The sequence below is a fragment of the Vicugna pacos genome, chromosome 11, assembly GCF_048564905.1.
Source record: "Vicugna pacos chromosome 11, VicPac4, whole genome shotgun sequence".
NCBI classification, from domain to species: Eukaryota; Metazoa; Chordata; class Mammalia; order Artiodactyla; family Camelidae; genus Vicugna; species Vicugna pacos.
Window position 1 is genome coordinate 98,001,006 of NC_132997.1, and position 268,765 is coordinate 98,269,770.

The window sequence follows — 268,765 nt, forward strand, 5'->3', positions numbered from 1 at the left end:
GCTCCATGAAAATAGTCATTCAAACCTGTTTATCTGAATGTCTGCATCACCTGACAATGCCCAATAGACAATGAATGAGAAACCCAAGGGGATCACTGGGCACTTACTGTGTGTCAGAGACCATGACACAGTGCTCACACGTGGTACAGTATTTACTTCTCCCCAAAGCCTGCAGGAGTTAAAAATGTACACCACACTTTTCCAGTAAGGAAACTGAGGCTCAGAGAGGTCAAGTAACCTTCTCAATGTCACAGAATTAATGCTTAACAGAACCTGTATCAAGTGTAGGCCATGCTATGCTAAAGATCATGGCTTCTTATACAGATTTGAACAGTCTGTCAAGACTACATCTATGCATCCATTTCCCTAAAAATTTCCTCTTTCTTCTTCTTTTTCTGCTTCTGCTTCTGCTTTTCCTCTGGGGTTTCTGCTTCCTGCAGCAGAGGCTTTGAGACCTTGTGTCGGGTCATGGCTTTTTCTTAAGTTTGACTTCATCTACGACATATGACAAATGGCTCCTTGTTTTCTTGGATCAGATTCATGCCTCTTCAGTAGAGAATGTCCTGACCTCTTACCCTGCCTAGCTGTTAAGCCAGGCTTCACACAGACTTCTGACTGACCATTGCTTTTTTGTTTTTTCTTTTTGGAAAAATTTCTGAGCATTTCTGAATCTAAGATAAATACTCACTGCATGAGTTTTTTGGTTGATTCTGTAAGTGCAACATCAGGTCAAAATGTCCACTGGGAAATAACCCTCCAGACACTATGGGAAGTGGTCCAAACAAAGCCAAGGCAGTAATGCAGAGAGGTGCAAAAAAGCATCTGGTTGCCATGGCAACAGCTTTGAGTTTCTGACACAACCTGCAGCCTGGTAAACACCAATATGTTGTCTCATTTCCAGTGAAAAAACAGGACAGCATTCCTAAATCCATCCCACTCCCTCAGTGTGGAGAGCTCTGATATGACAAAGAGGCAGATCAATATGATTTCTTTATCAGAGTGTTTCTCTGGAAACTGAAGTATTAAGCTATGCAACAGCAGAGGTTTCCTTAAATGACCCTGGGGTTGTAGTTTCTACAGATTTCTTCTTGCCACCCCTATGCCAAGAGCTCCTGGGATGAAAATGAACTGACCACACAGTCACTTATCTGAGACATAATTTTTGTCATTGAACAGAGAACTCAATTTCCTTTTTGATTGTGTTTAGAAGACACGACGCAACCCGAATGATTTACAGTAAATATTACTTTTACGCTGGTCAGAATAACAGCCCCACACCTGCCTCCGCTGACTGTCTAAACAGCTGGGACAACGCTCCTCCCTGTTGACTGTCAATACAGAGGACAAAAACAAAGGGGTGCCTCCAAGGTCACCTCCAGTGCGTGTGGTTAGGACCTCAGCTTCCAAGGCTGTGCTCAGACCACTGGGTTGGTCAAAAAGTCAAAAAGATGGATTTTTCATTCTAGAATCTCCCATGGCATTCCTTCCTGAAGATTTGGGGGGAAAAAACCCAGAAGTGGACGGGGGCAGAGGGAGGGAAGCACAGTCAATGAGATGGGATCAAAATTGCTGCCCCTGGCTCTTCCGCGAGAGGAGGGAGTTGGGAATTACTGTGGATACAGCAGACGGGAAGAGTGTGCAGACAAACAGCTCAGTCAGAGCCCTGGTCCTGTGCGGGGCCTGCAGAGCCTCCCTCCGGAGGCTCCCGGGAAGCCCTCCTGCCATCTCCCTCCCTCTGTGACGCCTTCCGCTCGTCACTGGCTCCCATCCTTGTGTCTCCCATCCTTGGCCAGACTTGCCTTTGCCTGGGAACCTCACTCCTCAGCCCCTGAGCCCTTTTCACCTCCAATCTCTGCTTGCCCTGGAATGGCAGCCCTAGAATGCTGGGTTTCCAGAACCGTCCTGCCTGGGGCAGGTGGCACAGGAGCAGAGTCAGAGCCCCTTGCCGAGCACTGCCCACTGTTTCACCCCACAATGCACCGAATTACGTGGGCAGTGTCCGCCGTTGGGACTTGTCGAAAATGCTGCTCTAGAAAAGCTTATTATCCTACTGGGTAGTGACAGTGCCTTGTCTTTTCATTGTAACCCTAAGCAGCAATGCCCTGTTCTGCCCTCGGTGAACCTTCTAGAGCTAATTGATTGGTTTGGGACACTTCCACCACTACCCGCATTTCGTCTTCTCCATTTATTTATTTTTTTAATTGCAGTCCAGGTAATTCACGATGTGTTAATTTCTGGTGTACAGCATAGCGATTCGGTTAAACATACACATACATATACATATTCCTTTTCATAGTCTTTTTTATTATAAGCCATCACAAGGTATTGAATATAGTTCCCTGTGCTGTACAGTAGGACCTTGTTGTTTATCTGTTCTATATATAGTAGTTAGGATCTGCAAACCCCAAGCTTCCAACTTTACCCCTCCACCTCCCTTCCCTGCTGGCAACCGTAAGTGTGTTTTCTGTGTCTGTGAGTCAGTCTCTGTTTTGTAAGTAAGTTCATTTGTGCCCCTCCCCTTTTTTTTAGATGCCACATATAAGTGATTTCATAGGATGGACGTTTTCTTTCTCTTTCTGGCTCACTTCACTTAGTATCGCAATCTCCAGGTCGTCTTGTATTTTTAAGATGCCACCTCCTGCGTCAACAGAGCCCTCTCTTTCTGAGCCAGTGTTTGTGGGATTGTTCATCCTGTGTGTGCTTTCTAATGGAAGCTAAGTTCTTAATAAAGTTCTGGTTTTTAATTACAACCATGGAGCCTATGCTTTAGGAATAGTATGAATAAGCACTTAGAAAAATAAGGTTTGTTATAAACAGTTAGGTTTACTCTGGGGGAGTCTGAATGTGCCTTTGGCTTCTATAAGAAAGGGTCAGCACAGGGCTGCTTCTCTGCTGCGGTCTGACGGACAGCCTCCGCACACGGAGGGTGTAGTTCTAAAGGAAGAAAGCAGAAGCAGAGGGAAAGAGGAGCTATGTCTCCATACCCAGCCGCCTGCGGTCCAGACAGCCGTCAGGAGCACGTGAAGGATTCCACATGGAGGTCTGTCACATTCGCTGTGGCTTCGCCCACCCTCTGCTCCTGACACAAGATGAATTCAAACAGCTCTATTGCTTCACAGAGAAAGATGAAAACCACCCAGCGCTGCCCTTCGCACTCGTGCGGAATTGCTGCGGGGACCCAGCATCGTCTCAGGGCCGGCAAAGCTGCCAGCTCCCAATTAGCTCTGTCAGCCAGCGATGCATCCGGCGATGATGCAGGGACCCGGGCGCTGAGCTGGGCGGATCTCGCAGCCGCGCAGCGGGGTCTGACTCCGCGGTGGAACCCATCTCGTTATTATACTGATAATGATCTCTGCAATTAAGAGAGCTCCGGCTGCCGGGTCGATGCAGGGAGGAGCTGGTGCGCAGAGACAGGCTTTGGAGGGGGGCTAACAGTCAGCCATCCTAGAACAGCTGCAAATCTGCTCTCTGACGTGGGGACGTGAGAGGTGGTGACCTGGGGTGGGGGGCGCGTGGGACCCTCTGCACGTCCGTAGGAGCCCAAGTCCTAGGTTCATGATTCTGACCGGCAGGCAGGTTGTGACTGTCTTCACCCCTGGAGATGAGGACCTGTGCGGGCAGTGACTCCGCTTCCCAAAGAACAGCAGGACAGGCAGCCCCTTTCTCACAGGGCCCACTCGGCGCGTGGCCTCAGTGCCCACCGCACTCTCCCATCCCCGCTTCAAACTCCAGCCACCAGGACTGACGCAAGGTTCCTGGACCCCACGCCTGTTCTTGTGGAACCCCGTGTCTGCAGGCTCGGTCAGTTAGCATCTAAGGGTCAGTGTCTCCACAAGTAGGATGAACGGAGCTGGACAGAAGGGTCAGGACGGAAGGGTCTGCAAGGCCATGCCCTCGCCTTTAATTGACTTTATACCCTAAGCCAAAATCCCAGTGTCCCAGACTCCACCTGCTCATGGGGGCGCCGTCCATCACTGAAACTCACGTGCCACCTTCGCAGGGAGGCTCCCAGCTCTCCCGACCCCCTTCTCTGCGTAGTTTCCCCATAGTGCTTCCCGCCACGTGGATGCTGTCTTCCTCACGTGTGCTGTGCTTGCTTCCACTGTAACATAGCACTGATGGTGACAAGGGCTTGTGTCTGCACCGAGCCTAGTCCCCAGCACACCGTAGGTTATTAATAAATACTTGTTGAGCGAATGAATGTTCTTCTTTGAGAAGCCTGTATTATCTCAGGAGCCGATGATGAGGGAAAAACACTTTTCATTTCAGTGATGTCTGTTACTGGGGAAAAGCTCAGTGGCTGTTAAATTTTGGAGTGAATGGTGCTGTACAGCAATTATTTCCTAAACGGTCTGGAAAAGCTGAAATAGTCCACACAAAGGAGGCAAAAACAGTGAAGAGTAAGCCAGTGTGTGATCGGACTGTTACAAATAATTGAACAAGGAGTCCTTTTCTGTTCTGGTCAGTTTCCGGGAGAGTCGGTGGATAAAGCTGATTCAGGCCCTGAAGAGCACACCCTTAGCTCCAATTTCTTGTGGTTCCCCCTCTCCCTGGGGCTAGGTCTGCCTGCCTGCCCTTTAATCCCAGGTTCGCACATATGAGAAAGGAGACAGAAGTCAAGTTCTTGGTTCTCCCGAGATCCATGTAGTGACTCCATAAGCCCACAGAGCAATTCCTTTACCATTTTCTGCATGATAAGCATCCCACTGTGGAGACCAGAATTGTCTGAAAGACTCAGCCGTGACCTCCCGCAGGCAGCACGCCAGCAAATGCAAGTTTAAGCCCCAGGCTTCTCCTGTCTCGCCTCCCCTCCCCAGGCTTCGGCTTTCAAATGGCTTAACAGGACCCCAGGACCAGGGGATCTGAGCCTCAGGGTGATGGTGATTTAACAGGAGCGGTGTTTCTGCTGAAAATAACCGCATGCCAACATCCCTGAGAATTCCCTCCAGAGAAACGGAGAGACGGAGGCCAGGAAATCAACAGATCACTGCTTCCCAAAAAAATGTTGGACGTGCTGAGCACAATAAAATGGGAAACATTAGAGGAGACGGCAGACTGTGACGTCAGAATGCAATCCCCAAGATCTGAAGAGAATAGTTAGGTTTGGGGCTGCTGTGAGTTTTTAGTGAAAACTCACAAATTTAGTCAGGGACTCCAGGGCACACGAGTCATCCAGAAAAGTGACCTGGTGCCCCCAGTAGACAAACAACACAGAAGATTTAACATTCTCCAACTGCTCCAAGCGAACTGGGGTCCTGGGTTGTTCCAGAACAATGCTCTATCCACTTCACAGGATTTTAAGGAATGATTCCAAAGGGTCTGAGTGCTCTGAATCTGGTGCTCTGTCCACCAGCTACTCCCCACACAAAGGAGGTGTTTTGGAATCTCTGTAATTAGGTCACTCGATGTCCCAGCCTTTTCGCCTACTCAGCATTCCGCGTTCTCTGGATTTCTGTATTAACAATAGTACGTGTATATATAAGATCTGTATAAATATATATAAGATCTAATGTAGGATACATATTATGCTGGGATCCTGAAAGGTGGAATTAAAGTATAATTTTTGTTCATTTACTTATTCAGCAAATGTTAACTGAGTGTCCACTGTGGGCACGGGCTTTGTGAAGACTTAGTGTCCCTGAGTCAGTGTTGTCTCCCTCTGATCTTGGTTGGCCAAGACCCTGATTTTCCAGCACCCCAACTCTCACACTGCCTTCAGCATCTTTACCCATCCATGTTCCTTTCCCTCAGCCGGACAGCGAGATGGGCCACCACGTGTGTGCAAGGCACAAAACACCCAGGACAGAAGAACCCGTTCAGCTGTGCACACCGGGTCAGTCTGGATCCAGACACACATGGGCCCCTTTAGGACTTTGGGATTAGCAGACACACACTACTGTGTATGAAATACATGAACAACAAGGACCTACTGCACAGCACAGCGAACTATATTCAATATCTTGTGATAACCTATAATGGAAAAAAAATCTGAAAAAAACCACACACACACACACACACACACATCTGAATCACTTCGCTGTACACCAGAAACTAATGTAACGTTGTAAATCAACTATACTTCAACTAAAAGAAAAAGAAAAGAGATTTTTTGTTTGTTTGTTTTTCTTTTTTGGCTTTGGGGGTTTTTTCCTTTCTGGTTTGCCCACTCTGGACGCCAGAATCTAGAGTTTTATGGTTATATGCAGATCCTTTAGGTAAAAATATACAACTACTTCAGGGGCTCTTACTTAGGGTTCCAAGGCGAGACAAAAGGACTTGCAGCCTGCGGCTGGAGTCTAGGCAGTTCTTGATGACAGCTGTGTGCAGTTACTCGGCTATCGTTCTGCAAAGTGGTGTGAAGGGCACGTAGTAGGTCCTGCGGCTGAATTTTAATTTCTTCTCCCTGAGGGGCTGATGATAACCCTACCCAGACGCCGTGGGCACAGTTCTGACTGGCTCTTCTGCGGTGTGCGCTCTGGGCACCTGCGGTTTTGTGCGCCCAGTGCTGGGCCAGCTGTGAGGCACCAGCCTTTATTCACCACTCTGGGACCAACGTGGCCTCTGTTCCCCGCGCTCTCCTGTGCGGATCCTGTCTTGGATCCTCTGCCGTGAGCAGGATTCCTGGGCTGTGGTGATAGGAGAGAGATTGCGAAATCTCCTTAGAAACACATGCGGGGTCTGAGTGAGAAATAGGGCCTCTGTTGTGCGTAAGTTCATGGCACTTCCTGTGTGACACCATTAAACTCTCCCCTTGTGTCCCAAATTGGCAGCTAAGGAACATTCCTACGTTGTCATCCTGTATGTCCTCAGTGCAATGGGTTCATAAATTCTGTTGGGGAGTACGGGAGCTTATAAGAAACGAGGAAGTGTGGAGAAGCCCCCTGCACAGGGCTGTGATCTCTCCCTGGGGCCCTGAGACCTTCACTTTGTAGACACGTGACATCAACTCTATAGTCGCAAAGTAGCCAAGGACCAAGCTCCAGGAAGTTTCTTCTCCATCTCACGTTAAAGTGTTAAAGCTGGTGTGTGTGCGTGCGTGTGTGCGTGTGTGCGTGTGTGTGAATTGTACGTGAATTGAGTATAAATGGGTTGGATCGTATTGAAGAGTTGACCGTGTACTAAGATTGTCATATTGTACCCGTATTAAACACCAGTCCCCCGGCCATACTTACCAGCCCACGTGAGGCTGAACGCTTGTGCTACGAGTTGATGTATAATGAGAGAGCAGCTTAGAGTAACGGATAAAAGTTCACTCCCTTCAATGAGGCTACTGGGTCTGACTGCTTAGAAGCAACGCAGTCTTGGGCAGACGACTTAACCTTGATTTTCCCGTCTGTAGAACCCAAGTGAAATAAGGTTTGGAAGGCACGTAGCTCAGAGCAGTGGACTTGGGAAGTGCTCCGTAAATCTTAGCACTCGGTATTTAGTGATAGATATTTAATGCTAGACACTGGACTGCCACCCAGAGGAATGCCCCATGCGACATCTCGAGTAAATTGCTTACACTGTTTCTGAGTTATAGTGTCTTTCTTCTTTCCCTCCGCCAGTCCAGTTTCGACACACTCCCAAAGCCATACCCACCCTCACACCCCCTCCATGAAGCCCTCTCTAAGCTCATGAGCGATGAATTCACAACCCAGCAAATTGGAAGCTGTTGGGACGCTCAGATTCCCCTGCGAACTGGTGTGAACGGTGTGGGTGTTGCTGTCTTTATCGTGAAGTAGCACGAGTAGCTGATTGGCGGCTTGGATCTCTGAGACTGTCTCCCGTACCTCTCCAATGGCCTCATGTCACGGTGGAATCTCTCCAGATATTGTGCAAATTTACAGCCTAGAACAATCAGTTACGTTATTCTCTCAGATGAAAAAAATGCCTTGCTTCATCTCAAAGGAAAGTGTGACCTCTGCTGGAAGATTCTTGAGACTGACCATTACAAGAAGGAAGGAAGGAGGGAGGAAGAAAAGAAGGAAGGGAGGGAGGGAGAGAGGGAGGGAGTAAGGAAGGGAGGGAGGAAGGCAGGGAGCATGGAAGAAAGGGAAAAGAGGGGGCAGAGAGAGGAAGGCAGGCAGGCCTCTGATGCCCACCCAGAGCCCTGTGAAATGTCGGCTGACAAGGCCTGCCTGATAGCTTTTGATTCCATTGCCTCCGTGTCTCTTTCATGGTGCCGCCTGGCGTGTGAGCCTCTCAAGGGTGAGACCAGCCTCCATCACCCCTAGGATGCAGAGCTTCTGTAAGCTAAACTTAACCATTCTCTACTGACCATTTTTAACCCTTTTTTCAAATAAGATTTTGGAGAAAATTATGCTATTACTGCATTTTGGAGGTTTGGCGTGTAGCTGGGGAAGGTGGCCTTTGTGTTCTGAAAATTGTGCTAACCTCTTGAAATTCCTTGTTGCTGAATCTCCGGGGATGGTGGGGCAGGGAGGAGGTTGAGGTTGCTTTGCTTTAAGAAATATAATCCTTTTAAGCACCCTTTTCCATGTGTTCCCACGTCATGGAGTGCCCAGCTGATATGAAGACCACGTGCATTACAGAGGACCTGGATTCTTAGACAAGCATCTCACTTCCCTGATCATCAAGGCGGCAGAATTTCTCAGGCTTCATCAGTCAGGAGCCCGTGGAATCTTAGATGCAGCTCTTTTCCACCTTCTGCTGCAGAGACAATGGCACGGGAAGATGTCCGTGAGTATCTCGGCGCTGTCTTTGCAGCCCCCACGCAGAGCCAGGAATACGGTAGACAGTAGATGCTCAATAAAAGTTTGTGGAACTCAGTTGTTTGTCTGCAGCCACCTTTCAGTGATGTTTGGGGCCTTTAGAAACAAAATTAAACGGCCTTTAAGTAAGAACTGGTGGAGATGGATTTATTGTAGAAGAGTGAGTGACGAAATAAAGACCCTCGCATCAGAGAGCTGCCACCTCTGCAGGTGGGGACTCTGTTTCCCCGCAGTGGGTGCTGGCGTGATGGAGGGCTCTGGAGATCAGACAAGTCATTAAATTCCGCTTCCTGGGAGTACAAAATTGATCACCAAAACAGCTCCAGCTCTTCATGGCATGCATCAAAAATGTTTGTTTACAGACAGCCTGACACCCTGCCACGGCACTCATTCATTTCCCACGCCGGCCGACAGCTGCGTAGTGTGCGCCTGTCACCCTGCGCCGCCAAAGAGCCATTTCCGCGGTTGGGGCCACCCTCCCCGCTCCCTCTGAGTGACAGCGATCAGGGCGTTCCTCACACAGGCAGCCTGACCTGCACACAACCTTATCCATTTTCTGCAGAAATCCCTGTAACTAATGAACACTGTTCATCGGGCCGGGAGTTCCAGATAATTGCCGTGTGACCGTACATCACGGTCCTTGGCAGCTCATTATGGAAGGGGAAGGAAAAAAGGATCTAGATGAGGAGCCAAACATCAGGCAGCTCTCCTTCTAATGAGGGTTCTTCCTTTAACTGACACGGTGAGCTCTTCTGAGCCACAAACTATTTTTCTCAATTCAAGATTATAATCCTCCATGCGGCCAGTTTTAACCGCATTGATTTTAACACCCTGACCTCCATCTAAAGCAGTTGATCTAAGAAAGTAACTGAGGTGGGAAGGGGCCTTTAGAAATCCCTCCCGTGTCTTACTAAGAGGGGGACTTACCGAGAAGTGTGCAGGCTGAACGCCCGCCATGAGCCCGGCACTGGGGCATTTCAGGGTCTTACCTCAGCCTTCTCACCCGCAGAGTATGGCAGGTGGCCATCTAGTTCCTTTCGAAATAGTTCCCACTTTCCTGCTCATTTTACTGGCTATTTTATACAACTGTGCCCTGTGCAGTTCTTGGAGAATTTTAGAGTCTTGATGTTCTCATAGACCTTACTTAGATGCGCCCTCCTTCCATCCAAGTTCACTCAGTCACTTACCTGACAGATATTACCCAGCTCCTCCAGGGCAGGCACTGTGTTTAGCCTTGGCGCTCCTGCAGGGAAGTCGAGCCCCGCCCCCAGGGAGCTCACGTCTAGGGAGGAGGCAGGCAACACTCAGCAACCTGCCCATCCTGTAACGTCGAGGGGGAAATAATGGGGCACGTGGGAAGGGCCGAAGGACGCACGACAACGGGGTGTTCTCTTAAACACTAACAGGCCGGGACTATCAGTCAGGGTTCTGGAAAGAGACAAGCAGAGCCTGCGGAAGGGTGGGTCCGCAGACCCCTGACGGCCGGGATGGTGACGGAGACGCGGGTGGGTTGAGGGGCCGCAGAGGAGGCGGAGGCCCCTGCAGCCAGCAGCGACGGGAAGCCAGAAGCTCCTGGGCCTGGAGGGGTGGGAGCAGAGTGGGATCCGCAGGGGCATAGATGGCCCGGGCCGGGGAGGAGGGAGAGGCCAGCAAGTGCACAGGGGAGGCCCACGTGCCAGGTCTGCATGTCTTAAAGAGACGTAGCAAACTAACAAATTGCCAGATAAAACGTGTCGCAGCCTCCTGCCACGATAAATACGTCTTCATGACGACAAAATAGAAAAACGCATGTGAAGCTGCGGTTGTGCGTGTCTGAAAGCCAACAAAACACCAGCAGTTACTGAATAGTCTTGTTCTTACCCATCTCTGAGTGCTCTGCCGATAGGCTGGCAGTAGATGGGTGAACCGTGAAGCGCCCAGTACTCCATACCTTTTTATGTACTTCCCCCACCGGATCTGTTTTCCTGGCTTCATTTCCAGAAAATCACAAATTATGTGTAATAGTCAAGATTTTTACGTAACTTGTGTTCCATTGACAATAATGCCCAAGTAGACACCATTTGTAACGTTTCTGTGGTTCTTAGTTAGTTACGTCTTTCCTTAAACTCAGTTTGGAGGAATCCTGCCCTACTGAGGCGGCAGCAACTAGAACCAGCGATAACTTTTAAAGCAATGCTCAAATTCACAAAAGAACCATACATTTTACATGCCGTATTCAAAAACCATAATGGGATCTCCTGTAATAAATTATCCTGACTGAAAAAAAACTCAAAATATGTTCATCTTATCATATGAATATTCTCACTTATTAAGCAATTTCACTATCTCTTAAAGCAATATCTCAATGTACACAGTGTTAGTTCTTTCTCTGTCAAATTTTCCAAAGCTGGAATTCTATAAAAATAAAACAACCAAACCTGAAACTGGCAACATGGAGTTCAACTTGCTCAATTCTCTTTTTCACTTGATGTCACAGTTTTATTTACAGATGCTAAGTTCAAGATTACTTTATGAAATTTCTCCTTTACAGTCAGGCAGAATTTTTAGTTCTTGTTCTAATTTTCCGATATGCTTTCCGGAATATCCCTTTAGCTTTATATCTCACATGTAGTTTCTTTCACTTTAGATATTTTCCCTCTGAAAAATGGTAGAACATTTTTAATCTTTTTAAAACTGAAAATACTCAAACTATGATCCACTTGACTTTTTTGGGTTTGATTTTACTAATTAACAGCAAGCAACAATTAACAAATAACTGTGGGCATCACAAATTCAAAAATTAATTTGATTTTTCTCAAAAGACCAGAACTTAATCATTGTTCTAGAATCTTCTGCTGTTATTCCCTAACCCTCCAATGTGTCTCTTATCTCATGTAAGTTAAACCTGAGTGCTTGCACAGCATTTATTCAACATTCCATTGTGTGTCTCAAGTGGTTGCAAAGTCTAATTTGATATGTGTTTTATCAAAATGTCCCATTGTAGGCAGATGCAGAAGACAGCATTCATGACCTTAGAATGGTGTCCCCAGTGGCATGGCTTTGGCTGAGTAGAGGCCACATCTCCTGGGGACAAAGGAGTCAGACCTGCTGTGTAAGACCCACCAGAGGAGGAGAAGATGGAAAGTGTGCTGGGCACCACGGTGACTGATGCCCCGTCATGCAGGCGTCTCCACACCTCTGCCCCCGAGAGGAAGCATTTGATGAGGAATGAATCTGAATTTTCTCTGTCTGAGAGCTTCTTCCGTTCAAGTCCTCCCTGCTCTCCGAAGCAGCATCCGTCTCCACCTGGGTGGTGGTGCAGCCGCAAATCCAGACGGTGGAGGACCGGGCTGCCCTCCAGTGTGAGAACTCGGGGAAGAGATGTGAAGGTGTGTCTCCTGGAGCCTGAAGGACTGAGTCGTGGGACAGGTGCTGGTGGGCACGTGAGTGTAGGGCAAGAAAAATTGTTTCCCCTCTACCTTCCTAGGCTGGGGCCCCAGTGTCAAGCTGATGAAAGGCATTAACAAGAAAACAGCAACAACAACACAGCTTTAAGGACAATCACAATGAAAAGTGTGTCTCGCGGGGGAGGATTTAGCTCAAGTGGTAGAGCGCGTGCTTTGCATGCACAGGGTGCTAAGTTCAATCCCCAGTACCTCCTCTAAAAATAAATAAATAAATAAGCTAATTACCTCCTCCCCGCCCCCCCAAACAAGAAAACAATCAATCAATCAATCAATCAATCAATCAATCAATCAATCAATAAGAAAAATGTGTCTCAAGGAGACAGCTGGAAGATTGAGGCTTATATACCAGCTTAGGCTAAAGGAAGAAAAGGGGGTCAGACTTCTGGGTGGGGAGGCAAGTGCTGGGAAGAGGGGGAAATATATGTTAAATACAGGCTGTCTTGTTGCGCAGACAAGAGTTTCTTGCGTGATGAGAGCTGTCTGCCTGAGTGAGTTGCTCTCTTCCTGGTGGGAGAAATCCTTATAAATGGAAATTTCCTTTATAAATATAAATGTCCCTTACAAAAGGGGAAATTCAAGCTCTACTTTTCGGCAGTGACAGGGGGATAAAGAGCTTTTCTTGCGTCTGCCTGTTCTCGGTTGCCTTTAGCTCAAAAATGGTCCCTGTGCCGAAGAAGCACATTTTGGGTGGTCCTTTCCAGTACGCCTCTCAGGGGACAGAGGCGACCATTTGGTCCTTAATACATTGATGTGTGTGCATGTTTGTGACACCTGGGGCCTTGTGATGTGGGGGACCTGAGCAGGGGTCCCTCGTGCCTTTATGCTTGTCCGGGACCCATTTCAAAGGAGTGGAGTCGCAGAAGGACCCACCACCCCCAAAGCAGCACTGGGCAGGAAGCGAGTAGAAATATCCCATCCTCTCCCCTCAGAAGATGCCATTTAGAAGTCAGCCTCCTGTGCACAGAGCAGAGCCAAGAGGGTGGAAATGGACGGGGGGCGGGGTTAACAAGCAGGGAACCATGATTCCACAGTGCTGATCGCTGGCTTCCGTTAAGGTCCTCTGACCTTCACATGATTCAGTTTTGTCTTTCTCAATTTAGGACACTGTAAGAATGAATTTTTATTCAGAGGAAAGTAAAGCAATTTCCTCAAGCGGAGGATCCGGCACTTGAGAGCATCCCGGTTCTGAAGAGAGTGCTCTGCGTTTCAGAACACCTGGGGAGGAGCAGGGTACCAGGGAGGGTTGCCACGGTAACAGCTCGCAGAAGGAGAATTATTGCCAGCAGAAGCTCATTGCCTTCGCAGCACCCTGGGCAGCCCCTGAGAGTTTGCATGGACTTCCTGGGGTGAACTGCTCCAGAGTTCCACTAAAAAATCCCCCAAATTAGTCCCAGCACCTGACAGCACAGCACAAATACAGGGCTGTAAGGCCATTTGATTTTGCTCACAGAATACACCTTGATGGAAAGGAAACTGAAGTCTTTTATTTCTGCATAATTTTGTAAATTATATGCATTAGCCAATTTAGTCTAAGTAAGTCTTTTACTCACCCTGATCCCTATTTCATTTAAAAATAATAATACTTGACATGCAACTCTGGGTTTTTCAGACTGCTTGAACCAAACAGGCTCGACTCCAGGGACTGGCTGGGAGGCCTCCTCAGAGAGAGGAGGTGGGTGCCACCTGCCTGTCCTCCGCCCCCGCGACGGGCACGGCGTCTGGCCACAGCAGAGCTGATGCTCCACCCTCCCCACCTCTAGCCACTTGACCCTGAGACCCTGGAGGGAAGGGGCCACGTCTTTGCGTCTGTGAGTCCTAGCCCCCGGCCCAGGGCACGGCAGAGCCGGGGGTCTGCGATTTGTGGCTGGGTGGTGGGCAGATCGTGAGAAAATCTTCGGAGGTACATCCCTGTCCCTCTCACCGCCACCCCTCACCCCGCCCCTACCCGCACGCCATGAACTTCTGTCTTCAAGGCCAGAACGAACGGGTGGCTCTTCCCCTCTGCGTCTCTGGATCTGGTCCTCAATGTGAGGATGCTCCCCAGAGGGCGGGCTGATGGAGCTGCTCGGGGTGGCCTTTCTTGACCTGTCGGTGACGCCCATTTCTGACTTTGAGGAGGCCACGGGAGACTCTGTCTCCACCAGCTGTGTGATCCCAAGTGAGTCTGGACTATTTCCCTCGCCTTCCAGGACGGCTCAGGAGTCCTGTTTGGCGCTCACCTTCCACAGCTTTATCGTCAGCAGCATCATGGCCAGGAGCCGCAGCGTGCGCGGCTCCCGGTTCCAGGAGACCGAAGACCCGTGGCTGCAAGCAGGGCCAGCCTGCTGCAAACTGGGGAATGTGGGAGAGTCGGCTGCCTCCCAAAAACGCGGAGGGAGGAGCCACGTCCCGAGGCTGATTGTCCCTCATTGATCAGGAAAGTGCTTTCGGGGCTGCAGAAACTGGCTGGGGGGGTTAGGGCCATGGCTGAGGGCAGAGACGCGGGTCCTGGGAACCGCCAGGAGCCCCCAGAGCTCATGCATCTTCTGAAATCAACACTCCCTGTCACCATTGTCCCAAAGAATCCTGAGGACCAGGTGGGGGTCGAGGATCGGGGCTGAGTGGGGCAGAAGGCAGAGCCCCGAGGCAGAGTGACAGCAGCTTCTCCAAGAGGCATTTGATTAATGTTCCCGAAGACACCAGCTGGCCACCTGCCCGTAAGGTAAACAGGACAAAAAAAACCACTGTCCCTCAGAGAAGTGTCAGATGGCTTGGGGTCAGCCTGGTGGAGGGCTCTCTGGGATCTGTGGGGCTCTTTAACTTCCTGTCACCAGTAAAACACACACACACACAGGTCCCCCTACACCAGAGGACCTCACTCAGGGTGACTTCGCCCCAGGGACATGCAGCCATGTCTGGACACAACTTTGGTTGCCACAGCTCAGGGGAGGAGAGGGGGCCACGGGCATCCAGCGAGTAGAGGTTGGCAACACTGCTAAGCGTCCTGTTACGCACAGGACCGTCCATGTGACAAAGGAGCCTCAGGCCCAAAATGTCAATAGTGCGGGGTTGAGAAACCCTGCTGGAAAATTATGAAGCTGCCTTCACGCTTTTGCTAAAAAAAGACCTTGGGGTTTCCAGTCCACTTCCCTGGTGAGACCCCTCCACGCCTCTACAGACCATAATCTGCTACTGGCATCGGTGAGCAAGGCACTGACACAGAGAAGCCTGTTTTTGATAAAGCAGCCCCTCTTCCTCACCTATTTTATGAGTACAGATTCTGTAGTAAACACACATGCACGCACACACACACGCACACAGTCCCTCAGTGATGCGCAGCCTGATTTTTCCTTCTAGTGGGAACTCCAAATCCAGCTCCTTTGGTGATGCCAACAGGGGTTGCAGCGGCCCATTAGGAGCCCTTAAAAGTTGCCGGTAATTAAGGAGGTCAGAAGAATGTTCGGGAGGCACCTGCGCGAGGGTGTGATTCCTCTCACCCTCAGGTGAAGAATGGATCTACCAACCTGGAGTCCGTTATCTCTTTGTCTGGTGTTAAAAACCTTTTTTTCAGGTTGAAACACTCAATTTCTAAAAGATGGATGATAGTGTAAAGACAATCGAAATGTCATTTGACAGCTGGAAAACTTGTCTTCTCACTAATTTAGACTATTTTTTCAGTGCTGTGACCTTTCTCCATCACGGGGACTCTCACTGGGGTCGCCTAGCCTTCAGTAGAAACGAAAGACACCAGGCAATTTTTGTGCAAAGTAAAACGTTCTGCCTTCGTAATTCTGGAACTTTCCTCCATCACGTTGGCCTGAAAACATGAAGAAAAGCCAAAATGAAGGGAGTGTACACTTCTCTCACCAAAGTGGTAGGCTTTAAAAATTGTAAAAAGTTGTCATTTAGTTTGGAAAAGTTTGGGGGAGAAATTTAGTTCCCTTTCATTCCCGCAGGCTGGCGGTATGAGTTACTGAGGACACAGCTGGTTACAACTGGTTTTCTGTTTAAAGGAATGTAACAAAAGGGAGCCTCCAAACATTCTCAATTTCTTTCCCTTCCCTTCCCCTCCCTAACCCTTTCTTCCTTCCTTTCTTTTTCTCTTTTCTCTTCCTTTCTTTCACAAATTTAAGATTTTTATTGCATTGTTAGAAAATTATGTTACAAAAGATACAAAATATCAATAGCCACTATTATTTCTGCTCGTTCAACAATCAGCATGCCATCTTTTACTGTTATGGCTTTAAATTTTCATTCTGCCCAACAGGTTTCAAAGAATAGCTTATTACATGCCTTAATAAAATGCTTAAAATATTTAAAAATTCAAAATAGATGTTTCATAACTGAAAAAAATTTCACCTGAGAATTCATTATAACATTGCTATTTAAAATTTTTTTCCAAGTTGTTAATATGGCTGAGTGTCCACATGCTCACTTGCTTCTTTCCTTCCTTCCTTTCTTTCCTTTTTTTTTTTTTTTTGTCTTTTGCTAGCAAGCTTTCCAGATTCTCCAGACAGCAGCTGAGAGATGTGGTTGAAGGTGTCCTGCTGAAATTATACAGACACCTTGGACACCTACCTGAAATAGTTTTTTTAAGGAATGAACCCTGAACCTTCTTTAGACATTTTTCTTGGAGAAGAGGCACCACAAAGCGAGCATCCAAGGAAATCCTTCTTGTACCTCCTGTGACGGCAAGAGGTGAAGGAGCCATCAGCCTGGGGCGAGCGGGCCGGTGGGGACGCAGATGGAGGACGAATGATTTCAACTCAAAGAGGAAACTGGACTCTGGTCCCCAGAGCTGCAGCCTCGTGGGAGGGAGCTGCCTAGATCTCAATTTAGGAAAATACAGAACTCACAGAATCCAGAGTTTGCCAAAAGATATTCGATAGGGAAAAAAACAGTCAACCCAGCTACATAGTGGGCAGGTCTGCACCAGATCGTTGGCTCCTGGGACTCCCTCCCCATCACTCACAGCTGCCGGCTTCCCACGCTGCCTTCGCAGGAGGACGCTGGCTTCTGCTTTGGTTTCAAAGCGTCCCCCACTCCCCACCTCCCCGCTCCTTAGCTCCCAGGCATTTGTATTAATTTCACAATGTCAGAAACCTTACCTCGTTCTGAGAACAGAAGGCTGTCACTGAGAGCTACTGAACAGCTTTATTAACATAACATCTCAGCAAAATCTGTACTCTGGAGAGCGTGCAATTTGAACCGTGTGCTTCACACGCCTTCCTCATAGGAAAGATAAGCTATGATATTCTTAAGTGTAAATTAAAATGTTTTCAAATGTCTCTAGTCTGTCAATGTGTAACAGGAAAGGCAGTTCATTTCCTAAAAATTAAAACACGAAACAGCAAGGAGTTATTGGAGCAAGAGTGGGTATTTTCATCTCATTCTGTCAACAATCCCAGCTTTCAGACAAACGTGCCTCCTCTCAGCCAGAGAATGCAAGCTCAGAAGTGACGTGGGGAGTCGCCATCAGACGCTGCCTTTTGTTTGGAGGGGAGGCGGGATGCATTGGAGGCCCCGCTGGCCGAGGGCTCCCCTGCATTGGCGAAAGACGAATGAAGATGGATGGGGCCAGCTTGGCAGGTTCCCCGTCAGGGTGATTTAAGGGCCCATGGTGTGGCTTTCACCTGGCGGCCAGGTAAATCCAGCAGCACAGGTCGATAAGGACACACTGGGGGTGTCCCCAGGCTCTGCATCCAGGAATCACTCATTTCTTAACTGCGGGGAACTGACCCTCAATAGCCCGGGAAAGACAGGCGGGAGCCGCAGAACTGACCTGCTCAAGGTTCCAGGGCTAATGTGCAGCAGGACAAGGCCAGGCTCAAAGCCCAGGGCCAGGCCTGGCCTTCCCAGCGCGGCTGCCTCCGCCACGCCTGGTTGGCACTGGGTCTCGTTGCCCTGCAGGCTTGTCGCTTGCTGCTGGGTGACCGACCTGGGGAAGCCAGCTGTGGCCGTGTGAGGATGGGGGCTGCAGGTCCTCCTGAGGGTCTCATACCTGCTCAGTGGTGTCCCCACCTGGTCCAGCGTGACACGGCGCCCTCTGCCGTCTGGCAGCAGGAACGTGACTGCAGGTTTTCACTTGCTTCAGTCCTGGTCTACTAAGGTTTAGATGTTGAGTGATGCTTCTCTCTCTGAAACAGAAGTTTTCTCTTTCTGTTTTATGAATTTGTGCTTTGGAAAAAAGAGAAGAAACCATAGACCAGGGTCCCAATGTTAAAATGAATGTGGCATTTGGAAATCTGTCACATAGGTTCAGCCTTTATGATTAAGATGACTTGCAAAACAAAATGTGTGTGTGAGTGTGTGTATGCGAGTGTGTGTGCATGTGTGTGTGTGTGTGTGTGTGTGGGCACGTGCACGCGTGTGTCTAATTTTGAAAGCTTTGCCCCTTTAGAGTGCTTTTCAGCGAAGAGTTTATCCCACAGCTGTTTCCTCCGTAAACCTGGAAAGCAGGTGAGGTTTAAAGGGAATTTGTGAGATGCCAACAGGTCCCCTGGGACAGACGTCCTGTCTTCTGTCTTTCGTGTCCTTAGTACTGTGTACCCAGGAGACAGCATTCAACAAAGAGAGAGAAAACCATTGAGTGAATGAAAAATTGACGTAATGAAGGATGGAGGAGAAGCTCCCTCTGAAGCACGTCGCAGCTGCTCTGTCCAGCTCAGACAGCACAAGAGGATGAGCGGAGGGCCCGCCTGTCACTGAGCAGGGCCCTATGGGACCTTCCCAGCACAGCCCCCCGACACACCCTCATGTCCTCTGCCTGACTCTTGTCTGTAGAAAACCTATAGCCAAAGAAAGAGTTTAATCAGAGAAATGAGAAAATGCAGAAGCCCAGCAAAGACATCCCTGCAAACTCGACATAAATGCTTTCCCTTCCTTGAAGATGAACAAGAGGAACTGGGGTCCAGGGCCGATGTCCCTGGTGGAGGTGAGGGGTCAACCCGGGAAGACTGCGCGGACCTGGAGACCCTACCAGGGCAGAGGGAGCCCCCGCCCCAGAACAGCCTGCCTGTCAACTTCGGAGGCACCCAGCTTCCCTTCTCCCATCGTCTCCAGTGGAATCATGTCCAGGTTCATCCATTTGCCCAGTAGGGGACGATTTCTCCTGCACAAACAGGATGCAGGGACTTGGCATGGTCTTTATCATTCCCTGAAAAAATCCACGACAGTCCGTGTGCTAGTTTCACCCGTGCACACCTGGGGCTGAGGCTGGGTCTGTGTGGACAGAGGGGGGACATGAGTCCCTGGGGGGAGCGATTCCAGGCACCCCAGTCTCCCTCAGAAAAGGACAAAGCCCTGTGCTTCTCACCTCTCTGGGGGCCTTTTAATCCCTGTCATCTTCTGCTTAAATGAGGGGGCAGCAGAGGAAGAGATTAGCGGGTTTCTGTTGACAGTAAACAAGAGGGGATCTCTATCAAGGGCTGTCACTCAGCAGCTCAAGGCTCTGAAACTGATCTGGGGAGAGCTCCACGTTGGCCTTTTCAGGACAGTCTGCTGGGGGTGCGAGAAGGTTCCTTGGGGGCTGCAGAGTGACCCCACTCTGCCCCGCACAGCGTCGAGGAAACTGCTTCCCAGGGCCCTGGGGGAGAGAGTGTGTTCAGGAGGGTAGGGGGAAGCTGCACAACTTCTGGGCTCAGCTCTCAGCCTGGCCTCTTCTCACGTCTCATGTCTTCCCATGTCTTCCTCCATCACCCATCCCCAAACTCAAGATTCTAGAAGCATCAGCTAGATCACCCTTGGGGCTTCCGGCTGGCACGACCACCTGCCTCCTGGGTAGCCTCCCTCCCAGATCCCAGATGCACCTAAATACAGCATCTCCTAAGGTGAACTCTTCCCCACTGACCCGGACCTGCTCTTCCTCAGTCACCCATCCAAGTGAAGGGTCCACCACCCACCCACACCCTCCCCACCCCCAGAACCACAGGCACATCCCTGGCCTGACTCTCCCCTCCAGTCCACCCCTGCAACTGGTCAGTTCCATCCCTTGGCTAAATCGTCATCCTCCCTGCACCCCCACATCCCTCCGTGGCTCCAACCCTCACCTGCTCTCCTAGCCCCACTGCTGCTGTGGCCTCCCCCCTGCTTACCTCCTGCACCCCGGTCATCACTGAACAGTCTGCACAGAAACCCAGGAGGCCCTTCTAAGTCAACCACACCCTTGGCCACCCCTCCCCAGCTCAGACCCCACAGGACCTCGTGACTAATGACACTGTTGTGTGGCAAGGGCGCCCAGAGGTGCCCTGGGATTCCACGGAGAGTGGCTCCCAGGAGATGATGCCTCGTCCCTGATGGATGCTCCTCAGGAGACCTCCCTGGTGTGTCCTTTGCTTACGTGTCTGAGAAATGTGGTCTCTGCCACCCGACCCCAGCTGATGCTTCCTCTCTCTTAAGCCTTCCATCAGGGCACCTGAGCCATCCCTGCCTCCCTTCTTGGTCCTCCCAGCCCCATCCCATAGTAAGGACCCAGGAAGAAGGGCACCGCCATCCTCCCTTCCATCTGCGGGGCCTGGAGGTGGGCTCCGGAGCCCCCTTACCAGCCACCCCAGCAGAGCGAAGATGGGGGCACTGGCGCCCGGGGATGCAAAAGCTCATCCAAGAGCTAGACAGTGACCTCAGGGCAGCCTCACCGGACCTCCGAACCTCCGTTCACCCATCAGCAACCATCGTGGGCGTGGCTCTGGACCTTTAGGGCACAGTCAGCCTGAGGCCTGGCCTCACGGAACTCAGAATTGGAGCAGGAAGGTGGAGACGGGAGTCAGACACACCAGAAAATGCAGTGCTGAGGGTGCGATGCCAGGGGGTCATGGGGCCGGGAGCCAGGGGGCAGGCTAGGCGAGGGGCCCGCGGGGAGGTGGTCCTGCTCAGAGGCCTGACGGGTGAGAAGGACGGACTGGGGTGGAGTGACCAGTGCAGGGACAGTGAGGGAGCCCTGCACGATCGGTCCTCCCAGCCCTCCCAGGCCCTGCTCAGTGAGCGCCGGTGTCCACAGCGGGCAGATGCGATGAATACACATGCTCTGAATTCTGTGAAAAACACAGAAAGTCAGCGCCATTCCATGGTCAATGTCACGAGAAGATCCTGCTACATTTTGCGTAATGGTTCCTTTGGGTCCTTGTTTATGGAATGAACCCACTTGTGTTCATTCAAGTAGATAAAATACAGACATTTAGCACCTAAAGGAAAGACCCCCCCCCCAAAAAGAATCTACCTTCCTTCCTAGGATTCTGTTTGTTTGTGAGAACGATAATTCTATTGAGAGAATGATCATCTCTAAAAGCTGTAAACGTACGGGGAACTTCTATCGAGAAAGAATTGAAATGGAGTCTACGAGAAATAATTTGTCAAGAAGAGACGGGAGTTTCTCCCTCAGGCCAGGAGATGTTCGGAGCTGACCCTGCGGAAGGCACTGGCCGAGCCTGTTAGGTGGGAGGAATCTGCCCGGCGCTGTAATCCCATCAAAGGCGGGGGAGTGGCTGTGAGCCACCCCCAGCCCAGGTCCTGGAAGGAAGCTGTTTGCTCAGAATGCAAACAAGTTTCCACTGCAGGAAGGATTAGCAAGACACATGAACCCAAAGCTCCCGCTCGCCCACCAGCAGCTGCTCTGGTTTCAGAAAGACACGCTATGCCTTTGAGAACCCTTTGCTCAGGGAAAATCCCCAGCTTCATGAGGTCTTCCTGATCGCTTTCTCTAAAGGAAACGAATGAATTAATTATAAACCAGAGGACACGGTGCCTTCCACTGCATCAGCCCTCAAGGGGGGCGGGACACGGGCCCCCCCAAGAGCCGGCCACAATCAATACCGAGTGAGAACTCGTTATAAAAATAAATTAGAAAACAGCTCCGAAGCACTGGCTGTCGGTGGTGGTGGTTCTCCTGCTCTTTAAAGCCCAATGAAATAATTAACTTTTACATCTCAATTTCCGCCCCTGAGAGCAGCGCCCTGGGCGGCGAGGAGCCTCCTTAGAGAGAAGCGAGTCCTGCAGGGAGGGGGGAGGCGCCCCGGACCGCGGGGATGGGCCACTGTACCCGGGACAGGGCAGGCGCTCAGGGTCCAGCTGTGGCCACCATCCCTCTGGCTGAGAAGAGAGAGGTTTTTATAAACGCCACTTTCTGAGATGGATGAAGTGAACGCTCAGATCTGGGTGTGAACAGGATGCCAAGAGTTCAGAGCACATGGTTTTCGAGTTAATTCTATGTATGGTCTGGAAAACCCTGACCACTGCTCTGGGGGTGGCCCCTGTCACCCTCTGTCCACAAGGCACCGTGGGACTTGGCCGGGCAGGAGATACACCTTGGCCGGGCTGGTCGGTGGAGGGGTGAAGGCGTACGCTTTGGCAGGCTGGGTGGTGGGCAGACCCCGCCAGTGCACATGAAAGGCAAAAGTGGGGGATGTGGCCTCCAGAACAGCTCCCAACCCCAGAAGCATCCCAAGGGCTGCAGCCAGAAGTAGAGGTGGGGTAGGGGTAGGTACACAGGACAGGACAAGAGGGCTGCCCTGGCCAGGGCGGTGGGAACTCATCTCATGTATAGGGGAACCCAGATGGCCGGGAGGAAGCAGCAGGGAGGTGGGGCTGGGATGGTCCTGCAAGAGGGGTGATGAGGAGGCCTGGGGCCCTGGGCCAGAGCAGGGCAGGGGAAGGCAGGACTGCATCAGGGGCCCCACGGGAGGGGTGGGTGGGAGATAGCAGGCCTGACGCACCTCCAAGATGCCTGCTTTGAAGACAGAGGCTGGAGGATGCTTGCTCAAAGGTGACCTGCAGAGCAGTAGATGAGGGGAGCAGGTGGTGGTTTCAGGAAAGAAGAGGCAGGTCAGAGAGCTTGGGGTCTGCAAAGTCTTCTCTGATCAGACCTTCTGAAGAGCCTTTCATGATTTCCACTTCAAGCTGTGAATTTTCCCAGAGGCAGGAGATGTGACAAGGCTCCACTTCGGTGGGGATGTCAGCAGGACAGGTCACAGAGGAAGGTGACGGGGTCTCCTGACAGAAGGAGACACGACCCCTCACACTTCTTTCTCCCCTCCCTTTGGCCCAGAGAAGATGGATACCCAAAAGGGAAAGGGAGGGACACACCGCATGGAGAGGGACGAGCTGCAGGGAGACACAGCAGGGAGAGGAGGAGAGTCAGCCTCTGAGTGCCGCGGGGGCTGCCGCACAAAGGGTGGGGGACCCTCACGGGGAGGGCTGAGCAGGTAGGAAGGGGACAGAACCAGAAAGGAGAGCCCAGTGCACTGGAGCTGATTCCCAATAGGACGTCAGAGCCGCCGGTTCACAGAGGGTCTACATAACACTCTCTCGCTGGCTATCAACATTCCAGCTGCGTCTGAGCAGCTGTGAGGATATGTCCATGTTCGGAGGTAGTAGTTTATTTCACTGATACATGCTTAATTTAATCAACTTACTCTGCGCAAGAAGGATCCAGCCCCTAGAGGCACCAGCTTGTAGTGAGGTGGGATCAGGGTGCCCGAGAGATACAGCTAAAACGCTGAAGGTGTGCAGCAGAGGGAGCCCCTGGGGGCTTCTTGGACAAGGTGGCACATTCTCAAGGCCTTGAACAACACATTGTGGAAGAATTAAGTGGCTTAGATGGTAATGGGGAGGTGGGTGAGGTCAGAGGGAGCAGGGAGGATTTCCAGCACTTGGAATCTACAAGGATGTGATTTGAAAAGGATTTAAAGAACACTCAGCTGCACAGAGATACCGATTAATGTTGATGAAGACTCACTGGTGGGGTGTCCGCTGTGGCAGCTGACCTTCTGCATCGTGGAGGAGTGACGTCCATCCAGATGCTCAGTGGCTGTTGCCCACGTGAGACTCATCAGTCTCCCTAGGATGCAGAGGTCTGCATTTCCTCCCGGCTGCGTCACCCAGCGATCCTGGCCCTCTGCATCCCACCGGGCCGTGCTCTCAGGCTGGGGAGACAGAGAGGGGACCACACCACTCCCGGCCCTCCCAGGCTCCATCCCAGGGGCCCGTGGTCCAGGCAGAGAGGCACGGACCCCCTCTCACGCTGCCTGGAAGAGCAGGGCAGCAGTGCTAGGTCTGGGGTGGCCCCACATTTCTTCAGTAGCTTTCTCTTGTTAGTTATCAGCTGCTTTTGTCAGTTGTCCACCGTTGCCCAGGCGAGAAGGGGCCAAAGGGAGACCTAGAAGGCAGGAGAAGCACACTGGCCCGCAGGTGTGACAGATGTGGTCCCAGACACTTAGAATCTGTGAGCCCCACGCTCCCTCTTGACATGCATGCCTTCAGCCAGCAACGCAGAGTCTGCTGCTTCCAGTCCTGTGGCGGACAGGACCCTGCCTGCCAGCACAGCACGTTCCCCACACGCAGAGAAACCAGCAGAGACAACTCAAAAATGAACAAGAATCCGGCTTAAAAACCAGAGCAAAACAAAACAAAAAAACCCAAACTTTCCCCAGAATGCTCAGTCAGCATTTACCCATGTCTGTTTCATGGCATCACACACACACACACACACACACCCCACAAGACCCTAACGTCGAAGACATTGGAGAAAGGGTCCGTAGGCTGAGTGGGAGGGTTCTTCGCTGCCTGACATCTTGGAAACTTGACTATGCAAATGCGCACCGCGTCCCCGGACTCCGGACTCCGTGGGGCAGGACAAAGCAGAGCCCTCTTTGAAGGAGCATCTCTGAGGACAAGGCATCTCCAAAAACACCGGGGGGACATCCAAAGAAAGGCCGGTGGCCTCCTGCTCCCCCATGCGTCTCACATACTAGAATGGTCCCTTCACCGGTTCGGAGCCATGACTCCGGCTTAAAGCTCAGGACCCCTGCCAGCCCTGGGCACTCGCGGATGAGCAGTGCGGGCGGCCCGGGCTCCGGCCGCACACACGCGGGCTTATACTGCCCTCTAGTGGCGCCGCATTGAAAGGGCCGCAGGATGGCGATGCGGAGGCCCGGGCCCTGGGATCTCGTGGTGACCCTGCTGTGAGAAATAGTCTTTAATGCCGCCTTGGTGAAGCCCGTAGACAGTACAACCTGCTGATGCTCCAGATTTCAAGAAGATAAACATAAGGCTTTAACTCTGATAGAACGCGTAACCACAAGAACGGAAAGGCAAGTACGGTGTGTCAGGTAGAATGAGTCGTCCAGTGACCCACCAGCGGCACAGTTTCCAAATCCCACGCTAGGAGGCAGTGTTGCGCCCACTGAGACCGGGGCACCTGGAGCCCGACGGGAGACCGTTCAGGGCTCTGCGGGCTACAAGCTGTCCGTCCCAAGCAGCCCCTCACCCTGCGGGGACCCCCGCCGCAACAGTGAGAGGTGCACAGGCACGTGGGCACGCTGTGTGCAGTAAGACCGTGATCACAAAAGCAGGTGCCTGGCTGGATCCGGCTCACGGGAAGTAGTTTGCTGAACCCTGATCTAGAGCTTCAGCTTGCAGATAAGGAAACTTCGCGGGGGGCGGGGGTCCCCACTGGGGCGAGGAGGCAGGGGCAGAGACCAGGTAAGGCTAGGAAGTGAGATCCTGGCCCAGTGGGAGCAAAGCCAAGTCCCCTGATCCATCTGCCCCACCTGACTCCTTCCCCCGAGTCCCCAGGCTGTCACTCAGAGAGAGGGTTACTCCTCAGCTGTGTGTGTGTGGGGGGGGGGAGTTTGGATGGGATGGTGAGGGGTGGGCGGGTGCACAGAAAAGAGCTGTGTTCAGCTCTGACACCTCCAGGCCCCTCCAATCTCCCTCCATCCCACTCTGACACTCAGTGTTCATTCATTCATTCACTCACTCAAACCTTTGGTGATCCCCTACCCCGTACCTGCCCACCCCCTCCCCCAGCCTTCCCGCCTGGCCAAGCCGACCTCCCAAGGGCACAGCCATTATCTCAGAAATGCACCACAACGAGACAGTACGCCTTCTCAGGCCCCCAGCAGTCATGCAGGGCAGCTCTCGGTCTTTCTTATTTGTCTCTGTGTCTCCCCAGGGCATCTGCTTTGTGGTTTCTGTCCCCAGGATGGGTCCAGCACCAGGTGGTCAACATCACAGCCAGAGCATAGTGCCCGATGGGGCCAGGCGCCCCCGGCTGCACCACCAGCGTCCCCAGACCTCCAGGGTCTGCTCGCTGCCGGGCCAGGATGCAGACCAGTGCATCCCAGACTCTCTGTGGTTAAGGACAAGTTTTGTTTCTGTTTTTCAGTTCGTGGTGGACTGACACTTCTGTAAAATTCAATAAACAGGGACACTAGAAGGTAAAATGAAGAGACATGTAAAATGTATTATCAGATTCAACAGGTGTAAAGTCACTCTGTCAGACGTCTGTGAAAGCCTGTACATCCTCAGTCCCTCTTCCTGCCTCCCGCTGGGCTGGGAACAGACAGCCTGGGACCCAAGGCCGAAATGAGCGCGTGTTGACTCTGGGCTCCAGCTCCTTTGCAGAGCCGGCTGCAGCGTTAGTTCCAGGGCCAGCCTAGCCGGCTCGCGGGCCCCCTGAGGTCTCGGGCCTGTCACCTCGGGACCCAGGGCCTTGTGCCCTGGCCCACGTACTGTGGCTGCGGCCGTCTTGCCAACACAGTCACTGGCTGCTGCTCCACTGGGGAGGAGTGTCCCCTGGGGAGTGGCCCTGGGGCATCACAGACTCCTGGCCCCATGTTACGGGGACCCTCAGCCCCGCTAGATCTCTCAGCGCATCCTGCATGTGCCCCATCAGGTGAGCAAGGGCCTGGGTCCCAGGTGGGAAGCCTCCCGCCAGATGAGAGCTCACCAAGGGCAGGAACCACATCTCTTCTGAGGGACGGGGCGGGGGCCAAAAGTCCCCAACTTCCTGGCTCCTCATTCCCTCTCAGTCTCGGAGACCCGGGCAGGCTCTGGAGTCAGATTCCTGGAAAGAGAAGGCTGCAGGGGACCTGGGAAGGTAGAGAGGGGCCAGCAGGGGCTGGTGTTGGCAGAGGCAAGGGGCTCCTGGGGGCCAGGGGATAGGCACCTTCCACCAGCCTCTTTGGTTCCTGGAAATAGCAGACCAGGGTCGACAGCCCTGGGAAGACTTATCTGGACCCTGGATTTAGACTCTGTGATTAATCAGGAAGCTAAGAGATTCAACTCTATGTGACCCATCCCTGATAGAGCCTCTCAGAGAGGGACCCAGAGGTCCCTGGCGGCAGCACTCCTGAGACCCTAACCGTGCCTCAGCACCTGCCCAGGGGCCCAGGGTCTGGGAAGCCGGGCCATGTCCAGGCGTCATGGAGAGTGGGCAGGGCATGGTCCGGGGTTCAGGAGTTGGGAACAGCCTAGAAGAACAGGGGCAGGAAGGAGACAAGTCCAGGACCCTGTGCTGTGCACAGGGAAGGAGCAGGGCCCCGTGGGAGTAGGGGAGGGGGCCTCGGGGGTTCGGAGACACTGAGGGTCCTGGCCTGCTAGGGCCACCGTCCTCGTGGCTTAAAGCAACAGAAGCTTAGCATCTCACAGTCCTGGAGGCCAGCAGTCCAAAATCGAGGCGATGGAATAGCCTCCCCATGAGGCTCCAGGGGGCTCCTTCCCTGACCTTGCAGCTCCTGGTGGCCCCAGGCGTTCCTTGGCAGCGGCCGCATTTCTTCAGTCTCTGCCTCCTTTCCACAGGGCTGTCTTGTCCCTGTGGCCCTGTCTTCACATGGCCTTGTCTCTGGGTGCGTCTCTCTCCAAATTTCCCTCTTCTGTTAAGGACACCATATGGGACTGAGGGCCCACCCTAATCCAGTGTGACCTGCTCTATATTTTTTTAATTGAAGTATAGTCGATATACAATGTTGTATTAGTTTCTGGTATACAGCAAATTGATTCAGTTAGACACACTTTTTTTTAAATTATAGGTTATTGCAAGTTACTGAATACGATTCCCTGAGCTATACAATAGGACTTTGTTTATGTTTTATGCATGGTAATTAGTATCTGCAAATCATGAACTCCCAGTTTATCCCTCCCCACCCCTTTTTCCCCCAGTAACCGTCAGTTGGTTTTCTATGTCTATGAGTCTGTCTCTGCTTTGTAAATAAGTTCATTTGTGTCCTTTTTTTCTTTTTTAGATTCCACGTATACGTGATATCATATGGTATTTTTCTTTCTTTTTCTGGTTTATTTCACTTAGTATAACATTCTCCAAGTCCATCTATGCTGGTGCAAATGGCATTATTTTATTCTTTTTTATGGCTGAGTAGTATTCCCTTGTATAAATATATCACAACTTCTTTATCCAGTCATCTGTCAATGGACATTTAGGCTGCTCCCATGTCTTGGCTGTTGTACATCAATATGACCTCATCTTAACTAATTGCATCTGCAAGGACCCACTGAGACCGGGGCAAATAAGGTCACATTCACAGGTACCAGGATTAGGATGACAACACATTTTTCTGGGGGACAAATTGAACACATAATCAGAGAGCTTTTGCCCTGAGTGGAGCTGTGGTTCCATGGCCTCGGGCTCATCTGCACAATGTGTGCGTCTCTGTTCCTGGATATAAAGGGTCTCTTTAAAAGTTATTTCTCACTATTAGGGGTCAGCATTTAAAAAGAAGCAAGTCAGCATCAGTTAATAAATAACACTGCGCTGGAGACCAGGGTCACATACTATCCATCTCTGCATCTGCCCACAGTGCCTCGCAGATCCTGGGGGCCCTGTGAAAACCAGTGGGTACAGTGGCTCGTCCAAGGTGCAGTGGCTGTGAGCAGCGGTGGGGGGTGCTGGGGTGGGAGTGGTCAGGACTCCTCATGTTCAGCTTCTGGAAGAGTTTCTCTCTTTTCCTCATCCCTTTTATGGCAGATATTCCATGGCGCACAACATGTACGTTTTCTCCACGATGGAGTGTCTGAGACGCAAAGCCTCTCAGCCCCTCTGTTTCTCATGCTTTGCCAACAGAAGCTGTAAAACGTTCAAGGCTTGTTGGAAGATTTGTGACATTTGCAGGTCCAGCAGGTGAGAATTAGTCGAGTTCTACTTAAGAAACCGAGGTTGTCTGCTCGAGCTGTTCAGAATAGCAATTTTCACCTTTTATGGAAGGATTTATAAAATCACCTTAGCACTGTGAAAACATTTCCTGGAAAATCCTGGAGATGTTTTGAGACGTCTGCGTGTAACGTATTCACTGTTAATATGATTCATAACGTTCTTTTCATGGAAACAGATTCATGGGATTATTTGTGAGGTTTTGCCAAAGAAGCTTGTCGGAAAAATAGGGAATGAGAAAGCAGGTTGGTAAGATGAAGGTGGGACGAAAGCGTGCGGCGGGGCGTCAGCCTGGATTTTTGATCTTGGGCAGCTCAATTTTGACCTTTTGGACCTCAATTTGCTCATCTGTCAAGTGGAGGTAGTAACAGTAAGGGCTCCCAGAGCTTTTGTGGTGATGAAAATACAAGATGCTTAGAGGCTCACGGGGCAGTGACATAAAACCACAGACAGAAGGACAGAAACCATGGTCATATTTCGTGGCTGTCTCATGAGGGAGGAAGGGGAACAGAACCAGGGAGGGTAGAAGGGAGACGTCCACATTCTTGACAATATTTTATTTATTTCATGTAAAGAAATATTAGAAGAGAATGTAACAGACTTTTTTATTATTCTAGTACAGTCAGTTACAGTGTGTCAGTTTCTGGCGCACAGCACAACGTCCCTGTCATGCAGATACATACATATATTCGTTTTCATATTCTTTTTCATTAAAGATTATTACAAGATACTGAATATAGTTCCCTGTGCTGTACAGAAGAAAAAATTTTAATCTGTTTTTATACATAGTGGCTAACATTTGCAAATCTCAAACTCCCAAATTTATCCCTTTTCATCCCCTTCCCCCAGAGACTGTAACAGACTTATAAAATAACTCCATGGAGATATAATTCACATACCATACAACTCACCCATTGAAAATGTACAATTCAGTGGATTTTAGTGTGTTCACAGATAGGTGAAACTATCACTCAAATTATAGAACATTTTCAGCATCTCAGAGAGAAACCCTGTGCCCACTATCAGTCTCTCCTCAATCCTCTGCTCCCCTCCCCAACTCCAAGCAACGCTGGTCTGCTTTCTGGTTTTCCTGGTCTCTCTACTCCAGACATCGCATGTGAATGGAGCTCTACATCATGTGGGCTTTCATGTCTGGCTCCTTCGCTGAGCACCTTGTTTTCAAGGTCCATCCCTGTTGCAGTGGATGTCAGTATTTCACTCCTCTTCATGGCTGAGTAACATTCCATTGTGTAGATACACCACATTTTATCTGTTCGCCAGTGCATGAGCATTTGGGTGGTTTCCACTTTGGGGCTATTACAAATAAGGCTGCATGAACATTCATGTGCAAGTTTTATATGGAAATACACTTTCAGTTCTCTTGGATATATACCCAGTCTGGAATTGCTGGGTCCTGGGTAACTCTATTTGCTTATCTCAGCAACTGTCAGACTGTTTTCCAAAGCGGCTGCACCATTTCACATCCCCACCAGCGGTGCATGTGGATTCTGGGTTTTCCACATGTTCAGCATCACTCACTCACTAGTATCTGATTGTGGTTCCAACCAGACTAGTCGGGGAGATGTGGTATCTCCGGGTGGTTTTGATTTGCATTTCTCTGATGATTAACGACGTCAGGCAAAGACATTTAACGTTTTAAGTGTTGAGTGGGTGGGCTCGTGGGCATTTGGTACATTATTCTATTTTTCTGTTTAAAAATGTCTTGTTTACTATCTTGCTTCAGAAAGTATTTATACACAGTGAATCCTCAGAGGGCAAGGATGATGCCTGGACACACTTGCCCCCGAAAGCTCTGCCTGCTCCTGCTGGGAAATCCAGCACTGTTTCTCACTAGGTGTTCAGCCCTCAGCGTCCCCTACACAGCCCCCCTCCCGAGAAGGAGGCTCATTCACTCCCTGTCCTTGCAGCAATGCCTCTGGAGTCCCCCAAGACATCATCGAACAGAACGATGACTAGAGAGAGTCTTAATGCCCGAGAGCCCCTGCTCGTGCATCTCTGTCCCCGCTCCCCATGGGCCTCCATGGCCCATCCCCACAGGCATGTAGGAGAAGAGACCCCTTCGGTGGTTGGGGTCTGGAGTGAGCTCGCATGATGGTCTTCAGCAGTGAGGTCTGCAGATGGTCCCCCACCTCCTCGGTCAGCCCCTCCTTGTTCTCCCAGTGATGCCAGGCCAACCCTGCTCCTCAGAGCCCAGCCCCTGATTCTACGTCTGACTCCCTCTGTCCTCCCCACCTCCCTTCCAACAGACTCTAATCGAAAATGAGTCAGCTGAGGGGCTGCATGGTTCACATGGGGGCTGCGTGGTCCTTCACTGTCCCTCTCGCCACTGGGGATTGCAGCAGATAAACATGGGAGGCCGTGACAGCTACAAATGTTACCAATAAGCCTCTGCAGCCGCCACGGCCAACGTCTGCCTGATGAGCCCCGGGCTGAACGCCCTCCCGTCACGGTGACTCCCCTCCGTGGTGGGGGTGGGTTTGTCATATGCTGCCCCAGGTCTGTCGCTGCACTCAGGCTCGGCAAGCTTCACAACTTGGATCTTACCTTTTTGCTATGATTCTGGCTATAACATTTAGACCTGAAGACCCCACAATCAATGGACTGATTTTCCCTACTTCCTGTTCTCTGCATTTTTATAAAGAACGAAAAAAATGTTGGTGCTTGTTTCTGACTATGCCAATTGAAGGAAAGACAGGAGGATGTAAGACAGGATAGAACCCAGTGCCCCCTCCCTACCCGGAGGTACCCCTGTTAACAGTAAAAATCCTGCCTTTTCCACACGACATTTTTTGTACACATTTCTTTCTCAATCATCATTTTCATTTGCTTCATTCCGTCCCATTTGGTGGATATAATTACATTCTCCGCATCTTCATCCCCCGTAACTGTCACTCCTCTTAGAAACATGGCTGTCCATTTCTGAGGCTTTTTTTAAGACACAGACTCTCACTTACATCTTGAAATCTGTCTTGGAATCCTAACCTTCCTTTTAAAATACGGTTCCAATAGAGTTCTGTGTTCTGGTCAGACGATCTCCATCAAAATAGTAAGATGTGATCTCCCTTTCCAATGGGGCTGGTGTTTGCAAGGGTGGGAACGTGGCTTGCACCTCAGCACAAACCAAGGCACCAGACGTCACCGTGCTGTTCACCGCCAGGCACTTGCAGTAGGAAGAAAGCCAGTTTTAGTTAGGAACACCTTTGGTCAAAATAAAAATATACACCCGGCTTGTTGGCTACATACAGACGTCCTGTGATCGTCTCCAGGCAGAGAGCTTGCAAGGCTGGCTGAGTTGTGAGCTAAACTTACTGCCTTTCTCATGGAACTCCATTCCTATCTGAAAGAATGACTGACATACTAGGGTTATTCAGTGTTGAGTATTTGGCAACATTTTCTCCAAAATGAATAAAGTGAGTCTGTCACTTCAAGGAAAACAACTGACATGATTTGCTGCCAATGATAAAATTTGAGCTTTCAAGCAAAAAAAAAAAAAAATTAGAATTCTGGGAAACTTGTATCTGCCATCTTGAGCTTACCAGCTTCCCAGTCCTTAAAGACTCTCCTGATGAGATTGGTGGTAAAATTAACAAGTGTGAATTTTCAGTGTTTCTGATGAATGTGTCAACATTTGGAAGAGCTGCGTAAGTCAGTGAACCAGCATTTTTTTTTAAGTGATCCATATTCGAAGTTACAAAATCATGCGTGGTTACACGATCCATTCACTGTCCAAAAGAGACCAATGCGATGCAGTGTTTCAGGGTAACAGAGAAGGAAGAATTCACTCACATAGTTTCAGATTCCTCATTGCACCTGGCCTTAAAGCAAAGACCCCTCGTCACGCTGTGGTGGAGAATCCACAAAGAACAGCCGTGATTATCTAAAAGGGCCATCAGACACTCCTCTCTGTTCTATTTCTCCACGTGAAGTGGAATTTTCTTCAACCGAAACAACTTACGACAGATGGAAGCAGACGTGAGTCCCCAGCTGTCTTCTATTAAGCCAGATATTAAAGAAATCTGCAAAAATAGAAAAGAATGCCATTCTTCTTGTAAAATTATTTTTTTGTTTTAAAAACATCGTTATTTTTCTTTAAAATATGTTATTTATAGTAACATGTAATAAATAAAAAATGATCACTGTGAAAACTTAACTGGTCTTAACTTCTAATATGATAAATATCCACAGACATTTGCTGTAACAAAAGCTCTGTAGGGTCTTCCACCAATTTTCAGAGTGCACGGGGGTCCCCCTGAGACCGAGGGTTTTGAGAGCTCCTGATCCTCAGCCACGAGCATCTTTCATGCCACCTGCCTCTACGACCCTCTGAAGAAGTGCTACATCGTCTGTCTTGCTGTTAAAATTCTCTACAAGTTTTTATTTGATGGAACAAGTCCATGATGGCCACATCTTCACGGAGGCGTTGAGATTAACGTTTAACTAGAGCAACACTGGAGGGGGTGGATTTTATCACTTGGGGGTGCCATTAACTGACGTGGGTTACAGTATAGCCAGGAAGCCCTCTCAAAGGAGCTGCATTCACAGCAGGAGATGGGACATCCCCGGGTGGGGATGCTCAGGAAAAAGCCACAGAGCTCCCAGACGCAGGACCTCGGAGTTGCCTCAGCCGTGCACCACCAGCTCCTGGCTGCTTATTTGTAAACAAAAAATAGGAGGAGTCTGGAAAACAGAAGTTTTTTTTTTCTCTTTTTCTCCCCAAATGCCTCATTGTGGAACACGATGAAATTTTCATTGTCTTGTCAAGTTCACCTGATTGTCATCATCATTCATTTGCTGGCTTTTGTTGGGCAAAAGCTGAAGAGAACATTTCAGCAACACTGCCCAGCGAAGGAAGACCCCGCAGAGCAGACCCACCGCGTCCCGCGCAGGGGAGCAGCAGCTTTCGTGAAAATACAACTTTCACAGGAATGTTCCCTGGGAAACACTTATGACATACGTCCTGCACACTTGGAACTTTGACCTCTTCACATTCTGTGTTTGTGTAAGTGTTTTTTTAAGCAAAACTTAGTGAAATTAAGAAGAAAAAAAAAGAACTTAAAGGTTCCTAAATCTTCCTCGACCCTTTTATTTCTTATTTTTAAATGAGGAAGCAGAGACAAGAAGCCCTTAGCTTGCTGTATTTGAGCTTCCCCGCTCCTCCATGTGACCCGTGGGTCAGATCAGCTCCTCTCGAAGGTCACAGCATTGGGGGGTGGGGCTAAGGCACGCCTTTCTTGGAGGAGCCTTCTCAATTAGCTCAGGTTCTCCTTTGAGATGACCCCAAAGACGTTCTGCTTGAAAGCCTCGTCCTGGTGGACTCAGCATCCGTCTGTCCAGCCGCACTGCAGACTCACGTCTCCCTCGTACATCGCTGGGTTCCCAGCTCCTGCCTCCTGACTTAAATACAGTAAGCGCTCAATAAGTTCTTGTTCAGTGTATCCACTGCAACCTGTCTCTAAATACATCGGCTTGTGCCTTCTGCACTTTATCACCTGCCTTCAGTAGAATACGTAATCTCTAGTCACCACGGTGACGGGGCCATCAAGGAGAGGTTGGTCAGTCCCAAGTACATAAAGATAACATGCTGTGTGTGGTGTCTGGTGAAAACAGTTAGATTTTCAAGCAAAAAGAGAATGATTAAGCACTTAGGAATCCAGCAAACTCAGTTAACCCCAAGTGCCACATACCAGGGGGACACATGATGGAGGCCAAGGTCTAGAGCTTGGACGTGCACTTGGGACTTTTTACAACCCTCTGACGCACACGCAAGGGGCCACTGTGAGATTACCAGCCCCCAGCCCCACGGGAGACATGGCAGACAGAGGGTCTGCGCTGGAATCTCTGCTCAGCCCCTCCCTTGCAGGGGGAGTGTGGACACAGCACTCACCCAGTGTAAGCCTCGGTCCTCATCTGTAAAGTGGGGTTAATTATAAACCAGCACGTGCTTTTGCAGAGCGGATTCAACGAACTCTCACCTGTAAGCATTTAGGGGAAGCTCACACTCATAGACAGTGACGCTGGTCGTGACCACGCCCTGTTCCGGAAGACCCTCCATCCGTGCTCGGAATTAGAAAAGGAGAAGCTCCTGCTTCCGGAAGGGAGATTTCCACGCTGACCACTGTGCTGAGGGCCCTGCCTCAGGACAGCCCGCGGGGCAGGGCGCTCCGCCGGCGCTCACGCGTACACATTCCCAGTCTGCCCGTCTTGGTGAGGCGGGGGCGATGGGGGGCAAGAGGGGTGTTCATTTCTTAAGTAGTTTGTTTACTATATTCAATATCTTGTAATAACCTTTAATGAAAAGGAATATGAAAATGAATATATGGATGTGCCTGCATGGCTGGGACACTGTGCTGTGCGCCAGAAACCGACACGTTGTAACTGACTGTACTTCAATTAATTAAAACACATGGTCATAAAATACAACGTGTTTCTATCTAAATTTTTATTTCTCATTAAACATCTAAACATTCTGAAAATTGGAGTTTCATGGTCTGAAGGCCACTAGCACTTTTTTTTTTGGCACCCAGGACGTTGTCTGGAGTTCTCACTGGTGCTGTAATAATTTTCCGAGTCTTTGGGCAGCGTGAGAAGACACAGCGGGGAGGGCTGGGTGTCCTTCAGAGCACTCAGGGCACTAAATGTCCCGCAGCTCCACTTGCCTCCACTCCTCCTTGGGTTCAGCTGTAATAAACCAGTGACAAAGATCACCGTGAGTAACCAGGCCTCCCTTTCTATTTTAAGAAGCACAAAGTCCTTTGGTCATGGGACCCGCTGCCCCATCTGGGTGTGGGTAGGAGGGTCACATCGGGGAGACCCCACCCTCTCCAGTCCGGCTGACGATTTATTTGAAACAAATGAAGGGCCCTTGCCTGAACAAGCCGCTCCTTTTCGTTCTGAATGAACCAGGTCCCAGTCCACGGTGAGACACACAGTGCAGTGAAGCGTGGTGCTCAGTGCCCCGGGGCCACCCCGGGAAGACCACGCTGCCTGCAGGGCAGAGCTCACGGGCAGGGAACCCCAACCTCACCCACTACCCCCCGACACCAGTCCCTGAGATCCATCCTCTGCCAGATGCAGGCAACATGTTTCTGGAACTGAATCAAACAAAGGTAAAAAAGAACAAGAGCTCAGAGACTGGTGTTTTGTGCTGCTTTGCCACCTGCCAGTTTTGGATGCCCTGGCGAGTTTAACCTCCCTGGGTTTGAGTTGTCTGTTGCTTGCTCGTTTACAGAACAAAATAATTCTTAGTGTGATAGCTGAAGGGGCAACACCCTCTAGCTCTGCCTGCTCCTGTTCTGTAAGGGAGGGGTGGCCCCACACACCTTACCTCCCTGCTCATGGTTATTCTTGTGGCGCTGAGAGAAGCCTGGTACTGTGAGCCCATTTCACAGATGCTTGCTGAGGTTAACTTCTCCACCCCGGGCATCCTGACTGCAGAACTTCCTGGCTCAGTCCCACACTGGTTGCCATGTCTATTATTTCTTACTTACTTTTTTGTCACGAGGAAACAGAAGCTCAGCAAGAGGAGTGACGTTGCCTACGAGATGTCAGAGAAGCCTGTAAACGGAGCTCCAGCTGTGTCCCCATGTCCCCATGTCCTGGGAGATGGGTTGAGGACAGGGAATGAGGATCAGAGAGCAGATCCCACCCCCGGCTGTAGGGAGGCATCAGCAACCTCCATGCCCCTGGCTGGTGGACCTGGGTGCCAGGGTCAGGAGAGCTCTGTGGGGCTCTGGGGCCAAGGAACCTGGCTTCTTTACAAGCTGGAATTTCAGAATCAGAAGGGCTCCTGCTCTGGAACTTTGCTTGGCACCTGCCTGCACTCTGCTGACCTGCAGGTTCCTAGGGCTTCCAGGAAGCCGTCAGAAGGCAGGAGCCTGCTGACATGTCTACCTGTTTGGTCACATGTCACTTACCAGGTGCCAGTACTGTATGGCCCTGTGGGGCCGGTTACTTAGACCCAGAGAAGTGGCATATCCAAGGGGACAACCCCCCTGCCCTGTCTGATCCACACACTTTGATGAGCTGATCAAATAAAACTGTCATGATGATAGCAGAGCTTCCCTGGAGGTCACCCCCGTTTCCTGCCGTGTTTTGGAAGCACCAGCCCAGCGGAGGAGCCTCGTCACCTTGACGGTAGTGCAAAGCGCTGTCTTCCCCGAAGTTATTATCACAGACTCATGTTCTTAGAAAACCAAACAGCAAGATGCTTTCCATGGTAACGCAGCTCATCGGAACAGGACCGCGTCAGGGCACTAGGGGTCATGTCATGCTCCCTGAAACATCCTCATTTCACAGAACAGTTCGGACCCCTTCAAAACAGTGTTTCAAGTGGTTCCATCACAACAGACGTCAGAGAACGCCTTTACTAAGAGTTTTAGGACAGTGAAGTACTATCCAGCGGCTGGGGCTGCTTGTGGGCGACGCGCTCCCACCTGACCACCTGCCCCTGTGTCAGCGCGGCAGCAACGCAGCCCAGGGCGGGTGGCTGTGGTTTTTAAAACTTGCTGCAATGTTACATTTCTATTTTGACTGAATTCACCACAATCTTTTTAAAGCAAAAATATATTTAGCCTTCTTAGCATTAGGCTGCAGGGCTGAAATTTTTATCTTTCCTTCGTCTTCTTGCTTTCTATCAGCATTTCTGCCCACCATTGGGTTTGAGCTATGTCAGTGGTCGAGGGTCCAGAGGACCAGGGCATCCATCCCTAAGTCTCTCCTTTTGTTTCCAACACCTGGTCTTGGAAAGACAAGTTCTGGTGCCTCTGTGCCTGGAAATCTTAATTCACAGAGTGGGATAAAACTCCACAGCCCCTCCTGAGGAGAATGAGATCACAGGTGCAAAGCGCTTCGAGCAACTCAAAGGGGAGGTGTGCAGCACAAACCTTTATTACTTAAGAGAGTGAGGCCGGGTCAGGAGGGGTCACGGGCTCCCGATGGTCCCACCGCTTTGAACTCTCTGCGGACCGGAGGGCCCTTTCACGTCCCCGCCCTCGTGGGAAGAACCCTTTTTCAAGGACACATCACTGATGAAGAACACAGTGTCATGAGCTACAGAAACTGTCACAGAACGACAGGCAAGCAGCACTGCCCTTTCCCTGATGGCTGCCTGGGTAAGTAGGCGGCGACCGCTCGGGAAGCTGGCGGACGGCAGAGGAGACCTAACGGCCCAGCGGGGATACAGGATTCAGAATAAAATTCCGTCCCTCGGGGCATATTCCACGGGCTTTTTCTGCTCCTGCTTCTGCTGGTATCTGGCCTTCTGGTAGAAGACGATGATGACCACGGTGGCGATGTTCAGAAGGACGACGAGCAGGGTGAGCCAGAAGGAGTACCCGTAGCTGTGCGTGGCCCCGCGGTGCGTGGAGGCCGGGTAGGCCGGGTACAGCTGCTGCGCCAGCTCTCCCGACAGACCGTTGGCTTCTGTGTTCCCCACAAAGAGCACCATGGCCACGAACACGAAGGACGCTGAAAGGAAGATGCGTTTCGTAAACGACATGGTGATACGTGTTTAGAGGTCACTTTTTTCCCTTATCAGACGTGTGCTCCCTGGGTATCCTCTGAACACCTACACTGGGGTTTGCTCTCATCATTGAACAGCAGGGAGAACGTAACTGTAGGACACCAGCAAGATGCTGGGTCCGCAACGCTAATGACAGTGCAGGGCAGTGTGTGACCGGAGCAAATGTTGGGCTCAAACCCTTTCTGAGAGAGCGGCTCTGCCCACTCCCTTGGGCAACGAACGCAGCAGGATTGCTGAACGAGGGAGTGAAGAGATGAATGAGACGAGGGTCAACAGGGAGGCTCTCTAGAGGGGGCCCCTGGGATGGAAAGGCTGACAAAGTGCAAATGGCAGAGGCAGCCGGACAAAGGCTTGCGATGGGCAGCGAGCTCAGAGCATCCGCGTCCGTGCGACACAAGCTCAGCTGGTGGGGGGGGTCCTGGGCGTCCTAAGCACGGGCACAGAGGATGAGCCCCACTGAGGAGCTCTGAACGCCGGCTCAGGAGCTGGCATTTCATTCTACACACAGTGGGGTACAGCTTTCAACCAGGAAGGATCTCTTTCCTAAACTCATTTTAGACGAGCGTTTAAAGATTTCATCTTCCCCTTTTCATTCTTTACAACGTCCTCCACTGGAGAACATTCCTTGGGGCTGACTTGGGAAGCCCCCTTGGTCTGGTGAAGGAACATAGCTCTGGAGTCGGAGAGAGCAGGGTTCCGGGGCGCCAGCCGTTGGCCTTAGGACATTTAACGAGCTTCTCTGAAACGCCTTCTTCATCTTGCAAAGGGGATGAGCCAGAGACACAAAGTAGATCCCTGGTTGCTTAGGGCCGGGCTGGGCTGCAGGGAGGGTTTCCTTCTGAGGTGATGAAAATATTCTAAAATCGACTGGGGTGATGGTTGCACATTTGGGTGAATTTGGGTGAATATACTAAAAATCATTGAAGTATACGCTTTAAGTGGGTGAACTGCATGGCGCGTGAATCTTGTCTCCACCTAGCTGCCTGAGAAGGAGGGGAGGGAGGGTCAGGAGGCAGACATCCCGGGCTCATGCTGCTGCGCTGAGCCGTCCGGTGAGCATGCCAGGTGGCTGCCAGGGAAACTCGGGACTGAAGTCTTTTGGGACACAGGCCCAGTGACTCTTCGTCTGCTGCTGCTTACCCAGGACTAGACAGATACTTTGGGATCAAACGTGTCCTGGCCGTAGCCCGCGCCCGGGGAGGCCCTGCAGAGGCCCTGATTAGAGGGCTCCTGTGCGAGGGTTTCACTCTCCGTGATGACAGGCTTTCATCCTCACAGTAATAGTTTTATTTCTTATTAATAAAAGCAGGGGGTGCACACAAAAGCCCCTTCCTCTGTGCGCTGTGTGGCTCACACCCCTTCATTACCCTTCATTTGGCTCCTGTGAAGTTCCTCACGAGGGCTGAGTCATACCAGGGCAGGATGGGGAAGGGCTGAACACTTTCTGAAGTGGAGGAATGTGGCTCCGATGGAAATCGGGGGTCCCCATGGACACGGATGGGGCCGCCTTTTACTGCCTGCTTCTCTGGCTTCTGGGACAGAGGGTCTGCAGGGCCTGGAGGAAGCCCCATGGGAGAAGGAAAACCTCCGAAGGCTCAGATGCCAGCTTCCCGCCCTGGCCTCTCTCCACCGGGCCATCGGACCTACCGGGTTACCCTCTGCTTTCGGGTTCCTGGGCTGAGGATCAAGTGTGTCAGAGCAGACAATCTGCAAAGGTCTCTCCGGCTCCAGCATCGTCTCTCAGTCTCCAGCTCTGTCCCCTGTGGTCAGGGCCGGGACACGCCAGGCCAGGGTCAGAGGGCACAGAAGCCCGGGAGGTGATGGCTGCTTTTTTCTCCTCAGAGGAGAAGCCCCTCCTGTCCCTTCACTCCCTCTTCTTCCTGCAGCCGAGGAGCATGTGTGCGAGCCCAGCCTGGACAGGGCTTTGCAGCCTCCAGGACCCCTGAGGTGAGCCGGAGCCCTGCCCTCCTGCCACGGTGACCCGAGGCAAGGATACAGCAGTGGCATATTTGTGCACAAACCCTTCTGCAGGCTGAGCCTCCTGTGAACCAGGTTTTCATGAAGTTCTCCAGCCAAACTCAGGGCACAAGTCTGCCGATCGGAGCCTTGGGATCCAGAGGATGTGAGGGGGTTCGGAGGCAAAGCCAAACCTGAACAGAGACCATCCTGGGCCCCTGCCAGAGGCAAATCCCCTCCTCACACATCCAAGTCTCTTCTCATGTCTCTGCCCATGTCTCTGCCCACCTCCCCGCCTCTGTGTGTGTCAGAACTTGCCCGGAGCCTGGAACGGAATGTGCATGAACTTGCTCCTGCCAAACAATTCTTGGGAAGTTGGTGGGTGGGGAGGCTGCCAGCCTCCTTTTCATGTTTTCCTCCACAAACGTGCGTCAGCCTCTGCCCTGCGCAAAGCCAGCATGTACGCAGAGACTGGAAGACAGGGTTTCCTTCCTGCCGAGATAAGGGGTGGGCTCCAACCCTGCAGACTGTAGACAGAGCAAAGAGGGCTGATTTTGTCCTGCTGGCCCCACGTCCAGCCCTCCCCTCTGCCACTAGTGCCTGACGCTCCTCTTGGAGCCACTCCCCCTCGGCCCCAGCTCCAAGGTGGTCAGTGTCCTCAACCAAGGTGGGTCAGTCAGTGAATTCAGTCCTGCCGGCCACAGAGGCTGCTCCAAAGATGGACAAGGGCAATTTCAGTGAGAGTCAGATTTAGGAGAAAAAAGAAGTCTTTTCTCCTGGGGTTGCCGCATACGGTGATGCGCCAAGAAGGGCTGGCAGCAATCTTGCCTTTAAGAGGACCAGCCTGGCTGCTGAATGACAGAGGGGACACTAGAGGGAAACAGAGGTCTGACAGCGTAGATTGAGACCCTAGACCCAGCTGTACCTGAAGCCCCTGCTTCCCATAGCTTCCTAATCATATAAGCAAAAATTAATCTATTTTTCACCCTGGCAATGAGTGCCAATGAGTCTTGCCTTTGGTTTGGCTGACGGGGGTGAGCTGCAGGCATAGAAATAGCCTGGGGCAAGGAGCGCTGGCATCTGGATGAGGGTCTCTGAGTCTGGAACCAAGGGCCTCAGCTGTGCCGTGAGACAGGGAACAAGCGCATCCTTTCCCCAGGATGGCTGTGCCTGGCCCACAGCAGACGCCCTTTAAATGTGGGTGTTTGTTTTTACCACCAGGGAATAAAACCCAAAAGGAAAGGAGAGGGAAGGTGTTGTGAGGATGTGGCTAAACCAGCCTGACCCCAGATGCTCAGAGTTGGGAGGTGAGTGTGCAGCCAGCCCCAGGTTCCCTGTTGTCCTGGATCAGTGATTATAAATTGCATGTGTTTGTCAGTGCGTTGCATGGCTCCCCCTCGTATCCATACTGGACTGGGGCTGGCTCACACAGCTTCTCAACCATTCATCTGAAAAAGGCCTCAGTGGAGGCGTTTACACACTCGCACCAGCCAGGGCTGCAGTCGGGCCTCCCCTCCCCCAGGAGCTGGGTGCTCAGCACACCACTGCGAGAGCCCGCAGGCGCCGGGCCCTTCCAGCCACCTGCGCCGGACAGTGGGGATGGCCTCTTGCAGAAAGACAGGAGGAAGCTGCCCAGAGTTCATTCTCCAAGCCGATACTTCCTGAACCTTAATATGCAAAGCACCTTTCTTGTCCCTCAAAGTTTCTGATCTGTGTTAAAATGTACCACCTGAAACTGACGAGAGGCCACTTCCAGAGCCGTCCCGTTAGTGGGACAGGCTCCTTCTGATCTGATCTGGAGATCAGGTTTTCATGGTGGAGAGAGGGAGACAGCGAGAGAGCAGGAGAAACCAAACCCGGCTGCCTGGCGGGGCAACGGGCTCCCACCTGACCACGCGTCTGGGCGGGCGTGGTGGGTGCCGAGCCCCTGAGGACCCAGAGACAGTCCAAAATACCATGACTCAAGCTGGGATCCGCTTCCCAGCCCCCACCCACACCTTCCCCACAAACACATAACACAGCCGGGCAGCCCCACTCAGCGACACCCGGGCTCACAGGTCACCCACAAGAAGGGCGTTGACCCCAGATTCTCCAAAATGACAGTCTCTGTGGTTCTCTGTGGCACACTCACGGTTAGATTGTAGGCCAAGCTGACTGCTGTTCTGTGGGGGCAGGGAGGAGACTAAATAAATGTGTGCACATGTGTGCGTGTGTGTGCATGTGTGCACGTGTGTGCTTCTGTGCACCACATGGAGCCTAACTGGGAGTCGACACGTAGCAAGGGTCCAGTGAACCTTTCTTTGATTTATGTGCTTTTTGTGTAACTCCTTACACTAGATGCTCAGAGGCGAAGACTGGGTGTGTCGTATATTTTAGCACCTAACACGCCCTCCTCAGACTGCTCCTCGCCTCTCACGAGTGCGTCTAAAACAGAATTTTATTTCCAGAGATGCTGAGGAAATGCTGTAGGCTTACAAACACAAACCCCAGCCCCCAGCACGCGGCTCAGCACACAGGAAGGCCTCCTCATTCCCACGTGTTCACGAGTGGGAGAGAGGAGGCCAGGGCCAGGGACAGAGAGGACGTCTGCACCACGGGCGCCCGCCTTGCAGGCGATACTCACCGCTGAGCCCGCTCCAGGTGTGCACCCCCACCGGGCCCAGGAACGTCTGATAGGGGTTGCCGACACTGTTGTAGAAGGTGAAGCCGGAGCTCAGCAGCGAAGCGAGCAAACTGAGGACCAGGAACAGGATGACCACCGAGTGCAGAGTCTTTTGGGAAGAATTGTTCAGTTTCCCTAAAACTAAAACAATGTTCGGTAAGGATGCGGCGCCAAGTGCAAAGATAACTCTGGACCAAAAGGCTGCCCCCCCCCACCCCGCAGCCTCTCTCCACATCTACCTGCTTAGGCACTTGGGTTAGAAACTGCTGGCATTTTCTTACGATTTGCCTATTTCTTAAGTGCACGGAGCGCCAGGCTTGTATAAAAGGGAACACAAACGCCCTGGGCCGTTCGCCGTCAGTCCCCCCTTGGCCATTCTCCTCTTTCCAACCATCACCACCTCCCTCTGCGTCCGCTTCCTCTGCTTTCTCCCTTGCACACAACACAAAATGACCAGACTCCGAGGCGCACTGTCCCCACTCACACCTGTGAACCCAGCCGTGCATTTATAAAGCCCTTCCAAGAGCTGCCAGTGTGTTTTGGGCCCTTAGGAGATTGCCACCACGTTAAATGAAGCGTTTACCAAGACGTTCTGTGAAAGTCACAGTGACAGAAGGGAAAAGTAAGGCGGGAAAAAGACTTCAGAGCCCTTAGGAATACACTGACCGCGCCACCGGGAACAGCAAGGTGTAGAACCGTGGTGGCGGGGGGAAGAAAAGGCGAAAGCTTCCTTCTTTCCATTCCTGTTTCTCAGGTCCTGCAGGAGACACTCGCATCCTCACCCCAGAGCGGCCTTAAAGAACAGAAACCAGACGGCCATGGAAGATTCCCTGTTCCAGTGTGGACGGCGTGTTTCAAAGTCCGGGGCCCTGGGATCTGGTGGAGGCCCCAGGGTGCCGAGCACAGGAGCTGCCGAGTCCCCTCCTGAACTGAGACCCGGCAAGGCGGCCCTTTCCGTCGCTGCTTCACCTGAGTCACTTAGGAGTCCTCCATCCTGCGTCTGCATGACACTTCCTTGGATCCGAATTCTGCGTTTGGAGGAACACAGAATCCGCTCCCCCTCTCCTGCCTGGGAGCCTTTCCCTATATTTGAAGAGGGGAATGAACTCCAACATGTTCTCTGTAAGACATGATTCCAAAGCTCCTGTCAGCCTGGCCCCGGCTCCGCACACACTTTAGTTTGACCCTCCTTCCCCAAGCGCCCTGGCCAGGGGCTCAGCTCTCCCAGTGAGGTCTGACACTACCCAGGCAGGGCCCCATCCGCTCTCTGCATTTCTGAACAACTAAATGTTATCAGTTCAGATATTTTTCTTTTCACATCAGCAGCACTCTATGAGGGAGATAGAACTCCTGTCCTCAGAGGGAGGATGGGCATGAAAGAGATGTGGTCAGCAAGTCTGCCTTCAGACGTCCTGGACGCGAAGACCCTCGTGTGTGGGAGACTTCATCCCGAGGGCCGTGCCACGTGGCTATGCCCAGGGCTGGAAGCGTCCGCAGACCGAGCAAGGACACCAGGCCTGGAGCACAGGGCTGAGAGGAAGGGCTGGGTGGCAAGAGCCCACAGGGAAGAAAGCGGGCAGGAGAGAGAAAGGCCAGGAGAAAGGACAGGTGGATGTCGTCCCATGTGAGCTCAGCCCTCCAAGCCCTGCGGGAGGCAGGAGAGGACAGAGCGGCGGGACCGCTCAGCAGCATGGAGGCGATGACCTCACCGTCCCCGCTAGAGAACATTCTGCCCCTTCAGTGAGAGACGGGCCTGGGGGCAAAGCTCGGCTCACACACGTCCAGTCTGCTGCCTCCTAGAGGAGCCTGGCCCCGTCACCGTTTCTGTTAATGACGCATAGACAGGGCTAAGTTCTCAGCAGGGCCCTCTTGGTTATGTGTTAAACTGAAAACGGGGTCCTCCCTGTTGCCCAGGTGGCGATGGGTGGGGCCCGACGGGCCGCCTGCCCTCCAGGGGCCGCTGGGCTGGGCTGCTCCTGGGGCTTGACCTCAGCTCCTGCTTCCTCGCCTGGCTCACCGTGGAGATGCGGCGGCTGGGGGACTGGCACGGCTGTGACCAAGCACACATCTATTTTGAAACTAGTGGAAGGTGACACCAGAGTAGGAAAAACAATACACAGGACACACCTGTTCGGAGGTGCAGGGTCAAAGGCTGCAGATATTTCAAAACTGAGTCACCACTGGGAAGACTTTTTCCCCATTCCCCAGTCACCTAGCCTCGCCCGGAGCACGAAAGAGGAGACTCCAGCAGCGAATCACAGGCTTGCTGGGGACGAAATGAGCTCTGTCCTTAGCCAATGAGAAATAATTTGAATACATAACCAGAAAATAAAAATTTCACTGTGGGAAGAATGTCATGTGCCGAAGGCACCTGAAGCGCCCTGGGGGAGCTTCCTTATAAACGCTATACACGGATGTTCATTTGCAAGTGGTGAACGTTCCACATTTTCAGAGTAAATTAGAAAGTGACGATCAGGGTAAGTTTGCTGGTGACTGCTGGTGAGAGCTAACAGACAGGCGTTCTCAAAAGGGAGTCAGTGTGGAGCCTCCTGACTCACGCTTTTCTATGAATTACTGTGACAATTTAACTTAATTTGAACTGTCATATTTAAAAATTCTATTTCAGCACCCCGAATTCCCTGCCACACAGGTATGGCAGCCACATCCCCCTCCCCTTGCTGGCTCAGCACTCAGACGTTGAAAGCTGGGGATTCGGTGAGAGTTAGCAAGAATGAAAGAACAGTCAACCCCCAGAGCATCTGACAGCTGCTCTCTGCCTACAAAATCAGCAAATACATGCTGCTCTTTTCTTCTTCCTTTGAGGGGCCACGCGTTGGAATCGAGAAAGCCATCCCACAATTGGAACTGATTGTCTGCATTCTGGCAGCCCCAGGAGAGAGGCCACGGCTCCCGCAGCTGGGAGGCTGCAACGTGCAGAAGTGGGGTCCGCCGGGCACCCGGGCTTCTTGTGCGTAGATATTTATATTCGAGCCCCACTTGCCACCCGGCCCTTCTAGCTCCAGTTTTCAGTAGGTCCTCAGAAATGAAGGGAGAGTTGGTGGCTTTTTTTGTGGGAAGGCAGAGGCAGGAATGGCCTCCACCCTCTTCTGAAGCATCTAGTCACCAGGGGCCTCAGTGGGGCTCCTCCATCCCTGGACCACAGCGTATCCCTAGATGAGCTCATTAACTGCACAGATCCCGGGGTGTGGCCTGGGAGCTCCCCCAGGATGTCCCAGCAGATGCCCGCAACCTCAGGGAGATTGATCAGGGTTCTATCCAGGAGAAGGGTGGGGAAGCCTTTTCTGCCCCCGTAGGCGCCACCTCCCAGTGCGGTCATGTCTCGGGGGGCAAATGATAAGCCTCTCCTCGCTGGGGAAAAGTATGGGGGGTGGTGTGCGGTGGAGGTGGGCAGGTCAGAGCGGTACGAAGGGGCTTTTTGCAAATTCTGGAGACATAAACCTCCTGTGTTCTTCAGTTCAATCGTTCTTGAAATTAATTTACTTTTGCAGCAGATTCACTTTCCTCATTATTTTTAGCTTCAGCCAATAGCACAACTTAGAGTTCCCTGAGAACAAACAGTGTGGGTGGAGAAAAGAGACAGGTGGGCAGGGGAAAGGCAGGTTTGGGGTGAAACTCCCCCTTGTGCTCACAGCGACCGGCACGCACCTTTGCCCTGCAAGTAGTGCCAGCTATTGGATTTAACTGATGCCAGGGGGCAGGGGGTCCTTCTCTAGAAAGACTAGATGGTGAGTCCACCCAGGCAGGAGCTCTGTGCAGTTCTGCTCAGGAGCCAAGCCCCTCACTCATGTAGCTGCTCATGGAGGGTTTTTGGAACTGAAATTATGTATCCAGAACTGTGGGGATAGCAAGGCAGCGTGCTCAGTGGCAGGCACAGAGCACTTTTCCTCTAGACGTTGGATAAGTTGGGAACGTGGCTGGTAGGTCTCCAGTTCAGTCTGAGCTGCCCAGATAATCTACTGACACCATGGAGGGTGTCCTCACTGGGTCTGACTGATTATTTTCCCCACCAGTTGATGTCTTGTTGGTTGAATTATTTTAACACAAACTCATCCATCATCACTTCACGTTGCTCTTTCATTTCAAAATCTCTAGCCCCAAAAGGGCACCAGGTGATAAATCCTATGCAGAAATGTAGCAGAGCTTGCAATAGTCATGACTCCTTGGAGATTTCAGTGTGACCTCACCCTAGCTGAGACACTGACATGGGTTAACTTTCCATATGTAAAGGCAATGTGTCCCTGCAGGGCAGGAAAGGGGCATTGACCCCGATTCTGTTGTCCTGCCAATGATTGGTATCTGCTTGGAAAGAAGCCCCGTGTGGTCGTGAGACCCGAGCAGGAGAGCAGCCCTGTCTGGCTGCAGCGGTGCGGCTCTGCTCCCCAGGGACCGCATCCACGCACCTGCAGCAGCCGAACCACCATCTACACTCAAGTCGCATGACTTTTCCCTCTCTGAGAGGACTGTTTGCAAGTGTTCCCAGCTCAGCTCAATGATTGCTAAAACCATCAGCACTGAAAACCTCCAGGGTTCTGAGGGATCCCAGCAGATATCAGCCCCAGCAACTGTGCAGCCCCTCTGTGACCAGGAGGTGGTTTATCTTCAACAGCGTCTGGACTGACTGGAGACGGTGACTTGTGGTTGGAGGGTGGCTCTCCGGTAACAAAGGATAAAAGTAAGAGTAGGAAAAGCAAATGCAAATATCCCACCTCCTTGGGGGCCTGCTGTTGCCCTGCAGTGCCTACCAGACCCTGCCGCCTTTGGGGCTGTCCTTGACCCAGCTGTCCCCGCCCTCCCAACACCGCCAGGCTCACGTCCCTCCCCCAGGGCCCTAGAGCCAGGCGCTGACCAACCCAGGCCTCCTGCGAGCTCCCCTGGATGCAGGGAGCCAGGGATCTCGCGGAAGCCATTTAACTCAAATTGGAATCAATGGTTCCAAACAGACACTGTATGAAAATCAAAAACTTCACAAGGTGTTATCTCACATTTCAAACAATGTAGCTGTGTCTGGAAATTCGGGAACTAGTATTAGTGTTGGTTTTGAAAATGCTCTTCACATAACCAAAAGGGTGACTGAATCTTTGAAAATCTTAGTTTCTAGTTGTTGCAAAGCGAATATTCTTCATTTTTCTGAGGAGCCGAGGCTGGGACCAGGGGAGAAGTGTTAACGCTACTAAGCCCCTGAGGGGGATGCTGCTTTTCCTAAGGTCTAAAAGACAAATCTATAATTTGGAAATGTAACTACATAGCTCTGGATTTAAGGAAATCATTTCATTAATAAAATCACAGAGGGAGGGTATAGCTCAGTGGTAGAGTGTGTGCTTAGCATGCATGAGGTCCTGGGTTCAATCCCCAGTACCTCTGTTAAAAAACAAGTTAATATAAATAAATAAACTTACTTACCTCCCCCCCAAAACAAACCAAAACTAAATAAATATAAATTTTTTTAAAAAATGAAGTCACACATTAGAGCTAGAACTTGGAGCTAATGTCAAGTCTCCAACTCCACCATTGAGCATTGCATGAGGACCAAATATTACATGTGTACAAGGGAGAAAATGATGTACGTTTATAAGGGTATTATTGGATAAGAAATCAGAAAAAAAATTTAGGAACTCCTATAAAATAGTCAATTAATAGAATTTATGGAAATGTAATATCAGTTCCATCAGCAGTGAGGTATTTTGCAGGTGGAAGAAATGCACTTGAGGTACAGAAATAAGACAGGGCCCATATTTTCCACTTTATCTTCCCCTTGTGTAGCTGCCACTAATGAAGTTCTGGACAGAGGCTCTTGCTCCAGCTAAAACTCCACAGTCAGTACAGTTACAAATGCTGACCCTTCTGGCTGTTGGATGCCATATTGGGCTCCACATCTCTACCTACCTATTCACTGAATAAACTTGGTAGCACCATTTGAACATAGCCTCTGCTCGGCTGATTTAGACTCTTCTGCTAATAGACACAGCCAGAACTGAGGAAGCTGAAATCATGATATGGTGAATTTTCAAAATTAAAAATACGTGTTCATATTTACAGCCCAACTCCAAGCTTACAAGGAAATTACTGTTGAATGGCTGTTTGGCCCAACTACAGGATGAGTCTTACCCAGTTAATTCAGCCCCACTGTGCCCATTCAGATTAGTTTCTCGTTTACCTTCAAAATTCTTGTCTGATTCTGCAAGTCCGTGACTCAGTTCTTGAACACTCTTACCACGGAAGAGTCCGTAGGTGATGATCACACTGCCGTTCGAAGAAGAGTCACTAATGGCAATGGTACTGCTGATCCATTCTTTAGTCGCAAGAATGGAGCAGATTACGATGAAAGCCCCCAAGCTCGTGAGAAAGCTGGATAAGAACATGCATGTCTTCTTTGCTGTAGGCATTTTCTCAGGAAAATAAGGGTCCAGGGGTGAAAAAGCGAAGATTTTTTAGTAATATTTTTGGACCTTCTCATTTGGAGTCCAGTATTGAGAAAAGAAGTCTAACAGCTTCTTGTAAAATATAAAACCTTGCTCACCATGAGGAAGAGCTACACAAATGAACGGTAAACTATGAACATGATCATAAAAATTTACAGCACCTGAACTTTGGTCCAGAGTAAGAGGTTGCTATGGTTACAGCCAACCAGCTGAGCAAGGGCTGGGCATGATCCTCCCAAGGCTTCCTCAATCACACAATTAATTTGTAACTCTTTTTCAAGTGCCCTAGCAGCGAGTTCAGCCTACCATGTCAGCACAGGGCTAGAATTCCTAAATAAGGAGAGAGCAATGGATCTGTACCTCCCCCCCCCAAAAGTTGCTGATTCTAGCAGCCAACAACATAGAGTCTCAATGACCAAGGGTTAATGACTTGGCCCTAACAAACTGTTCTAAAAGGAAACTCTAAGGAGATGAAGACTTTGCTAAGGGTACTGTGAAGTGGAAAGGGAAAAGTTTGCATCTTACTTTTAAACCTTGTTAGAGAAATACACCTTCCAAATTTCCTCTTTCAAATTGCATCATACCTACACGTTATGTAAGCCTAAATCGAGAGGTTCCATCTTGCTTTCTCTTTGGTTCTCTGATGGAAGTGGTCCTGAACACCCCACTGTAGGTCTCTGTGCCTCCTGTCCACCCGCTCTGTTGAGTAGCGAATAGCTTCTGAGTGATCACTTCTGGCCCTCAGAGAAGCTCCCCCATTTGTCTAGCAGACAGTTGCTCAAGAAAATAAATAGATGCTCACATTGTGCACACTTTTTATTTATCCTTTATCTGACTATAAAGTAATATTGTACATGCACACTCTCATCGTGTACTTTTCTTGGACAGCATCGAACTTCTTTGTGGAATGAGCTGATAGTGCCTGTCTTTCCCTCTAGAATAACTGGACTATGGGCTCCAGGAGGTGGACGTGTTTGTTTTGGTCTCCCAGGGTCTGTCAGAGAGCAGACATTCTGCAAATATTTGTTGAAAGAGTTACTGGAGGTATATGCACAATACTCCACTACTGTGGGCACTCACGTGGCTTCAATCTTTAAACTATTTCTTCCTCGTTAAGGAGCTATTTTGTAAAATAATTATCTGACAGTTCCATTTTTATTACTTCTAGTTTTCTATACTTTTAAACAAAGGATGTGATCTTACAGTATTTACTCTGGATTTTATCAATTTTTTGTCATCAAATGATAACCTACTTTTATGAATGTTTGCAACATTTTATGTCACTTGATGATATTCCATTTTATGGACTTACCATCACTCATTTAACAATGTTCTCTTTTGGACATTTTGCATATTACTGGATTTTTTTTTTTTGCTCATATAAACTTGCTTGAATACAAATTGTAAATTACAGCCTTAGGATAAGTTCCTAGAGAAGAGAGAAGAATTGCTGGTTCAAACAGACATTTGTAGATTTTTGATACTAAATCCAAATTGTCCTTCAAATTGGCCTCCAACTGATAATCCCACCAGCAGTGTATGAGAAAGCACTCTTTCCTACAGTGCTGGAAAATGCTAGCTATTAAGTTTTTGAATTATGGCCATTTTTATAGGTAGTATTGCATTTATGTTACAATTCTATGATCTACTTTTCTGTCACTGCAGTTTAACCTTTTCTAGAATTTCATAGAATAGTATATAGTCTTCCTTATCTGGTTTGTTTTGAGATTCTTCTGAATATCCCAAAATTTGTTTCTCCATTTAGCAGTTGATGGATATTTGGGTAGATTCAAGTTACTGACTATTTTGTGTAAAGCTATTATGAACATTTGGGTACAAGCCTTTGTGTGGATGTGCACATTTCTTTCCCTTAGATAATATACAGGAGAGGAATTGCTGGGGCATGTGGTGAATGTATCTAACCTTTGAGGAAACTGACAAAGTGTGTTCCAAAGTGGCTGTACCCATGTGCGTTCCCACAAGCAGTGTGTGATCGTTCCAGTTGTTTCATATCCTCATTGACACTCGCTATTATCAGTTTTTAAAAATTTGTTGTTATAATGAATGCTTAGTAGTATCTCACTGTGGCTTCGGTTTGCATTCCATGAACATTAATGATATTGAACATCTTTTTACGTGCTTATTTTTTACATACTTTCTTTGTAGAAGTATTTATTTAAATCTTTTGCTCTTTTCTTAAATTGGCTTGTCTTCTTGATGGTGAATTTTCAGAGCTCTTTATATTGCATATCTGCATGGAAGTCCTTTACTAGATATATGTTTTGCATCTGTTTTCTTCCAGGCTCTGGCTTATCTTTTTTTAATTTTTTTACGGTGTCTTCTGAAAAGAAATTTTTTTAATTTGGGTGAAGTCTAAGTACCAATTGTTTTTATTTTGAGTTGTGCTTTTAATGTCGTATTTAAGAAAACTTTGCTTAACTCAAGATCAGAAAGATAATTTTCTCCTATGTTTTCTTCTAGAAGTTTTATAATGTTAGTTTTTACACGTAACGTTATTTGCTTATTTGAGGGGTTTTTTTTTAATATATGTGGAATGAAGTAAGGGCTGAGGTTCATTCTTACACATGAGGGTGTGCAATAGATTAAGCTTGATTTCTTGTATGGATTCTCCCTTCCTTAATGAATTGCCTTGGCAGCACAGATGACCGCATTCGTGTAGGTCTCTTGCTGGATTCTCTATTACAAGGTCTTTCTTCCCAACCCTGTGTAAACTCCAGGAACTGTTTGTCACGTCTCTTTCCCGCAGCTCTTTTCCCTTGGCCTCAGAGAGCGCCCTCTCACCTGTGCGGACCAGCCTTCAACCAAAGATTTGCAATCCGCAGATCTCTAGAGCTCGTCTGTGCAGCAACTTCTCTTTGGTACTTTGCACCATCACTTATAGCCACTCCTGCTTCCCCAAACTCTGGTCTTTCCCTCTTCAACTCCTGCACCATAGCCTGTGTGCCACTTCCTCCCTGGGAACTCCCTGGCACGGGGGTCACTCTCACCTCATTTGTTTCATTTCTCTCAGGAATTAAAGCACTGTGCAGCCTGATATCTGGGACCTAGAAACCTTTCCTTTATATGTAATTTTTGTGACTGTTTTATGATTGGAAGGCCAGTCTGGTCCCTGTTCCTCCATCATGCTCAGAGGAGGCAGTCAGATTTACTCTTGAATGACAGCATGATTACCACATCTGCTTCCTCTCAGAATTTTGTATATGTTCCCCTGTTGTCTTTTGACATTGAATGTTGGTGTGGGAGAGTCTTGAGGTCAGCCTTATGTCTTCTCTCTGATTGTGACTTTTCTATTCTGATAGCACAGTAATAAAAGTCTTTATTCGTGAAACACAGTCACTTGACCTGAATACGTTTTGTGTAGATTATAGTTTATCATTTTTTTCTCAGTCTTTTCAATCTGCACATTGGGTTCACTGCAGATACATTTTTGCGTATCTTATTCTGTACTGTGAGCTCCGCTTGTTGAAATCTTACCTTTAGGCACACCGGTCACTCCTGCGTTGGGCTACCTTTGACGTCCGTCTCCACCATTTCTCTACTTGCTCTGGTGTCTGTCTTTAACCTCTGTACTCACCGTTCACTTTCCTCTGTGATGGTAACTCATCAAGTCTTTTTTGAACTTACGTATTGAATCTGAAACTGTGTGGTTTGGAATTTCAAGTTCTTTTTCCCGTCCTCTCTATTGTTTTACTGTCTCATTATTCACTTCTTATTTTAATAAATCCTCCTTACTCCACGCCCTCGCACACAACACACGCAGAGGAAACCGCCTCTGTTGCACTGGGTGCTTATCCAGCACCTCCACGTCCCTTTCCTTTGCTGCATGTTTACATCGTCCCTTCGGCATTTCGTTTTATCTTGCTTCTGCTGAGCCTTGCCAGCTCTGTCCAACCATTGCTTGGTTCCAGTTCGTTGTGAGTGGTTCTCCCTACATCCTTCTTACCTGATCTGGGCTCACTTTGTCTCATCTTCCCCAAGCTTCAGCTTTTGGCCGGATGACTTTCTTTCAAGTTTCCACCTGAACGCATCCAGGAGGAAAGCATGTGCTCAGCTTTGACAAAACACCTGAGTCAGGCTGACTGAAGCTCACACACGCACCAGGTCAGGGAAGCCCCATGCGTGATGCCGTGCCCTGCTTGTTTCTCCTGGCTCTGCTCCTGACTTCATGGACTTTTTCCCTTGTCCAGAACTTCTATTTTCTCAGCTTTACGTTATTACAAAAAACAATCACATGCCTCCACCCTGCCCAGAAATCTCTGGACATTATTTTAGCTCTAACGCTGTCGCACATCCACATCCTAGAGCTGCAGGGAGAACGTCTTGCTACTGGAATGCTTTGGATTCATTTTGAGTCTGGGGAGGCAAAATTTGTGATCTTGCTTCAAGCCAAGAACTTTCTCCTGCTAGGTTTGGAAATCTTAGAGGGCATGACGTTGGAGACTGTCTCGCCCCTCTGTCAAGAGTGAAAGGAGGCCTGGGGCTCCTCCAGGAACAGGGGCTGCATGAAGGATGGGCTGGGACAGACAGAGCTGGGCTTGGACACCAAAGGAAAGTGACGCCAGAGCCTGTGCTGTAGAGGCCACTGCAAAGGGAAGACGGCCCAGAACACAAAGTCTTTATAGACGGGACGAGAGTAAGGCCAAAGTCCGGGATGAAGTTCACACCAGGAGCTGGGAGGAGGCTCTGCCTCGTGGCTGCCTGCGGTCCTGTCATGGCAGGCCCGCTGCTGCAGTTTCTGACGTGTGTGAAACTTCATCTCTATTGTCTTAATAATTTTTTCTGTATTACTGTTTTTATAAATTAATTGAGTATGACACTATCTGCATTAGCCTAGTTACAATAAAATCTCAGATGATGTACAAACATGAAAATAAATACCTGAAGATTAGTATGCGATTCATATAGGAAAGTTTGAAGCGGCCAGCGCTGTACTACCCACTGTCCACGCCATCCCCGACCTCTTCCACGCTGATCGCTTCTAATGGAGCCCTACCTTGGAAAGGGCTGGTCTGGCTGATGTGAAGAATCAGAAAGCACTGGGACAAGCTGTTAGCTTTTTCGCTTTTTACTACAGTTTGAGGCAGCTGATTTCTTCTTCTGTTTACCATGCAGGTTATTAAATGTGAGCATTTTTAAAAATCACAAATATGTGTCTTACAGCACGTAGAGCTCTAGAGCATATAAGGGGATTTTATTTTGCTATTTTTAATTAATTCATGTACATTTTTGCTTTTGTTACAAAATGTATGTGGCTTGTGTGTACTTTGGAATCATTTTAATAGGAAAACTGCCTAGATATGAGTGTAATTTTCCATTAAAAAGGCAATTTTTTAATACATAAAAGCCTTTGTTAACATTGTGATGCTTCAGGAAATTAAACATTTAAAAACTAAATTTCTATCCTGCTTTCCTAACTGATAGGAACTAGCTATCTCCTATTTCCCAGGAGAGTTTCCTTGGTATCTCAGAGCAGCATCATATCTTATTACCAACATTTTCCTCAATTCTTGAAGCAAACCGAAAATATATACAAAGCAAAAACTAAGTGAGTGATAAATTTTTCCACACGTGATAATATTCTGTGGATCACAGGCACTAATTTCATGGTTAGAAATAAAGAAATTAAGTCATTTCACTCTGCCAGAAATCTACTGAAGGCCTTACAGTTTCTCAAAGAAGTGGAAGGAAAATATACTTTGGCCAAAGCATTAACCTTTCCGAGAGACCTTGTGATTTTTGCGTGAGGAATAGGAGGGAATTCCACACACCACTGGAAGCAGATCATGGAAGGTGCTGAACGGTCTTATTATTTGGCCTTCCAATGGTGTTTACTGGGATTTCTAGGTGTCAGTTTACTTAAGGGATTGAATCAAACTTTCTTAGTTAAAGAAGAGGAGAAGTAGTTAATGTTATTTGTCATAAATGGAATGGTCACCTACATTCCTACTCACATATGTGACAACTTACCTCTGAAGAATTACACACACACACACACACACACACAGATGTACTGCTCATCTGTTTTTAAAAACAACCTGGATCTGGTGACCAAGAATTCTGTATTCACATATAGTCTCATATTCTTGCAATGACATATGAATGGCATATGTACAAGGATAGTCCTCATCGATTTTTTTATTGTTTTTTTTTATTGAAATATAGTCAGTTTACAATGTTGCATTGATTTCCCGTGTACAGCATGTTTCAGCCATACATACTCATACATATATTTGTTTTCATATTCTCTTTCATTATAGGTTACTACAGGACATTGAATATAGTTCCCTGTGCTCTACATAGGTCCGTATTGTTTATCTATTTTATATATAGTAGTTAGTATCTGCCTATCATATCGTATAAGAAATATCGTATGGTATTTTTCTTTCTCTTTCTGGCTTACTTCACTTAGAATTACATTCTCCAGGTCCATCCATGTTGCTGCGAAAGGCATTATTTTATTCTTTTTATGGCTAAGTAGTATTCCATTATACAAATATACCACAGCTTCTTTATCCAGTTTATCTGTTGATGGACATCTTAGGTTGTTTCCATGTCTTGGCTATTGTATATAGTGCTGCTATGAAACTTGGGGTGCATGTATCTTTTTGAATTAAAGTTCTCGCTGGATATATGCCCAAGAGTGGGACTGCTGGATCATATGGTAAGTCTATTTTTAGTTTTTGAAGAGTTTCCATATTGTTTTCCATAATGGCTGCACCAAACGACCTTCCCACCAACAACGTGGGAGGGTTCCCTTTTCACCACAGCATCTCCAGCATTTATCATTTGTTGACTTTTTAATGATGGCCATTCAGACTGGTGTGAGGGGATACCTCATTGTAGTTTTGATTTGCGTTTCTCTGATAATTAGCAGTACTGACCCTTTTTTCATGTGCCCATTGGTCATTTGTATGTCTTCGTTGGAGAATTGCTTGTTTAGGTCTTCTGCTCATTTTTGGATTGGTTTTTTTTAATGATTAAATTGTATGGGCTGTTTATATATTTTGGAAATTAACCCCTTGTCAGTTTCATCATTGCAAATATTTTCTCCCATTCCGTAGGTTGTCTTTTTGTTTTACTTATGGTCTCCTTTGCTGTGCAAAAGCTTATAAATTTAATTAGGCCCCATTTGTTTGTTTTTGTTTTTATTTCTATTGCCTGGATAGACTGCCTTCAGGAGAACATTGCTAAGATCTATGTCAGATAATGCTTTGCCGTTTTTGTAAGAGGTCTGTAGTGTCTTATCTTATGCTTAAGTCTTTAAGCCATTTTGAGTTTATTTTTGTGTTTCACAGCTTTTTTTGTATTAGAAAATGACTGACAATAACCTACGTAGCCTACAACAGAAGCATAGTTAAATACATTTTGGTGCAACCACATACTGACCTCAGTGGCTAAGATGAGGTATGTCTGTTAGTGCTAGTACAGAAAAATATCCGTATGTTGCAATTTAGGTAACAGAAAATTCATATATATATATATATATATATATTTGTTTGCCAATCCTTAATATTCCTCTGGAAGGATAGAGAAGAAACTGGTGAGTAACTGTGTCTCAGGAGAGGGGAAGTGATTAGGGAACAAGGAAGCAACGAGGCTTAAATCTGTCACAGTGTCACTCTTTGAACCTTTTTCATTTTGAGCCACATACATGTGTTTTTTAAGTACAAAGTTAACTACTATTTCAATAACATAACCACATTGACTTACTAAACTAATTGCAATTCTGAACAGCACATAAGCTGAAACTTGAATTGCTACATATATACATATATATATATGTATATAATATTAGTTTAGTTCATTAGTTCAAACATCAGTCACTCTGCACCTATTAAGGTGTCTGCTAAGTGTTAAAGATACAAAAATGACTTAGACTCAGCATTGGGAGAATGGATTCATATAAAGAATTAAACAACAATGCAATAAATATTTTAAATAAAAGTGGGAAGTCCAGTTACAGCCAGGGCAAAGTAATGAGTACCAAACTTACTTTCCTACTACATAAAAATGTGTAAAACTGGAAAAGCGTATGTGGTGAAGAGTTTTCGTTTTTGGTTTTTTTTGGTCAATAGAAGGCTGTGATCCTTGACAGAAAGGAAACATGTGACATGATTACAACATTAAACCCGGCATTCTGCCTGGGGAAGCTTTCTACACGGCAGCTGAGAAGTAAATCCCAAACAGAAAGCAACTGATTTCTGAGTGGAGCAACAGAAATCCAATTTGTGGATACTGAGGAGGCTGAAATGTGTGACGCAGGGGGCCGAAGCAGAATAAAGCTGCAGAAGAGGAGCCCTCGTGGTCTATATAAGGGTCCCTGAAGTCTGCCGTATAACACTAACTTGTACATTACATGAAACCTCACGGAGCATGTCATAAAACTGGGGCTACTCCTGCCCTAGAGTAGAGATTTCTACAGACACATTGTAACAAAAGCTACAGCCAATGTAAAGTCTCAAGAGTATTGCATACAGCAAACAATTTAAAAAATCAGACACGCAAAGGAGCAGGAAAATAATCAAGACAGAAAAACAAGAGATACACACTCAACGATGACACACATGTTAAAATTAGCCAAGAACTAGAAGTGCTATTATGAATATTTGAAGGATTTAAAGGAAAAGCTGAATACAATGAACAAACATAAGAGGAACCTTGGCAGAGAAATAGAAGTTATTTTTAAAATAACCAGATGAAAATCCTATGACATAAAAATAAAATATCTGAAATGAAAATTTCACTGGATGGACTTAACAGATGATTAAACACTCTAGAAGGAAAAAAATCAGCAAGCTTAAATATACAGCAATAAAAACTGAAACACAAAGAAGAAAAGTGGCTTAAAAGTTTAAAAAGCTTCAGTGACCTATGGGACGATATTAGGAGATATCATGTCCATATAAATAAAGTCCCAGAAATGGGGGCCAGCAGAAAACATTTTTGAAGAAATAATGGCTGAAAAATTTCCAAATTTGATGAAAACTAGAAACTGGTATTATAAGCTATATTACATACATTGTAAATTAAGAAGTACATCCAATACCAAGCATGATAGGGGCAAAGAAAACGGCACTAAGACATATTTTAGTCAAATTTATTTAAAAAAAATGGTAAGGAAAAAAAGCTTTAGAGCAATGAAAGAAAAAGATACATTATCTAAATTACTGATATAGGTAATTAACCAGGAAACTCAAAGAGGTTTTTCTGTGTGAAAGAAGCTAAAAATAAAAGTACGTGTTGTATGATTCTATTTATGTAATGATCTAGATCAGGTTAAGCTGTCTGTGGTAACAGACATCAGAACTGGGGCTGCCTTTAGCTAGAGCAGGGGATTTCCTGGGAAGACGCATGAGAGTACTTTCTGGGTGATGAAAATGTGGAATATCTTAATAGATGCAATTGTGTTTATTCATTAAACTGTGTACTCAGGATCTCTATAATACATGACATATTATTCACTAATGAAAAGTAATTCAAGAAAAAAAGGGTTAAAATACTGTGAGGACCCAGAAGAGAGGACAATTATCTGTTCTTCAGGGATAATAAAGGAATCTTCCAGCAAAGGGTCTGTCCTTATGATTCCACTGGTTAGTAAATTTTTAAAAAATAATCCTTTTAATGTATTTTTTTAATTGAAGTAAATTTTATTGCTCAGGCATAACTTGGGAAAAAAAGATGGGGAAGGATAATTGGGTAATGTAAAAATAGAAAGTTCTGGATCCATTAGTTATTCATTCTGGCACATTCTAGAGATTAGAACAGCCATCCTGAGTCTCCCGTATGTGGGGACAGGTCCTTCCTTCCTTGTTCTGCCTGAGAGCCAACCAATCCCCAAGACCTGATTTTATCTCCTAAAGTTGAGTGATTTTATGTTAATGCTTTTGGACAGCACTTAAAAGCAAATTCTGATTTGCTTTCTACATACCAATTTTGCCCTTTTAAAAGTATTTTTCTAGAGACCAATTCTGGCCTCAGCATTTCAATTTTAATTGGCATCTATTGAGCCCTTAAAGCGTGACGAACATTATTCGGGAGACTGCAGAGAAATCTGAAGGTCCAGTCCTCCAGTAAAATGGAAGACAAGACACATGACTGCAGTTAACATTACCAGTCACGGGAAAACTGCCCCCAGATGCGTTTTAAAGGAAAAGGGCTGAGTGGCTTGGTGGAAAGGGAGGAGGTGGGAGCCAGGCGGGAGGATGGCACATGTGAGGTGAAGATGGATTAAAGAGGAGCATTTAAGGAGGCTACAGAGGAAAACTGGAGGTAAGAAGGGCTGTGTCCCGGGGTCCTAAGAGATGGGCGCGTGTAGGTGTTCGGGATGGCAGGAGGCTGGGGGAGGTCCTTAGAGCCTAAGATGAGAATCAGGGAATTGGCTCTGATGTCAGCAGGGGCCCTGAGCCCCCAGGAGGCGGAAGGAAGATGGATATGGAGGATGAAGGGGTTTCCGAGTGGCAATCTGCACAACCCAGCCATCGATGCCTCTGACAGCATGCTTTTGTGTGCGGATGATGAATGTCTTCAGACTTTAGAGGTTGAAGGATATTGCTTAATTCCAGGAAGAATCACTCGGGTCCAACAGAGAAGATATTACCGGGAGGGAAGCGCCATCTGCCCCTCGTTCTGTTCCCAGGGCTGTTGACTTTCCAACAGCAGATGTCTGACAAAGGCAACTTGTGTCTCTCTCCTTGCCTCACAGTCTGCCTCCGCAGCCCTGCAGGGTGAACAAGCAGCACTGTGCTCATCAGAGTTTGAAACGATTGCCTTCTGTATAGAAGCCCGGTTGTGTACACCGCCACAGCAGGGAGACTGACATCGGGGTGATGTCACTGGGCTACCTGGCCCCACCCAACCTGGGCTGTTCCTCCAGGGCACGCCCAGGAGGGAACCACCCGCCCTGCTGGGCTCCAGGGTGACCAGGCTGCCTGGCGCTGCAGCTGGGGCCCCTCCTCCTCTGATCTGTCAGCCTACAGGCTTTTATGGGGCACCTCCTGGCTATTGGGTTGCATCAGAAGCTGGAGATGGGGAGGTGACGAAGATAGGTGCAGCCTGGACTGGCGTTCACAGCTAGGAGGGAGGGGGAAGGAGCAGGGAATGACTGACACCAAACAAATGAGTACCCTTTGTGAGAGAGGAGCAGAAGGGAGGGGTGCAAGGTGATCTTCCAGAAGCAGTCAGCAAGAAGGTGCAGGCCAGTTACAGAGCAGGGGTGTCCCAGATGGGGAAGCGCTGGGCTCTGACACTGAAGAAGGAGCGTGAGAGGCTCAGGAGCAGCTGAGACATCAGGCAGCGGCTCCCAGGGGTTCGGGGTTTATTCTGAATGGAAGTTTTTCAAGCAGGGGACTGGCCTGACCTGGTTTCATTTGTAAGCGTCCCCCTGGACGATGTGTGAGGAACAGAGTGCCCCAAAAAGAGTGAGTCTGAAGTTGGGGGACCACTGCAAGTCATTGGGGAGATGAAAGCAGCAGAGTAGACAGGAGGGGACACATTTGAGAGGTGTTTTGAAGTTGGACAGGAAGTGCACCTGGGGATGGAGTGAGCGAGAGGAGAGGTAGAGACAGGGATGCCTGCAGGGAGACGGAGTTGGAGCAAGAGTTCGGGGCCACAGTGGTAGACAAACAGAGGAGGGAGCTTGGGAGGGGCCAGATGAGCTGGGCTTTTTTTTTTTTTTTCTGAGGTCCCTGGATATAGATGGTATTTAGAGCCCTTGTGCTGGACAAGACACCCCAGAAACAGCAAAGGCAGAAAAGTTGAGTTCAAGTTCTCCACTGTTTCACTACTCTTTACACCCTGTGGAAGGGAAGTTGCACTGTGGACGGTCTCAGCCAGTAGGAAGCCATTCTCCTTGGTCTTTGGGATCATCAGCTTTGTCCAGAACAGGTCGTGAGTGTCCCAGGAGTTGTCTGCTGGCTACAGAAACAAGGTTGGGTAACATACCCTGAATGCACCTTCTCACCATTGATTCCTTCATTCACCAGCCCTGATGAGTGAGGTCACTGCCACAGGGATGCAATATTCCTCATGAGGGCAGGGGCCTTGGACCAACCTGCCGGGCACAGCACAAAGGTTCAGAACCAAGATGAGGCAACATGTATCCTTTCCGCCCATCCTTATGGAATTTCCTCTACTCTGAAACCTCCCTAAATAGCTTGCAGGAGGTCACCTGGAAAGAAGTTCCCGAGATCAGCTGGTCCAGACCGCTCCTAGCTGTGGCTCTTCCTCCTCCGTGTGCGCGTCCGCCCGTGTGTGTTTAACGTGCCTAGTGCTGTCTTAATGACAGGCAAGCCCTTTTCAACATCCACCAGGTGGGAGGCTTTATCCCCTCTTTGCACAGGAAGACACCAGCTCAGACTTCACAGTTAGCCCTACTTCCCCGAACCAGAAGCAGTACAGGGCGCCCTCCGCTCTGCTGGACCGACTGCATGACCCAGAGCTTGTCCCCAGCCAGGTCACTTCCTGGTGTCCAGGGCCAAGGCTGGGAAGGAAGGGCCTCTTCCGCTTGTAAAAGTGGCTGTCACACCTGGGAACCCTGCATAACGCCTGGGTCCGGGCAGCGGGGGCCCGACCAGGGTCTCCCCGGTGGGGTCACGAGCCTGGGTTAGTGGACGTCCAGCGTGGCCGGGTCTTGCGCTGCCTCGGGGTCATCCTTGCGGGGCGGGGCCGCGGCTCCAAGCGGGGCGGGCGCCGGGTGCGCTCCCCGCGCCGGACACCAGGCGTCGCCCCGGCTCCTCGCTGCGCCGGGGCCCCCGCCCCCGCCGCCGATCCCCGGCCGAGCGCGGAGGCGGCGGCGGGACCCGGTCCGACAAATTTCCTGCTCGGCGGCGGGCGCGGGCGGCGCGGGTGCGGCGGCAGCAGGCGGCACAGGCGGCGCAGGCGGCGCCGGGACCCCGCGGCCTCCGCGCGTCCCCACGACCCTCCTGTGCGCCCGGCGGGGACGGCGGGGCGCCCCGGAGGGCGGCGGGCGGGCGCCCAGGAGATGCGGAGCCGCCGCGGCGGCGGCGGGATCGGCGCGACAGGACTGTCCCCTCCGAGGTGAGAGCGCGTGGGGTGCGGGCGGGGAGCCGCGCGCCCCTCCGGGTGGCCGTGTCCCCGGGGCGGCCGGAGCAGGCCGGGGACGCCGCCTCCGCCGAGGGAGGGAGGGGCCGCGCTGGGGTGCCGGGTCCCCGAGCTGGTCCCTGCCGGCCGGCGGCGTGCCCGGTGCCAGCGCCTGGGGACCTTGCGACCCAGGCCATCGGGCCCCCGGGCCCGCAGCCCAACTTGGCGACCACATCGGCAGCTCTCGCGCTCCCTCCTGGTAAATGGACCAGCAGAGTGTGTGTGTGTGTCTGCGGGTGGCGACAGTACTAGGGGGACAGCGACAGGGAGGACGTGTGTAAAAGCAGGCGAGATGGAGAGAGGGTGCCAACGGGTGTGTTGGGGGCTACCGCTTTCAGGGGCGCAGACAGGAGCCTTTTAACAAAGTGACTCTGAATTGCACCAACTCCGGGAGGGGCATGGACTTCTGTCCATGTGCCCCTTGCCTTTCCAGGGGAGGGGAGCCCAGTAGGATGCCTCTAGGGGGTTCAGAGATGAGGCAGGGACACCCAGGAGGTGAGCAGGTCCCCGCTGGCCCAGGCCGGACCTCGGTGTCAGTGGAGTGACAGTCAGAGCTCCTGGCCCAGAGGTCAGCACAACGCCACGCCTGCCAGCTCCCTGGGACCATCTGGGAAAGGCCAGACAGCCCTCAGGATGGAGACAGAGCCAGGCCCTGAGTGATTTGTTGGACTTGACCTAAATTCTTTCCTGGCATGGCAGACCCTCCTGGAAAGGTTAGACAATTATTCTTGCAGAATTATGATCTTGATCTGTGCTGGACTGACTATCAGTTTCCACCCAGGAAACTCAAGGAAAGAGGAATGTGGCCCTGTGTGTGTTTGTATCGAGAATGAAAGTGGTTACATTGGATGAAAACCAGCAAAGGATGGTCACGTGTTTGGAAGTCCCTGTGTCCGTGTCCACTCAACCACTGACCCCAGGTGCCCCTTGACCTGGGGTACCTGGAGGTCTTTGTGTCTCAAAAGTCAGTGAAATTCTGCGTCTGCCAAATAAAGACCCAGGCCCGTTTAAACTGTGTGTGGCGGGAGTGAGGGGTCGTGGCTTTTCAAAACCAGAGCACTAAGCCAAAGAGGGGCATGAGCCAAGGCTGGCTCCAGACTGCCGCGGCCACTCAGCCATCGCGGTGTTGCGCAGAGCTCTGTGTGCGAATCGGGTTGGGGTCTGGGCTTTCGGAGCACAGGCTCCAGGCCTTCCGGGAGCAAAAGGCCAGACGGTGACATGGAGCGGGCCCTGCGCAGCACCTAGCCCTTCCCAGGTGTGGCTCTGCCTCTGACTGTGACCTCAGGGGCTGAGGTCTTTGCTCACTGATGTAAGTGATGCCTGTGAACCAGCCGCTGCACCCTCACCGCGCCCCCCCCCAAAAAAGGCCCCAGACTTTCCATGTGTCAACAAGAGCTGACTGAGAGCTAGATTTGTCCCTGCAGATGGCCAGGTTTTGGATGAATCCAGATGGTTTTAGATGTAAAACCATCCCTCAGTTCCCCCAGCCAAATGAGTTGTGGGAAGTGGATGAGGAAGTTAACTGTCCCTGTGATGCTTTCTGGGACCCCTGTGGAGGCACGGAGTGAGTCTGAAGCATTGTGGTCAGGACCACAAGCCCTGAGCAGGAGGGGCCACTTCTCTGTGAAGGGACAGCCGGCCTGGAGATGTCCTAGGTTGGTGCCTCCAAGGAAGCCTGAAGAAGCTTCTTGGAGCTCCATGTTCTCATGTGTGACCCCCTCCCGTCCAGGGATGCGTGTGTGCAAATTGTCAACTCCTGAGAGGGGTAGCAGTGGCTGTGGGGTGGGGTTGGAGCTCAGTCAGAGGGGGACTGCCGGAGGTAGACGTGTGAGGCGTTGACAGCCGTTGACAGTTGGTTTGTACTGAAACTGAAATGTGACTCCTTTAAACTATGCCCCCATTGGTCCACTTCTGCTGCTGCCGCCGTCCCAGCCCAAGCTACTCGCTTCTATCAAAACTCCCTTCTTCCAGGTCAGAGGCATGTCCCAGCCCCATCCAGTCCTCGGCGGTTCCCAGGCTTAGACGCCCACTGGACCTTTCTCCTGAGATGTCAAATGCCCCCAGCTCAACATGTCTCAGATCAAACTTGTGACCTCTGCCCACCCAGCCCAACACTCTCCTAACATTTTATCCGTCTGCTCGCACCGGCCTTCACCCTGCTGTGGAAAGATTTTCTGGATTGTTATTTCCCTGAGGATGATGTTGTGTCCTCGGCGCCCAGCCGGGTACCTGGCAGTTGGCTCTGATGACTGTCATTGGATGATGAACAAGTGACAAATCGGGACATTTTAGGAGCACGTCTGCTTATATATATAGTTTGTGTCTTTTTAGCAGATGTCCATTGTGCTTGATTGGCAGCCACACATTTTTTTTTTTAACGTTGATTGAAAACTGGATCCTGGGAAGGTAAGAGAGGTCTGTCTAGGCATCATATTGCCAGTTCTTCTGGAGATGCTGAACTTTCTTGCTAAAATGATTGTCTGCCCCAGACCAGAGCAACCCCAGATGACCTCCCAAGGAGGCAGGTTTGGGAGCAGTGAGGGGACACCATGGAAGCTGCCCTCCCTTCCTTTACCTGACAGGTTGTTTTCATTTATGATGTTTGAGTTACACTTACAAAAATTCTGCTGTCAAAAGAGAAACAAATATATCCATTAGGATAAAGACTGGCCTTCTTAATATTTGATTATCCTTGGGAAAAAAAAAACTTTGTATTCCAAGACCATCTTCCATCCTTCTCTTGGTGTGCTATCTCTTAGCGATCTGGTGGCTTTGTCCTTCCTGAAGGCACCCCCAAGTTGTCCAGATCCTCGGAAGAGCAGCCTGCTCAGCCCCCTGCCCTGAATCTCCCTCCCCTTTATCTCCATCTTAGGGACTCCTACTTGTATCTCAAGGCCCATTTCAAATGCCTCAGTCTCCACAAAGCCTTCCTAACCCCTGCAGCTGAGAGAAAGCTCTCTTCCTTTCCGGAGAGCGGTGTTTGTGCCTGTCCTAGAGCACCTGTCAGACTCTGTTTTGATTTCTTGTTGACCTGTTTATCTCCTCTACCAGCTCCTTTGTGCTTTCAGGTAGAAGGTGTGTCTCTGAGAGCCTGGACTCTGGGTTCAGGTAATGGATTCAAATCCTGGCTCTGGTGTGACCTTGGCTAAGTCATTAAAAGTTCACACGCCTCAGTGTTCTCTCCTCGAGAATGGGACTGATAACCTCTCCTTCACAGGCTGCTGTGAGAGTGACAGATGGTGCATGCATAGGGTGAGGTGCGGGGCTGGCACTCAGCGAATTGTGGTTTTTAGGTCCCTGCACCACATGAGGCTATCTGCTGCATGTGCTCAGAAGCAGTGAAGTTTCAATGAGTAAATGAACTAGAGTCAGACTCCATATTAATAGATACCTTGTGTGTGTTATCCAAAGTGCTAGATCAAGTCAGTATGATGGGACAGGCTAGGTAACTTGATTTTTTTTTTGCATGATTATTCAAATGATTATGGAAATCTTGCGTGGTTAAATGTTTTAATCTCATGATGTTACCTGTGCTCCATGGGCAGACCCATTCTTTAACACACACGGTTGACCCTTCATGTTACAGTGGTGTGGGAGGCGGAAATGCAGTTTTTTATGCACATTAACCTGGGCTCATGGGCTGGGTTACACCAGGCCACGTGCACAAGTGAGCCAAACCTGGCGCCAAGGAGTCATGTGGTCTACAACCAAGGTGGACCAGGGGCAAGAGAATGGTCTCCATGGACCGCCTCCCGACACCCTCAAAAGAGAGACTTGTGGCAACAGGCCATCTCTGAGCCCCTCTGGCCCCCAGCGTGCTGACTAGTTTCACCCTGTCCACCCTGGTCCAGGCAGTGCTGCTGACCCCACGCCCGGCTGAACCCACAGCTGGAGTTACCACCTGTCCCTGGCTCATCACCTGGGCTGGAGTTCTCTCTGTGCTGGGTACCAGATCTACCCAGACTGAGATTACGCTCAGGGGGACCTTCAGCATGCTGTTCATTTTACAGATCGACTCAACACATACTGCAAGGATTTTGTTTTTTCAGAGTTAACATCTCACTGTTTTGTCAGAGTGCTGGACAGCACTCTAGATGGTTGGCTTTTGGATCAGCCGCGCCAGAGGGAAAGGGTTTTCTCTGAACTCCGCTAATCCTCCAACAGACGCAGGTGTACAGTCAGGGCGAAGCTCCTGCCAGATTCAGGCCGGGAGATCCCGGGTTTGGGGATTACCGAGCCGGCTTCCTCTTCTCTCTGTCTGCTGTTCCCCAAACCTCGTCCCCCAGGGCCCGCCCCATCCAGGTGTTCTACTTGGGGAGTTTTGATGTGGTTCACGGCCTCTTTGAACTCTCACAGCTCCCGGCGCAGAGCCAGAAATGCGGGCCTCACATCTTTCTTTCAACTCCGCCAACACTTCAAAGGAATTGTCTAAGCTTATGCACTAATAATGTTAACAATATCTTTCAGGAAAACTGACATATCTTTTTATATTGATTCCCAATGAAATGAGAACCAGGTAAACATTTTTTTAAATGTGTATTTTAAAATAGGTTCTAAATACCATCAAGAACGCCCAGTTAATATAGCCAGTGAACGTGTATTGGATGAGATAGCCAAAAAGGTGACGTTTTCTTTCTTCCTGAAACAAATGTAAACTCCACTGGGGGCACAGAAGAGTTTGGAGGAGAAAATGATCCTGGGTTATGTGGTACAAACCTGCTGAGCTTCGGGCAGGTGTTTTGCCTTTAGTGTTTTTTGGGTGAGGAATGAAGCCTTGACAGGAAAGCTCGTCCCGACCCCAACCTAGGTTCTGGTGACAATAAATATGATCTGGCAGAAAGGCTGGTGCTGGGATGAATGCTCAGCGTTGAGCCGTGCTCCCCAGGCAGGTGCGTGGCTGCATCATCCTCTCCAGGGACGGAGGGACGCTCGTCAGGTACCTGGAGCTCATCGGGCATCCACTCTTCCAAGTGAACCAGAGGGACAGAGGGAGGGTGGAAGGGCCAGCCCTGAGTGCGAGCGGTCCAGGGCGGTGGCGGAGGGCGCGTGCAGAGGGCGCTCCCTGCAGGAGTTTTACTCTGTCTGAAAACCAGTAGGGAATCACAGTCCCCAGCTTCCCTTTTCCCTGGGAGGCACCCAGCCCCGGGCTCAGAGCACAGACTTGGGAGCAGAGAGCTGGGGTCAAGTTGGGGCTCTTGACACTGAGGATGGACAAGTGACTTCCCTCTCCCAGTGTATTCCTCCTCTTCCTAATGGGGACAATGACACTTTCCCAATTGGGTTGTCCTATACATGAATTAGGGTCACGTGTGAGAGCCCAGCCTCGTGCTGGCTCGACAGTCACTGGTACCACTGTCGCGTCCAGGAGTCCAGGGGTGTCGAGTCTGCACTAAAAGGCTTGAGATGATCTGAGCTCTGATTCCTCCTCCGACACACTTGCTTTGTCCTCAAGGCAAGTTGCTTAATTTCTACTCTATACACACAAGCATCATTTTTCGTTATTAATGTCCTTAAGCCCATTTGGTCATTTCCAGTTGAACATTAGTCACTGATTTTTGTACTCGGGAGCAAATTAATTCCATTTTCTTCTCAGCGCAAGAGTTCTGAGTGTCCCGTTGTGCAGCTGGTTGGTCACGATGTGTTATCCTGAGTGACCTTTGCACTAAGCCTTTTCATTTTGCCTCTTACCCCAAAAGGACTTGGCGTTTTCAGGAGGTCGGCTTGCAGATCAGTTGGCTTCCAGCAGACTTGGCTCCGACTCCTTCGCCAGCAGGCCTGAGCGCCCTGGGGCTGGGCTGGGCTGGGCTGGGCTGGGCTGGGTGTGCTGGCTGGAGCAGACCCCGGCGGGGGTGGCTCTTGCCCCGGCAGGTTGCCGGTGATCCTGTGGGATCTCCGGCCTCCCTTTCTTCTCTGGTTCAAAAGGCTGGCGTCAAAGGGCGACCCCCACTTACATGACTTGCTGTCACAGCCCTGGGGCCTTCCCCACCCGCCTCACCAGTCTGTCTGGACTCTTGTCACGGGGTAAAGCTTTTCATTCGTTGTTTGAAAAAGGGCTGAGAAGAGGCTTTGAGGACACCAGGGGTCAGTTTTTCTCACATCACAGCTTTTCCCAGGGCCGGCCTGCTCTTAGCCGTTCTGTACTAATTTAATTCACTTGTTACAAAACAGAGGGACGGAGACGGAGACAGACTCTCAGGTGCTGAGCTTCTGTCTTCCAGGGGCTGTCATCCGCGGAGGCCTCCACGTCTCCTTTTAACCCAGACGGGAGACTTGGATCCTCGGTTCCCAGAGGCGGGAGCTGAGGACCAGGGCAGAGCCTGAGACCGTTTCGGAGGGCAGAGGGGTGGCCCATTGCTTACCGCGGGGCGTAGCGCTAACATTTAGGCCCCGACACTGACTCTCTGAAGCAGAGTTCTCTCCCAGTTACAGAGGGCTAGGGCTGGGGAATCAGCATGAATTAACAGAAAGCCAGAATATTTGAATTCTTTCATTTTACGTTCAGGGATTTGCAGTAACTCAATCTGGCCTAGCAAAATGTTGCCTTGGGGCGCCGGCTTTAATGACTAGAAAACACATAAATGCTCTTAGAAAATGCATAAATGCTTTTCCAAAGAGATTAAAATATTTCAGCTTCTTAAACACGTAAAAATAAACGCGTCTCATGTGCACTATGACGTTTGTTAATCAGAAGAAACTTTCCTTTGCAGTCAAATTATTTCGAGTCGTCTCAAAACCTGCATGGTTACTGCAAGTAAAAGTGTTCCTAGTTCCTTGTAATTAACTCTTTTCTTCAGTATGTGGCTCTACTGGCTCCAAAAGTTCCTAGTTTTATGAACAGCTGAACGTTTAAAGCCTGGACATGAAAATCCTTTGAGACAGTTTCCCATCCTTCGTGCTGAAGCATGGCTGACTCAGGAGGCACACCCCCCGGGCCCTGGCGGGCACGGCTTTATTAAGTGCATCAGTAATTCAATAAATTACTTTTCACCAGTGTTGCCAACATCAGCTAAAGTTCACTCATCTATTGGAGATGCTATCAGTCTGCTCATTCAAATTCCTTTGAGCTAAGTCCTGATTTCGGCCCAACATTATTATAAACATGCAAGAGCCAGAAATTTAATAATTTTGCACGGAACTGTGCCTAGCTAGGCCTGTCCTTAGCTAGCCAACAATATTCCTTCAAAGAGTGTTTCTTGGTTTTCATCAACGGTATTATTTGAAAGAGTCTGTCAGGTCAGGTAGAAGGGACAAATGGGGAAGGTAAGCATGTATTGAGTATCTACTGTATACTCATACTGTACTTAACACTGGTATTGTGAAAAAGTCACCCTGCCTGTCCTGTGGGTGCCCCACACCCAGAGGAGGACACAATGTGTCGTTTCCAGGGCATGTGTAACGTGGAGGTGGGACAGAACTGCCTAGGTGGGCTTGTGAAGGGGGTGCCTGGAAGGGCTTCACCAGAGCAAGCTTGGTTTTCAAGCATGTTTCCTTGGTAGCCAATGGGGCTAGAACATTCCAGACAAAAGGACTTCCAGGTGCTTGCCCAGTGGTAAAAAAAACAGCATGACCTATCTGGGGAGCAGCAGATGTCAGAGTGGGCTCTGGCTGGGACCAGAGCGGTGGAGAAGGCTGGGGTTCCCCCGACACTTGTAAGAGTCTGGATCCTGTCCGATGGACCGGTGGTTCTTAACTTGTGTGAGAGCACGTCCTCTTTTGATTCTAAGGAAGACCATGGATCCATTCTGTAGAAAAATGCATGTGTGTACGGTTGCTTTTTTTTGTTTGTTTTTTAGTTTTTTAGACTTTCAGGAGAGTCTTGCCTGACCAAGCCCCCGAGGCTTCTGCTAGGGAGACAGCATGCATCTGGACCAGATGCAGGATTAAGGGACGATGTTGAGCCCGGGTCGTGGGCTCAGTTTGTGGTGCCTTTGGGGGAGCCAAGGAATTTGGTGAACAGAGGCAGTTGGTTCTACTAAGGACAGTCTGTCCAGCAGGCATGAGGACAGTGTTTCGTCTTGAAAACAGTAGTGACGCTGTTCGTGCAGCACTGGGCGAACTGTGCCTCCTTCTTTTTATTAAAAATGTGGTTGCAGTGCACACTGCACACTGGGGATTGGACGACATTCCTAATAAAATAATATGGAGTGGAAAATTTAATGGTGGCTGTTGTCATCAGAGAAGCCTGCTCCTAGGGTTGTGGCGGGAGCTGGCTCACAAAGGTCCACGTGGTCCCCGTTGACCTCTGACTGGTGCAAACCGAGAGTCACCCCTCTCTCCCTCTGGCACCCATGACTCTCGTCCTGCAGACCTCAGTCTGGCTTGGAGCACCACATTCTGCATTTCCTTTTCATTTATTTATTTCAGTTTTGTTGTTGCTGAAGCCTCGTTGATGCGCAGTGTGGTGCTGGTTTCCGGTGTGCGGCACAGCGATTCAGTCACACGTTTGTATGTGTGTTAGTTTTCGTGTTCTTTCTCATGACGGGCTATTACAAGGCTCTGAGTGCAGCTCCCTGTGCTGTATAGCAGGACCTTGTTGTTTCTCTTTTCAGTGGAGAAAATCCGCATGGAAACAATGACAGCTATTGAACGAGGGGAACTCAGCGGCTGGGGCAGAGGTGAAAACGACCATGGCGCGTATGCAAACCAGGTCCAGGGATGCTTCATGCAGTTGGCCCCGGCTGGCCAGCATCCCGGTCGGTGACCCTCGGCAGAAAGGGAGGAAAGATGCTCGCTTAGAGCAAGAGGGAGGAAGGCGGGCTGCCCCCGAGGAAGAACTTCTGACCGTGGCTGAGTGTCTTTGCCGATTCTCCAGTGAGAACCTTCCCTTGAGATTTCAGGGGACCCACCTGACTGGGAATTGTAAGTTCTGTCTTCCATTCTGGGAGAGGAGAGTTTTCCTGAGTGCTCTCTGGGCTGTAAAACACCCTCAGAAGTCCGGAGGTCAGAAACGATGGTGATGCCTCCGATTGCATCACCGTAAAAACTCACTTTCTCCCTTCATTTTACAAGTCCAGCCGGGTCCAGCTACCTTTCTGTGCAGAACAGCGCCCAGGATGGACATAAGATGTGGTTCAATCCAGCCGTATTTTTGTGGTCAGGAAACTGAATTCATTGTACACTGAAGAGTCACCCCTTTCCTCAAATAAGAAAGGAAGCACTTTTACTAATTTCTGGTTAGTGTCTCAGTAGCCTTCCTCGTTTGTTTTTAGGTAACTGGAAATACGCTTTCTGCATGAGGCTTTCAGTTTGCCGAAAACCAAAGCCAGTTCTGCTGTTTTGCTTTGGATGCTCCTGGGATGTTTGGGGGGAAATGTGATCTCCCTGTTTAGAGTCTGAGCATGTCACCTGCTCTAGGTGAGCAGCCTGCGACTCGCCCAGGGTCACGTGTCCTGTCCAGGGACCACGTCCTAGCCTGGAATCAGCATCCTTTTTCTGTTCACTGTCCTGGTGGGCTGACCCCTTCATCTTCCCTCCCGTGTTTGACACCTGGTTTATGTTTTGGGGCCTCGGGAAATGGAGGCCCCTCGTCTGCCTCCCTCCCACGAAAGCCCACCTTACCCGTCCATTTGGATCGCAGTACCTTCTAGCTTTGAGCGGGGCCTGAAGGTGAGAAGTTGTGACTTCACTGCTGTGCCTCCATCTCTTGTCTGCTTGGCCTGAGTCTTGCCGGCCTGTCCCCCGGCCGTGTGTGGTTTCTGCTGGGCTGGTGGTGTGTAGGTGGTATTTTAGGAAGCTATCGAATGTGTGTTTCTTGTGCACAGCGTGCTTTTGTTTAGCAAATGATTTATTATTTGTTGTATTAGAACGCACATCCTGAATGGATGGGCAGTGCTGGGCAGAAATCAGTGACGTCAGTCCTGGTGATTTTACTTAGTGGTGGCGTTTTTGTTGTCTTGCTTTGTTTCGGTATGGCGGTGACTTGTAAGAGTTTTACAGAGACTGCGTCCTCTTCAGTGGCTGTCGTCTTGGAGATTGGAGCAGCCAGGCTCCGTGTGCTGCGTCCGTTTTCAGGCCCGGAAGGCAGGGAACATGGCCAGGCTTCCCAGGGTGACTTCTGAGCAATGGCCTGACTGATGCTGGGTGGGAAATGCGTGGCCGTGTGGGTGTGATGGGCTCAGTGGATGGCCGGGATGTGCTTTGGACATGTGGAGTGATTGGTGTCTGGTAACATGGGGCTCCACCCCGTCACCAGTGATACAGGACGTTGGGTAGGGTAGGCCCCAACAGGAGGGGTCTTTGGGCCCCCCAGAACCTGTGGGGGGGTCTGTCTCCTGGGACGAGCCCCTCACTGCTTCCACGTGGAGTCTGGTGGAGGGTCCACTGTGCCCCCCCCACCACCAGGGTACACATCCCCAGGGACCTGGTGGGTTTGCAGCTGCCTTGTGGCCACCACAGTCCTCTGGTCAACGGGGCTAGTAAGTGGGGGTCCTGGTGGCGGGGTGGGGGGACAACTCCTGTTACTGACTGAGCCAAGGGCTCCCGGGGCTCCATCTATGGGAGGGTCTGCTAGACGGTCTGTCCCTGAGTCCAGAGCTACCCTCTTCTTCCACCTCCTTGCTGGCCTTGGCAGGTTGTCTCAGTGCAGAGGAAGCTGTGATGTGCCCCCCTGCAGATTGGGAGAGGCAGGGTGCCGTGTTGTCAGGGATCTCAGGGGTGTCAGAGGTGGAAACGTGATTCTTCACAAGAGGCCTCGCTGACATACGAAACTGAAGGCTCGGGAAGAGCAGGACCCAGTGGTTCCACGTTGCCATCAAGGCCCCACCTTCCTTCCTCCTTCACCCCGACAGGCTCCTCCCCACAGGGTCTCCAGCAGCCCCTCGTCCTGTCCTCCCTGCAGGAGACAGCCTTTCCCAACAGGGGCCACCGTGGACTCAGGAGGGAGTCTCCGTGGCTCTGATGAGCCGGGCCTTGGCCACATCCCCAGGGCTTGACTGTGGCTGGACTTGCGCTGTTCTGATTGTCCAGGCTTGGGCCCCGTGTCCTGCCAGGGGTCTGGGGATGGAGCAGCTCCCTCCAAACCACTGTGTCGGGTCGAGGGGGAAGGGCGGAGGTCACGGGGCCTTCAGGACAAGGGAAGAGTCTGGTCCCTCAGGCAGCAGAATGAGAGGACCCTTGGGCCTGTCGGGGAAAGGTCTTGGCATCTGGGGAGGGACTTGGCTCCATCTTGGGGCTGGGGGAGGCGAACGAACGAGACTTCTGAGGAAGGGAAGTGCTGACGGGGAGGTCTGATGAGGGGGACTGGGGACCAGGAGAGGCTCTCAGTCACACCCCCAGGGGGCCATGCATCAGAGTCCCAGGGCCATCGCAGGGCGCCCTGCATGCAGTGAGGTTGGGAGCCGCGTTTTCCACAAAGCTCCCCAGGAAGCCCAGCCTGTGGCCGGGGTGGAAACGTCAGGGGCTTTTTGCAGGGGCCCAGGAATGAGGTCGGGACTTGCCACGGTAGGGGAGGGCGGAGGGTGCCCCAGGAGGAGCGGCCGGCAAGGTGGCTGCCCTGGCAGGCGGAGAAGAGGCACCGATGCCTCACAGGGCCGACAGCGGGATGGAGGTGTACCTGGTACCCTTGGCTCTCAGGACGGAGTTGGAACCATCGCAGGGACCAGTCCTGAGTGCCTTCCCTGGGGAGACGTGGATCCTCGATGAACCTGCTTTGTGCTCCGCCCCCCATTCACCTTGCTCCGGCCCCTCCTGTGCTCACGGAATCTGTTGGATAGACTAATCCATGACGAGGTGTTAGGGACTCACGCAGGGCCAGTTTCAAGGGTTTAAAAGACGACGGCTGGGGAACGAGGAGGCTAAACCAAATGAACGGTGGAGGATGGGATTGCTGGCAGCATGAAGGTGATCATGGAGGGTCCCCGCGGCAGCCTTTAAGCCCCGGGGACTCACAGTCATTTACATACGTCAGTTACTTATGTCTATTCACTCATCTGTGCAAAACATGGGAATGGGAGACCTACTGTGTGCTGGGGTTCCACGGATCCTGCCCTTGCCTCCTTTACCTGGGGCCTGGGCTCCTGCATCTTTCTGTCTGTCTGGCCAGAGGCGGGCAGTGCCGAGCCCAGCCTTGCTCTGGAGACCGTGTGCAGTGAAGGGGCCGCCCTAAGGTCCTCACGTCATCCATTTGGGACAGAGAGGGCTCCTCATGCTGGAGACTGTGCCCACTTCTCTGCAAATCTGGAACAGCGTGTGTTCATCAGGGGCCCTGTTTCCACTTGGGTGTTTGTGGCTGAGTGTCTGCCCCTCCCAGAACTACAGCCGCTAAAGGCGATGAAGCCAAGATGGGGGCAGTTTTGCCAGCCTCTCTTTTAGAAGTCCATCTATCTTGTAGTGAATACCTATTCCTGTGACTCTGTCTCTAACCTTAACATCCGAAGGAGGTTGGACCGTAAGGCCAAGGGCAGCGGGCACACGGTCACCCAGCAGCTGTGGCCCAGCTGTCCTCTCCCAGGGCCCCCCACCCCGTCTTCCCCCTCTGCTCTCTGTTTCCCTGATCTCAGCTTCACCACTAGGGCTTCTTTGCCCAGAACCCCAGGTCCCGCTGAGCTCACCCTCCTGCAGTGGGGACACTTGGTGGCAGTGGCCATGTTAGTGGCTGTGCCCCCTCGCGTCCTGGCAGCTTCGCCCACTGCGCGCCTGCCCCGGCCAGAGGCCTGGAGAGCTGCCACTTCACCATCAGAGTAGCTGGCATGCCATTCTTTCGAAATGAGTAATAGCAAAGCTGGTCCAAGAAATGCCTGTGTTTCCTCCCTGCTGTTGCCCAGTCTCCAAAGAATAAAAAGATCCGATTGCCTCATCACGTGAGGAGGCGGGAGGCAGCCTTCCTGGACCTGGGGCTGCCTCAGGGGCTGGCGGAGAGACCTTGACTCAGGCCCAGGGAGCCGCAGGACCCAGGGCTGCAGGTCTGGGAGAACCGAATGATAGAATGATTTGCCCAACAGCTCCTGATCAGAAATCATTTTGAATTAGTTTCAAGGTCTCCATGGAGAGTTTCTACTTTGGGAAAAATTCTATCAAGATACCCTAGTGTTGGCGTCACCATCTGTCTTTAATGTGGTGTCCAAACCACAGGGACTTAACTTCTGGGTAGCTCTGGCGGAATCTGGATGAGTCTGGGAATGGAGCTGACCTTCCTGTGGGGCTCCGCTCCCTGCCGCTCGTATCCCGCTGCCTGGTTTCCGGCTGGTGGGAGTTCAGCGCCTTGACGGAGCAGCACGGATCCGCACGAAATCTGCACGAACGCCGCGCTGTCTGGTCCGGCTCGAGGGGGCCGATTTCCCTGCCGAAGGCTTAAGCTGGAAAATCTCCGTGACGAGTACAAGGAGCATTTGCGTGGAGGCTTAAATACTGTGTCAAGATGCATAAAAAATAAAATCCGCCACGGTGTGAGGCGGACCGTGTCTCTGAGAAACTGGGTGTCTGAGCAAACTAAAGGATCACTCGGGAACAAGCTCTTAAGCGTTTTTACCAAGAGTTTGTGCTCTAAATTGGGGGTGAGTTGAGGGTCCCCGGCATCAGGAAGGCCAGGGGAAGGTGGGGAAGGTGGTTTTATGACACAAGCCTGGGCAGATGTGTGATTGTCAGCAGGGTTTCACCACCAGCCCACGGTCAGTATGTTCCCCTCTGCCCACGTTCCCTGCCTGTGCTCAGGGAATATTTAATGCCCAAAGCAATAAAACTGTGAGACTAACCAGAACAAGCTGGGTGAAACGTTCATAGGGTCCCATCAGGTCACAGAACACGGAGACATCGGCTCGGGCCCTCGTTGTCACGGTGCTTTCATCTTTCCTAAGCACTCTTTGATAATGTCTAACTGTTCAAGCTAGACGTTAAGGAGTGTTGGCACCATGGAGGCTGAGCGTGCTAGAAAGTAGACATGGTAATGAATGAGCAAGGCAAGAGGACGCCAGCCATCAGCCCCATTTCTGTTTTGAGCAGAGAAGTCCCTGGGAGACTTTGAAATGCACGTTCCCTGGCCCTGAAGGGGTTGTCCTGTGAACTAAGTAAGCAAATGCAGCCATTAGCACAGACCTCAGTTTTCTGAGCTCTAGAACAGAATTGGCAATTTTGTCTCATCTCAGCTGTCGGAAACTGGCACCTCGGAGGTGTGGCTGGGGCTGGAAGACCCACTTCCCTGGCTGGCTGTGGGCAGGAGGCCTCAGTTCCTTCCCGTGTGGACACATCCATGGGACTGCTTGAGCATCCTTGTGATGCCTGCTGGCTTCCCCTAGAGAGAGGAGTCCCAGAGAAAGCAAAGCAGAAGCGGTAACATCTTTTAGGACCCAGCCTCAGAAGTTGGTGTTTGATGCAATATTCTTTTGGTTACTCAGGTTCGCCCTATTCATGCAGAGAAGAATGACCCGCCCTTTCCAAAGAGCAGGTGTCAGTGAGGAACCTCTATTCTTTTATTATCCGGGTTGTGTGTGTTGCGGCTTTTAGCTGGACACCACCAAACTGAGAACAGGAACTGGACAGGAGGTTACTGAATAGCTCTCAGAATCAACTGGAAGGCTGGAGAACCAGGTCACAAAAGGGACAGGAACCCAGGAGGTGCTCAGCCTGAACCAGAGCCAAGGCCAGGCCACAGGAAGCTGCCGGTGAGGATGTGGCCTGTGGTCCATGGCTGCTGAGGCTGCTGGGCATTGCTGCCACCGGACTTCCTGCAGGCAGTGTCAGAACATCCCTGGATCCACGACTCACCATGGAGCATCGGTCCTGGGTGGGATCGATTGGTGGAGCCTGTATCACCTCGCTGCCAAAGTCTGGCTGCAGGTGCATGGAGGGTGGGGTCTGCAGGGCAGGTAGGTCCTGCCCTGGCAGGTGGGGTGCTTTGAACCACTGAGGGGACATATAAGAGGGATGCCAAAAAGTAGGATGAGGGATGAGAGATGAGGCTGCAGAGAGGGGTCCCCAAAGAGCAGGCGTTCACTCTGCCTGGGTTGTACTGAGCTCAACGGTTATTTTTGCCTCCAAGCATACCCAGTATTACGTAGAAATATATTCCTGGAAAGTTATGTTAATTTGAATTGTGGCTTATATACACTGGCTAAGCTTAATACCTTCCAGAAGTCTGCAGATGATCCTTTTGTAAAGCAGCTAATCCTTTTAGAGAACAAATAATCACTTCTTAACGATTTTTTTCAAGATCAAGGCTATATATTGTGTTTTCTCAAGGTAGAGTATCCAACACTTAGGTCTCCTCTCTTCCTCATAGTGAAGAAATATTACAGCTTTATAGATAACGCTTGCCGTGTCTCCTGCTGTGTGGGAGAAAAAAAACACTGAGGGATTTTTTTTTTCCATTTCTCTTCTTCCGTGGTAATTGATTGTCTTCTGGAAGGAAGTACAGGCTATTACAGTTTTTAAAGAGCTTGCTTTTACTTTGCTCTGACCCGCAGGACTGTCTAATAGGAGCATATTTAGCAGTGAATGAAGAAACAAGCATTTTTTTGTTGTTATGCCTGGGAAATCAGATTTGCAAAATTCGCCTTTAAGTCAAATTTGCAAAATTCCCCTTTAATGTTCGTTTTTCTTTTTCCTTCTCCAAGAGGCTTTCACATCACAGCAGGAGTATTGGGTTCCATCTCCTAGAGCTGCTTTCACGTTTTCTGGTTAACAGAGTGGATGGGAGGGGTTCAAGGAGCAAGATGAGAGGCTGGCTCTGCTCTGCCGTCTGGCGACAGGCTCTATGTGTGTGGAGGAGTCCTGGTGGCCCAGGAGTGAGGGGGACCAGCCAGTGAGGAACGGGAAGGCTGCTGTCATAATCTGAGAGAGAGAGAGAGAGTGGAGACTGATACCAGCCGCCACTCAGGTACCTCCAGGCGTCAGGTGCCCGCATCGCTCTTGTCTCTTTCCACACAGGTAACGGGCGGGTTTACTGGAGTGGCCTCCGCCCCGGGCAGGTTGTCACACACCTGTAGGAAGGTGGCACGTTGGAGACCTGGGGTGTGTTACTGTCTCAGTAACACTGATGCAGCTACCCTTTCCTCCAGCTTTGGAACCCCTGGTTGTCTTCGGTTGACACGACTTACATTCCCAGGGGCTGTGTTATTTACAAATAGCTTCCTTTAAATGCTGGAAGCATACCCCATACCGTTGTGCCAAGGCGCCCCCTCTGAGAGGGCACAGGTGGAAATCGTGATGAATGACAGCATGAGGCGCAAATGAGGCTGCTTGGATTCCCTTAGTGTGGCTGCATTTTCTTGAGTTTAATGTGTGGAAGGTGTCAGCCCATTTTATGGTTAGACATACTGAGGCTTGGACAAGTAACGTGCGTTGTTCTGGGCCCATGTCCCTCGAAGATGGCGGAGCTGGGCTTTCAGCCCAGGCTTGTCCACTTCCCAAGCTGGCCCTGTCGCCAGACCTGCTCGCTGAGCTGCGATGAGCGGAACAGCTTGGAGGGGCTGCCGCCTGGGAGTCCGGGCAGCCGGCATTGCGCCTCCTTCTGTAATTCCAGACCATGGTTTCGAGATGGTCACATCTTTGAATATGCAGCTAAAGAGAGTACAATAAGTAATATTTTTGAATGGGTGATTTTAGTCATTTGTATCAGAACACAAGGTGATTCTGATTCTGTGATGGCACTGACTTTTAAGAGAAATAGTCATTTGCATTTAGCTGGTGTGTTATTGATCATGATTATTCAATACTATTATTATTTAAACGGGTTTTTCCACATTTTACATTGTATTTAGGTATAAAACACAAAAGCACCATCATTTTTGGTTAAGAAAATGAATGCCCTTTGCAAAAACCGTTAGAGGGGATATTGATTTGCTAGCTCCCGTAGCCCTGAGTTGCTTTTTTTCCTCAAGGTTCGTAAACTGCATTAGTGGCAGCCTTCAGATTTAAGGGGTAAAGCGAAACTTCAGAGAAGACTTATTTGGGAGATTTGCCATTTTGTACTCGTTTTCCAGCCTATCTCACGCAGCATCCAAACAAACTTTTAAATTCCTTTAATTTAACAAAGAAAGTGTCCTCTGAGTTGTGTTGTTTGGGTCCCTGTGGTCTTCTGCGCGCTCGCTTCCTGGCCCGCTCCCTCTTTCAGTAAATCGTATTTGCTATTGACAGGCTTGTTTTTGTTTCCTTGGAATGTCTGAGCAGGAAGGAAACAGTAGAAAACTTAGTGCAAATACAGCAATTCTTTAACCATTTTTAAATGCACGCAGGATCATTGGTTTGTATTGATTCTATCTGTCCTTCTAGAAGTTTTCCAGGGCCAATCCATTCCCTTTTTTTCAAACCCCCGTCTTTACTGCTTTTCCTCTGTGCTCCTAGAAACATTTGTTCTGGGTGGGTGACAGATTGCTGTGCTGGGTTGGAGCAGCATGCTTGTCTGATGCTGAATCCATCTACAAGGCTGGCTGAGTAGATAGGAAGCATCCTGTCCTGGGTACAAACCTGGAGGTGTGCACTGGAAATGTATCTGTCTATGAAATAACATTTTTAGAAAGATGAGGGCTGGTAGATAAGGGCGCACTGATGATGTCACTTCAGAAAAAAAAATTATAGCATTTGGTTTCACAGTGTTCTTCTTCCTGCCCAACTTTTATAGCAGAACAAAACACTGAGAGCAGTGTTAGAGGTCAAGGTCGCCATAAATCAGCTATCAAACTGGAAAACGAAAATTAACTGTATAGTCATGCAGAGTGACATGTCTGTTAAATACAGAGGTTGTTGTGAATAGATTTATGCATCCAATTTGTTTGCCGTTGTCAAAACCTCATTAATTGTAAGCCCAATGACATTGTTTGCCGTTTCAAATCACTTTTAAATTACACATGTGCTACTTAATCTTAAAAGCAAAATTAAACCTTGGATTGGTTTACATTTCAAGTTACAGCATTGAGCCATTGTATTCGGGGGAAGGAGTTTAATATGCATTGCAAAATAAAATCAGGAGGCCCTTCGCATTCACGGTGCCTTATGCAATTAGATTCTGTCAACTGTAATTTTTCAGGTTAATTTCTTCCATGATGGATTAGGTAAATAATGAAGTCATAAATCCCGTTTTATGTTTAAATCATTATATAAATCCTTAGTATCAATGCAATGAAGTATTTTAAGTAAATTACTTGGAAGTGTGACTTGTATGGCAAATAGGTAAAATGGATTTTTTTTTTTAAGGTGATCAGCAAAGATAGGTATTTTACTTGTTTAAGAAATACAGGTGTTTACCGAGTCTCTACCTGGGCCCGGTGCTGGAGACACAGAAGTCAGGAGGCCATGGTCACTGTCCTGAAGAATCCGCTAATCCAGCACGGTATTTCCAGAGAGTTCTCCGGGGTGTATGCCCCCCAAGGTTCTCGGTCAGGTATGGGCTGGTGCTGAGGGTTGTGGCTGCTGCAGGGGTCCCTTGAGAAGGAGCGGGGAGCCCCAGCATGTCAAGACTGTCTTGGCCACGGGAACTCCTCTCCTGAGCGTGCTGGTCTGCACTCTGGGATTCTTAACCTGGGAGCCCGCAGGAGTCTATGGATAGAATTCAGAGGGTCTGTAAATGTAGATGGGGAAAAAGCGTACACTTTTATTTCCATCCAATTGGCTTCTTCTGTAATCCTATATCCTCATACCTTAAAACCATTTTTTATGGTGGAAACAATTTTTGAAAGATTTTTCAGAATTCTTTTTTTGATTTACGCACAAAGTCAGCTCCACGAGTTCTGACAGATGCGTAGAGGTGTGTAGCCACCACCGCAGACAAGACACAGTCCTTGCCTCCCAACTGAAAATTCTCGGCTGCTGTATTTTTACAGTCAGCCCCTCCAACTCCGCCCCTAATTTCAGGCAACCATTGATCTGTTCTCCATCCCTGTAATTTCGCCTTTTCAAGAATGTCCTGTAAGTAGAATCATACAGCATGTAGCCTTTTGAGTCTGGCTGCTTGCACGTGGCCTGCGGGTTTAAGGGTCGTCCTCGTTGTGGTGTGCATCAGTGTCGCTGAGTAGCTGTCCGTCGTATGGAGGTACGCAGTGGTGCTTAATGGTTCCCTGGGGGGGGGCACTGGGTTGTTCCCACTTGGGGACACTTGTGAGTGCAGTGGCTATGACATGTGCATGTAGGTCTTGGTGGGATTTAGGTTTTCGTTTCACTCGGGTAGGTAAGTGGGGTGAGGCTGCTGAATCACGCGTGTTTAACTTCATAGGGAACTTTCAGACTCGCTTCTGTCGTGGTGTCACCTCGGCTTTCCCCCGGAGTGCGTGAGCGTTCCAGCTGCTCTGCGTCCCTGCTGACATTTGCTGTGGTCTGTTTTTCGCTTTCCCAATTTTGCCATCCTCGTAGGTGAGAGCAGTTTCACTGCGGTTTTAGTTTGCTCTTCCCTAACGCCCGGTGTGGCTGAGCGTCTTTTCATGGACGTATTTGCCAGCTGTCCGTCTTCTTTGGTCGTTCTTTTCAGATCTTATGCCCATTAAAGATACTGGGTTGTCTGTCCTCTACTTTTTATTATCTGCAATTAAAAACATGATTCTGAGAACAAGCGTCACTAGATGGCCAAAGGGATCGACGTCACCAAAAAGATTAAGCACCGTTGAGAGACACACTTGCTTTAAAGTGTCTTCATTGTTCGCGTTTTTGCGTTTTCTTGTGGGGTAGCTACCTTGCTGGAAGACTGCCACACCACATTTCACAACATCGCTCTCCCGTGTGGGTGAGGTCCCGTATGCCTCCCTCCTCTGCAGTGAACGGTGCATTTCTTCTCTTCACATTTTATGAAACTCTTTGGCCCTCTTTGATTCTTTACCCAAATGGAAGGGATCCTAAGCTGCAGAAGAAATGTGAACCAACATATTCCAGGAGGATGGTCCTGGTCCACCTTTTTAATCAAGAGCTCTTTCTGAAAGCAGGATAAAAGGATGAGTGTGTGCCTTGCTGCTGTGTATGGTTATCTCCACAACGCTGTGGACTGACATGTTTTTCTGCCTAAGCTCTGTTATTTTTTTTTTTATCTCAGCTTCCCACCAATACTCATCTCCCAGAAAAAAAACCTTTTTTTTAATCTAGTTGAGCTATTTTTTTAAAGTCTCTGTGGACCCTTTTAAGTAGACAGCTGAATATTGACTTTGTCATATCTGAATCTTTTGAGTCAAATTCCAGTGTGGCGAATGTTTTTAGGAGCCAAATGCTTATTTATGATCAGTTTACCAGTTTTGCTTTGTGGCTGCTCTATGAAGGAATGTAAGGAAGAAGTAAGGTTCAGAAATGTGGTGCCGTAGTGTTCCATTTTAATTCCATGAAAGGGCTTATTTAGGATTCTCTTCTTCCCCATTGGAAAGAAAAAAATTGGAAAAGAAAAGCAAATGCAATGTATGTACTGAGAATTAATGTTTGGCACACACACCAAAAAGTCGTGCCGTGGTGAGGGACTCTGCCGTGTGTTAGTTATTGCTTGAGAATGAGTCTTAGTGCTGAATAGATGCTCTGCATTTTATATTTGGCACACTTAGCGTATGCAAATGTAAGCTAAGTGCTTATGATCTGGGAAATCAGAGACATTAAAAAATGTTCTTACCTCGCATCTATGCACAGTCCCTCCAGGGAAATGAAGAGCCACGTGGGTAAAGTGACGGGGACAGTTACGAGGAGGCGCCGGGGAGTCCGTGCATCTCACCTAGGGGCACCGTCGGGGAGTTTGTGTTTCAGTGTCACCCCTCTGCTTTTCTCTTAGGGAACGGAGGGTGGGAAAAGGCGCTTTTGCTCATCTGCACACGTGTGTGCTCGCGGCCCGCTCCCACTCCCCCTTACGAGTTTCCTGTGGCCGCTGTGGCAAATTAGCGCGGATTTAGCAGCTGAAAGCTACCCGTCCCCGTGTCCCCCGGGCTCCGAGGGTCAGGAGCCCCGGCGGGCTTCCCCCTTGCGGATTCTGCGCGGGGCGCCTCCCAGGAGGAACTCAGCACATGAGCGGGGCTGTGCTCCTGGCTGGAGACCCCCCGAGTCCGCTTCCAAGTCCATCTCCCCGGGACCTTAACCCCCCGGCAAAGTCCCTTGCCAGCAGCACCCAGGTTAGAGTTCGGTGGGTGGGAATCTTGGGGGCTATCTTTAGAATTCTGCCTAGCAGCCCCCCTGCACACGCACATTAACGGCAAAATGACAAAATTTAAGGTTCTCCTGAGTGGCTGTTTGCGGCGAAGGGATTTGTTTCCGTTTCTCAGACAATATGTGCCGGGGAGTTCTGCAGTATTTACACATTTGGTGTTTACGCCTCGCAGACTCCATTATGCATATCTTGAGGAATACTCTTTACATAAATTAAGATGATTTTTCTCTTTCCTGAAAACATAGCAACATGCCACACATTCTGGATGAAAATGAGAAATTGTTTACACCATGAGCCAAATGAAACTCTGGGAGAATTTTGAAGTAGGAAAGATGCAAATGTGCTCAAATGGATGGCATATTTTAGGTTTCCCAGGAATTTCCTTGCAAGTATAATCGCAAATTAATAATAAAAAGCTATTGAATTATAATATCAAGTATGTATCTGAGGGTTTTTGGGGTTGAGCAGAGAAAGTAATCCTAAACACACGTTATTTTCCTCCATGGGGTTGCCCGGGACGACCTCAGTCACCGGGGAAAGATACCTCCTCCTTTGGCGGAGCGCAGGGGCCGGGGCCAGAGGATTTCAATTCCGTTTTCTCTCTCCAGTGCCGCCCCCACCCCCGGCTGGGCCGTTTAGGGCAAGTTCTGTGTTCTCAAGCATCAGTGTTGCCATCTGGGAATGATAGTCCTGACTACGAGTTAATGAAGTAGCATCTAAGAAAATAATTTGTAATTTAGGAAGAGTTAGACGCCTGCTAGTTAAATAAGCAAAGAGAGAGAGAGAGAGAGAAACGGAGAGATGGAGAGACAGAGAGAGACAGACAGGGAGAGTCAGAGACAGACACAGAGAGAGACAGAGACACAGAGAGAGGAGAGAGGAAAAGAACGAACTTGGAAACCACTCCCCTTTCTTTCTGGCACGTGTTCTGACACATTCTGGAGCCACCATAGACTAGATGAGGTTTCTCAATGGAAGGGTATTTGCCAGGAATAATCTTGGAATCAAAAGCAAAAAAGGTGAGGTTTGACTCCCTTTTCTCAGCACTAGAGCAGGCTCACTGAGGGAGGGTGCCGGCCTGGCCGCCCCTGCAGACCTCAGCTCCCTGTGTCCACGTCACTGCTTCACTGTTGAGGACCAAAGCGTGAAGCTCTTATGTTCAGAGGGGGTTCTTGGCTTGTAATGTGTTAGAACATTTATTTGCTTTGGAGAGAGAGTCACACACATTTGCCTCGTGGGAAATGTCTTGGAAATCCAGCCTCAAGGAATAAGATGCTAGCTGTGTACTGAGCTTGGCTGTCTCTGCTAACTGGAAACCCTGTTTGCTCCATGGCTGGCTTGGTGGTGACAGTTCGGTTTCCCGGCGGAATGCTGCATCCTTCCTCAGGGATGAGCACATCTTTAGGAAATGTGCTAGACCTCCCTCACCTCCCTCGCTCAGCCCTGCTTTAGGAGCCTCAGAAGGTGACACTGTTGTGACACAGCTTGAACAAGACACCTGTGTCCTGTGTTCGTTTTCATGGGGAGGAGGACGGTCACCCCCACCCGGTCCTGTCCAGGCTTTGGAGCGCAGGGAGCAGGAGCCTGGCGTGTCTCCCATGCGAGGGGCTCGGCAAGGAGCCCGCTGTCTGTTGTTGAGGCTGGGGCCCCGGGACAGCACCTGCTGGGAGGCCTCCTTCTGTAGACAGTGAGGAGGGCGCTGCTCTGTCCACCGCTGGCAGTGCTGAGCGGGGGGCTGGCGTTTGGGGCCCACACTGAGCATCCTTCCTGAAAGGGAGTTTCCTGCTCGCCCTGCTGGACCCCACTCTGCCCTCCCCCTCCCCACTGCCGCCTCCACGGACCTCTGTGGCGTTTGCAAACCCTCTGATTAGCAGCACTCCCATCTGTGTCTGGCCTTCTCCTCCGGTTTCCATGGAGAGGCTGGCAGTGGGGACACATGACTGACTGCGGTCCTTCCCCTGGAGCAGCCCTCTGGGTGCTGTCAGATGTAGGGTTCCCCTTCTCCTTCCCTGCCCAGGCGACTGAAGTTTCATGCCCCCGTGGCACAAAGGTTTATGACCCCAACCCCTCCCCTGAGCCAGTGTCTGGACCCCTCAGCTCCATCTGTTTTTCTTGGTCCTGTCCCTGGGGACTCACCTTCTCCTAGTGGACACACTCCGTCTCCACCCAAGGGCACTTCTCTGACGCATTTTGCAGAGTACCCTGGCTTGGAGATGTGTCCAGCCCCCTGGGGGCTGCCGTCTCTCTCCCCTCCTCCCCTGCAGTCTCAGGCTGCAGACTCCCTCCTGTCTCCCTCCCTCCCTCCCTCTAAGACAGGGTCCTCTAAGAGTCCGGACAGTCACAGGGGCCTCCTCCAGGGTCCTCACCAAGGAAGAAGCTCCTGGAAGGAGCTCCTGGTGTCAGTCATTCAAACTAAGACTTGAAACCACGTAATTTCTTACTGCGACAGTAAACATAGACTCCTTGGTGTCTGACATCAAGACCGTCCCCCTGCCCCATCCCAGTCACCTTCCTCCTCGACGTGCAGGCGGCCGTGGCTCTGAGCCTCAGGTGTGTGCAGCTTCCAGGGCACACCCTCCAGGTGTGGCAGAATAGTGGGGGCAGGGGGTGGACGCTCTTCCTCAGCTTCCCGGACTGCAGCCCAGTCCTTCACGTTTCACTGAACACTATACACCGCTTGTTTCTTTCTTAAATTTGAAAATTACTCTGTGTTTCTAGGATATCCCAGGGGTATCTGATGTTGTCTTTTAAATGGTGACAGTGCTGTATCCTGTGTGGCACTTTAAAAAAAATGTACACACCCCAGCATTCATAGCAGCACTATTCACAATGGTCAGGACATGGAAACAGCACAAACGCCCATCGACAGATGACTGGATAAGGAAGATGGGGTACAATGGAATACTGCTCAGCCATAAGAAAGAACGAAGTAATGCCTTTTGCAGCAACATGGATGGACCTAGAGATCATCATACAAAGTGAAGTAAATCAGAGAAAGACAACTATCATATGATATCACTTATGTGTGGAATCTAAAAAAAGGCCACAAATGAACTTATGTACAAAACAGAAACAGACTCACAGACATAGATGGCAAACTTATGGTTACCAAAGGAGAAAGGGTGGGGAGGGATAAATTAGGAGTTTGGGATTAGCAGATACACACTGCTATATACAGAATAGATAAACAACAAGGACCTACTCTACAGCACAGGGAACTATATCCAATAACTTGTAATAACCTATAATAGAAAAGAATATGAAAATATATATATATATATGTATGTATGTATAACTGAATCACTGCATGGTGCACCAGAAACTAACACAACATTATAAATCAAATATGCTTCAATAAAAATGAAACTTTTATAGACCTCACCGATCACAGCATGGTAGAGGCGATCCCATAGTGAAGCTTGTGTCAAAACTGTTTCATAAATGGTATGGATTTAGAGTTTGTCTTTTACATAAAAATGTAATTTGAAACTTGACATTATTTGATATTTTTATGGTATTTAATTAATAGTGGCATGCACGCACACACACGCGCACGCACATGTCTGGGTTTGCCTGGGTCAGTAACCCTACTGAAGACAGAGCTGACTCAGAAAGCCAGGCTGGCGGGTGTTATAACCCCCAGGACCGCTTATGCAACTTGCCGACGGTTTAGAATCATTCCCTGACTGATATTCTTGCTGCAGTTAGCTGAGAATTTCTAATTCCACTTCAGTTTAAAGATGACAAGTGTTTGTTGTCATCGTCCTATACAAGGCGTCAGTAGTGATTCTGGTACAGTGACGCAGCCCGTGTAGGAGCTGCCAGGGGCACTGAGAGCCAGATTCAGAATCCCTGCATCTTGTGCACCGCCCTCCACAGGCGCCTCCGGCCTCCTGCAGACGGGACTCTGATATTTTTATTCCTGGAAATGCCTGGAAAACGAGCCAAATGCCAAAGTGAAGGTGCTGATTCCAGTGACATGGCTGCCAGATTTTTATTCATGGAATTCAGGTTTTTAATATGTCTTAAACTGAATTTATTCAGATGACAATGCCTTTTTAAAAAAGTCTGCATTTCCCCCCACCTCCTTAAGGAATCAAAGGCACCTCACCATGAATCATTTGGCTAGAATTCCTCTCCAGCACCCTGTACAGTTCATTCAGACTGGAAGAGTTGGAAAGCAGGTGATTTGCGACTCTGCACTTGCCCATGTTAAACCACGACTGTAATTTGTAATCAGAATCCTGGAGTTTCCGGGCTGAAAGGTAGTTCTAGGAATTATCAGACCAGAGATGGCATTTTGTCGATGAGAGAGAGGTCCCAGGGTCGTTTCTCATCCAGAAGAATCAATATCTCCGTGAGGAACAAAGGGGAATTCCTCGTGTATGCCTTTTAAAATAAGGTACATTCAAGTCTGTGGACGTGTGTATGTGTGTAAACTCCATGGCTGTCAGTTAGATATAATAATAAATATGTGTGAATAATATTCAAGTAGATAAAACTATGTCATGTTTTTTAAAATAGCTTTCTTTCCCCTATATCTCAGAATAGCAGCCTATTAGGGAGTGAAGCTGGCTACAAGTCAGGAGCCCTGCTGTCCTGCCATGACTGGTGTGTGCAGAATTGCCTTCTTCCTGTTGGGACCCAGTTTATTCACTGTGACCGGAATTGACAAACACAGTCTCTCGATGAAATAACAGATGTGAGCGAGCAGCCCCTTAATTTGGGGCAGCGCACCGTCTAGCTGGAGTACGCCAGGTTCTCATCATGAGCCCGGCTCAGTCGTTACTCTAACTGTTGGCTAAATGGACATTTTGTTTCCTGTTTTTTTTCAGGAGGGAAGTAATGAGATTTATTTATTTATCATTATTATTAGTGGAGATACTGGGACTGAACCCAGGACCTCATGCATGCTAAGCATGTGCCTCACTCCTCAGCTATACCCTCCCCCTCAATGGACATTTTAAAAAAGTAATCATATTTTCTTCCATTCAGAATATTTTTAGAATTGCTATTACTTTGTAAGACATGATTTGATACATGTATCCATTATGACATAATTACCAAATTCCAGCCGATTGACACACCCCTCACCTCTGCTAGTTACCTTTTTTGTGCACACATAGTGAGAACACTTAAGATCTACTCTCCTAGTAAATTTTAAGTGCAAAGACGGTATTATTAGCTGCAGTCACCACGCTGTACATTAGATTCCCAGTGCTTAGTTATCTTGTAACTGAAAATGTGCACCCTTTGAACAATACCTCCCCATGTCCCTGACCCCCCTGCCCCTGGCAGCCACCGTTCTACTGTCTGCTTCTATGATTAGACATTTTTAGATTCCACATGTAAGTGAGATCACAGAGTGTTTGTCTTCCTGTATCTGGCTTATTTCACTCAGTGTAATGTCCTCCAGGTCCACCCCTATTGTTGCAAGTGACAGGACTTCCCTCTTTTATACGGCTGAGTAATATTCCATTATATATGTGTATATCTGTCTATCTATCTGTATCTGTATATATCTATATATAGATATCTCACATTGTCTTTATCCATTTGCCCATCAGTTGACACTTAGGTTGTTTCCACACCTCGGCCATAATGCTGCAGAGAACACAGGGGTGTAGAGATCTCTTTGAGATAATGATTTCATTTCTTTTGGATATTTACCCAGAACTGGAATTGCTGGATTGATATTACTTTTTTACTTTCTTTTAAAAACAGCTTCATAATACATTTCACATGCTATTACCTCTTAATACTTTTTTTTTTTTGCTACTAGTAGGAAGCGTGTAAATTGATAACATTAGTATCATTGCTTCTGCAAAGCGATATGCAAAGCCTGATATTGCAAAGGGATGTTTCCTTCTCTTGGAAGAAAATTTTATGAATGCCTTTCTGAACAAAGGCTGTGAACTAATCCCCATCATTCATTATCTTTAAATAGCATAACATTCCAGTGAAATGCTTTTCCAGATGTTTCAGCAAGTGAACTCATTTGCTTGTGATTCACATTACAGCTTTTTCAGTAAAATATAACTTTAGAACTTTTCTCTCTTACTAACAGAAGGGAATCAGCCCATCAGTTACAGAATTCTTGGAATCTTTTTTCTTTTAATTCTTTCATCCTTCTTTATTTTTTTATTCTTTCATTTGTCTTTATTTTTACAGTGGAGTATCAGTCTTAAAATTCTATTCTTTTACTTTTAAATATTCTTTCCTATAGCAAAGACACTCAGGACATGTTAAGCTTTATCTTTGGAAGATGACGGCAGGGTGCAATTTTCCAAACAGGAATCTCACATTTTAGGTCTAGTTATTCCAGAAAAAAGCAAGTAGAGCCCCAGACACAAGATTGTCTGTGGTCACTGGCTGCTGCAGTGCACACGTTGGGAGACTCAGGTGAGTGCAGGTCACTGCATCTCTCTGTGGGGGATCCGTGGGTAGGGGAAGCATGGCCCAGTCCTCATGGGCATTCCAGTCCTGGTGGGAAGGCAGTTCAGACACACGAGAAGTGGTAGAGCAGCCATGGAGATGTATTCCCACCGCCAGGGTCAGGGCAGCGCCTGGAGGAGCAGAGGGCGGAGATGGGCCCCAGGGAGAGGCAGGGAGAGGCAGGCGCTGGGGTGGCGGGCGCTCCGCTCATCTGTGCTTCTGGGCCATCCTGTCCACACACCCCCAGAACATCTTCTGAAAGCTCTGCCCTGACTCTGGCACTTCCTTGAATAAACACTCTGGAGGCTCCGTGTCATGTTCATGCAAGAATCCCATCTGCTTAGCCCCAGGGACAGGGTCCCTGCCAGGCCCCTGCTGACCTCTGACACCGCCCATCCCACGGTCCACCAGGCACCCTCCTCATGAACGGCCCCTGGCAGCCAGAAGGGGCCCAGCACATGCTTGGGAAAGAACAAATGAAGGACCCATGCAGAGCAGAGCATTGACTGGGAGGAGGCGCTGAGCTGACAAAGGCAGGGGTCTGTCCTCAGGCGCTCCCTGAACAAGGCTGGAGGGAAGGAGCGGCAGGGCTGGTGGAAGCAGGAGGCCCCGCGGTGTCTGAGAGGTCAAGGTCAGTGCCACTGGAAAGGCTGAACTTGCGCCAGGCCGAGGAGAGTGCACTGATTCTGGATGTTGCCAAATGTTAAAGCCAAGAACTTCAGATTAAACTTTCCTTCCGACTAAAGCCTCCTTCTTCCCCATCCTGGGATCCCGGGACAGCCAGCATTCAGCGGTCGTGGGGACAACACAGGCTTCCCACATGCGTGTTCCGTTCCGTGCTCGGGAGCAGCAGCCCAGGAGGAGGCGCAGTGCCGGCCAGTGCCCGGCAGGTGTGGTCCAGGGGCCAGGAGAGCCGGGCTGGGGGCAGCCACAGGGGGCGCCCCTGCTCAGCTTCAGCCCAGTGCAGCCCCGTTGGGCACATCTGATTTTTCAGGAGAAGCTGGACATCTACATTTTTGGTAAAATGCTACAATTTGAAAATTGTGGACAACCGAATGAAATATTCTTTTACACCAGGTGTGCTGAACAGCCTGTTTTCCTGGCTGCATCTGGTCTCTGGGCAGTCCGCCCTCCAGCCCAACTGGAAGGGTTCTGGGTTCACTTGCTGACCTCTAGAAATCCATCCCTCTGCCCTCTCCACAGCACAGCTCTTCCTCCTCCATCTCGCTAAAACCACGTGAGCCACGTCCCCGTGGGCAGCCTGTCTTTATGTCAAGGCTCCCTGGGTTCATGGACACAGACCTGGGAGCCCGTACCTACAGATAGGTGGTTCGCAGAGTGGGGGCCAGGTAAGGCGACAGGGCAGCCCGGCCCCCCTCCCGGGCCGAATGCAGAGCCACAGCGAGATGGTGGACTGTGTCACCAGTGGGAAAAAAAGCAAAGGAAACGGGCAAAATGTTGATGCTTCTCTGCCAAGTTGGTTGTCGTGATATCTCACAGGGAAGAAGTAGGTCAGCCTTATCCCAAGTGCAGGCCAGTCCGCCTGCAGTCCAAGAGCCACAGATGTGCCACTCGGCACGCCAGGGAGCTTGCGATCACCGGGTCGGAAGTAATGAGGCTGAGTGGACGTGGGAGAGAGCCTTCCGTTCCGGGAGGGCCTTTTAAGTAAAGGGAACCAAGGATTCTCTCTCCACCTGCTAGTGGTTGGAGGCTGTGAAAACCATCAGAATGGAGGAGGACCAAGGACATGGGGAACTCAGGGGTTGGGGCGCTGTGTATCCACCTGTCTAACATGAAATTTTATAAAATAAAATTTTTTCTTTAAATTGTAAGATATCCTTGATTTTAAAAAGTGAATTAACTAACAAGCCTACACATTTGACAGGTCGGTTGGATCCAATTCAGTTTGATCCTGTGTCTTTAGAGCCTAAAATCGGGTCCTACAAAGCATCCATCAGCGGATGAATAGATAAACAAAACGGGGCCCATCCAGACAGCGGAGCATCAGTCTTTAGAAGGAAGGACGTTCTACAGCTGCAACGTGGGCGAACCCTGAGGACGTGATCTCGGTGAGAAAAGGGAGACACAAATGCTGTGTGATCCCACTCGAACGAGGCCCCTGGAGTTGTCAAATTCACAGAGACGGAACGTGGAACGGAGGTTACCAGGAGCTGGGGAGGGGGCTGGGGGTCGCTTCGTGGTGGGAGTTTCAGTTTGGGAGGATGAAAAAGTTCTGGAGAAGATCGTGGTGAAGGTTGTTTTGTGAATGTGCTTAATGCCCCGAACTCTGCACTCAAAAAAGGTTAAATTGGTAAATTTTGTGTTAAGTATATTTTAACCACAATCTTAAAAAATCCTGCAAGAGCGGGAACCTGAGGTTGGCATCTGTGATCGCGAGGCCAAGATGTCTTTGAGACTTGGAAGTCATTCCTGTCACACAGGCCAGGAAACTTGAGGATTTTCTTCTTACCTCTTCAGTCTAACAGAAACTCCACTGATTTTTTGCTCAGTTTTGTCCTTCTCTTGTGACTCTGCCAGGCGTCATCGCATCCTATGCTCACGAAAACAATAAGGTTCTTTAAAGCAGAAAGAGGTCTCGAAGGAAGCCGTCCCTGTGCGTGTGTTTCTGAGCGGAGTGCGTTCATGTTTCTGTCCACTTTTTATAAATGTGTGTCTTTTCAAATATTGCAGTGGGATGTGTTCACCTCTAAAAGTCTGGACTCTATCCAGACAGTCTCATTTCTGTCCCTGACCGGTCTGTGCTCCCCTGTCACCTCCATACTGGGGAGTAACACACAGCTACCTTCCCTCCTGCTAGCCTGAAGGGCCTGGGGGTTCCTCCAGCCGTTGATTCCTGAAGTTCTCTGTCGTGCCTTCCACACGGAAGGAAGGGTGGGTTTGGGAGCGGCCCACCTCAGAGTCCTTGCTTGGAGGAGGCGCTGTGAAGGCCCCTCCCACACCAGGCGAGGCTGCAGTCAGGTGAGGACCCCCCGCCACACACACACACCAAGACCAGAAGCCCCAGGAGTCTTGCAGCCTGGAGTGGCCCGGAGGCCTCCCCGGCAGGAGAGGGGCACCTGATTTCATTTATCCAGGCAGGTGAAGCTGGAGAGACTTGGTACCACTGTGTTCTGCAGTTGGCCAGCACTGCCCACAGGGCTTTTGTCTGGCCTCCCCTGACTCTTAATTCCAGGCTCTCCCAGCCCTCATGTCTGCCAGCCCCCAAACAGAGCTGGGGAGGCCTGTTGGTCAGACCTGTTGGATGAGTGGACTGGCAGTGACCATGCCCAGAGCTGGAGCTGCCCACTGGGGTGGAAGTGGTGGCTGGGGCGGGGGTGTGTGCATGTGGAGGGTGGGCTGCCCTGGCTGCAGACTCTGGGGAGGGAGGGAGAAGTGGTTCCCTTGGGCATCAGGCCTGGGAGGGCTTAATTAGGAGCGATGAGGCCATCTCAACAAATTGGGGAAGTCAGCACGGTGGAACTCAAGAGCAGGTGGGGGTGTTGCCATCAGGGGAACATCAGTCAGCTGGACAGGGTGGAGGCCAGCAGCGAATCAGGGCCCTCCTGCCAGAAAGGCTGAGGTCCAGGGTGCACAGAGGGCCTGGTGGGGATCCTGGAACCAGGCGAGGGGATAAAGCAGGATGCAGGATTGAGAGGGAGACCTTAGCTGCTGCGTCACAAAGACAGGAGGGTCATTTAGAGGTCAGGGCCAGAGGGGCAGTTCTGGGAGGTGTGCAGCACATTGATTGGATGTATTGGTGGGTGGATGGGTAGACGGGTGAATTACCCATGGATGGAAAGGCTGATGAAGCTAGAAAGGTCAGCAAAGATCAGATCATGAGGGCCTTCGAAAGAGCTTGGGGATGGAGCGGAAAGCTATTCAAAGTTAAAGCAGGAGCTCTGTATGTGTGAAAGGGCCTCTGGTTCCATATGCATGAGAGGCTGATGGAGAGTCCAGACTAGCTGAAATATTGTTCCTTGAGATGATAATTTGGGGTGAGAGGGAGACTCCAGGACGACCGCCAGTTGCTTCGACAGCTGGGGAGACGGCAGCACCTACCATCGGGGCGGGAGGAAGGCAGAGGGTCAGGTTTGGGGGGAGGGGGTCTGTCGTGACTGTCACAGCGCCTGCAGGCTGGGTGGCGTTGACTTGTCCGGGAGCCGCCACCTCTGCTGGACCTGAAGGCAGGCCCTGCGTCTTCCACACCCCTTCCCGCCTCCCCAGAACTTGGCTCAGGGCTGGTACACGGTTGCTGTTTGAAGTTGGACTAACCCGTGGGCATAGAGCTGGGATTAGACAGTCCCTGAAAGCCACCGCACACCCTGCTGTGCGGCTCCTGTGATAGGTACACGGTGGGGCCTCTCGCCGGACTGGCAGGTCACTGGGGAGAAGCTCCCGTGTCTGGCTGTGTGCCTCCAGCCCGGGCCACCTGCCAGCCACTCTCGGCCCCCTGCCCATAGGCTCTGGCCTCGATCCCCGCTCCAGCCGCTTGTTTGAGGAGGCCCCTCGCTCACGACGAGTGTCACCAACACCGAGCGCGGCCTCGCTGCAGAGGAGGCAGAAGGGGACACAGCTTGGGCCACCTTCCTCTACAGAACGGGGTTTGGCAGTGACCAGAGACCCACTCTCAGGACACGTCCTTGGGGGAGTGGGTCACGTGTCCCCAGGACGGTCACAGAGGCCGACGAGTGTGAGACGTCCGGGCTGAGCGAGGCTTCCTTCGTCTCACGGCTCCAGGGGGTGGAGGCCGGGAGCCGTCTTGTTCTCCTGTCAGCCATGCGGTTCCTTCCCCAAGATTCGTCACCCCCATCTGCTTCCCTGAGGTGGACGGACGTGGAAATGCATGCTCTGTTCTGTCCGTCATCCTTGCTGACCCCCGGGTTTTCTCCTGGCCCCCCAGTGTGGCTGAGGAAGAGAAGGTGGCCAGTCCCTTCTGGGGGCCGCTTGCCTTTGACCTGGGGCGACTCTGTGGACGGCCCCCTGCAGCCCCTTCTGAGAGAGGCCTGGCCGTGTGGAGCCTTCCGCTCGCGGGGACAGCGGCCCAGGATGGACGCGAGTGGGCCAGGGACGAGGCTGGAGGAAGACTCGCGGCCCCGAGGCCCAGCGAGGCCTGACAGGCCGGGCGGGGGTCTCCTTCCAGAGTCAGGAGGAGGCGGGGCCCCTCCAGCGCCCGGAGTGCGAGGGGGCTCAGGCCGGCACGGCAGAGCTGTGACAGGAGCAAGAGGGACCTCCCGTTTCTTGACATTATCCCGGAAAGTGTGCTTCCTTCCACACTTGTGAGGCCGTCAGGGGCGCCGGCGGGTCACCCCCACCTTGAGCCGCGCCCAGGGGCCTCCGTCCGCTGTCAGAGCCCAGTTCACATGCTCAGAGCCTTCCGAGGAGACCCACACCGTAAAACCTTGTTTCTTGAACTTCTTATCCGGCTTTGAAGAAATGCCCGTGTTGTCCACGTGCCATCCCGAAGGTGTAGCACTGCTGGGCTTCCCGCCGGGAGACCACGCCGTGCTCCCAGGAGAGGGTGGGAGTGAGACCAGGGTCTCCTCTAAATGAGTCCATGTTTATGTCAAAGGATAAGTGCGCCGAAGGCACTGACATCACCAAGTGATGAAAAACAAATGTACGTGTTCATTTAGTTTCATTATCAAATTGAGTGATGTGTTTATTTAATTGGAGACGCTGCAACAGGGCCTAAGCACCAAGACAACACGTGTCCAAATGCGTGGAGGGTGAGTGGTCACTGGTGCCGATACTGATGGACGGATATCGATCGCATCCGACGTGGCCAGCCCTGCTCAGGGCCACTGCAGGGAAGAGATGCGATGTTGGGCTCTCTGTCCTCATTTCAGGGCCAATAAGTGAGGACATGGGCACAAAGGCGTTCACTGTGGCAAAAAAATGAAATTAAATCAGGCATGTGATGCCCCACCAATAGGGAAAGGTTGATGAAAGACGGCTTTCACTTCTGCATCGTGGACCAGCATGCAGCCCTTCAGAGGCGAACCTCAGGGCTGACAGGTTGGGTTTCTGCGATGCTTCCTGAGTGAGAAAAACCTCTCCCCAGAGCCTACACCTGTGCGCACCTGTCTGTCTGTAATTGTGTGCAGGCCCAGAGATGAGCAGTGATGCCTTGCAGGTTATCACGTGTCTGTCCTGGACCACATCCGCCCAAGAATGGTCCCTGACTTTCAAAATCTAGTACACAAACTGAAACAGCATTTCCCTGGAGCCAGGATTGGGAAAAACATGGTTGGCAGTGGACCAAAGTTCAAGGTTCCCCGAGTTCAGGGGGATGGTGTGGGGGAGGGTGGCAAGGCCATCGAATAAGTGGGGACCATCTGGCGAAGGATCTCTCATGCTCAGGGTTTGGGTTTTCACCTGGGAGGACCTGGAGAGCCCAGGCGAAGAGTGGGTGGAAGAGGATGGGCCTAGACTCGGGAGCCCAGCACAGAGCCCTGAGCTTGGAGTCATGCACACTCCAGAGCCTCCTTCTTCTTTTTTTATTTAGTAAACTTTTTTTATTTAGTAAGCTTCAGGTTCACAGCAGAACTGAGTGGAAGGTAGATTTCTCATACAGTCCCCACCGATGGTACATTTGTGACCATCAGTGGACTTACACTGACACATGATTGTTGCTCAAAGTCCACAGTTCACATCAGGGCTCCCTCTTGATGTTACACATTCTGTGGCCTTTGACAAGTGCATATGACATGTGTCCACCATGGTAGTGTCCTACGGAAAAGTTTTACTGCCCCCAAATCCTCTGTGCTCCGCCTGTTCGTCCTTCCTTCCCTCCTCACCTCTGGCCACCACGAATCCTTTTTACTGTGTCCATCATCTTGCCTGTCCTAGAATGTCACATGGTTGGGATCATGCATGCACGCAACCTTTTCACGTTGGCTTCTTTCACTTAGTAACATGTGTTTGAGGTTCTCCCATGTTTCTTCGTGGCTTGACAGCTCATTTCCTTTCAGTGCTGAACAGTGATTTATTGCCTGGACGTACCACAGTTTGTGCATTCACCTATTGAAGGACATCTTTGTTGCTTTTACATTTTGGCGTTATGAGTAAACATCATATGCAGGTTTCGTGTGAACATACATTTCCAGCTCATTTGGGTAAACACCAAGGAGCGTGATTGCTGGATCACATGATAAAATTATGTTTATGGTTTTGTCAGGAAATCCAAACTATCTTCCAAAGTGGCTGTGCCATTTTGCATTCCCAGCAATGAATGAGTGTCCCTGTTGTTTCACATCTTTACCAGCGTTTGGTGTGGGCGGTGTTTTGGATCTGGGCCATTCTGATAGGTGTGTAGTGGAATCTCATTGTTTCTTTAGTTTGTATTTCCCTGATGGCGTATATGTAGAATAGATTTGTCGTCTGTGTATCTTCTCCGCTGAGGTATCCGTTTGGCTCTTTTGCCCACTTTTTAAATACGATTGTTTCTTATTGTTGAGTTTTGAGAATTCTTTGCATAATTATTGATAACTGTCCTTTATCAGATGTGTCTTTTGCAAATTCTTTTCCCCCAGTCTGTGGCTTGTCTTCTCATTCTCGTGACGTTGTCTCTCACAAACCAGAAACTTTTTATTTTAATGAACTCCAACTTATCAATTCTTTCTTTCATGGGTCATGCTTCTGGTGTCGCATCTAGGAAGTCTTCCCCGTACCCAAGGTTTCTCCTATGTTATCTTCCGGGACTTTCATAGTTTTAAGTTTTACACTTAGGACTGTGATCCATTTGGAGTTAATTTTTTGAAGGGTGTGATATCTGTGCCTATATTCATTTCTTTGCTTGTGGATGTCCAGTTGTTCAAGCACCATTTGTTGCAAAGTCTACCTTTGCTCTATCATGTTGCCTTTGTTCCTTTGTCAAACATCGATTGACTACATTCATGTGGGTCTCTCTGTGGGCTCCCTGATTTGTTCCATTGACCCACTTGTCTGTTCTTCTGCCAACACCACATTGTCTCCATCCCCGCAGCTTTATAGTAAGTCTTGAAGTCCAGGTAGCGTCAGTCCTCCAACTCTGTTCTTCTCCTTTAATATTGTGTTGGTGATTGTGAGTGTTTTGTTTCTCTATGTAAATGTAGCATCAGTTGGTCAATAACCACAAATAACTTGCTGGGATTTTGATTGGAATTGCACTGAATCAATACATCAAGTTGGGAAGAACTGCCATCTTGACAGTGTTGAGTTTTCTTATCTACGAACATGCAATATCTATTTCTTTCTTTCTTTGAGTTCATTAAACATAGTTTTGTAGTTTTCCTCATATAGATTTTGTAATTTATTTTGTTTGAAATAGCTAAGTATTTCATTTTGGGGGGGGTGTTGTAAATGGTATTAATGGGACCATTTATTAATGGTATAAATGGTATTGTATTTTTTAATTTCAAATTTCACTTGTTCATTGCTGGTATACAGAAGAGCAATTGACTTTTTTACATTAACCTTGTATCTTGCAACTTTACTATAATTGCTTATTAGTTCCAGGAGTTCTTTTTTCCTTGTCAATTCTTTCAGAGTTTCTGCATAAATAATTACTGTCATCTGTGAACAGAAACAGTTTAATTTCTTACTTCCCATTCAGTATACCTTTTATTTCCTTTTCTTGTCTTATTGTGTTAGCTAGGACTTTCAGTGTGGTGTTGAAAAGAAGTGTTGAGAGGGGACATTGCCTTGTTCCTGATCTTAGTGGGGAAGCTTCTAGTTCTCATTGTTAAGTATTGTTAGCTGTAGGTTTTTTAGTGGATTTTTTTTTTATCCAGTTAAGGACGCTCCCCCTCTGTTCTTAGTTTGCTGAGAGTTTTTATTATTTATGGATGTTGTATATTGTCAAATCACTTTTCTGTGTCTATTGATATGATCGTGGGATGTCTCCTCTTTAGCCTGTTAATGTGATGGACCATATTCATTGATTTTCAAGTGTCAAACCAGCCTTCCATACCTAGGATAAAACCTACCTAGTCATGGTGTAAAATTCTTTTTATACATTGTTGGATTTTACTCGCTGATATTTTGTTGAGAATTTTTGCATCTGTTTTCATGAGGGATATTGATCTGTAGTTTTCTTGTAATGTCTTTGTATAATTTTTGTAACAGGGTAATGCTGGCCTCATAGAATGAGTTAGGAGATATTTCTTCTGCTTCTGCCTCCTGGAGGAGATTGCGTAGAGTTGGTATGATTTTTTTCCTTAAATGTTTGGTAGAATTTACCAGTGACCCATCTGTCCTTAGTACTTCCTGTTTTGGAAGATTATTAATTATTGTTTCAATCTCTTTAATAGATGCAATCCTATTCAATTTATCTATTCCCTAATTTTTTTAACAAGAGAAATCCAGGTTAATGACATGTTAGGGCTTGAGGGGAGAGGAGAATTATGTACGTGTGTGTCCTGAAAGGCTACCCAGTTCCTGAATTCACTCACTCACTCATTTATCACTCATTTTCATATTTGTTCATTCATTCAACAGCCACTGAACCTATTGAACAGAAATAAACCTTGCCTCAAGATGACGGCATATGCAATTCTTATGCCTTGAATTACTTACCTTTTTTGTTTTTAAATTATAACTACACATCTTCCATAATTTAGACTTAATTAGTTTATATTTTGTAATAATCATTGAAATTAGCTTGACAGAAGGCAACCTTCCTGAATTTGCAAAGAAGGTGATTCTCAGGCAAACTAGAAGCCTAAGTCCCTGGCTGGGAAGGTGTGTGTGTTTAGATGACTTTCTCTGTAGTGGTTAGGACATGGGTAAAGTCAGAGCCACCTGGAGTGACCCTGGCTCAGCCCCTCGCCAGCAGGGAGACCTGGAATGGTCTCCTGAGCACTTTAACCCTCCCTCCCATCACCTGTAAAGTGCAAAGAACAACACCAACCTTGCAGGCTGCTTGTGGGGATGAATGAGACCATGTAATAAAGCTTCCAGCCCGACACGGGCAGGCTGCCAGTGGTAGCTCTCTCATTTATTAAGTCACACGCCGGGGACACCTCAGTTCTTCAGGGGACGCAAAGTGCCTGTCCTCACGGAGAATACGGTTGCGTGGGAAGCTAGGACGGAGCGAAGGTTGAGAAGATGGAAAGTGATCAAAGATCGGGAGAACGAATGCACGGCCGAAGCTGGCGAGAGAGGAGACCGCCTCCCCAGCGTGGGCAGGCTCGCTGGTGTGCTGGACTCAGGGTGCCTGGCGCTGGGTGGTCAGATGTGGCATCTGAAGGTGACTTTGGAGAGCGAGGCTGGGCCTTCCCCGCCTGCAGCCCACAGCGCCTGCTCTGTGCTCCGGCGAGCAGACACAGGGTAAGCCGGCGCTGAGTTGGATCTCAGGGAGAGAAGAGAGTCAAGGGGAAGCGCAGTTTTCTTATCTGCACATTGAGAAGCTCCTTTATCAGCTTCTCCTGCTTTGGGCCCTTGGAGAACTCCTCTGGCATCACTGAGGGCTCTCAGGATTCCTTCCTGCTCGTCTGCATTCAGCTCCGGCAGTCCTGTCTCTCTGGGATGTGGTCCCGAATTCACCTGGTCCCTTCTAACCCTGAGCTCCTGGACACACACACACACACACACGTTTTCACAACTGCAGCTCTGTGTCCCTGGAGCCTGGAGTGGGGTCCAATCACGTTGGACCCCTAACTCTGTCAATGTGTGTGATTTGCCGTCACCCAGACCTTGCTTGAATTTACGAGCATTTGGCTCCCTCACCCCCAGATGAGAGACTTCTTATCTGGGAACAGGTGGTCCCCGTGCCCCTCCCCCTCCCTGACTGCACATTCAGATGATGCCAGCAGCTCGGCCGGTCGGGGCAGAACCTTCAGCTTTAGCAGGGGCTTTGCTCGCCCCCCACACGCCCCGCATCCTCAGGGCCTTCTCCCGGGGCACATTAGTGCTTTTTTCAGCTCCCACAAATGAAAACGATTAGACATTCAGCAAAACGTCCCAGCTGCAGTCTGATTATTTTATATCATTATCGGTGACAGCCTCCCCTTTTTGGAGCTGGGTGGCAGGAGGCGGGTGAGAACAGTGTTGACTTGTTGGGGAGATGTTTGTCAGGCACCCGGCGGGGAGAATTGAAAATGCTTCCTCAGAGGCCTCTCTTTGGGGCTGGGGGGTTGGGTGAGTTTGGAAGGGGGGACTCGGAAAAGGCCAGCAGCAGCCTCAGCTTTTCAGGAAGCTTCTCTTTCTGCCCAGGGGACAAGGGAACACACCGCCCATCCAGCGGGGGTGTGGGGACTCTCCCTGGAGGCTGCGGGGTGGCCTGGAACCCGAGAATGAACTGAGGCGGGCACACCTCTGCGGGGTGGATGCATCCTGACTGAGGCATGTGCCCCTTCATCAGCTCTGGGACACCTGCCGTCAGGTGCTCCGGGCGCCACAAGAGAAGGCCCGGTCCCTGGGAGGCTGCCCTTTGCGGCCGTGTGGCTGTCTCCACCAGCATCTGTCCTTTCTGAGCTGTCACTGCAGTTGGTGGTCACGTGTCTGTGTGTGAACGTAATTATTCCTGCCCCCCCCACCCCGAGACTGTGAGCAACGCTAAGCAGGGCCGGGAGTCTGGCTCACACGGTCCCCAGGTGGGACGCCCAGGCCCAGGCACCTGTGGGATGAATGAATGATGGAATGACGGACTGACTGAATGAATGAGTGAGTGAGTGAAAGAAAAGCAAGAATGAAATACCTGTGCGATGCCTGGTGGATAATAAGCCTCTAGGAGATGCTCGTTCTGGGAGGTGAGAGAGACCCGTGATTTTCCTTCACGTATTACTGGCTTGTTTAAATTTCATTGAACAACGACCAATTATTGCCTCCTTTTTTTTTTTAAGTTTTAGATAATGACAGGGAAACACAGTGAACATCCAGTCCTCGTTTGCCAGAGCCCGAGGGTCGAGGGAAGTCCAGCCGCCCAGGGCACACGGCTCCGGTCCTGCGGGGGAGGTGGCCCCCACACCTGCAGGAGGGCGGACACCAGTGGCGCGCAGGCACCATGCCAGCTCACATGTCCTTTCTCGGGACTCTCAGGGCACCACGAGGCAGGGCAGGGAGCCCAGGCCAAAGGGTGGGGGAACTTGTTCCCGGTGGCTCTGCTCACCGGACAGCGAGCCCACGGCCAGGATGCATCCCCTGCCTGCAGCTGCTCTGCTCTGCAGGGCACAGACCCACTCCCCATCTGGAGGGGAGGGGAGGGGCCGTGCCCTGATGCTGCGCCTGCAGGGCGGGGGCGGGGCGAGCCTGCCAGCCGGCCTCCCTCCCCATCCTCACCAGCGCTCTCACTTCCCCTGCATAGTCTGCGTGCTGCTCCCCAGCTGCAGTCACGGGGAGACCCCTGCCTTTACAATCAGCTGCAGTCAAGTGACAACTTCTGATGTTTGTAGGTCACATGCCTGGTCAAGGCCCAGCATCGGGTGCCCTGGGGCAAACACAGCAGGCCCTGTCTCTGGGTTCCCCACCTGCCCCAGTGCCTGGTAGGGTGTGAGCTCAGGGCTAGGGCTCCTCACGTTTTGTAACGGAAGAAGGAATGAAACCCTGTTCCCAGAAGCCCTCTGACAGCTCACATCAATGTCCCTGAGAGACTAAGGATGCTAGTTATTAAGAAGGTGATTTTGGTCCCCTATAATCTGATTTCTGGGGTCAAGCCTCTGTGAGAGTCTACGCTGGACCATAAATAGGTTCCAGGCCACTGCCTGAGCTCTCTTTGGGATCTCAAGCATTTACCATGGGGAAAAGACAAGGTGTGTTGGCAAAAAAGCAGTAGTTCCTTTGGTTTAAGGTCGATTCAGGGTAAACATGGCAATGGGTCAGAGATGGTTTGGAGAAGCATTTTGTCAGCTTGACAACTTGAGATGTCAGTGGGGAGCCATAGAATGTTTTAGAGTAAGGTCAGGGCATGATCAGATCTGCACCTTTAAAGATAGCAACTGGCCAAGAGGAGAGGAGACTTGGCGATTATTTGGGACACCATCGCAGGAGAGCATTCATCACACAGACATTTGTTAAACATTAATTATGTACCAGGGCTTGTGTTGAGTTCTAGAGGATGAATTGGAAATAGTGACGCATTTGATTAAATCCAGACAAACGTAAGCAGAGCTGACCTGAGACCGGAGGTGGTGGAGGACAGGTCACCCTCAGCGATCTCATGGGCGGTGGGTGGAGCCGAGGGCGTGCTGTGTGGGTTAGCAGTGCGACGGCCCAGGCAGTGGTTCTCAACTGGGGGGAAGTGGTCTGCTGCCCAGCGGACGTTCCCTGGAGACGTGTTTGATTGTCACGCCTGGGGAGGTGCGGGGAGGAGTGGTGCTGGCCTTTGGTGAGTAAAAGGCTGGGATGCCACTGAGCATTGCACAGTGCCCAGGACAGACCCTGTGACAAAGGATTACCTGGTCCAAAATGTCATCCTGCCAAAGTGGAGAAACCCCAGGCTGAGGTCATGTCTAGGTGAACAGGGAGGGGGCCTACCATCCACAGAAACCAGGGCCTGGGAGAGGAGCTAGCTTGGGGTCTGTGTCTCACCTGATGGGGGTGCCTTCAGATTCCTGCGTGGAAGTGGAGATGTGTGTCTAGAGTGTCTAGGGTGAGGCTAGAGGAAGGATGTGTCTGAGGAAGGGGGGTCCTTGGCGGGCAGCCGCTGAGAAGGCAGCTAGACCCCACACCCACTGAGGCATGTGGAAATGCAGATAACCCAGATGCCCGGGGTCCTTCCCCGCCCGAGTGGCTGGGGCGAGCAGACGCAGCCGAAGGCCTGTGACGTGGGCCCTTTCTCCACACTGTGCGCACACTGGCTGGATGAGATGTCTGGAATGTTCTCTCAGAGCCCCTGCATCTCGTTAGCCCTCACTCTGCCTTCAACTCTCAACCAAGGTCGCTTCCTACAGGAAGGCCTCCCTGACTGCTAGTCTGGGTCGGCTTGCAAAGAACTGTGTTCGCATGAACACATGATTCATGTCTGTCTCCCCCGCTGCCCTGTAACCTGCCTGAGAGTCAGAGACGCTTCTGAGTTGGCCCACTGTGGTATCAGCAGAGCCCAGCACGTGGTTGGCACTCAGAAAATGTTTCATCAACGAGTGCACTCTGTCCTTGGTAACTAAGAGACGGTCCTATTTACAACACTTGTATGGCAGAACCCAGTGGACCAATCTGAAGTGGGTCAGGGAAGCGTTTCCCACCTGGGGAGACTCAGGGTGACTTCAGGTGGGTGTTCTCCTGCCTCCCCTGCAGGAGCAGAGCATGTGTGTGTGTGTGTGTGTGTGTGCACGCACAGGCGCAGAGCCGCGGGGCTGGGGTGTTTTCCCGCCGCCTGAGGCCGTGGCTCATGCACACCTGGGCCCCGGGGGAAAGGTGCTCTGCAAGAGGATGGGAGGGGAGTCTGCTGCCGGCCGAGGCCACCGTCCCCGGCCCCTGCTGCCTGAGCTGCCTTGCCCCTGTGTGCCAAGACGGAAAGACAGGTTCTCCCCCTGGGAGGAGAAACCACGCCCCGTGCCGTCAATCTCTTACTTCTCATCCTTTGGTAAATGGGTTCAGTTTTATTTTCTTAAAGCAAGCGTCAGGTTTAACACTGGCCCCTGGGTTTTAAAATCTTCCTCCTGGAATTGGCCAGCCTCTTTCCTGTCGAGACCGTTCCTTGCAAAGCTAATTTGAAGTTGAACCCAGAGTAATTACAGTCCATTACCTGCTCCTGCCTGGCAGGGTGTCCTTCTCCTTTATTAAATTTAAACTTTTAGGAATACATTTTTATAGATGATACTTCTGGCCGTCTGTGAGAATTAGTGAAGTTCTTCATTCCATTTCTTCAGCCCGTGGCTTACGGTAGACAATTCTCAATGTTAAGGGAAAGCTTTACATCTTTATTCATAAACCTCAGTGCCCGGGCAATCCTTTTCATCTTCTGAGGGTGCTTGCATTACAGGCCGATCCTTCTTGCTAAGACGCAGGTTGGTAACATTCGGGAATATTACTTGCAAACTCTGTGCAAGTAATGATTGAAACAAACCCAGACAGCGCTCTGCACCAATGAATGCCACGACGAGTTTCATTTTCAATAAGCACGCGCGGTCAGTTGTATAATTTTCAGAAGACAGGCTTAGCAGCAGTCTCATAGAGGTTGGTGTTTTGCTGCAAGGTTGGCGAATTCTCTGGATTGCAGGATTCTGCGGTCTGGGTGAGTGACAGGGGCCAGCCAGCCAGCCTTTCACGTTTTCTCCCACCCAAATGCCGTGGAAGCATTTGGGATTTAAACAAAGTCTCTTTTCCCGATTTCTTAGAACCCTTTGAAGATCCTGCACTCGACTTGGGGAATTCAGTCCAAGATGCATTTCCTTAATAAGTGTGTCACTAAAACAATTAGTGAGTTTTCCGTCTTAAGAAGCTTCTTTAATTTGAACTTCCATATGGTATTTTTGTAATCATTAAATGGCAGAAAATAGATGCTGGCTCCCTTAATTTTATCATTCTAAATGTCACAGGAATGGCAGGGTTCTCAAAAAAACAAAAGAAGAGCTTCAATTAGTAATTCCCATGGTAACTAACAGAGCTTGAGCTGTTCCCCCCACCCCTGTCTTTGGCTATTTTAAGTACTTAAATTGGTTTACATCCCTGTGGATATGTGAAGAGAACGTAGGCTGAGTTCGTCCACTCCGCTGGGAGTTTGGGGGGTTTCGGTTATAAACCATCATCTTTTTTCCATCCCTCCCCAGGCATTTGTAATAGAAGAGCCAGACTAATCAGAAGTGTTCACATTTCCTGAAATTAGGAAGAAGGCGCGATTTTCCTTTGTATTTCTTTTGCAGTTTATATTAAAACTTCAGTACGTAACCAGTTTCATTTTGTATCCTTCGTACAGCTTATGTGCCCAGAGAACTATACTCAATATTTTATAATAACCTGTAATGAAAAAGAATATGGAAAAGAATACGTATGTACGTGTGTAGAACTGAGTCACTGTGCTGTCCACTGACACAGAAACTAGCACAGCTTTGTAAATCACTACACTTCGATAAAGAAAAAAATAAAGGTATTTTAGTGGCCAGACATTAGGTGATAAAACTGGCTTAATCTGAGCTGAGAAGGGGGCTTCCTCACTGGGTGCAGCGATGGTCTGAGCCCAGGAATCTTGTCTCTGCCCTGTACCCACTGCAGAGCCTTCAGACCTTGGCTGGCTCCAGGTCAGAATTTGTTCACCGGCAGTGAACACATCCCTGGACCCTGTGGTCTCCCCGGCCCCTTTGCCCGGCCCCTTTGCCCACACTGCCCATCCCCTGACCTTCATGCCGAGGTCCCCGGCCCCTTTGCCCACACTGCCCATCCCCTGACCTTCATGCCGAGGTCCCTGGCCCCCAGATGTCTCTGTGTGTGGTCTCTGGTCCCCATGGCATCTGCAGGCGCTCCCAGCTGAGTGAGGCGACAGCTCTCACGCTCACTGAACTCACTGGGGGATAAGTTCGGCAAGAGCAGGTGCACCAGATCTTCCCTCTGCATCCAACAACCTGCAGCATCTCATCTTCATTTTAACAGAAGGAGCGGAACTCGGAGGCCAGACAGATGCTGAATCTTGGGTCAGCAGGGTTCGCTGCCTCTGACCAGCGTCTGCTCCTCTCAGCAGGTGTGTGGAGCTCTCTAAACACTCAGGTCCTGATACGAATTGCTAGCAGCTTACCCATCATTTATGTTCTGAGGTGGGTCAGGAAACTGAAGGGAAGGTCCGACGAGGGGAGGGTTCTCAGGTGTCATACATCGACAGACAGCACAGCCAAAACACACCCAGAGGGAAGCGTTTGGGGAAGGTTGTGGTCCTGATAATGACAAGGAGTCTGTGTTTATTGGGCACATGGCACGTCCCAGACACCGTAGAAGGGCTGTTGTGAACGTGACCTTGCAGTCACATCCCCGCAGGGTGACCAGCCTCTCCGTTTGCCAAGGAGTGAGGGGTTTACCGGGCTGCAGGATTTTCAGTGTAGAACCAGAAAGTCCCAGGCAAAGCAGGGCTCGTCGGTCACCCTGCCTATGTCTCCAGGGTCAAGGGAGACTCCCCTCATTTTGTAAACGGGAAGCCTGCAGCTCAGAAATGTGAGCTCACCTGGCCAGGCTCCTCCCCCAGCAGGAGGACCGATGTGTTGTGGGTCTGAATCCACATGCTTTGACTGCAGCACCAAATCAGGTCATGAGAGGCAGTGCCTCCCACGACTGAGGGCTCGAGGTCCTCGCAGGACCAACACCGTAAGAAAATTTATGTGCAAATTGGGGATTCCTTAATGCCTTTTGAACAAAAAAAAATTATGGTAAAAGTAGAAAGCTATTTTCAAATAAAGTTCCTGCCTAAAAGTAAACAAGCGTGTTCTCCAAAAAATCAGGCTTTGATTTCCTATAGAAGGATGTAGTCAGGCCAGAGGCGCCGTGCCCTTCGACCCTTCAGGTCTCTCAGGCTGACGGTCCTCTGTCGCCCTGTCGGGTGAGGGGCAGGTGATGCGAGAATGTTTCTCAGTTGACCGGTTTTGCAAACTGATTTTTTTCGACACGGTTAATTTGTTTGCTTATTTAGACAGGATAAAAAGCAATACCAGCAATTATCCAAAATAGTGGATCAAATTAAGACACAGAAAAGTACACACAAGTCAGGAGGAATGCGGAGAACCCTGGATTCTCACAAAGTGAGCCCCTGAGGAACCCGCCGGCCCAGGAGTAAGACGGGACCGGCCCTGAATTCCCCTCCGGCTTCTGTCTCCCGATTCCTTCACCCTCCCTTCCCGCAGCCACTCTCCCCACTTCTGACCCCTCACATTCGTTTATACAAATGGAGTCGTGGAGGGTGTGTAAAGCCTTTTGTCATGCTTACCAAACACGGATGACGTGCGGATTGTCAGAGAATCTCCGTGGCTTGGCTTTGGCTGCCTGCCAGTCAGCTTTTACGGATGCGTGAGCCCCTGTGGAGGTCATGGAGGTGTCTCAGCGGCCAGTCCTCCGAGACCACACTCACCAGATAACCCGCTCACGCAACGTGTGTGTTCAGGGAGGCGTCGCCGCTGTCTGAATCCGTCGTTTAAGCTCCGGTGTAACTATGAATTCAGCAGAGTACCTTGGGTTCTGTGTTGCTGGGAAGTTTCTGGAACACTGAGTTCACCTGCAGTCTGGGCTGGAGCAGACACGCTGGGATGGTGAAGAGAGGCAGCCGCTGGGAGGTGTGGAGGGAAGGGGAGGTGGCCTTCACAAGTTGTCTTACAAGGCAGCTGCCACAGACCTGATGCCCAGCTAAGGCACAGCCATCTGGACAGACCTCACAGCCCCTGGTCTACCCAACAGAGCGCTTGCCCATCCTGACCACCTGCAAGGGCCACCTCTACAGACCAGGGAGCTGTCGGCCGGCACCCAGGGCAGGACACGTCCGTCATGTCCGATGCAGGCGTGCATTAGCACACTTTCCTCTTGGTACTCTGTGCTCTTTTCTCCCAGGAAGGGTTTGGGGCAATTTGGGGATGGCAGGCTACATTCTGTCAAGAGGTTTCATAATTCGGGAGGGGGTTGGGGCTGGCGGCTGCCTTCACCATGAGCCCCTGATTCTGCCTCTTTAACTCTGCTTTGCTGCTGCGTGAGGCTGGAAAAATAACTGGGCAGTTGCAAGCATTCAATTTGAAATACTTGGTGGAAGCACTCAGCACAAGAGGCATTCGGTTAATGCCAGCTCCCTTTCCCCTGCAGATAAGATACGATTACAAACGTGCCTTAAATTCGGTCCTAAGCTTCCTGGCTGACTTGGCAAAAATGGAAACACAATGGCTTGTATTGTTCTAGTCTGATTAAAAGAATGTTCCCAGTTTTTCAGGAAATACAAACACTTTCCTGGTGCCTGATTCTAAGACAACTTTGGAAGCCTGAGTCATCTGTTGATGGGGTTTGCAACAAAGATTTTTCCCCCGAAGATGGAGAAATCCCCTTTCTGTCTCTCTGGCATGTGTTAATCCCTCAATTTAAAAAACACTAACCCGAGGGTATAGTACTACATTAAGTACGGGAAGCTAATACCTTGGCGCGAGGAGTCAGTAAGTTCTGTTTCTCCAATTCTTCCACCATGGCTTTTCAGTGGGCTCATGATAATGGCATAAAGCAAATGGGCATAAAGCCTGGAGGAGCAGGAGGGAGCCCTCCGGTCGGTCACTCAGTGCTCTCACGCCTCCAGGGGCGCTGTGAGGATGGAGGAGATGACGAGCGTCCGGACCAGTGCCGGGCACGCTCCTGGCACGTGCATCTATAAGAGAGAGGATCAGACGGGGGTCTGCCGAGTCGCAGTGAGTGTGAACTCGGTGGGTCGAGACCCCAGTGAGCTCCTGCCCACTGTCCTCCGCATTTGTGGACGTGCTGGGTCGTGAGGTGGGGCTCTGGGTTCACGGGCGCCGGATCCGGGGCAGGAGCCTTTCGGAGGTGCCTGCGTCAAGGGCGCGTGGTGTCTCCTCTGCCCTGCCTGGAAACTCAGAACTTGGATTAGTTGGCTCAAAACATTGCAGTAGAGTTCTTTTTTCCCTAGAGGAACTTAAAACACACACGTAGCACAGGGAACTGTATTCAGTATCTTGTAATAACCTTTAATGAAAAAGACTATGAAAATGAACATATGTACGTATATGCATGACTGGGATGTTGCGCTGTGCGCCAGAAACTGACACACACTGTAACTGACTGTACTCCAATAAACACAAACACACACACACACAGAATAGTTTGAAACCAGAGTGTTTCCCTGGCCCCCGGTGGCCTGGGAGCCCACCACACACATGCAGACTCTGGACTAGGAGAGGCAGAAGTGAGGGAGCTGTGAAAGGTCGGGGTCACTGCACAGCAAGGCTCTTGGGGACCCTGTCCTCCTGGGGCCTTCAGGAACTGTGCTGCTACCTGCCACCAAGAGCACCAAGCAATGGAAGGGCAGCGAGGGTGTGTCTTCCAGGAAGGGATTCCTGGTCCAGATGTGCAAGCAGCGTGATTCCCTTACGTTGGGGGTGGGGAACATGAGTCCACCTGGATTTGGTTTCCGGCCCAACCTCTTTCTGACCATGTAACCTCGTGCAGTTGGCTTCCAGGTCATAGTGAGGATTAGACAGCCCAGCGTCTGCACTGAGGGTGTCCAGCGTGGTGCCTGACAGGCCATCAGTGTCGCTCTGACCCCTGTGCATGTGGCCTCACCCCACCTCCACCCCCAGTGGCCTCTCTGTCCTGAGCCACCCCTCACCTTGACCTGCCCTCACACAGTTTACAAGCACATTCACACAACGCTGTGTCCTTGGATCATCATCTGAAGCTGCCGTTGACCTCATGTATGGAGGCCATTGAAGTACAGAGAGGATGCGGGGCCGGCCCAAGGTCACTTCGCTAGGAAGGTCACCCGCCTTCCCCTGTGGCAGTGGGCGGGGCCTGGCTTGGGGGCGTAACCCTCTGCTTCCTCCCTCCTTCCGTTGTGGATTACAGGGCGGACTGCTGGCCACGCGTGAGGCAGGGGAGGGCCCTGGGGTCCCCACCCACCTTCACCTCTGACATCTCCACATTTCCCCCAGTGCCTGGGACCATACAGATCGTTTGTGGAAGCATCTCAAATCCATTCATTTTCAGAGGATTCCTTATGTTGTAAAGAAAGAAAATCATTTTCCTTGAGGATGGTGGGGGCGCTGCCTTCCAGGGGAAAAGGAGGACTGACCTTTCTAGGTAGACAAAACAGAATGCCAGTCCAACATGACACTTCTGTGGCAGTTTATTGTTCCAGAATGGAGCGCTGCAGATTTGGGTTACAATGCTGGTTTTGTTTTCAAATGAATGCAGCAGTGTTCTTACGTGTGGAGGAGGGACCCGCTCCCAGTTCACAGGACTTTTTCTGTGGCAGCCGGGGGGAAAGTAGGTGCTTGTCTTCAGAAACACAAATCAAGCCTGGGCACATTCTTGCTAATAGCTCAGTGCAGACTTCCCGGGGGCTCACCTTTCACTGGGATCTTCACGTTACACGCAGGCATCTCACGTTTCCTCTTTGAGACAATACTGCGGATGCTTGAGGTGTTTTCTCTCCCCTCATCTTCTAAAACCAGCCTCTTTTCCGTGCATTTTCCATGGATTGTTAGTGATGAACTAGTTTAGATGGGTCAGGTCAACCAGTTAAGGTGGGGGAAAATCATTGATCCAAAATATTTGAGGGTTTTTGGCAAAATAACTGGCTGATTAGTAGATCTTTCAGCTATCCAGTTTACTGGGTTTCAGAGTTTTTCTGGGAAATAACTATCAAACGTCTCTGCTGTGGGTGCCACGTTACTCAGAAAAGAACTGTGCCATTTTCAGAAAGTTTCCTCCTTTTCCTGTGATGCTGATAAATATTCCTAGTCTCTGGGTGACATCCTCTGGGGGTCTGTGAGGGATGCACGTACACAACACCTCCTGGAGACTCTGAGACAAGGACCCCACCTTCAGGGATGGCAAACCTTTCACTCTGTGGCCAAACCAGGTCCAAGGTCTTCTTGATTTCTTCCTTCCCCTTCTTTCCTCTTTGCATACATTCCCGAAGGCTAGCGGCCTCTGCCCCCTTGAGTTTTACCCTTGAGTTTTAAATAGCCGCCTCCCCTTGCGAGCCGGCCCCATCACTGCTGCCGCTGCCCTCAGGAGCAGCTTCCATCCCTCACTTGGACCATCGGAATGGCTCCTTTGTTTCTCAGGGGTCCACCATTCGCGCTGAGCTCACCCCGACCTCTGACCTCCCTGCAGCCACCACAGCGACCTCCCTTGCAGAGAACAGAAAGTGACGTCCAGCCTTGCAGACTTGTGCAGCCTCCTCGTGGCTTCAACCCAAATCCAAATGCGCCTGCAGCCTCCCAGGCCCGGTGGGTCTCATACTCCAGATCCTGATTCGCTGGCTGTCTGTGGAGTCCAGTGCTGTGTCCTTTATGTAGACGATCTCATTTTTAACCCAGCACAGTAGAGATTAAGGTCCTTAATTTGCAGGTGAGGAAACTGAGGCTCAAAAAGATTAAGTGACTTGTTCCAAGGTCAAAGACAGGACTCAGATTATTTGCGATTTCCAGAATGTTCCGTGTGCTCCCCAGCTTCCTAGCCTTGGTTCATGGCATCTGTCTGGGAAGCTAATCTTGAGAAAGATGCCCTGACTTTGGCCAACATGGGTTAGGGGCTTCTGCTCTCGTCCCTCACAGCCCCTGGGCTCACTGCGATCATAAGCCTCCCCTCCGTGTTTCAGTGAGTGACCCCTTTACAACCGTGTCCCTGGACTCCTTTAAAGACCTGCAGCTTCTGTCCATGTGGTTTTTTTTAATCTCGAAATCCTCAGCACTTGGCACAACATTAGCCCATAAGTGGCTGCTTGATGAGCGGTAGTGACTGGCTTAGTGCACTCATTCATCCTTCTAACTCGTATTTTCTGAGTTCCCGGTGTGTGCGTGGAGCTGCGTCTATAATAAAGAAGTTCAAGGTAGCGATAAGAGGATTTCTGTTCAGAAAGCACCGAACTAGCCACGCACAGAACAGAACGTCTGTTCTGGCTTCTGTCGTCTGTAAAGTGTAGACCATGCCTGCCCACGTCACAGGCCAGCCGGGATGTCAGCAAAGGTGGCCTAATCTCAACCCGCCGTCCTCTGTATCGTGTTGTTGTGAAGGTGTTTGGAGAAGGAGGACCCAGACAGTCAGGGGCGCAGCACGGGACAGCTCTGTGCTGCCGGAGCAGCAGGAGGTAAGACCAGGGTAGAGGGCAGCTCAGAGGGGAGGTCAGGCTCCAGGGGTCGGGGGAGAACCGGGTAGGTTTGAGTGAGATGAGGAGCTTTCCGGGTCAAAGAGCCGTGTGAGGAAAGTCATGACGTGGGAAGAGTTTGGTGTGCCTGGGGGAGGGTAAAACGCGGTTTCTGTGGGTGAGGGGCCTCTAGAAAGTTCCTGCCCTGGACCCCACTGAGAGGAAGCACTCTGGCTTTTGGAGGGGCACCTGAAAGGGGAGCTTGGAGTCAGAGGTAGGAGGGGGCCCCCAAGTTGGAAGGTGTGTGTGTACCACCTTCCGGTCACTTGTGGCCTCTCCTCGTCCTGAGACTCTTCCCCGAGAACTTCCAGGCTGTTAAGCAGTCCATAGGTTGTTCCCCAACACATTCTACTCGTGTTTTCCATGCTGATGTGATGAGCAGAAATGCTGTTGCCTGCATTCATTAGCAACAGTCATTATTAGGTAATAAGAAAACCACATCCATTACTATTATTGGAGTGGCCCGTTTACCTCGTCCCTTTGCCATTTGTATACGATCGTTGGTAACTAGCATTTTAATTAACAGCAACAATGGGCATTTTTAAATTAAGAAGCATGTTCTAAGTTTCCTTCCCTTCTGGGTCCATGGGAATAACGGTCTCCCCAAATAATTACTCAGTGCCGAGGCGCATCCATTATGCTGCCTTGGGGAGCTTGGCTTTGCCCGGGGACTCTGCAGTTTGCTGCTGTTTTCAGCTGCGTGTAAGGGTATTACCAGCCAGGACCTTCACACACATGTAGCAGCCTGTCACAGGCCCGGGGCCATGTGGTGAAAGCTTGGGGCGTTTCAAGTTGATACTCCAGAAGATAACACCTACAAACACTGATTCACTAGTTAAATATTAGAGATAAGTCATTTTCTCTGAGCTTCACTGAACGTTAATTAGACCGTGCAGAACATCTTTCGAATAGGACTTAAAGTGTTCAGTTATTACCATGAGCATCGGGCACTCATCAAGCCTGTCCTGAGTACCTTTCACAGTCTGAGCCCAGTGGGAGGAGTGAAACGGGCCTTGGTCTCAAGGAATGCCCCCCTGCAGCCTCATCCACCTTGCCTGAGCTAGGAGCAGCAGTGTCAGGTAAAGCGTGATCAAGGCTCTGGCACAGGCGAGTAAGATCCTACAGGGCATGCAGTCCGGGCAGTTGTCTGGTGAGGTCTCACTCCCACCCTGAGCAGACCCTCTAGCCCACCTTCCCCCCTGTTTCACTCAGTTGGTGGAGACGTTTAGGTGTGTTCAGGGCATGTCACTGGGACCCCTGTATACTCTACCAGTGCCGTGTTACATATGCCTGGCCCCTCACGCCAACCTCGAGGGTAACTCAATTTGAGAGAATCACCTGAAAGGTGAGACTGGTCCTCAGACACTTTAGGGCAGCAGGGAGTTTAGAGCCACATTATCTGCGGTCTCCTTCAGAGCGCCATGAAATTCACCCAAGGGCTCGGGACACCTCCCTCAGGCGGGCACAGTCCTCGGCAGACGGGCTGTTTCTCCTGAGTTTACAAGCGACAATATGGCTCTGTGGACACATCCTAAAGTCACGTCTCCAGCGCGTGAGTAGGCTGAAACAGGCTGAGAGACCAACCGTGCTTTCTGATTTTTATATTAATTTTTATATTAATTATAGTTTTATATTAATTTTTGGTTTTTCGGTTTGATTTTAATAACAGCTTTATTGATATATGAATCACATGTCACACCATTCACCTCTTTAACGTGTACCGTTCTGTGTTTTTGTAGTATGCTTTTAATGTTGTGTATCCATTCCCACAATCAATTTTAGAACGTTTCCACCACCCAAAGTGAGTCTCTCCTCAGTCCCGCTATGGATCCCCCCCAGCAAGGTTTTTGCGCCTTGGCCCTGACCTGATATTTGAAAATGGATTAGGCCTTTTGTACTTTGTGTAGGTTGTAGGACAACTGTCAGTGTGAATAGAATAAAACAAACGCATGTAAATTTTTTAAAATTACTTCGTGCCTGCAGATTTGCCTGTTCTGAACATTTCGTGTAAGTGGAACCTGGTCTTTGTGACTGGCTTCTTTTACTTAGCGTCATGTTTTCAAGGTCCATTCCTGTTTCAGCGTGTCAGAAGTTTATTCCTTTATCTTGCCTAATAATAGTCCATCATATGGGTATACTATCTTTTATTTGTTTATTCATTAGTTGATAGACATTTGGGTTGTTTCCACTTTTGGCGGTTATAAATAATGCAAGTTTTTGCGTGGACTTGTGTTTTCATTTCTCTTGGGTTTATACCTACAAGTGGAACCGTTAGGTCACGTGATAACTGTGCCCTGAAACTTTTTCATGCTGTTTTCCAAAGTGGCTCTGTTATTTTATAATCCCACTAGCGGTTTACAAGGGTCAGGTTGTGTGCTTTGAAAGGTAAAATCTCAATGAGCAGGGAGACCATCACGTTCCAGCGCCAGGCGTCCAAGCCCCTTTGAGGGTCTTTCGAAGGTTCTAGCCCAGGGCTACAGCGCTCGTCCCTCTTCTCTGTTTCAGGCCCCATCCCCTGCTGACCCTAAAGTCTCGGGGGGAGTCCGGGGTCTTTTCCAGTCTAAAGGAAAGGCTGTGAGTTGAGTGTGTTAAGAAACATGGGTGAGGGGTCCTGGTTTCTGGTGGATGAGCACTTCGTTCTCCTGCACAGAGCAGCCCCTGGTGGCGAATTCTGCCCGTGGGCTTTGCTACAGCGTGTGGGACCGCCCCGTGCACACAGCAGAACTTGGGCCCCTGACAGGGGCTCAGGGAGCGTTTTGTGAGTGACGTACTAGAGGTTATGTGCTCGTCCTTGGAGGGCTCCAAAGTCTGTCTTCTCCCCCAAATCTGCGCTGTTGCTTAGAGCAGCTCTGAGGGTGGAGCAAACACTGCTGGTGCTCAGAGCCCCCCGGCCCACCCAGAGGCCCCCTGCAGACAGTCCTGGTAGGTGGTGGCTGCCTCCTGTCTCTCCCCGCCCGAGGGCCATCTCTGGTCACAGAGGGTATGTAGTCTGCAGCTGGCCCAGCCAGAACTTCTGGGGACCCTAGGAGCAACTCAACCAACGAGGGCTGGGCCATTAAGTGTTAATTTGTATTTCAGTCCTTTCATTCCGGGTGGCACTTACCAGCACAGAAGCTGTAGTGGAGAGAAAGTACAACTATCAAATTAATCTACTGATTTTATTGTTCTGCAAACTGGAAAGCGATGCTGACATTGGATGTTTTTAGTTGAAAGTCCTGGCCACACGTGAGAAGCCTGGGTGCCCATCCTACAGACCAGGTCCGGGTCTGCAGGGGCAGAGCAGACAATGGCCAGCACTGTGCTGGGACATGGCTGAGCCTGCCTCGGTTTACTGCAGTCTGGTGGGATGTCACAGGGGACAAGAGCCAGCACCCAGGAAGCAAGAGGGCTGGGGCCAGGGTTCAGGGTGGGACCCTGTCTCGTGAGAAGAGTGTGCAAAGTGAAGCAGGCTTGGTCCCAGGTGTGTAACTAAAAACAGGGGTCAGGGAGGAGAGGGCCCACAGATGACCCCAGAAGGAGGGGCGGACCTCCAAGGTGGTGGCCCGATCGAAGCGGCATCACCTGCTGACGAGCCAGAGGGCTCCGTCCCTCTGGGGCTGGGAGAGGAGCCCTGCACCTCGGAAGAGAACACAGAGAATCCAAGTCCTGTGTTCCTAAATTCCACAGCGATAATGGCACAGACAGACACAGAGAGTGCAAACCAGCAGCCATTTGTACTTGCAAAAGTGGAGTCGTTAGCCTGAGAATTTGCATAGTTTCCTAATCCAAAGAGGGGACCCCCCCCAACTGTGGGGTAATTAGGGAGGTGCGGTGCTTCAGAAACAGTCTCGAGAAGCAGGCAGTGATGCACCTGGATCTTCTGAGCAGCTGCCCATGAATAATTCTTACAAGTTGCCAAATATTAGAAGTCCAGCTGGCTGGCCACAGGTTGACAGAACAAGTGTCTGAGAAAACGGATCTTTTTTTGCCTTGGGAACACCGTTTTGAGGCTCCCCCACTGGCGCTTTCTGGCGGTGGGCAGAGGAAGATTCTACCAAACTCCTCATCATTCAGGGAGGCTTCCTGCCCCAGCAGCATCTTCCAGCCTTTCTTTTGTGCATTAGAAAATACAGAAATTAACAGTTTTGCTGACGCCCGGAAGGTAAACAAGGAGGCCGAGAGACTTGGCAGAGTCCGAGATCAGGGAGGGAGCGAAGCCCGGTGACTCAGAGGCGTCCTGCGCCCTCCCCCCGGCCTGAATCAGCGCCGGGAAGCAGAGCGAACTTGCTCCTGGACAGGATGCTGAGGGCTCGTCCGTGTCCCCTGCCTCTGGGGTGTGTGGCGGGGTCTCCCGCCGGGAGCGGTTTTCCTGCTCTTCAGCCCCACCCGCACTCCCCGTCCTAGTCATGCTTGGGGGTCACTGGGACTGAGAGTGAACGACGCTTCCTCTGTTCCAAGTGCTCTGACTGGTGGGCTTGGAGAAGTCGATGTCTCGGGGAGCGCGGGAGCCCCAGAGAATGCTGCGGGGGTGCAGGGGCTTCGCTCTGGGCTCTGCTCGCTGCTGGCGAGGCCAATCGAGGCCAGAGCCCATGGGGTCTGATCGCCTGTGTCAGGTCCTTATGTGTGTGCCCTTGCTTCATAAAATTGTAACCCATCATTAAAAGTTCACATTTTCTGATACAAATGAACTTATTTATAAAACAGAAGCAGACTCACAGACATAGAAAACAAATTTATGGTTACCAAAGGGGAAAGATAGGATAAATTAGGAGTTTGGGATTGACATACACACACCATATATATGATAGACAGACAACAAGGTCCTACTGTGCAGCGCAGCCTTCAACATGCTGTAATAACCTGTAATGGGAAAGAATGTACACGTGTGACTGAATCACTGTGACGTACACCCTAAGCTAACACAACGCTGTGAATCAACTGTATTTCAGTAAAAAGTTCACAGCATAGATATCCTGTACATGTAGAAATACATAGATAAATATTTAAAAATAAAGTGCCAACGTGCATCCAAGAATTGTTTAAATGCCGCTGCCCATTTAAAAGGAAAGCTTGTGGGTACGCCCGCAGGGACATGCATTCCACCCACGAGATGCTGAAAAAGCTTCAGGCCCGGGGTGTGTATGGAGGCCATTTTACTTTTGTCTGAGCTTGGAAAGATTGCTCCCCTCTGTCCATCTCCGAGCTTGGCAAGTGAGAATCATTTCAATTTCTCCCTTAAGCAGAACGGTCCCGGCGGATGGATTCCAAATGGTACAGTTTTCTTTTCTTCTTTGGAGGTTTGGATGCACAGTAGCGTCCCTGGGTCTCTCTGTATCTTGTGAGCGATCAGGACCAAACCCTGAAGCCCGGCGGCTTCCTGTGGGAGGGCCCGCCCCGCCCCCCCGGGTGGACTTCCCCTGTTCTTGGCCTTGCACGGCCCGTTCCCATGGTCCAGCTGGGCTTCCTCCCGCCCCTGCTGCCTGGAAGCAGCTGCCCTCGTGTGCCCTGGGGACGGACCTCTGAACTTCTGTGCTCAGGAGGCCCGGGCTTCTGTAAGCCAGAGGGCCAGCGCTGCTCCCATGGAACTGACATGGCCAGCCTGGGCCCTTCCAGATCTTTCTGGCACACAGACCCCAGTGGGGCTCCTTCTAGACAGGGAAGAGACTTTAATGGGCCCTCCTGCTGGCAGGCGGTGCCCCAGATGCGAGGAATGTAAAGGAAAGGGAGACAGTCCCTGGAAGAATTTCAGCTTGTTGGGATGGAGACAAGAAAGAAAAACAGACAAACAAACAAAAATAAACCGCAGTGAAGGTTGGGTCCCCCTGTGCGGCCTGGCCAAGAGTGATCTCCGCAGCCCTGGGTTAGCATCCTGCTTCCTTGCTCTGCGTGACTTGGGTCAAGGAGCTCACCGAGCCTCAGTCTTCTGATCCTTAAAATGGGACTTGCCGCATAGGATTGGCTGTAGGCAATGGGAGAGACACCATAAGGGGCCGCCAAAGCCTGGACAAGCCTAATCAATCGGTAGCATCTCTCCTTTCCTTTTTGGAGGATGGTGCTGTACCAGGAACCTTCCCAGCGGTGACATCACCCTGCTCCAGCTCCTCCCTGACACCCTCTCCCATGAGGAGTGGATCTGTCCACAGGGACCGGGGTCCCCTCCCCCCCACTTTTTAATGTGCTTATTTTACCTTTTCAAACGTTTTGCTCAACATCACAGCAGCCATGTGCATGAGGGCCCCGGGCTAATGGACGTGTTCACAGGATACAGGCTGCCTTTAGAGGTTATTCTGGCGGCTTGGTTTTTGCTAATTCTGTTCTTCAGAGAAACTGATGCTTGTGGTTTCATGCTAACATCTGTGAGCCTCAAGCCAGTATAGTATGTGATCTATTTGTAGTGCCCACTGTTTCATGTATTTTTGCTTTGTTTAAAAAAAATTACTTTAAAGTTTAACTCAAAATTATTAATTGGGTTCCTTTGGGGTTTAGTCCATCACACTGACTCGTGTGTTTAGCCGCCCTCTGACGGTGTGCCCAGCTGCTTCTGCACTTGACTGGTTTTTTGCCTTGTGGTTTTTAGAGTGACTTGACTCAAGGCGGCAGCCCTGCTTCTGCACAGGATATGCTTCTGCACATCACTGGGTTTTGTTTTACATTAAAATGACTCAGTATTGTGATGGAAGACGGTGTTGAGTTTCTGGGATTCCTCCTGAAACATGAAGGGTTCCTTGCACTTCTGGCTTCTGCCCCTGCCTGGCCCTGGGTAAACACCACAAGTAACTCTTTCCAGCATCTTCCCAAATTCTTTTGGGGCATTAGAAGGAGTGGACTCTTGTAATAAGTTATTTCTACAAAAAAGCAGTCCCCCAAACCACTGATGACCCCCCTCACCTCAGTGCCCCCCTCACCTTCCCGCCACCTGCTTTGTGTTCCATTGGGCTCCTCTGTCTTCTGGGAACTCTGTCTTTATACACCACTTGACAGATCGGTCCCTGTTGCTTTTTTGTACATTCTGTAGAGTTTTCTATGTTCATAGTCATGTCATCTGAGCATAAAGTCTGATTTTTTTCTTTCCAATTTCTATGTATTTATTTTTCTTGTCTTATTGCATTGACTATGGCTTCCAGCACAGTGTCAAATGTGAGTGGTGAGAGCGGGTACACTTGCCTTTGTCCCAGTATTAGGGGAAAAGCTTTCAGCCTTCCATCATTAAGAATAATGTGAGCTGTAGACTTGCCCAAGTAGATTTAAGATCTGTCAGTATTAGAACCATTTCTTCAGCTTTGGCTTCAAACCTACTTCACAGGCAACTTTTTCATTAGTGCAAAAACTTGTTATAATTGTGCTCTGTAGAGTATAGCTTTTGGTTTAACATATCTAGCCTGGCCATGACCTAGATAAGTAGTCTGTTTTGGTGGAAAATGCCACATACTGCATTAGCTATAAATATAAAAAATAGTGATGCTCAAAACATGAGTCCACCATCCAGCAGCAGGGGTACACGATGGCCACAGGGCATGGTCTCCAGCCACAAGGAGATGCAAGCTCCGAGCCCTGGCGTGAGGCTGCCTTGCTGGCCACTCTCACAAGAACAAGGGGGTCATGTCAGTCCTCCAAGGAGAATGGATAAACAAAGGTGGTCTCCGCATATGACGGAACAGTGTCCACTCACTGGAAGGCACGAGTGCTGGTACAGGCCACCGCGTGGGTGAACCTCAGAAACACACCAAGTGAAAGCAGCTGGTCTCTGACGGTCACGTGCTATAGGATCCCGTTTAGATGGAATTTCCAGAATAGGCACATCCATATGAGAAGGTAGATTAGTGGTTGCCAGGGACCGCTGGGTGGGGACAGGATGGGCTGGGGGAGTAACGAGCAAATGGGCTTTCTTTGGGGATGATGAAAATGTCCTACAATTAAATCATAAGGAAGGTCTCGAAGTCTGTGATTATGTGAAAAACCATTGAATTGTATACTTTAAACAGGTGGACTTTGTGGTATATAAATTGTATCTCACTGAAGCTGTTAAAAACAAAAAAAAGCATGAGCGCTAAATTAATGCAGAATGAGCAATCTGGATAATGATTAAGCTGGAAAACTGGGGTGAAGAGGGTGTGTCCTATGGAGGTTTTAAGAGGGTATCTCTGGGGAAATGGGTGGAGGGACAACTTCAGAGGGAGGGGACGTTGTAGGTCACAGAGCAGCAGCTGACAGATGGAGCACCTTGGGTGCTACAGGCCAACACCTCAGATCCAGGGCAGCCACCAGGCTCCACCATCAACACACAGCCAGAGCCTAGAGGAGCGTTTGGGGCAGGACGCCTTTAAAAGCTGATGGTTGAGGCAAAAAGAAGTTATTATCCAGACAAAAAGGCCTCAAGAAGACCCCAAGCCATGAAGCAAAAATGGGCACATTCCACTCGTGCTATAGAAAAAGCAGTGACTAAAACTTGCAACACCTGTTGCCCGGAAAAGTGACCCTGTCTTTTTTCTTTTTCTCTTTCAGACTATAGCCTTCGTTTTCCCTTGGTGAGTACAAACCTTCTTGAAAAATTACCTCTGATGTGTAGTTAACTAGCGAAAAAACTGTGTGGGCTTTCATTGTTAGAGACATCATCTCCTAGAGGAACAAGGCCACGTGGTCAGTGTGCTGCGTATGTGAATTTGAAGCCGTAACTTGCTCGAACAGGCTCATGTCACGCTTTCTGTGACATCTTCTTCTTCTTTTTTTTTTTTGCGTTTAGAATCAGGTTCAGCTGCTCGGTCTCCTGAAACACGTTGTTGAGGACACAGACTCCACATGCTTTCCTCTCACTGACTTGTCCTGACTTTTGAAAGGGCCTTGCCTCATCTCAGTCGCACGCTCGGGGACTATTAGGGAGTGCGGTGGCACATAATTGCATTGATGGTAATTGCTCCTTAAATGGATCTGCTGTGGGGAAAACTGCTGAAAAGGAGCTTTTCTGGATTGCACACTTAGTGAGGAAAAAAAAACTGTTGGCATCACGTAATTTTTGCCTTTTGAGGCAACATTCCCCGGCCTCCATGTCCTAGGACTTAGGAAGAGAAACACCATCCCCGTTTTTGTGTTAGACTCGACTTAAGGCTGTCAAGCCTCCTAAGGAACCTGCGGGAAGGCCTCCAAGAGCTTCTGGCGTGGGTGCAGCCTGCGGCCGGGGAGCACGCGGTCTGCTGGGAGCGGGGGGGGGGGTGCGCCCCTCTGGCGAGGGAACCAGGATGTGGACTGCTAGGAAGTTGTATTTCTCAAATGCATCACTTTGTTTGAAATACCTCGACTCTGTTCATGATTATTCTAAGGCCAATGGGTGGGTTCTTTTGTGCCAGCTGGCCCTTTTAGGGGGTGTGCCTTTTACCGGGGGCATAAATTCTTATGGTCATTCCCGGTGTGATCAAATGCATTCTGGTTATATGGACTGTTTCTCCTTATCTCGAAAATGCTGAATGTAGTCAACTACTTACCCAGACAGAGAGGAAGCCGTCCACATCCTACCGGCTAAACATTCTGCCGTCCGTCGTCTTTATCCCGTCATCATCGGGTGCTGGGATTCTGCGGCACATGCCTTCCTCAGGCAGATCCATGGTGGGATGGCAGAGAAGGGGCATTCGTGGAATAATATTAATGGGATGGAGATGTAATTATAGGAAGTCTGCAATCTCGTATCATCTCAGAATCCTCACTGAGAGGGACTGCTCGTTCACATGGGTTGGAATGGATATTAAATGCTGCTTGTGATCCCAGCGGATGCCGACCATGCTGGGATGAAGTACCCAAGGGCAGGTCCTGCAGACTCATCTCCTCCTGAAATGCAAGGCACGGATTATGATGTGTTGGGAGTCTCTGCCTTCTGCCTTCCCCGGCTCTCGGCTCAGCACCGGCGCCTCCACACCCAGTCGCCGTCCACCTGCTCAAGGACTTCCCGGCCTCTCAGTGAGCTGACCTGCTGCCTGGCCGTGAGTGAGCCTGCGCCCTGGGCTGCCCCAGCTCCCACTCCCGCTGCCTCAAACCAGCCACAGATTCAGAGATTCAGACCCCATCCAAAGGCAACTGAGCATCTATCTAGGAGCTGACCTTTCACCTCTGTATCCGCTGCAGGGCTTGGCAGCCACAGCGACTTTGGGCAGCATCGTCCTCTACCTGGTCCCACTCTTGGCTTCCTTTTCAATAGGAAAGTAGTTGACTTAGGAAGCTGTGAGGCCTTAGACTAAGACGGCTTTGGATTTCGAGACTCTTTCTCTTCGACGTGAGGGAAGCGCGAACTCCCCCGTGGTGGCCACCTTCTGCACGGCCTGTGTCTGGAGTCGTAGGGCATCACAGCAGTCTTTCAGCCTATGGCAACTCCTTTGCTAAGCATTTGAGGCTCATTCCAGAGCTTCAGGAGGTCAGCTAACAGAAAGGAGTTGATTTCTGATTCGTGAGGTTGGAAACTTGCTTTTGAGTCGGTTAGAACCAAATGAATAGCTCATCGTGGGCGGAGCAGGAGAGAGTCGGCACCCTGAGGTCGGAGGCTGTCCCAGGCCACTGTCAACATGCGGCACGCTGGCTCCAGAGCAGGGGTGAGCGCCCCCCCACTCCCAGCCCCCTGAGCTGCCTCTTCTCTCATCTGTCCGTCTCTTCCTAGGGTTACTGTGACATTTAAGTGAGATGACCCAGAGTAAGCGTTTCATAAAACCGTTACTGCTAACGTCACCACAGAAAGTTTAAAGAAGGCACTTCGCTGGGTGGTGGTGTAAATGCCGCCCCTAGACTGCACATCAGAGGCCTCCCTCAGCCCTGCAGTGCCCGATTTCTCACTTCAAAACACACACTCTATATTCATATCTGACTTTAAAAAAAGAAGAGTCAATTTTTCCTCTCTCAAACTGGATTAGGAGGAGTCTTTTTAAGCACAGGCACCCATTCTCAGAGTTTTCTCCTTCTTTTTCCTGTGTTTAAAAATAGATTTGGGAAGTAATACTCTTGCTAGTATCGATCATCAAATATGACGAAGAGTTCCCCAACTGGAGAGTGCTTGCGGCTCGGCGGCTCTCAGCTGCACAGGGTTTAAAAACCAGGTAGAATTTCAGAATTAAGAATATATGGAAGACATGTAATTAAGGTTTAAATATTCCCTCCAGGCTCTTTGAGGTCTTATACTGTTATAAGGGGTATCCACCAGTAAGTGAAGTTAAATGGTTCTGCAGTTGGACTGTTTCACGTTGGTTCGTGGAAATACCACAGGAATACCAGAGAACTAAATGGAAGTGCCAATATTAAGTAACAGTGAATTTAATTTAAAAGTTAACTTAGAATATTCACTCGCTAGCCTGTCCTCCGTCAGGACCTCTGCTTCCTCCTCTGCCAGTTTCGTTCCCTGTTTGCTTTCTCTTACAAGCCACTCTTCTCCCTCGGTGTTGGTTTGCACCACCAGCATGGCAGAGAGGGGGAAAGAAAAGAAGACTCTGCAGGTTTTTACATCAAGAGCAGGGCCCTGACCTTCCAGGGCACCGCAGCTGGGGCCACACGTCCTGCGCTGGTTTTTGAATCTGCTGGGAGAACAGAGAAGCGCGATGCACAGTGAAAACCCAGCTCTTAGTCTGCAAGTTTGGGAACTTTCTGAGAGACTTGATTTCTCTCTCCTTCCTTTGCCATGTTCTTGGGATTTTCTTAGCATCCCTGGATTCTGCAGGTTTCCTATTCAAGCAAAGTGCTACTCTTCCCACAGTGAAGCAGTTACTCTCCCGGAATCTGAAATTAGAAGCTGGCAGCAAGTTGGAAGAATGCTGCCTTTGGATCTGATGGTGACAAACAGATTAATTCCTCATTTATTTCCATTTCCATCTCCATCTTCCCCCAGGAAAGTTTCCGCATTCTTCCAAGAAGTGCTTCCTAAAAGAGTCTGCTCGGTAATCGTTTGTCATAGAGCAGAGGCTCGGCTTCTGAACACTCACAGTTTCCACTGAGAGGGACTGGGAGCACAGCTCTCCTATATAAACTCCTGTCTCGTCGCCGCGCTCCCGGCAGCGCCTGTTCAGAGCTGGAATCCTTCTTCTAGAAATTCTTTTCCAGCTGACAGGAAAACATGGATTCCCGCAGGCCAGGCCGGCTGCCCGGCGTCACCTCAGTGGGACGAGAGGTAAAGGGAAGCTGAGAGGAAAGCCTTTCTTGCTGCTTGGGATTTGTGTCGTGGTTTATATGTGTGTCACAGAGCTCCTCAGGGCTTTAAAAACTAGGTCAAAGAATATGATCAGGAGGCATTCTTTCGATGAAAGCGGGCGAGCCCCTCAGTTAGCTTTGTCCCGCCCTGTGCAGGAAATCTGGGACTTAGGCTTCAGGAAGCCGTTTCAATGCACCGCGGCCCGGCCAGGAGTGCGTGGGGATGGCACCAAGGAGCGGTCCGCTCTGCGGCTGGTGGGTTGTCAGAGGGCCAGGAAGCCCAGTGCGGCTCGCTTGTCGGGAAGACAGTCCCCAGCTATTGTTGGGGCCCTGGGTTCACTGGATGACACATCAAAGTCCCACCCATTTTAAGCTGGATGTTTCCTAGTTTTGTAACCAAAACCGCCCTCTGAATTTCCCTTAGCAGCTAGACTTGTAAAGGGGCACTTGGGTGAAACATGATGCTCTGGGACGGCGGGAAGTACCTGGGCGGCTGGGCAGTGAGCCGGTCTTTCATGGAGCTTGTGTTTGGGTTCACGAGGCGGGGCTGGTGGTCCGTGTCCAGAGTTCTCCCATCCCTGTGGCTGACGTGGTGGGAACAGATGGCATCATCAGCTGCAGATCCGTGCCGACTGCCTGGCCAGTGGCATCACTCACACTTGGGGAAAGAATATAAGACACGTAAAACCTCTGGGTGTGTGACCTACAGAGAGTGTTCTCAGACCCACTGGGCCGCAGAGTCAGGAAAGAGTTCTGCTGCCAAAGAGGAGGACTGTGGACCAGTCCCCACTGGATACAGAAACTCGCCGCCAGCTGCAGTCCCATACACTGGGGGATGTCCCATCCCTGTGTGAATGGAGACATTCAGCAACAGGAGATTCGGGGCATTCGGTTTAAAGTTTGCCAATTTGAAGTGACTTTTTTAAAACTGCTTTTTACAATGCAGAGTTTGGTATAAACTATTTAAAATGTTGGGAACGGAAAGATCCCCGTGGAATTGCTGAACAAGAACGTGTCACATAATGGATTCTCTGAGTTGCTTTTCTCCCTGTTTTGAATAGAAATGAACATAAGCTTAAAACTGAACTGGGATCTGTGTTATTTTATGATGGAGGCTGATGAAATTCTAACCACTTTTTAAAAATATGTTGATGGAATTTAACTGATTTCAAACAATTCTTCCAAGATTGATCTGCTGTAAGGGATGGTGTAGATGTGTGTTCAGGTGATATATAAATTTTTTTCTTTAAATATCATGTTGCTGCTGAGAAATTAATTTTTTTAAATGTCACATGGGGGGAAATTATTCGCAAGAAACAGGACTTGCTCTATTTCCTGTTTTGCCAGATAACGTAACTGCCTTATGCTGAAAACCTAAATTGTGTTTATAATAACCCCCCTGCATGTAGAGCACTTTACAGTTTACAAAGCACGTTCAAATCTGTATCTCCTTTGGGCCTCACAGATACTTGGAGGCAGCCTAGGTGTGCATTCTCATCTCCACCTTAAAGATGAGGAGACACTGGCTCAGGTGGGCGTGGAGAAATGCCCATGGGAAGGGACCCACAGGTCTGCCGTGAGCCCTGAGCTGGGTTCCTCTCAGACCTGAAAGCCAGTTGGCTCTCATTACCACCTCCAAAGGTGGGGTGCAGACCTGCTGAAAAGAAAATAAATAAAAATTTTCCATTATGAAGAGTATGATTTAGCTGTTACAAAAGTACTAGGGCTCGTTACTAAGAACGTATCCTGTGGATTCTGGAAACAGTTTTCTGGTAGATAATTATGTTTTGGAACCATTTTATGACCACTTAAGCTGATGTTGGCCAGCGTTCCAAACTATTTCCGTGTGTTATCTGCTGACCAAATCCAGTCTTCTAATCTCTTCCCACACACTTGCCAGATTTCCTTTCAGGGCGGCCCCTCGTTGGTCCATTCACGGGCCCAGCGTTTATCAGGTGTCTCCGGCAGGCTCATGACTGTGCGCGGTCCTAAAAACGCGGTGGTAGGTCCTAGTTCTGATTTCAGGAAATGATGCCTGTAGGGCCGATATTTGAGTCCTTTCTTTAGCAAGTCTAATTGTGAGTTTTGCTCAGCAGAAGGATGGGACAGAAATAGAGTTCAGTTCTAGAAAGAATGACTTAAGACGTGTCCCTTCATGCCCTGAGTCACACCTTTGTCTAAAAAGTTTAGAGCTGGGTGAGGATTTTTTAAAGATCCCTTCCAGACATAAAGTCCTGGGATTGATGGCAGTGCTTCTCTGGACTTGGAGTGAACAGCAGAGATGCCCCTCAAGTAACCACTGCCAGGCATCATGCGTGTCCGGGGCCAGTCATGTTCATCGCCCCCGTTTCTGGGATGAAATTTGTACATCATGATGTAAATGTTTTACAATCTTCGCTTTGAGAAGGAAGCAGCTGTCTTTGGTGCCTTCTCTTCCCTGCTCACTTACTTGTATTTGCTCCCTGACTGCCTGCAAAAGGAGTGGGAACCTGTAAAGGAGGGTTTTATCCACAGAAAACATTTTTTGAAAGGCAATCTTTTTCTTTCTATGACATTGCTTCCATGCAGGAAGTAAAAGCTGGGAATCATGAGTTTTAATTTTACAACATGAAACAGAAACCTTAGTTAATGAAACAAGAGTCCTTTCTTTACTGTTCTGTGATTCATCCTGGCAAACGGTTCTGGGGCTGTGTGATGGGGTATTTTACCTAAAGAAGTGATTGATGGGGAGGCCGGGGGCTTGATCTTGTCAGATACATGGAAACCCCCAGTGCCGCTCAGCTTCCCTTCTCGTGGGTGTTCTCAGCCAAAGACACGCTGGAAAGTGTGTGTCGCTGAGAAGCTGGCGATCCCGCACGCACACCATGTGAGCAAGATCAAGTTCAGAGGCATCACCATTCCCAGGACCTATTTTTGGCTTCTTTCCAATGTGAACCCAACACCGACAGTCTGTTGTGCTGTTTCCCGTTGTGGGTGGATTTATTTAATTTTTAATGAGTGATTCACTACCCATAGCTGTTTGTTTTCCTCCTGTGGAGCTGCAGATTAAATCATGTTTCCTTTTAAAATTATTTTTGACATAATCTAAGTAATGTGGTACTCAGAGCATCTGAGATGAAGGGACCAAGTAGCATCACTGAGTAAGACCAGGGCCTTTACCCTCCCCCGGCTCTTATGAGATGGCCGTGATGATGTCATCCTGTGGTGGGTGTTCCCACCAGAGGGGACTGAGTCTCATCAAAAACCTAAAAACATTTCTATGATAATGTTTTTCAAAGTTGTGTAAATTTTTTAAACTTTTTTTTTTCATGTTGCAACAAATCCATTCCACTTGGAAAGCCAGGAGGTCGGTTCCCCTAACAGAAAGTAATAGATCAGTGTCCACACAGGGTTTGTTCAGCTTCCTCTCTGGCCCTGCTGTTTGCTCCAAGTGGCCTCTGTCCGCCCAGCTGGGGTCTGGTAACCCCTTCCGGCCCATCACCTGAAGTGACAATAGCTCCGGGGTCGTCTTGGCAGCAGAACTGTTTTGTTCCCGTCTTAGGCTCACTCCTTGCACCTCAACTCTGCTCCTTGAGATGGGTTGGGAGTGAAGACCATTCATCTTTCAGTGACGCACACCCCGGCTGGCAGATCAGGGAGCCTCCAGACACGCAATCCAAGCTCGTGCCCTCCACCCAGCACCAAGGGCGCCTGGTGGGATGTCCCTGGTGCTGCCTGAGGAGATGGGTGTGCACCAAGGTGGAAACATGGACAGCAGAAAAGAGGCGGTAGGAGATGGTAGGAATAAGAGAACAACAACAAAGGAAAAGGGAGTGCGGTAGGGACAGGGGAACAGCTCCGTGAAGTCAGTCTGATTGAACAGCACGACCCGGAAAGAAGCAGAGGGGCCTGGCCTAGGGGTCAGGGGCCCACGTCTGTCCCAGCTGGCTGTATGGCTTTAATCAGGTCACCACCTCCTAAGGGCACTGTCTCCCTGATTGCCCACCTCCGCAAGACTCCAGAATTCTGTTCACCTAAGATGGGAGCCCAGAAGAAATAAAAAAATTCTACTGCAAACTTAATAGCACAAAGGTCATCTGTGTTGGAGATGAGGACACTAGAAAATGCAAGAAGCCGTGACTGGGGGCCATTTCTTTCGGGACGATCTGCTTTTAACTAGCATCAAAGGTCCAGGCTCAGGGCTTCCCCGAGCTGTCTTCCCGCACAGGAGACACCCCTTCTTCAGAGTGGCTGCTCCCAGGCCTGGTGAAGCCCGGGAAATACCGGCCCCTATAAGAGTCAAACTGCAGGCCTGAATCAGGAGCCCCTGCTAATCCATTTGCCGCTGCCTCGCCGTCAGACATCCGCATGCCGCGCCCAACGTCCCTGTACTGCCCCCGACGTCCGGGTACCGCGCCTGACGTACCTGTACCGCCCCCTGACGTCCGGGTACCACACCCGACTCCCAGGTACTGAGCCCGACGTCCGGGTACCGCATCCAGCGTCCAGGTACCGCAGCCAATGTCCAGGTACCGCACCCAACATCCACATAATGTCGTCGGAAATCCAAGTGCCTGATCAGGAAATCAACTGCCATGTCTGGGCGTCTGTAATAATGGTACAAATGGGAGTCTTCATTTTTCACCAGACCGTGGTGAGCCCCCTTTCAGAAATTCACTTAAAAGTTTAAAAAAAAATTAAGTTTTTATTTCAGCCGAGTGAAACGCATTTTATAAAACTGTGTGTGTGTGTGAAAGAGAGAGAGAGAGAGAGAGAGAGAGAGGCACATATCACTGTCCCTGGGAAATCTGAAAACAGTTGAAATTGCCCCTCATGACGGACCCAGTGGACCTGATCGAGGGCGAACAGATGATGGAAGAAAAGGTTCACTGAAACTGAGCCGCCAGATTCTGAGAAAGACAGCGGCCGTGTCAGGGGCGCGTCGGCCGTCCTGGCGGTACTCCCCAGGTTTAAGTCCACAGGAAGGGCTTTCTGAAAGGGTATATTGAAAAGAGGATTAAATACTAATCTCGGGGAATGAAGAGTCAAATTCAGAGAATGATCTGTTGTAGGGCAATCTGTTCAGCTATAGGAAATGCATACTTTAAAAAAAAAAAACTCCTGTTTTCTACTTTTTCCTGTGATTTATGTAATGGGTGGCACATCACGGGAAACTACTGCTTGGTTGGATCCATGCAGAGGGACAGATGACGATCGATTTGGCTCTCCCTGCTGACTGTGACATGTGGGGATGGGTCAGCTCCTGGAGGACAGTGGATGTCCTAATTTGAATCTGCAGCAGTGGCCTGGCACCTCGCGGGGATCATGTACAGTTGACGAATGAGTAAATGAATGAATGGACTGGCGTGGAGACAGAGGGGAGACTAGACTGTCAGCAGAAAGAAAACTCCATTTTGCCTGCTCCACGGTGCCTGGGGCAGCACTTAGCAAGACCAGGGCCAGCTGCACAAGATGCTCTGTTGCTTGTTAAAAAAAAAAAAAACAGGAAAAAAATGCTTTCTGTTTTCTTCTGTGGTCTCTCTCCAGAACTGCCAGAGTGTTTTATCCCCTCCATTTAATGTCATGCTTCTTGGGGGATGGGGACAAGGACTCGCTCAGGCAGTGCAGACTCTTCGAGGTGCCCAGCACCTGCCCTGTGACTTGGCAGGGAGGGTGCACGTATCAGGGGTCAGGAAGTGGCTCTTCAAGAACCCGTCCTGGGAAGGTATCAGAAGGAGCGAGCCGAGGCCCCAAGCCTCCGGTACAATGCAGAATTGTCCCATCAGAAGTCACTTGCCAAACACAGATTCAGAGATAAAATTCTTACAAATTTCAAGACAGTGGCTGCAGCGTGAAGCCCCAGGCGCTGAGCCCCTGAGGCTCTGGTCTCACGCCTGAAGCGGCCCTGGCATGAGACATTATGGTCAGAGCACTGGAATGTTCTTCTGTGGTGTTTTGCATTAAGAGGTTTTTTTCCCCCTGGGTAGACAAGCCATCTTCAGTTAGACCTTTCATTCTCCCTTTTTCCATCATTAGTTTCTGGGAAGGTCTTCCCTCCCAACCCCCATCCCAGCCCCTCTATCTGACTCCCAGTCCCAGATGACTTTCTGCCCCCTGTTTCATTTTTTTTTTATATTGTCATGGAAACACTTGTTTGGAACAGTTGCATTTGTCCTCTCTCCCCTACTGGAATGTAGTCCCGTGTGGACAGGGACCTTGTCCCTCTGTCCCCGCACACCCCAGGTGCTGACACATGAGTGAGTGACTGTGATGTAATCCTCCTTACACTGCTTTACCCCCTTTTTGGAGCAAGAGGAGTATAAATAAATGAAGGCAATTGATGCCCCAAGAGTCTCAGTAATCCCCTGTGACTGCCTCTGGCCAGCACCAGAGTGGCTTCAGTGATTTCTTCCACAGATGAGGCCAAGTTGGTTTTGTTCTGTGTTGTGACCATATGTCAGCAAATGTCAGGTGGGCATGCTGGTAATTCTGGCCCAATTTCTGCCTGAATCCAAGGGAGAGCAGTGTTCCAGTTCTGCACTGGTCCCCAAGCTGGCCAGAGCTCTGCGTTTCAGCTCCATTTGGGTTACGAATGGCAATTCTCGCCCTAACCCCTTACTTCATTTGAGGTGGTTTCCTAAGAGCTAAGGGTCTGCTCCTCGATCAAAACCACCTACTAGCCTTGAAATTCCGTGTCTGGAAAGGGGTATGTTTTAGAGAAGCCTAGTAGAGGTGTAGTCGAAGATGAGGACCTGTTATCAACGCTAGGCTTTATACACTGAGAATGACCAAGGTTGAAGTCCAGCACATCACCATGGAGAGGAGCTGGTGCCTTTACCCTGCCCAGGCCCAAACAGTGGGGCGTGAGAGCTGGACCCCGTGAGAGAGGCGGGCAGGGCTGAGCCTGGGAGCCCTGATCCTCGCCTTCCCACAGCAAGCTGCTGGATCACGTCTTACCCTCCCAGTCCTGGGGGAACTGGTGAGACTCGGGTGAGGGAAGAAAGTGCAAGGACACTGGGTGAAAAAGACCTGAATGTGCAAAATAAATCATCCTATCCCGAACTGACCAGTTTTGTGGTGGAGGAGACAACCTCACTCTGCTTCATGTTAGCCCTGTAATGAATATATATATATATATATACATATATATATATATATATATATATATATATATACACACATATATATATATATGTATGTACATATATATGTATGTGTGTGTGTACATGCACATACATATATATAAAGCTGAATCACTATGCTGTACACCAGAAACTAACACAGCATTGTAAATCAACTAGACTTCAATTAAAAAAAAAACACATCCGTTTCCAAGACACGGAATTTCAAGGCTAAGTAGGTAGCTTTTCTCAGTGGGCTTATCCCTTAGTTCTTGGAAATCTCCCTGAACTGGATGGGGCCATTTTTCTCCCTCCTGACACAGAGGAGGTTAGCCCATGGTGGCTCACCTCCAGGAAGAGAGGGCGCAGAGCAGGGACTTGCCAGAATGTCGGTGTCACAGCCCAGAGACCAAGTTCAATCACCAGCTTTGCCCTTAGAGGGCTGCCTGGCAGCGACAGGGTCATGTGCTTTGCAGGACCTCCATGTAAAGGGCTTAGGCCCCAGAGGCCCCCAGATTCTCGGGGTCTGATCCAGCATAGCACCACGGAATTACCCAGCTGCTGCTGAGCTGATGGCCCAGAGCCTGCAGGCGGGGTTGGAACTTGGTGGTATCCAGGGCTTGTGTGGTTTCATAAAAGGCTTTGTGCCATAGACAGTTATAAACACCTACACGGAAACCCTGCTTCCCAGTGGCGCTGCAATCTTCGATTAGTTCTCTGGACGGCACGGCAGGAGGACTGGATTAAGCATTGCTCGGAGTTGTGGTGAATTTGTTGAGCATCAGAGGAGAACCGACTCATCCTTCTGTGCCTCATTCAGCATTCTGTCCGTGCTGGTACTCACGCCACACATGTGCACACACACTGGGAAAAAAAAATCCCGGGCCACCTTGAACGACATGGTTTTGACCTCTATTTCTAAAAAGTGTGTTAGCATGAAACAGGGAGCTCTCTCTGAGAGTTCAGCAAGCTATCTCCCCCACCTGCTCCTGTCTGAGCTGCCAGCCCTGGTGTTAAGTAGTCTGGTTTCTCTGGGAAAATTCACATCATGGACATCTTGTTGCCAGGAACCTGTGTGATTCACTTTTCACTTCAGGATGTTGTCGAGTCCCGTGTGTTACTCCCAGTGTGCAAGTGGAGCAGGGAATGACGTCTCATTGTTTGGCAGGGAGCGAGCTCTTCTAAGAAGGACGTGCAATGTCAGGAGCTTCCGTGGCTCTGCAGTGTGTAACTTTGCCTCTGTTTCACCAAAGGCAGGCGCTCCCATATGACAGTATAGAGAAGGGGGCAGTCTCACAGCTGCCCCATTAAAATCATTGCTTCCATGGTAGAACAGAAACACCCAAGGGGGGACTTGGGATGGGGGCTGGCCGCGTGTTGCAGGCAGGGGACAGAGTGGAAGGGGACAGCGGTGCCCCGTTTCTCCTGCACCGTGCTCACTTTAGACAGAGTATATTCTAATTGCTCAGGATTCCAACCATACGGTCTCCAGCTCAAGAATTTTTTTCAGGACATGTGCGTTTGATGCTTCTCAGTGTGTGACTGTGGAGCCTCAGTATGGACCCCTGTCAGTGGATCCCATCCGTACGGTACCCCTCCCAGGTCTCAGCTTTCGCCCTCCGCCTCCTTTCATGTCCCGGCTGAGCTCAGGAGGGCTCTTCTTTGCCACGAAGGAGGCAGAGATGTGCGGGGATGGCCCAGACCACACACACCCTGCGCTCGGACACGTCCTGGCTGTCGGGAGTCCCTGGAAGTGTGGCCGCTCTCATTTCTTCGTGAAGTGGGCGTTGTGAGAAGTATGTCTATTCATTGCCACAGCCTTGGTGTCTGAGGCCCCCGCAGCATTCCTTCCTACGTGGAGAGAGTTTTTTTTTCTGTCCCTAAAACAACCAGGCTTCTGAGCTTTGTATCTGGCCAACCTCAGCGGTCTGGCGAAAACCAGAAATAAATTTAAAAAGACAAAACAAAGCAAACACCAAACAAATACAACAGCAGAAGAAAAAGACCAGAGCGCACAGATAACGTGAATTAAAGTCAGGTTAACTTAATGAATTGGGGCCAGACTGAGATTTGACATTTTCCTGGAAGTTTGGCTTTAGTAAATGACCTGCCTTTTCCAAATAATGGCCTCTGAAGTCCAATCCAGAGGATTTGATTTCTCCCCTTTCAATTAACCCCGTCTTGTCAGGAGTCCAAGCCGGCTCTCACGACCATTTGTAATAGGAGCTAAGGACAGCTGACTCCTGGCCCTGAGAGTCCGGATAAACTGTGTTTACTCAGAAGGAAACGTGGTGAAGTCCCTGTGCTCCAAAGGGAGGCGCCCACCTGCCACGTTCCTGGAAATTTCCCACATCCCTCCTCTGCTGCGAGGCTGCCGAGGGGTGGACACCCCTCCCTCAGCCCGGATTCAGAGCTAGCACCTCAGAGGACAGCATCTTTGAGTCCAGAGTCAGCTCCACACTCGAATAGTTCATCCCGTAGGAAATCAGGGCTTGAAGACTGAAAAGCCCAGGCAGTAACATCCATCCTTTTTATTTAAGCCAGACTTCACAGGTGAGAGACTTCAGAAATTAATACATAGGCATCAGTGTATCTGTACTTGTGTCTGGGGATCAGCTAGTTACAAATAAAAGCAAAACAGGAGAGGCACAAATAGGGGATCTATGCTGTTGCTTCAAGAATGAATATATCGGAGGTTCAGATAACGTGAACTCCAAGCAATAAAAACCGCACAGTTCCTCATTTCTACTTGTATTACTTTTCTTTCTTCTTTTTTGCATTCAGCAAACACTCACAGAGTACCAGTGTAAACAGACTGACCGCTTTGCATCTTTTCTTTCCCATTGTTTAGTTTGTTTTTTAATTGAAATACAGTTGGTTTATAGTGTTACGTTAGTTCCAGGTGTACAGCAAAGTGATTCACTTATACACATAGAATGTGTCTATTCCCTTTCATATTCTTTCCATTCTAGGCTATTACAAGCTATTGAATACAGTTCCCTGTGCTACACAGTAGGTCCCTGCTGTTAATCTATTTTATATACAGTAGCGCGTATCTGTTAATCCCAAACTTCTTACTTTTGCTTTTTGAAACGCATTTCTCAGGTCACTGGAAATAGTAATCTCGCCTTAAATTTTCGAGGGGAGTGAGGTAAGGTATCTTTGGCTCTTTGCTCTCCCTGTGTGAAATCCCGCCCACGCTGGCGCTGGCGTGCCCAGACGCCTTCAGTTGTCCCCACTCGGCACCACTGTGAGGCGAAGCTGAGTTCGATCAACTAAGTCTCACGGAGCCAGGTGTCTGTTTTCCCCAAAACCTGTGCCATGTGAGACAAATGGCTTGATTTAAGGGTGTGCGGTGGCTGCGCTGGGAAGCAGTCGAACCACAGCAGCGATACTGCGGCATCGCCATGGCAACCGGTGGAAATAATGGCCCCCTTCGGGAATAAGAGATCTCAAGCCCTATTGCAGGCGGGTGGCATCGGCTGTCTGCAGCAGAGATGGTTTGCGATGATTGTTTCAGAAATTCCTTGTCAACAGAAGATGAACGAGAAGTGGCGCTTTCAGAAAACAAATGGATTTGCAGACAACGAATGTGCTCGTCTAAGTCACCGGGGAAGGCGGGGTGGCGATTTGAGAAGCCCACGATGAGGCGTCCAGGGCAGCCCGAGCGCGCTGCTGTTCCGGGAGCTGCGGGGAGCCTGGTCGCTGGTCCTGCCGCACAGCTCCTCTGCAGGGCTGCCGCTGCCCTGTGCTGCCATCTCTCATAGCCTCCCTGTTTCTGTCTGGACTTCTCCTTCATTGGAGGCAGAAATAATTGGGAATTAAATGAAAGCCAGTCTTTGGCACGTGGGAAGTGTGCAGTGAACAGTGCTTCGAATCAAATTCTCAGGACGAAATGAAATTGCGTGCCTGGGGCTGGTCGCGGGAGCTGTACTAGTATTAGCAACAACAACAACAACAGAAGTGAGACGTTGCAGCAAGCCATCCTCCAGACGCCACGTGCTGCTTTGGCGCATCCGTGCTGGGGTTCCTCCCGCAAGATGTGTCACTGGTTAGAACCATCTGCACAAGTTCGTGCCGCCTGCGCTGATAACCACGTCCACGGGGAAGGGCGCTTCCTTTACCCACATTCTGAGGGTACGGCTCGACCCACAGAATGTGAAACAAGGAAGCTCTGTAAAACATCTTCCACTCTGATGCAAGAGGAGAATGTGGTGAGAGCAGGCAGCCGTGGGAGCTTCAGGTTTTCAGATAACAGACTAGAGAATAAAGCTTGGGGGGACATTTCCCTTTTTATTTGAGGAAGTACTGCAGGGAGAAAACAGAGATCTTTTTGATATGACAACTTCTCTCTTCAAAGCAACGTCATGCCTGAAATAGAATTTTCCTGCCTGTGAAATAGAATTTTCTTTAAGCTGAGTGGAAAGCTCTGGGATAAAAGATGTTTACTTTTAGACCCTGTTGAGGGAAGGTGCACATCATATGTGTGCTGAAGAGCTTTCCTTCACCTTTGCTTCACTTTCCCTTGTATTTCAATTAATTTTGCCTTGAATTTTTTTGAAAGGAGACATTGGCAGTAACTTTACTGGAAAACTACCTCTGAAGCGTGGGGCCCTGGCGATAGATCTTGCACCTGTCGGTTCTTGCCCTCTGCAGCCCGTGAACCCAGCTTGTCCCAGGGCTGCACGTTTTGTCTTCCTCTGCCTTTCCGAGCGCAGTGCATGGAAAGGGTGTGATTACCCAGCCGGGACCTCCGATGCAGCAGCCAGCAGCCAGCTTGGGTTGCTTCCAGCAGCCAGACTGATTCTCTGCCACCTTTCTGACTGATTTATTTTAAACTTAAAAAAAAAAAAAGCCACTGCATCACTGCAAATTTATTTCTAAGTGTTTATTTCAACGAGAGATGAGACGTCTCTTCGATACTTTTTCCCCTGGTGGATTTTTGGCTCTGGTTTCTGATGACATAGTCTGGGTACCCACAGCCGCTAGCCTCGGGAGGAGGCTGACAGGAGGAATGCCCATATACGTGATGTGCTGCCGTTCGCATCAGTAGCCTGCTCAGAGATGCTCAGATGGTCAGCCAGCGAGACCGCAGGGCTGTGGACATGGGTGTAAACGAGTTGATCACCTAGGGGCTGCTCAGGAAGCGGCGCTCTGTAAGTATCCGTGGATGCAGGACATAGGCGTGACAAGGGATTCCTGGAACGTTCTCTGGGTCGCTGGTGTGGGTTGTGAGAAAAATGCATTTTCCAACAGCTTTTAAAGTTTAATACCTAACGTTGCTACTCACTGTTAGTTTAGGAATGTCAACAGCAGTTTTGTCCTGTGCCAAGTTTGTGTGTGAGCTTACTCCACCAGCCTGTGAAATGGTGTTGCTGGCGGGTGAGCAGTTCTGTACAAATGATTTATGCTGATTTTATGTTTTCCTGTGCACTGAATTGCTATTTGACGTAAGTACTTTCTCTTTCTGAAAATATATCTGAATTTTTTTAAGCAAAGAGAACATGCTTAAAATTTTGGGCATGCATGTTTCAGCTGACGTGGAAATTATAAAGGCATTTTGGGAAATATTTGACATGAAAACTGACAGACCAATTAAAAATTGGAAGAAGAGACACTCTCGCTGTTTTCCCTGACTCTTCCTCCCTCCCTCCCTCCCTATCTCTCTCCCTCCCTCTTCCTTCCTTCCTTCCTTCCTTCCTTCCTTCCTTCCTTCCTTCCTTCCTTCCTTCCTTCCTCCCTCCCTCCCTCCCTTCCATCCTTCCTTCTCCTGCTGCTCTGGCTGTGACTGTGAGACTGCACCATATTGAGCTGCGTCTTCTCAGAAAGACTGTATATTTGATAAATGCTCAAATTACTTTTCAATTGTGAATGCTACTCTGTGGGTGAACTCAGATACAACTCACCTTGAACTAGTTTTGATACGTACGGTGAGAACAGGCTTCCTGCTGAGAAAAAAACCACCAGGTTGCATCCTGTGAGATGGTTCATTTCAATCAGCTTATCCTGGGATGTCAGCCCTTCCCTGCAAAGTAAGGGGGCCCCTCCAAGCCCTCGTGCTCCCCTCAAGGACGCCTGGTCGTCCCAGCGTTACCTTAAGGACTGCACCCGCTCACGTGGGGTCACGCCTCTGGAGGCGGCCAGGGCTGGCCTCCTCTCCCCTGGGCGCCCTGTAACAAGGGCATCCCTGTGCCTGTGGCCTCCACACGCACCGCTGATGGGATCTGCAGTCACTCCCAGTTTTACTTGTGGTTTGCACTAAGAAGGCACCTTGGACTACGTCACGTTAGGGAGGCCGGCGTGATCATGGTCGCGCTTGGCTGTTACGTGAGGGGCCTCGGCCACCTCCCGGTCGGCTCGGGCGCCACGCGGCCGCTCTTTGTCAGAGAGAAGCCTGAGTGTGCGCTCGTGGGGGCGGGGGCCGGACACCGAGCGGAGCCAGAGACGGCTGCTGTGGGAGTCGGCCCTGCGCGCCGCTGTGCACGTGGCTGTTGGTGTGCTGGAAAGGGCGCACAGTAAGGGGAAGCTGAGCTTCTTCCCCCCAGTCACGTGCAGGGCGAATTCTGGGCATTTTGTAAGATTTTACTCCCTTCTGGTGGGATTTAAATCCTCCCGCTCTCCGTATGACGGTGGGGGCTGGGAGGTGGCCTGGGGGGCCGGCGTCTGTCCCCCAGGCAGACCCCAGATCCGAGGTGGCTCAGGGCCCGATCCCCTGAGGAGCCGCCTTCAAAACAGGGGCAGACTGAGGAGGATGCTTTCTGTTTCCTGCCCCTGGGGCCCTCCCAGTGGGGCTGACAGGCTCTGGGGAGACAACGGAGGGAAAGTGCTGAGAATGAGGCACACACGGCATCCGTGACAGTCAGTCCCTGATGGCAAGGCAGACGGAGGCAGTTGGATGTTCGTCTGTAGTGAGGCTTCCCCTCTTCCTGGGCCCTGGAAGTGAACCCCCTTGTCCCTTTTGTGGAAAGAAGCAGGGTAACTGGCATCGCCATCTGTCTGATGTTTGCAGGCTGGAGGGCCAGCCGCTGCCTCGGACTTCAGTTCCAGGCTGGGCCCCTGGACGGCCGCCTCCAGCCCTCACCCCCTCCAGAATCCAGATTTATATGTCTGCTGAGGGGAGAGCTGTGCTGTAACAGGGTGTGAGTGCCCCCTCCTCGGACTGGACTGCATCCCGTTTGTCCATTTGTGCTGCGGGGAAGCCGGGAGAGCCCATCCCGGGCAGGGGTGACGACACTGCTGTCAGGAGGTTCGTGTAACGGTGGCCCCAGGCAGGCCAGCCCGGAGGGAGCAGTGCTCCCCAGGAGAAGGTGGGAGCAGGCTCGCTGTGCCCCCGGGGCCCCAGCGATGGGGAAGGTCTGCCAAGGAGGGAAAACGCTATGGTGGGCGGGTTAGTGGGACAGCCCAGCCGTCTCAGAAGCCAGGGATGCAGGGGCGATGCTTCTGCTCCTCCTCGTCTTCCCCGCTCCTGGCACCTGCCTGGCATGTAGCAGGTGCTCAAGTGGTCATTTCTGAATAAGTGAACGTGAGCTGGTGAACGAAGCAGCATCAGCTGGTTTTGCAGTACTCGGGGGCAAATCATCTTCCATGTGATGTGTTTGGTCTCCCTGCAAACATGCATGCATATCTGCATGATTTGAAGGATGGAACAGCGTTGCGGGCTGTGAATCAGATGCTGGGTTTCCATCCTGGCCTGTCACTTCCTCGCTTTTGAGACTTCGGAGGTGACTTGACCTGTCAGGTGGCACCTTCCTCTTCGGTGGCTGAGGGGCCGAGATGAGATGATTCTTGAAAAGCCCTAAGCATCCTGCCTGGTTCTGAGCGGCCCCATCAAGTGTCACCTTTATTGTTTTCCTATTATTTCTTCCTTTGTGTCCTTAGTGCACTGGGTGTCAGTCATGTGTATTTCTTTGGGAAACGCATTTAAAAAGTCATCCATGCTCTGAGAAAAACAAACTCTCAAATATGTTTTCTAACGCAGTAAAAAAAAAAATTAGCACCATGGACGTTAGAAGCACACGGTACAGCTTGCGTTTCTGAACTGCACTCTTAACATTCATCCCAATAACTGTGTGAAAAAAAAAAGAAGGCGGCATAATAATGTGAGCAGTTTTTCAGTCTAAAATAACCTCAAATAGCTGGAAAATTGAAAGTGCATTTTACCCCATCTCTGTGCGGCAGTTCACGCGCGGACATAAGGCGCTGGAGTTCTGCCAGGGTTTTAAAATTAGAGCTGAAGAAATGAGACCCAACTTAATTAGTATAAATGTTGCCGTGTAACTTCTAATAATGAGTGTAATTTGCAATGCACGCTCACCATGTAATTTAGCACAATGGGACCCGCAGAATATAGGACTCGTATTTAATCAAGAGGTATGATTAATGCAGAAGCGGATGAAGTTTGGAGATTGGAAGGCTGTGTGGAGGCCGCGCGTGTCCGCGGAGGTCGTCTGTCTACAGCACCATTTCTAGCTCCCCTCCCACCCCCGCCCCAGAGAAGCTGTGCCAGCTACTGAGCTGCGTGGCTCTGGCCGGTTACTCAGTGTTCCTGTGCCTCAGTTTCCTCTTCTGTGAAGTGGGAGTGACAGTGTCCCAATCTGTCATTGCTGTCGTGGGGGTCAGGTGAGTGAATCAGGAGAGCCCTGGGTGCACAGCTCTCAACCAGGGTCGCTTGCTCTGTTTTTTGTGAATGTTGTTATTCACGAGGATCTTGGATGCCAGGCTGGGGAGGGTGCCTTTTGTCCCAGATCGTAGGCTGTGCTGGTCCTGGGATGCTCTGTCTTTACTGAGGTAAAATTCATATAATGTAAAGCTAGCCATTTTAAAGAGCACAGTTCAGTGGCGTTTAGTGCATTCACAGTATTGGCCAGCTGTTGTGTCTACCTAGTCCCAAACATGTTCATCCCCCCAAAAGGAACCTTCTGAACCCCTTAAGCCATCGTCCCCACCCCCCGAAGCCCGTGGCGATCACCCATCTTCCTTCTGCCTCGTTTGACTGATGTGTGTTGCTATTTCGTATAAATGAAACGATACGTTATGTGAGCGCTTTGCCTGGCCTCTTTCACTCAGCCATATGTTTTTGAGGGTCGCCCACCCTGCAGCAGGTGTCAGCGCCTCATTCCTTTTCATGGCTGCATAGTGGCCCATCGTGTGGATGTTCCACAGTCCCACCCAGCTTATCCGTCCATCAGTGGATGGACACTGAGGTTGTGTTCCGCCTCTTGACGGCCGTGAAGAGTGTCGCTCTGAGCACTGGTGCACGAGTTACTGCACACCTGGTTTGGGTTCTGTTGGATTTATGCCTTGGAGTGGGATTACTGCCGCCAGAGTGGCTCTGTGTTTGCCGGTCGGAGGGCTCCCCCAGACTGTCTTCCACAGCAGCACGCCGTTTCCCAGGCCCACCAGCAGGGCTTGAGGGTTCTGGTTCTTCCGTATCCTCACCAACACTTGGTTTTTTCCTGTTTTTTGAAGTGCAGTCATTGTAGTGGGCAGGAGTGGCATGTGACTGTGCTTTGGTTTACATGTTCCTGATGATTAGCGATGTTCTTGTGGGGCCTTTGCATATCTTCTTTGGAGAAATGTCCACTCAAGTCCATCATCTGTTTTTAACTGGGTTGCCTTTCTGTTCTTCAGTTGTAAGGGCCCTTCGTGTATTCTGAGTACTAGACCCATTTCAGATGTATGATTTGCAAATCCTTCTCCCGTTCTGTGAGGTGTGTTCACTTTCTTACTAGTGCCTGTGATGCACGGAAGTCCTGAGATGGTTTTAGGCGGAAACAGAGCACAGCAGTGAAAAACTTGAATCATGAAGGGGAACACTCTTCCCTTCTTGATCCCCTTCCAGACCCTTCCTTGTGCTCAGAGAGAGAGGCTCAGTTAGATGCGACAGTGTCCAGCTTTTACGGCTCCTGGGAATCCTTGGCTTGTGGCCACGTTATTTCAGCCTCTGCCTCCACCTTCACATGGTGTTAAAAAAAAACTCAGTCTTTCCTTCCTGCTGTATGTCTCCTTTATGTCTACACAGAACACTTCACTTCTGACTCTTCTGGTCACAAAACATGTGGAGGTTTTCTTCCCCCACCAAGCAGTTCTTCATGACAATAGCTGAGTGTCCTGCAAACTCAATTCTCACATCACCCAGAAATGGCATTAGATCCCACATGTGAAGGGCCCAGCCCCACGAGACTAGAGCTTCTGTCCCCGTGGGGTTGGGGGCATCACCCTCCTGGTCTGTGGATGCGTTCACACCCCGGGAGCTCTCTGATCCCCGCACTATTGGATTTTTATGGTGCTCCATCACATAGGCATAATCAGTTACTAACTTCTTCCCAGCCCTCTGCCTTCTCGAGAGGAATGGGGGAGGGGGCAGGGCTGAAAACTCCAAGCTTCCAATCTTGGCTTGGTCTTTCTAGTGACCAGACCCCATCCAGGAGCCCACCCAGAGTTGTCTCGTTAGAGCAAAAGACACTCCCACCACCCAGGCATTAAAAGGAACCCTGTGTCAGGAACTGGGGTCAAAGATCAAACATTAGAAGGAAAGATGCTCCAAGTGTTCTTACCACCTAGGAAGTTCTGAGGGCGTTAGGAGCTGGGTACGAGGAGCCGGGACAAAGATCGAGTGTATGTTCCACATTGTAAATCACAGCATCACCCACGTCCTTCCTCCCTGTGTGCGTCTCTCCTTATAAACACACCGCTCATTAGATTTAGGGCCCACCCTGATCCCTCATGACCTCACCTTAACTGATTACACCTGCAAAGACCCGATTTCCAAAGAGGTCACATTCTGAGGTTCCAGGCGGACATGAACCGGGAGGAACACAGTTCCGCCCAGTACAGCTTCTGGCGCAGGTTGGCCATCTGTCCTTTTCCACTGCAGGTCTTGGGGGCGGTAATGATACTGCTGGGTTTCCTAAGACCAAAGCTAGTCCGTGGACCTTCTCTCTGCAGTTCTGACCTCAGCTGGGGTCAGCATCCTAGGGGTCCCTGAGCGCACGTTCACAGACCACGGAGGAAGCAGACTCTCACAGGCAAGGGTAAACGAGCACAAGGATTTTACAGACAATCAACTTCTAGGGGCCCCTTAGGTACCTAACTAACTTTGACTTGAAAATCACCGCTTAGTTTGTCTGTTTCCTCTGGTCTGAGCCAAACAGAAATCAGGAGGTGTGTAGTGTGTAGTCTTTCCTGCTTGCTGAATTGTTCACACCATTTCTGGATGCAAAAGGGGGGCAGAGCGACACTGATGCTCTGTCCATGCAGACCACGGCTCCCAGGGCTCCCATCTTTTCTTTCTGTCTGCTTGACTCTACCAAGCCTGGGAGACAGCAGGGAGGAGGTCAGCAAGCACTGGGGGAGAGAAAGGAAAGAAGGAAGCCTCCACCGGGGCATCGAGGGGGCCCTCCCAAGCTCCCGAGACGGCACCAAGTCCCATGAAAGACTCTTTCACCAGAAATAAAGCATTTCTGTGATGGCTCTGCCCTAAAGCATTCTCCTCTCTGCTCCTTGCCTCCTTCTCATCGTCATCAGAGTTCAAATAAAAGGATGCTCTTTGCTCAGAAGAGACTCCAGTCCAGTGCTGCTGTGCTCGAAGCCATCAGCCTCTACTTGACCTGGACGTTTCTAAACAAGTCAAACACAAACAGATTCTCACAGCCCATTTCTGTCTTCCTGTTACCTGACTTCCTAGCAGATTGTGACATCCATTTCCTTTGAGGTTTCTTTTTATCCCCCCTCTTTTTTTTTCTTTTTTTGTAGCAGAACAAGGAACCTCTCTCAAAGGACAAAAAATTCTGTGATGCTGTATTGATAACTATTTGAGGAGATGCAACTGGTGTTTACAGAGAAATAGGTTGGGGAAAATAAAGGTCAACTCAACTTTCTGGCCATTTCATTCACTCGTCAAACAAATACTTACTACGTACTCATTTTATGATGCAAGGGCACGTCCCAGGTATGACAGATAAAGGGAAGTTTCTAAGCAGATATGTTTGGAATCCCAGACCCACAAAATGCTAACATCTGTTAGTGCCAAAGCAATTCAAGGGTATTTTTTCTTGGTGGGGATGGAGTTAAAGTAAATATTTTCAGCGAGTGTTTGGAATTTACAGAATGTGTGTCCACCTGTCTGGAAAGGAAATGTTTTCCAGTTTCGATGGCGTCCCATGCTGGTCCTGATAGCGTCTTGCAGAGTTTCAGAATAATTCCTGGGTCTGCTAAGCTCACTTGGAGCACAGAGACATGGTTTTGTAAAGTCTGGTTGTTGGAGACTGCCTGGGTTTGAATCAGGCTCTACTCTTTCATGTCTGTGTGATCTTGAACAGGTTACTTAACCTCTCTGGTCCTCAAAGTTTTCTGCCACAAGACAGGCATGATGAGAGCCTGGACTGTCTCAGAGAGCTGCTGTGAGGGTCAAGTGTGTTTACGTATAGAGTACACGGACCCACGTCCTCAGCCAGAGCGAATGCCCCGTAATGTCACCGTCACCATCAGCATTGTCACTTGTCCCTCCTCTGCACAACTCACTGTGCTTCTGGAAATGCCCACGGCATCCAGGAGGTGTGCTGTCCCGGCAGGGTCCCGGGCGTCCGGTGAGAGCCGGGCCCAGCTGCGCTCCGTAAGTGCGGCTGGTGGGGGCGTGAGCCCGACGCTCCCCTGTCCCGGGGCCGCCCGGTCGTTCCGGGGGTTTGTGTCTCAGGGACTGAAATCTGATGCCTCTTCTAGGCTTCCTTCCCCGACTCAGCAGCGGCCTGCAGTAAGAGAAGTAAGATTGACTCTGTTGCTTCTTGTTCAGTTGCCCTTGAGTCGAACAAATTTTAAAGTGCTTACTCACATTCCAGAAGGGGCGCGAAGGGCTCTCTTCTGATCGCGCAGACTCTCCCCAGAGTCCCCTGAGGGCACCGCTTGCTCATTTTACAGACTCAGAGGGGGAAGGAGCTAGCCCGGGGCCACACAGCCCGTGGCCGGAGCTCGGGTCGCCTTGAACTGGTGGCCCAGGCTCTTCTCAGTACTTTCTGTGCTTCCGGGAGAGCAGCTGTGATTTAAAGGATACTGAAAGGAATTAACTCATTTGGTGTTTTAAAACTTGGGATTCTCCAATTCCCTAATTGTTGAAATGCCATTAATTCACTTGAGAGGCGGTTTCCTCAGCACGTTTCTCTTGGGTCAGGTCCCATACTGAGACACCCAAATTTCTCTCTCGTGTGAGCATGGTGGCCTCACCTCCGTCCGGCTCTCCTAGTCAGGTGGGCACACAGTGGGTCATCCAAGCCCTGATGCTTTGACAGAGAAAGAGGCCACAACTGAAAATGAGGCTGGCAGCGGTCATAACTGAGACTGCCCTGGGCAAGCAGGGCGTGTGGTCACTCTGCTCACAGTCACCAGGGGCATTCATCAGGCAGCCCCTAGGCACCAGGCCGGCTGCTGGTCCTGAACCAGACCCACGTGCCAGCCTGGAAGCCCAGTGGGCTCGCAGCCTGAGCACATCTCTCCCACTCCTGGCCTCGTCTGCACCTCGCATGCAGATGACTTCCCACCTGACAGGCGAGCTCTCGCCGGAAGGGGCAGGGCTGGGGGCTCCCAAGGCACGTTCTTGCTGCACGCTCAGCCGGGAGGCAAGAGAGAGCTGGGCACAGCTGGGTTTGGGAACTGACATTTTTCCTTTGAAGAACAAAAGACCACTCTCCATCCCTGGGGCACAGGAATGGTCCCCACCCTGTGCAGCGCCTGGCCTCCCTCCTCACACAGTCCCCCTTTCCCTTCCTCCCTGCCCTCCCAGGCGCTCTCTCCCTCTCTTTTTCCCAAATACAAATGTCAAAGCACTTGTCATCAGTTGCTTTATTAAATAACTGATAACTGATCCATTAAGTGGACGGCAGGCCACAGGCCAGCCTGTCCTGGAAGTCTTCCGTCTTAACCAATTGCCACCTCTGCCCTTGTCCACCGCTTTATGTGAACATACTTTGAGTTACAGTTTCCAGTGTAATTAATTTTAGCATGTGTGGGAGAATCACTGAGGTGGGAGCAAAGCCAATTTCCTGAACGTGGCATGTGGTTTGCTTTATAGTTTCTGTCATTCAGGCGAGGTTCAAGTGTTAAGCTTCTTGACTGAGGTCGAGATAAAGTATCCACAGATTATAAACTAGAATTCCAGGCTGGGAAATAGGTGTGAGGGTGCCGATGCAGGAGAATTCAGATGCATCCCACAAGGCTGGTTGCTAATCACTTCAGCATATGAATGGAGAAAAAAAGGGTTAGAAAACAAGTAATTGTCTTGTTTGGGGGAGTGCAGGCGCCCGTTTCTGGAGTGATCCTGGAAGAAGGCTGAGCGAGTGAGAGCCTGACCTTATAGAAGGCGGGAGTGGGGAACACTCCGGTTTGGGGTCTGGGAGCGCCAGGCAGGTGCAGCTGGACGTTTCTCTGGCCTTCCCGCATGCGCCACCTGCTGGTCGTCCCTGCTATTGCACTCAGGTTTCCAGCGACTGCGCATGCGTAAAAGCAGCCCCCCCCCCCCCCCCCCGCCTGTATTCTTGATGCTTCCAACTTCAGGTGCAAGTTGAGCTGTAAAAAAAGATTGAAATTATAATACTTGAATCACTTGAAGGCCCCTTGTTGGACAGTCCTATTCGTCTGGGCTTCCTCTTTCTAACTCCACGCTCATTTTTATGTGTCTGTCTGCCCCACTAGGTTGTGAGCATCCTGGGGGTGCCCTGCACCCACGGAGGGCACCACGGTTTGCACAGCCCCAGGAGGCTCTCAGCAGCCGTGGGTGGGTGCTTCGAATTTGTCAGCACAGAGGCTGCACCCAGAACGCGGAGGGGTGGGGCTGTAGCTGCCTCTTCCCACCTGATCAGAGCAGAACCTGGGCCAGAGAGTTCACTTGTGTCCCCGTGGGCCCTAACAGGCGGGCGCTGTGCCCCCAGATCACAGAGAAGGAAGAAGTTTCCAGAGGCAGGAGACTTGGCTGGGGTGACAGGCGGAGGAGCCCAGGTGTGACGCCAGCTCCACCTGTCGCCTGTTGGGGCCCTTTCCACTAGGCTGGCTGCCTCCTGGGGCCCCCCAGCAAGTCACAAGTCTGTTCTAGGACAGTTGCCATGTGGTCACTCAGGAGCCAAGCAGATTCCTGGCCAATAAACCCAACTTCTCTTTGCCCTCTGCCCATGACAGCAGGTGCAGGTTCTCCAGGAAGAGCAGTCAAAATAGCCACTGCTACCTTCTACCTTTGCTGAAAACCACACGTAAAGCTCCTCACCAAGGGAGAGACCCCAGCCTCAGGGAGGGGCTGGCACATCAGCTTCTCCCGACAGCCATGCTGCTAACCATCCAGGTTTCTGCTCGATTCAGGGGTCCTGATGATGCCCGAGGCGTGGGAGAGGCATCCTTTCCTGCCCGTGGGGGCTTCCCAAAGGCAGGCATGGGCTCTTAGTCCCTGAGGCTTCTTGAGCACTCAGGACATATATGCTGAATGCAGGAGTGAAGCAAACTTTCAAATGGCCCAGCTCAGTCACTCCCCACTCCCACCTGGACCCACTGAAGTTCTTTCGAGGGGCGGGCTGGTCCCTGGCCAGGGCAGAAATTCCTCGAAGGCAGCATCTCTGTCTAATCCGTAGATTAAACAAGGCCTCCTTCTCTGCTCTGTGTCCAGAAGACATTTAGTAAATATTTGTTGAATGAATAAACACACAGACAATTCTGTATTACTGGCTCCCGGCCGTACTAAAATCAACGTTTCTTTAAAATTTCATGAGTGCCCCAGTGTGAGAGCAAAGCGTTTTAAGGGATAGGCATGAATTTTCTCTTAAAGGGAAGAGTATCTATTTATTAATATTCCCAAGGGGTAACTTTTCGGTTTGCTGCTGCACTGTGTTATAATTCTCCATAATTATGTGGTGTTGATTGTAGTTTACCAACAGAGCATCAATAAAGAAAAATGTAACCCTGGAACTACTTTACTTAAAGCGCTTAGCCTTACACTTAATTAGCTGAGTTGGGGATGGCAGAGAGAATGTTCTCCCCCAGAACTGTGAGGAGAGGAGACACGGAGTCCTCCTGCAGGGTCCGTGTGGTCTGAAGCAACAGCAGGCAGCGTCTCTCTTAGAAAACCTGTTGGTATAATTTAAAAGTGGAGGGAGAGTCACAATTCTTAGTGCCCCTGGGGGCTGGTGGCTGACTTTGGATGGAAGTCAACATGAAGAGAAAAGCAATCATGTACACAGGCAGCCCCAGTACCATTGCACAGTAGACGCCAGTAAGTAGCTGAATGAATGAAGCTCCAATGGACTTATGTAGGTTATACCCGATGACCTTGCTTCGGGCATGAAATGGGCCAGACCTTCAGAAGGGATCCTGGCCCTGTGTCCCCGCTGGATACGTAGTATTGTGTACCCACCATGTGTAGTGTTGAGGTGTCCAGGGAGGGTCCGAAGCAGCTTCTTTGAGTCCTTAGTTGCAATTTGGGGGCAAATTTTTCTTCCAAAGAACCAGAGGTGCTAAATAATTCATGCACATTGTTTCCCAATTAACATTTTTCAGAAGATGCCGGCAATTCTTTGAAGTCTCTCCTTCTTAAGGGACAGCGACCCGCTCTGCTGGGCTGGGCCAAGCTTCTGCCCTAATTAGACAGTTACACAAGAGACCTGAGTGAGGAGGGTGGATTTACTTTTAATAAAAGAAGATTAAAAACTGGGTATCTGCAGCATATTAAGAAGACTGAACCAAATTAAAATCCTCCCACAGCTGTGGATGGTCGTGGCCTGAAAAGGAAGTGTTTCACTTGGAATTACTAAAACTTCTTGCTTTGAGTCAGGAGAAAAATTCAGGCTCCCCCCAGCCTGAGTCTGGAATCATTTTGTTGGCGTTCTGAGTCACAGTACTGGGGAAGGAGAGGCACTTTAAATCCAGACATCCGGGTGAGGTGTCCGTTTGTGGAGTGGCAGCCAAGGCTGAGTGATGAAGGAGGCGGAGTGAGGGCCACCACGTGGCTGCCGCCCGTCCAGGCTCTAGGTGAGGGACCAACCCACGCAGCCTGGCGGGAATTCAGGCCAGACCTGGTTTCCCAAGAGAAGTCAGATCTCCAGACTTTATGTCGGCTCTCCCTCTTTTTAAATATCTCAGACTAATTTAAATGCTTTTAAATCATCGTCACACACCTACTCCTTGAAGCCAGCAACTCCACTTTTAGGCATTCATTTCAAATGAATGAAAAACACTTGTCCACAAAAAGGCTGGTACCCAAGTTCATAGCAGCTTTGCTCGTAATAGCAAAAAACCTGGAAAACAACCCAAATGTGTATGAAGAGGAGAATGGGTGAGCAAAGTGTGGTAGTCGTGCAGTGGGAAATTCTTCAGCGGTGAACAGGGGTGGACCTTCGACGCCCACGGCAACGTGGATGAGCCTTGAATACCGGTTGAATTCAAGAAGCTGGACACACAGGAGTGTTACGGTTCCATTCACAGGAAGCTCAAGGACAAGCGGAGCCAATCGTCTCTGTAGATAGGAACCAGAGTCGTGTGTGCTGCTTGGGATGAGGGACGAGCGAGCAAGAAGGAAGTTTCTAGAAAAATGGCAGATGGTCTTCATTGTGACTGCATGGGGATATGCATCTGTCAGAGCTCATCAGATCATACTCCAAAGGTATGTGCATTTGACTGCATATAACTGTATCTTTAAAAAAAGGAAAACTTTTAGAACACAATGCACATCAAACCCAGACTGTCTGCAGGTCGCATGGAGTCAGCCGGCTTGCATTTGCGACCTCCGTGCTGCGGGGAGTTTTTACCCTTGCATCAGCATCCCCGGAACCGTCAGCCCCCAGGTGGGGAAACACAGCCGTCACAAGCAGGTGTGATGTGGCGTAAGGGGGCAGGAGGGACCCTCTCATCAATTGCTGCCCACCCCATGGCCCCTGCAAGGGTACCATTTGAATTTACTGCTCTGATTGTGACTTTTCTTTGAATGCAGAGGAATGTGTTCACCTTGCCCAGAGCAAAGTGGCAGTGGCATATGAGCCTTCCTTGAGTTCCTGACGAGGGGGCCTGTGTCCACTGAGGTGCCTGTGCTGGCTAGGGTCTCAGGGGACAGGGACACAGGGCAGAAAGCCCACCTTTGCCCCAGATCCATCAGCCAGGCGCTGGGTGACGTCCCTCACGTCCCGCCTTTACTCTGCAAGGGTTTAACCGGGAATGTGGGCGAGGAGGACGCACATCCGAGAAAATGGAAGGCAGACCTATCCAGGCACATCCATTGAGCACCTACTGTGTACTTGTTGGGCCATAGAACGGAAGGGGCTCAGGTGCAGGTGGGGAACAGACAGGGCAGTCAGCCGGGGTGCCTGGCAGTGAGCAGGCAGCCTGGAAGCGGAGCACCCAGGGCCCAGGGGCACGGTTCCTGGAGAGCTTGGCTGGGATCAGGGTGCTGAAGGTCAAGAGGAGTTTGCCTGGCAGAGCAGGGGCGGTGGGTGAGAGCCAGGTAACCCCTACCTTTGAGCAGCAAGAGACCCGGCATGTTTGCTGGGCAGTGGGGCGGGGGGACTGGAAGGGCAGATCTCAACCCTGGGGACAGTGGAAGCCACTGAAGAGAAGGATGCAGCAAGATTTCTACTTTGTGAAAATCAAGACCTTGGCAGCCTTGAAGACTGGCTTCAGGGGGCCCTCCTCCTGCCTTCCCTGCAGGGCCTGCCCCACGCAGGTCTGGCCCCGGGCTGGGGAGCTTCTCACACCCCGGCACGCCCGCAGACTGCCGCTGCCCTCCACCCTTATCCTCGGGTTGAGAGTATGTTCTGGGAATTTCCAGAGAGCACTGACAGATGGAGGTGGATTCTGGAGGTGATCGCAGCTGTGGGGTGGGGAACAGGAGAGTGACTTCTTAGACCCACCGCGTCCTGTCTGCGGATCTGAATCCCCGTCCTTCTTGGCCGGATGGGAAGCACCATCAGGCTCCTGCTGCCGCTTATCTCAGGGGCCTTACAGGTAGCAGCAGATCCACCCGGCTGCGCGGCATTTCTGGCTCTAAGTCAGACACGGTACCGGCGTCTTAGCTCCCAGTGTCCTGCCTATGGAATCTCCCATCTCGTGGGCTAATCAAAATAGGTCTCACTGATGAAGCCAAAATCTATGTTCACGTGTCCTTGGCGACGTGCTCGTTTCCCAGAAGTCGAGTGGGACGGGGCGGAGTTGGTGAGCCCCACTGACGGCGGCTCCCCAGCCACCAGGTCTGAGGGGGCAGGAGAGGGGGCATCTCGTCTGCAGTCGGCACCCCAGGCTTGTCTCTTCGGAGCCCCAAGCTGCCCCCTGCCCAGTGCTCCCGGAGCAGCTCCCTGGTGCCTGTCCCTCCAGAGAAGTAGGAAACCAAGACAGCTGGAAAGTGGGGGCCTCAACTTCAGGGTGTGCTGCGCCCCGGGCTCTCCCATTCTGCAGGCTACCCAGTCCCCATCCTGTGTCCCATCCCCTGCCCCTGTCTGTCTTTCTCTGCCACAGACACACACACACAGCATCTTTAATGGGCTTCTAGAAAAATGACTTATTTAATGTTCCCGCTCCACCAAGGAGACACTGCATTGAACCAAGGACTCCAGCAGGGCCAAGGGCAGGGTGTGTTTCATCTCAGGCTTTGGGGGCCCCCCTGGGCCCCTCCCTCTGCCACCTCCCAGGCAGGACTGTGCCGGATTCAAGCAGGGCCCTGGGAACCTGGGAGGTCTAGCTTTGAATCCCAGCCCTGCCACCTTCTACACGACCCCAGTCCCTTGCTTGGCCTTCCTGAGCCTTGGTGTCCCCAACCGGGAGAGTGGAAGTGGCAGTACTTGCACCAGGGCCACTGTGAGGACCCACCGGGAACGTGGCCGTGGAGTGTGGCCGGCACCCAGAGGGCTAGCAGGCAGGCCGGACTCCGCTCCAGGTTCTTCCTGTTTCTCGAAATACCGGACATCCAGGCTCCTCTGTGGGATGTGCCTTCAGTAGCCAGAGCTGGCGGGGACTGTTAGCCTGGAACGCCAGTCTGCCATGTTGTGGCCCTCTGATGGAGTGTCCTGCTTCAGCCCGACCCATCCACTCATCCACTCATCTGGTCGTGGGTGTTGGGCAGACATCCTGGAGCCCCACTGTGTGCCCTGGGGGTGTCCCCAAGGCTCCCCTTGGACCGAGGTCTCAAATCCAAGCCCGGGTAGTAAATAGAGAGGAGATGGAAGGCGTCCCAGGCCAGGGTCCTGTGAGAGGTGCAGGGTGACAGCACCCACTGTGCCCTTGGAGGACCCCTGCCCTCTGCACATGGGCTGCGAGGCTGACAGTCTGGCTTTGCCCAAACTCAGAGTGAGGGTCTCTGGGCAGGGACCCTCGTTACAAAGAAGCACCGAGAGTCTCCCTCAGGGAGATCAGGACGCTTTCCCTGGTTCCCGGAAGGCGTTGCTGGGAGGTGGAGGCTGTGTGTGTGTGTGTGTGTGTGTCCGCGCTTGTGGAGAAATTATGCTCGGAGGCAGGATAATCGATCGTTAGTAACTGACAGTGGCCCTTCCTACTGAAATGTCAGAATTTAAGCCGCACAGCGATGTGCTGTAGATGTGAGGGGTGCACACTTGTGCATCAGCAAATCCTCACTTTGCTCTCGGCGTGAGCACTACGTCTGGCAAGAATGCAGATCCGGTTTTTACTTGATTTTGATCTTGCTGATTGATCTCTTGACCCCAAGTTCAGATACATAATCAGATCAGAAATGCAAGCAGTTTTTTTCACTGAATTTCTGCCGTTTGGTCGCCAACGACAGAAACCTGCTGAAGGGACAGGCCAGTGCGCTAAACAAGCTGCCTCGGTCTCACCACGGCACAGCATTTGGGCTTCAGAGCCAGGACAGCTGGGTAAATCTGGAGCCATCCTTGCCTCGGCTGATACTGACACGAAGCCAGCACGCTTGGTTTTGCACGGACAAAATGGCCAGTCACTTCTGCAGGTCCGCCCTGCTGTGCTCCCCGGGGCTGCTCCGCTGGGGCCTGTCCCTCTGGTTTCACGTGGGTCAGATAACCAAGAGCACTACGTGGGACGGGCTCACAGCACAGAGGCTCCGGGTCCGTCCCGGGGGCCGTGAAGGTCCAGCCTGGGGCCCACAGGGGTGATGGACTCTACTGGGAGCCACGTGATTTGATGGGAGGTGAAGCCACGCCAGCCCTGTCTCCCTGAAGGAGAGCACTTGTGCACGTGCGTCTAGTTGCTGCAGGTGCCGAGACCCCACGTCTCAGGTGCAAGGGGCATCCGTCCGCCACGTGCTGCACTGACGCTGAGGAGACCCTGACCTCCCGGGGCGGGGCTGGGGTCCTCATCCTGTGAGCCTCCATGCGAGCAAACCCCAGCATGTTTGGAAGACGCTCACTGAACGAACGGAGGCAGGTGGGGTTCAGTGGAAGCTGAAGTACAATGACTGGCTGGCGCCTTGTTCCGTGTCAGCATGCCGCCTCAGGGCGGCTTCTGCGCCCGCTCTCCCAGGGCCACCTCCTCCCTCCCCCAGGGAGTGGGTGCTCGGGAACACACGCTGTTTCCAGAATTAGCCCAAGCAGAGCATTCGCAAGAAGGTAAGACTACTGCTACTAGCCTCCCCAAGCGTACGGCCCCTCCGAAGCCAAGTGTCATTCAGCGCTCCATCGCCTGCTCCCGTCGGGGCCCTAGGTTCCACAGCGGTCACTTCTGGTTTCACTGTGCTCGAGAATCTTGCCACCCATCACAGGACCTAGATTGCCTGCTACAGCAGGGTGGGTGAAGGTCCAAAGACACCCTGGAAATTACTCTTGGGGAGAAACAAAGAAAGGAAAAACATGATGTTGGCGTTTCAAGTGTCTTACTGGATCTTTTCCCTTTTGATTCTCCTGAGATTGCTTTTAGGTGAAGGGTCACCGTTCTTTATTTGACTTTTTTTGTCAATTCTACGGTTTTTCCCACAGGCTTTGATTTCCTGTGTAATCAGCCTCGATTTTCAGGAACAATCCTAGATCTGCATTCAGCCATTGATCACTGGCAGAGCGTGTGCCCAGGCGACTGGCGTATTTGCTGAGATAAATTAACCCACGGCTGCAGCAAGGGTATCTAAGCAGTTAGATGGAGGATGTTGGTTTCTGGTCCCTGGAGGCAGGAGTGGAAGTGCTGGTTTATTTATGGACCCTGTTGGAAGGACGTCACAAATTGATTTACTGATACAGCCCAGATGAAAGGCAAATGAAAGTCACAAGGTAGGGGAAGTGGCCTTTACCTGAGCAGCCCCTCGAAGGTATTCTGACCGTATTCTGAAGCCCTGGAGAGTTCTTCACACACCTGGCACACCTCCATCCCCTCCTCCATCCCCTGGGGCACCCAGGGCATCTGCCCCCTGCAGCTGCACTTCTCAGGCAGGACCTAGATGAGACCCAAGTGAAGAAACAGGGCAAGTGAGGCTGCCCCCTGTGCCTCTAATAGCCTTTCTGCACTGGCAGGTGGGACCCGAAGGCCCTGCCGAGCATTCGTCAGGCTTCTAGTGAAATTCGGGTCCAGAAAAGGTGGCCAAGCAGATTCAGAAGGGGCGGGGCCTGTCCTCCCCTACCCTGGGCTGTCTCCCTGGTCAGAGGCCCAGATTCCCACCAGAGCTTCTCCCAGAAGCATCCTGACAACTTTCCTGGGTGGTGCGAACTCTGCCCTCCCCCTGCGCTCCCCGCCCCTCCAGGCGGTGCCCGGCCTGAGATGGCCTGACTCCCAGGAGCTGTCATTCAAGGTCAGAAAGTTGAGCAGACAAGAAGGCAAATGGATCAAAGACCACCAGCTGCACGTGCCTGCGGAGACCTCCAAGGCCTGGGTCCGGGGTGGAGAGAGCAGGCTGCCCAGGGCGGTGGCAGGGGCGGGGCCTGAAGGTGGGTGAGACGCCAAAGTGGACGAGGATGCGAGTGGCATCTGCCCAGAGAGCCGTGTGGACAGAGCCCAGAGATGATGGCTGAGATGGACAGAAACTACCCCAACTCCGGGGTCACCCTTCAGGGAGACGGCGGCACTTTGGGCGGTAGCACCTGGACCCCTCCGTGCATATTCACGTCCGAGGTGGTGAGAGTGCCTTTCCCAGGGAGAAAAGACCACCATTCAGATCTGCTGTGTGTACATCGGCGGCGCCCCCCGCCCAGGGCCAAGCGACTTCTGCTTGAAAAGCTAACAGGAACTGAGAAAGTACTGGGGCTGGATCCTTGGTGCCTATTCACTGTTGTTTCCTTATAGCTGTAGGCATTAATATGCTGTTTGCAGGATCATAAATAGTTATTCTGTAATAATAGTTTGGTTTTGGTAAGATCCAAAGACTGTCCCACCAGAGCTACCTTACTGCTGAGGGGGTCATTTGTAATGAATGAAGGATTCGGTGGTGGTGTATCTTCTGTGCAATGACGTCCAGCCACTGCAAGTGCAGGAAAAATGAATTATCGGTAGTTTCTGAAGCTCGCGAGCAACTGATAGTGAGACATCATTCGCAGCGTCTGGGATTAGGCAGCCAAACCTTCATCCGTCCTGCTGTGGTAGGAAGGCTGGTTTCCTTCTCAATGGGGGGAAATTTTATCCAATGAAATTCCAGCTGTCGTTCGTTCCTGTCGTGTTGGGCCCCAGTCGTAGAAAGTTTTATGGTCTCTAGCAGGTGATTGATCAAGGGCTTGTTGGTGTTCAAACAAATTCAAGTCCAGCTTTGGGGCTGGTTTGAATGAGCTTCTGAGAAGCTTTCTTAGGCCTTGAGCTCTCTGTGGTTCTGTCGTCTTTAGTGCAAAGGAGAAAAACATTCTTCTTACAGAGTAAACACCTCACCTTTTCTTCATCTTTAAGAGGGCCAGGTACATAATTGGAAATAAGCAAATGGGTGCATGGCCCGTAGGAAATTGCAGTTACCCCTTAACAGAGTCGCTGACGCGCCAGTGTTCTTCCCCGTCCCTCCTCGTGGCCTGACAGAGTGCCCCTCCCCCGTGCTGACCTGCCCGAGCGCCTGGCCCCGCTCAGTCGGCAGGCAGGGCGCTCGGGGAGGACCAGTGCGTCAGAGGTTGGGGCTTTACCTTTTTCGGGTGATTTAAAAAGAGTCTTTGATGCAGTCAGTTTCAGCATGTAATTCACCAGTGTGCATAGAGGCCTTCAGCAGTGTGTGTGTAACAAAGCACAGAGATGAATTACAAAGCACCTTTCATTCTCAGACACAGTGGGTTTCCTGGATTCTCTGAAGAGCAGTTGCCGCTCTGTTGCCGTGTCAGCATCAGGGGCAGGAGGGTCGGTGGAACTCCCAGCGAGGACACTTTGCTTGGGATTCTCTGCCTTTTCCTTTGATGGTGCCCCTCCTTTGCTCAGGGAAATGCCTTCTCCAGATTCTAAGCCTTTCACTAAGCGGGTAAGCTCAGCACACGGCCAGCCAAGGATGGAAAAATAGGTTTATTGCCCTACTTTATGGATGAGTAAACTGAGACATCACATCCAAGCCACCTGCTTCCCCCACCTCAATCTAACAACTTAAATTTCCAAGAGACCAGTCAAATTTGAGTAGAGGCGGAACTTTCAGGCTTCGTGTCTCCCCCCTTGTATACCCTCTTCCTTCCAGAATGTACCCGTTCATTCAACAAATCAAGCTGTTCTTGTTCTTGAACAGTGTAAAGGTCAGTTTACAGGAGTAAACTGACGAGTCAGCAGCAGACTTGTGGGTGGAAGCCAGGTCCCCCGCCCCGCGTCCCTGCACGTTCCCTGCGGGCCCGAGCCCCTCACCCAGCCTCGCCCTGTCTGAATCCGTGCCGGTTACAGGCGACTCCCACACGCCTTGTCTCTTTCGAGCCACCAACCTCATGAACACAGAGAAGACCAGCATGACCCAAGGACTAGAGAGAAATTAAATGTCATGTACCCACTGCCCCATCACAGAGGACAAATTACCCACTTTTTAGGAAAAAGTTATAAAGATCTATGTCCGATCACGATGACAAATTCTATGGACGTTATTAAACAGAAAGTTTCCTCATTGAGACTTCAATTTCACTTCAAACAGTCCTCAAACCGGGCCTGTGATGTTTGGGACCAAACCCCCAGTTCTGCTGGGAAACTCTCAGATTCCTCGAGAGTCTCAGCTGAGGGTCTGGGGCCGCCTGCGCCTGCGTCTGACAGCTGACCCTGTGTCTGCCTAGGCCAGGACAGGGGAGCTCTCAGGACCACGGACTGGCCAGGGGTCCCCTTACTAGTGGCCATGGTAATAATGAGTGTTTGTGCAGTGGAGTTTCCTGCCCGCACTGTGCAGACGGGGCCTTGTGTCTGGAAGGATCCAAGTTGTCAGGACTCCGTTGAGACCCTGATTCTTGAAAATCTGACCCATCAGGTGAATGAGCTGAGCTTCTGCTGGGGCTTTCTAAAGGAGCATGAAAGTCTAACAGCAAACTAACTCCCAGACTGGACACATGGAAATCGCCGCCGCCGGGGCCACTGGAGGAGAAGGGACATCAGCAATTGTGCGTGGTCACAGCTTCCACGGAGGGAGGACTTGTGCCCCCTGGGGACCTGGGGACCCTGGGGCCAGCCCTGCTGGCTCCCGTGGCCTCATAGCGATTGGCCACCCCTCCCCTCCCTTCCCCCGGCTCCCCAGTTCCCCCACCTGTCTGACTCTTCTGGGAAGTCCTCGTGGCCTTCTCTCTGGGAGCCTCTAGGCATCAGTGGTCCCAGCGTTCACTCGATGCCCCCTTCTCTCTCTTTCGCTTTTCTCAGGTCCTTCATCCATTGCCAAGGTCACCTGCCTACTGGCAGCTCCAACGCTCCACCTCGAGCCATCACTCCTTCCGAGCCCCGCACCTGCTTGACGGACATCACCTGCTGGGTGGTCTGCAGGGCTGCAGACTTGACCCTGAAGCCACTGTCCCGCCCCTCCCTCAAACCAGCTCCTGCCCAATGTCACTTTCTCCGTAAAGCTCCCCTCTGTTCTCTACGACTCTGACACATTCTGACAGGGGAACCAGATAGAGCAAACTGAAACTGGGCCGAGGAAGCCCAGTGAAGTTTAAGCTCCCAGTTAACAGCAGGTAAGCCGTAGTGTGAGTGTGCCCATTAACACTTGGGGTGCACTGACATCTGGGTGTCCTGTGTTCTGTCTGGCAACCCTGCTTCCCAAGTAACTCTCCAGTCTCACTGCGATGCGTCCCCAGTCCTTCCTGTTTCTTGCCTGGATGCCGACGTCCTCAGGATCCCAGAGCCCCCCAGACATCGAAACTCCATCCTGTCCCTTGTCCGAGGCTGTTAACCCTGGAAGCTGCCCGGCGTGGCCGTACTGCTCCCTGCTTTCAAACTGAAAGCTGGACAGTCCTGGGCTCCCTGGGGCAAGTTGGTCACCCTACACTGTGCCCTGGAAGACCTGGCACGGAGGCGGGTCTCAGGCTTGATGGAGAAAGGAGCAGAGCGTGGAGCGTGCGGGCCTGGGTCGGGGTGGGGAACCTCCACCCGCCGTGTGCCCATAAGTCTCTGAGCTCCTCCTCCTTTGTAAAGTGAGGAGCCGTCCTAACACCTAACACCACCTGACACCTCAGGGAGACTGTGTTTCAAGGATGGACAGAAAGTCGGAAGTGAGGGTACATTGTGAATGCCGAGTTGCATGTGAGCTGTCTGTGGGTGGGCGAGTGTTTACATAGGGGGTGAGGACTGAAGGGTCCGGGAAAGCAAGTCCTCAAAAACTCCAGAGGGTGGAAAGGTCGGCAAACTGCTCTCCTGCGCCAGCAGTGACAGGGAGCTCCCAGCCTGTGACCCCACGGAGGAGGGCCCCACAGCTCTGCTCTCTCCTTGGGTGCCCGTTCCCCAGCGCCGGGGGTGGGGCACCTCCTCGCCTGACCTCCCCGTCCCCGTCTGTCCGAGGCCGAGGTGGCGCCCGCCTCGCTGGGTGGCTGTCAGAGGAGCGTCAGAGGGGGAGACCCTGGAGGACGCCGTGGGCAGTGGGGCCCTGCCCGGCGACACTGCGCAGCCTCGCCTCACCCCTTTCTCCCGCCTCGTTTCTCCCCCTTTCTCTCCTCACACACGGACTTCTCTGTGCTCGTCTCCTCTTAATGATGTTTCACTGGTTTTCCGTTTAGACGTGTGCAATTGCTTTGTTCAAAAGCAATTAAGTTCCCACCTTCACCGGCTCAGATAAAAAGCACCCCTTTGCATCCTTTCCTCTTTAACAAGCAGAACCTTCTCTGAAAAGGCAGGACCGCTGTGGGTGCGCGTGGGGCGAGCTGACTCTGCACATCTTACTGCGTAAGGGGTTTGTATGATTATTATTAAAATCTCCCATCCACTAAGTGTATTCGGACCTGAAGCTTGGGGAAGGTCTGGATTTGTTTTTTCCTTTACCCTGAAAGTGCATCTTTCTTCTTCCCCTATATGTACAAAAGGAATAATTTGGCAAGGAGGGTGTAGCTTGGTGGTAGAATGCGTGCTTAGCAAGCACGAGGTCCTGAGCTCGGTCCCCAGTACTGCCATTTAAAATATAAGTAATAGATAAATCTAACTACCCCGCCACAAATTTTTTTAAATAGTAATTTTTCCCAATGGGTAATATTTTTCTGGTCTTATAGAAAGTGGACAGGGTGGAATTAGGTGGCAGTCACTTAGGTAATCAAGGCTCGGAGTGGTCTCTGCTTCCTGGCGAGGTCCCAGAGGCTGGGGGGCGCTCAGCTCCGTGCCTGGCAGACAGAGCTGGACTTGTCTTACGGGGGTGATTGCAGGGAACTGGTTCTCCCTTCCCAGTCCATTCCCCAGGCGAGCGGCTGAGGAAGTCCGCTGTCTGTCTGCACGCCTGGTGGTGGTGGTTTTCTGAGCAGCGTGCATTCCCGGCGGCCTGCCAGATGGAGGGTGCCAGGCACTCCAGGTCCCTCCCTCGCTGCCCCGCGGGTGCTGAGGGGGCCCCTGACCACAGGTGAAGAGCAGCGCTGGTTGGCTTCCTGGGAGCATTTGGGCCCTGCGTGTGACCATCCTCAAAGCTGCCTCCCCACCTGCCCCAGGGTGGGTTTGTCCACAGGCAGAGTTTGGCTCCTCCTCCTGGCCTTCACTTTGCCCGCTAACCCAGAAACATGGGGGTGGGGTGTGCGCATAACTGTGTGGGCCTGAGAGCGGGTGGGGGGCTGTGAAACTCCCCATCCGCGCACCTGCGGTAGTGCCTTGTGCGCAGGTGGACCTCGAGGCGTCTGTAAAGCAGTGTGGTGTCACCTGAAGGGGGTGATGGCTGGTCTTTCTCTTTCCCCTTGCCCTCTGCTGCAAAGGTCTGGCCTTGTCTGCCCCGGAGGTGCCTGCCTCCAGTTAGACAGCCGGGTGGTGGCTGTGGGAGGCTGTCCAGGGGCCTGGCTGCTTCGCCACCCAGGCCAAAACCCTTTCCTCCTGCTGCCTGAGCCCAGAGCTGACATGCCAGTCACCACAGGACCACCCTGCAGACCCGTCACCGAGGTCTCCTCTGGGGTGCCGGTCCCAGCTCAACGCTGTCTGCAGAGCCGTGGGGGTCCCGGCTCCGGGACCACACGTTCCATCGTGGAAACAGCAGATGCTTCACGCCCGGGCCGTGCACAGCTCTGGCTGCTTCCAGAAGCAGCCGTGGGGAGCTGGTCTCCCCGGGAAATACCAGCGGTCACTTGCCGAGTGTCCCTGCAGCACGGGGCGTGCTCCGGTTGACAGTGGGGTCCAGGCCAGTCTGATGAGTGACAGTTAACAAGATTCACTCGCATTTATTATCTGCTTGGAGCCTCTTGTTTTACTAATTGGGAAGGAAGGTCAGAGAGGTGAAGTGTTCTGGGGAGAACCCTCATCTGAGGGCGGGTGGGAGAGCAGAGAGAGAGAGGATGAGAGAGATGCTGATGGCAGCTGGGTCTTCAGTCTCAGAGGAAGATGGGGAGGAATCTGCTCTCATGGTGCCTAATGGTTTTACTTCCTCCCACCACGTTCCCCAAGCCTCTCCCCTGTGCCGGATGGAAATGTGCAGGACAGCTGCTCTGCCCTCAGGAAGCCCTGGGGCAGGGGACATCCCGCCTGGGGAGTTAGCTTTTACGCAGCCCTACTGGAAAGCTTTCACTGGAGGTCTTCACATAAACCATCCACAGCGTTGCCAGGAGAGACCTTTGATCTTCCTTATCCTGGGAAGGTCCTGGGGCTCCCTAAGGGCTCCACCTTCTCTGCACAACCCCTACCCCCACCCCGCGCCCAGCTTCTGCTGCCTCTCTGCCTCTTCCTCCCACTCCCCACCTGGACCAGTCCACTCCTCACTGAGAAGACAGCCCTCTCCCCAGGCAGCCTTTCAGACCTGTCTGGGTGGCTGTGGGCATCCCTGCCTGGTGCTCCCACCCCACCATGTGCGTCCCCCTCCTGGCCCATCTGAGTCGCCTTGTGATTATTTAATTATTTTATTTCTCCTGCGGAAACACAAGCTCTGAGGGAGGTAGGCGGTGCTGGTTGCCTTTCCAGACTTTGGCAATAACTCAGTAAACATTGCCGAAAGAGGGATGAATGAATGAGCAGATGATCAAACCAACAGATAGTTGCAGGTCTACAGAGTTCACTCAGTTAGCAAGTAAACTCGTTTCTTTGAATTCAAATGTGTGTGTGAACCCAGCCACTAAAGTTTAGTCCACGTCTCATCCAAGGTGTGTGGATGCAGCCTGGCCCGCTGCCGGCTCATGACAGGGAGCCGCCCGGCCCTTAGAGATGGTCCCCTCCTCCTCCGCCATCCGCGTTCCTGAGTGGAGGGTCAGTGGGGGTGGGTGGGCCTCAGCGTCCGGTGCCGCCTTCTCAGCGAGAGATGGTGGGAGGGCCACTCATGCTAGCCTCTCACTGAGCCGCAGGCGACCGCTGCATCTGCATGTACTGACTGACTCTTGCAGAACTCTGGGCCTGAGGGTGACGATTGAAGATGCAGGACACACTGCTCTGCGGAGCGTGGCTTCTCATTTGGATCAAAGGGCCCTTCTGGGCCGGTTTTGCTCATGTTCAGCCCCAGGTTCCACTGTGCACTTACCAAAGGTGAAGTGAGAGCTGCTAACGGCCCGGTAGTAGACGAGCTTCACAAGCCGTCAGAGGCCAGTTTGAGATCAGTGTCAATTTCACAGTGATTTTCAAAGAAAAAACAGTTCATTCCAATATTGGTTCTGTTGTTTTTCATCCATTTCATAGAATCCAGCCACAACTTGAAAGTTCCTTCTGTCAATGGTGAGCACCCGGCAGGATCACTGATGTTCCTGCAGATGCAGGAACACCTGTGATGTGATGATTTGTTTCGTAGGATAACGTAAGCGTACAAATGCTGGTGAAGCTTAGCGTTTGGGGTAAATGTGTCACCCTTGAAATGCTTGTGGTGTACAAATCATTCATAATTGTGTCCAAACCAACTGGATGTTCCGTCAGTTAAAACAAGCAGTAGGTGTCAAGACTTTATCAATGATGGTAAATAACTACAGGAGTACTTGAGCTCAAAGTGGACGGTCATGAGGCTGATGTGGGACTTTTTTAAATACTCTGGCTTGGTGGCATGGTTTTCTCTTCCCTGTCCACCATCAGATTTCAGAAATGTTTGAGCCGCCGAAAGAATTACTTTGTAAATCAATCTAAGTGTCCAAAGATGGTGAACTTTTCTGTAAGTGAGGACTTCAGTGTTGGTTTCATTCTGTTCTAAATTAGTCGGAAATATTTCATAGACGTAGTCAACAAATAGAGCACCAAAAAAAAAAAATCACAAAACAAAATAAGACTGAAAGCTCTCAGCTTTTGAAACTGTTATAGAATTACAATTACTGAAAACATAGGTTATAAACAGAAAGAGATTAGAAATTTATTCCTACAAAAGCAACGATGGAATAAAGCAAATGAAGTGATGAGAGCCCACAAGATGCTACTTTGAAAAAAAATTACAGTCAGTTTTATGAAGAAATGTAAATATTAAGGATATTGAAAAAGATATTTAAAGTGAAACAGGTTAAGAACAGACAAGGCTAAGAAATTGATGGAGCAGTTTAATATGTGCAGAGAATAAGTGTTCTGTTCATGTTCTGATTTCATTTTTATACAGTCAACATAAAAGGTTTTTTGTAAAAATATTGCTGTAATGTGCATGCATATGTTAATTTTATAAATGGTAAAGACACAAAATTTTGTTAATTTTGTAGTTTTTACCTGGAAGATGTAAAACTTCCTAGAAATTTTTCTTAATTTTTAAAAATAGGTTTTGAACAAAACTACTTAAAAAGGTCCCTTTATTTAAGACCAAAATGCTGCTCAATAATTAAATATTTTAGAAAACATGTAGCTTTAGTTGTTTTACCTTTCCTTTGCTCCTGAAAGAGTCCTGATTTGGATGAGAAGTTACACGGGCCATTCCCAGGGCTTTTTTTAAGTGCAGTAGCTTTATGTCCAGAGCTTGACTGCTCCCAAATCCTTACCTGCTCCTTTGTGAAGGAGCCTCATCTGCTTCATAATTGAGCACAAAGGAACCAGGCACTCTAACAGCACGTGAAGGCCGGAGCTGCAGAAAGAAGGCACTACCCTCTTGGAGCTGCAGGGGGCAGTCTGGTTCAGTCCATCAGGACACCCAGAGCCAGCTGGAAAGGGCAGTTTTGGGTCCCTCTGGCAGGAGGGGTCAGCCAGGCAGCCCTCCCTCAAAGACGCCAGCTCAGGAAAGGCTCCACGCCCCAGGAAAAGTCCCCAAGGCCCTATTCATCTGAGTGGCTGGGGTGGAAATGAGGCGTCCCCAGCCTTCAGGAGGCTCCCAGTCTGGTGGGGACACTTGGCACCCAATGACCACATCAGGTAGTCTGACCCCAGGGAGGGGTCTGTCTCAGACTTGCTGGACCTCAGCATCTGAGGGGACCCCGTAGAGGAAAAGGAGAGAGGGGGTCGCCCAGTGAGGGGAGGCATGTGAGTGAGGGCTGGGGGAGGGTGCGGGGGCGGGGGCAAAGAACCCTCTCCTGCGTCTGCTTCTCCACCTCCACCTGCTCCCATCCTCCTCCTGTTCCCTGGCCACCACTGCCCAGTCTCCTGCCCAGCTTCCCTTCTGGTCCCTAAGTGTAGAGGCCTCCTTCAGCTGAGCACCCCGACCTCCCCTCTGCCCCTTCCACATACCCCTGGAGTTAACTCCAGCCCTCCCCTTCCTTCCAGCCAAGCTCCAGATCCCTCTCCTGTTGTCAGTCTCCACGGGAATGGGCCACAGCCTTCTGGAATCCAACTTGTCCTCACACTGCAAGGACAACAGGACATTTCTCGTGGGATTTTAGTCAGGGCTGGTGAGGTACTTCATCCAGAACCTCAGCTAAACTGTCACACCTCATAGGAGCTCAAGAATTGGTAGCTTATATTTTTGTTTCCTAATCCAAGCTGAAATCATCTTTATCCCCCGACGAGGGCCCCCAGTCTCCCCAGCTCAGCTCATGAACAACATCTCTCCCGCTCCACCTCCCAAGATGGAAACCCCAGTATCTTTGACACCCGCTCATTGCCACATCCAGCCGGTGACACACATGGATTCCAACTTCGAAGCCCTCTCAGCCCGCCCCCCTTCCATCCCCGCTGTCCTGGCCTGTCCAGCCCTCCTCAACCTGCTGCCTAGACCAGCACATCTCAAACTGTAATGTGCATGGCAGCCACTAGGGGTCTTCTGAAGAGGTGAGAGGTCTGGGTGGGGCCTAAGACTCTGCATTCCTAGCGAGCTCCCAGGCGATGCCCAGGCTCCCGGGCCACCCTGGGGCCTCAGAGGCTTACACCCGATCTCAGGTGGCTCACGACGGCTTCCAGAACTCACCCTCACAACTGCCCTTTGAAGGGCGGTTCACTGCTCACAGTCAAGGTTTTTAACTTCAGTCTACGTAAATCCATCACTCCCCATGTATTTAGAATTCGAACATTTGGAGTTGGGCCCAGGAATTGGCATCTTTGTTTAATACCCCCAGTGGTTCTAATAATGTAGGCTGCTGATGGATAATGCGCCTTTAACACCAAATCAGGCTCTTTAACTTGGCATTAGAGGGCCTTCTCAACTCAGCCCCATCTCTCGACCTTCGCTGTCTCTGCCTTCTTCACGATCCAGTGGCCCAGCAGACCAGACTGTCCACTATGTGGACGATGGGTCATGCCTTCGCCTCCCTTAAGCCTCTGTCCCTCCCCTCCGTGTTCTGGAGGGACCTCTCGGCACTTGGGGAAGCCTTGGTGACCTCCCCGGTGAGTTACTGCCCCCTCACCGCCCTTCCTTGGCGCTGTGGGCACACATCTGCAGAGCATGGGAGTGGGGTCTCGGGGGCGCCATTTCCCACCCTCCCTTCCTGCTCAGTGGAGCTGCTTTAGCGCAGAGAAGGGGCTGCTTTCATCTTTGCATCTCCAGGACCTAGCGGGCTGCCTGTCCCAGAGTCACTTCCCAAAGAATAGCATTAAAAAGGCATCAAATGGAGTGAAAAAGAAAGTCAATTGTAATCAGAGGTAAAGCCAGCCGACTTTTGATGAGTGTGATAAAGTCTGCTTTGTAGGAAACAAGCCGTTCTGATCATCTCAGTTCTAGACTCAGTCTGCTTTCTGCCCCCGCGCTGCTTAACCCTTGAACACACACGTACTGATTAAATACAAATCGTTCAAATTCAGTATGGATTTAGTTGCTGTTTGAAGCATTATGTTTGCATTGATTCGTGTCTGTGCTTATCAGGTGGCTCGTGCAGACCCTTTGGGGGCGAATGGCCAGGGACTGCTGAGTGGTCAATGGCCTGGTGGCGTCAGTGCTGTGATACAGACGGAAGGGACTCTATCTAGACGGTGGATGGCTTTGAATTCGGCAAAGCTTAGTGCCCTCTGCTGGTCATACCGGGCAAACCACCTGCCGCTCTAGGAGGCACGTAACCGGCCTCGTGGCGTCTGATTCCTGATGGGATGCCCTCGTCCGGCCTCATCTTCGATCCTTGAACATCTGGAAAGGAGGGTTTTTAAATTAATGCATTGGAGAGAGAAATGCATTTGTTTAATGCCCCTAAGAATTCTACCTCTCTGGGTCGTATTGAACCAGTTAATATTTCCCAATCAATGACTCTGCAGTTTACTCAGATGCATTAAAAGCATCGTCGCAGTGCTCAGTGACAGTTTTTTTAATGCTCTGTTTGCAAAGCTGCCTGTCAGGAGCTGAGGGCCTTTCTCTGCAACGGTCCTGGTTTCGAATCGCAGCTCCCACATCTCCTCTGAACTGGATTGGGCCACTTCCCCCACTGAGCATCCCAGTTTCTCAGTCCTGGAGGCATTATTGTGAGGGTCACACCCCCAGGAAGGGCCTAGCGCGCCGTCGTGGGTGCTCATGGAACGAGGGCTGTTGTGTGTGTGTGTATGGCTCGCTCTGTAGAGCGAAAATGTACTTTGGAAACAAAAAAGAGGAGGGAAGTGAAAGTGTTGCCTGTGGCCGTGGTAGTTGTTCTGAGATAATTATCATAATGGACTCAGAAGGGCTTCTTTTCAACAGTGGTGATTGTTCAAAAATGACTAGGATGTTTTGCGCTCATTCACAAGTCTTCTCTAATTACAAGGAACCAGTGCTCTTGGCTTCGGTCCATTCGTATCCTCGAGGGAGGCTTCGCGCAGGAAAGCGCTGCCTGTGCGGCCGGGCACCCAGGCTGGCCGTGCGGTGCACGGGGTTGGGCAGATGAAGTGGGGGGGTGTGCAGGAGGGGGACACGTCTGCATCAGCCGTGCCAGATCCCACCTCCACCTGTAGTGAGCCCTCTGAGAGGGGTTTCTGTACCACCAAGAGGTCACTGGCGCATTTCTGAAGGATCTCTGGTGTCGTGACAAAACAGAGTGCAGGGTGGGCATCCCAGGTGACCACCCGCAGGTCTCCTGGGCAGAAGAGCCTTCTCCGTGTTGAGCCATGTTGCAGTTCATTTTTGCTCAGCACATCCATCCATGCACGCAGGGAACACTTTCCTCCGTCCCCGAGGTGCCTATCAGAGGCAAGCTGGCCGAGGCCCCTCCTCCGGGAGGGAGCTCCCCTCCGCTTCCCCTGAGAGTTCAGCCTGGAGCAGAATCAGCAAGGCCAGCAGCCCAGAGTTGTGAAGATAGAACCCATGAAAGCTGCCGGCCAAGCGCTCGGCTCAGAGGGGCAGTGACATCACCCCAGCTCCTCACCCCCCGGGTTGTTGTTCACACCTCATGAGTGAGGGGACTGCGCCGGGCTTTACAGCAATGAATCGGACTCCTGAGCGTAGGCCAGGCAGGTGGACAACCTGGGGCTGGAGATACTAGGGGACCTTCTCCTGTAACTCCAGTGGGAGGGTGGGGGGCAGTCTAGACCTGCATTCGGAATAAGGGCCGGGCTGTGGTTGTGTCCGTGGCCAGGGGACAGCAGAGGTGGGCCTGGTGCACACAGCCGGACCCCCACTTCCAGCCCCCAGCCCTGTGGCCGTGAACCAACTGACCTGGCCTACTCCTGAGCCTGAGCTCTTCTCTGATGCTCCTCCAAGCTGTCATGATGCAAAACAGAAGTACTGCACTGTGTATTCCTGGATGGTCAGACAAGTTACTCTCACCGGCAATCCGGACGTGATGGGCACCGGGCCACTTTGTGGGTCTGTGAAGCGGCCTCTCAGAATCCTTGACCTCGTGCTGTTTTCAGAGTTTATCCTTCCTGGGGACCTCCAAGTCCTTGTTCCCCTCCTTTCTCCCCCAGAAAACAGACAAGCAAACAAAAAGGAAATTAACCCGAACAGCAGGAGCCTTCATAACCTGAGCATAGCTGTGAAGTGGCGAACCTGGCTTGTTGCGAGGTGGAACTGGCTTTCAAGTGTAGGTGTATGTCGTGCCGATGCGAAGAGCTCTCTCCCTATGGCAGATTGGCAAAGCCCCGCTCCCAGAGTGTCCCCGCCGTCACCCTGATTCTGGTCCCGCCCTGTTTCTCCCCCCGAGCCCTCTGTGTCTTCCGTGAATTTCCCGCCTCGGTGGCGGCCAAACAGCCCCCGGCGTGTGGTGGCCGAGTCTCTGAGCCTGTCCTGTGTCTTCCAGGTTCACCATGGAGCCCTTCTGTCCGCTCCTGCTGGCCGGTGTTAGCTTGCCCCTTGCCAAGGCTCTCACGGAAAACAAGACCACCACAGCACAGAGCAACTGGACCTCCACGAGCCCAGGTAAGGACCCGCCGTCTCTTCCTCTTAACGAGCCTGCAGGACCTTGCAGGGTGATGGGCGGGCAAGGCAGGAGGAGGAGGGTGTGCTTGGCTTCCTCGGTGTGCTGCTGATGTGGCATGTCTGTGAAGCAGGCTGGCTAGGGAGAAAGTTGTTCAGTACTTGACTGGAGCAGAGCTTAGCACCCAGGAAGCAGCAGGCACGACCCCCCACCTGGGCTGAGAGCTGCTGTCAGCTTCGGTGGGGGCAGGAGAGCAGAGGGTTAGCAGCCCTGACCCGGCTGTGTGGAACCCCGTTCAAACCAACCCTGAATGAACACTGATGAGTCAGTAGGGGATATTTAAATGCTGACACGCCATACATTAAGTCATAAGTGGATGACATTCATTAAGAAATAAGTATTTTTAGGTGAGATATTGATATAGAGGTTAGGTTTATTGTAAAGCCAGTAAGACATAGAGACACATACTTGCCTTTTAGAGACACATACTTAAGTACTTATGAATGAAGAGATGTGATGTCAGGAGTGACTTTGAGAAAGTGAGTGGTGGAGCTGGAAGTGGGTGGGGCCAGAAATGGGCGGGGCCAGAGGTGGGCAGGGCTGCCATTGCACGCTGCTGACCCTGTCCCATAGGAAAGTTGTGTCGCAGGTACATCGGGGTTCATTACTCTGATCTCTCACCTTTTTGTACCCTTTGAAAGTTAGGAGAAAAAGAGTCCACTGATACATGTGGCAACATGGATGGACCTCAGAAACATGTTGAGTGACCAGACATGGGAGAACACAGGTTGTTTGGTTCCATGTGTGTGAAATGCCCGGAACAGGCAAATCGTTGTGGGGAGAAGTGTGTTAGTGGCTGACGGGAGCTGGGGTGGGATTAGGAGTGACCACAGAAAGGCAGGAGGGATCTTACTGGGCTGGTGGAAGAGTTCTAACACCGGATCGTCGTGATGGCTGCATACCTCTGTGAATTGATTAAAACTCGTTGAATTGTACTCTTAGATGGTGCATTTTATAGTCTGTAAATTTTACCTCCGTAAAATTAAATTCCATGCAAAGTTAAAAGGAAGAGGAGGCGAGGCAGATGAAGAAGAAAAACGAAAGCAAATGCTCTTGAATCACCCACCTGCGTTAAGTCTAGCTCTGCCGCTTCCTGGCTGAATGACCTGGAGTAAGTCACTGAACCTCTCTGTGCCTCAGTGTCCCCATTTGCAGACAGAGGGGATAATAGCTCCCACTTCTTGGCAGTGCTGTGAGGATTAAGAAGGATAATTGTGCTGCGGTGCAGAGGGCTCGTCAGCTTGTTGCTAGTGAGAGAGTGTGTCATGGTGGCCTGTCACCCAGCCAGACCCCTACTGCCCTGACAGTTGGCTCTCAGTATCTTTTGATGTCTCCATAGACATGGCCTGATGCAGAAGGAGGCTCAGCTGGGTGAGTTCTGGGTCCCAAAGGGGTCGATATGGATTCCCTGGGCCACCCCATGCCTCCCTGGTGGACTTGTGGGCCTGCCTGGGTCTGCCGGCTCCTTCAAAAGCCTGTAACCAGCAGAGGCTGGTCCCCCGACCCTGGACCCAGGCCTGTTGTGAGTCCCCACACAGCTGCCCCCCTCTCCTCTCCTTCCCCGGCGACTCCCAGACATAAAACTCAAAGACTTCTCTGATGGGGTGTCACTTGGTGATAAGATATATGTCCAGAGCTAGATCTAGATTTATTATAAGGAACTGGTTCACAGGATGGTGGTGGCTGGCAAGTCCAAAATCTGCAGAGCCAGTTCCCCAGTTTCAGTCTGAAGTCTGGCAGGCTGCTGTAGAGCTGCAGAGATGCCTACGTGGAAGGCAGTCAGGTGGGAAGAATTCCCCCTTACTCACCAGAGGCTCTTGCTTTTTGTTCTGTTCAGATCTTCAACTGAATAGATTTGATGCGGCCCACCCGCAATGGGGAGGGCAGTTGGCTTTTCTCAGAGCACCAGCTCAAACATTGAGTCTCACCCAAACAGCATCCCCATAGAAACACCCATATCATTTGGCTATGTTGACCAAATATTTGGGCACTTCATGGCCAGTCGACACATGAAATTAAGCATCACAACCTGGTCATCACAAGCTCTCTGGACAACATAGATCGTCAACTTCCCTCCAGGGGAAGGTAGGCCATGGTATTAGAGTTGGTATCATGCAGCCTGGGGTCAGGAGTTCAGTCCCCGTCCAGCCCGAAGGCTTCACATGATTTACTAACCCCGGAGCCTCCCCGCTGATGTAATCCCCTAGCCAGGAGGGCAGTTCTAGGTGCCTGGCCGTCTTGTGCAATGAGCAACACCCTCTTACATGGAAACTCCAGGGAAATTCAAAACCACAAAAATGAAAGACCAGAAACCCCAGCCGATAGAAACTGCATTTGTCACACTGCCTGGTTTCAAGCCAGGTCACTGGGACCCTTCAGCGCTTCCCTGTGCCGGGCAGAGAGGAGCTGGCCTCTGCTGGCCTCTGCTGGCCTCTGCTGACCCAGTGCCCAGCAACTGCAGGAAGATTCAACAAAGAATTCAACCGTGCAGAGCATCCTTTGCCTCAAAGTAGGGAAGAATCACTAGAGCTGTGTGGACGCACCTGCAGATGGCACCCTGGGCTTCACTTAAAAATAAAACGATTGGCTGATAATATGGCCGTGGGTATCTGTAGTGTGATCCGGTGGCCGCCCACCAGAATGAACGTGAAACTCATCCCATTGCAGCCTCTGCAGGCTTGGCTGCTGGCCACTTCCAAGAGCGGGGTATCCAGGCCGGCTTGACCTCAGAGCCTTCGTTACAGGGAGCAGACAGACTCCTGTGGCCTGGAATTCCAGAGAGAACCTGGCTGTGTGAAGTGCCCTTTGAAACTTCACCTGTTCCCCAAAAGAGGGATGACGCATCCTTAGGGATGATAACGGCGTGTCGCCAGGGCCTTCCAAAGTAACCGGAAATCATTTCCTTTGCTCACCGAACCAAATGTGGTAAATAATCATCAAGAGATGTTCTTTTACACAAGGAACTGAAGGTAAGTATTTACAAATTGTATAACAAAATATTCTGGTCCATACTGTATGAAGGATTCCTAAAAATTAACAGAAAAAGAAAAACACAGTAGGAAAATGATAAAAAAATGTGACCAGGGAAAATATGCATATCTAATTAATCAGGTTTGTGAATCATGAAAAGATTCGTAACCTTCTAGAAACTAGGGAAATGCAAATTGAAATGGTATCATTTTTACTTATCAGATTGACAAAAATTAAAAGAATCGCTAATATCCAGGAGAAATAGGCTCCCTCATACACCCAAGGTGAGCGTAGAAGTTGGAAACTTTGGAGGCGGTGATTTGCAGTTGCTATTACAATTTAACGTGTGTGGACAGTGATGCCAAACGTCCAGTTCCAGGCGCTACCCTGCGCAGCACTTGCGAGATACGCGAAGATGCCATCATGAGATGCAGAATTGCAGATAATAGCAAAAATGTTGGAAACAACCTGAATGTCCTTCCAAATCTTGATTTATCCAAAAAGTGGAAATTCAAGCAGCAGTTAAACAAAACAAAGAGGCTCACATGCACTGAGGCCGAAACTCTCCAAGACAGACGACCCCACGAGAAAGACAAGTTGCAGGGCTGCCAGACAGTGCATGGCATCTGGTTTGGGTTTTGTTTCTCACATTTCACATCGCTGTATCGTGAGATGCCTTGATCTCATTGCTTTTTTCTTTCTTAGTGGTTCATAAAGTAAGAGCACACCTTTCGGTCCGTGGAATCTCAGATGTGATGAGAGAGTAGCAGGACTCTAGTTACTTATCAGACCTGTGGGCTTATGAACGTAAATGTGTAGAAAAAATCATCAGGGCAGATACACTCCACAAGTTTAACAGCATGTGACTCTGGGAACGAGGAGGGATGGCTCGAGTCCCTGTCTATTTTGTGTCTGGTTTGAACATTTTGCAACAGGCCTGGGGCCCTATGTTGCTCGTATAGACCAGAACCCAGCGAAACGTAGAAGATAGCAGGGCAGGAGCCAGCTTGTAAAGCGCCCTCTGCCGTGAACAGCGGGTCCTGCAGGGACCCTGTCCTCCGCTCCATCCCCTCATTCTGAACGCAGCTGCTCCCACTGTGTTCCCCTCCTTTTCTCTCCTTTCATCCTCTTCTCTCTCACGCCTGCCCCAGCTCTTCCCTCCCCCAGAGACCCCCTCAAGGCAGAGCAGATCCGCATTGGAGGGACACCATCTGGTGCCCCCTTTCTATAAGGGGAGAGTCAAGAAGAAGGTCACTTCAGCAGGGCCTCACACAGAGCTCTTTAGGGCTGAGGCAGGGACAGAGGGACCCACGCAGCACTGCCTACCCCCACCTCGTGGGGCCTTCCAGCACAGCGGGTGATCCACTCGAGTTTAAGTGTGCAGATGCATGACTTAAGGTCAAAACTCACACAGCAGCCTGGGTCTTTTAATTTCCAGGATCAGATTCCTCGTAGGCAAATACACACACATGCACGTGTGCACACACATGCACACGTCTCAGGTGTGCGTAGGCAAAAATTTGCACAAACATCCATACACACGTGACTTGCAGCATGAGCTGCATAGAATTTGGGGAGATTTTGGGGAGAAGGCTGCTCTAAGTGGACCACCAGGGCCCTTACCTCCGGGAGAGGCCCCCCCCCGCTCCCCTTCGCTGACCTTCAGCCCCACCCAGTCTGAGCCACATCATCGTGAAGTGAAAACAGAAAGTGACTCCGTATTTCCGCTTAGTCACCACCCTGAGTCCCCATCGAGAGCTCTTGGTGCCCCGGGGACACAGCCTGGCCTGCAGAGCCTCCTTCTGGCCCACGCTGGTTTTCAGAATAGTATTTAGGTTGAGTTGCTTACCAGTATTTAAAAATCAGATAATTATTACATAAAAATATAGATTTCTTCTTTTAGTAAATTGAAAGAGCTAAGCACTCTGGGTCCACCTTTCCCTGGTCCCAGTGGGCGGGGGCTGAGACCCGGCCAGCCCCGCAGCCCATTGGCAGGGAATGGACCCCCCCCCAAGTTCCCTGAGCCCCCACCAGGTCTGTCAGCCCCTGGGTGTTCCCGCCTGACCTCTGCCTTCCAGAACAGAGGCAGCTGCTGACCACTGGCAGAAAGTCCGAGCCGGGGAACCCGTTTGCCCTGGTGATCTGTCGCTTCCGTCCCTGTGCACAGCCCCTCTCCAGGGGCCTTGGGTCATTCAGCCCCAGGCCTTGAGGACATGCCAGGGAATTACCCACATCTGTGACCAGCCGGGCGTTGTGAGCATGGAGGCTGGACTGACCCTGGCGCCCCGACAGCCTCAGGGGTGGGCTTCCGTCCATGTGCACAGCCCCAGGGCCCCTGTGAGGCTCCCGGCAAGCCTGTGCCCTCAGCTAGGTCCACCCAGCGAGCTGGCCGGTCAGTCATGGCCAAGCTCAAGCTGAGCAAATGCAGAAGTGGGATGTTCCACAGCGGGGATGCCCGCTGAGAGCAGCAGGGCCCCACCCAGGCTGCGTCTGGACGGCAGGGGCAGAGCTGAGTCGGGGCTATGAAGCAGCTCTGCCCCTCGGTAGCAGGAGCCTCCCCCATCAGCCTGGGCTTGAGTTTGCTCTGAGGAGCTGCAGGGGGAACCTCAGGCCAGGGGGGCTCCTCAGGAGGGGTCTGCAGCAGGTTGGGCTCCAGGGGAGGGACTGGGCAGAGCCTCCAGCTCCTCAGCCTGGCCTCCCCCGGCCTCACAGTACAATTGCAGTGGCCTGCGGCCATCGCTAGCCAGTTGGAGCAGGCCTGACCAGGTCCCTCACCGCAGTCCAACTGCCCCTTGCCGCACTTTGAAGTCTAACAGTCACTCAAGTCAGTAACATTTCATTATTTGTTAGGGGTGTATGCGCTACCCACATACCTGAGCCCCGCGAGGCCCGGGAGGGATGGCCTGCTCCTGGGAGCTCGCAGCCAGGGGTGAGGTGTAGGTTACCCGGGGGAGGGGGGCTGCAGGGCTGTGGGCCCCCACTCAACTCAGGGGCCATGCTGGTGCCTCTGAGACTCAAAGTGATGGAGGCCCAGTTGTTGCCTTCGAGGGCTTGCACTGCAACAGGGGTGAAGGCAGTCTGTACTAAAGGCAGGCAGAGCCCCTGTGGGACCCACTGGGGGCCGGGGAACTGTGTAGGCTTCCAGGAAGAGGGGGCCTTTGGCGGTTTGGTGAGGAGGAGGCAGCCTGGCAATCTGGGGAGGCAGGAGCTGAATCAGAGCATCGGGAGAGGGTTGGGGACTGAGGGTGGCAGCCCGTCCACCAGAGCCCCCTGGAACTGGGGCTTGTGGCCCAGGTCCTGGGCAGCCCCAGGGTGGCCAGGTTGGGTTCAGGGATGTGGGACCTTCTGGTTGAGAAAGGACAGATGAAGGAGGGAAGGGGGTGCCTGGTGACCAGCCTTCCTCTGGGCGGTTGGGATCCTGAGCTGACAGCTCCGGGAGCTCAGGTTACTGCGTGGCCGCAGGTCTGTCTGGCCTGAGGGCCAGGCTGCTGTCCAGTGCCCTGAGCTCGTGCTGGAGGCCTTGGGAGCTCCCGATCTGTCCTGGGACAGAGCAGCGGGGTGTCTGTACCTCCACTGTCCACCTCCCAGTAGAGGAAGGGACAGGTACTCTGGAACTTGGAGAAGAAGGCCACGTGGGGGTCTGGGGCCTTCACGGCCCTGCACCAGTGGACCTCGGATGGCACCTTCTCACTGTCAGTGGTGCTCATCTAAGGAGAGTGGCCTCTGTGGATCCAATGGACCAGGACAGTGGACTGTGCTGGAAAACTGTAAAAAGTGGGGTGCTCGTGTACAGAAAGAAAGGCTGATGAAGAAGGGGCTTTACAAACTGTGAAGTACAGTTCTGGTATCAGGGAAGAAGGGTTGAAGGGAAGGGACTTTGCTTTGCAAACTGTAAAGTATGGTTCTGCCATGGAGGAGGAGGGACAGATAGAGGGGAAGACTACTTTGCAAACCGTAAGGTACAGTTTTGGTGTCCAGGAAAAGGGCTGATGAAAGAGGGAGTTTGCAAACTGTAAAGTGGGGTTTTGGTGTCCAGGAAGAAGGGTCAGTGGGCTGGAGGGGGAACTCATTTGTGAGCAGTAAAGTGGAGTCTGGCATCAGGGAAGAGGGGCCGCTCTTCAAACTATGAAGTCTGGCGCTGGGCATCTGTCCTTGCCCGGACCCCTTTCCCCCATGTCTCGCCCTGATGGGACCCATTGTGCCCCCAGGCCCTCCGGCCCCAGGCGCGCCCCAGCCCCTGCTGGCCTGGCTGCTGCTGCCGCTGCTGCTGTGCCTCCTCCTTCTGCTCCTCGCCGCCTACTTCTTCAGGTAGGAGTGTCCGGGGCGCTGACTTGCCCCGACCTGCTGGAGGAGGAAGTGAGGCCGGGAGGCTGTGACTGCGAGCGGGCAGGCGGCCCGGGCGGTGAGGGCGCGGGGTTGGGTGGCCAGCGGCAGCGCTCAGCCATGAGCAGCAGGAGCAGCTTCTCCCGGCTCACCTGGTGGGTATCCCCTAGCGGGCTCCGGGCTCTCAGGAAGCTCCCTGTGCCCACACCTCACACGTCTGTGTCTCAAAGGTTCAGGAAGCAGAGGAAGGCGGTGGTCAGCACCAACGACAAGAAGATGCCCAACGGAATCCTCGAGGAGCAAGGTACCATGGGGCCGGGGCGGCTCGGGGGCTGCCTTCCTTCTCCTGGAAGTGCTCAGCTCTTCCAGCTTCCAGACTTCCATCTGGCTGCATCTGGTGTAACATGTCTAACCCATTTCAGAACTTGTCTCATTTTTCTCTGGTGTGAAACAGACGTTTAAGGCAGTTCAGTTTGTGGCTTTTGGGGAGGCACTGTTCATATCCTGTCTTTTTTACCAGATTTTGACATATAACATCAGTAAGTCTTCAAGATCATTCTAAGATGAGACAGGCAGGCTCACAGTCTACAGTTCCCTAAAGGGCCCCCTGAATCCACCCTGTTCTTGGATCAGCTCAAGGAAGGGAGCTGATGTACCAGCGTGTCCAACAGGCAGGCTCGGAGTCTTCCAGGGGCGTTTCCGACCCTTCTTTTAGGTTCCAGGTTCAGCTACTAACTTGGAAATGCTGCTTATGAAGGCACGTTGGTTTTCTTCCCCCACATTGAGATGTCTGAGAAAAGTGTGTGAGGCAGAGGCTTTTGAAAATAGGGGTTCACACCAGTGACTACAACTTCCTCCACGCAGATTGCTACCGAATTGTTCCGTGGTTTAGGGGAGCAGAGGTGCTGTCAGAATTCAGACGAATTACCAAACCGATCCAAGACAGTTTAAAAAAAAGGTCAACAGCAGAGGACCTCGGCCAGACACAGAAGGGCGGTTTTGCAGTACTGGGGGGCCGTGACCCTGGTTAGATGATGGCACATGGCCTCCAGGTGCCACCTTCCTGTCCTCTCCTCCCTGCCCTGCACGTCCCAGCAGCCGGGATGGGAGGGAGGAGGGTGTGGCTGGCGAGGCTGGCTCGCTCATCTGTCAGTGTCTGTCTCTGGGAGGAATGCGCCCTGGAGGGAGTTCTTGGCCGGGCTTCAGAGCGGCTCTGCAGGTGGGGACAGGCCCTTCTGCAAGTGACAGGAAAGTTATGTTGACCTTGCTGGGATCATCAGCACTTTCGTCCAGGATTTCTCCCGCTGTCTCACACTGAATCTGTGGAGGCAGCTTGTCCGGGGCCTCCTTTGCTGTCTGGCCCTTCTCCTTCTCAAAGCCCCCAGTCTTTCCCCGAAAAAAAACAGTGGGGGTGGGAGAGGTTTCTCTTATTTCTCTTGGAGCACAGGGTTTGTGTAACCAGGACTATTTGTGGCCAAGAAGACAGGCCGAAGGAGACTTCATATCCTAATCGATTCCCAATCTGTTACCAGTTTGTACCCAGAAACCTGTAATTACTCTGTTTCAAACCTGGACAACTGAGTCAGAGTCTGAAGCCACCTAAATCCTTTGTGGAAGGAGCAGGGGTGGGAGGGAGGGAGTGGAGAGTGGATGAGAGAGCTGGGGAGACTAGGCATCTTGGGGCAGCGGGAGCGGTGCACAGGCCGGGGTGCATCACCGACGGCTGACGCAGGTGTGTTGTAAGGAGGCAGGCCTTGCGCTCAGTTGCTTAGCCCCGGGGCTCCTGAACTGAGGAATACTCCCCCTCCAGCTGAGCCGTGTCTCCGGGAATGTTGTCCGTCAGTCTGGTTACTGTCCCCCATCCGGGAGTATGGCTAAGTGGTCCCTGGTTTCTTCTGATCCCACAGAGCAGCAGAGAGTGACACTTCTCAGCAGGTCCCCCTCGGGGCCCAAGAAGTACTTCCCCATCCCCGTGGGGCACCTGGAGGAGGAGATCCGCGTCCGATCGGCAGATGACTGCAAGAGGTTTCGGGAGGAGTTCAACGTGAGTCTGAGGGCCCCTTTGTCTCGTCGTGTGGAAGAAAGCTGGCACGCGGGCTGTTGCGTTTTCAGATAAATTAGCCCAAAGTCTCAGAAGGTCCACATCCATTGTGACAGTGTCCCAAAAATGGGTTCTGAGGAAACCTGGTTTCTGCCGTGGTGCCCCTCCCCGGACCCCCACCCCTCACCTATCCGATGAGGCGGGTGAGCGAGATTTTCGAAAGGCTCCTTCCCGCTCTGGCGCTCTGAGTGCCTCGTTCTAAAATCACATGTGACGGAAGCACCGTCATCTGGAGAATGCGCAGGACCCGGGCCCGAGCAGACCACAGAATGACAACTTCGTGTTGACAGCAAGGAGCCCCAGCCGCCCCGCACAGCATCAATTAAACGGTCATGGGGGCTGCCCTGAGGGCCGCTAGCTCTGCCTCTACAGCCCTGTGGTGTCTGCTCACGTCAGCGTGTTCATCCCGCCCTCCATGAATCTAGCAAAGAACAGCTAACCACGTGGTACAGCCCGATGGTAGCGAACGGGTCCCAATCACTCTCACAAAATACAGTGTCCATCAGTGACGCCTCCCCTGTGTGGCTGATTTTTTATTTAAAGTCCTGTGAATTATGAATCAGGTAGACAGGTACAGATGCATGACGCACAGGCAGACAGACGGACAGACAGACAGACAGACACATCAGGAAGTGTCATCTTGGATCGGCTGTTCAGGGTTTATCCCTGGTCCCGTTTTGAGTTTTCTTTTCCTCGTCTCGTGTATGACCCTGTGCTGAGTGCGGAGCTTGAAAGAGGACAGGTTTCCAGCAGGGAAGCTGCCTGCTCCTGGCTCTGGCTGTTTGGCCCCGGCCCCGGCACGTCAGTTAACCTCCTGGAAACCAGCCCCCATCCTCTGTGAAGGGGGCCAGTGGAGAGGATGCCTCAACGACCTCGCAGGCCCAGTGTGAGGCTCAGACAATGGGCTTCTGAAACAGCAAAGGATTATGCAATTGTGGTATCTGGAGACAGCGTGAATCCTGTTGTAGACAAGTGACTTTTCGCCCAGAAGCAACTTAAGAGGGTGTGGGAAGGTGATGGCGCATTTAGACCATAATTGTGCTTATTTTTTTAACACAAGTCTCATCTGCCTTTATCTTGCTTCCTTTTAATTGTTTCCAAATGTGTCCCCCTTTTTTGAGAAATTAGGTCATATTGAAAGACAGCTCCAAGCAACATTGTTTTGCAATCTCTCAGCCTGACAAGAGAAGTTAATTCTCCATTTTCAAAATGACTATCCAAGTTGGCAGCTGTAGGACCATTTCCCCCACCTCCTTTCTTGTCCTATTTCCTCTTGCGCTCGTGTTTCTCCACGTGAAGGCTCAGGGCTGACTTTGCTCAGGGAGGGCTGAGTCGTCTCCAAGTGAGGGCGACTCAGAGGGAGCCAACCTGGGAGGAAGGTCAGGCAGGTGAGGCACTTGCCCAGGGGCAAAATGTAAGGGGCACTGAAACAGTCATCTGAACGAATAATGTCTTCATGCGGCGTTTGAAAATATCAGCGTTGGTGTGAGCATCCAAGATGGACAAAGCAGCACAACTGCAAAGACAGACAGGGCCGCTCTGGCTTTCCTGCTGTTTCTTGACAGCCCCATGGGGCGTCACTGCAGGCTGTCACCACATCGTTGCTGACCCCGCCGTTATTAAAAAGTTTGATGTTTCGAGCATCCTGGATTTTTTGCATTAATTTAGATCTTTTTTAGATGTTGAATTTGAATGTGATTTTTCTTGATTCCTGGGTTTTTTGGGTACTTCTTACAGCGTTGCCCCTAAAGCAAGTGCCTCACCATCCGCTGTGCCCCAGCCCTGCCACTGAGTATCTCCCCAGCTGCCCCTGGAGTCGTCCGCTCAGTGAGGGCGAGGGGAGCGGGGCGAGGGGTGGGGTCCAGCGGCGTGGCGCCCGGTCCTGGCTCCGGGGGCCCCTGGGAAGGTCACCCTCTGATCCCCAGTTTGTTCGTCTGTCCAGTGAGGGGCAGCCTGTCCAGGAGCCCCCAGGCCACCGTCACCAGCCCCCTCCTGGCTCTGCAGGCGGGTGCACTTGAGGTGGGCTCTAGGTCCTTTTCTCTCTTTTCTCACCCTTCATCCTCAGCGTCTCTTCCCGGAAGAGTGCAGGGAGACAGATGTGTTTCCAAGTAGCCGATCCAAAAGAGCTGGACATGTGTGTTCTGTTGGTGGAAGCTGAGGTCCACCTGAGGAGCAGGAGGGCGGCACTGGGATGGGTCCAGTGGCACCATCACGGCGTGCGCAGAGGCAGCCTGCCCAACGGCCCGTCCCAGATGTGCTTCTTGGCAGCCTGGAGACGTAAGCCACCTACTTAACCTCCGCCTGGTTTCCTCGCCTGTGGGATGAGGCCCTGCCTGTCCCCATAGGACTGTCTGTCCTGGGAAGGAGGTGAGGAGTGTGCCCCTCTGGGCCCAGGATCTGCACACGAGGAGTCTGGAGCTGCCGTCCTGTTTAGGACGACTCTCCGGGGTGTCCAGAGTCCGCAGTCTCCACCCGCAGAGGTAGAAGGCTGACCTCGCGGAGTCTGTTTCAGGGCCCCAGTTAAACCTCTGCCAGTGAGTCCATTCAGACAAGAAAAAGGCCCTCTCCAGACAGCCCCTGTCCTGGCAGGTTATTTCAGGCCCGGTGCCTGGATCTGACCCCGTCCTAAGTGTTGCCCAAAGGCCCAGGGAGGGGCCTCCAGGAGTGGTCCCAGCTCAGTGCCCAGCAGGACGGTCCCCTGGAGCTTTGGAAACAGCCAACACCTGGCCGCTTGTCTGTTTTGCTCATTGGGTTGTGCCTGCCCAGCGCTAAGAGGGAGAGAAAGGAATGTAGCTCCTGTGTATGTGTGAGTGTACACCTGTACGTATATACGTGTGTGCGTGTGCACGTGCCTGTGCACTTTTATTGAAATGAAATCTCACCTGAAACAAACCAATCCTTTTCGGCCAATTTACGTAAGGGGACCGTCAATCACAAGGCATTTACTGACCCATTACTACACGCACGGCTCACTCGAGGCCCTGCAGGGGTCACCCGGCTTTCGCTGAGCCCTCCTACGTGCTCTCTTATTTGTCCTGGGCCATCAGAGCGTCCCAGGATGCGAGCCCTCAGTAACTGAAGCAGGAGAAAGTGCTGGCTGGCTCTGTGGGTGGTCGTTCTGTGCACTTGGAAACGAGATAGAAGTTCAGGGCACAGAGCACTTTGCCCGTCACCCCGTGTGACCCTCTGTGCTGCCCATGGAGCCAGGGAGCGCCACCCCTTCTCCGTGTTCTGGTGCTCAGGCTGGTGCCAGGGCCACGCAGCTGCGGGTGTCAGAGCCAGGTCCGTCCCCCCGACTCTGACCCCTCCAGCTGCTCCCTCACCCCCAGCACTGCAGCCACCGCGCCTTCTCAGGAAGAGGGAGGCTTCTCAAGTTTTTTTTTTTAATTTATTATTTTATTAATTTTAATAGAGCTTTTAGAGCAGATTTTGGTCTCTAGAAAAATTGTACAGAAAGTACCAAATTCCCACATACCCCAGCTCTCCCTGCACAGTTTCCCGGGTTGTTAACATCCTGCTCGAGTGTGTTACACCTGTCACAACTGATGTACCAGTATTGACTCATTAGTACAAATTGAGGTCCGGGTTCGGGCTGCCCGTTCTGTGGGTTTTAACAAATGTCTAACATCACGCATCTCCCATTATGGTATCATGCCACGTTTTTATTTTCAGGGCTGGGGTCAAAAAAGCTTTTCGGTGTAGAAAAAGAGAAGGTTCTAGGATGTTGCCACAAATTTCACACTGAGGTTAGGTCAGGGAGGTCACTGTTAAAACATCTCTGATGCCGAGCCTCGAGCTCCCAGTGGAGGAGGTCTGGTCTGGCGGGGAACTGCGCACCAGCCTTGCCCGGGCCTGGCCGGGCCTCTGCCTGGGGCCATCAGGTTTGGTGCGGAAAGAGGACACCGGATGGCAGGAGCTGAGTCTGTGGTGGAGGAACTCCTGACCTAGGAGAGGGAGGCCTGGTACCCTTGGGCTGCAGACCTGCTCAGGGCCTCGGCTTTGATCCCAGGCTTAGCCGGGAGGCCTTCCCCAGTCCCCGGGGCACACACAGCAGGACACACGGAAGCCCTGGCTTATCCCCACCTTTAAAAAAGAGAGTGCCTTCCTGACGGCCCAGGTGCCAGTTCCACGCCAGCAGGCTGCAGGCCCCATTCAGTGTCTGCCGCTTGCTGGCCAGGTGACTCGACAATTCTGCAGCCACCTTGGGGCTCTGCTTCCTCATCTGCAGAACAAGGGTGATGCTCGTAATGTCGATTAATGGTAGGTGAGCTGTGAAGGCTGGTCCCACAGTGCCTGGGACATTGTAAACACTTGATAAACATTAATACTAATTACTCGAGTTCCAGTGGCCCCTGGTTCAGCCAACAGTCAGGTTGAATGTGGAAAGACGTAATTTGGGGGTTCGAAAGGCTCTTTCCCACTATGTACCTCCCGGAGCCCACCTGAGTGTGGAGGGGGTCCTGGCAGCGAGCAAGTGCAGGAGGGTGGTTGGAGCCTGCAAGAACCAAGGGGCCCCGAGTGGTGGAAAGAGCTCGAAGTCGGGAGACTAGGCTCACGCCCGCTACACCAAACATCAGTTCTGGGGGCTCAGCTGAGCCGCTCGGCTGTTTCCTCCTCTGAGATGAAGGAGCATTAGGGTGGCGCGTTCAACCTTGGCACGCGTGCAGGTGCCCTGGGGGTCCGGGTAAGTGCTGCGCTGACGTGGGGCGGGCCTGGGACCCGCGTTCTCAGGAAACCCCCGCCGATCCACAGAGCACACTGAGTCTTCAGTGGGTCGGGGCTCTAGGAAGGCCCTTACCCACCAGTCTCCTCGTCCTTCAGCCCCTCGGTCCCCTGACGCAGAGCTCTGCCGTGGCCGGGCCACTCGCGCGCGTGCAGTGCCTGCTTTGGACCAGGACCTGTGGGTCCCGAGGATTTGGTGGCAGCGCACAGGCCAGTCCCTGCCTTAGCGCAGTTCTGGGTCCACCTCAGGGGTCATCGTTCTGTCCACACCTCCACTGGCCCTACTAGACGGGGCGCTTAGGGGAACGTGGGCCTGTGCCTCCTTCGCGTCTCTGTCCGGCGCTGGCCGAGCGTCCACGGGCAGCGGGAGGGAGGCGGGCGGCGCCCTGGGGGCGGTCTGCGCAGAGGTCCGGGGTCCGAGCCCCGCGCTCGGCAGTGGGGCGGAGGGAAGCGCGCTGTGGGAGTCCTCACGTTTACTGCTGGCTCTGCGTTTTCTCCTAGTCCTTGCCGTCTGGACACGTACAAGGAGCTTTTGAACTGGCCAATAAAGAAGAGAACAGAGAGAAAAACAGATATCCCAACATTCTTCCCAGTAAGACTTTCCTTTTTTTTTTTGGCATGATCGATGGCATTTGGACAAAACTCGGCCTTGCCTTGCAGCTCCTGGTGGCCGTGCCTGTCCCCCAGCAGACGCTCAGGTGCTGGGAGAACAGGGCCCGTGTCAGAGCAGCGCTCAGCCCCGCACCTGGGAGTCTGAGTGTGTGTCTCCTGGCTGGGGCCGTGAACCCTGTGTTGTTTGGGGGCCTGGCTGCTAAGCTTGTGTTCACCATTGAGACCTGGGCTGCGCAGGGGCCAGGAGGGAGGCCACCTCCCACTGGACCCAATCTTGAGCCCCAGCCTCGGGCACCTGGTGGCCCCGGGCATCTCCCCTTCTCGAACGTGGTGTTCTTGGCCACCAGCAACTAGTCTCCTGTACCCAGGACAGAAGTGACAGGATAAGAAGGCCATTGGGCTCTGACAGCTTTGTGGGAAGGCTTAGATGCAACCCCATCTTAACCACCCCACTAAAGGTGGCCATGGGCTGGGGGGTGTTGGCTCCAGGAGGCTGCAGGGCAAGGGAGCAGACGCATCGGTTTAGGGGCATCACGGGATGGGCTGTGCCTTGGGAGCCTCGGAACCAAGACAAACCCCTAGAGTCTCGAGCTGTCCTCGTGAAAGCTGGCCGGAGGAGGGGCATCCTTCATCCAGCCTGGACCCTCCTATCAGCTTTGCCGTCAGGCTAACAGAAGGGCAGCCTCGGAGACTCCGGTGAGTTCATGTCTGAACCCCAAGCCAAGGCCTCCCCGGTCCAGGGAACCTCCCTGCTCAGGCAGGACCTCCATGGGATCGAGGCCGCTGGCCTGTGCCGTGGCCTCAGCGGCTGGCTCTTGGTTGCATTTTTAGGATTAGAATTGCGTTCATGTGCTCTGCAGTGAAGGGATGCTGTGGTCTGCCTGCTGTGTGGTCTCTGGATTTTCAGCACTTGATAGAAGCAGTTTATTCCCATTTTGTGTGCAGAGGATGTATGTGGGGGGTTTTTTGTTGATTTTTTTGGAGGTTTTGTTAGTTTTTTTTCAAAGCTCACCAAACAATCTTCCATCCAGCGCATCTGTTGTTGGACAGGCCAGGAGGCTACTGCAGTCCTGCAGCCAGGCTGGGGGTGGGGGGGGCTCTGTCCAGGCTCAGGTTCTGGACACACTGCAGAGATCACGTTGAGAGGACTTGCTGCTCGACTGGGTGCAGATTATCAGAGACGGGGGCGGGGGGGGGGGGAGCCCGTCACGTGGCTTGAACAGCTCAAAGGAAAGGGAAACCGTGCAGGACATCTGGGACCTGGGGAATAATTTGTGGCGAGTAACAGTCAGGGTATTTGGAAGTTGGTGTCTAGTATTAGTTTAATTAATTAGATTAATTAATTAATTTCAGCAATGACAGCAGAATGTCTGTGTGGTGCTCAGTGCCAAGCCCCTTCCTAGGTTCCTGGCCTGCATTTCTCTCCCTAATCACTGAACCTTTTATCTTTTAAAGGTAACATTTACATTGTTAATTAAGAGCGGAGCTTAATGGAGCAGAGTTAGTGGCCAGGTACCTGCCCCTGTTCCCAGATGGGGTGGCCTGGGGTGGGGCAGCACCTCCCCTGAGGGTCACCAACAGGAAAGGACAGGGACTGCGTCTTGCATATCCTCTCTGAGCCGTGTCCTCTAGCTGGTACTAGGGAAGTGAGTTGGCTGTTCCTGCAAATAAAAAAGTGTAGGTTCCACTCCAGCCCCTCCTGGCCCAGCAGTGCCACACTGAGGACACTGAGGGTGCTGGCGGTCACCAAGGGCCAGGGGACTCTGCCAGGGGGTGAACATTTCACAGTGGCAGGAGAATGAGTTTACAGAGTGGTGGCAGAGAGACACTTGGGATGTGCCCCGGAGATGGCAAGCTGGGTGGCACCTGGCATTTGGCATCAGTAAGACATGGGAGAAGCGTATCTGATTAAATTGAGCAGTTGGTCGGAGATGCCCCCAGGGCAGCTGTGGGCCTAGGACAGGAGTGGACTGGGTCACGGGGATGTTGTGCAGGGCGCCCCTAGGCCTGCACCCCCTCTTCTCCCCAGGGCTGAAGGACCCTGCTCGTACTCAAGGTGGAGTTAGGGTCAGCAGGCAGGAAGAGGGTGGGGGCCCGAGTTGCACAGCCCTGTGCACCTTCCCTGCCCCTCCCCACCTTCCACAAGCAGAGAGTGGCTGTGAATTTATCAGACTGACAAGATGCCCCGGGGCTCGGAGTCCAGTCCTGTATGTGGCTCCAGGGACTGAGGACGGAGATCAAGATGTCTGGTGTGTGAAAAGGCTGGATTCTGGAAGGGCTCCGTGGCCAGTGGCAAGAGAGCACCATTTTTTTCTGGAAAAACGCCAATAGATGATAATTTTAGGAATTAATGTTTTGAAAGAGAAGTGTGACTTTTTAGAATGAAAAGACAGGAGGCTCTTAGAGCTGCAAGATTCTGAATCTAACCAGAATGCTATTTTTTACCCTCTGTTTTCTATAGCTGTCCTCAGAAGTGTAAATTGTTGCAAATTATGTTCAATGAGCTTTATACTTGTTCAGCCAGCTTCATACTTGTTTCTGCCTCCTGGTTGTCAGCCCCTGAGCAGGAGCGTCTCAAGGTCAAGTTCCTGCTGGCTGTGAGTTTGGGATTTGACACCTTGAGTGCCCCGTGTGGGCTGTGACCGCCCCTGAGAGCCACACTGGCCTGTCCTCTGCGAGCAGCAGTGGTACGATGTCCAGGCAGCAGGTGTCTGAGGCCCCCAGCTCGCGGCCAGCCCAGCTGCCTTTCATGATACAGGGGCTCTGCCCCAGATCCACGCCACAAACTCACCCGCCTCTGTTAGCTTCAGTCCTTTGGGGCCTAGAAGGGGACAGAGCAGGGACAAGGACATGGAACTGTTCATTAGTTAATGTAGTAAGTACTACAAAGTACGCCCATGTAACAAGCTCTGTGCCCAGCGCAGAGTAACAGCCCCCGGCAGCTCTGCTCCGGGCCCTGGGCGGGGTCAGCATCCTGTATGTTCTGCTCCTGGGCGGCCGGCTGCTCACACACCTGAAATCATCTCATTTCTTTTAGAATCAAAAGAAAGTACACACCTAATCCAGCCTGGCTCACACTTACCACTGCTAACCGCTGCTGCAGTCGCGAAGTGGAATGTTTACATTTTTGTTATGGAGAAAGGGGACCTGAAGGCAGAAGTGGTGCGGGCCCAGGGCAGTCAGTCCTGTGGGGCCCTGGCTGAAACCTCCCTGGTGTGTGTGTGTACATACACACACACCGCAGACACACACCCCAAGCACACACACCACACACACATAAATACACACGCCACAAACACGCACACATGAATACACACACACGCTCACGCACCCAGCACCCCTGCTCAGCCCGCGCCCCGGGGGACCGCCGCTAGCGCAGGCCAGGACCTTGCAGGCAGTGCCGGCGTCCGGCGGGCCCTGTGAGTGTGGCCCCGCTCCCTGCCCCGGGGCGCCCTGAGCACGAGGGCCGGGGTCTGCCGTCCCAAACCCCAGAGCCTCCCTCAGATCTTCTGGTCCAGGGGGTTAGCAGTGCTCTCCCCGGAAGGCCTGGGACAGTGGACCCCAGAAGTGCTCCTGCATGCACCCACACTTGTCAACATCAGGGCCCGATCTGGGGGCTCAGAGAACAAGGTCCTCACACAGTAGGGGTCCCGCAGCCCCTGCCCTCCTGTGTCTGCGTGAGGAGCCGGCAGGCTTCACTCTTGGACACCGACATTCTCCCCTGTCTCCCCTCGCAGCCTGTACGGCTGCCCTGGGCAGCTCTTTGGGGCCTCGACTGTCCCCAGTGCTGAGATTCCAGGCTCGATAGAACAGACGCTCTCCTGCACTAATGACACCGAGGGTCTCGCGGGGATGTTTAGGAAGAACGTCTTCTGTCCCGTGACCCCCGTGGACCCTCTGGTTGCGTCCTCTGTGGTGTTTCCTACAGTAGATGTGAATCTCTTGACCTAACGTCACGGGTTGGTGGGTTGGTTTTTTGCAGATGATCATTCCAGGGTGATTTTAAGCCAAGTGGATGGAACCCCGTATTCAGACTACATCAATGCTTCATATATAGATGTAAGTGCATGCCCCCTGCACCCCCTTCAGCATGACGCTCACGCCTGGGGGCTACGTGTGAATCATGACCGATGGGCACTTTCATTTCTGGGGCCGAGGATGAAATTGTCACAACTTTGATGGGCACATTGGCCACGCTGGCCACGCTGGCCATTCTGGCTGCAGGACAGAGAGCATGAAAGTGCCTGGAATTTTGAATTAGCACCTGCGTCAGGGATTCGTTCTCAAGAAGCAGATAAGCACAAAGGATGTTCCTCACAGCATTATTTATAGTGCTGACAGAACCACACAGCGGGAGCCAGTTAAATAAGTTGTAGCAAAATCATATGCAATGGATTATTAAGAATCCATTTTAATTGAACCGTAAAAGGTGATCTAATATAAATAAACAATTATTATAAAAATGCAGTATAAGACAACGTGTACCTATTAACCAATTAAAAAAATACGAATGTCCTGCGTCTGCTTCTGTGTGTGTCACAGAAAATAAAAGACTAGAGGGGGTTATACAAAGAGAGCATGTTATTTCTGAAATTGCTGGGGAATTTTCCTCTTACTGTTCTGTTTTCCAAATTCTCCGTGATGAACACGTGGTGCTTTCCCAACAGCACTAACCCAGTCCTTCCACAACGATAATTCTGAAATATCTGCGTTTATGATTCTAGGGTTATAAGGAGAAGAATAAGTTCATAGCAGCTCAAGGTAAGCTTTTCCTTGAGTTATTTTCTGAATGTGGTTTTGACAAAATGACGTGGGTCGCTGTTGCTTCTTATCTGATACCAGCAGTCGGAGGATTTACCTCGGCTCTCTGTCGGGCTGTGTGGGGACTGCCTGCTGCGTTTATGTAACCTGGGTGGAGCCCGTCCATTCCCGGAGCACACGGGTTCAAAGGTGTCACGCATCTCACCCGGCCTTGGGACTCAGCGCGGCTGCTCCACTGTCCAGGAGCGTCACATCCCCGGGGCTGCACAGAGATGCAGCAGCGCCAGCCCCACCCCAGACCTGTTGCTGGACCTGAACCTGCCCTTCAGCCAGCTTTCCCGGGGCTCTTTGCGCAGCAGGGCTTGGGAAGCAGAGTCCTGTGGGGTGGTGAGCAGGCCTTCCAGAGCAGAAGAGGTGGGGTCTCCGAGCCACGGGCTCCCCCACTGCGGGCGGCGCAGACAGACGTGGAGTGTGCGAGGGCTTCTGTCATGTGACAGGCATGTTAGAGGTGCCACCACACAGACAGACAGACAGACAGACAGACACCCTGTCTGTTTCCACGGCTGCGAGATTTAAACCCAAATCCCAGTGGTCTGCTGGCTGCCATTGCAGCGTGTTGATACTTGATTAGAAAGCCTTGACTGTCTCCCAGCTGCTGAGCTCTGTGTGGCTCCCCGTTGTGCGTAGGGGCAGCAGGGAGGGGAGTGAGTAGCTTTTCAGATCAAGGCCATAACCACAAGGGTGCTTTAGCCGTGAAAGCGCGCCCTTCGGCCTTGGGCATGAGGCTCTTTGTGTCTTGCAGTGCTTTCAGTCCAGCGCACCAGCAGTCACCCAGGGGCTGTCGTCCCCAGGAGCTGTGCTGGTGCAGTTGGATATATCAGTGGAGCTAAAACTAGGTTCCCTGGATGTCCTCACTCCTAGGCAAGAATCTTCAGCACAGTGGGTACCCAAGTTCAGTACAGATCAAAATCACCTGGAGAGCTTGTATAAAATGCAGATTCCCTAAAGAACAGGGAGATACGCATACACCCAGAGAACCTCCGGAGAATGCCTGGCTCTTAGCATCGTCAGAAAACACTAGCTGGCACCAATAGAAGTGTCTTTTTCTTTCTTGTAAGCAAGTATCCAGGGAGAAGCAACTGGGGGCTGGAGCAGCAGCTCAAGGGACCTCTTTTATTCCTGCTTCCCCCTCCTTAGCATCTGTCATCCTCAGGATCACAGAATGGCTGCTGCACCTCCAGACATTGTGTCCTTTTTCAGGCAGGAAAGAGGGCACAGAGCAGAGAATTTTCTTCCAGAGACACTTTGTCTTTTCACCCCCGCCCTAGGGACTTCAGCCCACATCTCCCTGGACAGCATCACTAGCAGCGAGGGCAGCTGGGAGAGATGTTTGCAAAGGAAAGCGATTAGACGGGACAAGCGGGTCTGTCAGCCTGCAGTCAGTCAGTCTGTCTCTCCCTTTCTCTCTCTCACACACACACGCACACACACTTTGATTCAGTGTTCTTGGTGGGGGGGGAGTCATATTCGAAACTTTGACAATCCCCTTAGTGGATACAAACCACGTTGACAGGCAGCTGGAGACCCAACTCCTGTCTGCATACCCTTTATTGCCGTGAAGATAATCACCCAACTGGGTCCAGTTCCTTAGCTCCTGAGGCTCTCAGCCCCAGCGGGCCCCTGGGGAGAGTGGCAGGACGGCAGGGGAGGCTGGCCACCCGCTCGGGGTTCTGTGGGGCATGAAATGGACCAGCGGGCCCCTCATCTCCGTCCTCAGGGAAGGCGGGAGCAGGTGTCCCCTGGGGGCCAGGGTGACGGGCCAGGGGCTTGCAGCGACCTCTCTGTCTGACCTGGGGACCGTCCTCTCCTCACAGGCCCTAAACAGGAGACAGTCAACGACTTCTGGAGAATGATCTGGGAACAGAAGTCTGCGACCATCGTCATGTTGACGAACCTGAAAGAAAGAAAAGAGGTGAGCCCCGCTGGCCTCTGACTCTTCCGGCTCGGCCGCCGCTGTGCGGCTGGGTGGGGGGTTACCGCTTCCTCTCCGCTTCTGCACTTTCTTGTCGCTGCAGGAGACAGAATGCACCCGGCAGCGCAGGCACTTCTATTTTGACATAAACTCTCTGTGTTCCAAGTATCCCACCGTCCTAGACAAGGATACAAAACTGCTGCCAGAACTTCCTTTTTTTCAGCCGAGGGTCGTCCCCGGTTGGCCCAACAGCCCTTCCTCCACGGGGGGAGCGATGGATTTTGATATATAGATTTTTAGTGTCTTGGGCATATAATGCGTTGGGCCGCAGACTATTAAAAAAAAAAAAGATTTCCTGCCTCCTACACAGACCAGCAAAATGCATTTGAAAAACAAGGCATCTTAAAGTACTATTCGCTTGTCACTTCAGTGGGTTTAATCAGCCACTTCTAATTCAAAGAGTAATGCATGTGCGTTATAAGAACTTGAAATCTCTCTGAAGAATAAAAGTTAAACTGGCTCATTTCCTCTCTGTGGCAAGGACTGTTAGCATCTGTCCCCCGCCCACCCAGGACTCCCAGGGAGGCAGCAGGCAAACCCCTCAAGCCATTTCCACCCACTGTGAGAGGCTGGTGCCAAACACAAAGCAAATCAATGTGGATTCTGTCGGGAGGTGACATAACATGTAATGGAGAGTAACAGGGACAGGGGTGGTCCTGGAGGGACAGCCACACCGAGGACAAGGCCAGGGCAGAGCTTGGTGTGCGCCAGCACTGGGCTCCACTTGGGGTGCACAGCCTTTCCATGCCCGGAGTCATTCGCTTTCTAGCTGAGGGACACAGACCCCTGTGGAGTAAAGCAGGACACAGCGTGACCGTGGCTCTGGAGGTGTGGAGCAGGGGCCGGGGCCCGGGCCGGGGCAGGAGTGCACGATTAGGGGCTGATGGTGGTGCCAGCTGGTGCCAGGGTTACCAGATGCACCTGGAGAGAAGCAGTGGGTCAGGGAGACGTGCGCGAGGCTGGGAGCAGTCTGCCGGCCCCGGAGCCAGGGTGCCCGCGCCTGGGGACAGGACAGCTAGAAAGGCATCAAGGAACCAGGGCTCGGGGCTCAGATGGCAGGGAGAGCCGGTGGGCAGAGGGGGCCTTGGGGGTTCTCAGCTGTGAGCAGGGGTCTGTGCTTTAGGAAGTGAGCTCACTCTCCAGAATGAAAGGGGAATTGGGAGCTGGAGGGAGGCCTGCTGGTGGCAGGGAATGGTTCTTCCCGCGGGTTCTAGCTTGGGGGCCAGAACAGGGGTGGTGGCCAGCAGCGTGGGCGGAAGGCGCCTGACCCCACCTCTGCCCTCTGTCCTCTCTGACCGCCACGGGGCTCCCAGCGAAGCCCAGGCAGCTCGGCTCAGGGCTCAGGGCTCGGGGATGGGCTGCCCTTTGAGGTGGCAGTGACGGCCATGGGGAGCTCAGCTGGGGTGTGCGGGGGAGGCAGCCAGCGGGCAGAGCAGCTGCAAAGTGCCCCCCGTTCCCCCACCTCCAATTTGTTCCGCGCAGAAAAGCACAGGAAGAGGCTCCAACCGCCGCTTCTGGTCAGGGAGAGGTGAGGGGTTTTCTTGTTTTCGAGGGAGTTGGGGCAGGGCTGGGAGGGCCACCCATCCGTGTGAATCCTGCCCCCGCCGCCCTCTCTCACCGGAAACAGTGGCAGGAGGCAGGGGGTTTCCAGGCGGGGACCCTTCCCTGGTTGTGGGGGCGAGGCTGCTGCCCCCGCGCTCTGCGCGGATGCTCTGCAGGCCCACCCTGGGAGAGGGGGCTGGCCTGGAGCCTCGCCTCCCCTGGACCAGCTGCCCTCTGGGCCCAGGCTTCTGGGGGCCTGTTTACCAACACGGAACATGGGACCGGTGCGGAGGCAGCCAGGCGCAGAGCACCCTGTCTCCCGTCCGTCATTCCGTTGCTATGTTACTTGACGGTTTCTCACGGCTCTTTGAAGCCTCCTACTGGATTTTTCCATTTCTGTGACTCAGAGCTGGCTGGCTTCTGTATGTTGATTTTCACTGTTTCAGATGAAATCATTTCTCAATAGAGTTCCCTTTTTCTTCATTGCTTACACTTCTGTTGTGGTCTCCCTGGCTTCGACATCCTGGTTCAATGTTGTGAAATGCAGCTGCTCTGGCATCTCATGATCTGACGGCAGGGAGGGGACGGCGTCCACTGTGTAGACGGGAGGCCGAGGCTGTGAAACCATCACACACACTGAGCCCTATAGGGGCCTGAGAAACAGCCCTTGGGCCCCCGAGTGAGAGTCTCGAGGTGAGAATCTCAGGAGGGTCCCCTGGAGGCCAATCCTGGCCCAAACCTGGACCTTCAGGGATTGGCTTCTCCTCGAGGTCCCTCCAGAGATGCCCAGGGCCAGGCTGTGGGAGGGGAAGTTGTCCCGTGGGTTCATCACACAAGCTCTGAGCTCTGGTGAATACCAGCTGCCTCTTGGTTTATAAGATGATTAATCCTCGTGACTTAACCCCTTAGCTGTGCTCTCTGGCATTTTCCACGGAAAACCGCCTGGTGTGTGGATGGCTTGCTGACCCCCAGGGCCTCTCCTGTGGCTGTAGAGCAGGTGTCTCCCCCTTAGGTGCATCCTCCTGTCCTCTTTGTAGGAGGATGGCCTGGGGTCAGGGGCTGGGGGCGCCCTGACCCCACCCTCTTGTGTTTATGCCATTTGTAGTTCTGGGGGAAGGAAGGCAGAGAAACAGCCTGTGACCACAGTCCCAGCTCTGCAGATTCCTGCATCGGCCTCTTCCTGGTTGGAGATGAGCCAGGAGCGCCCAGTGGACCACAAGCTCAGTACCCCTACGTGGGGGATGGGCGTGATGCAGATTAAGTCTGTCCTTAGCGCCGAGCAGGAAGAAGCTCCCCTCTGCATCCAGTGGGCAGTGTTTGGGGTGCACACGCTCCTGTAGGGCTTGGTGCAGCCCCGCCCCAGGTGGGGCCACTTCTGCTCAAGTTCCGGGGTCTGAAGGGAGCTGCTCAGACACATGGTTCAATCAAGATGTGAGTTTAATGAATCGATGAGTCAGCAAGACAGGCTTGTTGTCGAAATCACGAACAGCCCGATTCTGGTCTCAGTGAGACCCTTAACCACTGCGTGGTCTCTGTTTGCCCACTGATGAGATGGAAACACACGTCCCAGCTTGGAGGACAGTTTCCCTCGAGCCTGGTGTGTGTGAGGCCTTGTGTCAGTGGCCAGGGTCGGGGTGACGAGTTGATCAAAGGCCCCCACAGACCTGACGTTCCTGTTCGCTTGTTCCACGTAGGAGAAGTGCTATCAGTACTGGCCGGACCAGGGCTGCTGGGCCTACGGAAACATCCGCGTGTGCGTGGAGGACTGCGTGGTTCTGGTGGACTACACCGTCCGGAAGTTCTGCATTCAGTCAGTAAGCACTTGACATTCTTGACTTTCTGGAGAGGCGATCCTTCCAGAGAGCAGCGTTGAGAGTAAACCCAGGACTACGTTTTATAACGCGAAGAGCTTTGCCCCCTAATCATGCAGCAGCTCTGCTGAGTGGAGGCTGAGGCTGGAGGAGGTGCCTGGCGGGGCCGGGAAGGGTCATCAGTGGGTGGGAGACGTGAGTCCAAAGGAGCAAATGTTAGACAGGGCACAGGAGTCTGGAGACAGGGCCAGATGCTTCTGGCTCCCAGTGACCATTCTGGGTGAAGGAAGTTGAATCAGCTGGGGGGTCATGGAGTTTAGGGGGGTCCCCACTCAGTGGCACATTATTGCAAACACTGGAATGGTGAAGTGAGTTTGTTTTTTTTTTTAACAGTTTCAAAGTTATATCTGGAACATCTCAGTATTTTTCACACTCATTTCCTCCTAGCCCCCCTCCTCCTATAGGATTTAAGGCAGTCTTCAATAAAGATACCTGTATGCAAGGCAGATGAAATTTAAGAGAGATTTTTTAAAAAACAGAGAAAAAAAACCAGAAAGTCATGTTATCAATAATCAAAGGTAGAGTAATTGGTATAATTAGATCACAACATATGATTCTGAGGTTCCTAGAAGCCATAGCAAAAAGGGGAAGAGGCTGAGTTTTATAATTTTTACTGTCCCTGGCTTGCCTCCCTCCCAGAATATACAGACACTCCCAAATACTCTAAGTTTCTGTGGTCTGGAACAGAAAACCAAACTCCTGAGTTCCAAGTAATAAAACCTGAGAGAGGCTTTGAGGGAGGGGCTGGGAGGTCTCCTGAGGGTAGGCCAACCACAGCTCTCCCCTGCAAATTAAGATGCTTTTGGGAGTGAAAGCTTGTGCTGTCAGTAGTTACACAGGACCATCATAGGCACAAAGTCGGCACCCAGAATGTGAACACCCTGCTTACCAGTGGCGTCCACAAGCCACAGGGCCAGCCGCAGGAAAGTGTCTGGCTGCCCGGGGCCTGCCTGGCCCAGTCCTGGATCAGGTGCCCTTAGGCGCTGCTGTGGAGCGTGTCCGGAGCCGGCAGTGAGCGTCAGGCTCTCTCACTCGGGGGTGACCTGCCTTCACTGAGGGGCTCTGCTCACTCCTGGAAGGCGGAGGGGGAGCCAGAGCAAGCACCCTCAGAGTGTGGTGTTGTGGGGAGCAGGGGCCGTCCCGCCCACTCACGTGTCCCCGTGTCCCACAGCAGCTCCCCGACGGCTGCAAAGCCCCTCGGCTCGTCTGCCAGCTGCACTTCACCAGCTGGCCCGACTTCGGAGTGCCTTTCACCCCCATCGGCATGCTTAAGTTCCTGAAAAAAGTGAGGACGCTCAACCCTGCGCACGCCGGGCCCATCGTGGTCCACTGTAGGTACGTGCGGGCCGGGGCTGTGGGGCGGGCCCCCAGGGAGGACTCTGCCCCCAGTGGGAGAATGATCAGCAGATGGTATCGGCGTGTGCAGGGGGGCCGGCCGGGGCAATGCAAAACACCTCCCGGATACCAGGTGCGGCTGAGAGAATCCCTCAGGCCGCGAGCTGGAGGTCCATCCCCGTCCCGGGTAGCAGAGCCCTCTCACCCGTGGCCCCGGCGGGGAGCCTCACTGTCAAAAATAGCAGGAGTTGAGAGGCCCAAATTGATGGTGGGGGTGGGGCTCTAGACGGTCCACTTGGCCTCCCATTCACCACCCCCTGGAGACCCTCAAGTCACCTCCGAGAACAGAGATGGAAACCATGCCTCTACAGGGGACCCCCAAGTCTTAATACAAGGGCCCGTGAGGCTTGGAGCGGCTGGGGGCTGAGCCCTGGGCCCCAGCGAATAGCGGCCGGAGCAGAGCCAGCCAGAACCGGTGTCCTGGAGACCTGGTCTGTGGTCCAGTCTGCCCTTGGCCGGCTGTGGCTTGCCTGGTTTCCGCATGTGTGGTAGGAAGGACAGCCTGGGAGGGTGGGACTCACGTCGGAGGTGGGCTGTGCAGGACACGAAGCACTGCGCCCACCGCTGTGACTGCTCCTGAGGTTGTGGGAAGGTAGGCTCGGAAATGCCTGCTGTTTCCAGAGCGTGTCTCCCTCCGCCTCTGCATCCCCGGACGCCCTCCAGTTGTTCTCACACTGGGCTCTTAGTTGCTCTGGGCTCCCCAGTCCACAGAATCAGTGCACAAATTCGCCCCCCACAGCTCATGACTAAATGCCCTGTTTGGCTTCTGATACATAAAGGCACGTTCCTGAAAAGGCCTTGGACTTCTGGTTGGCCAACTGGCTTGTGCATGTTTTGTTTTCTAAGACAAAGGCACAAAAGACGAGACCGTCCCATTGCCTCGCTCCCCGTCCCCTTGGTGAACTCATGGTCAGAACCCAAAGGCGCTGGCTGGCTCTCTTCTGTGTCCCCCAGCGCCCCAGCCCAGGGGCTTCTTCTGTATCCCTCGCTGCCCAGGCTGGGAGGTTTGGGAGTCAGAGGGGAGATCCTAGCATCCTGGCCAGGGATGGAATCCTAGATCAGCCCCATTGGAGCCACTATGCATTACGTGAGGTGGCACCTGTAGGATTCCTGCTCCCTGGCGCTGCACGCTCCTCCCAGCAGCTGCACTGGAGGGGAGTGGGGCGTGGTCCAGCTCCACCTGCCCCCGTGATGGCGTCTTGGGGCAGATCCCATTCTTGCTCAGACTTCCTGAAAGCCAGAGTCTCCCGGTGGCTTCTGCTGAACACCTCAACACCTGTGTGGCAGGTTCAGAGCCCCTGTGCCACTGTGTGCAGGTGCCTTTTGTCCCCGGCAGCACCGTAATACTCAGAATGCCCCCATCCGTAACAGCTGGAAACTCAGTGTCCAAACTCTGACACCCAGTGAGCAGGGTCCTCCCTCCTTGAGCCTGGACGGAGGGGCCGGCAGGCCTGAGTCCCTGCACAGGGGTTTCTGAGAAACCCCTCAGAGATGTGGTCCCACTGTAACTGAGATGGTGGGGACCTCTGTCAGCAGCGCGTCATTTGGGCGGAGAGTCCAAACTCCCTCCGCTGGAGAAGCAGCTGGCAGGGGAGCTGTGCGTCCAGCTCCCGATAGCTTTACAAGGCCCGCTCAGCTCTGGACGGCAGGAGAAAAGGGGCGGCCTCTGTGTTGAGTTGAGGGGTGGCTGCAGGGAGCGGCTCAGTTCTGTTGTGTTCCGATCCCTCCAGATCCATTGTGCGTGTGCAACCTCAGGGCGCCGCCCCTCCCCCGCTCACCGCCTCCTTGCCGCAGGTGCCCGGGCAGCTGCGTTCACCTCTTGTCTTAGCTTCACCCTCTGCCCCACTCCGCACCGGGAATTAGCCTCTGCCACCGAGGACAGAAGTCGCCCCTCTGTGGTAGTGTTTTCCTTTGGTGCTGCTACTGCCCCCCGGCTCTCCCTCCTCAAGTTCTGCTTTGCTGGCGTGGCGGGGGGCGGGGGGCAGGGAAGCCCTTCTCTCCAGGGGGTGCTTCCCGCCCAAGCTGAGCCCCATGCCGGCAAACGGGTGGTCTGGGCGCTGCCTGGCAGCAGGTCGTGGGGCGACAGCGGTTCTCACACAGGGTCAGGGAAGAGGCTCACACCGGCTGGCAGCCCCCGGGGACTCCAGGGGGAGTGGACTTCATCTCCCCGTCCCCCCCAGTTCCTCAGGGTCAGGAGCGTGTACGGCCTGGGAGTGGAGGAGCTTCGTGATTTCCTTCTCTGCTCCCACACACCCATCCTCAACATCTTCTTAACCCCTTAAAAAGAGCCAGTGGGGGGCAGGTATTAGCTCAGGGGTAGAGTGCATGCTGAGCATGCACAGAGTCCTGGGTTCCATCCCCAGTACCTCCGTTAAAAAACTAGGACCGACACTCCCTGCCAGGCAGTCCCTGTAGAAACAGCAGGGAGGGGTCTCTTACTACAGCTCTGAGCTCCGCACCAACATCCAGAGCCCAGCAGGGAAGGACCCCCTGACCTGGGACCTTTCCTGGGGGAACAGACAAGGTCCCTTTGGTGCCAGGTGGCCTCTCGGCAGCCCCTCCCCCGCGTGTACCTGGGCACCTTGGACCCAGCCTCTAGTCGGCTGCTTCCTGGCCCCTTGCAGGCACCTGCTCGGTGGGGCATCTTTACCTGGCTCTGCACCTGATGGTTATCTCCTACTTTGAATTTGTAAAGAACTAAGACCTCTGGAGGGGGCCTCTCATGTCTGTCTGCTCTTCCCCCCTCCGCGCGGTGAGATTGGCGGGGAGTCCTTCTTGGGGGGGAGGGTCCTCACTGCCTGTCCTAGCACCATTTTGGAAATGAGCCTGAAGCAACGGTACCAGCCTCCCCCAGAAGAGGAACGTGGGGGAACTTCATTCATTACATTGTGAGCCTTTCTGTTTAAAAGCTCACTTTCATGTTTTAGAAGAGGTTAACGCTGCCGGGGCAGGAAGGGAAAAGCCCGGTTCAGCCTAGCGACGGACGCCCTCGGCTGCCGCACGCGAGTCAGGGCCATCAGGGTTTATTTGTTCAGCGATGCTGGCTGAGGTCATTTGTGTGCCCACTGAGCCCTGGGAGCTGGGGAGACATGTGTGGACCGTCCGCTCTGGCTGGTGGTGATCAGGACGCGACAAGTCCGGGAGTGGGGAGGATTTCCTGGGAGCACAGTGGGGAGAACACAGGGAGGAAGGGAACCCACACCCAGGAGAGGAATCTGGCCGCTTCCCGGGGAGGACACCTCTCAGTGGAGCCCATCTCTAGGGGCCAGCTGGCTTCCCCAGCCCGGGGGCGAGGGCTAGGGTCGCAGACAGAGCCAGCTGGTGCCGCCTGTTCTCATGACCTTGGCTCAAGGGCCAGCAGACCTGGCCTGGGAGCCTCCATGCTTAGGAAGAGCCTGGAAAAGCCATATTAAGGGTGACAATAAAAAAAATTCCAATTACACAAGTGATAACGAGAAGACAACATTTGGTAAGCGAAGAAAGACTCCCCTGTACAGCTCACACGATGTGACAGCCGCTCTGTTCCGTAAGCCTTTTAACAGTTTCTAGAGGACCCAGATTTGAGATCTTTTCACTAGGGTCGTGGTGCCCTCTGGTGGTCTCGCCTTGGGTTTGCTCCTTATTAACCAAACGAGGTTTGTGTTCAGTGATGAGGTCTCCTGTCCAGGGCAGCCTGTCCCGACCTTCACTTAGGGCTCACGACGTGGCCTCCTCCTTTCTCCCCAAGCGCGGGCGTGGGCCGGACGGGCACCTTCATAGTGATCGACGCCATGATGGACATGATGCACGCCGAGCAGAAGGTGGACGTCTTTGAGTTCGTGTCCAGAATCCGCAACCAGCGCCCACAGATGGTTCAGACCGATGTGAGTCACGCCCTCCTCCTCCGGCCGCTTGCCCTGGCGTGAGCGTCACAAAGCAAACCCAGACGTCCCAGCCACCCAGCAGGCATGCAACTTTCCCCGAGATGTGCACATAGGGCAGGGCCCAGCGGGGAGGACGCCCGCAGTGACGCCCACTGTCACCCTGGCCCTGGTCAGAGGCCACCAGGGGTCCTTATAAATGGCCATTAGTCTGACTTTGCCCCCAAACCGCCTCCCCTTTGCATAAGGAAAAGAGAACGGCTCCCTCGGAGCTCCTCTGGGTCTCCCCGCAGATGCAGTACACGTTCATTTACCAAGCCTTACTGGAGTACTACCTCTACGGGGACACTGAGCTGGACGTGTCCTCCCTGGAGAAGCACCTGCAGACGCTGCACGGCACCACCACCCACTTCGACAAGATCGGGCTGGAGGAGGAGTTCAGGGTAAGTGCCGACCTGCCCTAAGGGAAGACGGGACACCCTTTAAACGAGGCTGCTCTCAGTCGCTTCGCCTCTTGATTGACCCCAAAAAAGGCCGGGGAACTATCCTGCCCGTGACTCTCAAGGGAATAATAATGGGGCTTTCGGAGCTTAGCAGCCGGCTGGGGCAGGAAGCAGGGGGCGATGGGCGTGACGTGGAGGCACTTCTACTTCCCAAGACTCAGGACGTGTCTGGAGACAGACAGGTGTTCCCTCTGAGCAGGTGCCCTTGACAGTAGTGCGCTAGGAGGTTGAGCACCCTCTCGGGAGTGGCAGCGTTTTAACTGCAAGGCTGTGTCCCTCTTGGCTGCAGAAACTGACAAATGTCCGGATCATGAAGGAGAACATGAGGACAGGCAACCTGCCGGCCAACATGAAGAAGGCCAGAGTCATCCAGATCATCCCGTGTAAGGCAGCCCGGCCGCGAAGTGTAGACGCCCGAGGCGGGTGCCGAGGGGCTGCCACCCTGTGAGGGGCTGAGAAGTCACTGACCGCCCACCTCAGTAAACCAGCAGTCAAGGGCTGGGCGCCTTCTGGGAGCTCTGTCAAGTGTGGGGAAGAGAACGCCCACCTGTGGAGGCACGAGGGACCCAGGCAGTCTGGGCGGCAGCTTGTGACCTGGGCTTGGAGGCGGGAGAGGGAGGACTTCCTGGAAGCGGAGAGATTAGCTTCAGGCATGAGTCAGTGCCTCCTGGTTCCGCATCTCATTCACTCCTCCCCCAGGCCTGGGTGGAGGCAGGGCACCCCCTGTACACGGGCTGGGGTTGGGATCCCTGCCCAGGCCCTGCAGCAGGACCTGAAAGGAACTCAGCTGCGACCTTCCGGGAAGAGGCCTTGGGAGGGTCAAGGGGCGGGAGGGGAAGCACCGGGGCACTGGGCTGCCCAAGGTCGCGGGAGAGGCAGGGCCTGCGGGCCTGGCAGGAGCAGAGGCATCCGAGGAACCACAGAGGGAAGTGGGCCGGCGCCCGTCTTGCAGGGAAGAGGAGAGCCTCACTGCAGACCTCCGCTCCCTGGACACGAGCTCGGGCGGGAGCAGGGTGCCCGCCTGGCCACACGCCTTTTACTTCTGAAATGTAGCACCTTTAACACTTATATTTTGGTATGAGTGACTTCACTTTATGACCAGTGAAAACCATAGAACTCTCCTGCCAAAACACAGTTTCCCCGGGGCCATTTTACGTAGCCTGTTTTATAAAGTGAACCTTCCGAGGAGCTGACTTTATTCAGCGATTTCATGAAGAAGTTTTGTATTCGGAAGCTTGTAGCAGCACGCAGGTTTGCAGGGCAGAATGGGGCTTGCGCTGACCCAGGGGACACACTGCCTTGCAGATGACTTCAACCGCGTGATCCTTTCCATGAAAAGGGGCCAGGAGTACACGGATTACATCAACGCGTCCTTTATAGACGTGAGTACAGTGGCTGCGCCGAGCCTGGCGAGGCTGGGCGCCCCTTCATCCCCGATCACACAGACCCTTGATTAACTAAGTTGCGTTCACAGTCAGAAAGGATCGACGCACCCCCAGAAATCTAAACCGTTCCATTCGCGGAATCGCTTGATTGAAAACACGAACCAGGAGCTCTGGGAACAGAGGATGGAGCTGCACTGTCAAGCAGTTTGCTGGTTTTCCATTTTGCCTCCAGTGACAGTGACTTCTCTTTCACATCCCTGTTACGCCCCAGTCCCGTTACCTGTGCTTACACACGCATCCTCTCCCGTGAGCTCTGCGTGGATGACACGAACGTGTCCAGGCACACGGTCACAGGCTGCCTCACACACAGCAGAGTCAGCTGAAGAGCGAGCGATAAGGAGGTGCAGCCAAGTCTGTGCGAGGGTTCCCATTTGCAGCTGAGAACACGGTGCCAGGGGTCGCTTGGGCCCGAAGCGGGGACCTGGGATTTGAACCCACTTCCTCTAGCTCCACGCCCAGGCTCTCTGCCCCACCGCGATGCTAGCTTAGCGATAGCACACACGGGCGTGTTAGAACCAAAGCCGGCGGGAGCAAGGGGTTTATAACACCCATTCAGAGATGCCCTAGGAGTGGAGGCGGGCTGCCTAGTTTGGGCACCTTGACCTGTTTTCTGTGCATGTGCGTGTGCGCACGTGTGTGTGTGTCGGCTGGGGCTCGGCTCAGGCCCTGCAAGCCTGGGGGGCGCTACCTCTCACCCGGCCCCAAGCCGTCCCAGACTCACGAGCCCCGCCGCGGCGGAAGCGAGCTGGAGGCCAGGCTTTAACCTCTGCTCCCATTTGAAGGGCTACCGGCAGAAGGACTACTTCATCGCCACGCAGGGGCCCCTGGCACACACGGTGGAGGACTTCTGGAGGATGGTCTGGGAGTGGAAGTGCCACACGATCGTGATGCTGACGGAGGTCCAGGAGAGAGAGCAGGTCAGGGGCGCCCCGCAGCCCGGCCTCCGGGGCGGCTCGCACACAGCAGGGGCTGCCCGCCTGATGTGGCCACGGTTCAGCCTGTCTTTTGTGATTGAGTTCTTTCACTTAGCGTGATGTTTTCAAGGTTCATCCGTGTTGCAGCATGAATCCGCTCCTCATTCTTTTTGTTTTATTACGCAAATGTACCACACTTTGTTTATCTGTTCATTGGTTGACGGGTATCTGTGTCGTCTCCACTCTTGGGCTGCTATGGATAACGTCACGAACTTTCATGGACATGCTTTGACATGGATGCATGTTTTCATTTCTCTTGGGTGGATACCTAGGGGTGGAATCCTGGGCCTATCATAACTACCTTGCAGACGTTTGGAGGAACTGCCAGACTGCTTTCCAAAGCCGCCGCCCCGCTTTATATTCCCACCAGCAATGTGCAAGAGTTCCAGTTTCTCCACATCCCCATCAACACTTACCATTATCTTTTTGATTAAGGCCATCCTAGTGGATGTGTTCTGAGCCTTGAAAGAAAAAAATCTTTTTATAACACATAGATATGTTCCTAAAGAAACTGCTCTTCAGCTTTGCCTGCTTTTGAACTTTGTACAAAGGGTACCATCACCGTATGTAGGCTTCCTGCACGTATTTTTCCGCTCAAAATTCTGTTTCCCTGTATTGATGCCTGTAACTGTGGCTTATTCATCGTTATTTCCTTATACACCACTGCACGAACTACACATCATGCATCCATACGTTTGTCCCCTCTCCCATCGAGGACATTTGTGTTGATTCCATTTTGTTGTTTTACAAACAGTGCTGTAGGCGCAATCTTGTGCGTGTCTCGTGCCGCACAAGGAACGGTAGGTTGCAAAGAGACAAAATGCTGCACTGGAGAGCATTATGTGAAAGTCTGAATTTGAAAGGTAGCTCTTAATAGCTTTCCAACGAGGTCATGGTTTCCACAGTGGACACGATGACTTTCATTTATTGACATCCTTAATGTTGTCTGGCATCCTCGTTTTTATTAAATAGGTTTAAATGTCATCTCTCCACGCCTCTGATTTGCAGCCCTGAGCTCAGACGGCACTCTGTATGTTTACAGATGGCGTATTTCCTCTTGTGCAAAGTGCCTGTTCATGCCTTTCGCTCATTGTTCTGGTGTGTTTTTGCCCTTTTCTAACTGATTTATAAGATTTCTCTACGATTCCTTGGTACTGAGCCTTGTTGGTGTTTGTTATGTGTTGCAAGTGTCTTGTCCCAGTTAATTCCCTGTCTTTTCACACCCTTGGTATTTGTTGATGACATGGAGTTATTTTATGATAATCTGATGTTGCAGTCTTTTGTGTCATAGTGAGCTCTTTAGGGATCTTGTTTGGCAAATCCGTACCCACAATGAGGAGACATTTTCTTCTTCTAAGGCTTTCACAGTTTTGTTTTCTACTGTAAGTCTTACCCTCTCTTGGTTTGTCATTAAGGTTCAAGGCTACCATGTATGATAGAGCAGGTTGTATACACTGTGCAATTCCAGGAGGGGCTGGGGCGTTCATATCAGGCCAGGTCGGGTGTGAATTAGGGATCCAGTTCTCTTTTCCTGTATAGAAAACTGATTTCCCAGCTCCATTTATTGACTGGTCTCCCCCTTGTGTCACGTCATTTCTGTTCTCTATCAGAGTTTCAGATACACACATGTCTGTTTCTGGACTCTCTGTTCTGTTCCCTTGATCAACAGGCATTAATAGCATTCATATTAGTATTCGTAATTTTTTTCTCAGTCAGACAAAATATGTTAAATGATTTGAGAGCAATTTGGCATCATATCATCCAAACTGCTAGCAGCAAGTTATCTATTATGAGACTTAAATTCCTATTTTATCCTCCAAGGATAAATGCTACCAGTATTGGCCAACAGAGGGCTCAGTGACTCATGGAGAAATAACGATCCAAATAAAGAGCGATACCCTGTCTGAAGCCATCAGCGTACGAGACTTCCTGGTCACCTTCAATCAGGTATTGTTGTCAAAGACCTTGAATCTCTTGGGGACAGAACACACTGCAGTCATCACCCGGGGTCCGCTTGTCATTGTCCCAGAATGTCCTGCTGCTTCTGGCTTCTCTGGAGCCCCACATTCATATCAGTGGTCAGTGTGGACAGTAGGGAGCCGCATTATCAAGTGACAGATCTCTTAGAAAATGTGACCTCCGTGTCACCTCCTTGCTGGAGCGTGAGGATGGCGGGGCAACTCCCAGAGGCATCCCACTGCCTCCCCTCCTCAGGACAAGTAGCAGCGGCGAGGGGCAGGAGGGAAACAGTCACTAGCGGAGTCACAGAGGCCGCTCTGCTGCCCTCTGCCAGGCCCGTTTTCAGAGCCCCCGGCCGTCCCCCTCCCCATGGGGTCTTGGGCCCTTCTCCTGGTCAGACTAGGAACTCTGCGTGTCAGCCATGGGTCAGGTGCCTACCTTTGATTCTGAGCTCAAGACGGTCAGTACAGTGAAGCCTGGCTTTGCCCGAAGGTCACAGAACAACCCGGGCCACTAGACTCAGAAACTCATCTCCAGCCTTGAAGGGACAAGTGGAGTCCTGGCTTCTTTTAAAAAAAAAAAAAAAGGATGACCCCTGTTCTCTCAAGCAAGAGTGCCCAGGACCCCATTAGGGGGCCTGGAGGGCCCTGGGGGCTCCGGGCCGCATCCTCTGGGTGTTCTGACCCCCACGCAGAAGGAGCCGTCACTAGCTTTCTGCTTTAAGATGACCGCAGCCCACAGACACCCTGACTGGGGCCCTCAGGCCAGCCAGATGGGAGCTCTACTGGCCACCGAAGACCTCGGGAGGGCTCCCCGTCTTGGCTTGAGTCCCTGGGAGGGCAGGCAGACTGTGACCCACCCCAGGTGGGCAGGGGCCTGTGATGGGGCAGCACTGAGACGCTCTTCCCGCCGGGCAGCCCCTGGCCCGCCAGGAGGAGCAGACCCGGATGGTGCGACAGTTCCACTTCCACGGCTGGCCAGAGATCGGGATCCCTGCCGAGGGCAAGGGCATGATCGACCTCATCGCCGCTGTGCAGAAGCAGCAGCAGCAGACGGGCAACCACCCCATCACCGTGCACTGCAGGTGAGCGCCGCCTCCCGGTGGGGCGGATGCGGACCCCACACCCAGCTCACTGCTCCCAGCAACATAATTTCCCTGGCCTGTAGTTTCTACCTTGCCTTACGCATGTAATAAATTTACATCAGTGCACAAAGGCCATCTTAGCATACATGCAGAAGTATTTGGGGAGGAGTCAGGAAATGACTCAAACACACATTTCTTTGTTGCTTTTTAAGTGTTAAAAAAAAATTTCCAGGCACAGCTCAGACAAACCCTGAACTTCAGTTGTCTTTGTTTTGAAAGACAGCCTGGCTGAGGTGCCCACCCAGCAAACAGGAGGGTCTCCTTGAGCTGCTCAGGGATGTCCAGGCCGGGGTCTGCAATGGAGCGCCCCCAGCCTTACTCCATCCTGAAGCCTCTCAGTCCAGCTCCCAAGTCAGGACCAAGGACAGAGGGACGGACAGAGGGACACACCTCTGGCAGAGGGTGGGAGGGTGGGGACACCTGGACACATTGAAGCACCCCAGCAAACACCTGGATAGACAGCATTACGGGGGTAGAGACCGAATCTGACCAGATCTGAGGACGTGCCAGCTCCCCTTCCCTCTGCGCCAGGACCCTCTGCAAGCGGGGCCTTGGCCACCCTTGCAAAGCTCTTGCCCACAGAGTCTGTGCTGTTTAATCCCGAGGGTCCTAATTTGCTTCTAAAGCTGCGCTTCTGTCCCCTTCTCCACACACGTGGCTCCCGTTTTTTGTGAGTGCCTGCTGCTCCGCCCCCAGCCCTGCTCCCCACACCCAGCCCTGCAGCCAGCAAAGCACAGCTGAACAGCGAGGGTTTGTTTCCTTGTCTGAGACCCGCCTGGCGCACTTCTGGCCTGGCCAGCAGGTGGAGTGCATGCTGTGGTTTGCAGTCCCTGGCGCCTTCATAGACATCCTTTGGGATAAACTGGAACTGAGTTCCTCGGTGTTCCATCTCTGCAAACCCAGGCTGAGCTTAGCACGTGTTGGGCACCAGGGATACGAGACCCACAAGGGCATCCCATCTGTGGGAAGGCAGACGCAGAGACTGGAATCTTAGAACCAGCCCACAACTGGGATTCTGGGGCCCAGAGGGCAGCCGTGCATCCCCAGAGGGCTCCCTGGAAGAGGCCAGCCAAGCCTGCCTCCCTTAGGCCTGCTTTCTCCCTCCTAAGAGGGTCTGCTCTTGTGGGTATATCCAGTCTGTCAAGCAACTGATCATCTTAAACGGAGTAGACTCAGATCTCCATCGCTGGGAAGTGTTCGTCCATTATCTGACCCCTTAAACCCCGCCTTGCACACTTCCCGTCTCAGAAGGTGGGTCTGCACAGCAAAGAGAGTCTGGGCCAGGACCTCCTGTCCCTCGACCTGAACCGGGAGGGGCTTCACTTCTGACAAGTTTCCAGGTGATGCTGGTGTGACTGGTCCCGGCGCCCCACCGAGAACCAGTGGTCTACACAGGGAAGAGGGGAGCGGTTCTGCAAGGTTAAAACCTTGTGACCGGTCCTGATGAGACTCAGGAGGAGTCTGTCTGTTGCAATTAGGCAAGTGTCTTGGGGATTTTATATTTGCTGACTCTTGGTCAAAAGCTAAAGCCACATGCAAATGATCGTTAAAAACCCCGACCGCGATCCTTGCGGTGACGGTTTCTTCAGTCCTGGGGGCCGTGGATTCTCATCCCCATGGGCTGGCTTGGGCATCTCATCAAGCACGTTTTCCCCACAGCGCCGGGGCCGGAAGAACAGGGACGTTCATCGCGCTCAGCAACATCCTGGAACGAGTCAAAGCTGAGGGGCTTTTAGACGTATTCCAAGCTGTGAAGAGTTTACGACTTCAGAGGCCACATATGGTGCAAACCCTGGTAAGAACCTGTTTCCAGGGGAGTCGAGACCCATCTGATGCTGAATTTGATGTATGTTTCGTTGAAAGAGTTCAAGTGGGGCGGAGGGGGGGAGGTAAGTTTCCAAGAAATAAAGCTAAAAGTTCCAGTCAGTTTACAGTAAAGTTTTAGAGACTCCCTCCTTCCTTCTCGGGCTGGGGTCTGTCCCCTGGGCAGGACACGAACGGAGGGGCACATCCAGGACGTCCTGTGATGAGACCCCCAAGACAGAGGCCCTGCTGGTACCAGCTGCTGTGTCAGAGTGAGCTCTTCCACCGGAGCCCAGTGTGCATTTACGGATGGACCAAGCTCAGAAGCAGCTCTGACGTTTCCAGTCCTGGTTCTTGTAATCTTCTGCCGTCCACTGTCTGTCTGGACTCTTCCTTGGCTGGGTCTCACTCAGCCTCCAGACACTGTCCAGGGGGCTTAAGGAATCCATTCAGTGAGCAGTTGCTCCGTACATCCTCTTGCACTTGGTGGTGAAAACACACACTTCCTGGTTTGCAGGAGAGATGCCGCCTCACCAAATCCGGTGATTGTTTGCAGCCTCAAGTGCAATTTTAAAGGCTGTTCATGCCTGTCCCTTTCCCCGGGGCTACCTGCTTTATTTAGGCCTTGCCCTCCCAGCCTACTCACTCTCCTTGCTAGCTCAGTCCTGACTCAGGCACTTGGCCTTCCCTCCTGAGGACTGAGGATCTGGTGGCAATTGCAGTAACAGGAAGGGAGGAGCCCCCCATCCCTTCTTGGCTCTCCCAACAACTTCCCTGCAATCTCAGGACAGGAGGTTCCTGCTTCATCTTTTCTTTCCCTGGAAGGCCAAGCTCCTCCCTGTGCCAGCTGGACTGAGATTTCAGAAGGGCCGGACAGGCTAATGTTTGGCCTTATTCAACTCGAAAGCCTATAGATTTTTGGGGTGGGTAATTAGGTTTATTTATTTATTTGGTAGAGGAACTGGGGATTGAATCCAGGGCCTTGTGCCTTCCAGGCATACGCTCTACCACTGAGCTATATCCTCCCCTGCGATTTTTGTTCAGTGTGAATTTAGGGAAGAGGCTGAATCCAAGGTGTTGGGAAAGAAGAGGAGGGGGCTGGGAGCCGCCCTCAGCCCCCCTGCTTCCCCATCTGCCATGTTCTCTGGGCCAGCAAATGGCCAGGGTCTGCAAGTACCCAGACCCTTTTACTGCCCTCTGTTGTTACTCGAACCTTCGGGGTCCACCTCCTGCCAGCTGATGTTATGTATACAGGGTTTTCTGAGATGCACAGTAGGCATGCTGAAGAGTCCTACCATCAACAATTTCTCCATCTTTATTATTTCTTCCTTTGAGTGCCCGTTATTCGGGGTGCCACACACCCTGCTCGCTGGTCCCCCATTAACCCGCCACCTACCTGGCTCTAGTCTTAACCACCTCACAGAGCTTCTGGGAAGGCAGGAGTCAGATGCTGTACAAGTGTTGAAATAGGTTAAGAGCCTTATGCAGACGCAGACGTAAGGCATTGTCCTTCGCATCCTAGTAACACTTACATGTAACAATGTCCCTTTTGTAGTGTAAACTTCGGCTTGAGAACAATCTATAGTCCTAGCCTATTTAACTTCTATAGGTTACTTTTTGTTACATTATGAAGTTTGATGCTAAGTACACTAAATTTTTTTTTCCAGTTCAAAAGTAGTTGTTTTTTCATTTAAATATGAAAACCTAAAGAATCTTTCACCCAGACTGTCCTAAATACACTCAGCTAAGGTGAAACTAAACATGGACATCTTCTCTCTAGAAAAACAGCTTTATTTGGAAGTGTTCATGTGCCTAGAAACTAAGTGAAGCAACGGAAGCCAATGTGTATTAGGGTATAATACAGTATTTTAATAACTAATCAGATTTTTTATGTCTTCCTGTTACTGTTTCTCCTAATTAAATCAATCACATATTTTAAAAATATTATTTTAATATGTTCTTGCTTTTCTTTTTCAGGAACAGTATGAATTCTGCTACAAAGTGGTACAAGATTTTATTGATATATTTTCTGATTATGCTAATTTCAAATGAAAACTCCTGCCTTAAAATATTTTTTAATTTAATGGTCAGTATATTTTGTAAAAATCATGTTAATTTATTTCATAGTTGGCATTAATATCCTTCCTAATTTCTTTGTATATATTTTGTTACGCTTTAAAGGCCACTTGCAGTTATTAAATCTCAAACACCCCTTTTAAAAACTGGAATAATGTATTAAGTTCAAATAATATCCCATAAAATATATATTTCTGCTAATCAGTAAAAATATTTTAATTTTTCATTAGATTCATATTGTATAATTTCACACAGTCAGCATGTCTAAATGTTAGAAGTCTTAACATGCCAAGTGTGTTTACTTACACAAGATACTAACCACAGCGTCATTAGGAAACAGTCGAGGACTCAGAAATCAGTGGAAAGTGGACTTCCCTGACACTGGTTTCACAGCCCCGAGCAGCAGCAGGTTTTTGAAAGCAAACCTTTGGTGAAGATGCGGTGGAATAGGGGTTGTTGCAGTCCTTAATCTCGACCCGTGTGGTTTATCTTTGCATTTAAAGATCAAAGGAGACTTTACAACCCGAGTACAGGTCTAAAACACACTGGAGTAGTTGGTGACTATTATTAATACTTAGAAATGCATTTATTCAAGGCTGTGGCATGCCATCTTGGCTGGACGGGTGAGCTGGGAAGGCTGGTGGGCTCATGTGCCCACGGCTGTGGGTCCAGCAAAACCAGCCCTCAGAGTTTCTCTCCCAAGACGCTGCGTGCTGTCCGTCTGTCTGGGTGTTTGACTCAGATGGTTCTCTGAGACTCACGTGACAGAAAAACCACTTCCCATTCCAAAAGGTCAGGTAGAGCCAGGCGTCTCACGCTCACGGAAGCAAAGAGCGCCCGCCTGGTAGAAACAGAACAGCCACAGGCAATTCTGCGTTAAACTTCTTGAGAAGCATTTTGGTATTTGAAGGTCTCTTGTAAAAACCAAGACTGTAAGAAAAGAAATCTTGAAATCTAGATTTATACAGTTTTTAAGTCCCACTCCTCAATATTTAATAAAAGAAGAAGAGAAATCCTTAATCTGAAGGCTAACTTATTTTTGAATGGTTACTACTGAGGCCCCTGGCACTGGATGCTAATGATCCCAGAGCCAGACGGGATTGGCTTTTGGGACCAAAACAAAGGGGAAAGGATGCATGTAGAAAGGTTTAATCTAACAGCGATCAGTCTGGGACATTCAGGTGTCTAGATGAGTACAATACCAAAAAGACATCTGGTCTACCTTTCTGAACACATTGGACATGTGCATTTGGGGGTACTTTTTTTGCTTTTTAAAAGAAATATGAGTCTAAAGGCCTTACTTGCCATTTCCACTGGTAACTGATTGCACCTTCCTACCGCCCTGTTTATCCCATGTTCATTTCTAGCGTTCATTTCATCCCAGGGTCGGTTAAGTCCCAATAGCGGGCCCAAGGCATCAAGTTTCCACCACGCCTCCGAGCCCCGCCCACTGGCCGGAGGAGGCGCCCAGCTGACGGACAAAAGCACAACTTGCCAGCGCTGCCATCACCACCAGCTGCTGCCCTGGGCCACACACAGCTGGAGGCGCCCATCTGCCTTCTGGGCACACGAGCATGCATTTGGGCCCGGGAGGAAAACGGAGAGTGCTTTGCAAGACCTGCCAGGTGGTCCATTTGTTGTCATTGTTAAAATCCCAAGCCCGAAGCCCTTCTTTGACTACAGGGGAAGAGAAAAGACTGAGTGAGCACCGAAGCCTAGAAACAGAGCCACTGTTTGGGGTGAAGGCAACATGGGGTCCAGAGTCAGGGCCGAGGTGCATGTCTTTGGGTCAGATTTAGGAACATTTCATCAGAATCCTGCAGGCCCCTTAATGGTCTAAGTGGCATCTCTCAACTTGAGATTAAGGCAGACCTACTGGGGGTGCCGTCAGGAAAGCGCCCATGTGTGTTCCTCTGCTCCCTTGGCCCGCCCCCGTGTCCACTGCACTTCGGCCCTTGTGGTTCAGAAAACATAGCAGAAGCCACGGTCCCTTGGGTCAGGACCCCCTCTGCACTCAGGGCAGCACCTGCCTGAACAGGAGGCCCAGTAAGAGCAGCCTCCTGGCCTCTCCCAGTCCAATAGCCTTGGTGGGCCCTCTGGGACTCGGTGTCCTGTCTGGCCCAGAAAGTTCTCTCTTCTCTCCCTTTGGTCAAAGAAAGTCCGTGTACATAACGAAACTGCGCCATGCTGGCGAAGCCATCTCTCTCTGCTGCATGCCTTTGCATTCAAACGCCAAATAGGGGTTAGAAGGCCACCATTCTGACCTCCATGCTTTATCGGTCACTGTGTGACTCGCTGTGCGGTTTTTCTCCACGTGCTATACGAGTGAAGAATGCACACCAGTGTTTTAAAAGGTATTTTTATGTGTTTTTAAAAACTTTTTAAAATGAGCCTGACGCCTCTGTTTCAGCGTTCGGAGACATGCCCATGTTATTTTTAAAAATGTATGTGTAACTGATACTTCAGTTTTGCTTACCTGAGTTGTGTTTAATTTATATGCAATCTTTATAATATATGTATGTATTTCAGTTTCAACTACCATTTTTTTCTTTTATTACAGTTATAATTTGATCTTGCTCTGACTGTAATGCCAGTGGATGTCGCTCAATTCTTTGTATATGCAAATTGTAAGATCCAAAACATTCAGATACAAGGATAAATCTTTACTTTGACTCTCAGCCTGCGTCTCTTTCTTCCCTGCAGTCTTCTCTTCCCAGCCTTGTGCCTTAGATCCCTTTAGACAAGACATTCGTTAGGAGGTAAGCGCTGACTTATATAAGATGATTTTAGGGCTTCTAAAATTTAGCTCGGACACAGCATCAAGCAGCTCCCCTGGCAAGAGTGAGTGCAGTGGCCGGTGGGTGAGCCCAGTTCTCATCGTGCGTGAAGCGTGGAGTCAAATAACTCGCCCTGCAGGGGGCGCACGTTCCCCCTGGAATCCGAACAGGGCTCTGCGCGCTGTGCTGGTTTCTCAGAATCTCAGAAGGGAGGATGGCAGCGAGCTCCAAGCCCACGGCCAGGTGGAATCAGGAAATCCTTCTAACGTTGCTTCTCCTCTTAAGTAGTAACTCCTGTGAGGCCCCCCACGCTTGACACACCCTATGTCCCTGGTGGTCCCAGCTCTCTCTCCACCCTCCCCTGACCCACGCACCAGCTTCCTCTTTCACATACTCTGGGATTTAAACAGATGCTTTTTACTATTTGTTGTATTTATTTAATAAATAAATTTTATAAGCCTTGTTATATTTGTTAAAATGAGTGATCTGAAAACCTCTTATTCTTCTCCCTCCACTCAATTCACCCCCCCTTGCAAAAAAAAAAAAAACCCACCAGCAGTGATCGCTCTTTGCTCTACGTTGGGTTTAGCGTTGGTTTTCCTTCTGGGTCTGTCCGTCTGCGCGTCTGTCTATGTGGTAGATAAGGGGACGCCTTGCTTCTGCCCTCGGTGCGGTGGCTCCCTCCCCCGGGGAACAGAGGCGGAGAGGTGAAAGCTGGGGCACCCCCGGAGGCGGTGGATGGGGAGGAGAGGTCGGAAGAGGGGCCGCGAAGGTGCACACGGGCATCCCAGCCTACCAGGGACCAACCGGCCCAAGCCCACAGCCTCAGGAGGGTGCGAGGGGCCGAAAGGGGACAAACGCCAGGCCTGCCCCAGAGGAGCCCCTTGTCAGGTGGAAACGTACTGACGTGGCACCAGGTACTGGAAGGGTGGGAGGGCCGGTGGGCCCACGGCCGGGGGAGGTGAGCTCCCGGCTGGGGTTGGAGGGCACGGATTAGGGGCGTGCTGCTCAGCAGGCTCTGCGGCAGTACCCATGATTGGGTGACTCGGGGTGAGAGTCCTCCCCGTCCCAGGGTACAGGCTACCCCCCAAACCCAGGCTCTAGACACGAGACTAGCTCGGCAGCCAGGAGGGCTTCTGGCCTCCCCGGCCTGCGGCCTCCCCTCCTCCGACTCCCAGGTGGGGAGTTGTCTCCCGAGGCACCGGCCCCTGGTCTCAAAAGATGGTGCCACTGAAGCAACACAGGGAGATGTGTTTGTTGTAAAGCTCAAGCCAAACAGAAAGAGCGCATGTGAACTTGGCCCTTCACCCGACTCCTCTTCCCTGCCTCGATCCACTGATAACTTAGGGGTACGTCCTTCCAGACAGCTGTCCGCAGATTTAGAGCGTACAGCTACATAAACACACGGACTGTGGTTTGATGGTTTGTTTTTCAGAGCAACAGTGTCAGACTCCTGGTATAGCATCAAATCCAGGATGACAAAATTGCCAAATCCCCTTTACGTTCCAGTAAGACAGCCAGCACACTGCCAGTTGTCTCTTCCAAGGTGCCATCGGTTCTGAGATACGTCCTGACGTTCAAGAGGTTAGCAGTGGAAACCTTGTATCTTAGAAGCGACACAGCACACCGCCTATGGGCCGCTGTGCGACTTGCCCTTTTGTCTAATGCTCTGTGTTAGACTCTGGCCGTGTCAGCACGTGCACAGCTTCCTCGTCCTGTCTGAGGGCGCTTGGCATCCCCGGTGTAAACCACTGCAGGTGGACAGTGGTGGACGTCGGGCAGTTCCCCTCAGCCTGCGTTGTCACACTGCAGTTTTATGACGAACGTATTTGTGCAAATGTGTTTGCTCTCACGTGCAAAGTATCTCTAACAGAGAGCTTCCCAGAAGTGGAGTTTCTGGGTCAGAAAAACTGCCACCTCCAAAGGATGTCCCAACTCATCTGGCCACCTGTGGTGCAGATGGTGGCCATCTCTCTACCCATCACTGACCGGATAACAGCAAGCCTTTGAACTTTGTAAAATGGAGAGGCAAAAAAATCTGTCTTGCCTCATGCTTGCATTTGCCTGACTTCAGTGGGCTGAGCGTGTTGTCACACGTTTGTTGTTCGTGTTTCATCTGTGAATCACCAGTCCCTACTTTTTATCCATGCTCCTAATTGTGTCATTTGACCTGTCCTCATTGATTCATTGTAATTCTTTTTAAAACGTTGATATGACCCTTTGTTATTCCTATAATAAATGTTTCCCTTCAATATTTCATAAAGGACAGTCATCGATGGCTATTTAATGACCCTTGTCCAGGAAGCTTCAGGACTTGCCAGGCTGGAGGTGGGGCCGGTGAACGCAAGGCTGACTCCAGCATGACCCAGCCAACAAACGTACCAAGCCAGACCTTCACTCCGGGAAGCCGTCGTGTCGACGCCAGGAGGGGCTTCCCGGGAACGAGTCACGGGCCCTTTCCGCTCCTCTGTGAAGAGCGATATGGATGACCCCCCGGCTTACAGACCACCGGGTGCTCGGGTGTTGATGTGGTGCTCGTACCAGCAGGGAGGCTGCGACCAGGCCCAGGAGACGGCCCGGGCGCTGGGGGTCTGCACGGCGCCAGAACCAGGGTCCCTCGAGCTGTGGCTGCAGTGACACTGCTCTGTCTGGGGAGATGATTTCAGCAGCAATTATAGAGGAATTTTCTAGACAGCCCAGCAAATGGTAGGATCCCAGCCACAGTATCTTACATCGATTTTCGTTAAGTAGCTAGAATTTGCTTTATGGTCCTGACATTTGCGACGTAGTCTCTCCACAGCAACCCGGATGCCTCACCCCCGTGCCCGGCAGCCAAGGCCTAAGTTCCTCGGTCTTGACTCTGTTTAGGGCTGAGGGCGGCCTCCCCTTCCTTCCTTCCTCGGCATCTCCCGGCAGTAATGAACTTCAGACGCCCAGACACCGAAAACCCTTCTCTGCCCCTGATGGCAAACTTCCCCGGGGAAAAACTGACCCCCCCACGGGCTCCTACCCCAGGACTTGCCTGCAAGTTCTCTCCAGGATCTTGGTCACGTGAGGGTGGCCGGGAGCGACATGCGCTGGCACGTGCTGACTGTGGCCCCGGACAAACCCCCACCCCTGGACTCCCTACTTCTGTTCAGACGAATTGGATGTGGCCAGGGTTGCAGGGGGTCCCTATTCCCAAATATGAGGGCTAGTCCTGCGGGGCTGTGGGGGGCTGGCTGGTCAGGAGCGGGAGGAGCCGTCCAGCCGTGGAGCTGTGGACGGGGAGACAGGCCAGCGAACCAGCCCTCGGCCCCGCCCCGGGCGGCCCCTTCTCCTTCTTGGTTTGCTCCTGTTTTCTTTGGTCTGCCCTCCCTGTAATAAAAATACTGTGGGCTTTAAGATCATTTCATCTCAGACACCTCCTGAGTCTGGTCACCAGAGCAGAGGGACCGGTAAATCCATGGTCTGCCTTCCTGGATGGACACAGCTTAGTCCTAGGAGTGGGGAGGTCCAGGTTCCACTGGGCCACATTCTACCAAGAAGCACAGCAGGGCTCCGGGCCACAGAGCCGGGGACCAGCCCAGCCCAGCCCAGCCCGGGAGACAGGAGTGCAAGTGAGCAAGGCTTTTGGAGGGAGTCTCACTGGCGCTGAGCTCAGGGCTGAGGGAACCGTCTTACGAAGCAGGAGGTGGGGAAAGTCCCAGGCAGAGAAGAGAGCAGGGTGTGTGGTGTGTGTGTGTGTTCTTATGCATGTGTGCGCGTGTATAAGTGCGTGTCCATGTGTATGTGTGTATACGTGCCCGTGTATGTGTGCACGTCTGTGTCTGTGTGCCGAGGGGTACAGGGTCTTGCCGAAGGAAGGCAAGAATTGGCTGGTACAGAATTAGAGGAGAAAAGTCCAGGAGAGACTGGGGATGAGAAAGCCTGAAGATAAAAATGTAAAAATAGCTTCTGTTTACTGAGAACCTCCCGTCAGGGGGCTGCTCCTCGCTTGGAATCAGGCTCAGAGGTCACCAAGCCACACAGCACGTGGGTGAGCATTTATTTCTTGCACCCCCTTCTCAAACGCAGCCTGGCTGAATGGTTAATATTCCTGTCTGATGCTCCCCCAGAAACGTGCTAAATAAAGGTGTCCTGCGGACTCTTGTTTTTTAAAATATTTTTTTTGAATAGCTTTTCTAATCCGGCACCTCCCACTCTAGAAAATAAAACCAGCCTTGAGCTCTTGACATGCTGCGCTGATGAAGCTAAGAAAGCAGCTGGTCTATTTCGGTGAGGGTTTTGGTTAGAACTGAACCGCAAGGGGCTGTTTAACCAATCAGTACATTCCAGTCCCCAGGCATGCAGCTAACTGGGCTTTCTACGTGTAAGGGTCCTAATTCTTGCCAAGTCTAGGCCGGACAACTTAATCATAGAAAATTCCTACAACTTTAGTTTCTTGAGTCTTGCCCACCTAAATGGTGTCTTTATGACGCGCACCTTCTAAGAAAGTGCCTTTCCTAGTGAGGGCGCACTTCCTACAATACCCTCCCTGCTGCTGGCCAGGGTCCCACCCCTCTTCCTGGCCCAGCTCGACCATCGCTTGCCCTCAGATGTCTCCTCCATCTCCCTCCGCAGCCCTCCTCCCTCAGTCTGTCACTCACTCTTCCTCATGATTCAGACATCAGTGTCCAAGACTGGGTTACTGCAGCCAAAACAGCAAAATCAACTTCCGTTGACTCAGACAGACATACTGAGGCTCAGGCATTCATTCAACAAACATTTATTATTCTGCGGCTCTGGCTCCTCACCAGACTCAGGGGTACAAGAGGGGACAGACAGGGGCACGGCTGGTACAGTTCACACCATACGGGACAGTGACCCTCCCTTGTTTTCCATGCTCACCTCCACCTGGCAAGGCAGCCGAATTGGGGGGGGGGCACACAGGTGACTGGAGGGAAGGTGTGCTCATTTCTGAATTAGGGACCACGGAGCCACAGGACAGGGCAGCATGTGAAAATGGGGATGCCCAGCAGTGAGATGGAGGGCCCTGGAGCTGCAGAATGAATTCTGGGCTGAAAACGAGGTGTGGGCGGCAGGGGCTCATGGGTAAGCAGTTCAGAAATTGTGGGTGAAGAGCCTCATGCTCTCTGGCCATGAGAAACAGCCATCCTTTTAAAGAAGGGTTTGTGCTGCTTCCTGTCTGGGCTGGGCACAAAGTCAGGCCAAGAGGCGTGGCCACAAAAAGCACAGGTGAGTAGAAAGCTCCGATGTCCCTGACACGAAAGCACACGGGCTGAGAGGGATGTTAGTTTGGAATCGAGGGGCACCCTGGCTGACGGCCCTAAGAGTCGGTGAGGGGCCTCTCAGATGAAAGCAGTCCTAGTTTAGACAAAGACACTGAAAGTGGAAAAAGCCAAGTTACCCGTCATTCCTCAAATAAAGTGACATCTTTACCCTGAAGACAGATTCATCAGCCACCCTCCAAATCACACTTTTATTCCCTTAACTGATGAGGACACCAAGGAGAGGACCGTCCCGTGCAGGCGACCACAGCCCCAGTGCATGGACGCGACGTCCTCCATTGCAAAGAGGGGATGCGTTACTGTCCGCGCAATACTGTTTCCTGAGTGCCTGCCTGGTGCTAGGGGTGCAGGCTGGAAGCCCTGGCCGCCTTTCACAGTCTGACGGAGGACACACGCGAGAGACCGGTGGGCGGAGATGATGGGGGAGGGAGACAAGCACAGACGCATGCACAATGGGCTGCGGCGAGTGCCAGAGCCCGCGGCCCAGGGGACCGGCCACGGAGTCACAAACATCAGGGCTTCACTGCGCACAGCCGGAGGCCGCACCGTGGCACACTCCCACCCCCGACCCCTCACCCCCAGTTTTAAATTTTTATCACTTTATGAGACCCCGCAGTCTCCTTCATAACCTCCATGTGGGGTTTTTGAACAAACTATTCAGAGTCAGAAAATTCTAAGCTTTCTTCCCTTAACCCCCCAACCTCCACCAATAGCATTATTTACAGAATTCACTTTAAAACGTATAGCAAATGCTGTGCTAGAACTGTCACTAAACTAACATTTATTACTTTTTTTTCCATTTCAAACTTGTTCGCTTCATGTCTTTATTGTCCTGAAGACTTCTGGATCTTATTTGCTTGACACACACATTGTCATTTTCCTGTTTGGGAACAAAAATACAACTCTTAAGTAATTTTAAAAGAATAATTTTTGTAACCAAGTCTACTTTGCAAAGCCCCAAATCCTTGCTAGGTGAGATGCAGACCTTTCATTCTAGAAAATTAATCTTGAGGTTGGAAGTGAGCTGTCCAATGCATCCTGTAAAAGCTGCCTTAAAATATTTTTACTGTTTGGTGTTTTCAGCTTGAATATTTTGTCTTTTGATAGAAGGGTTTGGAACCTTTTTTTTTACGTTAATACATAACTTAGAAAATTTCAACACTAAAACATACATTTTCACTAATTTTTAAAAATCCCACTCAGAAAAAGTGAATTGAAATGTATAATCAGGACTACGTCTTCGGGGTCTTTTTCTAAACGATCTGTGTGTCTGAAGAGAACAGTCACTCAGCACCGTGTGAGTGTGAGCTGTGTGCGGCGGGAGATGCTGGGAGAAGGCTCATTTTCTAGACACTTCGATAAAATCTAAAACGAAACCAGAGGCGATCACGTTTTCAGAGCTGCTGCCGGGAGCCGCAGTGTCTGCCCCGCATTTGCAGGTAAGCAGCCCGCGTCTACACTTCTGCACAGCGCTCCACTCAACAGCCCACCGGAAGTGCTGATCATGATGTGGGACACACTGTGGAAGCCGTCCCCACTGATGACCTGGTCAAGTGATCTTTACCATGGTGGGGGAAGAGTCAGAAAAACCGAAGACAGAATTTAAAAATCTGTGGCTGAGTATGAATACAAATAACCTGAAACCCTTACTGACCGAAGACATCACCTTAATACAAAGCAGCACAAATGTTCCTCAAGTGACTGAATCTTAGGAAAAGGTCAAAGTGGAGATGCACGCGGTGAAAATCCACATTACGGATGACAAAAGAATGGTAAATGACAAGATAATAGAGGCCTAAGGAGAACACACTCTGTCTGCCTCTGCTGACCGTGGTCTCCTGCCCTCTCTGTCCCTGTCCCCTCATCTCCAAGGGCAGTGGGACATTGGATGAGGTCCAGGATGTGGCCGAGTGCCAGGTCATGCCACCTTGTCACCACTTCCGGCACATGGTCAACAAGTCCCTGTGCCTCGGCAGTGACACCACCTCAGTCGTCTACCACAGGAGAAGGTGGGAGCCGTGGCCCACAGGCCTGGCGTCCACGGAGTCTGGGACTGCACGCCAGGAAACCCAGACCACTCAGAGGGGGAGCCGCGGGGCCTCGCTCTCAGACCAACCAAGTCGGGCGTCCCCCAGAACACCGACTGTGCTTCCCCCGGCTCCGCGTGTCTGCTCAAGTGGCAGACGACACGGGAGCTGCTGGCTCTGACGTGACGTCAACAGCGCAGACAGCCCGTTAACAGAGAAAATGTCACATGTGCGGAGGAGAGAGGACACCCAACTGCCCCCTGGACATACTGTTCGCCTCCGGCCACCCCCGACTGCTTTCCACGCCCACTGTCCAAAGGGACGCCTTTGGAATCCGACAGGGCCACCGGCCTGGCAGCTGCGTTCAGCCTCTGACCAGGACTGAAGCCAGCCGCCTGCTGTCTCGGAGCGGGTGACAGAATAAGCAGCCGGAAAGCACTGACTGGATGAACCCTGTTCCCCCGAATGATGGCTTCATGACGTGGACTGGCTGTTGGAGGGAGAGTCCCACGACAGACAAACCTGAACGCAGCCACAAGGCAAAGCAACGGCCTAGCCTCCCGCTGCTCCCGTCAGCATCCCCGGGGGCGGGCAGCGTGCTGCCGCAGAGCGTGTGTTGTGTTTGCTCTCGCAACAGGGAACGAAAATTAAATGGAAACTCCCTAGGCTCATAAAAACAGAGAAACGGCAAATCACCCACCTGCCTTTGGCGGGCCTCCGGCACGTCTCCTGGCCCCCCGCGTCACCCTCCGCTCGGACTCGCTCTCCGCAGGGGTTGCTGGAGGGTGGGCTGCAGTCCTTCTTGATCTCAAGCCCGGGAGGCCTGCACGTTCCGCTGCCCCTTCCCCTTCCTGGCTCCCCCCGTGGGCTCCCGCCCCTTCCTCCCCGGCGCTCTCCTCCGCTGCAGCAGGCGAAGGTGTCTTCTGCTGTCTCCGCGACCTCAAGCACATCCTGCGCTCCTGAACTTGGCCCCCGGAGGCAGGATGGTCGGCTCCTTCTTCTGGCCTCTGGAGCTGCTTCTCCTGGGACGTCTTCAAGGGCTTCTTCTCGTTTCTCTTCATTTTCACATTTTCTGCTGATATGAGAGCCTCAGGTTGCTGCTCTCCCATATCGGTTTTACTCCGGCCCCTTGAACGCAGGGACATTCCCTAAAAATGTTCAAAAGACAGTCACAAAACACCAACAGTGAGGAATACAGATTTCAAAGCTCACCATGGACAGAAACAATCCAAAGTGAACTCCAAGGGGAATTAGCTGGAAAATTTTACACTGATTAATATTTGAAGGTGCCCATAATCTGAGGAAGTCAGGGGGGCGCCTGACACTTTGTCCCTTTGGAGAAATCACCGTCTCTACTGATAAACCCTGAGTATGGAATTCGGTGTCAATTTCAATCAACGCCTGAATGTCACAAGTGTCAGTCTGATTCTAACAAGCATTCAAAGGGTCTTCCAGGAAAACGCCCTCTTCTTCAGGCAGTAAATGAATCTCTGACTCTTTAACAGTCGTTGCTAGAGCAGGACAGGAACAGAATTTACAGGCTTCTCTCCTGCAGCAGTAACGCCTGTCTGACCCCCCAGCAGCCACGGGCTCCCCAGGACACACGTGCCCTGTCTACTGTCTTCATCGTTTAAAACCTGACCACAAACCACACCTACCCAGCCCTCGGGGTTAGTGTCTGAACAGTGCAGGACTGAGCTGCCCACCTTTCCTCGGCCCCGTGCCCCACACCTCTGAAGGTGAACACAACTCAGTTCTCGAGAAGCTCTTGTCAAAACATATGATACTAATTTTGACCAGTTATTTTCCCCAGCTAGCTCATTCTCTCTGTAAAACCCCAAAGGATGCTTCAGCGTGGTCCGTAGTCACTCACTGTGCTGAGTGCAGACCCCCCTGGAGAGGGTACCCCACATACGTTCAGGTTACATTCAGTTTATACCGAATGCTGAACCCAAATGGAGACCACCCCTCCTGGAGGACGCAGGAGGGTGACATAGCACGTCCCTCACCTTAGCTGGAGGGTGTGCGTCTTCTGCTTGTCGGCCCATAGCTTTGGCTCTCGTGTCACCATCAGGCAGGTTCTCCACTTGTTCAGTCCTTTGTGCCAAAGTTCTCAGACTTTTCTTCCTCATTACCAAGGATTCGGGCTGTGGCCATCCGTCCCTGGGGGCTGTACTTGGTTTCTGGGGTGGCTTCTCACCCACGGTGTCCTTTGTGGCAGTCGTGGAGTGCAGTGTCTTCCTTCCTGTGACACTTCCATCCTCCCCCCGTCTCCTCTTGGGGGGCGGCGGGGAAACGCTGCTTGCACTTGGTGATTTCATGGGGTCTTCGCTGCCCGCAAGGTCGAGGTCTTCCATGAATCTTAATTTAGGGGCTCTGAGGACCCTTTGGGGTATTTTTGCAGGGTTTCTTCCATCAGGTGCTTCCTTTGGGGCTCTCTTGACGCCAGCAGCACCACTGCCCAGCTCCTTGGCCTGACGGGGCTTTCGGACCAGCTCTTTGAGACGCGGGTCCTCCAGGGGTTGGGTCTTCTCCTTACGTGATCTTAGCCGACTCCCGACACTGATTACTTTTTCTGCTGAGCCCAGTTTCTGCCTTGAAGTTTTTCTAAACACTTGGACGTCCTTTTCATCCCCTACAGCTTCTCTGTGTGTGGCGTCCCCTGGCGTCAGCGTGGGCTCCCCAAGCGCTGAGACCTCTCCCACACCTGCTTTCCCTGGCGGGGACCTGAGCCGTCTCTTCCTACTTGTTGGCCTGGTAACTGGTTGTGCTGGTGGAGACTGGCAGGGCATCACAGGGATCTTAGCATCACTTGTTTGCTCCCTGGCCTGATCTGGCTTCTGGACCAGCTCTTCGAGACTGTCCGGGGCCTCCAGGGGTTGGGTCTTTTCCTTAAATGTTCTTAGCCGACTCTTCATGCCCATTATATTTTCTGAAGGGTCGAGTTTCTGCCTTGAAGGTTTTCTAAACACTTGGGTGTCTTTTTCTTCACTGCCAGGTTCTCCGTGGGTGCGCGTGGTCTCCCCCGGTGCTTGGATGGGCTCCCTGAGCGCTGAGACCTCGGCCACGTCCACTTTCTCTGGTGGGGACTTGAGCCGTCTCTTTCTCCCCGTCGGCCCGGGGGCTGGTTCTGCGGGGGGAGACTGGCAGGGCACTGTCGTGGCTTTAGCAGCTCTCATTGTTCTCTTGGTCTGACGGGGCTTCTGGACCAGCTCTTTGAGACGCGGGTCCTCCAGGGGTTGGGTCTTCTCCTTACATGATCTTAGCCGACTCCTGACACCGATTACTTTTTCTGTTGAGTCCAGTTTCTGCCTTGAAGTTTTTCTAATCACTTGGACGTCCTTTTCATCCCCTACAGCTTCTCTGTGTGTGGCATCCCCTGGCGTCAGCGAGGGCTCCCCGAGCGCTGAGACCTCTCCCACGCCCGCTTTCCCTGGCGGGGATCTGAGCCGTCTCTTCCTACTTGTTCTCCTGGTGACGGGCTCAGCTGGGGGAGAGTTACAAGGTATTCTGGTGGTTTTGTCCTCGGCCACTGGTTCTTTTGCGTGATCTGGGGTCTGGAAGAGCTCTTTGAAGCCAGTCAGGTCCTCTAGGGGTGGGGCCTTTTCCTTGGGTGTCCTGGGCCGCCTCTTACTTACAGCTACATTTTCTGCTGAGTCCAGTTTCGGCTTTGGAGTTTCCTGAGACACTGCAGTGCCTCTGTCACCACCCTCTGGTCCTCTGTGTGAGAGCGTGGTGTCCCCTGAAGTCTGTGTGGGCCTCATGAGGGCGGAGAGACCTTCCTGCACCTCTGCTTTTCGGGGAGCTGTCTTGAGCCGTCCCTTCCTGCTTGCTGGTGTGTCAACAGGTTCCAGTCGTGGAGATTTACAGGGTATCTGGGGGGTTTTGTCATCAGTCATTGGTTCCTTGACATGATCTGGGGTCTGGAAGAGCTCTTTGAATCCAATCAGGTCCTCCAGGGGTGGAGCCTTGGTCTTGGGTGTCCTTGACCGCTTCTTGCTTCCAGCTACATTTTCTGCTGACTCCAGTTTCTGCTTTGGAGTTTCCTTAAATGCTCTGTCTTCATCATCACCTACTGGTTCTCTGTCTGAGTGTCTGGTTTCCCCAGGTGTTTGTGTGGACTTTCTGGGTGCTGAGAGCTCAACCTCTCTGTCCACTTTCTGGGGAGGTGCCTTGAGCCGTCTCTTCCTGTTGGTCGGTGTGACAGTTGGTTCAGGTTGTGGAGATATCCAGAGCATCTGGGGGGTTTTGACGACAGCCATTGTTTCCTTGGTTTGAACTGGGGTTTGGAAGAGCTCTTTGAAACCAGCCAGGTCCTCTAGAGACTGGACCTTTGCCTTGGGTGTCCTTGGCCGCCTCTTAATTCCAGTCACACTTTCTGCAAAGTCCAGTTTCTGCCTTGAAGTTTCGTTAAACATCTGGATGTCATTATCAGCAGTCGCTGGTCCTCCGTGCGAGTGTGTGGTGTCCCCTGGTGTCTGGGGGGGCTTCCTGAGTGCTGACAGCTCACCCTCTCTGTCCACTTTCTGGGGAGGTGTCTTGAGCTGTCCCTTCCTGCTTGGTGTGTTGACGGATTCTAATGGTGGAGACTTACAGGGTGTTTTGGAAGGTTTGTTATCAGTCATTGGTTTCACTGTGTGATGTGGGGTCTGGAAGAGCTCTTTGAAGCCAGTCAGGTCCTCCAGGGGTGGAGCCTTGGTCTTGGGTGTCCTTGATCGCTTCTTGCTTCCAGCTACATTTTCTGCTGACTCCAGTTTCTGCTTTGGAGTTTCCTTAAATGCTCTGTCTTCATCATCACCTACTGGTTCTCTGTCTGAGTGTCTGGTTTCCCCAGGTGTTTGTGTGGTCTTCCTGGGTGCTGAGAGCTCAACCTCTCTGTCCACTTTCTGGGGAGGTGTCTTGAGCTGTCTCTTCCTGTTGGTCAGTGTGACAGTTGATTCAGATTGTGGAGATACACAGAGGATTTTTGGAGTTTTGACAACAGCCACTGGTTCCTTGGTGTGAACTGGGGTTTGGAAGAGCTCTTTGAAACCAGTCAGGTCCTCTAGAGACTGGACCTTTGCCTTGGGTGTCCTTGGCCGCCTCTTAATCCCAGTCACGTATTCTGCAGGGTCAGGTTTCCGCCTTGAAGTTTCATTAAACATCTGGATGTCTTTATCAGCAGCCGCTGGTCCTCCATGCGAGTGTGTGGTGTCCCCTGGCGTCTGGGGGGGCTTCCTGAGTGCTGACAGCTCACCCTCTCTGTCCACTTTCTGGAGAGCTGTCTTGAGCCGTCCCTTCCTGCTTGCTGGTGTGTCAACAGGTTCCAGTTGTGGAGATTTACAGGGTATCTGGGGGGTTTTGTCATCAGTCATTGGTTCCTTGACATGATCTGGGGTCTGGAAGAGCTCTTTGAAGCCAGTCAGGTCTTCCAAAGATCGGGCCTTTTCCTTGGGTGTCCTGGGCCGCCTCTTGCTTCCAGTCACACTTTCTGCAAAGTCCAGTTTCTGCCTTGAAGTTTCGTTAAACATCTGGATGTCATTATCAGCAGTCGCTGGTCCTCCGTGCGAGTGTGTGGTGTCCCCTGGTGTCTGGGGGGGCTTCCTGAGTGCTGACAGCTCAACCTCTCTGTCCACTTTCTGGGGAGGTGCCTTGAGCCGTCTCTTCCTGTTGGTCGGTGTGACAGTTGGTTCAGGTTGTGGAGATATCCAGAGCATCTGGGGGGTTTTGACGACAGCCATTGTTTCCTTGGTTTGAACTGGGGTTTGGAAGAGCTCTTTGAAACCAGCCAGGTCCTCTAGAGACTGGACCTTTGCCTTGGGTGTCCTTGGCCGCCTCTTAATTCCAGTCACACTTTCTGCAAAGTCCAGTTTCTGCCTTGAAGTTTCGTTAAACATCTGGATGTCATTATCAGCAGTCGCTGGTCCTCCGTGCGAGTGTGTGGTGTCCCCTGGTGTCTGGGGGGGCTTCCTGAGTGCTGACAGCTCACCCTCTCTGTCCACTTTCTGGGGAGGTGTCTTGAGCTGTCCCTTCCTGCTTGGTGTGTTGATGGATTCTAATGGTGGAGACTTACAGGGTGTTTTGGAAGGTTTGTTATCAGTCATTGGTTCCACTGTGTGATGTGGGGTCTGGAAGAGCTCTTTGAAGCCAATCAGGTCCTCCAGGGGTGGGACTTTTTCCTTGGGTGTCCTGGGCCGCCTCTTACTTCCAGTTACATTTTCTGCTGACTCCAGTTTCTGCTCTGGAGTTTCCTTAAGTAATCTGATGCTTTCATCATCACCTGCTGGTCCTCTGTGTGACGGCCTCGTGCTGCCTGCAGTCTGGGTGGGCTTCCTGAGTGCTGAGACATCTTCCTGCATCTCCGCATTCCGGGCAGGTGTCTTGAGCGGTCTGGTCATACCAGTTGATGTGACAAGTGGTTCTGGTTGTGGAGACTGGCAGAGCACTTTGGGGGTTTTGTGATCAGTCATCAGTTCCTTGACATGATGTGGGGTCTGGAAGAGCTCTTTGAAGCCAGTCAGGTCCTCCAGGGGTGGAGCCTTGGTCTTGGGTGTCCTTGGCCGCCTCTTGCTTCCAGCTACATTTTCTGCTGACTCCAGTTTCTGCTTTGGAGTTTCCTTACACAGGTTGATGTTTTCATCATCACCTGGTCCTCCGTCCGTGTGTGTGGCACCCCCCGGTGTCTGTGTGGGCTTCCCAAGTGCTGGGACCTCTTCCACATCCCCTTTCTGGGAAGGTGTCTTGGGCTGTGTGTTTGTCCTGGCGGGTGAGCTGATCCTGTCGGGCTGTGGAGATTCCCAGCGCAGCTTTGTGGCTCTGTTCTCTGCATCTGTTGGTTCTTTGGCGCGAGCTGGGGCTTGGGGGACGCTTGGGATGTCCACTGAGTCTTCCTTGAACTCTGTCTCTTGTAGTCTCATGAGGGTGCTCAGGTCTGCTGTTGGTTCCCATTTCAGCTCTGAAGCTCTTCTGGATCTCCTCACAGCCATCATCTTTCCAGAATCTTCTTTGGACTCAATATTTTTCTTACATGTTTCAAAAAATCTTTCACTTTCCTTCCCCTTTCCCTCTGGCTTCTGCCCTGGTAGTGGTGCGTTTCTCAGACGTCTTCCCAAGATGTCCTCCACAGCGTCCAGTTCCGCGTCTTCGCTCGCACTCTCTGAGCCCGGCCTCTGCCTGGCTCTGGGCTCCGCACACCTTCTACACCTGTTTGCACTCGGTGCTGCCTTTGGAGGCGCTGCCTCAGACCCTGGAGTTTCTCTCTTAGCACCCGGCGCTTGACAGACACTCCCTGGAGTTTTCACAGTCCTTTCATTGATTTTAACACGGCCAGGGCTGGCAGAACGTTTACCAGACGGCTCTGCGGGCGCCTCCTGAGCACTGGGGAACACATTCTCTCCTGCAAGAAATTAAAACACACACAGTAAGTATATTCCGTTCACTGTGTTGTGCCAGTTTGGTGTTCTGTCCTCATAAATATCGTTTAAGAGCCAACAATCCAGCCCCCGTCCACCTAAGGACATGAGGCTGCTTATGTGACCATCCGTCTGGCTGACATCTGAACCTGGCACACTTAGGAATAATGTTATTGGCTGATAGAGAGGGGGGTTTACATAGGTGCTGGTAAGGATCTTCAGGGATTAGATAAAAGTGAAAGATTCCTGAAGGCTGCCACTCATGTCTCAGTGAGCGGAACATTTTTTTCTTTGAACGTGAGGAACTAAGATCTGTTTCTTCTGCTGAACCACCGATGCGATATCACGGATTATACCTGGCACGCTGAGGGCCCATGTTACACCGGAAACACCTACTTTTTAGCAACAGGAAGCATCTTCAGAGCAGCAAGCTGTTCCCTCTACGGCAGGGACTCGGCGCCCAGCGTAAGTGAGCAGGTAGACGGCCCCACACCTCCCCTCTCACACTCATCCTGCCGCAGGCGCCCCGCCGTGGTCACAGGAGTCCCCGCGCCGTGTGCACCTGCTGTCTTTCCCTTTGGTAACTGACAGCGCTTTTGCATTTGAGTGACTTACGCAGCAGTGTGACGGGAGGCCACCATACTCTTCTGCACATCACCCTCTTTACTGATACTAAATGAAGACAGGCAAGCGTGCACAGCTAGTTTACGATTATTAAATGAGTATTCCTTGTTATGCAAGTCTCTGAAGGTCAATGCTAGTTCAGTGGCTGACAGGAACTTCCCTTAAAAACAGTAGGGTGGGGAAGCTGGACGCGGCGCTCTGACAGGGGTATCTGCTGTAGAAAAGTTGTACAACAGCCACTGTGAGCAAAGAGCACCGTCTCCGGTTGCCATGGAGAGAATCAAAGTGCGAGGGATAAAAAAAGGCAAACCAACCAGAATATTCTGAAGTGTGCGACAGAGGCTCTTCTCCTGAATTAGATGCTGGAAGCTTTTTTCCAATAAAATCCCCTGAATTTGAAAGGGTGGAGGGACCCAGGCTCATCCTTTGTGGTTTCTTCTTCACTGGAGTCTGGAACATTTCAGTCAGGCCTGTTACATGAAAATAGTGGGACAGTGGTTAGAACTGACATACTGTGCACACCTGCAAACAACATGCACGGCAGAAGAAATGTTGGAACGCAGACAGCGGACGACGCCCTAGGATTCCTGGCAGACGAGGTTTGTGCAAGAGGCTGATGCGTTAATCATGAATGCATTTTTTTACGAGGGTGTGAGAAGTTAGACTCTTATATCACCTCTTCTCTGTCTTTCCTCTTGGAAAGAAAATCAAATGAAGGAAGTTGATGTCCTCAGTCTTCCAGAGTCATCCCCAAGTGTGAGCACTGGCCAGAGGACAGAGGCTGTGCCCCGGGGCCTCCCCTCCATGCACCCAAAACCTCAGGCCCCCAAGCTCCTTTGCAAAAGTCCTAGGTTAGGCAGACCTGGATTTTACGCACAAATAAGACATACCCAAACTTTCAAACTGACATAGGACTGCCCAATTTTAGTATTGGCAAGTAATAATATCACCACTCTTCATTTTAACACCAATTGTAGTAGAAACATCATCTCAGGAAAAAACACACACAGTCCTCTCAACAAATGAGGGCTTTCTCATTAGCCCACATTCTCCTTCCTTTCCTGCCATCAGTGGGTCAAAACGCGCTCTCAGCCTGGCCTTTGTCCGCAAATTGTGTTTGGGACGCATGTTCCGAAGGTTCCCAAGCTGGCCGGCTCACTTAAAAATCTCACCCCTCTGCCACTGCTCAGGCCTGACCTAAAACTCGGTCCTCAGCCCTCGCCGTGGTTTGTCATAAGAGTTACTCACACCGAGGGGTCAGGGCGGCCATTGCTGACTGTCTGGGGAAATGTTTTGAAGGAAGGCTGAGAAAACCCATCATCCTGGGTACTAAATACTTCAGCTTCTATTTATCTTAAAAATATTTTTGGAGAACTTATCCTCAGTGCTTCGTAAGCTGTCTATGAGCACCCTCTTACATGTGCGTGATGTGCAGTGCGAGGATCCACAGACCCGTGCGTATCCACACACTGGGCGCCATAACCTCATACTTCCTCGCACCCGGAGCACGCTGTCAGGGCTTTGTCTATGCGTGATCCACATTCCTATAGTCTTGTTTCTTAGAAAGCTAAACGTATTGACCTAAATGTGACTGACTGCAGGGCGCCCTGCCTGGATTATGTCACTGTTACAACAATTCTCCCATTTTAAAATCTGCCAGCAAATAAAAATAAGATTGCATGGGTTCAAGATTAGCATACAAACTACTATATGTAAAATAGATAGACAACAAGGTCCCAATGCATAGCGCAGGGCACTACATCCAACATCTTATAATAACATATAACGAAAAAAGAATACAAAAAGGAATATATAGGTCTATGTATAACTGAATCACTATGCTGTACACCAGAAACTGACACAACATTGCAAAGTGACTATACTTCAATTAAAAAGTAAAAATAAGTTAAAAAAAAAAGAAAAGAGTTCACCTAATGGATTCAAGTGTCACCTCTTTCCAGAAGTGTTCAGAGTGGAAACCACTGGTCAAGCTACGCAGTGCAAAATCCTAAACCTGGTTCTTGCCGTAGTTCTAATTCGGAACAGCCATAAGCAGGTTCCGTAGCACTTTTAGCGAGAATGGCAACACTGCTCAACTCTTAACGGTTAAAGGAAGCCTGGGGGTGGGTGTAGCTCAGTGGCAGGGCGCCTGCCTAGCATGCACAAAGTCCTGGTTCGTTCCCGGCACCTCCACCAAAATACAGACAAGAGTAAGAAAATAAAGGAAGCCTTTTCATGGGTCTCTGTTTCAGGGAACAGCTCAGCTACGTGGAGGGAGAGGAGAGCTGGGAGAAGCAAAGTATCGCTCAAGCCAACGTCTCCCGCTCGGGGGCAATCTTTCAGTAGAAACGCAAGGAGGGGGCGATTATGAGCGCAAGGCTGCTTTCTCCCCCGCGAAGCGGCTTCTGATTTCCTACGCTCGTGCTGCTCTCCAAGGTAACGGCGTGCACTTCCCGCCCTACCCGCGCTGTGCGGGACACGGGACCCCCAACTCAACACGGACCTGTCGCTGTCCTCCAGTCCTGCTCCTCCTCCTTAAACATCATGGCCCCGGGGTTGACAGGGTCCTTATTCTCCTGCCCTCTCACGGCAGACAAGCAGACGTGCTCCCACCTCCCCACGTGGACACATGCCGGGGATGAGAGGGCTGTGGTTTATGGGAGCCACGGCTGGGCCTGTACCTGAAAGATCTTCGCTGAAGTCCGCCGGCTTGTTGAACACAAAGCTGTTCAGCATCGTGTAGGGCCGAGCCGGCCCGTTCACTCTCTCGATGTGCGCTTTCCCTATGATTATTGTACAAGGAGAGTTTGCGTGGCCGGTACTAAACTGATGGTCAACGATGCCAGTCGGCTTCTGGAAAAAAAATCAGGAGGTCCATAAAATGTCAAAGCCTGAACGCACACTTAACGTCACCCTTAACACGATGTGGAAAAGAACAACGCTCGTTGGCACACGCACCTTCGGAGTATTAGCTCTTCTTTGCCTTTTGCTCGGCGGTCTTTGGGGTCCACGCTTAACAGCTTTGGTCTGTGTTTGCTTGGCACCAAGTTTGACTACGTCTGCCCACGACTTCGCCACTGTCACGGGGAAAAATGTAGCCTTTTCAAGACAAGTGCTAACGAGAAAATCAACCTGAAAACCTGTTTGTGGATGCGACACTAACCAATTAAATTGGCCTCGGATGCCCCACTCCTTCTCTTGGAATAAATCATCTGTAAGATGCCGTGCTGGCTGCGATCCAGGGAAGCTCTCTTTGAAGGCAGGTTGCCGCTCCTTCTGCCTCCTCTCTTAGGAGTGTCTGCCTGGTGAGATCTGCTGCCACTGGAGACAGAAGACGCCTTGGGTGACCTACGGCACCGATCAGCTGCAGCTGGAGGCGTGCTGGTAGTAGCCGGGGCGGGAGCTCTTGCACACGTGTCTGGGGTGGTCACTTCCGGACAGGTTTCTGAAGAATTTCCTTTCCCTGATGGGTGAGGCTGCTCCTGACAAGATTTAAATGTTCATAAGAAACCTTAATACAAATATAACATCTCTGTAGTGAATGTGAAAATTCTGCCTAATTAAGGACTTGAGTTGTTTAAATCTAAAGCACTGAACATTTCAACCAGTGTCTGTCAAACGTATGGGAGAGATGGGGTCCGTCCCTCAGGACAGAAAAGGAAAAGAAAAGGAAAAGGGGAAAAGAAAGCAGCAAACAAGTCTTAATTGTGGTATTCCAGGCAGAAAGCTGGAAGAAAATTCCTGATGAGTGAGGCTCAGATCTAAATCCAAGGAAATGCCATCCTACCTTTGGGCTGCATGTAAGGAGGGCTGTTCACTCCTGGGAGCCCGTAGAAAAGGGAGGGAAACAAAACATACCTTACACTCCTATTGGTATGAAAAGAAATTAAAGACTGCCCAACAAACTATGGTTACCAAAGGGGAAGGGTGGAGTGCGGGATAAATTAGGAGTTTGGGATCAGCAGATACAAACTACTATACACAGAATAGATGAACAATAAGGTCCTACTGTACAGCACAGGGAACTATAGTCAATAGCTTGTAACAGCCTGTAACAAAAGGAATCTGAAAAAAGAATATATATGTATGACTGAATCACTGTGCTGTAAACCAGAAACTAACACGACATTGTGAAACAACTATACTTCAAGAAAAAAAAAAGATGGCTCAGCTCCTCCAGCGGGGGGAGCCCACACTTCACTCCTACAATCTGAGGTCAGGGGGACGACACCGCCTAGGGTAGATGACTGAAAGTTCTAAAGAGCTAGTGGTGAAAATCGTACGTGTGTTGCCATCCAAATTTTCTTTCTCCCTTTATAATCCTAAAAGCAGAAGAAACCCTTGTGGTTCTGCCATGATGTCTCCAGATTCCTTTTTTAATTGAAGACTAGTTAACTCACAATATTGTTAGTTTCAAGTGTACAGCAAAGTGACTCAGTTATACATACACATATATGTTCCCTTTCATATTCTTTTCCATTAGAGGTTATTTCAAGTTCCCAGTGCTCTACAGTAGGACCTTGTGGGTGATCTATCTTATAGACAATAGTTTGCATCCGGATTCATCTCAGTTGGCTCCCGTGGTCCTCTAGCCCTGGAGCGTGGGGGACAGGAGGCCTCTGCAGAGGAGTCCCAAGAACCCACCTGTGCTCGGCCACACTCGGTGACGGCTAGGAACCCAGGTGTTCCTGTCTCAACACCCACGAGAATGAGCTCTCATGTAGATTTTTATACTTTCACTTTTTTAATAGAGAGAAAAGGTCTTCCTTGCCATCTTCTAGCGTGAGGCGTTTTAGAAAGACCAAGGACCACAGACGTGAGCCACCCGACCTGCGGGCTGCCGGCAGGGAAGCGCACCTTGATGATTTTCTTCAGGACGGCTGGAGTGTGCGCCACCAGAGACCTTCTTTGCTTTGGTGTCTCTCCTCTCTTGAGAGGTGTGTTCGGGGGTAAGTTTTCATCAAATAACTCAGGCCTCAGACGACCCCCAAAGGAGACCCGCCTCCTCTTCAGGGACACCCCCTCCACCTTATCTAGAGGGATGGACACAGGAGCAGAAAAGGTGATAAAAAACCGGACAGTAAATGACTTGTTTCCAATGAAAGACCACCCAGCTATAAAGTCACTGACACTGACATTCCACACACCTTCCCTCTCTTGTGAGGATGCGGAAGCTAACAGTGCTTCCAGAGCTCACGAAAGACCCGAGGACAAACCACCAAAGCCCGACCCGACAGTTCAAGGCCTTCCCCTCAAACGCTGAGAAGTCCTGCGGGGACAGAGCTGAGTAACGGAGGGCCCGACGCAGGGGCTCCCACCTCGGCGCAGGGGGCGGTGCGGCAGCGCCCGAGAAAGGATTCTGAAGGATTCACACCCGGGACTCACCCAGACCCGCCCGCAGCAGGGCCTACGAGCCTGGGGCTTCTCCCAGAGGTGCTGCCAGATGGGAAGTCCTGTGTCCCAAGCCCCACCACCGTCTTTATGAACCACCCGTCACCATAAGCCCTCGTCGAAGTGATGCGCCCACTTTGAGACTCGTGGGGACGCGGACACTGTGACTGGTGTGCTCAGGTCTCAGCTCAGAGCTGCACAGGCCCTGCTGATGGCAGGCGCACTGCGTCAGAGCACCCGGCGGCCCCCGAGGGGCTACCGCAGCTGCACCACAGGTCACCTCCCGGGCACCCCCTGGGTGAGCTTAGGTTGCAAAATGAGGGTGAGAAAACACCTGTCCCGCGGACACTCCAGCTGCCTGCACGGAGTGAGGGAAGTGGGTGTCTGTAAGACACAGAAAACAGTGCTGGGCACATAAACCCAGGGGGACGGTCCACATGTTATGAGCCACCCCGTACTGGAAGATTAACAGCGACTTAATTGAGAGGGTCAGGTCAGACTCCCAGGACACAAGAGCTCAGAGTTCAGAACTGAACTCCTGTGAAGAGCAATTATTGCCCTCCCCCCTTCTCTGGAGGTAGACAGAAGAATCAAATCTGCTTCTGGGCCACCCTATCACCTGAGCCCCCTGCTAAGTCCTCCCCTAACAACCAGCACGTCCTCTGTCCCTCGGTCTGGCTGGTGATCTGGGTCCTCACGTGAATCTCTGGGTAGACGAGTGTGTCTCTAGTCACTGTCCCCTTGGTGCCTCACAGTGCGAATCATTAGCCAGAGAAGGTCACACTAATTCACGTCGACGTACAAGGTAGACGTGAACTCCTGGGGGGACATACATTTCCAGTTAAATAAACTTACTGATGGAATCACCGAAGCTGCCAGCATCAGCTGCGTCAGGACCAGGGGCCCCAGGGCACGTCTGTCCAGCTGTCTTGTTGAGAAAGCCGTTTTGAATCTTCCCTTCAGCTTGGAGGACCAGTGGAGCTGGGACAGTCTGCTGCACCATTTCTGTTTCTGTCGGGAGATTGTCCACACTTGTAGGAACACTCTTCCTCTTTTTGGAGAATTTTTCTGGTGTATTTCCAAAACTACCAGCGTTTTCGACTTTAATGGGTGTTTGATTCCTAGGCAAGAACTTCTGAGGGGTAAACATCTCATGCTCTGCCCCGAAGCCTTCACTCTGCTCTAGAGTCACAGACTCACGTCTGCTGACAGCCCCCAGGTCTTCGCTCTGGCGTCTCCGCGAGGAGTTCTGCTGTGAATACCGTAGCGGGGTCGTGGTTTTCGTCACCGCCGTCTCGGTGCGGAGGATGCCAAGACTCCCGGTGTCCTTGGGAGCCTGCGCTGTCTCCTCAGCCCTCTTCTGTTCCCCAGTCTGGCTACTTCCTTGTTCTGCCTTAATCTGGGGACTTCGGCTCAACTTCGGTCTGGGTTTAAGCGAGACCAGTGAGATCGGTGACTCGCCCTCTAAACCACCAGCACTTTCTTTTTCTGTTGTGCAGCGAATTCGTGATCCTGACTTTCTGCGATTCTGTAGAATATTTACTTTTTCTGATTTCACGTCTAACTCTAACTTCATTGACTCATAAAGCCTCCTGAAGGGAGATTCATTTTTGTCACTGTTCTTAAGACCCTGTATGGTGGGAAAAGCCTTCCCTCCTCCATTACAGCTCCCTGATGTTACGCTGGAATCTTCTTGGAAAGCCCCAGCAGTGGAATCTGTTGCATTTCTGCAATTATCTCTCGGAAGTCCAGAGGGATGAACAGCATCAGGAGTTTCCCTGGCAACACCTTCTTCGCAGCCATCTGAGACGGTACCCGCTGCTACGGTATTTTCCTCGTGTACCAGGGGCTTTCCTGAAACATTTTCTTCAGTGAGTTTTGAACGGTCACTGGAATCTTGAACTTTCCCACCTTGACAGTGAGTTATGAAATAAGAAACAGAAGTTCAAGATTTTTTTCAATGATTAACGGGTGCAGTATGCAAATTTGAAGACTGTTTCAAATTGTCTTCAAACCTAGCTCTTCCCTTAGCCTACAAACTTCTTAATGCTCAAAATGTGTAACAGCAGTATTCTGATACTAGCACGATGATGCAAGCAAACAAATCGCATTAGCCTCTATAACCAACACGAGACATCCAGTGCGATCAGCCTGCTCAGAGCTAAGAGGACGGCAGAGCAAGCCCATTTATCTGCACGTGGCCCCCCAACAAGCGTGGTGCCCGTCCGTCACTTGGGGAAAGTTAACTCAGGTGTCTGCCTGTGTTTGTCCACAAAGCTACAAAGAGAACTGATCTTACAGGATCCCAGAACAAAACCAAAAAACTACTGACCAGGGTTGGAAGAAGAGCTAGATCTTGAGACCCGACGCGAAGGTTCCTGTGAATCGGCAAAATGAGAGAAGCGATTTAGATGCCTTTCCAAATACCGACAGTCATGCTTACTGCAATATTCTTCCTCCTGATGCCCTTCCCCCCCAGCTGTTCTTACAGGACGACTGGAGACCTTGACAGACGAGCCCAAGCCACTCGGGCACTGGTGCTCACAAGCTACGTGTCTCTCAGCTCATGTTTTGAAAGACAGAGTAAGAAACAGAACAAACTTGAAGATTAAAATCGCTTAAATTGAACCTCAGCCACTTTTTACAACTTCCTTGAACGTCTATGAAAGAAAAACCAAAGTCACCCACACTCAGGGTCTGGGACCCGACCGCAGGCTCAGGGCTACTGACTTTGGACTCAGTTTTGTCAGAAACTGGCTGCAGGACCCGTGGGTGAACTGCGGCTCCGCTTAGCACGTGTGCCCTTCGGCTGGCAGACACTTAGGGTACCTCTGAAAGCCCAGACGTTAAAAACCAGTGCACCCAGAGGCACCGGACCCTCAGCGCACGGCGGGGCTGGGACGCGGCCCTCCTGCTTGGCCGCCTTCGTGATTTTTCACAGGCAGCTTTTTAGGGGGTGAAGAACACATACGTTAAGATATAAAAGTTCAATATCGTTTCAAAGGAGGAAAAATAATATCCTCCAGATTATTAGGGGGGAAATATCACAAAATATACCCAAAGGCAAATAATTGAACTTCGTTCTTTAATCACTTTCTGATTTCTTCATACTGAATACATCACTTCTCTAACTTCCCACGTGAGGGATCTATTTCTAATTTCCAGCCTGACGTTGACCAAGAATCATATGACTGAACAATCAAAAGGAATTAAGGTTTAAAAATATGCGCAAAATAGAAGCCCACTTTTCTGCATTACTATATCCAATAGTTATAAAAATCACCACCAAACTGCCATAACATGTTCTCAGTGTTCAGGTTTAATACTCACTTTATCACGATGCAGATAACAGGTAACTCACAGCCACTGGGACCACCGACCCAGCCCTTAGTCCAGCTTTCTGGCTGGAGTTCTAAGGGCGGTTGACGGGTGGGGTACCTCAGGCTAGCTCCCCCCGAACTGAAGGGCAGGCTCAGCATTAAAGTTACTCCTCTGGGGAAGGAAGAGCACTTAGCAGAAGCCCAGGTCTTTGCCTGCAGTGCCTGCTGCTGACACCCGCAGTACCTGTGGTAGGGCTCTTAAGCCAGGGAATTCCAACCTGGTCTGGTGAGACTAGCTTGAGTAGCTTCATAAAAAGTAAGAAAAAGAGGGATTCTCGGGATTTTCCTGCAACCTTCTAAGTCCTACTGGATTTCCAAGAATGGGCCCAGAACTGCATTTTCACAAGCTGCACCATTCGCAATGTTTTCGCCACTGACAGACACAAGAAATGAGATTCTGCCACGTGACACAAGGCAGTAACTCTCCTCCAGCGTCAGGGGTCAGCTGTCCATCAAAATGGGACACATCCCTGGTACCCACAACTCTGATGACACTGTTTCAGGTGCGTAAAGACGGATGACCGGGAGACAAATGAGCCACCAGATCACGCGGTTCTGGAGTCTGAGTTCTGTGTCGGGTGGTTTTAACCAGAGGTTTGCGAAATCAGATCACGAGCCTTTTGGGTCCAAGTGTCACACCGACTTAGTAGCCTCCCTTTGAATAAAAGGGGAAGGGTCGTTTCCAATTATTTTCTGTCTAAGCTCAACGTGTTTGAATACCTTAGCTACACTCTCCCACTATAACTGGTAAGTCATCCTCCCTTGTGAGAAGCCATGGTGTCAAAGAGCATGCAAACCATTTCAGATCGTCATGCAAGAGAGTCAGAGCCCGAGGTGGGATAACAGCCCCCGTCACCTGTTCCCCTGTTTGTCCTGGAAATTCGGTCGACTGGCTTCCGTGCTGATGACTTTCATTTTCATACCTGAATGAGACACAGATCCAGATTCAAGATTTGCAACCAATGATAAAACCTCCATAGCTGATTCACGTCCGAGGAGCAAGGGTCAAACTTCAGGTTGTGTTCAAGGTACTGCCTTATTCATAGAAGTAAATTCAGAGTTAGAGAAGTGTTTTTACACTAAAAGCTTCGGGAAGTTTGCCTCGTTTCTTGTGAAACACCGAGGTCAGAAGCTGGGACCCAGATTAACGTCTGAACGCTGACTGGCCTGTACGATTCAGCAGCGTCCCTGAGCACCTCCTGTGCTGGAACCGACTGCGTAAGAGCGCACATCGGGTCTCGGCTGGTTTCCGTTCCTGGGAATCCTCTGACGGTTTGGAAGGTCAGGCCAGAGGCTGGGTGGCGTCTGACACCTCCATCACTTTGTGCTGCCACTCACTGCAGGGGAACTACTTGAGATCACTCTGGCCTCCTCAGCCTCTCACTCTGTCTGTCCATCTCTGGACCAAGACAGAAACATTTTATGAAGATGTAAAGGCATTTAGCAAGATACACAGTTATTCTAAGAGAGCTCAGCTATCAGTTCACAGAGCAACCTTTCGTAATGCATACTCAACGTGGGTGCCTCGGTGAGACGGCCTGATTTGAATTTAGATGCCACCTAAGAAAGATCTGAAGCAGCCAAGCATCTGGAGTTGTTTCTCACGGTACCAGAGCCCTGAATCAAGTCCTTTCCTTAGATCCATTTCCTACTCTTTGTTGGAGGCACTGAATCGTCTCAGTTAATCTTAATTTGAGCAGCATCTCACTTGGGGGAAATAGTGCTGGTCTCCATTCCTCATCAAATATTTCCTACCTTAAAGTCTCTATTCAATAAAAACACACTTCAAAGATGAAGGTGGGAGGGAGGGTGTAGCTCAGTGGTAAAGCTCATGCTTAGCAATCATGAGGCCCTGGTTTCAATCCCCAGTACCTCCATAAAAAAAATAAGTAAATAAATACATAAATAAACAAACCTAAATTACTACCCCCCAAAAGCAAAACAAAAAGCAAAACAAAAAAATGAAGGTAAATTCACAAAAAACACAGGGAAAAAAATTCAAATGGTACATTGGAAAATATCTATTTTCTATAAATGAAGGTAGTAATGAAGACAGATTTCCATTTAGCAGAATGGATGAAAAAAAGGTTTAACTATATGCTGCCTACAAGAGATACAATTTAGATTCAAAGACACAAACAGGATGAAAGGATAATGATGGGGAAAGATGTTCCATGCAAACAGCAACCAGAAGAGAGGTGGAGAGGTCGTACTCATACCACCAAAATAGACTTTAAGATAAAAGTTATTCAGAGACCTTGATAAAAGGGTCAATCTATCAAGATAAACCAATTATAGACAAAGCATATAATCTCTAACAGCTGGTTCCTTAAAGATTATGAAAGTTGAAAGTAATATGATTTTAAAAATCTACAGTAGAAAATCACTAATCAGAAGCACTACTAGAGGTACAGGATATTTCAGAATAATACACGATGGAATCTCAGCCACCAAGAGGAGCTAATTCTTAATTCTTGATTTAAACACATAGTGTGGCCTCCAAATATGTTAAGCACAAACCAACAGAGCTGAAAAACAAAACCAAAAAAATCCTCAATGTGTGATTGCAACTTACCTGTCTGAGTAACTAAGAACAGGGGAAGAATTACTAGGCTTCTAGAGTTAGGGGTTTGGATTCAGTGCCCCTGTGCAGACAGACCCCTCCACCCAGCAGCCACGGGACAACACTCTTTTCAAACACACAGGACAGATTAGTATTAAAAAAAAAATTCCAACCTTAAAAAGCAAGTCAAAACCTGGAAATTACTTGAAAGTCCATCCAGAACGAATAAATTGTGTGGAATTGTGTATCCAGCTGCGGGTGTTACTTCAATGAAATACTTAGCGGTGAGAAGGAGCAGCTGGGACACTGTGCATGAATCTCACAACCGCAAGAGCAGAACTCAGTGACAAATTTAGAGTTTAATAGAGGCAGACAAAACCATAGCGGCTAGAGACGCATGCTCAGGTGGGAGAAGTTCCAAAGACTTCCACGCTGTCACAGAAGCCACACGGGTGGTTTACTGGGTGCCGGAAAGCAGCAGAGGTTAGAAAATGCACACAAGCTGCTTCCGGAAATGCTGCTCGTGGCTTGGCGGGTGTGTTAGTTTTCTAGGGCCGCCATCACAGAAGGCCACACCCTGGGTGGCTTAAACAAGAGAAAATTATTTCCTCACAGTTCCGGGGGCTGGACGTCCAAGATGAAGGTGTCGGCAGGGTTGGCCTCCTCAGGGCCTCTCTCCTTGGCGACGGCCACCCCCTGCTGCCTCTCCACATGGTGGCCACTCTGAGCACCTGCTCCTCTGGCTTCTCTCTGTGTCCTCATCTCCTCTTTCACAAGGACACTGGTCAGGTTGGATTAGGACCCAACCTAGTGGCCTCATTTTAACTGAATCATCTCTCTGAAGGCCCTGTCTCCCAAAACAGTCCCATTCTGGGGAGCTGGGAGTTAGAACTTCAACACGGGAATTTGGGGAGAGCACGATTCAGTTTAAACAGGTGATCACCTCAAGGCTGTTGGCTTCACAGTAAGTTGGGCTGTACATCTCCTTTTATATCTTTCTCTATGAGTGTATTTCACTTCAAAATAAAAAAGAAACCAAAAAAAAGTGTATGCAGTTTCAAAACACTTGCAACAAAGTAAAGCCCCTTTAGGACATGGTCACCTTCCAGGGCATAGCTCTGCGCACTCAGATCCTTGAGTTGGAGCAGGTAATAAACCCCATTTGTCACTCCTTCTAGACCATGTGATCTTAGATGAAGCCTGAGTGTTGGGAATGCCGACCTCAAGCACCTCGACATTCACCAACATGAACGAAGGATCACAGGTGAACTGGGAGGCTAGTTTTTGGTGAAGCAGGTCTGCTTCTTTTTAGCCCGATTAGCTCTTACTGACCTGAAAGACCGATCGACAATAGTTATGACATCTCCATGTTTCAGTTGTACAGGTTTGTCAATAGCAGATCCATTCACTTGAGTTGGGTTTGTGGAACTGAAATTAGACAGTATCGCCTACAAGGAGAGAAGAAGAGGAAGACAGGTAACCAGCAAACGGACAAAATGGGACGAATTTTAAAACTCAGACTTGCCAAAACCCACTCACCTCCTGCTCGTTGATTTCAATTTTGCAGTGCTGCTTTGACACGACAGGAAGTTGAATACGGATGTCACACTCGATACCCCTTGATCCAGAAGAATAAAGATTTTTTTAGGTTGTTGGGTAAAAAAATTACATCAATAACTCAAAATAAAACAGCATTTGACTGTATGTTTGATCTATAAATGTAACGATATAAAGGAAAAGCAAATTGGCAGTGTCGAGGATCTTGTCATTTTGCACAGGATTTCTACAAGTATTGTACAATGATTTTAAATCATTAAAACTTAAGAGTACTTACAAATAATTATACTGGAAAACATTAGAATACAAAACTGAATTGCCTTTTACTAAACTATCTATGCCAATGAGCCCAACCTAAGAACTTTTACATCAGTTTGAGAATAATTATTTTCAGTGCTTTGTGCTTTTTTTTCCTCCTATAAAAAAAAGGTTTGTGTATGCCTATTGGTAATGCCATGTGTGTTGGAATGTTTAATCATCACCAAAAGTGCTGTATTTCATGCTTGCCCCTCTCTGTGCCTCAGCTTCCTCATATAAAGAGGACTCCACTGGCCCCCACATCATGGTGTTCTGCAGACAGCTGAGTTACCCACATCTGTCATTTGCCTGACACACAGTTGATGCTCGTAATCTGTGAGCTTTTTATTGTTTTCAAACTACGCTGTGTCAACGGACAGAGTCACAATTCTCCTATCACTACAAACACTAGTCTACAAGCAGCAACAACAAATTATCTAGACCCAATCTGTCGTTTCCCAGAAAGCTGACGTCAGCAGGATGCCCCAGGAGGGAGAAGTCGCAAACCCACACAGAGACCAATCCAAGGTGCCCTTGGCAGGCTCCTCGAGTCCCCGGTCTTCCTGTTCCCACCCTGTGTGGTAACACGTTTGAACAGACGATGTACCCCTTTGTTCTCAGGATGGGTCGCTGGAGTCTAAGACTGTCCCTTCCCACCTGTGTCACATGCCAAACAGGAATGCGTTTCTAGAGTAAAAAGTCTTGCATAAAAATATGCTGGATCACTACAGTGTAACAACAGAATTGCTGCTGTTTGATACCAAAATGTTTTTTTGTTCTTTCCTTTGGAGAGAGTGGAAGCTATGGAAAGTGAACAGCTACTTTAAACCAAAGAAGAGAATTTGATTTTTAGGTATCATTGAATCTGGCGACAGGGAGAGGGAGAGAGAGAGAGGGAGAGGGAGAGAGAGAGACTATCTCATTAGAACTGAGAATTTGTCTGGCAGGAGACTGCCGACCAGAATCACTGTGGATCAGTGGCTCTTAGCCTTGGCGTTGTTGACATTTGGGGCCAGACGATTCTCTGTAGAGGGAGCTGGCCTGTACATGGCAGGATGTTTGGCAGCACCCTGACCTTGGCTCCCTGATGCCAGTGCTGTGCGTGGTGTGTGTCCTCCCACACTGTGACATGAAAAAAAGTCTCCTAAACCACTGCTACTTATTGATTCCAAATCCAATTCTCTCGCTGATGTTTCCACTGGACAAAGTGCTAAATATCAGTCACCCTTATAAGCCGGACCCCACGCCGGTCACTGAGTACATGAGTATTAACTAAACAGTCCCTGTCCTTGGGGAGCATAGTAGTGAGACAGACAAACCAAAGCCTCAGCACCGTGTCGGGGTCAGGAAAGACAGAGCAGTTTTCACTAAAGCTTTCTTCTCAGATAACTTGAATCCTAAAGCTGAAAGTTGGAAAGGATTCGCTCAAGGCGGAGGGTAGACAGAACATTCCAGGGATAAAAGTTCAAACTGGCTAAAAGCACCGAGGTGACCAAGAGCTTGGGCGGTCTCAAGTGTGGTGGAACATGGTAAGGGCGAGGTGTGGGTAGAAGGGGATCTGGGCTCCACAGGGAGGGTGACCTGTCATTTGTCTAAAAGGGCACACGTTAGAAACCGAGACGGGGTGTGATGAATAACGGTGCCTGTTATACAAGGACCGCAGTTCCCGCCAGCACCAGCACAGGAAGGCACCAGCAGAGTTCTCTAAACACAAGCAGGACTCTCCCTCCCGTTTTCATTTTTCCAAGAAGACCAGCAAGCCACATACAGAACCCTTCCCTCATTTGCTCAACAATATCCCCCAGCAGCCAAGGAATGCCCAGTTTGGGGAGATTTCATATGAACACGGTGGCTGCCTAACACTGCCTGAAATGAATCACGATTTGAGTCCTTTACATTTCTCTTTGCTTATAGATTTTTATCAATTAAAAGTCATTTGATTAAAAACACACAACTATATAAACATTGTCTTCAAAATTCTATTTCATAATAAACAACCACTCATGCTGACGATACACAGGAAGTCCTAAGCAAACTGCAAGACGGGCACTGATCCCAGAGCCCAGAGCCGTGTAGCCAGTCTGTTCATCTGTGATTAGTAATGTTACGATTTCTTAAGCTAAACTGTCTTATTTTAAATTAAATTTAGATTAAACTGACGGCGCCGCGCTGGGCTCACCTTCCAAACGAGCAGGAGCTGAGGCTCAGTGGAAAGCAGGGGCCGTCGAGCCCGCTCCTCTTGATGGTAACAAGGCGTCTGGCAGGACCCATTTTCTAAACAAGAATCTGAGTATAACCCGTATGGGAAGGGCAGGCATCAAAAGGTTCGCTGAAGCGACTTACAAGCAACTCTTCCACTGCACTTTAACACGCCCCTGAACAAAACAAGAGAAACAAAACACATGGAAGGGGCGGGAGTTACTCTAAAGCAAAAAGCTAAGAAGTCACTTGTAAAGCGACCCATTGGGGTCCCTTGTACTGTTCGCCGACGCCCTGCCGCCCTGGAAGCCCCAGCCAGGCTCCCGGCTGTCGCCCAGCACCCACCGCCCCCAGGCCTGCGGCCAGGACGCCGCCCCCGCGGTCGCGGCCCCCGGGGCTCCCCCTGAGACCCCTCGCCGGAGCCCGGGACGCGCAGGGTCCAGGCCGAGCCCCGGCGCCCACGCGGCCGCGGCCCCGCCGGTGCCCCCGCCCCCGAAGCGCGCCGGCCGCGACTCACCCGGGACGAGTCTCCCGCGCCGCCGCCAGCGGGTCCACAGCCGCGCAAGTCCGCACCGCGGGGAGCCGGCGACGCGTCCACCTGCGTCTGCCGTCCGCCCCGCCCGCGCCACAGGGACCGGGCCCCGTCCGCGGGCCCGCGCCACCTCCGCCGCGGCCGCAGTCCCCACGCCCCCGCCCTCGCCGGTGGCCCGGTGGTCCGGTGGCCGGGTGCCCTGCCCTGCGACGTCCCGGAGGTGCCCGGCGTTAGCGGCTCGGGCGCGGAAAGCCGCCGCCGCGCCCTCACGATTCAAATGAAAATCCCGATTCAAATTTGGCGCTAAGCGCTGCGATTGGGCGCAGCGGCGAGGAGGCTGACCAATGGGAAGAGATGGGGGCGGGGCCAGAGGGAACGGACTCCGCGGGGCGGGGCGGGGCGGGGAGGGGCGGACGGGCTCCAACAGGCCGGCTCCGCTTCGCCCGCCAAAGAAGCCTGCTTAAGTGTCCTCAATCCCGCAGCATAGACAGATTGAAAATGCAACATGGTCCCACCGCCGCGAAACTTGTCCTGCCTCCTTTTCTTTAAGGCTCCTAGACAATTGTACAATTAACAATGGTACATAATGTGTCACTCAGTGCTGGAAGGTTTAAAAGTTTTTAAAGTTCCTGTATCTCCCCAAAGATAAACCAATTGTTATATGTAATTTCTTGTATCCCCCCCCTCAGTTATCCATGTATTATTCTCTTTTAAAAACGTACTAAGATCATAATATACACATTGTTCTATACTCAGTGTTCTCTGCTTTATAACCCCCAAAGAGTACATCTTCCTCTTTTACTTTCTTTTTCATGACTGCAAAGTGTTCGTCTTTAGAAACCATAATTTACTTAATCGTTGCTATTGCCATCCATATACATTTGCAATGTTTTCCTGTTAGAAAAAATTCTCCAATTAGTAAAACGTATGCGTTGCAAAATGGAAGAATTCTAAAATAAGTGACTACAGGATTCCTCCCTCTCTGGGGCCACGTGCGTGATGGGACGGAGGAAAGGGGAGCTTCTGCGGACCATCGTGGTGTGAAGTGAATTGGAGTTGCCCGCCCTGCCTGTTACCTGCCTCCAGCTCACCCCGCACCCCTTGGAGCTTGGCTCTCCTTGGTCGGGAGCTGCTGTTCTCACAGCGTGGTCTGGGAACCCCTGAGGGTCTCTGAGATCCTTGCAGGAGGTCCATGAGGTCAAAACCACCTTTGTAATAACAGCTCTTCCTTGGCCTTTTCTCTCATGAGTGTGGCGTGGAGTTTCCCCAGTACAGAAGCTGATGTGAGAATCCAGCTGTTTTTTTTTTTTTTACTAAATCAGGTATTACAGAGATTTGCAAAAATATAAAATAGTGCTGCTCTTTTTACTAATTTGTTTGTGGATAAGTATTTTTCATAAAAATATATTTTTATGCGAAACATGAAATGGGTTCATCGATTTAAAATAAATGATAAATGAAATTTTAAAAATTATTCTGTTAATGATCTACATAAATAAAAACTCTTAGTGGTCCTCAATGATTTTTAAGAGCGAAAAGGGACCCTGAGACCAAAAAGTTGGAGCCTTTCTCCTCCCGAGAGACAATTCAGGGACAGATTGCCTGCAAGAGTGTGGGAAAGCTCCTGGAAAAACAGCGTGAGTGGGTCGGGTTTTCAGCTCCTAATCCTCTGCGACGAGCCTGCTGAGGGTCGTGTAGGTGCAGGGATGCTATTAACCGTCTTCGGAGGACTGGTTTCATTTCCTCCCTCTTCACGCCATCACAGGAAAGCTCGTCCCTGGTAAACCCCTTTAAATGCTACTGTGTCACTCTAATTACTGTTTGCTATCAGGGACTGTTCTGCGACCCTGTCGGGGCAGCCTAATCAGAACCAGGAGGTGCTAAATTTCCTGTCAAATAAGTAGGCACACAGACCCTCCGCCGCAGGTACTTTCAATTCTGCAGAGAGTGCAGGGAACTAAAGCAAGGACTTCCGGACTGTCGCAGTCGGGGAGCTTACATCTGTGGGCGGGCCCTCTTTAAACTGACGATGTAAATGCTTTAGCGGCGGTGTTTTCTGTTGAAGTGGAAGTTTGGTCCACAGCCTAGGGTTCCATTAAAGCACGGGTCTCACTCCTGCGCGGAGAATCCGGGCTTGCAGGACCGGCGTCCGCTCTGTCCGTCCTGCAGAGGACGCGGGATAGGGACCCTGCCGTTAAAGCACAGCTGACCCTGCGGGGCAGGAAAAGGCTTTCCAGGGCACCTGGGGAGTTTTCAGGGAAATCCGTTTCCAGACCGTCAGAGCGCACAGGCCAGTGTGCCTGAAACCGGTCAGCCAAAGATCCCGTCTCCAGGGAGCCCCCGCCCGGGGCCCCGTCCCCGCGGCCCTCCCCACACCCCCTCTCAACCGGCAGAGACTCACCGCCTGGCAGTGCCCCAGACACCTGACAGAGGGACATTTCAGCAGCTCCCCCTAAGCTCCGGGCCTGACCGCCTGACTAGAGCATGTATTTCCAGTAAATTGAGAATGTGTTTAATAAATATTTATCGCATTTGAGACGTTTGTGTCGTTTGGTTATCTCTGCCCCCGTAAAGGTTACACTTTGTAATCCCCGACACCCGGTGCTGCGGGGGCGGAGAGGAGGGGCGAGGAGGGTGGCACAGGGCGGGAATTAAAGGCGCCCCTCGTGGGCCATTTGCGCCCCGCAGAAGTTCGGTTAGTCCGGGCGGGATCTCATCCTGGCACCCACGGGATCGCATGGGGCAGGTGCTCCGTCCGAGTCCACGGGACGTCTCGGGTCCCAGCCAGGCGCCCTGGCCTGGGGACCCACGGGTGGGTGACTGCAAGTAGTGGTCAAGAGCCCATCAGAGGAGCCTCTAGACTCCCAACGTCACTCCCCCCCACCCCCGTCTCTTCATCTCCCCGCTATGCTGCCAGCCTTCCGGTCAGGGGAGGCAACAGCCTTAATGTGTGAATGTGGGATGAGAAAGGCGGCCGAGGGGTGGGGCTGGGGTCCTTCTGATACGGGTTGGATGCCCTCTTCCCTCTCGTCGGTCCACTGCCCCGCTGAGACCCTGGAGATCACTAGAGGTCTGGTCCCTGTCAGCTCCAACCCCACCTGCCTGCCTCCAACCACCAGCTCCAAAGCTGGACTTGCTTCCCAGAACCCCAAACCAGGCTTCAACTGGGCTCCCAGTCTCCTGTCACCTGAGTCAGAAGCTGGACTCCTCCACTGTTCCCCCTAGCCAGCATTCCACAGGTGGAGTGACCAGGTGGTCTGTGGGGTTACCCCTCCCTGACTTCCCCGCCTCTGTCCCTACTCAGTCCCCTGGGCCTTCCTTCCTGGCTTATCTGAGAGGCCAACCCCATCTAGGTCCAAGCACACATGGGACCACACCTCCCCCTTTGGATTCTATCAGCGCTGCCCTATTCCCTTAGTCCCAACTCTGAAATGATGTGATATAATCCTCCTGACCTCTGGGATCTCAGCTCGGGACCCTCTGTAGACCGTTAGATCATGGTTGACAGAGTGAGCTGCTGCAAACAGACTCCAGATCTTGCGACTTCCTGTCTCATGCCCTTCGGAGGTTGCTAATTGCTTTCAGAATTGAATACAAAAGCCTGTCAGGACCTGTGAAGCCACATGTGACCTGAGCCTCTGCCTCCTTGGTCAATTTGATCCCAGTCCACGTCCATGCTCAAGGAGGGAGTCATCCTTTCCCCAAAGGTGCCCACATCCTTCTAGCCTCCAGGCTGTTGATTCTGCCCTCCCTTCCCTGAAACTCTCCACTGGGGGAGCAAGGGGAGGTGGGCTCTGTAGACTGGATGAACCACAACAGAACAGGTAGTTTAAGGGCCCACCTGGAGGGGAGTCATCCTGGATCTCTGACCGCCCAGAGCCTGCTCCACTCAACCCTGCACCCACCCTGTGTGCCCACACTTGACTTAACAGCCTGGAGAAAGGGGGGATGGGAACATTGATTCCTACTCTCTGAGTTTAGAAAAAGAAACTGGAATAAAAAGTGGCATCGAAAAACATGAAAGAAATTTCAAAAAACATTTTTTTAATTTAAGAAGCTAACAGTAGACATTGTCATTATGGAATACTTGGAAAATATACAGATGTAGAAGGAAGGGAAAGTTACCTCAAGACGCACACACACCCCCACACAAAGACCTACTCACATTGTTGTATAATGTGCATTTTGTGTAACAAATATTACATATCTGTGTATACACACATTTTATTTCTTATGCTTTCATTTCGCATTATAGCATAAGCGTTTTCTCATTCACTTTTGGTGAGTATCACTTTGATAACCTTATTTCCCTGTATTTCAACATTTAATGTTTTCTCTAACATTTTGTTATTACAAATAACATGCTCATGAACATCTTGACAAAAACCTTGTTTTGACATAACAGAGTATTTCCTTAGGTTCTGTCTCCCAAAATCTAGTTTCTGGATCAAATAATATTTGCTTCTTATCACTTAATAGCTTGTTTTTCAAAAATATAACAAATTTTCTACCCAATGCAAATGCTTGCAATTAACCAAAGATGGAATATTGTTTCAGATTGAATTTTTAAATTACTGGTAAACTTGAACACTTTTCCTTACTTTTTTAAACTTTTCATCATTTTTGCTTTGGGGCAACAGTGTTTTTGTGCCATTTCCCTAAGTATCTGTTAATGTCTTAGAGTTTTTGTTACCAATTTATTTAACAAATACATAAATCCTTGTTCTGCAGAGTTAGTAGAATTTTAAAAGTCAATCATAAAGCCAAAGAGTATTTAAAGCCCCTTGCTGGGTTCCTTGGATAAATGTGTGTAAAGAATTAAGAAATACCTCTCCAGCTCCCTGAGAAAGTTTTGTGCTTGGCTGTCATGCATGGTGGGGGCAAGGGACGGACAGGATCAAAAAAGCTGTCTTTAAAGATGACCCAGAAGCCCACAGTGAGTCTCCCAGAGTAGGGTCACTTGAGTATATAATGGGAAAGTAAAAGTAAAAATGGTTAGAAAGGACATCAGGTCCTTGATCCCTGGATTCCCTGAAAGGACATTGGATTCCTGGATCTCTGTCCAAGAATGGCTTCACTTCCAGTGGGGGACACTGGCACATCCACAGGCAAATGACAGCGCAGGGCTCGGCCGGCATATACAGATATGCAGAAGATGCTGAATGAAGTCACTGCTTCAAAGGGGAGCTGACACAGAAGGAAACAATGCTATTGGAGAACGTTATTACTTTTGGGTGTAAGGATGTGTAAGTAAATGAACTGCAGGTATTTGATAATCTAATATCAAAGATCATTCTTTTCATTGTCAAACATTTGAGTATCTAACAATTTGAAACTTTCAGTTCTGTGGTCTTCATAATTCCTGGACTCCCAGGGCCAGATGGTGTTCCTGGAAAGCATGTCATAGATTCTCTGTCCTGAAGGTGAGGGGTGTCTCATTATTGAAACTCTTCTGGAACTGTTTCCTAGTATCTGATTCTTACAAAATGAAAGGGAAGACCTGTGAGTATAGGTTTAGATATTTGAATTGCTTGAGAACAGAATTTCAATACTTTAATAATTAGTTCAGACAAGTTTCTATCCTACCGGAGTTTTTTTTTTTTCACTTTAACAAAATGTTTAGAGATGATCAATGACGATTTACACGTAGTTATCAGAAAATTATGGAATTCTAGGTACACATCTATCATTGGCAAAGCCCTCACAATAGCCCTGAAATTTTGCCTTTGAAACATTGGAAATTTCTGGGTAGGGAAAGATGATTTTCCTTGAGATCAACTCTCTTTTGCTAGTTTAAAAAAATTGTCCTTTATTCATGTTCACTTGTAAAGGAAATTTTGCTCTGTGATGTGTTGAAAGTTAGTAACTTGCAAGGCTTAAGTATTTGCTTTCAGATATAGGAAGGCAAACCAAGCAACCAAGTGGCCAGGCATGATGGCTTCCCCCTGGGTGACAGACTCCAAACTGAGCAGGACAAGGACCCTCGCTGTGACAGTTAGAGAGAGACCATACACAAATCAGGACATCAAGCAGCTTGAAGAAAGCACGGCCAATTTGGAACACCTGTTGGTAGAATAGGCTAGGGGCCCTAGAAGTCTGAAGTTAAAAACACTAGGAATCCTAACCTCCTGTCTCAATACTGTAGGAAACCCAGCATCTAAGTAGCAGAGGAATGAACTGCGGCGCAACGTCCTACACACTTATCCTCACAAAGGCAAGAAGAGTGGGGGAATAGTTTCCCTAGAGAACAATGAAACCAGGAAGATACAGGTTTACAAAGAGACCTTCACGTATGCAGAAACATTGTCTTGAGCACGGAAGAACTCAGGGATGGTGGTTCCACCACTTGGCGTGATCAGGCTTCAGATAACCCAACTGAAGCCACGTTTAGCACGTTTCAGCATTGAATATTAGATACAAATTAAGTGTAGAACTAGGACCACGTGATGGTTTCAAGGGAAAGACTATCTTACGTAGAGGGCGTATGCTCCGACAATGCAGACATACCACCACTAACAGTGATTGGGGTGGGGTAGCTGCCAGAGTATGTGGGAAATGAAGTAAGCTCTCTGATCGCCTTAGAGGTATGAACTGGGAGAAAAAGAATGTTACTTCAAATTAAATATTGTGCCAGAGATGGTTTTGGTTAATTTTAAAGAAGGCTCATATTAAGAAACCCATGGACTCAAACAGAAGAGACTAAGATATTGTATAAAAGCATATAACCATTAGACTGTAACTAAAAGTACTCTCTTTTAAAATAGAAGTATAGTCAGTTTACACTGTTGTATCAATTTCTGGTGTACAGCATCATGTTTCAGTCATACATGTACATGCATGTGCCCCTTTTCATGTTCTTTTTCATTGTAGGTTACTACAAGATATTGAATAGAGTTCCCTGTGCTACACAGTAGAAACTTGTTGTTTATTTATTTTGTACATAGTAGTTAATAACTGCAAATTTGAACTCCCAATTTATCTTTTCTCAGCCCTTTTCCCCTGGTTACTGTAAGTTTGTTTTCTATATCTATGTCTGTTTCTATTTTATAAATAAGTTCATTTGTGTCTTTTTTTTAGATTCCACATAGAATTGATATCATATGGTATTTTTCTTTCTCTTCCTGGCTTACTTCACTTAGAATGACAATCTCTGGGTCTATCTGTGTTGCTGCAATTGGCATTATTTTATTCTTTTTTATGGCTGAGTAGTATTCTACTATATATATACACACACCACAACTTCTTTATGCAGTCATTGGTCAATGGACATTTAGGTTGTTTCCATCATAACTACAAATACTCCTAAGTATCTACTCTTAAATATCAAAACATACAGAAAAGAAAGACAGAGAACACAGACAGCAGTGAAAGGCTACATGACTATATCAATATATCTTTAAAAATATAACAGGATTAGTATCAAATATATCAATGGATTTAGTAACTTTTAGTGGCCTTAATTATCATATTCAAATAGAAAGTTTTAATATTTCTGTAAACTAGTGTGGAGTGATTGCCTCCAAATATTACTAAATGCAAAGGATAAAGTGGGAAAAGTTGCATACAGCATGCAGTGTTTATCTAAGAAATGGGCTTGTGAATATACGGGCATAGTTGCTCTTATTAAAATGAGACAATATACATATAGTATACATATGCATATGCACATATGTAATATGCATATAATGTAAAATGCATATAATGTAAAAATGGAGGAGGAAAGATGGAGAGAGAAGCTAGATTTTTCTGAACTTACCTTCTTTGATAAATTTGACTTTTGAATCATATTAGTATTTATATAAACATAAAACCAATTGAATCAACAACATAGAAAACCCTAAAAGTAGAAATTAGGGTGAAATTGACCATCAGGCAGCAACAGAGCCATGCAAAGAGCAGTAATTTAAAGTCATTTAAAACACAGTAATTTAATGGTACATCCCTTGATGGTCATTCCCTAAGGATATAAAAGAACTGAAAATAATATGAAGCAGTTTTCTATAATTGCATTGGCAGTAATACAGATATCATTATTCTGAACTTATTATAATAGGATAAAGCAAATAGGTAATTATGTGAGCATCACTAGAAAGAGAGTTTTTCAGCCTAAGAAAAAAGGGATATGAATATGAAATCAAAGAGTGAGGTATTCTGGACCTCCCCTGCAAAGAGGGGCCCCTCACCTCAAATGTGATGTGTGTATCAGGATGGATGGTGCCGCCCCCAGCCCTCAGAGGTATGAAAGTCTCGTGACTCACATCGCTGAGCCTCTGGGGGTGCAGAGCAGGCCTCTCACCAGGTCTGAAATGGGTCGAGAGTACCAGGAAAGGAAGGAACCTGGCTGGGGTTTGACTGTGGTCTGCAGTGAGGCCAGCAGGAGCGGAAGCCGGAGGCAGGGGCTAGCTGGCTGGGAGGAGGGAGCATTTGGCCTTTCTTATCAGCCCGCTCAGATGTGGGGCCGAGCAGGGAGTGAGGGGTGAGGCTTAAAACCTGCCGTCAAACATCAAAAAATAGAATCTGAGCCCTTGTCACAGTAAGTTTCGAATTGGGAATGTCAGTATGAACACATGGTATATTATCTCTTTTAAAATGTAAAAGAGAAGACATTATTTCCTGATCTAGGCACCAAAACGACCTTGAACTGACCCAATAGCTATGAGTGTCCTTACCTCCTAGATTGTGGGCTCCCAATACTGTTTCTTACCAACAGAAACCTAGTTTCCTTATAGAAATGGTGGATTCCGTGTCAGGTACAGGAACTGGGCAGGACGACCCAGAACAACCTGTCACACCAGAAAGGAGGGATGTCCCCTCAGAAGCCCCTGGGATCACGTCTAAAGGACCCAGGAGCCACTGCAAAGAGGCCCCCTCTGTCCAAAGAGGGAAAACTTTGATCTTCAGTAAAAAAAAAAAATTAAATGAACTGAAACATATAAAACATATTTAAATTCCTCAAGTTCACAATGATTCCTTAATAAAAAAAAGAAGAAAGAAATGAAATTCACCAGACACCTTCAGAAGATGTAAGGAAATCAGCCCATTCTGGCAAAGTAAGGGAGAAGGCAAAGGTTTCATCTGCCTTTCTTGCATGAGCCGTGGCTCAGGGCACCCACACAGCTGATTAGGAACCTCTCTCTTTATAGATGCATCCTGTAAGGGACTGGAGAAGGGAAACTGTAAAAGCAGACCACAGCTCTGCAAATCCTCAATGAAAAAATAAATCCAGGCAATGATCATCACAGGCTACTCACATCACGGGGACTGACATTACGTGCACCCAAGGGCAGTATGGGGACCTCCGAGGGGTCCAGACAACAACCAAATGGAATGGAATCTGGCCTCTAGGCAGAACTACAAGTGTCCAGGAAACATGAGAAAGGGGGGTCCTGTTAAAAAGCACTGGTGAGAGGCAGTAGGTACAATCCGGATGTGGGCAACTTCTTTGGGATAATGAACATGGTCTCTGCAACCTGCTGCAAGGAAACAAAAGAGAGGGCAGAGGAACTGACATATTTAAAGGAACAGATGTGAAGGTCTTGGACTTCACCCACGATGGAGTCAACTGATGCTAGACTCACCCTCCCACGGCAAATGATTATAAAAGGGAACAAAACAGGCAAGGCAGCTCTTTGCAGGAGCTGCCCGCAGTCACACAGGCTGTCATCCTTGAGAGAAGGAGCACATGATTGGAACCACGTTCCTCCCGCCTCCAATTAATGCGGGGGCGTGGGGAAGTGAGACCACGTGGAGTGTAGTCAGCATCTCACTGGGCCAGCAAGCAGAGACTGGAAAGGGGGCTGCTGAGGGTCCCGATGGGGCCCGATGCTGGAGAAGGGAGGCTAGGCAGAGACCTCAGCTGAAGGTCCTTGGCTGAGGGTCCTTAGCTGGGGACTCTACTTCACAAGCCCAGGCAAGACTCTGTAAAACCTGGCGTCCACCTGGATTTCTATATCCAAGGAAAATATCCCATTAAAATAAAGGTAAAATAAAGACATTTTCAGGTAAATAAAAACTGAGAGGACTGAAACTCATTCCCAATACACCAGGGAGATGCGATGTAGAACCACAACGAGACACTGCCACACACCCACAGAATGGCTAACATTAAGGAGACAGAACAGCAAACTCTGGGGAGGATGCGGAGCAGGGGAGCTGCCACACATTATTGTGGGGGTGGAAATGGTGTGACCACGTTGAAAACTCTTAGGCGATTTCTTCCTGTGAGCCAGGAATTCCACTCCTAGGTATTTGCCAAAGGGAGATGAAAGCATATTGCCACCAAAAAGCAAAAATAAAAACAAAAAAAATAACAGACAAAAATCCACACAAAAAAAGCCACAAAAAATTGTGTAGAAGTAGCTTTATTCATTATATCCAAAACCTGGGAACAACCCAAATATCCATCAACAGGGCACTTTCTAAGAGCATGTGTGATGGTATAAGCTGTGTTATATCCATGTGGTGAAATACTATGAAGGAATAAAAAAGATTAAATTCTTGGTATGTATGACCTTGTGCCTGAATCTCAAGAAAACATTATTACATTGGGTGAAAGAAGTTAGACACAGACGAGTACAGATGGCATGTCCATTTCTATGAATTTCTACAACTGGCAAAACTCCACTACAACAGAAGTCACATCAGGGGGTTTCCAGTGGGCTGGGTGGTGGGGATGCTGGTCGCGAGGGGGCAGGAGGGAACTTTCAGGGGTGATGGAAGCCTTTTATATTTTGATGGGTTGATAACACAAGTGTCTATATTAGCCCAATCTCTCAGAAATACACACTTGAGATCTGCGTGTTCTGGTATGTGAACACTTTTACCTAAATTAAAAAAACATTTCAAAATCAAACAAATGCAACTTATGGGCTTTTCTGGACTTGATTGAGGAAAATCAACTATTAAGGACACAGCAATGAGGCAGTTGGAGAGACTGGGATGCTGAGTGACTAGTGATGATATTAAGGAAATATTTTTGGTGTGATAATAGCATTATTATTGTGACAATGGTATTGTTATGTTAAAAGAGTCCATAACTGTTAGAGATACACTGGAATGCTTATAGAGGAAGAGATGTGATTTCTGGAACCAGACACCCATGCATTTCAGTTGCTGAAGCTGGGTGTTGGTACATGGGAGTTTATCAAGTTACTTCTGCTACCTCTGTATATGTTTAAACGTTTCCCTCCTGTCACTATATAGATACCAAGACTTCATTTTTTTTCATTCCTTCACAGCATTTCACCACATGAATATACCACAGCTTATACCATCACACATGCTCTTAAAAAATGCCGTGTTGATGGATGTTTGGATTGCTCCCAGGTTTTGGATGTAATGAATAAAGCTGCTTCCACACTTTTGTCTTTCTTTTGGTGGCAATATGCTTTCGTCTCCCTTTGGCAAATGCCTAGGAGTGGAATTCCTGGCTCACAGGAAGAAACTGCCTAAGAGTTTTCAACGCGGTCACACCATTTCCACCCCCACAATAATGTGTGGCAGCCCCCCTGCTCTGCATCCTCCCCAGAATTTGCTGTTCTGTTTCCTTAATGTTAGCCATTCTGTGGGTGTGTGACAGTGTCTCATTGTGGTTCTAAGTTATGTCTCCTTGGTACGTTGAGAATGAATTTCTACTTACCTGAAAGTGTCTTTAATTCACTCTTATTTTAACGGGGTATTTTCTTTGGATATAGAAATCTAGGCGGACAGACTTTTTTCCCCCGCCCTCCCCCCAACTCAGGGATGGCCAGGTCTTGCAGAGTCTTGCCTAGACTTGTGAAGTACAGTTCCTGGCTAAGGACCCTCAGCCAAGGACCCTCAGCTGAGGTCTCTGCCCGGCCTCCCTTCTCCCTTCTCCAGCATCGGGCCCCACAAATCATCTTTCTCAGCAGCCCCCTCTCCAGTCTCTGCTTGCTGGCCCAGTGAGATGCTGACTACACTCCACGTGGTCTCACCTCCCCGCACCCCTGCATTAATTGGAGGCTGGAGACATGTGGCTCCAATCATGTGCTTCCTTCTCTCAAGGATGACAGCCTGTGCTGACTGTGGTCCAGTTCCTGCTAAGAGCTGCCTTGCCTGTTTTGTTCTCTTTTACAATTGTTTGCCGTGGGAGGGTGAGTCTAACACCAGTTGACTCCATCGTGGGTGAAGTCCAAGACCTTCTCTTCTGTTCCTTTATGCAGACCCACCCCCTTCCTGATCAGGTAATTCCTGGGTGCTCCTGGCTTAAATTCAGGCTAAGGGCCCTGGCCTGGGTGTCTCCCTGCCCCTCGCAGCCTCAGCCCTGCTGCGTCCCCAGCCAGCCTTCCGTGCAACCAGATGCGCCAAGTGACAGGCCCCCTCCCTCGCCCCCAAGTCCTTAAAGGAGTTTCCATTAAAAATTTTAAAGTACAGCAATTGCTAGCATTTCAAACAAAAATTCAGCTTTTTGGCTTTTCTTGAAAATAAAATATCAGGCCATCTTCACCAGGTCTGCTGGAGCTGAGTGGCTGGTGCGGCAGGGGTTCGAGACGCCAGGGACCCTGGCCTCGCAGTGTCCCCGCCGCCGCCACCTCCCTATCCGGGAAGCCGAGGGGACTCCGAGAGGACTCCAAAGGGACCCCGCCCGCCCGAGCTCACGTGGACCCCGGAGCGCGATCGCTGGGGCCTCAGCGCCATCTGGCGACCAAGCAGGGCCATCGCGTCCTTCGGGTGGAAACGCAGGCTCCTTGGGTGCGTGCACGCGCGAGGTCCGCGAGGGTGCGGAACCTGGGCTGCGCCCTGTGGCGCTGGGACTGGTGCTAAGGACACTCGTCGTTCCAGATAGAGCCCCGTTTATGCGACTTTAAAGGGAGGACACTGCCACCTTTCCATTTAGCGTTTGTACCTGAGGTCATTGCACTTTTCAGAGTTGTGCTGAGCGAACCTGAAAGTGTCGGCGAGGTAGCTTGTGCCAACGCGCGGGTTGAGCGGTACCACCCGGCCGGGAGGAGGCCGGGAGATGCAGAGGGTCCTGGCTGCTCCGATTCCTGGAATCACCGACTCTCCTCAAAACAAACCCAAACCAATTGCTGCTGTAATAAGATTGCTGGAGATATAAACCATTACCTTCTAAAAAGCTCTGAACGCAGTTAAGTGCACGTCTGTTCCAGAATACTATGGGAGAAATGCCTTTAACTGTCTCATGGAGCCTTCAGGTCAGTATTACACCATGGAGCTAATTCCTTTGAACGACTTATTACTGCTATAACAATAACTTATTATCATAAAACTTTAACTTTTTATTATAAACTTAATTTGGAAAATTTAGAGGTATCTGCCCAATTAGCCATTCTGCATTTCAGGCATTAATTAAGTGTCTACTGAATGTCAGGCAGTTAAAAGGATGAATATGACAGTCCTTGTTGTCAATAGGCACCCAGCCTGCAGGGGAAAAATACCCAAGAGGCTTATTGATACAGCGCTGACAGGTGTGACAGGGACTGTGGCCGAGCCTGAGTGTTACGCGGAGTGCTGGAATAGTGCGCCACCTAGAGGACGGTCTCAGTAATCAGACTGAGCAGTAACCACCACAAAGATGGAGCATTTTGGTATGGCCAGGAATGAACCTTATTTTTGGTTACATTCCACTTCTGTGCTTCTGGAAATGTCCCTCAGGTAAACTGTGGAGAAGACTGACCCTAGAGAGGTGTGAGGGTTGTTAGAATCTATATTTCTGAGCTTGCTGGGTGGAGTGTCGAGTTAACATAATTATAATCTTTATCGTAGGCCCGCGCCGCGTCAGGCGCTCTGCTAAGCGCCGCAGGTTTCCCCTATATCCTGGGTACTGTGGTTATTCTCACCATGGGCAGGACCACGTGATGTCCTGGGGTGCAAAATTTAAGGAAGTACTTGCTCTCAGGGGCTGACCCTCCACCAGCCTGACCTTGAAAGCGAGCACCTCCCCCCACCTGTGTGCCTGTCTCATTTGGCCCTGATTCCCACTTTACAAATGAGGAGACTGGAGCACAGAGAGGTTAATAATGCTTCTATGATCATACAGCTTGGCTGGAACATGAATCCACTAGCTTTGTCTGACCCTGATGTCCTTACTCTTAACAGCTAAGTTACGTGCTTCCTTCTCATGGCTCTCGGAGTTCCTGCCCCCCACCCTTTTGATTTTTTCAGATATCTCAATCCTTGGCAGCTTACTTGATTAAAAGCAGTGGAGAAGCAGCTCTGGAATCTGTCTCATGGGGAGCCTTGGGGGCCCCGAGCTGTGAGTCTCTGCCTGGACTGCGAATGGCGGGTCGGGACTCAGGTACCATAGCCAAATGGCCACCTTGGGCTGAGCGTACAACCTGACAGGTGAAGGCTTCTGCAGCCAGCATGGACTGGTTGTGCACAGCATCCGGGCCCTGTGGGGAACTGGCCCTCACTCTTCCTTCCCCCAGCCCACTGAGGGCACACTTGCCTCTTGACACTTAGCACAGACTGAGGCTTTATTTTGCATCGTAATTTACAAATACCGATGCTAATAGTGTCGGAAGTCACAGCGGTGTCTCCCATCTGTTGTGAGCCAGGCAGGACCCTGCCCCATTTCCAGGGCTCTCCTGTTAAACTTCCTGAGGGGAGGAATCTCGAGGGGGAAGAATCATCCCCATTTGACAGATCGGGTCTGACTCTTGGAAGGTGAGGTGGCTTGGTCCATGGTACACAAGCAGTCTGTGCCAACGCAGGTGACAGTCCGGTCTTCTGTGATCCCACTGCTCCAGACATCCTCCTGCATGTGAAGGACCACTCCGTGAAGGAGGCAGCTGCTGCCTCATTTGCTTTTTGTGGTCAGGAGATGAATGCTGTCTGTTCTGGGGTCCACTGGCCCCCGGGCGGACCCAGGGAAACGCGGCTGGAGCAGGGAAACCTGCTGTATTACAGCCATGACAGGGGCACCCAGAAACTGAGAACATCTCACGTGGCACTTGCTTTTAAAATAATCACATTATTAAAATTTTGAAAATATTACTTTTTTCATTAGCAAGTTCTCCTTGTAACTGGATATTTTTTTCCAACTCATCTCTAAAATGTTACAAAAGAGACACGTGTTCAGTTTTCCGCTCATATTCTGCATCAGATCTGTAAGTCTTCATCTGGCACGCAAATGCGTTTTCGTGAGCCGGCAGCAGCTTGAGGGGCTGAGGACCTGGGCTTTGGAGAGGTGTGGGCCCGGGTTTACCCTCCTTCCTCACCTTTTATCTTTTACTGTGGTAGCAGCTTTCACAAGAAAGCAGTAATAACACTGACTTCTGGGGGTTCTTTTGAGAATTACATGAGATAAAAGGTGTGAAATGGTTGATATGGGCAGAATTATTTTGGTGGCGTGCTGACTCCCAGTGCCTCAGAATGTGACTGCATTCAAACATACGGTCTTTAAAGAGGTCACTTAAGTTAAAATGGGGTTATGAGGGTGGGTCCTAATCCAATATGATTGGTGACCTTAGAGGAAGAGGAGACTAGGACCAGACACTCACAGACAGAAGACGGTGTGACGACAGGGAGCAGACGGCTGTCTCCAAGCCCAGGAGAGAGGCTTCAGGAGAGACCAGCCAGGGCTTGGCCTTTCAGCGTCCAGACTGTAAGAAGGCACATTTCCTTGCTTGTCCAGCCTCAGGGCTTCGTTACGGCAGCCCGGGCAGACCACCGAGCTCCTGACCTGGCTTAGATCAGGCCCTCAGGAAGCCCTAATTTCTTTTTCCTTTTCTTGTCCCTTTTTGGGAGGCACCTGATTTTACTAATTCACTTTCTCGAGGTCAGGAATCGTGCCATGTTCATTTTGGCTTTGGCAATGGCTAACACACCCAAGGTTTACAGCATGAGTGATTCCTCAAAGTGTGTTCCGTGACTAGAGTCTCGAAAGACCCTCCCTTTGAAAAAGGGTCCCCTGGTCAGATGACTTTGGGAAACACTGTGTAGCCTATTTCCTGCTTAAAGCCCCATCACACACACTGCCCCGGAGCACAGGCGTCTGCAGGAGGCTCTGCAGAAACACGCTGTCTCACCACCGTTTCCCAAGCTCAGTGGGCCGCGGGGCTGTCCTGTAAGGCCCCTTCCTGCGTTTTAAGGAGTGACCTTTGGCTGAGTTGGGCCGAACCAGCCTCAGGATCTGACTTTGCACTTGGTACTTCCATCACAACGGAGACGGGGCTGCACAGCTGCAGACAGTGCCTTTGACTAGCTCAGGGTTTTGGACGATTAATTCTAATCAGGCGCATTTTTAGTGGAAGGAGAATGTTATATGTATGGGGGAGACCCTCTCTCAGGGCTTTTTTCTCTCTTTTTTCTAACTTCATTCCACTGCTTTCTCACCACGGCCCACTCACCTCTCTCTTCTCACACTCTGCATGTAAAGCGATGTATTTGGGGGGCAGGGGTGCTAATTAATGAAGCCCTGCATTTAGTATTATGCACCACTGTTTTCATCCATTTTCCTAGTAACTTCAGGCAGATGTTTTCTCTCCTAGTTTAAAAGCCTTTCTGGTCAATATCACTCACCAAAGACGAACGAAGGTAGGATGTTGGTCACAGCCAAATAAAAGGACCTTCCCGAGCATCTGCCTCCGGTGGACAGTGGGATGCCAGGCAGCAGCAGGAGTGCATGGACGGCAGACACGTGCACCCACACCGAAGAACTCAGCTCAGGAAACTCCCACAGACAAAACACGTCCTTCTGCTCAGCACCCACAAGCCCGAGCCTCGCAAACATGACGCTGAGAGAAGCAGCCAGATACAGGAGGTGCTTGCTGTGGGCTTCCATTCGTGCAAAATTCAAAACTGGACAAGGCCAGTCTGTGGGTTTGTGGTCACCCTTGGGTGGAGGGTCCGCTGGGACAGGGCAGGAGGGTCCTCGGGCGGTCTAGGTGCTGAGCAGAAGGACGTGTTTTGTCTGTGGGAGTTTCCTGAGCTGAGTTCTTGTGACCTGTGCACATTCCTAAACATGTGCTGTATTTGAATAAGATGTCCCTCACTGGAAAAAGAAAGACAAATGAAGCTTGGCTCCAATTTTATTTATTAGAGGAGATGTCACTTCCTTAGTAAGCTTTTTGATAAAATAATTATTTTATTTACTTATTTATTTTTAAAATTTTACTTTTTGGGGGACAGTAATTAGCTATTTATCTATTTTAATAGAGGTACTGGGGATTGAACCCAGGACGTCGTGCACGCTAAGCATGCCCTCTGCCCCTGAGCTATACCCTTCTCCCCAAGATAATTGTTTCAGATTGAACAGCAACTTCAAAATTCCCAAGAAAGTCTATAACAGACATTCCAAGGAAGCAGCTCTGCCACGAGAGAAACGGGCTCACTCTTTAATTCTCTCCCCTCAGCTGGTCTGTCCTGCCTCCCCCCACTCGTGTCTGGGCCCTCACCATCTCCCTTCCCCGTGGGTCTCTGCCTGGGGCGGCTCTGCGGATGCCCAGACCCTCCAGGATGTCCAGGCTCATGGCCAAGGGGAGTGAGACAGGGCCACTCTTGGTTCCCCGGCCTTGAAGGGCAGCTTAGGGTCAAGATAGGTCCTGATCCCACGGCTGTGGAAGCAGATAAGCCCCAGAGGTGTTTCACTTGGAAGAATTCCTGGTCCATAGGAAACAGCTCTGCTGTGAGAAAAAAAATTAATGAACAGAACCCTCAATTAAATAGAGTTGGGGGACCAGAAGGGGGTGCGCTCATGTCCGGTGAGGACACAGCCCAGCAGGAAGAAGGAAGACTCCTCTCCTGTCCTGCAAGGACTCAGCCAGTGGAAAGCCTTACACTCTTTGTGCACTGCAGCCCGCCTGACCTCCTCTTCCTCTCTGTAAAGCGTCTCCTTCCCTGGTTGTGCAGGGACTTGCACGTGGCTCACCGTGATTGCAGACCCCGAACTGCAGTTCTCTGATGATCCCAAACAAACCCATCTTTGCTGGAGAAATATCTGCCATCTATTTGTTTCAGGTCAACAGCTGTTTTATTACTAAATCTGTTTTTCAAGGGTAATTTTCATTTTCCTGCAAGTACCAAGTTTCTCAAGGAGAAAAGCATTCCAACCAAGGAGAGTCAGTTCATGTTTGTCAAATGTGCTCTGAGTCTATCCGGAGACTGGGCTTGGCGGGGGGACGTGGGATCCTGTCAGGAGGAGCCTCCAGGAACCCACAGACAGGAGAGCAGAGGCCTTTCTGCAGGGGGTCTGTGACTCCCGGTCGCAGAGGTCCAGCCTGTGGTCACAAAAGCGACACTTGGCAGTCACATGTGCACCTGAGATCCAAGCGCTTCCTCTTTTTGAAATCATGATTTCAGTCATCTCAGGAATCCCCACTTCAGCTGATGAAACTTGAAACTTGATGGACAAATCTTCTAATAGCTTCTTTCTTTAACCCCAATTTACTGGTATTTTCTCAACACCTCCTCATGACTTTATTTACAGCCTGGGCCATCTGTTTCTTACAGATGCAAGCACATACCATGGGCTCCAGATTGTATTATGTATATTTATTTAATAAAATATCACAAGATTCACAAGCTGATATGATTAGAGTTACAGTAAAAAAAATGTAACCTGTTGTTGGTCTAAGGAGTTTTGTCTCCTAGTTGAAGCTGGGATCACCATGACCCAGTGCTGTCTTGCTGAAGATTCTACGTGTTTACAGTGGGGAAACCCTCCGGGCGCAGCTTGACAATTCTACGGACTTGAGCACTGAAGAATGATTTGCTGGCGTCTCTCTCATCTGTTATCTGTCGTGGTTGGACACTGTTTAAGTTGACTTGGAATTTAGCCAGGCTTAACTGTAGTTTCCCTTCTAAACAGGTCATAGATCTGTCCAGCTGCCACTGTCAGAAAAGCGCGCTCTCAGGTGCGTGTTGCTTTAGGCACAGCTAAAAGATCTGTGTTAATTACATTGCGTGAGTTTTAATTAGTCTGCACATTTTTTTCTAAGAAAGGTCCTTTTTTTTTTTAATTAAGGAAAGCCAGTAACTACCTCACACTCTCCAGCTTTATATTCTTTTATTTTAGAGGCAATTCGTACCCCTGCTGGCGCGCACTGCTGGCGTAGCTGCGGCCGCAGGGGAAGGGGTCTCTGGGTCTTGGTGGGTGGCCTTGGTTGGACTGAAGGGGGCAGAGGGGTGTTTCGTGGGTGCTGCGGCTCCTTCACCCTTTCGCCAGCAGTCCTTGCACCGGCCCCGGAGCTGGCCTGAGCAGCCCCGTGCACCTGGAAGTTGTTACAAAAAAACAGACTGGTATCTATGGAGTGCAAACTATGTTTTAGGCATCTGCTAGAGTCTTTACTTGGATCATCTCATTTTATCTTGAGAAAAACTCCCCGAGGAAGGTTCTTTTATAGAGGATCCTAATCATAAATATACTACCTGGCAGTGGTTACCTAGCTAATGAAATGACAATCTAACTTTTTTTTAAATCAAAGCTATACATGCACCTGATTTAAAAAGCAAAATAGTTTTACAAGGTTTGTCAAAAGGCACACACACCTCTGTCTCAGAGCTCCCCGTCCATGCGTCCTCACTGCCAGAGGTCAGCCCCTTTGTGTTGCGCCGATGTTTTGCGTGTTGGCACCACTCCTTCTGGGTGTCTCATCTGAAAACTCAGGCTTTCCTCGGTGAAGGTGAGAAAGCACACCTGTCCCCTCCACGCCCACCACACACACTCACATCCTTGTATCCATCTGTCTGCTTCCTACCCTTACCTTGCAGTTCTGATCACAGCAGGGGCCGTTCTCACAACTACCTAAATGCTATTCGAAGCTCAGCCACAGAGTAAATTATGATCACTCTTTACTTATTGCACATTTTTCGGTTTTATTTTTCCAGGAGTCAATTTTCTTTGATTTCCGCCCCCCCCCAAGTCGCTCAGCTTTGTGTGTTCATCACGAAGTCATTCGTGTTAACCCTCAAGGCCTCTGCGTGCCTCCCACACTCTCAGGATTTCACCTTCCTGAGGGAGACCTTTCCCAGAGCGTCTGTCCTGGGGCATCCCGTCTGCGCCGCTGGACCCCTAGACCTGTGTTCCGGACACAATTCCTTCTGTTTTTCTAAATCTCAAGCACACTGGCTGATCATCTCCTGAGAAAAGACTCGTGGGAAGCACGTTTTTAAGAGCTTGTGGGTCTGAAAGCATCATTGTTTCACCTTATGCTCACTTCATTTCTAGGTAGGCGATAATTTCCCTTGAGAGCTTGGGGGTTTTCAGGCCACCGTCTTTGGCTCCGGGCTTGGTGTTCGGAGTCCCGAAGCCACCCTGGTTCCTGCCCCTTAGATGGGTCTGTTTCTCCTTTCACTTTTTCCTCTCTGGTTTTTATTTTTAATTTTTATTTTCATTAAGGAATGAAACCCTCTGACTGTAGTTTGAGTAGACTTGGGGGGCATGTGTTTAATTGGCCCTCTTTTCCCAAGAAAAACCCCTCAAGTGTGTGACTTTGAGCCCATCTCCCTTCAAAATGCATGTTTTCTTTGCTCAGGACTGAGAGGCGCTAATAATAATTGAATTGAGAGAAAATAATCCTCAGATATGATCAGAGAATGATGGATAGTGATCGACACCACAGGTGCAGGGGGAGGGCTTGGGCTCAGAGTCGCCGGCGGCTGAGGTCCAGCGTTCTTTCTGTGGCCCCGCCCGGGGCGCCGGGGCAGTGCCTCCCACAGACCCAGAAGAACACAGCTCCTCAAGACAGAAGCCAGGGGCTGTCCTGGGACGCAGGGCTCTGTGACTCAGAGGCTTTATTCCAGACCAAGCTTCAGGCAGATCCTGGGCACGAGTCTTTAGGAAGTTTGCGTAAGGGTTGCAGTTTCCAGGCTCCTAAATGCTCCTCCCATGGGATGAACACAGTCCCCGAGCCCACGTTCACATGTCCTTACTACCACATATATAGCCTCACGGTTTCAGAGCCAGGACACACACATGGCTTCTCCAGGGACTAAGTACCCACAGGTAGCTCCTCAGTGAACAGAAGGACCCGGACGCAGCCCTCAGCTCTGGGAAAGCACGCGTCTCATTGTTAGCTCTGACGCGATGAAGGTGAGCTTCGGGAAAGCTTGCTCCGGGAGGCTGGCCGTGATTAGAACACCCCCCGCTCCGGGTGGTGGGCTCACATCTTAGCAGGACCCCGTGCCTGCTCCCAGCCCGCTTCTCTGGCAGTCGGAGGTTTTGTTCCGTTTACTGGGATCTCAGAGGAAGGGCTTGTTTGAGCTGGAATTAAACAGACACAGCAGGCGCTACTTCTAAGAAGTTTTACACATTTTTCCTCCTTAATCAATTATTAGTTGTTCTCCACAGTGGTTCCTGACACTTGAGATGTTCAGGGATGGGTATGAAATGAAGAGAATTTCCCGCGGCTTGTTGCTGATTTCTGTGATGGGCAGCTTGAGTGAGTGAGTGGGTGAATGAATGAATAAGATGATAAATAATGACAGAACAATCATAACAATAGCATAGCATTTGGGAGACGCTCGCTATGTGTGCAGAGTACCGTACAGATCAGTGTTTCTCAGCCCCAGTGTCACTTAGAACCCCCTAGAAAGTTTAACACAGGTCTGGACCCTACCCTAGACCGACTTAATTAGAACCTTTGATCTCATGACGGATTTCTCCTCGGGGCACCGTGATGACTGAGAGTCATCAAGGTGGATTTTACCCTCGAAACTTCACAAAAGCACTCTGAGGCAGGTCAATCCACAGCCTGAGGGCAGGCAGGTCGGAACTCAGCCTGCGTGGCTCAGGTGGTGATTATCCGGGGTTTGCTCTTCCCGAGTCACTGGGGGAGGTGTCCTGTGGACGGTCGGGGGCAGCCGGGGAGGTCCCTGAAGACGCCATGTCTACCTGCAAAGGTGAGCAGTACACGTGTGCGCACGGGATTGTGCAGAATTCTTCATTAATTCAGATACTAACATTAGCGTAGGGAAAGCGGTCCTGTCCAGTCTGCAGACTCTTCCTGTGGGAAGACTTGAAACTTTCAAGTCAGTAAATGACACCAAGAGCCCCTTCATCTCAGGGTTAATTGTAAGTACTGTTTTCTTTCCTTTTGCACAGACACACACCCCCAGCTCCACATCTCCAGCTGGAGCCCCTCTCTCCATCTTTAATTCTTTGATGCTTCTTTGTGTGGCTAGATCACAGCTTCTTTGTCAGTCCTGCTGCAGTGGGTGATTTCTGGTTGTGGCTGCTATGAGCTTCCTGCCGGCTGTGAACATTCTTGTGCGAGCCTTTTCAGTGCACACGTGTCCTCTCTTCTGCTGGGTATATATTTAAGAGTGGAGTTGCTAGTGTGGGTAAAACTGTACGTTCACTTTTAGTAGATCCTGATGAAACGTTTTCTAGAGTGGTTGCACCAGTTTTCACAGCCACCAGCAGCACGTGGGTCACTCCAAGCCCTCACCTGCTTTTGAGCCCTTCTGGTGGTACCAGTATGATCTCACTGAGGTTTCAGCGTATTTCCCTGCTGATGGATGACTGTCAGCACCTTGTCACATGTTTAATGGCCTTTGGCTATTCTCTTTTGTGAAATCTCTGTTCAAGTTTTAGTCTGATTTTCTATTGGGCTGTCTTTTTCTGATTAATTTGTGTTTAAAAATATATTCAGAATGTCAGGACTTTGTGACACACAAAGGTATACGTACACATATGCCCACATATGTACATACACATACGGATAATCTGCTCAGTGGGCTGGCTTTTCATCTTCTTGATGGTGTTTTTTGTTTTAATTTTAGTTGTAATACAGTCTTATTTAAAGATTTTTCTTTGTAGTATTTGGGGGTCTTGTTTAAGAAATCCTTGCCTCCTCCAAGTTCACAAAGATGCACAAAGTTCTATTTCACCTTGGTCTGCACTGGTTTTGGCGAATGGCGTGAGGTAGGAGTGTGTGTGTATTTTATATACACGTATGTTGTTTGTTTTGTTTTCCCCTTAGTGGACATCCAGTTGACCTAGCACCATCCTTTCTGCCCTGCACTGATGCATCACTTTGTCCTAAATATACATGTTTTTTTGTTTGACTTGTTTCTGTTTTGGATCTCTTTATTTCTGGCAATGTGTGTCCTCCAAGTTCATTCTTCTTCAGGGCTGCCTTGGTTATTCTGCACTGAATTTATAATACTGTGGGGAGAATGGAGATATTAGTAGTTTTCAGTCTTCAATCCGAAAATCCTGGAATCACACTTCATTTATCATTTGTCCTCTCGGCAGTATTGGGTTAGTTAGAAAAGTTTTTTTGAAGGTTTGTGCGCACTCTCAGCTCACGGCCTCTGTGGGCTCTCATTCCTTCCCTTTTTAACCCTCCAGTCCCCGTGTCAGTCTTGGACTAACAGAAGAGCCATTCTCAGAGATGGCTCTCTCTCTTCATGAACAAACCCTGTAATCTTTCCTAATTTTCTGTTCTTTTCCATCTCTCGGTATTTTTAACATCAGTGTTTCCCCTCGATTTTGACTTTCCTTAGCAGCACCTGACTTTGTCATGATGACAAATTTATAATTAAAAAAAAAATTCAAGTTCAACTTGTTATTTATAACTTAGATAATTGATTTCTTGACTATGTGTAAGCACCTCTGTCTGTCCTTTGTGAGTGGATTCCCGCATTCTGCTGATTCTTATTTTGTGGTTGGCTGTATTCCTTTGATAACTATGTAAGTTTAAAAAGGGAAAGGTCTAAACTGTTCTTAGTAACAGTGATCAGTACATCCATGTAAACTAAAAAAACATGTGCAGCATATTGTATGCGTGTATTTGCATGGGGGCTTAAACAGCGGTGGTTTTATTTTCTCAAGCTCTGGAGGCCGGAAGTCCAAGATCAAGGTGTCGGCAGGGTTCGTGTCTCCTGGGGCCTCCCTCCTGGCCCTGGAGACGGCGGCCTTCTCCCTGTGCCCTCATGTGGTCTCTCCTCCGAGCATGAGTCCCTGGTGTCCTCTCCTTTTCTTATAGGGACACCAGTCCTGTGGGAATAGGACCCACCCTGATGACCTCATTTCACCTTGGTTCCCTCCTCGAGGACCCCATCTCCATATGGTCACGTTCTGAGGAGCTGGGGGTTAGGAGTTCAGCTTATGGATTTTAGGGGGACACAGTTCATCCCCCAACAGTCTCCATGTCGTTGAAGGGAACCGGGGGATGGCGGGAGGTAGAGTGGAAGGTGGGCCTGCTGAGAGTGGGGGGCGTCTGCGGTCCAGCCTGGGGACTGCAGGGGAGAGCCCTGCCGTGTCCGGGATTCCAGGTTCTCCCTGAGCTTGTGCGGGGAGCAGAGAGGAGAGGAGGCAGAGGGAAGCCTTGTCAGCAGGAGGGCAGCACTGATGACTGGCGAGGGAAGTCCCTGCACAGGAGTCCGGCTGGGCTAAAGACAGGGCTGGGGGCTTGGGGCTTGGGGCGGGGAGGGGGATAAACATGGCTTTGCGCTTTCCCCCAGCACCAGACTTTCAGTGATTTTTTAAAAAATTCTCCATCTATCTCTTGTCTTGCTACCCTATTGTTGTCTTTTCGTTCTCTTCCAAACCAGAAGAGGGCAAATAACCAAGGGGATGCTGTTGGAAGCCGCCAGGCTACCTCCTTATCCCTGTCTCAGGCTGTGGCCCATCTGAGTCCCCAGTGTGGCCTGACTCTGGATTTGGCGTGTCAGAGTCTGAGCCTGTAGGTTGTCCCTGGGGCCAGACGTGTGCAGAATTATCATTTGTTATGGAAATGACCTTCCATGACAGAAGCCAGGCAGCCGCCCTCTTGTTCATAAAAGTTTACATTTCTCGGGCTCCGTGATCGGCTCCGACTTGCTCCTAACTGCTTGGGTAATGGAAGTAATAATAAAGCAAGAGATGATAGACGAGGCCATTTCATGAATGGTTGCCCGTTTGCCAGCAGTGGAGGCTGCGTCACAGTGGGAGCAGAGTCTGCCCTCCCAGAGTGGAAGCCCCTTTGTTTTGCAACAGGAAACCTCTCATCACCTGAAGGCAGCGTTCATTTCAGGCTGGGAGCCGTCAAGTGCAGCTGAAGTTCAGTGCCTGTTCTGGAGTTGCTTCTCCATCATTGGACTGTTCTACCGAGGCGATCCCTTCTGCATACACGGAAAGCGATTTTATCATCTGCTCTCAGGCAACTGACGCAGGACTGCTTTCCTTTCACATTTTTACAGCAGCTAACTCACAACCAGGGCTTTCCAGAGCTCAGCAAACCGTCATAATTAAAAACAAAAGTTATTAGTTTCAACGCCCAATAGTAAATCAGTGTGAACACTAGGCTGGCTCCAGGAAGGAAGGTCTTTGCCTCCCGGGTCCAGGAGAAGCACAGCTGACCTGACAGTAGGGACCCTCAGTGTGTACCGGCTGGGTGGGTGCCCTCCTGCTGGGATCTGCAACTGTGGCACCGACAGGTTTCAAAGGAGGAGTACAATTGAGGGGGCTTCCGCTCCTGGAGCCTTCGTGCCTATGAATGCTCTTCCCCCTTCAGCTCCTGCACATGGGCGGCCAGAGCAACAGAGAAAGGCAGAAACACAGAAAAAGGAAATGAGGCGAGAACGAGGGAGTTAAAACCACGCCCACATCTCCACTTTCTCCTTAGCCCTCTTGCAGACCCACCTCCCGCTGCCCGCCTTCCTTTCTCCTTGGTGTTTTCCTAACCTTTCTGCAGCCTCTGGTTTTTATGGAGTATCTCCCTTAGGATTTGCACAGGGTACTTGTTTGCTGTTAGCCCTGAGCAGTGATGGGTGCTTAGTGGGTCCACAAAGCATGATTACTAAAGAAATGAGCAAGAACATTGGTGAGCGAATTTCCAAATGACCTGCGGATGCTCCCATCTGGGCTTTCTAGAACCATTCCAAACTAGCTGTCTTAGAGGAGAGGGCATTTTTTTTTTCCCCTCTGGGCCTCAGTTTTCCATCTCCTCCCCTCCAACTCCCACCCAGTGACCATGAAGTAAAGCCACATTTCTTGGCACAGCACTTAGGGCTGAGCACTAGATTCCGGTTACCAGTCATCTTCCCAGTTTTGTCTCTTAGGAGGCTCAGCGTCACCCTCACCGCAGCCGGGCTGGCTTGCTGGCTACTTTCCAGGGAGGAGAATGTCACGAGTAGGAGAAGGAAGGGGAAGAAAGGAAGATACATAAGTAAAAGCAGGAGGGACAAGAAACGGAATTTCCGCTCCTTTGTCTCTGGCGGCTCCCCCAGGACCCCCCTCCCTGCTGGAGGACAGAGACCTCCCAGCCCAGCACTCACTCCTTCCACCAATGGTAGAGCCCCAGAACTCGGTTCAGTTCAAAAAAAGAAAAGAAAAATCCCTTGGAATAATGGCAGAATTATGGTGATCAAATGAGCTGACGGGAATTCAATCGT

At 51.0% G+C, this 268,765-nt stretch overlaps 3 protein-coding genes and 1 long non-coding RNA gene across 13 annotated transcripts; 1 reads left to right on the plus strand and 3 right to left on the minus strand.

The window, feature by feature from the left end:
- Positions 1 to 35,518: 35,518 nt before the first annotated feature.
- Positions 35,519 to 36,761, minus strand: LOC140699870 (uncharacterized). The gene is made up of 2 exons (XR_012078131.1): positions 36,584 to 36,761; positions 35,519 to 35,774 (listed from the first exon to the last, which is right to left on the minus strand). It is a non-coding gene; the product is annotated as an uncharacterized lncRNA (long non-coding RNA).
- Positions 36,762 to 38,150: 1,389 nt separating this feature from the next.
- CLRN3 (clarin 3) lies at positions 38,151 to 49,638 on the minus strand. Its single transcript, XM_006207438.4, has 3 exons — positions 49,410 to 49,638; positions 43,196 to 43,375; positions 38,151 to 38,561 (listed from the first exon to the last, which is right to left on the minus strand). The coding sequence occupies exons 1-3, from the start codon at positions 49,636 to 49,638 to the stop codon at positions 38,281 to 38,283; spliced, it is 690 nt and encodes a 229-aa protein (XP_006207500.1). The 3' UTR covers positions 38,151 to 38,280.
- A 12,825-nt stretch (positions 49,639 to 62,463) lies between these two features.
- PTPRE (protein tyrosine phosphatase receptor type E) lies at positions 62,464 to 211,663 on the plus strand. 8 transcript variants are annotated; one of them, XM_072972110.1, is made up of 21 exons: positions 62,464 to 62,730; positions 168,184 to 168,302; positions 175,539 to 175,638; positions 175,884 to 175,957; positions 177,561 to 177,697; positions 182,978 to 183,068; positions 187,071 to 187,147; positions 187,813 to 187,849; positions 189,724 to 189,821; positions 193,118 to 193,237; positions 194,466 to 194,629; positions 198,417 to 198,552; positions 198,843 to 198,992; positions 199,342 to 199,435; positions 200,358 to 200,434; positions 201,280 to 201,414; positions 203,293 to 203,418; positions 204,348 to 204,514; positions 206,234 to 206,369; positions 208,355 to 208,463; positions 209,821 to 211,663. In XM_072972110.1, the coding sequence occupies exons 1-20, from the start codon at positions 62,675 to 62,677 to the stop codon at positions 208,427 to 208,429; spliced, it is 2,169 nt and encodes a 722-aa protein (XP_072828211.1). In that variant the 5' UTR covers positions 62,464 to 62,674; the 3' UTR covers positions 208,430 to 208,463; positions 209,821 to 211,663. The 8 variants fall into 8 exon arrangements, with proteins under 8 accessions (XP_072828211.1, XP_072828212.1, XP_072828214.1 ...); XM_072972111.1 differs by having other exon boundaries at positions 211,014 to 211,662; XM_072972113.1 differs by lacking the exon at positions 209,821 to 211,663 and adding an exon at positions 121,485 to 121,507 and having other exon boundaries at positions 208,355 to 208,682.
- A 4,298-nt stretch (positions 211,664 to 215,961) lies between these two features.
- MKI67 (marker of proliferation Ki-67) lies at positions 215,962 to 242,559 on the minus strand. Of its 3 annotated transcripts, none has more exons than XM_072972117.1 (15): positions 242,447 to 242,559; positions 241,910 to 242,105; positions 239,416 to 239,494; positions 239,209 to 239,324; positions 236,170 to 236,236; positions 234,266 to 234,311; positions 232,789 to 233,787; positions 231,400 to 231,575; positions 229,706 to 230,024; positions 229,501 to 229,619; positions 229,224 to 229,395; positions 226,857 to 227,012; positions 220,537 to 225,902; positions 219,228 to 219,675; positions 215,962 to 217,380 (listed from the first exon to the last, which is right to left on the minus strand). In XM_072972117.1, exons 2-15 carry the CDS (start codon positions 241,999 to 242,001, stop codon positions 217,373 to 217,375), a joined length of 8,163 nt encoding a protein of 2,720 aa, XP_072828218.1. In that variant the 5' UTR covers positions 242,002 to 242,105; positions 242,447 to 242,559; the 3' UTR covers positions 215,962 to 217,372. The 3 variants fall into 3 exon arrangements, with proteins under 3 accessions (XP_072828218.1, XP_072828217.1, XP_072828216.1); XM_072972116.1 differs by having other exon boundaries at positions 229,706 to 230,018; positions 232,789 to 233,844; XM_072972115.1 differs by having other exon boundaries at positions 232,789 to 233,844.
- Positions 242,560 to 268,765: the final 26,206 nt, after the last annotated feature.

Excerpts from the sequence above, each read along its gene's own strand:
- MKI67 (XM_072972115.1), bottom strand. The coding sequence starts at position 242,001 with ATGGGTCCTGCCAGACGCCTTGTTACCATCAAGAGGAGCGGGCTCGAC. Across the intron at positions 229,620-229,705 it reads ATCCGAGGCCAATTTAATTG|TGGCGAAGTCGTGGGCAGAC; the intron begins GTTAGTGTCGCA and ends TCCCCGTGACAG. Across the intron at positions 225,903-226,856 it reads GCACACTTCAGAATATTCTG|GAGAGAATGTGTTCCCCAGT; the intron begins GTTGGTTTGCCT and ends AATTTCTTGCAG.
- PTPRE (XM_072972110.1), top strand. The coding sequence starts at position 62,675 with ATGCGGAGCCGCCGCGGCGGCGGCGGGATCGGCGCGACAGGACTGTCC. Across the intron at positions 175,958-177,560 it reads CGGAATCCTCGAGGAGCAAG|AGCAGCAGAGAGTGACACTT; the intron begins GTACCATGGGGC and ends CTGATCCCACAG. Across the intron at positions 194,630-198,416 it reads CCCATCGTGGTCCACTGTAG|CGCGGGCGTGGGCCGGACGG; the intron begins GTACGTGCGGGC and ends TTTCTCCCCAAG.
- CLRN3 (XM_006207438.4), bottom strand. The coding sequence starts at position 49,638 with ATGCCTACAGCAAAGAAGACATGCATGTTCTTATCCAGCTTTCTCACG. Across the intron at positions 43,376-49,409 it reads ATCAGACAAGAATTTTGAAG|TTTTAGGGAAACTGAACAAT; the intron begins GTAAACGAGAAA and ends ACATTGTTTTAG. Across the intron at positions 38,562-43,195 it reads CACCTGGAGCGGGCTCAGCG|CGTCCTTCGTGTTCGTGGCC; the intron begins GTGAGTATCGCC and ends TCTTCCTTTCAG.